Source organism: Microcaecilia unicolor, chromosome 12, assembly GCF_901765095.1.
Source record: "Microcaecilia unicolor chromosome 12, aMicUni1.1, whole genome shotgun sequence".
NCBI lineage: Eukaryota > Metazoa > Chordata > Amphibia > Gymnophiona > Siphonopidae > Microcaecilia > Microcaecilia unicolor.
Window position 1 is genome coordinate 3750079 of NC_044042.1, and position 240356 is coordinate 3990434.

General features: G+C 46.9%; 2 protein-coding genes across 9 annotated transcripts; both read left to right on the plus strand.

The window, feature by feature from the left end:
• Positions 1-63217: 63217 nt before the first annotated feature.
• NFASC (neurofascin) lies at positions 63218-218836 on the plus strand. Of its 8 annotated transcripts, XM_030220553.1 has the most exons (33): positions 63218-63328; positions 67737-67968; positions 122301-122453; positions 127899-127916; positions 128190-128295; positions 133875-134071; positions 135072-135194; positions 135298-135468; positions 140432-140482; positions 150833-150944; positions 152269-152453; positions 152831-152962; positions 155982-156125; positions 159592-159703; positions 159788-159954; positions 167285-167432; positions 168208-168332; positions 169288-169329; positions 170004-170105; positions 171313-171510; positions 174632-174702; positions 175368-175590; positions 179095-179210; positions 180622-180826; positions 182126-182248; positions 183801-183974; positions 198987-199103; positions 202969-203121; positions 207652-207783; positions 210649-210718; positions 212301-212312; positions 213026-213079; positions 216308-218836. In XM_030220553.1, exons 3-33 carry the CDS (start codon positions 122363-122365, stop codon positions 216537-216539), a joined length of 3906 nt encoding a protein of 1301 aa, XP_030076413.1. In that variant the 5' UTR covers positions 63218-63328; positions 67737-67968; positions 122301-122362; the 3' UTR covers positions 216540-218836. The 8 variants fall into 8 exon arrangements, with proteins under 8 accessions (XP_030076413.1, XP_030076414.1, XP_030076415.1 ...); XM_030220554.1 differs by lacking the exons at positions 63218-63328; positions 67737-67968; positions 140432-140482 and adding an exon at positions 106544-106629; XM_030220555.1 differs by lacking the exons at positions 63218-63328; positions 67737-67968; positions 140432-140482; positions 169288-169329 and adding an exon at positions 106544-106629.
• Positions 81594-82019, plus strand: LOC115481440 (40S ribosomal protein S26). Its single transcript, XM_030220561.1, has one exon. The coding sequence runs from the start codon at positions 81603-81605 to the stop codon at positions 81948-81950; it is 348 nt and encodes a 115-aa protein (XP_030076421.1). The 5' UTR covers positions 81594-81602; the 3' UTR covers positions 81951-82019.
• Positions 218837-240356: the final 21520 nt, after the last annotated feature.

Sequence of the window (240356 nt, forward strand, 5' to 3'; positions counted from 1 at the left end):
CCCTTCTTTATAGTGCATGGCACCAACCACTAGGCTACTCCAGGGACCTGCTTGCTGCTCTAATAGGACTGACCATAATATCTGAGGCTGGTATGTACTGTTTCTTTTACATCTTTGGGGGTGGGATGGGGTGGGAGGGGGTCAGTGACCACTGGAGGGGAATCATAAGTACATAAGTAGTGCCATACTGGGAAAGACCAAAGGTCCATCTAGCCCAGCATCCTGTCACCGACAGTGGCCAATCCAGGTCAAGGGCACCTGGCACGCTCCCCAAACGTAAAAACATTCCAGACAAGTTATACCTAAAAATGCGGAATTTTTCCAAGTCCATTTAATAGCGGTCTATGGACTTGTCCTTTAGGAATCTATCTAACCCCTTTTTAAACTCCGTCAAGCTAACCGCCCGTACCACATTCTCTGGCAATGAATTCCAGAGTCTAATTACACGTTGGGTGAAGAAAAATTTTCTCCAATTCGTTTTAAATTTACCACACTGTAGCTTCAACTCATGCCCTCTAGTCCTAGTATTTTTGGATAGCGTGAACAGTCGCTTCACATCCACCCGATCCATTCCACTCATTATTTTATACACTCTATCATATCTCCCCTCAGCCGTCTCTTCTCCAAGCTGAAAAGCCCTAGCCTTCTCAGCCTCTCTTCATAGGAAAGTCGTCCCATCCCCACTATCATTTTCGTCGCCCTTCGCTGTACCTTTTCCAATTCTACTATATCTTTTTTGAGATACGGAGACCAGTACTGAACACAATACTCCAGGTGCGGTCGCACCATGGAGCGATACAACGGCATTATAACATCCGCACACCTGGACTCCATACCCTTCCTAATAACACCCAACATTCTATTCGCTTTCCTAACCGCAGCAGCACACTGAGCAGAAGGTTTCAGCGTATCATCGACGACGACACCCAGATCCCTTTCTTGATCCGTAACTCCTAACGTGGAACCTTGCAAGACGTAGCTATAATTCGGGTTCCTCTTACCCACATGTCTGAATCCCTCCAGTGGTCATCTGGTCATTTAGAACCAACAAGAGGGGGGGGACAATTCTAGTCCTTAGTGGAGCATATGATCTGGTGCAGGAGGTAATGGTGCAGGGGCCACTTGATAACAGTGATCATAACATGATCAGATTTGATATAATAACTGGAGTAAGTAGACACAGGAAATCTAATACATTAGCATTTAACTTTCAAAATGGAGACTACGATATGATTAAGAAAAAAAAAAAGAGGAACAGCTGCAAAGGTCAAAAATGTACATCAGGCATGGATGTTATTCAGAAATATCATCCTGGAAGCCTAGATCAGATATATTCCACTTTTTAAAAAAGGTGGAAGGAAGGCCAAACAATGGCCAACATGGTTAGAAAGTGAAGTTAAGGAAGCTATTAGAGCTAAAAGAAAATCCTTCAGAAAATAGAAGAAGGATCTGACTGAAGTTAATAGGAAACAGCAAAAGGAATGGCAAGTCGAATGCAAAGCGTTGATAAGGAAGGCACAGACTATAAAAAGTTGATCGCACTAGAGACAAAAACACATAATAACTTTTTTAGGTATATTAGAAGCATAAAGCTGGCAAACAAATCAGTTGAACAGCTAGATGACCAAGGGGTAAATGGGGCACTCAGGAAAGACAAGGCCATAGCGGAGAGACTAAATGAATTCTTTCTTTTGGTCTTCACCGAGGAAGATGTGGGGTGGATACCAGTGCTAGAAATGGTATTCAGTGGTGATGAGTAGGAACTGAAACAAATCTCTGTAAACCTGGAAGATGCAATTGTACAAGTTGATAAATTAAAGTGTAGCAAGTCACCTGGAGTGGATGGTATTACATCTTATAGTGCTGAGAGAATTAAAAAATTAACTTGCAGAGCTATTGTTAGTAATATGTAATTTATCTTTAAAATCAAGCATGATATCGGAAGATTGGAGGGTTGCAAATGTAAAGCTAATTTTTAGAAAGGGTTCCAGAGGTGACCTATGAAATTATAGACCAGTGAGCCTGCCGTCAGTGCCAAGAAAATGAGTACAGACTATTATAAAGAACAAGATTATTGAACATATACATCGGCATGGATTAATGAGTCAAAGCCAACATGGACTTAGTCAAGGGAAGTCTTGCCTCACCAATCTACTACATTTCTTTGAAGGGATGAATAAACAGGCGGATAAAGGCAAGCAACTTAATTTTTTGTATCTGGATTTTCAAAAAGTACTTCATGAACGACTCCTGAGGAAATGGGATAGGAGGTAGTGTCCTATTATGGATTAAGAACTGGTTAAAAGATAGAAAACAGAGAGTAGGGTTAAATGGTCAGTATTCTCAATGGAGAAGGGTAGATAATGGGGTTCCCCAGGGCTCTGTGCTGGGACCGCTGCTTTTTAACATATTTATAAATGATCTAGAGATGGGAATAACTAGTGAGGTGATTAAATTTGCTGACGACACAAAGTTATTCAAAGTTGTTAAATCGCAAGAGGATTGTGAAAAATTACAAGAGGACCTTACGAGACTTGGAGACTGGGCGTTTAAATGGCAGATGATGTTTAATGTGACCAAGTGCAAAGTGATGCATGTGGGAAAGAGGAACCCGAACTATTGCTACATATTGCAAGGTTCCACATTAGGAGTCACCAACTAGGAAAGGGATCTAGGCGTCATTGTTGATGATACCTTGAAACCCTCTGCTCAGTATGCAGTGGCGGCTAAGAAAGAAATAGAATGTTAGGAATTATTAGGAAATGAATGGAAAGCAAAAATGAGTATGTTATAATGCCTTTGTATTGCTCCATAGTGTGACTACACCTCGAATACTGTGTACAGTTCTGGACACTGCATCTCAGTGGACTGGAGGTGTAGCCTAATGGTTAGTGCAGCAGGTTGTGGAGGTTTGATTCCCGATGCTGCCTAATGGTCGACAGTGGGTTAACATCCTGGGGAACCAGGTTCAATTCCCTCTGCAACTCTGTGTGACACTGGGCAAGTCACTTAGCCCTCCATTGCCCCAGATACAATATACTTAGATTGTGAGCCCATGAGGGACAGTGCAAGTACTTAAGTAGTTATATGTAAAACCACCTCGATTTGTGCTTTGAAAGAGGTGGTATATCAAATTGATAAACTTAAACTTCAAAAAAGATATAGTGGAATTAGAAAAGGTACAGAGAAGGGTGATGAAAATGATAAAGGGGATGGGACGACTTCCCTATGAGGAAAGGCTAAAGCGGCTAGGGCTCTTCAGCTTGGAGAAAAGGCGGCTGAGGGGAGATATGATAGAGGTCTATAAAATAATGACTGGAGAGGAACAGGTAGATGTGAATCGCTTGTTTAACCTTTTCAAAAATACTAGGACTAGGGGGCACACAATGAAGCTACAAAGCAATAAAAATTTAGAGCAAATTGGAGAAAATATTTCTTCGCTCAACTTGTAATTAAACTCTGGAATTTGTTGCCAGAGAATGTAGTAAAAGCAGTTTATGATCTGTTCCACAATCTGCACAGCGCTTGTCTTTGCCATCAAAATAGAACTCATCCATCAATTAATGCTAAAATTGTAGTCAAACCTGGTTTCGATGTTCTCTGTCTGGTGAAGTCCACATATAAAATCATCACTTTGCTTGAATGAAAAAAGGATTTGCCGTGAATAGTTCATTGGCTGATCTCCTGCTTCATTTCTTGTTCCTAGACTATAAAGGTCCGATCCATCACCAACTTTGGCTTTCCAATCACCAATCATCAGTAGCACATCCTGCTCACAAGTTCTGTCAGTTTTACTTTGGACTTTGGATCCCTTCTTCATTCGCATCGATTGTTGGAGCATGACCTTGAGTGAGCATCATGTTAAAGGGCCATCTGTGAAGTCTGATTGGCCTAAGTTGATCATTAACAGCATTACACTCCTTGCAAGGTCATTCCTGATTACGAAGGTAACTCCATTCCTTATTTATTTTTTGTGTCTCAAGTAGTAGACTGTGTTTATCAGAACAAGAAAGTCTCCAATTCCCATCCATTTGAGCTCTCTAATGCTCAGAATGTCAATCATTAGGTGAAATTGTGGGCATTAATGCATTAATTATTAACCATGATTTTAAAAATTAATACTTAGCAGCATCTCCTGTCTCCTCCAAACATCTTTTCAACTTTCTTCCATTCCCAACCCCCATGCCCATGGTGTGATCTGGCATCTTTCCCCCCATCTGCAATTCAACATTAAACCCCCCTCCCCGTGTCAGTCTACCTTAAAGCTGGTCTTCTGTTCGTCCCCAGCCTGTGGCATGGTGTGAAGCTTTCCCTCTGACCCGTTCTGCCTTTGCAGAAACAGGAAGTGATGTCAGAGGAAATGGGACAGTCCAGAGGGAAAATTTCAGAGCAGGCTGCAGGCAGGCAAAGCTATCACTGCCAGGGACCAACAGAAGACCACTTTTAAGGTAGACTAGCACGTGAAAGGGGGAAATTGAGAGGGGAGGGCAGATGCTGAACACCAGGTTGAGAGAGGGGCATGAGCTGCAGATCTGCAAGCAAAACTGGAGGGGCTACCAGTGGAAGCTATGGCCAAGGCAGTGAGCTCCAGCAGCCACCAGAAGAACTTGGCACTGCTCACCTCCAATCTTGTGTCACTGCTCATGGGGGTGGAAGGGATGGAGTGAGAGGCGTTGGAGAATGGGAGAGAGGGAGGAAGGGAAGAGAAGAGAGAGAGAGATAATGGACCTAGGGGAAGAGAGAGAGATAATGGACCTAGGGGAAGAGGTGTTGGATCTGGGGTTGGGAAGGAGGGAGGAAGGGAAGAGAGAGAGAGATAATGGACCCCAGGTAAGAGAGAGAGAGATAATGGACCTATGGGAAGAGGTGTTGGATCTGGGGTTGGGAGGGAGGGAGGAAGGGAAGAGAAGAGAGAGAGAGAAAGAGAGAGAGAGAGAGAGAGAGAGAGAGAGAGAGAGATAATGGACGTAGGGGAAGAGAGAGAGATAATGGACCTAGGGGAAGAGGTGTTGGATCTGGGGTTGGGAGGGAGGGAGGAAGGGAAGAGAGAGAGAGAGAGAGAGAGAGAGAGAGATAATGGACCCCAGGTAAGAGAGAGAGATAATGGACCTAGGGGAAGAGGTATTGGATCTGGGGTTGGGAGGGAGGGAGGAAGGGAGATTATCAGTCCTTTAGAGAAGGGAAGGGGGATGGGATTTGATATACTGCCATTTTTGTGGTTACAATCAAAGTAGTTTACATGTTATGTGCAGGTACTTATTTTCTACCTGGGGCAATGGAGAGTTAAGTACACCTCTCTCCTGCCCTGCACCCCCCTCTCCTCCCTCATTTCCAGTACTGGTACCCCATCCAAACCAGAGTCACCAGGAGCTGCATTGAGAAATAAATAAACACCTTTTAATTATGTGATTAATCGCGATTAAAATGCGGCACAATTAATCACGCTCAAAATTTTTATTTAAACGCAGCCCTATAATGGCATTTGCAGCAGTCAGAGTGCTTTGATCTGGCTACATCATAAAATGGGCTGATACTTGGAAAGATCCCTAGTAATTTCTCATTATCTTCTTTAATGCCACCTTCCGGTGCCATGACTTTCTTTGCTGGTCGATTCACAGAAGTGGTTTACCATTACCTTCTACCCCCATATTACTGCTGCCCGATCTGGAGGTGTTATGGCTTGGATTGTTATGGGAGGCTCCATCAAGACTTTAAAACTCCAGATGGCACAGTTTCAAGCTTGACAGATATACACGAGACCCCTGCCCCCCACCCCCTCTACACACACAGAGGATAAGAAACAAAGGAGTTCCCAGAAATCAGTATATTTATTTATTTATTAGGATTTATTCACTCAAGGCGGTGTACAGTAAGAATAAATCAAACACGAGCAATTAAAATATTCAACTAACACTACAAAGTACGGCATAGTATACTACTTACAATGTCAACACAATACGTAATAGAACATTTTAATAGACAGCGTAGGGTATAAGCAAAGATTGAAAATATAGGAAGGTAAGAGAGTAAGAGGAGTTAGAAGGTAAGGTGACTTGTGTGAGACTAAGAGGTTAGTTACTTCCTCCATTAAAGGCCTGGTTGAAGAGCCAAGCTTTCACCTGCTTCCTGAAATCGAGTATTTGATGAAATTGTTACAGCATATATCTGTAATACTGACTTAATCTACCAAACACCAAGCCAAAAGTATCTTTTTACCAATCAAGAAAAAGTCTGGATGTAAGTATAACAGGGCATATTTCAAGGGCAGTGATAACTGTAAATCATTCTCCAAATAGCCCTGCCAAGCTGCAGCACAGCCCTACAGCCCCCCCTTCAGGGGCGTAGCCTAGCCAGACAACAGATTTTGGGTGGGCCTGGGCAAGAAGTGGGTGGGCACCAAGTGTTCTCCCTCCCCCCCCCCCCCCCCCCCCCGAAAAAAAATATCTCAGCCGGCGGGAAAACACTTCTTTCAGCCTTGGCAGTCTGCAGCAGACTTACGCTGAAAACTGAGCATGTGCAGGTGCCAGTATCATGGAGAGTAGCATTTCCGTTACCATCAGGGGGAAGTCTTCATCTAGCGGAGCCTGGGTTCCCCACCAGCTACTGCTAAACGTGTGCTACTGATGGGTGGGCCTGAGCCCTAAATGGGTAGGCCCCAGCCCACCCAGGCCCACCTGTGGTTATGCTACTGCCCCCTCCCCCCCAGCCACCATTCAGCTGAAAAAGTTTTCCATAGCTCTCTCTTCTTCTCCTAAAATTAAATCAAAGCCTTCCTTACTTTCTTAGCTTGGAGTCCTTGGCTCCGCCGGATGCTGTGCACTGACCAGGAAAAACATCAGCTCTGTTTCTAATTTCGAACATGTAATGGAAGCAGAGAGCAAGAATCACTTTCTGCCAAGGTACTTGGCTACAGATCTCAACACCCAGGCCTGCTCTGGGTTGAATGCCAAGTGGTTTCTGGCCCGGGGTATGGAGGAAAGCAATGGGAATAATAATCCTGCAGTCTCAGTGAGAACAAGAGCCAGGAAGCCCAGTATGGGAGACATTAGGAATGCAGAAGCAGTAATTAAAGCACTCAGGCTGTGAGAAGGGATGTATTTACAGATGGAAGCCCCACCAAGATGTCTTAAGCCATCCAGATTCACCTGAAATCCTGTGACATTCTCTGCCTCACACCTGGCAGACTGCACTGTCGATATCCTGACGTCACCTAAATGTCTGTGATAGTGCAGAGGAAACAGAATGTCACTAATGAAATATGTGCTCACTTTATTATCCCCAGGATTAATTGATGGGGTAGCAGTACTGGAAGATGTGACATTGGTCAACAGCCTGTTGTTAACACTTTTCCTACTAAGGGAAGATGTGACATTGGTCAACAGTCTGTTCTTATCCCTTTTCCTACTAAGGGAAGTTGTGACATTGGTCAACAGCCTGTTCTTAACCCTTTTCCTACTAAGGGAAGATGTGACATTGGTCAACAGCCTGTTCTATCCCTTTTCCTACTAAGGGAAGATGTGACATTGGTCAACAGCCTGTTCTTAACCCTTTTCCTACTAAGGGAAGATGTGACATTGGTCAACAGTCTGTTCTTATCACTTTTCCTACTAAGGGAAGATGTGACATTGGTCAACAGCCTGTTCTTAACCCTTTTCCTACTAAGGGAAGATGTGACATTGGTCAGCAGCCTGTTCTTAACCCTTTTCCTACTAAGGGAAGATGTGACATTGGTCAGCAGCCTGTTCTTAATCCTTTTCCTACTAAGGGAAGATTGGTCAACAGCCTGTTCTTAACCCTTTTCCTACTAAGGGAAGATGTGACATTGGTCAACAGCCTGTTCTTAACCCTTTTCCTACTAAGGGAAGATGTGACATTGGTCAGCAGCCTGTTCTTAACCCTTTTCCTACTAAGGGAAGATGTGACATTGGTCAACAGCCTGTTCTTAATCCTTTTCCTACTAAGGGAAGATGTGACATTGGTCAACAGCCTGTTCTTAACCCTTTTCCTACTAAGGGAAGATGTGACATTGGTCAAAAACCTGTTCTATCCCTTTTCCTACTAAGGGAAGATGTGACATTGGTCAAAAGCCTGTTCTTATTACTTTTCCTACTAAGGGAAGATGTGACATTGGTCAACAGCCTGTTCTTAACCCTTTTCCTACTAAGGGAAGATGTGACATTGGTCAGCAGCCTGTTCTTAACCCTTTTCCTACAAAGGGAAGATGTGACATTGGTCAAAAACCTGTTCTATCCCTTTTCCTACTAAGGGAAGATGTGACATTGGTCAAAAGCCTGTTCTTATTACTTTTCCTACTAAGGGAAGATGTGGCATTGGTCAACAGCCTGTTCTTAATCCTTTTCCTACTAAGGGAAGATTGGTCAACAGCCTGTTCTTAACCCTTTTCCTACTAAGGGAAGATGTGACATTGATCCATAGTTAATAGTCTATCTTGGATCTAACTAGGGTTTCTTTAATAATGGTATAAACAATTGTTTTCTTTGACTGACCAGGCACCTGACATTCTGTAAACAATATAATGTTTATTTTTGCCAACACTTCACTCATCGTGTACTTAACATCTTTCCATACCTTAATAGGACATGGACTGATGCAGATAATGAAAACTTCATTTTTGTCAGCTATTTGAGGACATCCTTCTTAAACACTAGAAGAAACTCTTCCCAAACTGGTCCAACATTAAGTGATACGTGGGCCTATGGAAGCAGCTGGAAGAGACTCAATTATCCTAGTTTTCTTTCTAGAATTTTCTGACTTGCGATTTTACTTTATCACAAAGATTTTCATTATCACAAAGCATTCTTGTGGCTGATTCATGGCATCGTATATTGTTTTTTAGAATAACGGCTCGTTTTGGCATTTTCTGCCAGAAACCTATACTGTTCCCGTGGTTCTGCATCATATCACCTTTAGCATAATCAGAGCTGGGATTCTGTCCATATTCATCATTGCTCCTCAGTGTTGTTTTAATAAAAGACCAGAAGTACAGGGAAGAGTCAAAAATAAACCAAGCGTAAAATGCATCAAGCTAAAATAATTACAGATTACAACAATCAATTGGAAGCATGTAAATGGCCTCTGGGTCGGTAATAGACATGGTGTTCTCTGGCTCAACATGCTCCCCACAGCTCAATAACCCCCACTCCCTCCCTGAAAGAAAAGGCAGCTGTGGCTCCATTCCTAGTCAAGCCAGCACTGAATGAGAGAAACGGAGATTCTTACTTGCAATAGGTTATCAATAGAAATCAAACAAAATAAAACATGGAAAAGAAAATAAGATGATACCTTTTTTATTGGACATAACTTAATACATTTCTTGATTAGCTTTCGAAGGTTGCCCTTCTTCCTCAGATCGGAAATAAGCAAATGTGCTAGCTGACAGTGTATATAAGTGAAAACATTCAAGCATTATGACAGTAAAATAGATACCATTGGAGATTCTACATGGAATGTTGCTACTATTGGAGATTCTACATGGAATGTTGCTACTATTGGAGCTTCTACATGGAATGTTGCTATTCCACTAGCAACATTGCATGTAGAAGGCTGCGCAGGCTTCTGTTTCTGTGAGTCTGACGTCCTGCACGTACGTGCAGGACGTCAGACTCACAGAAGCAGAAACCTGCGCGGCCACATTGGTGATCTGCAAGGGCCGACTTCTACATGGAATGTTGCTAGTGGAATAGCAACATTCCATGTAGAATCTATAGAAATCAAACAAAATAAAACATGGAAAAGAAAATAAGATGATACCTTTTTTATTGGACATAACTTAATACATTTCTTGATTAGCTTTTGAAGGTTGCCCTTCTTCGTCAGATCGGAAATAAGCAAATGTGCTAGCTGACAGTGTATATAAGTGAAAACATTCAAGCATTACTATGACAGTCTGACAGGGTGGGAGGATGGGGGTGGGTCGGAGGTATGCATGGGGACATCAAAGCATATCATTGATATTCTAACAGGATGGGTGTGGATAGGTGAGGGGTGGGGTGATCAACAGAGACATACAGCTTTATGGTTTATAATGGGCTAGGAACCCCAGATCCTTGTTAAGTCCTTTCTGTTGGGTGTTAAAATATTCAATCATTCTGACTTCAAAGGTCTTACATTCTTGTATGGTTTTAAAGTTACCTTTCATACCCATGCATACTTCCGACCCACCCCCATCCTCCCACCCTGTCAGACTGTCATAGTAATGCTTGAATGTTTTCACTTATATACACTGTCAGCTAGCACATTTGCTTATTTCCGATCTGAGGAAGAAGGGCAACCTTCGAAAGCTAATCAAGAAATGTATTAAGTTATGTCCAATAAAAAAGGTATCATCTTATTTTCTTTTCCATGTTTTATTTTGTTTGATTTCTATAGATTTTACATGGAATGTTGCTATTCCACTAGCAACATTCCATGTAGAAGTCGGCCCTTGTAGATCACCAATGTGGCCGCGCAGGCTTCTGCTTCTGTGAGTCTGACGTCCTGCACGTACGTGCAGGACGTCAGACTCACAGAAACAGAAGCCTGCGCAGGAATGTGGAATAGCAACATTCCATGTAGAATCTCCAATGGTATCTATTTTACTGTCATAGTAATGCTTGAATGTTTTCACTTATATACACTGTCAGCTACCAACATTTGCTTATTTCCGATCTGACGAAGAAGGGCAACCTTCGAAAGCTAATCAAGAAATGTATTAAGTTATGTCCAATAAAAAAGGTATCATCTTATTTTCTTTTCCATGTTTTATTTTGTTTGATTTCTATTGATAACCTTAAGAGTGGATTAACACGGCTACCACACTCCTTTACTTGCAATAGGAAACCTTCACACTGCTGGCTGTCAAGATGCTTCAGAAGGCCTGAGGAACAGCAGCATCTGTTAAATGCTTATTGCAGGTTCCAGGAAAGTTAATGAAAGCATTCATTCTTTGTTAAGGCTGAAGGATTTGAATGACTTCCTGTGGTGGTGATGGTTGTGGTGGGAGGGTGTTAACCTGAGGAATTCCTGGGGTGAATAAACAGGATAGAGAACCCCTGTGCTTTACTGTTGTTATTTGCTCTCGTGGATTCTTTCTCTGTCACATGGAGTTTGACTACCTTGCTTTAGAGGGGGGGGGTTCTCAAGGCACCAGGTAGGGCATCAGGGGAGCGACCGCTCTCCCAAACGGAGTTCTGATGGCGCCTATTTTTCAGGCGGTCCAGCACACCTGCGTGGTGCATGCAGCACCTACATAGTTCACGCTCCGCTCCCCCTGGTGTCACAACCTGGCTACGCTTCTGTTCTCAATCCCGTCCTCAAGACACAGCCAGCCAGTCAGCTTTTCAGGATACCCACAATGAATATGCATGAGACAGATTTGCATACAATGGAGGCAATGAATGCAAATTGATCTCTTGTATATTCATTATGGGTATCTTTAAAATCAGACTGGCTTGGTGTGTCCTGACTAGGACTGGATTGAGAACTCCTGCTTCAGAGTAAGAGACTGATGGTCACATTTCCAAGTCAGATGAAATTTCTCACACCATGGGATATCATGTACCTGGATACTAGGTGGGTTTTATAAAACTCCCTTCAAGCAGTATCAGAGGGGCTAGGAAAAGGCATCCTCCAACATCCATGGGCACTGGGGGGGGGGGGGGGGGCAGTGAGGGCTAGCACATCATATCTCTGGTCTGCCTATTGCTGTAGAGAGCTGTAGCAATGTACAACATAGAACTGGTAGTCCAAACCTCTTCCATTGTGCTAGCGGTGACCCAGACTGTGACTGCTGCTGAGATTGGAACCCAGTGTCCTTACAGTGCAGGAAAGGGGTGGAAGGGAGGGCTCTCCCAGCCTGGGCAGCAGCTGGCATCACTGAATTCACCTGAAGACATGACACCTCCAGCTTGCATATTTTTAAGCCAGTCAAATTGAGATCTTTGTCGTTGGTGAACATAGCATGACTTTCATAACTAAGGCATCTCGAGATCATCTAGCGTCTGAGAGAAAGATGTAGGAAAGGCTTTGCAGGACAGTTACTGCTGAGTACTGTGTATCTTTTCAGCAGCCTGTGAAAGTGGATGAATTCTTGTGCATTAACAAATCTCTTCACTAGTGATCGGCCTGCGTAACTGAAATGGAAAATTCTCAAAAATATCATGACGAGGAGAAAGAACAAAGACATGAGAGGAGGAGAAAATTGTCATCATGTGTTATTGAATATTTTATAACTTTTTCACGCCTCATTACAAATTATTTTTAGGTACTGGGTGTGGGAATGTTTGGCAGAAAACCCCTCCCTCACCCCCACGATTCTGTTTCCAAGCCCACTCCTCATTTCAAAACCGACAGGGAAAGAAGTGCAACATCTGCTGTGCTGTGTCATTTCCCACATAAAACTATGAAATGCCGTATTATTTTCTATGTGACAAGGTGGTGGCAGTAGCTAGAAGGTTGTTAGGCTGTATAGAGAGAGGTGTGACCAGCAGAATAAAGGTGGTTTTAATGCCCCTGTATAAGTCGCTCGTGAGGCCCCACCTGGAGTATTGTGTTCAGTTTTGGAGGCCGTATCTTGCTAAGGATGTAAAAAGAATTGAAGCGGTGCAAAGAAAAGTTACAAAAATGGTATGGGATTTGCGTTACAAGACGTATGAGAGACTTGCTGACCTGAACATGTATACCCTGGAGGAAAGGAGAAACAGGGGTGATATGATACAGACGTTCAAATATTTGAAAGGTATTAATCCGCAAACGAACCTTTTCCAGAGATACGAAGGTGGTAGAACGAGAGGACATGAAATGGAAGTATTTCTTCACGGAGAGAGTGGTGGATGCTTGGAATGCCCTCCCGCGGGAGGTGGTGGAGATGAAAACGGTAACGGAATTCAAACATGCGTGGGATAAACATAAAGGAATCCTGTTCAGAAGGAATGGATCCTCAGAAGCTTAGCCGAGATTGGGTGGCAGAGCTGGTGGTGGGAGGCGGGGTTAGTGGTTGGGAGGCGGGGCTAGTGCTGGGCAGACTTCTACGGTCTGTGTCCTGAAAATGGCAGATACAAATCAAGGTCAGGTATACACATAAAGTAGCACATATGAGTTTATCTTGTTGGGCAGACTGGATGGACCGTGCAGGTCTTTCTCTGCTGTCATCTACTATGTTACCATCCAGCTTATTTTCGAAAGAGAAGGCCAGCCATCTTCCGACACAAATCGGGAGATGGCCAGCCATTTCTCAAGGCCGGCGAAATCGGCATAATTGAAAGCCGATTTTGGCTGACCTCAACTGCAGTCCGTTGCGGTGCCGGCCAAACGTCAAGAGGGCGTGTCGGCAGGGTACAGAAGGTGGGATGGGGGCGGGACAAGGGCGTGGTACGAGATGGCCGGCTTCACCTGATAATGAAAAAAAGAAAGCCAGCCCTGATAAGCATTTGGCCGACTTTACTTGGTCCCTTTTTTTTCAGGTCCAAGTCCCGAACTGACCGGATGACCACCGGAGGGAATCGGGGATCACATCCCCTGACTCCCCCAGTGGTCACTAACCCCCTCCCACCCTCAAAAAAACAACTTTAAAAACGTTTTTTTGCCAACCTCTATGCCAGCCTCAAATGTCATACCCAGTTCCATCACAGCACTATGCAGGTCCCTGGAGCAGTTTTTAGTGGGTGCAGTGCACTTCAGACAGGTGGACCCAGGCCCATCCCCCCCCCTATCTGTTACACTTGTGGTGGTAAATGGGAGCCCTCCAAACCACCCCCAAACCCCACTGTACCCACATGTAGGTGCCCCCCTTCACCCATATGGGCTGTAGTAATGGTGTAGAGTTGTGGGGAGTGGGTTTTGGGGAGGATTTGGGGGGCTCAGCACCGAAGGTAAGGGAGCTATGCACCTGGGAGCTATTTTAATGTTGTTGTTTTTTTAATTTTTAGAAGTGCCCCTATTGTAAGCTCTTTGAGCAGGGACTGTCTTTCTTCTATGTTTGTGCAGCGCTGCGTATGCCTTGTAGCGCTATAGAAATGCTAAATAGTAGTAGTAGTAGTAGTAGGGTGCCCGGTTGGTGTCCTGGCATGTCAGGGGGGCCAGTGCACTACAAATGCTGGCTCCTCCCATGACTAAATGCCTTGGATTTGGCCAGGTTTGAGATGGCCGACCTCGGTTTCCATTATCGGCGAAAACCGAAGCCGGCCATCTCAAACCCGACCATCTCTGAGATTTTGCCGTCCCCAACCGTATTATCGAAACGAAAGATGGCCGGCCATCTCGTTTGAAAATACGGTTGGCCCCGCCCCTTCATGGCGCTGTCCTCGAAGGAGATGGGTGCCCTTAGAAATGGGCATCCCCGGTCGAAAATGCCCCTCCATGGGACTCATTTTCAAGCACTTACACTTACAAAGCTACATTGTAACCTATGGAACTTTGTCAGTCTAAGTGCTTTGAAAATACACCTCCGCGTATATTTTACAGCACAATTAACGTGAGCTAAAATGAACCTGCACTAAAGGCAGTAAAAATAAATGGAATGAAAATGAAACTAAAAGATGAAATAAATGGAAAATAGCAGTGGAGTGAGGTGGAGATGCTGCTGCCTGTCCTTTCATATTTTTGTTTCTGGGGAAGGTTTTACACACCACAGAGTTACATAGTAACATAGTAGATGATGGCAGAAAAAGACCTGCACGGTCCATCAAGTTTGCCCAACAAGATAACTCATATGTGCTAATTTTGTGTATACCCTACTTTGATTTGTACCTGTGCTCTTCAGGGCACAGACTGTATAAGTCTGCCCAGCACTATCCCCCGCCTCCCAACCACCAGTCCCGCCTCCCACCACTGGCTCTGGCACAGACCCTATAAGTCTGCCCAGCACTATCCCCCGCCTCCCAACCACCAGTCCCGCCTCCCACCACTGGCTCTGGCACAGACCCTATAAGTCTGCCCAGCACTATCCCCGCGTCCCAACCACCAGCTCTGGCACAGACCGTATAAGTCTGCCCAGCACTATCCTTGCCTCCCACCCACCAGCTCTGGCATAGACCGTATAAGAGTTTTTTAAGATAAAGTCTGTCTTGTAGTTTTTTTTGTGGTGAAGGGTTTTTATGAAGATGAACATTGCTTCTAGTGTGTCAGTGGCCTTATGATGTACCCCTGAAGCAGGTGGTTAACCAAAACATGTTGGATCTTTGAAATTTAATACATTTGAATTTGGACTCACTGCTCTTTTCTCATGACTTCCACATCCTTTGTATTCCTATCTGGTAAATAAAACAAAACAAAACAAAAAAAAACAAGCAAAGGTTATCTGCAGGCCCATCCCAGCTTCTCATCACATGCAAATTCTTCCTGTTGGCTCTCTTACATTTTTCAACTCTAATCCAATCTTTGTCCCCCTTCTCAGTTCTCTCTTATCTTCTGTCTATAATAAAATGCTACTTGCCCTGGTTTTTACAGGCCCCGATAACACACAATTTTAGGACACCTAGCACCATCCTCCAGCTCAGGGCACAGGGGCCAAGACAGTGGGAGAATTCAGACTTTACCTGCTGGGAGCAGACAAAAGAGACCTTAGGAATGGAGGAGGAAAGTGGATAAGACCCCCGGACACTAGAGGAGACAGGTTTAAATGGGCAGACTGATCTAGCAAGTGGTCCGTCTGGGTTTTTTCTGTATACAATCCTCACTGTTGTCCTTTCTTACTCCAAATATATAGGATTTATTTACCACCTTTTTGAAAGAATTCACTCAAGGCAGTGTACAGTAAGAATAAATCAAATGTACGTAAACATTATTCCTCACTGTGGTGGTACAATTCCATCTAAATGAAATCTGACAAAGGATCATCAACCCCAGAAGAAAAATCTAGCAATTACTGGATTAGCACGTCTGGGACTGATAACAGTCTTTTAATCAATTCCTGCATGGCAGTGCATTTGTACAGAGTGCGTCTTGCTTGGCTACAGAATGTCCCCCTTTCTTCCGGATCCTGGGATTCTGATGTCGGTCCATTGGTTGCGCACCACACACATCCTCTGACCTCCTTTTGGGCAATGCTGGCAGAGAGAGCTTTCAGGGAACGGACTTAGCTCCTGCCTCTCTCCAGTTTCGAGAAACGCTTTTGTTGGGGGCAGAGACACCGCGATTTCTAACAGTCACACATGACTAGAAATCTGATAAGAAATATGTGGGGCATTTAGCAGTCACCCCCTCTCCCCTTACCTCACTATGAATATGTAGCTTCATTACCAGGGTGATGCACAGAGGGGCATTTTCGAAACAACGTCCAAGTCAGAATTGGGACATCCTGCTCATAGCGCCCCCTAAAACGTCTATGTCATAGCCATTTTCGAACAGGAAAAACATTGGGATTTCCTCTTCCAAAATACATGAGAAGGATGTTCTTCCACTGAAAATACTATTACTACTATTTAACATTTCTAAAGCGCTACCAGGGTTGCGCAGCGCTGTACAATTAACAAAGAAGGACAGTCCCTGCTCAAAGGATCTTACAATCTAAAGGACAAAAAGTGCAGTCAATCAAGATTGAGGCAGTCTAGATTTCCTGGATAGAGGTATAATGGTTAGGTGCCGAAAGTGACATTGAAGAGGTGGGCTTTGAGCAAGGATTTGAAGATGGGTAGGGAGGGGGCTTGGCGTATGGGCTCAGGGTGTTTATTCCAAGCATAGGGTGAGGCGAGGCAGAAAGGGCAGAGTCTGGAGTTGGCGGTGGTGGAGAAGGGTACTGAGAGGAGGGATTTGTCCTGTGAGCGGAGGTTACGGGTAGGAGCGTAAGGGGAGATGAGGGTAGAGAGGTAGTGAGGGGCTGCAGATTGAGTGCATTTGTAGGTTAGTAAGAGAAGCTTGAACTGTATGCGGTCCAAAATGAACAAGTCATTTTCTAAAATGAAATGTCCAAAATATGAATTCCAAAAAAGCAGGTACAAAAATGTATGTCCGGCATCATTCGTACAAAAATGGCCACACAGACATTCCTGCAGAGCAGAGGGGCAGTGGACTAATCCCACCTTAATTCCTTTGCATGTTATCGTGAGCCCTCCAGGAAAGATAAAAACCTACAGTACCTAAAGGTATGCCACTGCAATAGCCATCGTGCTTGCAGGTGTCATAAATTCAGGTACAGTAGAGGTATTTCTATGTTCCAGGAGGACTCACGTATTTGTACAGTTAAAGTGGGAGTTACACCTGGGTCCCTTTGTCCAAATGTCCACTGCACTGACCGCTAGGCTACTCCGTACCCTTGCTTGCTGCTCTCTTAGGAATGGCCATAATATCTGAAGCTGTCATAGAGCCTGGTATCCACCGTCACTCTCAAGGGTGGGGGGTGGGAGGGGGGTCAATAGACACTGAAGGAGGGGTCATGCCTTCATCCCTCCAGTGGTCAGCTGCTTAATCAGGGCACCTTTTTGTACCCTAGACATGATTGAAACAGCTGTAGAGAAAAAGTCCTTTCTTGCTTCCATTATCACTAAAAGATTTCCTAATATTGGGCCCGCCCTTGTCCCGCCCAAAACACACCTCCAACATGCCCCCTTGCTCTTTGGATGAACTGCAGTGTAAAACAACCAAATTGTGCCTTTTGAAAAATTGCAATTTGGACGATTTTGGCAGATGGACACTTGTTTTTCCATTTTGAGATGTCCATCTGCTTTGAAAATGAGAGCCTAGACTAAGTAGCAGGTGAAGCCAGGTTCAAATCCCACTTGCAGGGCCGCTGAAAGACAGAACCTGGCTCGCGGCAGAACCTCTGCCCCCCCACTACGCCCCTCAGGCCACTGCCGCCCTGCCCTACCCTGCCACTCAGGCTGCTGCCACCTCCCCGCTCCCCTCCCTGCTTGGGCAGCTGCCACCCCACCCCTTACCTTCCTGCATCTTCTCTTCTCCTCCCTCAGTCTGTCACTCTCGCTGCTTCTGTGTGCTGGGACCCGGATATCACCTTAACGTATATCACCTTAACGTAATCACCTGGGTCCCAACATACTGGAGCAGGAGAGAGACAGACCCCAGCACCTGGCCCCCTGGGAGGCCAAGCCTGGGGAATCTTCCCCCCCCCCTTCCAATCCCCCTCTCAGCAGCCCTGCCCACTGTTGCTCCTTGTCAAGTCATTTAATCCTCCTTTGCCTCACCTAGAAACCTAAATTATGAGCCCTCCAGGGACAGCAAAGTACCTAGTGAATCCAAATGTAACTCGCCCCGAGCTACTACTGAAAAATACATGAGCTAAGTCCAATCAATAAGTAATAAAATAATTGAAGCTCTCTGTCTGGTACCAGCCCTGTGGCCCAGTATTGAGTTTAGCTTCTTTTGTATCTCCTGTGATGTCTTTGATTGTGAATAAATCTTTGTCTCTGGGAAAGGTGCCTGAAAAGGGTAAGTTATCTACAGTAAAGCCACTGATAAAGGATGGTTCATTGGATGCATCAGTGTGGGGTAAGTATAGGCCTATTGCTCAAGAGAGCTTACAATCTAATCAAAACAGACAAACAGGACAAATAAGGGATGAGGACAAAGAGTAGCAAGATTCCGTGTGCAATCCCAAAGAGTAGCAAGATTCCGGAATCCCAGAGAGTAGCAAGATTCCGGAATCCCAGAGAGTACTACTACTACTTATCATTTCTATAGTGCTACTAGACATACTTGAACATGAAGAGACAGTCCCTGCTCGACAGAGCTTATGATCTTATCAGGACAGACAAACAGGACAAATAAGAGCTAAGGGAATATTAAAACACGGGTACTGAACAAGTGAGTAAGGGTTAGGCGTTAAAAGCAGCATCAAAAAGGTGGGCTTTTAGCCTAGATTTGAAGACGGGTGGAATTTGTAGATAACGTGGAATGTCTGGATAAACATCAGTATGGTCCTGGGCAGGCCATATGGATTTTTTGTTGTCTTGATTGATGGAGATTGGGGTAGGGGGATATTGTGTGGACATGGCTTTCCTCCTATTTATTTATTGCATTTGTATCCCACATTTTCCCACCTCTTTGCAGGCTCAATGTGGCTTACAATGCATCATGAATAGTGGGAAAATATCAGAAAATAAACATTTAGTATTACATAAGGATCTTGGGTAGCATGATAATGATAAAGCGTGATAGTGGTTTAACAAGCAAATATCGTAAGGCAATACTGGATATCCGTGTAGGAGTTCACATTTGTTGGTCTTTGTGATATGCCTTGTTAAAGAGATGGGTCTTCAGTAGTTTGCGGAAGTCAGTTAGTTCATGGATTGTTTTTAAGTTGCGCGGCAGCACGTTCCAGAATTGTGTGCTCAAGTAGGAGAAGGTTGACGCATGCGTTAGTTTGAATTTTAGGCCTTTACAGTTGAGGAAGTGAAGATTGAGGAATGTGCGGGATGATTTTTTTAGCGTTCCTGGGTGGTAAGTCTATCAGGTCTGACATGTAGGCTATTTGAAGGGGAGGGTCTTTTCAGGTGTTTAGTAAAGGACAGACATCTCATCAAAAGGAGTCCGGCAGAGTTCAGCTCTTTCTGTCTTTAACATTATGAGGCAGATGCAGCAACCAAACGTAAAAAAATCTAAATCGTTAAAGTCCCTAACGATTTTTAAAAAACGAAGAATGCACCAAAAAAAAAAGTCACACATGCTGAGATCAGTATTGAAACGTACAATGTATCAAAGAATCACAATACACATCAGTAATCGGCCCCCAAATCATGCGCAGGTTACCGACGTCAGACAGGGGCGGGCCCAGGAGGAGAGAGACGCGCGACCGAAGCTGTGCGAAGACAGGCATCAGCTTTTCTTCTTGCCCGTGCAGTGCCTTCGGACAGAGGGGGGCCCGGTGGATGGGGGGAATGGCGGCGACGACCCCAAGAGGGGGCGGGGCACAGGGCGGAGGATGTCAGGAGGGGAGACAGAGTAGTGAGGAAGGGAGGGGGGCTGGGGCTGTGCGAAAACAGGGTTGAAAGATCTTGCAAAGAGTGGCATGAAGTTCTGGGGACCATTTCTTCCTCCTGCCCCTGGATTTATTGCCATGAAAATAAAACCTAAAAGGAAGCATGTCGACTTTTCTACACATGTGGAATAACAAAACCAAACTTACGTGCAAAGACTTCTCTTTGTTACCTCTGGATTTCTCTTCCATGGGGACATTTTGAAAGCTTATTTAGGAAATATTTTTGAACTCCTTGGGGCTTGTAGAGGCTTCTGATTATGGATTGTGCCTTTCAGTTTCCTTTTGACCAATCACAGCACTATTAGCTCTGCTAATGCGCTGGGATTGGCTCACAGTTTGTTTGTTTTTTTACTTTACAATTTTTCCTGGCACAGAGCTGTCCTAACGAGAGGTCCAGACCTCTCATTAGATTTCCTGCCTTTTTCCTCCGTAAAGGCAATCGGAAAAGGTTAGTGCATCTCGTTTCAATGGGGTTTTCACACTAATTGCTCATCTCCATTCTGTTTTCGTTAGCTGCTGGCTTCCTCGGTAAAAGCCCTTTGATGCATGCAACGGATCAAATTTTCCTCGTTGGAGGGTCATTAAAGGCTCATTAAGCTTTAGTGCATCTGCCTCTATGTGTCATAGGTTTTTTTTCTAATTTACAGGTACAACATAGGATATATGCTGAGGATATTCATTTTTTTTCCAGTACAGGGAGGCTTGCCAAGATTATGCAGTAAGTTGAACAAATGTATGATCGCAGTTTAGCAATGGATAAATTCTCACTGACTTGTGTTGCATTTGAAAAAAACTGAATTGATATTCTTTGGAAATGATGAACCTTTGATGCAATGTAAGTCTGTATGTGTGGGAGACTTGGTATTGGGAGTTAAAGATAAGATGAGGGTACTTGATGTGATCTTAGACTCCCAGTTATCTCTGCAGGATCAAGTGTTGTCAGTTGTTAGATTTGCTTCTTTTCAGCTCCATCTTCTGAATAGGTTGAAACCAATGTTATCGCAGTATGATTTTAGGTCTGTTGTGCAGGGTGTGGTGATCTCTCAAATTGATTTTTGTAATGCTGTGTATATGGGTATTGCAAAATGTAGGGTACAAGCGCTACAAACACTTCAAAATGCTATAAGTACATAATTATTGCCATACTGGGTCAGACCGAAAGTCCATCAAGTCCAGCATCCTGTGGCTTATGGACTTTTCTTTTAGGAATCTATCCAGACCTTTTTTAAACCCTGCTAAGCTAACTGCTTTTACTACATTCTCTGGCAGTGAATTTCAGAGTTTAATTACATGATGAGTGAAGAAATATTTTTTCTGATTTGTTTTAAAATTACTACTTGATAGCTTCATTGCATGCCCCCTAGTCCTAGTATTTTTGGAAAGAGTAAACAAGCGATTCATGTCTATCTGTTCCAGTCCACTCATTATTTTATAGACCTCTATCATATCTCCCCTCAGCCGTCTTTTCTCCAACCTGAAGAGCTCTAACTGCTTTAGCCTTCATAGGGAAGTCGTCCCATCCCCTTTATCATTTTCGTTGCCCTTCTCTGTACCTTTTCTAATTCCACTATCAGCGGCATAATCAAAAGAGAAGGGTGCCCATCTTCTAACACAAATCGGGAGATGGGCGTCCTTCTCTCTGAGTCGCCCAAATTGGCATAATTGAAAGCCGATTTTGGGCATCCTCAACTGCTTTCCGTTGCGGGGATGACCAAAGTTCACGGGGGCGTTTCGGCAATGTACCGAAGGCGGGACGGGGCGTGGTTAAGAGATGGGTGTCCTCGGCCGATAATGGAAAAAAGAAGGGCATTCCTGACGAGCATTTGACCGACTTGGTCCAATTTTTTTCACGACCAAGCCTCGAAAAGGTGCCCAAACTGACCAGATGACCACCGGAGGGAATGGGGGATGACCTCCCCTTACTCTCCTGGTGGTCACCAACCCCCTCCCACCCAAAAAAAAATTTTTAAAAAACATTTTTTCCAGCCTCTATGCCAGCCTCAAATGTCATACCCAGCTCCATGACAGCAGTATGCAGGTCCCTGGAGCAGTTTTAGTGGGTGCAGTGCACCTCAGGCAGGCAGACCCAGGCCCATCCCCCCTACCTCTTACACTTGTGGTGGTAAATGTGAGCCCTCCAAAACCCACCTGAAACCCACTGTATCCACATGTAGGTGCTCCCCCTTCACCCCTTAGGGCTATGGTAGTGGTGTACAGTTGTGGGGAGTGGGTTTTGGGGGGGGGGTTGGGGGGGGCTCAGCACCCAAGGTAAGGGAGCTATGCACCTGGGAGCAATTTGTGAAGTCCACTGCAGTGCCCCCTAGGGTGCCCGGTTGGTGTTCTGGCATGTGAGGGGGACCAGTGCACTACGAATGCTGGCTCCTCCTACAACCAAAGGGCTTGCATTTGGTCGTTTTTGAGATGGGTGTCCTCGGTTTCCATTATCTGCGAAAACAGAGGTTGTCCATCTCTAAGGTCGACCATCTCAACATTTAGGTCGACCGTCTCTTAGGTCGACCTAAATGTTGAGATTTGGGCGTCCCCCGACCGTATTATCAAAATGAAAGATGGATGCCCATCTTGTTTTGATAATACGGGATGCCCCGCCCCTTCACGGGGACGTCCTCAGAGATGGCCATCCCCGTTCGAAAATGCCCCTCCACATCTTTTTTGAGATGCGGCGACCAGAATTGCACACAATATTCGAGATGCGGTCGCACTATGGAGCGATACAAAGGCATTGTAACATCCTCATTTTTGCTTTCCATTCCTTTCCTAATACCACTTAACATTTATTTGCTTTCTTAGCCACAGCTGCACACTGAGCAGAGAGTTTCAATGTATCATCAACGATGACACCTAGATCCTTTTCCTGGGACTCCCCCTGACCCAGCCCTCTCCCTCAACTCTGTTCCTGCTTATCTCTCACTGTGTTCAGATATGTACAATCACTCCTCTGCCTAGGGACGGTCTAACATAAAGCCTTGTTGCCAGTGATAAATCAAAAATTAATCTCCTGAATGCCAGACGCCTGTCTGATTTCACAAGTAAATCGGCTTCAGTGTCTATGTGGCAGATTTGGGGGTGTAATATATTGGATCAGGGAAATCCACTACAGTTTAGACTAGCAATGGCCAGCAGTCAAAAAGGAAAAAAAAAACCCTCTGTAGCATTAAACATGAATCTCGTACATGCACATAAGCCTAAAATGCATTCATCAGCCATTCTTCAGCCCTCATCTTTTATTAGGCTACTAGTAAGAAAGGCCCGTTTCTGACACAAATGAAATGGGCGCTAGCAAGGTTTTCCTCGGAGTGTGTATGTTTGAGAGAGTGTATGTGAGAGTGAGAGTGAATGTGTGAGTGTGTGTGTGTGTGTGAGAGAGAGAGTGAGTCTGGGTGCGAGTGTGTCTGTGAGAGAGAGAGTGTGTGTGTGAGAATGAGAGTGTGTGCAAGTGCGTATGTGAGACACAGTATGTGAGAGAGAGAGTGTGTTTCACACAGATACAGTGTGTGCAAGAGAGAGAGTGTGTGTGAGAGACAGACTCTCTGTGAGATTGAGTGTATGAGACCAAGAGAGTGCGTGAGTGACTGTGTGACACAGAGAGTGAATGTGTTACAGTGTGAGACGTAGAGTGTGTGAGAGACAGTGTGTGAGAGTGAGAGAGAGAGAGAAAGACATTGACTGTGTGAGAGAGTGTGTGTGTGACAGAGATACCTCCTCCCCCCCTCTCTGGTGTCAGGCCCCCCCCCCCCCTCTCTCTCTGGTGTCTGAGCGTTACTGTGCAGGACGCTGAGCTCTGGCTGTGCTTCAAGGAACTGACCAATCCTATTTAATAGAATGCACCTCCAACATTCTGAAGCCGAGAAACCTCGTGTGGTTGGTCACTCCTGCTGGTGACGAACCCGGAAGTACGTGATGTCAATTCAGGAGATGGATACAGAGAGCAGGAATGCCTCAGCCATGCAGTCAGCTTCAGAATGTTGGAGGTGCATTTTATTATATAGGATTCTCTCTCCTTTGTATGTTGGGGTTCAGTGATCCGCCAAGCAACTGTCTCTGGATTTTCCATCAGACTGAGGAAGCCCTTCTCCCTGACACTACTACAGACCAGGGGCATAGCCAGACCGTGACGGGAGGGAGGGCCAGAGCCCAAAGTGGGGGTGGGGGGCACATTTTGGCCCAGCCTCCCCACCGCCGCTGCCCCCCTGCACCGCTTCCACCCCCTGCCACCACTGCACGAAGGTCCCCAACCCCCAGTAGCTGAAGCATTTGTCCCATGCTGGTCTCACATTGCCTGTCCTGTTGTCAGTCGCACCGTACACGCTCGTTTTTATGAAACTGAACATACGTGAACTGTTGCACATGCTCAGTTTCACTAAAACGAGCGTGCATGGCGCGACTGAGAAGAGCAGGGTAGACAGTGCAGCAAGACCAGTGCGGGACAAACGCTTCAGCTGGCGGGGATTGGGGACCCTTCCCACCAGCCAAACCAGGGGCCCCAGAGCCAATTTTGGGGGGGGCCCAGGCCCCCATGGCCCCCCATAGCAAAGCCATTGCTACAGACCAAGGGAACTGTTCTCTCTGCCACTAGTACAGACCGAGGGAACCGTTCTCCCTGGCACTAGCAGGGACTGACAGAGCCTCCTCTTTTAATGTCTGACACTAGCACAGCCTATGACAAAACCCCCTTGGCTTGGGATGTTCCCAGTTTCAGTGACCACAGCATTCTCTCTATTAAAGTCCTTAATCTATTCTATAACCTTTTGATTTGGAAGCAAATTAAGCCCAGATTCAACTAATTACCACCTAAATTACTTCTGATGAATGGGTGAGTCTGCAACTCCACGTCTTTAACCTGACAAGACCCTGGCGTTTAATCAATCACTGCTGAAGGGGCTCTGTGTGTGAGGATTCTTCTCGTCAGTGTCCAGCAAGAAACAGGCAGAAATAGAAGTTAAAAATATAACAGTGTGTAAGGATCTGTAAGAAGATTTCCCCACCATCACTTCAGAGCTTCCTACCATAGGGGACCAGAGATAACTTGAGGCACCAGATCTCACAAATTTACTCTGGAATCCAAGTTCATCCTTACAGATTCAAGGGCTCAGACACCAGGTCCTTTCCCTCCCCCTTCTGTTGATCACTCCGTGCAAATCTACAGCAATTCTATAAACATACAACACCACAGTTATCCACAAATCTGTTGGATAACAGATGAGAGGGGTTTCCTTGAAGTTGTCCAGAAGATGGCTGTAAGCATCTTGGGGAGCAGAACCTGACAGGGTACATAGGGAGAAGCAGAATTAGCAGAAAAAAAAGGAGGCGATAAAACCTCATCAGTGCGACCTCATCTAGAATACAGTGTCCAAGACTGGAGACCAGTATTGTCAGTGGAGAAGGGTAGATAGTGGGGTTCCCCAGGGGTCTGTGCTGGGACCACTGCTTTTTAACATATTTATACATGATCTAGATATGGGAGTAACTATTGAGGTAATTAAATTGCTGATGACACAAAGTTATTCAAAGTTACTAAATGGCAACAGGATTGTGAAAAATTACAAGATTGGGAGACTGGGCATCCAAATGGTAGATGATGTGAGCAAGTGTAAAGTGATGCATGTGGGAAAGAAGTACCCGAATTATAGCTACGTAATGCAAAGTTCCACAATAGGAATGATCGAGAAGGAAAGGGATCTAGGCGTCATCATTGATGATAAGTTGAGACTCTCTGCTCAGTGTGTAACAGTGGCTAAAAAAGCAAATAGAATGTTAGGTATTATTAGGAAAGGAATGGAAAACAAAAATGAGAATGTTATAATGCCTTTCTATCGCTCCATGGTGAGACCGCACCGCGAATACTGTGTGCAATTCTGATCACCACATCTCAAAAAAGATAAAGTGGAATTAGAAAAGGTACAGGGAAGGGCGACAGAAATAATAAAGGGGATGGGACGACTTCCCTATGAGGAAAGGTTGAAGCATCTAGGGCTCTTCAGCTTGGAGAAGAGACGGCTGAGGGGAGATATGATAGAGGTCTATAAAATAATGAGTGGAGTGGAACGGGTAGATGTGAATCGCTTGTTTGCTCTTTCCAAAGATACTAGGACTAAGGGGCATACAATGAAGCTACTAAGTAGTAAATTTAAAGTAAACCAGAGAAAATATTTCTCCACTCAATGTGTAATTGAACTCTGGAATTTGTTGCCAGAGAATGTGGTAAAAGCAGTTAGCTTAGCAGGGTTTAAAAAAGGTTTGACTAATTCCCAAAAAGAAAAGGTCATAAGCCATTATTAAGATGAACTTGGAAAAATCCACTGCTTATTTCTAGGATAAACAGCATAAAGTCTGTTTTACTCTTTTGGTATATTGCCAAGTACTTGTGATCTGGATTGGCCACTGTTGGAAACAGGATACTGGGCTCGATGGACCTTTGGTCTGTTCCAGTATGACAATGCTTATGTTTTTATGTAACTGCAAAAGTAAAAATGAAAAAACTGGAACCACTTCAAAAAGTGCAAAACAAAAAAACAAAGTGTCATACCCTCACTAAAAAAAAGGGACTAAAGTACGTCACAGGGAGCATGCAGTTTCGACTTTGGCAACCAGCTAGATTCCCCTGAAGAAGCTGGGAGGTAAAACGGGTCCCCATTGGGATCGCATATGCTGTCCAAGCTAAGTACAAGTTTTTGGTATAAATATCCAGTGGAGTAACTGAAGTACATTGACTTGTATTCAACATTTTTGTTAAAATTTCATATGATTATACTTCCACATTTTAGGATCATGCAATTAATGATTTTGAATTGAACTGAATTAAGTATAACCCCAGATATGGGGTGCATTTAACTCCCTTTGAACAGTGAACCACAGTCTGCTAAGGTCTTTTTCCTCCTTTGCTCCTTTTAGTTTTATGTGAAAATTAAAAAAAAAAAATCAAAGCATTATTTAAAAAAAATCTTTAAAAATCTTTTAATAAAAATTTTGAAAAATTGAAAAGTAGAATGGATATTTAAGAGTGAGGGGATGCCACTTTGGTTTTTTATTTCTTATGTAACTGCAACAAATTCAGTCCTCTAGGGAGTTGTAAGAGCCCAGCTCAGCATTTACAGGCAGTGAACCAGAACAGATCTTTTGCTGGTATATTAATATGCATGACGTGGATACAATAGACAAATAGAGTCTAAAATCCAATTCCTGTCCTGAATAAAGTGAAAGTCGAAGAAGCAGACACAATGAAGGTAGATAAAAAAGCCATTATTGTGGAAAGTCGGATAAAAAGGCAGCGACACGGCTGTGTTTCAGCCAGCAGGGCTGCTTCAGGGGAGATACTTATACTAATTAACATACGAAAACATAAGTTAGCATGAAAATGGATGTACATATACCTGATAAACATAGACCAAAAAAATCATAATACATAGGTATAACTGCTAAAAGTGCCACATTCATTAGTATAATATGAACTTAAAGTTAACATAAAATTGAAAAGTGTATAAATAAAGAAATGTACTGTACTCATAACACAAATCAAAGATGTCTTGGAACCAGTCAAGTTATCGTTATGTACCCTTAAGATGTGATACTATCAATATAGCCAGGTAAAATTGAAACAATTAAAAAGATATACATCAAACGTTATCTCAAAAAGGGGCTAATAAAAACAGTGGATATGTGCGTGTCGCACAGAAAATGAAAGAGAAGCTCACCACAGCCTCCAGACATGGGGTGGGGGGAAATCTCTGTGCCTCACTGGAAAAACTGGCTTTAAACTAAGGCTGGGCAGTTTTGTCTGGCTGTATCGGCAGTATCACGTTTTAATTAATTAATTTATTTATTTGTTGCATTTATACCCCACATGTTCCCACCTATTTGCAGGTTCCATGTGGCTTACATAGTACCGTCAGAGGCGTTTGCCCAGTCGGTGGATAACAAATACAAAGTTGTATAGTGATCGTACGAGGTATAAGTGGAGGGTCGGAATGGATGAAGATTGCATGATGTCCTGTTCGGTCATAGTCATGCTGTGTTGGTAGGTGAAGAGGGTTACGTGGGGTCGTTGGGGTCAGAATGGATGAAGATTGCATGATGTCCTGTTCGATCATAGTCATGCTGTGTTGGTAGGTGAAGAGGGTTACGTGGGGTCGTTGGGGTCAGAATGGATGAAGATTGCATGATGTCCTGTTCGATCATAGTCATGCTGTGTTGGTAGGTGAAGAGGGTTACGTGGGGTCGTTAGGGTAGGCCTTTTTGAAGAGGTTGGTTTTTAGTGATTTCCTGAAGTTTTGGTGGTCGTGGATTGTTTTCAGGACTTTTGGTAGTCCATTCCATAGTTGTGCGCTTATGTAGGAGAAGCCGGCTGCGTAAGTTGTTTTGTATTTCAGTCCTTTGCAATTTGGGTAGTGTAGGTTTAGGTATATAAGGGTATATAACGATACCTTGACTGGTTCCAAGACATCTTTTAATGCATTTATTTGTGTTATGAGTACAGTATATTTATATTTATTTATTTATACGCTTTTCAATTTTATCTTAATTTTAAGTTCATATTATACTAATGAATGTGGCGCTTTTAGCAGTTATACCTATGTATTATGATTTTTTGGTCTATATTTATCAGGTATATGTACATCCATTTTCATGCTAACTTATGTTTTCGTATGTTAATTAGTATAAGTATCTTCCCTAAAGCAAGCCTGCTGGGTGAAATACAGCCGTGTGTGTGTGTGTCTTTTTTAGTCTACCTTCATTGTGTCTGCTTCTCTGACTTCCACTTTACTGGGACTAGTGGACTACTTGACCATCTGAATAAAGAGAGGCATTGCTGCATTTGGTGATTATGGCACTGGTAAGGTTTCTGGATTTGTGGGAGCCCCAGTTTTACAGAATGTGGGTGAAATTTCCAGACCGTTCCTGGGCTTCTCAGATTCCATCTCCTTTCTGCTCTTTCTCATCATAAGCAGGAAGTGATAAAATGGATTAAACCTCTTTTCCAGTGATTGTACAGTCATGGCAGATTCTCTGTTTGAGGAGGAAGCTATAATGAAAAGGGGAAGGAATCAGCAAAATGCTGAACAAGTGGGAAATGGCTTCGGAGCAGTGGAGCTGTTTCATTCATCCTGCAGACAGAAAGAAGACCCAGGAACCTCCTACAAGTTCTTAAAGGGAGACTGTAAGGAGATTTGGCCTGTGCTGTTCTGTCCTAGTCTGTCTTCAAGACCGGTGAGAGTTTATTATGTTCCAAGGTAAATTGTCAGCCTGGTGCCCTCTCAAGTTTCTAGACCAACCCCCTAGGTATTACTAAGTATATAATATGTAAACTGCTTTGATTGTACTACACAAAGGTTGTGTATCAAATGCAAGACCCTTACTTTTACCCTTAATAATTAAACTCAACAATCATGAAAATCAAATGCCTCCGCTCCCCAGAAAGATCATGTAAAAACACATAATTGGACATCATACTTTTAATATTAAATTTTGTTTTGTGCGTATAGACAGATTCAGGGTGATTTCTAATGCCATTTATGTGAAAACAGCCCAACCTCCCTGCCAGTAATAATATGCACTATGGGTTCTCTGAAAGTTTGCCGCTCTCGGGACCGGATGGTTTTCTTTCACTGCCCCTGCTGTTTGTTGCCTCCCAGAATCTGCCATCCTGGGTGACCACTAGGGGGCAGCTTAGCCTGACTTTGGTGCCCTATTGGACCCGCTAGTAATATTTGTGAGGCTGATATTTAGTCACAGAAGAATAAACGCTGATGTGTGCTGACACTTCCGTTTTTGTCTGGGCCTGCACACAAGAGCTGTGCTTATGTAAAATCCTTGTGCGCATGTGTCAGGCATGTTTCTCTCTGACCTCCCCCCCATTAGCCGCAAGTTTTCCTTTTAATAGTGTAATTTAACTATACATAAAATTTAAATATGATTTGAATCAAGCATCGTGGCACTATTTTTTTGCATTGCTCTGGCACTCTGAGCCCATCTTCGTGCGGCTTTGAACATCAGCCTCAGAAAGTAGGAAACCATAGGAGAGAAGCAATAGATGAATCCTGTATTAATGTAAAACTTGCTCACTTGGGAATGAACTGCTGATGAAAAGGATCAACTAAAAAGCCAGGTCTTAAGTGCAGATTTATTTCTACTCATTCTACACCACTCAAGATTTTGTAGACCTCGATCATATCTCCCCTCATCCGTTTCTTTTCCAAGCTGAAGAGCCCTAACCTCTTTAGCCTTTCCTCATACGAGAGGAGTTCCATCTCCTTTATCATTTTGGTCGCTCTTCTTGAACCTTTTCTAATTCCGCTATATCTTTTTTGAGATACGGCAACCAGAACTGAACGCCTCACCCCATGCTTGGAACAAACTCCCTGAGCCCATATGCCAGGCCCCCTCCCTGCCCATCTTCAAGTCCTTACTCAAAGCCCACCTCTTCAATGTCGCTTTCGGCACCTAACCACTATACCTCTAGTCAGGAAATCTAGACTGCCTCAATTTAATTGACTACATGTTTTTGTCCTTTAGATTGTAAGCTCCTCTGAGCAGGGACCATCCTTCTTTGTTAATTTGTACAGCGCTGCTTAACCCTAGTTGCGCTCTAGAAATGTTAAGTAGTAGTAGTAGTAATAGTATTATAGTATTTTCGGTCTTATTCACCATCCCTTTCCTAATAATTCCTAGCATCCTGTTTGCTTTTTTGGCCGCCGCCGCACACTGAGCAAAAAGATTTCAGTGTATTATCTACAAGGACACCCAGATCTTTTTCTTGAGTGCTGACCCCTAAGGGTATAGCCATCTGTATATATCAATTTACAGCGGTATATTTACCTAGTGATTGGGGAGCTTAGGCTTGCATTGGGAAGCTGTGCTCTCATCTATCGCTCGCTGCATCAGCCCCCTAGTCTGCCTGACCCTGTCTCTCTGATTTGAAGCAGAGACAGATTCTGACCCAGCACAGAAATAAAATCCCTTTTGCTCTGGCTGCCTGAATAGCCAGAAAAGATGATGAATGACACAGGTAAAAGGTTGTATTAAAGGGGACTGTGAAGTACAGACAAACACACAGTGAATCAGCCCACAGTAGAATTAGAAAGCAATAATGAAATGCAGCGACTGCTTTAAAGAGGGTCTGGCAGAGGCTCTTTCAGTACTGTTGGGCTTTTTCCTGAGTCAGGCTTTGTGTTCCCGTCTAAGGTCTGCCAGTAACTGCCCTCTCCTCTGCAGCAGTAATTAACCTTGGGAAAGTCTGCAGACTTTGGAGCTGAAACAGGGGGTCTAGGATTCAAGTGGAAGAGAAGGGAGACTGCAGCTTGGTCTTTCTGGGAGGGGAGCTGGGCCTGGAAGCCTGATGCAGAGACCTGCAGGAGTATTAAACAGCTCTGTTACCATTCTCATGTGCACAGTGCTGGAAAGTTAGGAAGAAAGACGAGCTGAAGATTTTTGCAGAAAAGGACAAGACCATCATCAGCAAAGCAGAGAGCTCATAGCAGGTTAAAAGTCAGACTTTACAGTGCGATGGAGCAGCCTAATGGGCTGAGAACCTGGGAAACTGGGTTTGATTCCCACTGTGGTTCCTTATGACCTGGGCAAGTCTGTTGTGAGCCTGCTAGGGACAGAGAAAGTGCCTGTTAGGTAATATTTAAACCCACTTTGGTTGTACCACAGCAGGGGCATAGCCAGAAAATAGATTTTGGGTGGGCCTAGGTGAGAACTGGGTGGGCACCAACTGTTCTCCCCCCCCCCCCCCCCCCCAACCAACCCAAAAAAATATCTCAGCTGGTGACAAAACCTGAATATATGTAAACCGCTTTGAATGTAGTTGCAAAAACCTCAGAAAGGCGGTATGTCAAGTCCCATTTCCCTTCCCTTTCAACCTTGGCAGTGTGCAGCAGGCATGCGCTGAAAACTGAGCATGTGCAGGTGCCGGACCAGTAGCGTGGAGACCATCAGGGGGAAGTCTTCAGCTGGTAGAGCTTGGAATCTCCACCAGCTACCACTAAATGTGTGCTACTGTTGGGGGGCCCACCTGTGGCTACACCACTGCATTCATAACTCTTACCTGTAAGAAACCTGCCCAGAGCAGCAGCCACTTCACAGGGCACAATTTTGAGATCAGGTGCTAGTCTAATGTTAGATGGCAGAATGCCACAGGGCTCGAACTGGGCAAAGCCCCTCCAGATGTTGAAAGCAACTGCACATCAAGCCATGCCCCCCCCCCCTCCGCCCTCCTGCATATCAGCTGGATTGAAGTATTGTAAGGGAAAGTATTTGAAATAGCTAGTTCTGCATTGAGGGTCCTGCAGAGAGGAGTGTGTACCACAGGGGGGAGGGAGGGAGGGAGGGGAGAGGGAGCACCATGGGGTCTCTATTCCCCTCCTCCCCATGCCCTGTGTGGTAATGTACTGTGTTTTCATTTCTCTGGGTTTTCGGTTACTGCATTTTTTTTTTTTGTCTACAAAAACGACACCATGAAAAAACAAAACCAAATTTTAAGAAGGACGCTCTTGTTGAGGGAACTATTTTGAGGACACTAATTCCGACACAAACGATACTGTGCCCATGAGAAGGGACTGAGTGTGTGAAACAGGCTTTGTGATTATTATCCTCCCTGGGTAGTGATTTGCCCATTAAAGAAGGTGCCAGAGGTTTTTCTCTAACACTGCCCCTTCTGACCTCCGCTCAGCACCCACCAGCACTGCAGAAAGAGCAGAGTTGCAGGCCTGTCTGCACCCCACACGCTCCGCAAGCAAACCCTTGTCTTTTACTGCTGTCTAGTGGTTCTCAGCTGCATTACCCATAGTTCAGACTGTGGAGGTTAGGTTGCCTGGAGATGGTTATCATGGGGGGGGGGGGGGGGGGGAGGATCCATAGGCGCTAGAAACAGATAAATAGGGGGTGCAGTTTCTAGTTCTGCTTACTGTGAGATGTTTTTGCTTCGCCCATCTGCAGGTTTCTATAACCAAACATGAGATCGATTAAGGGTTGACCTACTCCAGATATGGAGCGACATTTCCTTGGGAGGCAGAATTCAGTTCGAACTTCTCCTATTGACCTATAAGTGCATTCACTCTGCCGCTCCCCAGTACCTCTCCACTCTTGTCTCCCCCTACGTTCCCCCTCGAGTACTCCGTTCTCTAGATGAATCTCTCTTATCTGTCCCTTTCTCCTCTACTGCTAATTCAAGACTCCATTCCTTTTGTCTCGCTGCACCTCACGCCTGGACTAGACTTCCTGAGCGAGCCTGTACGTCTAGCCCCGTCTTTAGCTGTTTTCAAGTTCAAACTCAAAACCCACCTCTTTACCACTGCTTTTGACTCCTAACTCACTTACCCTGTCCTTTATCCTCACCTCTTTATTCCCTTATCCCCTTAATTGTTCTGTTTACCTGTCTTATCTAGATTGTAAGCTCTTTGAGCAGGGACTGTCTTTTTTTTGTGTATGTTGTACAGCGCTGCTTATGCCTTGTAGCACTATAGAAATGATAAGTAGATAGATAGACAGAAAGTGATTAACTCTTCATGGTTCCTGAAAAGCCAGCGTACTTAGCAATGGGAACAGAGGGTCAGTCAAGGGATCTGGAAAGATGCATGGCAAACCCATGCCAAAAATGTGTCAGGGTCACAACTTTTATTTCACCTCCAAAGAATTATTAACATCAAATGAGACATTTCATGTACTTTGTAATCAGTCAATGATGGTACAAAAAGATTGATTTATCCTGTTCACAGTACCATGGATCCATCCCAGCTGCCAGCCAAAGAGGTCGACTGCCTGAAAGGTATCACACCTTGTCCAGGACAGTGTTTGTCATCTCCGTCCCATCTACCCAACCCTGACGGGCAGTCGAGCGTGTAAGAACAGTTCGCCCCCACATCCCTCCCCTGCCATGTCCAACTGGAACAGGGGTGGGGAAACCACTGTCCTCGAGGGCCACAACCCAAATTTCCACAATGAATATGCATGAGATTGGCATACAATGGAAGCAGTACATGCATCTCATTATGGTAATCTTGAAAACCTGACTGGGTTGTGGCCCTCAAGGACCCTGGTTGCCCACCTCTGAACTAGAAGATCCCTCAATAATTCAAACAACAGACCTGATTCTATGAGCACTTGTATTTCCACTGGGAGCTGCAGGGCAGAGAGTCTAAGTCTAAGAGCAGCCAATGATAAGACTAGTGAGCTGAAAGACAGGGTTCAAATCTCACTGCTGGATCTTGGGCAAGTCAGTTAACCCTCCATGAACTCAGGTACAAGCTTATTTATTTACTGCCTGATATTCAAAGCAATTGAACCGGGCAGGAGATGCTCTGGACAAAGGTTTATTATTTGCCTTCTGTTTCCCCTAAAAGTAATGGAACCCTGAATGAGGATGATAAGGTTAACGTGGTTTGCAATGAAGTTTCGAATAATGTGAGAACAGAAGAAATAGTTCTTGACCTGCTGCTCCCCAGTATCTCTCCACACTCATCCTTCCCTACACCCCTTCCCGTGCACTCCGCTCCATGGATAAATCCTTCTTATCTGTTCCCTTCTCCACTACTGCCAACTCCAGACTTCGCGCCTTCTGTCTCGCTGCACCCTACGCCTGGAATAAACTTCCTGAGCCCCTACGTCTTGCCCCATCCTTGGCCACCTTTAAATCTAGACTGAAAGCCCACCTCTTTAACATTGCTTTTGACTCGTAACCACTTGTAACCACTCGCCTCCACCTACCCTCCTCTCCTCCTTCCTGTACACATTAATTGATTTGATTTGCTTACTTTATTTTTTGTCTATTAGATTGTAAGCTCTTCAAGCAGGGACTGTCTTTCTTCTATGTTTGTGCAGCGCTGCGTACGCCTTGTAGCGCCATAGAAATGCTAAATAGTAGTAGTAGTAGACCTAACAGATTTGACTACCTTTCTAAAGCAAACAGCAAATGACATGACTGATGCATATTAGTGGTGTTTGAGCAGGATTTGCAGGCCCTGATGTGGCTGTACTTCAATAAATCTAAGGACTTGTCTTTATGGTCAGAAAATATGGCTGTATCCTGACATTACAAAAAAGACACAAGAAAGGCATGAAGGTTTTTTTTGTATTTAGACCATAGAGGTCTGCACAGCACTGTCCTTGTTCTCCAACTTCTGAAGCTGAATCTGTCCAGCCACGATCAGAACACAGACCCAGCGGCGTAGCAAGGACGGGGCGGTCCGCCCCAGGTGCACGCCGCTGGAGGGGTGCAGAGAGCAGCCGCACACCTGTCGGCTCCACTGTTTCCCTGCTCCCTCTGCCCAGGAACATGTTACTTCCTGTTCCGGGGCAGAGGGAGCAGGGAGCCAGTGGAGCCGAGAGCTGCATGGCTGCTCCCAGCAGCCAAGAATGCACCCGGGGGGGGGGGGGGGGGGGGGGAGTTGATGCGCTAGGGGGTGTCATGCTGGGCCGGGGGGGGGGGCATCGGAGATCCACCCTGGGTGGCAGCCGACCTAGGAACGTCACTGCACATACCATAAAAGTCTGCCCAGTACTGGCTTTGATTCCCAATTACCGGTATTGCTTCCTAATCTCTGCCAAGCTTCTTTGGATCCAAACAGGATTCTTTTGTGTTTATCCCACACATCTTTTAATTCTGCTACTGTTTTCATTTCCACCACCTGCCGTGGAAGGGCATTCCAGGTATCTATCACCCTCTCTGTGAAAAAATACTTCCTGACATTATTCCTGAGTCTGCCCTCTTTCAACCTCAATTCATATCCTCTAGTTCTACCGCCTTCCCGTCTCTGGAAAACCTTAGTTTGCTGATTAATACCTTTCAAATATTTGAACGTCTCTATCAGACGTCTGGATTTAAACTGGGCTTCCATGGCTGCCAACCTTGGGCTGTAACCACAGGGCTATTCCTGCACTCCTTAGCTTGTAAACCCTCTGGGGACAGAGAAACCCCTAATGTAACTCATCTTGCACTACTACTGAAAAGTTACAAGCAAAACATCCTGATTTTTTGAGCTGGTACGTCAAGCTTCATCTCTGGCCATCTTCAAATCTAAGCTAAAAGCCCACCTTTTTGATGCTGCTTTTAACTCCTAACCCTTATCCACTTGTTCAGAACCCTTATTTTATCATCCTCACTTTAATATTCCCTTATCTCTTGTTTGTCCTGTTTGTCCTAATTAGATTGTAAGCTCTGTCGAGCAGGGACTGTCTCTTCATGTGCTCTTCATGTACAGCACTGCGTACGTCTAGTAGCGCTATAGAAATGATAAGTAGTAGTAGTAGTAGTAGTCTTGGGATTCCTGAATCTTGCTACTCTTTGGGGTTCTGACAGAATCTTTCTATTCTTTGGGATTCCGGAATCTTGCTACTCTTTGTCCTTATCTCTTGTTTGTCCTGTTTGTCTGTCCTAATTAGATTGTAAGCTCTGTCAAGCAGGGACTGTCTCTTCATGTTCAAGTGTACAGCGCTGCGTACGTCTAGTAGCGCTAGAGAAATACTATTTATTTATTTATTTATTTATTGCATTTGTATCCCACATTTTCCCACCTCTTTGCAGGCTCAATGTGGCTTGCAATTCATCATGGATAGTGGAAATGAAAGGGGAGTAGACATTTGGTGTTACAGGAGGATTTTGGGATGCATGGTAATGGAATACAAGATAGTAATATAACAGAAGGCATTATTAACGTTTCTGGATATATGTGGTAGTAAGTAGTAGTAGATTTCCAGTATGTCGGACAGATTCAACAGCTTATTAATTTACTCTTGTAACTAAAGATCCTCTGTGCGTATTCCAGAGCCACTGATACTATTCAGTGGTGTAGGAAGATCGAGGCGGTGGGGCGGTTCGCAGAGAGCAGCTGCGCGCCTGTCGGCTCCATTGGTTACTTCCTGTTCCGGGGCACAGGGAGCAGGGAGCCAGTTGAGCCGACAGGCGCACAGCTGCTCTCTGCACCAGGGGCGTAGCCAGACACCCAATTTTGGGTGGGCCTGGGCCCAAGATAGGTGGGCAGAACTCCACCCTGTCCCACAAGTGATTTGCTCTCTCCCTCTCTCGCCTGCATGCGATATGGTCTCTCAAACATCCCCCGATTCCCTGCATACCTTTTAAAGAGCAGATTTTCACTGGCAGCAAACAGCAACTAATACGTACTGCTCATGTTGGCTCCACAGCCTTCTCTCTGATGTAACTTCCTGTTTCCATATAGGCAGGAATACATCAAAGGGGAGGCTGTGGGGCTGGTGTAAACAGTATGTTTCAGTCGCTGCTCGCTACAGGCCAAGATCTTCTATTTACAAGGTATTCAGGAGGGACAATTGTTGGGAGTTTTTGGCTGGTGGGGCTTGGGGATCCCTGCCAGCCACATCATAGGTGTGCTGCTACTGGGTGGGCCTGAGCTCATATTGGGTGGGCCTGGGCCCACCCGGGCCCACCCTTGGCTATGCCACTGCTCTGCACCCTCCAGCAGCCAAGAATGCACCCGGGGGGGGGGGGGGTGTCATTGCGCCAAGGGGAGGGGCTTGATGCAGCAGGGATGGGGGTGTCATTGTGCTGGGCGGGGGCTTGATGCGCTGGGGAGGGGGGTGTCATTGCGCCAGGGAGGTGTGTGTGTCATGCTGCACCCTGGGGGGATGGACGCCGCTGCACCTGGGGGGGGGGGTGTGCAGCGGTGATCCACCCCAGGTGGCAGCTGACCTAAGATCACCACTGATACTATTTCAGCCTCTGTTACACTCCAGTGGGAAGGCTCAGGCAAACACCACCCTTTCTGTGAGACCTGGGGAACTGGGTTCAATTCCTGCTGCTGCCTGATGATCAGCTGTGTGTCGAGATCCTGGGGAGCCAGGTTCAATTCCCTCTGCAGCTCTGTGTGACCCTGGGCAAGTCACTTCAGGGTCCTTTTACTAAGGTGCGCTGAAAAGTGGCCTGTGCTGGTGTAGATTACTACTACTACTACTACTACTATTTAGCATTTCTATAGCGCTACAAGGCGTACGCAGCGCTGCACAAACATAGAAGAAAGACAGTCCCTGCTCAAAGAGCTTACAATCTAATAGACAAAAAATAAATAAAGTAAGCAAATCAAATCAATTAATGTGAACGGGAAGGAAGAGAGGAGGGTAGGTGGAAGCGAGTGGTTACAAGTGGTTACTACCTGTACTGGGTGTGCGCAAGCCCATTTTTCAGTGAACCTGCAAAAAAGGCGCCTTTTTTTAGCCCAAAATGGGCGTGCAGCAAAATAAAAATTGGTGCCTGTCCATTTTGGGCCTGAGACCTTACCACCACCCGTTGACCTAGCAGTGAAGTCTCACGCATTAACCAGGCTGTAATCGTCAGTGCGCATACAATGCTGATTACCGCCTGGTTAGCACTGCGCACCAGAAATTTTACAGGGTACGTAGTGGGTGCGCGTAGAAAATGAAATTACCGCCCAGGCCATGTGATAACTGGCAGGTAGTTCCAAACTGACACGCATAGGACATGTCTACGCAGCTTAGTAAAAGGACCAAGAAAGGGATCTAGGTGTCGCCATTGATGATACGTTGAAACCTTCTGCTCAGTGTGCTTTGGCGGCTAAGAAAGCAAATAGAATGTTAGGTATTATTAGGAAAGGAATGGAAAACAAAAATTAGAATGTTATAATGCCTTTGTATCGCTCCATGGTGCGACCGCACCTCGAATATTGTGGTCAATTCTGGTCACTGCATCTCAAAAAAGATATAGTAGAATTAGAAAAGGTGCAGAGAAGGGCGACGAAAATGATAAAGGGGATGGGACGACTTCCCTATGAGGAAAGGCTAAAGCGGCTAGGGCTCTTCAGTTTGGAGAAAAGGCAGCTGAGGGGAGATACGATAAGAGGTCTATAAAATAATGAATGGAGTGGAACGGGTAGATGTGAAGCTTCTGTTCACGCTTTCCAAAAATACTAGGACTAGGGGGCATGCAATGAAGCTACAATGTAGTAAATTTAAAATGAATCGGAGAAAATATTTCTTCACTGAACGTGTAATTAAACTCTGGAATTCGTTTCCAGAGAATGTGGTAAAGGCGGTTAGCTTAGCGGAGTTTAAAAAAAGGTTTGGACGGCTTCCTAAAGGAAAAGTCCATAGACCGTTATTAAATGGACTTGGGGAAAATCCACTATTTCTGGGATAAGCAGTATAAAATGTTTTGTACTTTTTTGGGATCTTGCTGGGTATTTGTGACCTGGATTGGCCACTGTTGGAAACAGGATGCTGGGCTTGATGGACCTTTGATTTGTCCCAGTATGGCAATATTTATGTACTTAGGTACTTATGACCCTTCGGTCCTCCATTACCCCAGGTACATTGTATAACTTAGCTTGTGAGCCCATTAGGGACAGTGCAAAGTACCTGCAATAGAAACTGTACCTTGGGGATCACTTGCGGTATATCAAGTGCTGAAAATAAAATAAATATGTCCAGTATCCCTCTTCTTCTCTAGGGAATACGAAGATAAATCCGTGTAGCCCTTCTCTGAACTACCTTCTCTGTTTATATCTTAATAGAGGTACAGCTTCCACAACTGGACACAGTGTCACTTGAAACCATTTCAGCATGTGTTTGTGGGGTGGGACGTGGGACTGTAATGTGTCAGGAGCTGCAGGTTTTAAAAATTCTGCACACAAACTTGCTTATTGTCATTTTTTGCTTTGACCAGAAGATGGCAGTATAGTCATGGGTAAAAGGCCCTGTGACTCCAGTGCAGCTTTCAGAAAAACAAACTCTGTGAACATGTGATGATGGTCCTGAACACTACAGGATAAGAAAGGGAATTGGGTAAGAGGGGGACTGGCTGGTCAAGGAAAAAGTTCAAAACGAGACCAGTAAAATAAAATGACCACACAACAACGATTGACAATGCGTCACTACTTCTGTTTCTGTATATGTATCTGGCTTCTCAGTAACGTGATAGTAGATGACGGCAGAGAAAGACCTGTACGGTCCACCCAGTCTGCCCAACAAGATAAACTCATGTGCTGCTTTTTGTGTATACCTGACTTTGATTTGTATCTGCCATTTTCAGGGCACAGACCGTAGAAGTCTGCCCAGCACTAGCCCCGCCTCCCAAACACTAACCCCGCCTCCCACCACCGGCTCAGGGGTTCAGATTAAGTTTTGTCTACATATTTCTATTTTTTTTATTTATTATTAGGATTTATTTACCACCTTTTTGAAGGAATTCACTCAAGGCGGCGTACAGTAAGTCAAACCTAAGCAATAGACAATTACAGCAGTAAAAACATTCAAATAACAATACAAAGTTTGGCATAGTTACTACTTAAAAATCAAAAAAGCTGAAGAGGAAAAATACAGAAACTTCACTACAGATTGCTCCAACAACAAGTCACTAACCTAGGACTTCAAACATAGAACAAATTTGAATAAAGGAAACCTCAAGAGTCCAGGGTGCCCACAGAGATGCCCCCCCCCCCCCAAAAAAAAACAGACTCGCATCATGGGCCTCAATCCAAACTACTGAAAACAACTGCAGTGCAAAACAACTCCCAGTTGGAGAAGCGAAGTTTGTACTATTTGGAAACCTACCAAATAAAAGCTGATAGGCAAATCATTTTAACGTTGCCAATAACTACAGGATTTCTGTTACAGTAATACTGAACACTACTGTTCAGTTCGCCAACAGGAAAATGCTAGACTGGAAGCCAATTGTTACAAACTTGTTTATATTTCCAGAAAACTGCAAACACTGTTTAGTTTAATATGGAGAAGAGACAGCTGAGGGGAAATATGGTAGAAGTCCATAAAATAATGAGTGGAGTGGAACGGGTAGACGTGAATCGTTTGTTTATTCTTTCCAAAAATACTAGGACTAGGGGGCATGCGATGAAGTTACTAAGTAATAAATTTAATACAAATCGGAGAAACATTTTCTTCACTCAACGTGTAATTCAACTCTGAAGGAGGTCCCTGGTTCTATGGCGAAAGCTGCAGATTTATCTGCCTCTCCACCTACTACAATATCATGTCTATCCATAGGTCCGAAACAATGGATATTATGAATTTTAGCTTTTCTATTCCCCACGGCCGCAATGGAGAAATAAAAAAAGGGAAAACTTACTAGGACGCAATCAATCCTCTGAGGCAGTGAAATGTCCTTCTAGCACTCAGTTTCTACACCATACAGCTGCTACGCTCCATGGCTCCCAAGGGGCATGCCCCTTTGGCCATGCCCCAACGCCAACACCATAGCAGCTCTCACCTTGGTGTGAAGGACATCCTCCTTGACCATACAAATAGTCCAATATACTGCTCAGGACCTGCAATCCACTGTGCTGTTATACTCCTCCCTCCAGGTGGTAAGATGCTGAAATTGCTCTCTCCTCTCAGTATTCACTGTAGCCAAATTTATTTATTTACAATATTTTTAGCACACTTAAAACTAGGCAGGTTAGAAAAACACATACATGATTAAAAAAAACCCAACATGCTAATAAAACATGACAACCAGAGAGGCGCAGTGCCCCCTTGGGTGCACGGAGCCGAAGAAAACGTGGCGCCGTGCACCGAGGGGGCATGCGCGTTCCGGCCCAGCGGGGTGCCCAGGCCAGGTGCAAGGTGGCCGCGTGCCCAATGCGAAAGGGGCACCCCGCTGAGAGAGAGGGAGGAGAGAAAACGGGGGATAAAAGCCCCGGGGAGGAGCCCGGACGCGAAAGAGGTGCACCCAGCCCTCCCTCCCCAAGTTATGCCATGTTTACTGTACATTGTTCTATACTGTCGCAGCTTTGGCGGGGTACCCAAGCCTGATGGTGTAAGCTAGGCAGCTGGGGCAGCTGCGAGTACGGTGGAGCTCCCTTGCTAGACGGCGGGGAGCTCAGGTTACGATTGGTCAGTCCTGCTAGGACGGCGGACTGCAGATGGACATTTGAGCCAGAGGCTGTGGGAGGCTTGGGTATGCCCATATGTGAGATGTTTGTATATAAATAAAGCTGCGGCCGAGTTATACCAGATTAAATACATTGTGTCTTGTGAAGATTAATGCTGTTACTGCTATAAAAATTGTAAACCGAGGTCTCTCGGCTGCCTATGTTAACATACTACCTGAACCAAGTACTGCTCTCTAAGCCATACTCAAGCCGGGGGGAAACGTCGGTACAAACAAACAGGCCTTCCTTTGGAGAAATCAGCAAAGCCGTCTCAAATATCCTGGCAACCCGATCCACAACAAGGGGCCTGTAATAGTCAGGGGCTGCCTCTTTAGTTTCCACATAATGCACCTTTGTGAAAGAGGGTACTGAGAGCCAACACATTCCTTCTGATCTCAAACCCTTACAGCAAACTTTTTACTGCGGTGGAACCCCTAAGATATTTGTTCATACACCGAGGAGCCTTCAATTTATGTAAACGTATATAGTTTCATACAAACAGATTCTACAGTCTAATTTCTTGAGGAACCAGAAGAGAATTCAAGGAACCCAGTTTGGGAACCACTGCCCTAAGGGGATGATAAGGCTGTAGTGTCTTCACCATATACACTGGAGCCAAATCATAAACTGTTTTGTGCAAAAGAGGCACTCATTTAAATTTAATTCAATAATACACATGGAGCCAAGGAAGAGTCTGCAATGCAGGAGTCACATGATCCAAACGTGTTGCTAAGTGAAGGAGTAGCCTAGCGGTTAGAGCATCTGTCTTGCAATCCAGAGGTGGCCAGTTCAAATCCCACTGCTGCTCCTTGTGATCTTGGGCAAGTCACTTAACCCTCCATTGCCTCAGGTACAAACTTAGATTGTGAACCCTCCTGGGACAGAGAAATATCCAGTGTCCCTGAATGTAAATCACCTTGAACTACTACTGGAAAAGGTGTGAGTAAAATCTGAGGTACCCTTTTACTAAGACATGTAGGTGCCTATCAGGAGCATTTTCAAAAGAAAAGGGCGCCCATCTTCCGACACAAATTGGGAGATGGGTGTCCTTCTCTCAGGGTCGCCCAAATCGGCATAATCGAAAGCCGATTTTCGGCATCCTCAACTGCAGTCCATCGCGGGGACAACCAAAGTTCATGGGGGCGTGTTGGAAGCGTAGTGAAGGCAGGGCTGGGGCGTGCTTAAGAGATGGGCGTCCTCGACTGATAATGGAAAAAGAAGGGCGTCCCTGACGAGCATTTGGTCGACTTTACTTGATCCATTTTTTTTCATGACCAAGCCTCAAAAAGGTGCCCACCGGAGGGAATCGGGGATGACCTCCCCTTACTCCCCCAGTGGTCACCAACCTCCTCCCACCCTAAAAAAATTTTTTTTTATTTTTTGCCACCCTCTATGCCAGCCTCAAATGTCATACCCAGCTCCATGACAGCAGTATGCATGTCCCTGGAGCAGTTTTAGTGGGTACAGTGCAATTCAGGCAGGCGGACCCAGGCCCACCCCCCTACCTGTTACACTTGTGGTGGTAAATGTGAGCCCTTCAAAACCCACTGTACTCACACGTAGGTGCCCCCCTTCACCCCTTAGGGCTATGGTAGTGTTGTACAGTTGTGGGTAGTGGGTTTGGGGGGGGTTGTGGAGCTCAGCACTGAAGGTAAGGGAACTATGCACCTGGGAGCAATTTCTGAAGTCCACTGCAGTGCCCCCTAGGGTGCCCGGTTGGTGTCCTGGCATGTCAGGGGGACCAGTGCACTACGAATTCTGGCTCCTCCCATGACCAAATGGCTTGGATTTGGTTGTTTTTGAGATGGGCGTCCTCGGTTTCTATTATTGCCGAAAACCGGGGACGACCATCTCTAAGGTCGGTCTAAATGTTGAGATTTGGGCGTCCACAACTGTATTATCTAAACGAAAGATGGATGCCCATCTTGTTTCGATAATAGCCAGGATGTCCTTAGAGATGGGCGCCCCCATTTGATTATGCCCCTCCCACGTGTTTCCAACACATGTCACATTGGCAGTACCGCCTGGCTACCACATGCTCCATGTGGTAATTCCATTTTTGGCTCGCTCCCAAAGCACACAGTAGAAAATATTTTCAATTTTCTACTGTGGGGCGCTTACCTGGCAGTAGTCGGCAGTTGGCACACGCTGGACACTTTACCACTCAGTCAGCGTGCGAGACCTTACCACTAAGTCAATGGGTGGCGTTAAAGTCTCAGGCCGAAAATGGACATGCGTTGGTTTTCATTTTGCCGCACGTCCATTTTCTGGCACAATAAAATTTTCCAGGCACACTCAGGAAATGGATCAGCACATGTGCAAAACATGCACCTACACCAGCGAAGGCCACTTTTTGGGTGCATTAGTAAAAAGGCTCCTAAATAACATAATTGTACTGCTGCATTCTGCGCAATCTGTAATGCCACAAAGCGTTACATTAATCCAACTTAGAATCAAACTTTAAACCACCAAGCAACAATCTTCCTGCAGTAACATGGGACATTGTGTTCTGAATCTTGGGTCTGCATAGTCAGTCAAATTTAGATTGTGAGCCCTCCAGTGACAGGGAAATACGCTGTGTACCTGAATGTAACTCAGGTGTGAGCAAAATCCAAATAAATAAATGTCACGTTCCTCACCTCAGTGAGGGACGCTCCCGCGACGCGGAGCGTCAGCCATCTTGGTGGGCCCGGCGCTCCCGTTCCCTCTGCTGGCCTGCGGTTTGGAGCGCCCGTTCCCACAACCATCTTTGACGTTCCCATGATGATCCCGTTCCTTCTGCCTGCCTGCGATATGGAGCGCCGGCCATCTTGTAGGGCCTGGTGCTCCAGGAGCCCTGCCAGCTCCAATCCTCGTGGGACGCCGAGATCGTGGCCCCGCCTCCTGTTCTATGGATTGGAGCCTCGTACCTAGGCTTCTCCACCTCCTTCAGCTGGCCAGCCAATGGTAGGCTCTCCTTGCCAGCTGATCCTGATTTTCCCTGTTGGTGGGGGCCATTTTTGGAGCAGCTTCTCTCCTCGTATTTCCTTCGGCTTCTACTTCGGTAGGTTTGCTGTGTGCTCAGGAGCGTCTCTCTACTTTATTCTTTGCTGACAACCTTGGACCTGACCACTGCTTGAACTCGGATTACTCTCTCCCTGCTGCCTGACCTGACCACTGCTTGAACTCGGATTACTCTCTCCCTGCTGCCTAACCTGACCACTGCTTGAACCCGGATTACTCTCTGCCTGCTGCCTGACCTGACCACTGCTTGAACCTGGATTACTCTCTGCCTGCTGCCTGCCTGACTACTGCCTTTACTCGGTTACTCTCTGCTTGGTGTCTGTCCTGACCACCAGTGGCGTAGCTAGGGTAGTTGACACCCGGGGCCGGTCATTTTTTAACCCCCCCCCCCCCCCCCCCCCCGCCAAATCCAGTACTAGGCATACCGAGAATACAAAACACTCAGGACCTATAGCGCAATTCTACCATACCATAAGCAGTCATTTCTACAAGTCACACAAGCATCTTAAACGCTACAATGAACACAAGAACATCAATTCACCTACTGTAAAACGAAAACAGACAGATTAGTACAGATCGTCGATCCTGCACAGTCAATGCCAACCGAAAGCCATGTCTTTTTCACAAACACAGATACACCCTACTCCACTATAGAATAAGTAATCATAAACTTTCTATTTAGACAAAAATTAAACTGAACCCCCAAGATGCCAGACTCTGCATACAATGCAACACCACAGAAACAGAAAATGGCCCCTAGTACTGTGCAAAATATAAAGACAGCAGATATAAATTTGAAAAAACCTAACAAATACCAATCACCACTTTACAAATTAACAAATAGAAATAAAACAAATATAGAAAATAAAATACCATTTTATTGGACTAATACATTTAGCTTTCAGAGGCCAAAACCTCCTTCCTCAGGTCAATACAGTATAGTGCTGTTATAGTATCCTATCCTGACCTGAGGAAGGGGGTTTTGTTCTCTGAAAGTTAAGTCAAAATGTATTAAAAATTAGTTCAATAAAATGATTACCTTATTTATATGTTCTATTTATAAACATTTATTAACACATAAACACAGATACAATACTATACCCTAAAGCAAAAAAATACAAAAAATATATTTTATTTACAGTTTGTTGTCTCTGGTTTCTGCTTTCCTCATCTTCTTTTCACTGTCTTCCTTCCATCCAGCATCTGTCTTCGCTCTTTCTCTGAAATCCAGTGTCTGCCCTCTCTCTCTGCCCCTTCCATCCACCATCTGCCCTCTTTCTCTCGCCCCCTTCCACCCACCATCTGCCCTTTCTCTCTGCCCCTTCGATCAGTCTGCCCTCCCTCTCCCATCCATCCAGGGTCTGCCCTCCCTCACGCTCCCCCTCTTCCATCCAGGGTCTGTCCCCTCTCTCTGCCCCCTCTTTTCACCTGCACCTAGTTCCAGTTCCAGCCCACATCTCCCACCTGCCACCTTTTTCAGCCCCACTATCCCACCAGTCCCCAGCCCTTTTCTCCCATCAGTCCTGGGCTTCAGCCCCCAGCCACTTCTCCCTGTCCCCCTTTCAGCTCCTAGTTTCAACCCCAGCCCTTTTCTCTCACCAGTCCCGAGCTTCAGCCCCAGCCAGTTCTCCCTGTCCCCTTTAAAGCCCCCAGTCGCCAGTTTCAGCCCCTGCCCCTTTTCAGCCCCCAGTTCCAGACCCCTTCTCCCATGAGCACTTCCCTCCCCAGTCCCCTTATCCCCTCTGAGCACCCCCCACCCCTCCCCAATCCCCATTCTCCCCTCTGATCACCCCTCCTCTGAACTCCTCCCCGTCCAATCCCCTCCTCCCCTCTGAGCTCCCCCCCTGACCCAGTCCCATCCCCCCTCCATTGAGAGCCAGAGAGCCCTCTTCTCCTGCCACCGCCTGCCTTTTTCTTTTTTTAAATCCGTGCAGCCATGCAGGCAGCACTTCGCGTCTGCCCTGCGTGTGCTGTGAAAGAAGTAAATCGCCAGTGCTGGCGTCGGGCTTTCCCTCGATGTCACGCCCCCTTGTGAGGTAACTTCCTATTTCCTCGAGGGTGGGACATCGAGGGAAGGCCCGACGCCAGCGCTGGCGATTTATTTCTTTCACAGCACACGCAGGGGAGACGCGAAGCGCTGCCTGCGTGGCTGCACGGATTAAAAAAAAAAAAAAAAGAAAAAGGCAGGCGGTGGCAGGAGAAGAAACGTGACGGAGCACCCCCCACCCACGGACACCCGGGGCGGACCGCCCCCACCGCCCCGCCCTTGCTACGCCACTGCTGACCACCACCTGTACCCGAACCACTCTCTGCCTGCTGCCTGTCTCTGCTCACCGCTTGAACCCAGAGTTCTCTCTGCCTACTGCCTATGGCCGTCTGACCCCTGCCTGTATCCAGAAGTCCTGTTGTTTGCCAGCACCTGGGGGCTCAACCCTCGGGGAACGGCAGCCACCACAGGTGAAGCCTCGGGATTGCTCGGCTGCCCTATAGAGCGCAGGTTTGAGTCTTCATTCCTGTGCTCTGCCTGGGCACAAGGACTCACGAGTGTGACATAAGAGCCCAAAAGAGTACAGGATGCTGCTCTGGACAAAAGCTTCTCTCTTTCTACTTTGTTGCCGATAAATGTGTTTGTTATTTGTCACTCTTCTGCTGTTGCTGTGGGCGACTTCCTCTACTTACCTGCTTCCATTTGCCACCCCCACCATCTTGTTTAAATGCCTTGTTCTAGGCTGCGAAATTTGGTTTGCAATCCACTACAACACTTATGAAATATCACATTATAAACCAGAAATAATTTACAGGAACTCACCCACCAGCACAGCATCAGTTTCAAGTTATAACAAACTTACAAAATCTAACATCAGTACCTCTGGTAATTATAAGTAATTAGACTGATTAGATAAAGAAGGAAGAAAAGTTTGTTCCTCATACAAAGGTCACAGAGCAGAGAAAAGGCAGAGACAGAAAGAATGAATGAAAGATTCATAGCTATAGAGAATTAGTTTCTATCAAAGGGAGGAAAGTAAAATCCCCTTGGGTAAAACCATAGGCCACTGGATGGATTTGAAACACTCTCTCTCCAAACATGCCTGGTGGTTTTTCAGAGTTCCTTTGTCTTCAGTGTGGTTTTATAGGCTGTTGTGAGCATCCACCTCTCCTCCACCCCGGACCAATCATAGGTGCTGCACATGGGCTGGAGACTTGTAATTGGGACTTTCATATCTGTTGGAAGCTTGCAGTTTGTTCTTGCCACACCTGTAACTCACTTTAGTAACAGGATATACCAGGTATGTGAATTGCCTTAGCAACATGAGACCCCATCAGACCATGTGACCAGCCAGAAATTCCTTCATGTGGCTGATAGGAAAAAGAGAGTTTTGGGGGATGGGAAATAGTGCAGTACACCTGAAATAAAACTTAATTATAGACAGCCTAGAAATATATTGTTTGAATTTCTCACTAAGGATCCTCTGTCCTGACTCAGACCTAGTCTAGTGGACCCTTTGGTTTTTCCACATATTGCCCCATCCCCCTGTCTAGAACCTTCTTGTTGATACCAGTCTTTGAATTACTTATTGAACTTCTCGGTATTACAATAGTCTTTCCTCTCCCTTTCCACAGGCAGGTACATCTTCAGAAAACGCCACAGTCCATACCAAAGGCTGTAGCTTCTCTCCCCATTTTATTTTTGTCCAAGTCATTTGTCCCCAGGTGGCTAATGACATCAACTTTACAATCCTTTCTGGTCACACTCTGGCTGAGGACCCTGACTTGTTACCATTTTTGTTAATAATTGTTTGAAGGTCTTAGCAGATTTTTCATTTATAATCCCCATCCACCCTCCCCATTGCCCACCCACCCACCCCTTAGCTTGCTTTTCCTAAACAGTCTTTCGAATAAACAAAACTAACTTGTTTTTTTTTGTAGAGGTTATTCGGCACATTCAGTGAATCCCCTGTTATAAATGTCACCACACACCGCAACATCTGCCACTGACACATTAAAATAGTTCTCTGAGCAAGGATGAAAATTTTCTATACTTCTGAGGTCACTCGTGGAGATGAATAGTGGTGATTGGTGATGGGATCTAATTTTAAGCTCAACATTTTTATATGGTAGCATCCGATTCTGTTTAGAACATTATAGCCATACTGGATCAGACCAATGGTCCATCTAGCCCAGTATCCTGTTTCCAACAGTGGCCAAGCCAGGCTACAAATACCTGGCAGAAACCCAAATACCAGTCCCAGAGCAAGCAGTGGCTTCCCTGTGTCTGTCTCAATAGCAGACTATGGACTTTTCCTCCAGGAACTTGTCCAAACCTTTTTTTTTTAACCCAGATAAACCAGAATTAGTTTCAAAGCCCTTTTAAATGCACACAAAAAAGACAAAACGATCACCATAAAGTAACCATTCCAGAATCCCAAAGAGTAACAACCTATTCTGACATCTGTCATTATGATGTCATGATGTGAGTGGAGGAGTGGCCTAGTGGTTAGGGTGGTGGACTTTGGTCCTGAGGAACTGAGTTCAATTCCCAGCACAGGCAGCTCCTTGTGACTCTGGGTAAGTCACTTAACCCTCCGTTGCCTGCCGCATTGAGCCTGCCATGAGTGGGAAAGCACAGGGTACAAATGTAACAAAAAAAAAAAAATGATGTTATCAGTTTGCCAGTGATTAAAAGTTTGTTTATTAAGACTATTCTTTTTGTCACTATTTATGCAATAGGTATGTGTTGAGAATTGAATGATGTGAAGGTATTAGTTTTTGACATTTTTTAGTAAGTAATGACCTTTGACCCGGATATGAGGTTTTAAAATAGCAAGCCACAGCACAGGGGGTAATGCTGTTGCACTTTGATAAAGAGCAGTGTCTGTTGACAAGCACAGTAAGTAGCCAGGTTGAATCTATGTGACGTTATGGGAGATGGCAGCATGGAGTAAAGTAGATGTACAAGTATATCTAGGTTTCTTCAGCTTGGAGAAGAGACGGCTGAGGGGAGATTTGATAGATGTCTATAAAATAATGAGTGGAGTGGAACGGGTAGATGTGAATCACTTGTTTACTCTTTCCAAAAATACTAGGACTAGGGGGCATGCGATGAAGCTACAAAGTAGTAAATTGAATACGAATCGGATAAAATGTTTCTTCACTCATCGTGTAATTCAACTCTGGAATTCGTTGCCAGAGAATGTGATAAAGGCGGTTAGCCAAGCAGGGTTTAAAAAGGGTCTGGATAGCTTCCTAAAGGAAAAGTCCATAGACCATTATTAAATTGACTTGGGGAAAATCCACTGCTGATTTCTGGGATAAGCAGCAGTAAATGTATTGAGCTTTTCTGGGATCTTGCCAGGTATTTGTGACCTGGATTGGCCACTGTTGGAAACAGGATGCTGGGCTTGATGGACCATTGGTATGTCCCAGTATGGCAATTCTTATGTACTTATAAATTAGTTACTTAATAGTCTTTAAATGGAGTTCATAATTTTTCTGCGTTTAGTGTGTCTGGTGTATATTTTCTAACAGAAGTTTTTAAGTTTTTTTGTTTCTGTGAGCTTTCTATCACTTTCCTAATAATTCCTAGCATCTTGTTTGCTTTCTTGGCCACTGCCACACACTGGGCAGAAGATTTCAGCGTATTGTCTATAATGACATCTAGACCTTTTATTGGATGCTGACTCCTAGGGTGGATCCTAGCATCGGGTAACTATGATCCGGATTATTCTTCCCAATGTGCATCACTTTGCATTTGTCCACATCAAATTTCATCTGCCATTTGGATGTCCAGTCTTCCAACCCTAAAGTCTTCCTGCAATTTTTCACAATCCGCATGTGTTTTAACAACTTTGATTAGATTTGCGTCATCTGTATATTTAATCACCTCACTCATCGTTTCGATTTCCAGATCATTTATAAATATGTTAAATAGCACCATTCCCAGTACAGATCCCTGTAGGGGCAGTCCACTATTCACCCTCCTCAACTGAGAGAAATGACCGTTTAACCCTACCCTCTGTTTTCTGTCCAATAACCAATTCCAAATCCACAAGAGAACATTGCCTTATCCTATGACTCTAATTTTCTCAGGAGTATCTCACAAGGAACTTTGTCAAAAGCATTCTGAAAATCTAGACACACTACATCAACTAGCTCCCCTTTATCCATGTTTATTTATTCACACCTTCAAAGAAAGGAAGCAAATTGGTGAGGCAAGACTTCCCTCGGCTGAGTCCATGCTGACTCTGTCCCATTAAACCATGTTTGTGTGTGTCTTCAGTAATTTTATTCTTTATAATAGTTTCTATTATTTTCCCTGGCACTGAAGTCAGGCTTACTGGTCTGTAATTTCCCAGATCACCCCTGGATCCCTTTATAAAAACAGGAATAAAGGGAGTGATGGAGCCCCTGACCCCTACCTGCCTAACCATGTGGACCTGGGGCACTGTACACACTATATATACACAATCATTTATACACAATGCACACTATATTGTGCACACACTATTTACACCACATCCTGCACACAATACCACAAGGAACCTGAGGGGGGGAGGGTTGGTTGGTCGCCCACTAGGCCACCAGGGACCCCTTGCTGGGGGACTGGGGGGGGCTGGAGACCCACTGCATCTCCAGTCCCCCCTGAACCTGAGGTGGGGTTGGCTGGTCGCCCACTAGGCCACCAGGGACCCTTTACTGGGGGACTAGGGGGGGCTGGAGACCCACCACATCTCCAGCCCTCTCTGAACCTGGAGGGGGGACCGATGGTCCAGCGGACCTCCAGGCCCCCTGTCGCTGGGGGGATTGGTTGGTCACCCACTAGGACACCAGGGACCCTTTGCTGGGGGACTAGGGGGGTCTGGAGACCCACCGCATCTCCAGCCCTCCCTGAACCTGGGGGGGGGGGGACCAGCAGACCTCCATCCCCCCTGTCGCTGGGGGGGGGGTTGGTTGGTCGCCCACTAGGACACCAGGGACTCTTTGCTGGGGGACTAGGGGGGGGCTGGAGACCCACCGCATCTCCAGCCCTCCCTGAACCTGGGGGGGGGGGGGGGTTGGTTGCTCGCCCACTAGGGACACTTTGCTGGGGGGGCTGGAGACCTACCGCATCTCCAGCCCTCCCTAAACCTGGGGGGGGGGGAGCCAGTGGACCTCCAGCACCCCTGTCGCTGGGGTGGGGGGGTTGGTTGGTTGCCCACTAGGCCACCAGGGACCCTTTGCTGGGGGACTGGGGGGGGGGCTGGAGACCCACTGCATCTCCAGCCCTCCCTGAAACTTGGGAGGGGGGATCGTTGGGGGGACCTCCGGCTCCCGTTGCTCAGGGCAGGGGTAATTGGGGCCTGGTGGTCCCATGGTCCTCCAGCAGCCCCTGTGTTTCACAGGTTTGGGCTTTTCAGAGCCCAGACCTGTCAAACAAGTGCGGGAGGCGCTCAGCACAATTTGCCCACACTTCTACCCCATGATCAGAGATAATTGCGTGCTTAAATTTGCATGCAATTATCTCTGGTCTAATAACGCCCCGTGCTGTTCCAGTGCTATTTTTGGAGCACTGTTTGGAACAGCGCGGGGTTTTGATCATCTGTCTGTGTGTGTGCAGGACGTGGTGTAAATAGTGTGTGCACAATACAGTGTGCATTGTGTGTGCAGGATGTGGTGTATATAGTATGTGCATGGTATAGTGTGTATTGTGTGTGCAGGATATGGTGTAAATAGTGTATGCATGGTATTGTGTGCATTGTGTGTGCAGGATGTGGTATAAATAGTGTGTGCACAATACAGTGTGCATTGTGTGTGCAGGATGTGGCGTATATAGTGTGTCCACAGTATAGTGTGCATTGTGTGTGCAGGATGTGGTATAAATAGTGTGTGCACAGTATAGTGTGCATTGTGTGTGCAGGATGTGGCGTATATAGTGTGTCCATATTATAGTGTGCATTGTGTGTGCAGGATGTGGTGGAAATTGTGTATCCATAGTATAGTGTGCATTGTGTGTGCAGGATGTGGTGTAAATAGTGTGTGCATGGTATTGTGTGCATAGGATGTGGTGTAAATAGTGTATCCACAGTATAGTGTGCATTGCGTGTGCAGGATGTGGTGTAAATAGTGTGTGCACGGTATGGTGTAAATAGTGTGTGCATGGTATTGTGTACATTGTGTGTGCAGCATGTGGTGTAAATAGTGTATCCACAGTATAGTGTGCATTGCTTGTGCATGATGTGGTGTAAATAGTGTGTGCACGGTATAGTGTGTATTGTTTGTGCAGGATGTGGTGTAAATAGTGTGTGCATGGTATAGTGTGCAGGATGTGGTATAAATAGTTTGTGCATGATATAGTGTGCATTGTGTGTGCAGGATGTGGTGTACATAGCGTGTGCATGGTATAGTGTGCATTGTGTGTGCAGGATGTGGTGTAAATAGTGTATCCACAGTATAGTGTGAATTGTGTGTGCAGGATGTGGTGTAAATAGTGTAGCCACAGTATAGTGTGCATTGTGTGTGCAGCATGTGGCGTATATAGTGTCCACAGTATAGTGTGCATTGTGTGTGCAGGATGTGGTATAAATAGTATGTGCACGGTATAGTGTGCATTGTGTGTGCAGGATGTGGCGTATATAGTGTGTCCATATTATAGTGTGTATTGTGTGTGCAGGATTTGGTGTAAATTGTGTATCCATCATATAGTGTGCATTGTGTGTGCAGGATGTGGTGTAAACAGTGTGTGCATGGTATTGTGTGCATTGTGTGTGCAGGATGTGGTTTAAATAGTGTATCCATGGTATAGTGTGCATTGCTTGTGCAGGATGTGGTGTAAATAGTGTGTGCACAGTGTAGTGTGTATTGTGTGTGCAGGATGTGGTGTAAATAGTGTGTGCATGGTATAGTGTGCAGGATGTGGTATAAACAGTGTGTGCATGGTATAGTGTGCATTGTGTGTGCAGGATGTGGTATAAATAGTGTGTGCATGATATAGTGTGCATTATGTGGTGTAAATAGTGTAGCCACAGTATAGTGTGCATTGTGTGTGCAGGATGTGGCATATATAGTGTGTCCATATTATAGTGTGCATTGTGTGTGCAGGATGTGGTGTAAATAGTGTGTACATGGTATAGTGTGCATTGCGTGTTCTGGATGTGGTGTAAATAGTGTGTGCACGGTATAGTGTGTATTGTGTGTGCAGGATGATGTATAAATAGAGTGTGCACAATATAGTGTGCATTGTGTGTGCAGGATGTGGTGTAAATAGTGTGTGGTATAGTGTGCATTGTGTGTGCAGGATGAGGTATAAATAGTGTGTGCACAATATAGTGTGCATTGTGTGTGCAGGATGTGGTGTAAATAGTGTGTGGTATAGTGTGCATTGTGTGTGCAGGATGTGGTGTAAATAGTGTATCTGAAGGAGTGGAACGCCGGTACTACCTGAATACTACTGAGCAACAGGACAACCTCATGTTTTGTGCCTACTGATGGACTTTTACTTATGCACTCTACCTCTGCTTTTGGCTGTTTGGCCACACCTTATTACTGCACTGGACATTTGTGCCTTATCCAGTTTTACTGTTTACTAACAAAAGAAGTTTGCTGTTTACTAATGTACAGACAGAATGCAGGGCTATTAGACATATAGCTTGTAACAGTAGTTTGCAAGGCCTATACAAGACCAGCTTGCACGTAGCAACGCCATCTGAATAGGCGACCTTGGAGGGTGCTGACACCCCCCTGCATTCCTGAGCCGCACCTTATCTCCTGTGCTAGAAAGGAGCATTGTGTGTGTGTACAGAATAAGCTGCTAAGTTTCGTTTTTCTTGCCAGTATCATTTCAGTGTTATGACGTGTGTACGTACTGGGACTACAATTTTGTACTGTAAGAACTACAAATGTTTACTGCGCATGACAGTTGTGACGTGTAAGGGGCCAAATGCGCAGGCCCAGTAGGGAAGTATAAATGTAAGCGTCAGATGATTTATGACACACAGTGTCCCGAGGCTACTCGGTGCTGTTCACTTGCTAGCAATAAAGTTACCTTGTTTGGAACCAAAATTTGCCTTTCGTCTCCTGATTTCCCACCTGTTTCATTGGCGACCCAGATGGGACAGAAGTAGAAAGGGGAATCGGATTATATTCTTCCCCTCCCCCACTGCGGTCGGATCGGGTCATCGACCCCCACCTGAGAAGGTGGTGAGTGGCCACCGCTGATTTCAGCGTCCATCTCCCGGAGGAGGGCCGATCCACTCCGCCTGACTGTGGAGGGGGCTGTGTGGTTCCGACAAGGCACCTTTTTCCATTTCAGAGAGAAGCGTACGACGGCGCAGCCTGCGACCCCGGCGGACAGGCGAGTATACTCTACGTAGTGACCGGCCCAGTAAGGACCGAAGAAGAGGCGTGATCACCCTCTTTTAGCCAGTGACTAATACGGACTATTGGTATCCGACTAGGTCCCGAAACTCACTAGGCTCCGACGACGAAACCGAGCGGCGAACGGGAGGGTTTCTTGTGGCGTATGAAAGTGTGTGAATGGGCTTGCAGTTCCAGGCCGGGCGACCGCGTCCTGGTCAGGCCGAGTGTTGACCCTTCTGTGTCTGGTGGAACGAGACCCCTTACTCCTCCACCTCCCCTTTCCCCCTTTGTCCGTCACCTGTCCTTTGGCACTCAGGTTAGGATGGGCGGGGGTGGGTCCTCACCGTTAGATTTAATGACGGAACACTTTAGCGAAGTGTTCGACCTAGATAAATGTAGCAGGGCCGGGATGATACAGAGATGTCAATTTATGTGGCCAGGGCTAGGAATTGCTGGATGGCCCCCGGAAGGGTCATTCGAGTATGAAAAAGTGGCGGCGGTCATGAATATTGTTATAATTGAGGGAAACCCAGGCTGTCCCGAGGACATTCCATACATAGAAGCATGGTTGGATGTAGTCCGGGATCCGCCGGCTTGGGCCCAACGGAAGGTAGAAAAGGCCGCCCTTATGTTGGTAAAGCAGAGAAAAGGCCGGAAAACCAAACTTAGAACCCTGCCGACCCATGCCTTCGCTCTCCAAAGCTCGGCAACCGCTGCCGTCCCGAAGGCCGCAGGGACCGCCCCCATACGGCCTACCGCCCCTAGCACTGAAGCCACTGAGACCACGCCCCCTGCTACCAGAGTCAAGGCAGGAACTACGCCCAGTACTACCAACACACCTTCTAGGAAAAAACCCCCAAAGGAAACCGTAGGGAAAGTTCAGGGTTCGGCCGAGAAGAAGCCTCCAAAAGCCCCGATACTTGCTACGGCGGAAGCATACGAAGACGACATTGCGCCGCCGCCCTATGCTCCTATGTACCCTGACCTTACGGGCCTAGCAGAAGGCCCCGCTGACGCCGAGACTTCCGGGTCAGAGTCGGATGCCGGGGGGACGTCCCGCCCAGCCTCACCTGAGTCACCTGGCCTCGCAACCACACGGAAGAGTAAACGGGTTGTGAAGAACATTACTCGGTTCCCCCAATCGAGTCCGCAACAGGCCCTTCCGTCCAGCCGAAAAGGGGGAACCTCCCACTTATTCCCAGTTCGACAGTCCACCACCTATACCCCTAACCCGGCGGAAGGGGGGGGCCAGCCCATCGAATCAACAGTTTATAGCCACGTTCCCTTCTCAAGTGCCGATTTGTATAACTGGAAATTCCATGGGCCGTCCTACGACCAGAAACCCGAGCAGCTGATAGAGCTGGTGGAAGGCATTATATACAGCTATAATCCAACTTGGGCAGACCTTAGGCAGTTGAGCGCCCACATCCTGACCTCTGAAGAACGCCGCCTTTTACAACAAAATATGGAGCAAGCCATCCGGGATGCGAATCCGGCCCATGCCAATTTACAGAACCTAATAGAAACGGAGGCGCCCATCGCTGCTCCCACGTGGGACTACCGAACCGCCGAAGGCCAAACCTTTATCCGCCGATACCAGCAGGCGTACCTGGCCGCCTTAAAGAAGGGGAAGCAGAAGGTTACTAACATGGGAAAAATCCACAGTGTAGTCCAACAAAAGGACGAGAGCCCAGGGGACTTCCTTGAACGACTTATGGAAGCATTCAGAAGGCACAGCCCGATAAATCCCGAAGACCCTAAGAACCTCCCAACCGTGGTTATGAGTTTTGTTAGCCAGTCAGCGCCGGATATACGAAGAAAGCTACAGAGAACGGAGGGGTTCGAAGGGATGAGCCTAAGCCAACTGAAAGCTATAGCTGATCGCGTATTCGGATATCGCGACCAGGAGGAGAAGGTGGAGGCCCGGAAGGAATCGACCAGACGGATGCGGGAGAAGGCAGATGTGTTGGCCACGGTGCTGGAAGAACGAATGAGGTCTAGACCAAAGGGGAGGGGCAGGAGAACAAGAGGAACGCGGTCCCCCATAGGGCGTAACCAGTGTGCAAATTGCCGACAAGAAGGACACTGGTGGGCTGATTGTCCAGAGGAGATACGGGACAACCCGAGAGAAGAGGAATCATGGGACCGGCAGAGAGAGGAGGAGACCGGCGACCGCACGGGGGCCCCTAGGCGAGGCCGTGGAAGGGGCCGAAGAGAGAGAGGACGGGATGACCGGAGGGAATGGCAGATGGCTGTGGACGCTACCCGAGACAGCACAGCATGAAGAAACCGGGAGGGCAGAGTCCCCACTGACCCTCTGGTGGAAATTCGGGTGGGGACAGAATCTATGAAGGCCTTACTAGACACGGGGGCCCAGCGATCTGTTATCACCACTGCCATAGCCCCAGCCACGAAAGAAACTATACCAATTGTGGGAGCCTCCGGGAAATCCCTTGCGGCCCCCCTCCTCAAAGAGCGCCAAGTCCAGATCGGAGGGACGATGGTGTCCCATCAGTTCATACACATCCCTGGATGCCCGGTCCCCTTGATTGGTCGAGACCTACTCTGTAAGCTCCAGGCCACCTTGAAGTTCAAGACTACGGGTGAAGTGGAAGCTCGCTTTGAAGATCGGCCAGTGACACTTATCTGTCCAGTAAGAGAAGAATGGAGACTACACGTTCCCCCAACTGTAGGACCCGGCGACTGCCGTTACGACCAGAACACCCCTTTCGCCCAGCAGAGGCGAGCCATAATGGATGAAGTGCCTGAAGTATGGGCAGAATTGAACCCCGGCGGACTGGCCGTTAACGCTATCCCCATCTGGATTGAGCTCAAACCAAATGCTCAAGTTGTCAACCAAGGACAATACCACATCCCCTATGCAGCCCGGCATAGTATGCACACACATTTACAGAAACTCCTTCAACAGGGAGTCCTTAAACCAATCAGATCCGCATGGAACACCCCATTGTTGCCCGTTAAGAAGCCAGGAACATCCGAGTACAGACCCGTCCAGGACCTGAGGAAAGTCAACAACCAGGTAGCCGACATAGTTGCCCTCGTACCAAATCCATACTCCATCCTAGCCCAAGTGCCATCTCAGACCAAGTGGTACAGTGTCATTGATTTGAAGGACGCCTTCTTTTCCATCCCTCTTGCTGTCGACAGCCAAAAATTGTTTGCCTTCACGTGGGAAGACTTGCAGACGGGAACCAAGCAGCAATATACATGGACCCGTCTTCCCCAGGGGTTCAAGAACTCGCCTACCCTCTTCGGCGACCAACTCGCCCAGGACCTGAAGACGTATCAGGACGAGTATGGGCCGGTCGTCCAATACGTGGATGACCTGTTGGTGGCCCGTGAAACGTACACGGACTGTGCAGAAGCTACCCTTTACCTCTTGAAGACCCTGGAAGCCCAGGGGTACCGGGCCAGTCGCAAGAAGGCACAGATATGCGAGATCGAAGTCGAGTATCTGGGGTTTCGCCTCCGAGAAGGAACCCGAAGGCTCGGTATCCCCCGAACCCAAGCTATCCGCAACCAACCCACTCCTGCAAACAAGAAGGAATTACGGGCACTCCTCGGAGCCGCTGGATATTGCCGCATTTGGATCATCAATTTTGCTGTCCTGACCCAAGACTTGTACGCCAAACTGAAAGGACCTGAACTCGAGGGCCAAGATCTCCGGTGGGAGAAAAGCGAACTGAAAGCCCTTCAGGACCTTAAGGATGCCCTTGCGGCCCCACCAGCGCTCGGACTGCCAGACGTGACTAAGCCGTTCCACTTGTTCATCGACGAGAAGAAGGGATTGGCACTTGGAGTCCTTACCCAACTGGTCGGTACCTGGCAACGCCCTGTAGCATACCTCTCCAAGAGCATGGACAACGTGGCACGAGGATGGCCGGGCTGCCTACGAAGCATTGCGGCTGCTTGTCTCCTGATACACGAGGCCAATAAACTCACGTTCGGCCAAACACTTTTTGTGACCACACCCCACACCATCCGCGGCCTACTCGAGAGCCACGGACCCAGATGGATGACCAACTCCCGATTGGTCAAATACCAAGCCCTCCTGTGCGAAAATCCGGAGGTGCGGATCCTGGACACGACCAACCTCAATCCTGCCACCCTCCTTCCGGCCCCTGAACCACCACTCCACGACTGTGAAGAGGTAATGGCCACTGTGCACTCGAGCAGACCTGACCTGAAGGATCAACCCTGGCAAGGGGGCATCACCCTTTTTACCGATGGAAGCAGCCAGGTGATAGAGGGAATTCGAAGAGCTGGCTATGCGGTGGTGTCTGAGGACCATGTGATCGAGGCTATGGCTCTGACACCCGGAACATCAGCCCAGAAAGCGGAGCTGATCGCCCTCACCAGAGCCCTCCTGTGGGCTGAAGGAAAAGTTGTCAACATTTACACCGACTCCAAATACGCTTTCCTCACCCTCCAGGTGCACGGAGCCTTGTACAAGGAGAGGGGATTTCTGACTGCTGAGGGGAAAGGACTTGCAAATGCCACTGAGATCTGCCAATTACTCGAGTCAGTATGGAAACCGAAGAAGGTGGCTGTGATGCACTGCAGGGCCCACACAGGCCGGACGGATCCCATTGCCCGCGGTAACCAACGGGCGGATGATGCTGCAAAAAGGGCAAGTCAGCTCCCTCTCTCTACTCATTCTTCTGACCCTGTACTCGTTGTTCACCTCCCTGCAGAGATCCCCATCTACACCCCCCAGGAAACGGAATGGGCCCGACAAGAGGGCCTAGAATCACGCAACGGTTGGTGGATACTACAGGATGGGCGCATATGGATACCCGAAGCCTTGGCCTGGACGGTGGCCAAGGAGGCTCATGACCGCACCCACCTGGGCAGGGACGCTCTGGGGCGCCTACTCGAGAAGACCTACTACATCAACAAACTGTCCCTGTGGACCAAGAATGCTTCCAGCCGATGCGCAACTTGTGCCCGGAACAACCCTCGAACGGGGCCCGGTCCTATGCCAGGACATGTCCTCCGAGGCACAAGCCCCTTCCAAGTCTGCCAGATTGACTTCACACACATGCCCCCGGCCCGGGGCTATAAAGCTATCCTCGTCGTCGTATGTACCTACACCGGATGGATTGAAGCCCAGCCTACCAGAACGGAGATGGCTAAAGAAGTCACCTCCCTACTACTTCATCAAATCTTACCCAGATACGGTCTCCCCAAGCAGATAAACTCCGACAACGGTCCTGCATTCGCCAGCGAAGTAACACAACAACTCAGTACAAGGCTGGGTCTCGATTGGAAATTACATTGTGCATGGAGACCCCAGAGCAGTGGAATAGTGGAGAGAGCTAACCGATCCCTCTTTAACCAACTGGCTACCGACCTCTGGGAGCCTCAAGAGTATCCTCGTCATGGGTGGCCTGTTCTTGGTGTCCTGCTTATTAATACCTTTGTCTCTCCCCTTAGTTTTCAGGTGTCTCCGCTCCACCATGGAAAGCATCGCTGATCGCCGTGCTGCTGCCCAGCTTATGGCTCTCCAGATGTACTCCCCCATTCCCCAGTCTGATGAAGCTGACGATGACGCACCTTGTGGCTGATGTGCACTTCGAACCCCCTGAGTCACTCAATGGGCCATCACCCTTGTGCCAGCAAAAGACCGGCTACAAAGGGGGGGGGATTCCACTAGGGGCCCTCCGTCTCAACCCCGGCGAAGCAACCAACGGCTGTGCAAGGGCTTAGGGCTCGCTTGTTGCCTCCCTCGCTAACTATCCTTGTCCTTTCTTTCCTTTTCAGGGTTCATGGAGGTGATACTCTCCACCAGAATGGATGTTCAAGTATCAAAAGGGGGGAATGAAGGAGTGGAACGCCGGTACTACCTGAATACTACTGAGCAACAGGACAACCTCATGTTTTGTGCCTACTGATGGACTTTTACTTATGCACTCTACCTCTGCTTTTGGCTGTTTGGCCACACCTTATTACTGCACTGGACATTTGTGCCTTATCCAGTTTTACTGTTTACTAACAAAAGAAGTTTGCTGTTTACTAATGTACAGACAGAATGCAGGGCTATTAGACATATAGCTTGTAACAGTAGTTTGCAAGGCCTATACAAGACCAGCTTGCACGTAGCAACGCCATCTGAATAGGCGACCTTGGAGGGTGCTGACACCCCCCTGCATTCCTGAGCCGCACCTTATCTCCTGTGCTAGAAAGGAGCATTGTGTGTGTGTACAGAATAAGCTGCTAAGTTTCGTTTTTCTTGCCAGTATCATTTCAGTGTTATGACGTGTGTACGTACTGGGACTACAATTTTGTACTGTAAGAACTACAAATGTTTACTGCGCATGACAGTTGTGACGTGTAAGGGGCCAAATGCGCAGGCCCAGTAGGGAAGTATAAATGTAAGCGTCAGATGATTTATGACACACAGTGTCCCGAGGCTACTCGGTGCTGTTCACTTGCTAGCAATAAAGTTACCTTGTTTGGAACCAAAATTTGCCTTTCGTCTCCTGATTTCCCACCTGTTTCATATCCACAGTATAGTGTGCATTGTGTGTGCAGGATGATGTATAAATAGTGTGTGCAGGATGTGGTGTAAATAGTGTGTGGTATAGTGTGCATTGTGTGTGCAGGATGACGTATAAATAGTGTGTGCACAATATAGTGTGCATTGTGTGTGCAGGATGTGGTGTAAATAGTGTATCCACAGTATAGTGTGCATTGTGTGTGCAGGATGATGTATAAATAGTGTGTGCAGGATGTGGTGTAAATAGTGTGTGGTATAGTGTGCATTGTGTGTGCAGGATGACGTATAAATAGTGTGTGCACAATATAGTGTGCATTGTGTGTGCAGGATGTGGTGTAAATAGTGTGTGGTATAGTGTGCATTGTGTGTGCAGGATGTGGTGTAAATAGTGTATCCACAGTATAGTGTGCATTGTGTGTGCAGGATGATGTATAAATAGTGTGTGCAGGATGTGGTGTAAATAGTGTGTGGTATAGTGTGCATTGTGTGTGCAGGATGACGTATAAATAGTGTGTGCACAATATAGTGTGCATTGTGTGTGCAGGATGTGGTGTAAATAGTGTGTGGTATAGTGTGCATTGTGTGTGCAGGATGAGGTATAAATAGTGTGTGCACAATATAGTGTGCATTGTGTGTGCAGGATGTGGTGTAAATAGTGTATCCACAGTATAGTGTGCATTGTGTGTGCAGGATGATGTATAAATAGTGTGTGCAGGATGTGGTGTAAATAGTGTGTGGTATAGTGTGCATTGTGTGTGCAGGATGTGGTGTAAATAGTGTATCCACAGTATAGTGTGCATTGTGTGTGCAGGATGATGTATAAATAGTGTGTGCAGGATGTGGTGTAAATAGTGTGTGGTATAGTGTGCATTGTGTGTGCAGGATGACGTATAAATAGTGTGTGCACAATATAGTGTGCATTGTGTGTGCAGGATGTGGTGTAAATAGTGTGTGGTATAGTGTGCATTGTGTGTGCAGGATGAGGTATAAATAGTGTGTGCACAATATAGTGTGCATTGTGTGTGCAGGATGTGGTGTAAATAGTGTATCCACAGTATAGTGTGCATTGTGTGTGCAGGATGATGTATAAATAGTGTGTGCAGGATGTGGTGTAAATAGTGTGTGGTATAGTGTGCATTGTGTGTGCAGGATGACGTATAAATAGTGTGTGCACAATATAGTGTGCATTGTGTGTGCAGGATGTGGTGTAAATAGTGTGTGGTATAGTGTGCATTGTGTGTGCAGGATGAGGTATAAATAGTGTGTGCACAATATAGTGTGCATTGTGTGTGCAGGATGTGGTGTAAATAGTGTATCCACAGTATAGTGTGCATTGTGTGTGCAGGATGATGTATAAATAGTGTGTGCAGGATGAGGTATAAATAGTGTGTGCACCCTCCCTCCTCTTTTCCTGCGACGCCGGCATCCCAGCCCTGCGCAGTGTATTCTGGGACGCGCTGGGCGGGGCTAGCTTTGCTTTGCTTTCGGGAACCCGCCTGGGTGGTGCCGGCGCGCACGCCCCAGTGGGAGGAGCCCAGGATCGCGCACGGTCAGCTGCAAGCGGGTGCATGTGTCTCTGTCCTAATGCGGAGTCACCGGGACAGTAGCAAGGAGAGACGGATCGGGAGTGGACTGGAGCCCCAGCGCCTGAAGGCAAAGCAGGTAGGGGTCGGGGGCTCCATCGCTCCCTTTATCCCTTGGCCCCTCCCTCCCCCCACCTGGTCCAGAGCATCCTCTGCCTCTATTGTGCACTGGGACCAGGTCCTGCCCATCCCCCCCCCCCCCCCCCCCCTTCAGTCCGCTCTGGATCTATGCTCTCTTTTCCCCTCACCTGCAGCCCTTTTACCCCATGAGTCCACCCCCTCCCCTTCATCACCCTAGTCCCTCACCTCTCTCTCATTCTGACCCCATCTACTCCTCCCCCTTCCCTTTCAACCCACCTCTTCACCATCCTCTCTGCCTCCTCATTCCCCTGCACTGTCATCTCCTCTCCTCACCCCCCCTCATCCTGATTCTTCACCCCCCCTCCCCACCGCTCCTTGTTGTCCTGCCATGACGTTTGCCTTTTCTCTTTGTCCTTCTTTTTCTTAAATGATATTACAGTAAATTTGCCTATCTGTGACCTGCTAGGAGAAGCTGAAAATCTGCCAGTTACACTACAATGGAAAGGGCTCATCCTTTTGATGAGAGGAGCAGTGCATTTTCAAAAGTACTTCCATAATTTTTTTTTGTATTCATCCCCCCCCCCCCCCCCCCCCACCGCCCGCAAATACTAGCTGTAAAGCAGTGTCTGCTCTGTGGCTACTGATGTGCAAATGGGAACAGCATGTGTTCTTTCTTTGAAAATCGAGTGCAAAAGCTAGATAAGAGGTAGAGGAACTCACTGACTTTAAGCCGATTTTGATACTTTGTCACTACTGATGTGTAATGTCAGTGTCTCTTGGAGGTGAGGTTCAGCCCTCTGCTGTAGTTATGATGCCAATATCCTTCCTGTCACCTCTCTCTTGTCTTTGCCGGTCACTTTCTGTTCACACTTCTTGTTTCCCCGCTGCCCCTTCCGCCTTAGCCGTCATTGGTCTCTTCTCTCATCCTCCCTGTTATCTTGTTGGGCGGACTGGATGGACCGTGCAGGTCTTTTTCTGCTGTCATCTACTATGTTACTATAAGGCTCGTTTTCAAAGCACTTAGCCTTCCAAAGTTCCATAGGTTACTGTGGGACTTTGTAAGTCTAAGTGCTTTGAAAATACACCTATATGTTTCCTTCCTACACATCTGTATTTTCATTTTTGTTACATTTGTACCCCGCGCTTTCCCACTCATGGCAGGCTCAATGCGGCTTACATGGGGTAATGGAGGGTTAAGTGACTTGCCCAGAGTCACAAGGAGCTGCCTGTGCCGGGAATCGTCCTCAGGACCAAAGTCCACCACCCTAACCACTAGGCCACTCTGTGGCCCATCCTTTCATCTCCTGCCACTGTCTTCTCTCTGCCCTGCAGTCCCTTCTCGTTACTAAGTTTGTGCTTGATACAACCATGAAAGTAAAGAACTTGGGGAGAACTGAGCAATTGATCTGAAAAGGAGAAGCAGAGACCTGTCTGGATGAGAGGGGGTAAAGTGCTGTGCCAGGGTCTCTTTGTGAGGAATGGAGATAGGAGGGAAGTGAGGTAAAGGAGATCAGAGGCAGGTGTTCTCCGTTAAAAGACTGAGACAAAATACAGAGTAAGTGAAAGGTGTAGCTTGTAAAGGGCCCGTCAAATTTGGCAATGTGTCTGTACCAGGCCACTATGGAATAAGAAAATGGAGTGATAGGTAATGGCCCCTGGCTTTCCTGAGGAATGAATGGGGTCTTGGACTTCGCTCCAAGTCCTGGAGGGCCACCAGTGATTCAGGTTTTGAGGAAATCCCTAATGAATATTCATGAGGGAGATCTGCATGCCTACTGCCTCCACTGGAAAAGAAACAGCAGAGGGGGGATAACGATTGAGGTCTACAAAATATCGAGTGCTGTGGAGCGGGTGGAGGTGAATCGATTTTTCACTCATTCAAAAAGTACAAAGACCAGGGGACACTGAATGAAATTGCATGGAAATACTTTTAAAACAAATAAGAGGAAATATTTTTTCACTCAAGCAATAGTTAAGCTCTGGAATTCCTTTGCTGGAGGATACGGTAATGGCGTTTGGCGTATCTGGGTTTAAAAAAAAGGTTTGGACAAGTTCCTGGAAGCAGGATAATGGATTAGATGGACCGAGGGTCTGACCCAGTATGGCTATTGTTATGTTCTTATGTGTATGCAAATCTCTCTCATGCATATTCATTAGGTGTATCCTGAAAACGTGACTTGTTGGTGGCCTTCAGGGTCTGAGCGTGAAGACCAAGGGAATGGGAGAAGACTGACACTGTCCGTACTGGCTGGTGTTTGTCGTTTTTCTTTATTATTTATTTTACATATTGGGATTTATTAATCCCTTGATGAAGAGATTCACCCAAGGCAGGTCCTGTTTAACATAACATTTACAACTTTGTTAACAACATAAGAATAGTAAATAAAACAAATACAGTCAATGAGTGGGAGGCGGGGCTGGTGGTTGGGAGGCGGAGATAGTGCTGGGCAGACTTATACGGTCTGTGCCAGAGCCGGTGGTGGGAGGTGGGGCTGGTGGTTGGGAGGTGGGGATAGTGCTGGGCAGACTTATACAGTCTGTGCCAGAGCCGGTGGTGGGAGGCGGGGCTGGTGGTTGGGAGGTGGGGATAGTGCTGGGCAGACTTATACGGTCTGTGCCAGAACCGGTGGTGGGAAGCGGGGCTGGTGATTGGGAGGTGGAGATAGTGCTGGGCAGACTTATACGGTCTGTGCCAGAGCCGGTGGTGGGAGGTGGGGCTGGTGGTTGGGAGGTGGGGATAGTGCTGGGCAGACTTATACAGTCTGTGCCAGAGCCGGTGGTGGGAGGCGGGGCTGGTGGTTGGGAGGTGGGGATAGTGCTGGGCAGACTTATACGGTCTGTGCCAGAACCGGTGGTGGGAAGCGGGGCTGGTGATTGGGAGGTGGAGATAGTGCTGGGCAGACTTATACGGTCTGTGCCAGAGCCGGTGGTTGGGAGGCGGGGCTGGTGGTTGGGAGGCGGGGATAGTGCTGGGCAGACTTATACGGTCTGTGCCAGAGCCGGTGGTTGGGAGGCGGGGATAGTGCTGGGCAGACTTATACGGTCTGTGCCAGAGCCGGTGGTGGGAGGCGGGGCTGGTGATTGGAAGGCGGGGATAGTGCTGGGCAGACTTATACGGTCTGTGCCAGAGCCGGTGGTTGGGAGGCGGGGATAGTGCTGGGCAGACTTATACGGTCTGTGCAGACTTATACGGTCTGTGCCAGAGCCGGTGGTGGGAGGCGGGGATAGTGCTGCGCAGACTTATACGGTCTGTGCCAGAGCCGGTGGTTAGGAGGGGGGCTGGTGATTGGGAGGTGGGGATAGTGCTGGGTAGACTTATACGGTCTGTGCCAGAGCCGGTGGTGGGAGGCGGGGCTGGTGGTTGGGAGGTGGGGATAGTGCTGGGCAGACTTATACGGTCTGTGCCAGAGGCGGGGCTGGTGGTTGGGAGGTGGGGATAGTGCTGGGCAGACTTATACAGTCTGTGCCAGAACCGGTGGTTGGGAGGCGGGGCTGGTGGTTGGGAGGCGGGGATAGTGCTGGGAAGACTTATACGGTCTGTGCCAGAGCCGGTGGTTGGGAGGCGGGGATAGTGCTGGGCAGACTTATACGGTCTGTGCCAGAGCCGGTGGTGGGAGGCGGGGCTGGTGATTGGGAGGCGGGGATAGTGCTGGGCAGACTTATACGGTCTGTGCCAGAGCCGGTGGTGGGAGGCGGGGATAGTGCTGGGCAGACTTATACGGTCTGTGCCAGAGCCAGTGGTGGGAGGTGGGGCTGGTGGTTGGGAGGCGGGGATAGTGCTGGGCAGACTTATACGGTCTGTGCCAGAGCCAGTGGTTGGGAGGCGGGACTGGTGGTTGGGAGGTGGGAAATACTGCTGGGCAGACTTATATGGTCTGTGCCCTGAAAAGGACAGTACAAATTCAAGGTAAGGTATACACATATGAGTTTGTCTTGGGCAGACTGGATGGACCATGCAGGTCTTTTTCTGCCGTCATCTACTATGTTACTATAGACAGCATGGAAAAATATTCAAACAATGCGTTGTCAGCATAATACTAATGAAACATTTAATAAGCAAAGCAATAGAACTTTCAAATAACATAGTATGATGTTAATGCTTTCTTGTGTAGCAGTGAAATGGTGAAAAGGTGAATCGCTTTACAGCTCAGGTGTAGAAATTATCTTGAAGGGCTGCTGGTATTGCTTGAGGATCTGATACCTAGGGATAAAGGATGGACAAGTGCTGGCTTTCCCCCTCTTCTCCTTTATCCAAGGCAGGTTGAGGGCTAGAGAGATCTCCATCCCCCCACCCCACCCCCACCTCTCGCGTCTCCTCTTTAGCTTCAGATTCGAATTTGTTTTTAAGAATATACTGTGTGTATGTGAGAGACAGCAAGAAACTCAGATCTGTCACTTTATTGTAGGAAGGATACAGAAGGACTTCTGTTCATCTCTCTCTGGCCAGAGCAAAGCTTGGCAGAGCAGAGACAGAGAGGGCACAACAGGAGATGAAGAAATGATTGCACAGTTCTCTGGACTCCATTCACCATCCATCTTCCATACAGTTTTCTTTACCATCTACCTTAATATATTGGGATATTACAATAGAATCACAAGGCTTTCTGAGAAGTTCCGAGAGAAGAGGACATTTCTCTGGTAAGTGAACGCTGTTTTGCTTTGTGCTTTGGGAACTTAAAGATTGGGGTTTAAAGGAGGAATTGTAGGTTAGTGGTAGGCAAATAAAAAATATAAAAAGCAAATTTTATCAACTAATCACCATAGTCTTTTCCCACTTAGTTTTAAAAACTTTGTACCACAGCATTAACAGATAGAATCTAGCAGGCACTGCAGGATCTAGTTTAGTCTTCCCACCCCTAGGACAACTCCTCATTTATAGTCAGTTATTGTAATTAGGGTAACAAGCAAGAAGTGCTCTTACAGAGTTTTAAATACATTTCATTACCATCTAAAAAGGAAACACTAAATAAGTCATACAATATACTATCTAAACTAATAGACACATTTATATTAGGCTAATATCCTTAATCCTGTAGCAAGTTTTAAATTATTGAAAAACTCAAAAACACTAAGATGGAGTCAGAAGTCCAGCAGCGAGATGAGTGCTATCCAGTCTTTTGTATTGAGTGTCACATGTATGATTATCTCCCAGTTGGTGAGATGTCATATGAGTGCCCGATGCAAAGAGCTCCTAGCTCTCGGGGAACGTGTCCGTTCTCTTGAGGCTAGAGTAGCAGACTTGGTGGAGCTAAGGGAGACAGAGAGGTACATAGAGGAGACCTACAGGGATGTTGTAGAGAAGTCCCACCTCCAGTCTGGTAGCCCCTGTGCTACCTTGGAAGAAGGAGGTCTCCTAGAAGGAGAGAATCACCCTGAAGTAGGAAGTACTCCTGTAGCCAGGACCTGCCCACCAGGGGATGTACTATCCTCTCGCACCGAGGATATGTCTCCAAGTGCTGCCCGGGAGGGAAAGGTTAGGACAGCTGTTGTAGTTGGTGATTCGATCATTAGGCATATAGATAGCTGGCTGGTGGACGTGAGGATCGCCTGGTGACTTGCCTGCCTGGTGCGAAGGTGGCGGACCTCACGCGTCACCTAGATAGGATTTTAGATAGTGCTGGGGAGGAGCCGGCTGTCTTGGTACCAATGACGTAGGAAAATGTGGGAGAGAGGTTCTGGAAGCCAAATTTAGGCTCTTAGGTAGAAAGCTCAAATCCAGATCCTCTAGGGTAGCATTTTCTGAAATGCTACCTGTTCCACGCGCAGGGCCCAAGAGAGAGGCAGAGCTCCGGAGTCTCAATGCGTGGATGAGATGTTGGTGCAGGGAGGAGGGTTTTAGATTTGTTAGGAACTGAGCAACATTCTGGGGAAGGGGGAGCCTATTCCAAAAGGATGGGCTCCACCTTAACCAGGGTGGGACCAGGCTGCTGGCATTGGCATTTAAAAAGGAGATAGAGCAGCTTTTAAACTAGAAATGAGATTGAAGGGGGGCAGACTCAGGAAAGATGTCAGGAAGTATTTCTTCACAGAGAGGGTGGTGGACGCTTGGAATGCCCTCCCGCGGGAGGTGGTGGAGATGAAAACGGTAACGGAGTTCAAACATGCGTGGGATATGCATAGAGGAATCCTGTGCAGAAGAAATGGATCCTCAGAAGCTTAGCTGAAATTGGGTGGCGGAGCAGTTGGGGGGAAGAGGGGGTGGTGGTTGGGAGGCGAGGATAGGGGAGGGCAGACTTATACGGTCTGTACCAGAGCCGGTGATGGGAGGCGGGACTGGTGGTTGGGAGGCGGGAAATACTGCTGGGCAGACTTATATGGTCTGTGCCCTGAAAAGGACAGGTACAAATTCAAGGTAAGGTATACACATATGAGTTTGTCTTGGGCAGACTGGATGGACCATGCAGGTCGTTTTCTGCCGTCATCTACTATGTTACTATGTAGAAACGGGGGAAGGCCGACAGTCGTTCAAAAGCGCATGGTTCGGGATAAGGTATCTTTCAAAGATAGCACCAAAACAAGGAAGATAGGGTATCCTGATAGTGAGGTTGCAAAAGAGACCATAGTAGATCAGGTGTCCTTAAATAAAAATAAAAATCAGACAAAAGATTGCAAATTAATACTGTCAAGTACTAAGCATGATGTAAATAGGAACAAACATAGTTTGAAATGTCTATATGCGAATGCCAGGAGCCTAAGAAATAAGATGGGAGAGTTAGAATATATTGCACTAAATGAAAAATTAGATATAACAGGCATCTATGGTGGAAGGAGGATAACCAGTGGGACACTGTCATACCGGGGTACAAATTATATCGTAGTGATAGGGTGGATCGAATTGGTGGAGGGGTAGCATTGTATATTAACGAGAGCCTTGAATCAAATAGATTGAAAATTCTGCAGGAAACAAAACACTTCTTGGAATCACTTTGGATTGAAATTCCACGTGTAAAGGGGAAAAGGATAGTGATAGAAGTGTATTACCGCCCCCTGGCCAGGATGAACAGACGGATGCAGAAATCTTAAAGGAAATTAGGGACGCAAACAAACTGGGCAACACAATAATAATGGGTGATTTCAATTACCCCGATACTGACTGGGTAAATGTAACATCGGGGCACGCTAGGGAGGTAAAATTCCTTGATGAAATCAAGGATAGCTTTATGGAGCAGCTGATACAGGAGCTGACAAGAGAAGGAAAAATTCTACACCTAGTCCTTAGTGGAGCACATGCTCTGGTGCACGAGGTAATGGTGATGGGGCTGCTTGATAACAGTGATCATAATATGATCGGATTTGATATTAGCTTTGAAGTAAGTATACATAGGAAATCAAATACATTAGCGTTTAACTTGAAAAAAGGAGACTATGATAAAATGAGAAGAACGGTGAAAAAAAAACTGAGGAGTGGCTGCGAGGGTCAAAAATTTACAACAGGCGTGGATGCTGTTCAAAAACACCATCCTGGAAGCCCAGGCCAAATATATTCCGTGTATTAAAAAAGGAGGACGGAAGACCAAACAACAGCCGGCGTGGTTAAAAAGTGAGGTGAAGGAAGCTATTAGAGCTAAAAGAAAATCCTTCAGAAAATGGAAGAAGGAACCGATTGAAAATAATAAGAAACAGCATAAGGAATGTCAAGTCAAATGCAAAGCGCTGATAAGGAAGGCTAAGACGGACTTCAAAAAAAAGATTGCATTGGAAGCAAAAACACATAGTAAAACTTTTTTTTAGGTATATTAAAAGTAGGAAGCCGGCAAAAGCATTGGTTGGACCGCTAGATGACCGAGGAGTAAAAGGGGCGATCAGGGAAGACAAAGCCGTAGCAGAGAGATGAAATGAATTCTTTGCTTCGGTCTTCACCAGGGAAGATTTGGGTGGGAAACCGGTGCCGGAAATGGTATTCAAAGTTGACGAGTCGGAGAAACTTAATGAATTCTCTGTAAACCTGGAGGATGTAATGGGGCAGTTCTACAAACTGAAGAGTAGCAAATTTCCTGGACCGGATGGTATTCATCCCAGAGTACTGATAGAACTGAAAAATGAGCTTGCAGAGCTATTATTAGAAATATGTAATTTATCCTTAAGATCGAGCGTGGTACCGGAGATTGGAGGGAGGCCAATGTAACGCCGATTTTTAAAAAAGATTCCAGAGGAGATCCGTGAAATTATAGACCGGTGAGTCTGACGTCGGTGTTGGGCAAAATGGTAGAGACTATTATTAAGAACAAAATTACAGAGCATATTCAAAAGCATGGATTAATGAGACAAAGTCAACATGGATTTAGTGAAGGGAAATCTTGCCTCACCAAATACATTTCTGTGAAGGGGTGAACTAACGTGGATAAAGGGGAGTCGGTTGATGTTGTGTATCTGGATTTTCAGAAGGCGTTTGACAAAGTACCTCATGAAAGACTCCAAAGGAAATTGGAGAGTCATAGGATAGGATATAGTGTTCTATTGTGGATTAAAAACTGGTTAAACGATAGAAAACAGAGATTAGGGTTAGATGGTCAGTATTCTCAATGGAGAAGGGTAGTTAGTGGGGTTCCCCAGGGCTCTGTGCTGGGACCTCTGCTTTTTAACATATTTATAAATGACCTACAGATGGGAGTAACTAGTGAGGTAATTAAATTTGCTGATGACACAAACTTATTCAAAGTCGTTAAATCGCGGGAGGATTGTGAAAACTTACAAGAGGACCTTACGTTACTGGGAGACTGGGTGACTGGGCGTCTAAATGGCTGATGGCGTTTAATGTGAGCAAGTGCAAAGTGATGCATATGGGAAATAGGAACCCGAATTATAGCTATGTCATGCAAGGTTCCACGTTAGGAGTCACAGACCAAGAAAGGGATCTAGGTGTCGTCGTTGATGATACGCTGAAACCTTCTGCTCAGTGGGCTGCTGCGGCTACGAAAACAAATAGAATGTTAGGTATTATTAGGAAAGGAATGGAAAGCAAAAATAAGGATGTTATAATGCCTTTGTATCGCTCCATGGTGCAACCGCACCTCAAATATTGTGTTCAATTCTGGTCGCCACATCTCAAAAAAGATATAGTGGAATTAGAAAAGGTGCCGAGAAGAGCGACGAAAATGATAAAGGGGATGGGACAACTTCCCTATGAGGAAAGGCTAAAGCGGTTAGGACTCTTCAACTTGGAGAAAAGGCGGCTGAGGGGAGATATGATAGAGGTCTATAAACATATAGTAACATAGTAGATGACGGCAGAAAAAGACCTGCATGGTCCATCCAGTCTGCCCAATAAGATAAACTCATATGTGCTACTTTTTGTGTACACCCTACTTTGATTTGTACCTGTGCTCTTCAGGGCACAGACCGTATAAGTCTGCCCAGCACTATCCCCGCCTCCCAACCACTATCCCCTCCTCCCAACCACCAGCTCTGGCACAGACCGTATAAGTCTGCCCAGCACTATCCCCGCTTCCCAACCACCAGCCCCTCCTCCCAACCACCGGCTCTGGCACAGACCGTATAAGTCTGCCCAGCACAATCCCCGCCTCCAAACCACCAGTCCCGCCTCCCACCACCGGCTCTGGCACAGACCGTATAAGTCTGCCCAGCACCATCCCCCACTCCCAACCACCAGTCCCGCCTCCCACCCCTGGCTCTGGCACAGACCGTATAAGTCTGCCCAGCACCATCCCCCCCTCCCAACCACCAGTCCCGCCTCCCACCACCGGCTCTGCCACCCAATCTCGGCTAAGCTCCTTAGGATCCATTTTTTCTGAACAGGATTCCTTTATGTTTATCCCACGCATGTTTGAATAATGAGAATGATGAATAAAATAGTGAGTCTAGTTGAACGGGTAGATGTGAAGCCTCTGTTTACACTTTCCAAAAATACTAGGTCTAGGGGGCATTCGATGAAGCTACAATGTATTAAATTTAAAACGAATTGGAGAAAATGTTTCTTCACTCAACGTGTAATTAAACTCTGGAATTTGTTTCCAGAGAATGTGGTAAAGGCGATTAGCTTAGCGGAGTTTAAAAAAGGTTTGGACAGCTTCCTAAAGGAAAAGTCCATAGACCATTATTAAATGGACTTGGGAAAATCCACTATTTCTGGGATAAGCAGTATAAAATGTTTTGTACTTTTTGGGGATCTTGCCAGATATTTGTGACCTGGATTGGCCACTGTTGGAAACAGGATGCTGGGCTTTATGGACCTTTGGTCTTTCCCAGTATGGCAATACTTATGTACAAATATAAACAAACCACCAAAGAAAGAGCCTCATAAAAAGAAACACAACTCTCTTATCTCTAGACCCACCCCAGAAGAAGCAAATAATCGAGAGGCATGAGAATGAACCGTTGAGCAACTTCAAAGCCCCTTATTTTAAGCAGATTACAAGGTGGGCAGGTTGGTCTGTTGAGGGCAAATTTGTCTCTTGTAACAAATCTCAGCAATTCTTCAAAGAAATCAGTTCACACAGAGAGAATTTTTGAGAAGTGAAAATTTATTATCATCAAAAAAGATTCCATGTTTGTGATCATGAATTCTCCAGAATGTGTCTCAGTTTCCACAGTTTTTGACAGGCAAATAAAGTGGTGTAGAGCATTTCTCCAAAGTCCCAAACTCAGAAGGCACATCTGGCTGAGCCTGTGCAAGCAAACAGATGTGTACAGAACATAAACAAGCAGGGCTGGTGGTTGGGAGGTGGGGATAGTGCTGGGCAGATTTATACGGTCTGTGCCAGAGCCGGTGGTTGGGAGGCAGGGCTGGTGGTTGGGAGGCGGGGATAGTGCTGGGCAGACTTATACGGTCTGTGCCAGAGCCGGTGGTTGGGAGGCGGGGCTAGTGGTTGGGAGCGGGGATAGTGCTGGGCAGACTTATACGGTCTGTGCCAGAGCCTGTGGTTGGGAGGCGGGGCTGGTGGTTGGGAGGCGGGGATAGTGCTGGGCAGACTTATACGGTCTGTGCCAGAGCCGGTGGTTGGGAGGGCGGGGCTGGTGGTTGGGAGGCGGGGATAGTGCTGGCAGACTTATACGGTCTGTGCCAGAACCGGTGGTGGGAAGCGGGGCTGGTGATTGGGAGGCGGGGATAGTGCTGGGCAGACTTATACGGTCTGTGTCAGAGCCGGTGGTTGGAAGCGGGGCTGGTGGTTGGGAGGCGGGGATAGTGCAGGGCAGACTTATACGGTCTGTGTCAGAGCCGGTGGTGGGAGGCGGGGCTGGTGGTTGGGAGGCAGGGATAGTGGTGGGAAGACTTATACGGTCTGTGTCAGAGCCGGTGGTGGGAGGCGGGGCTGGTGGTTGGGAGGCAGGGATAGTGCTGGGCAGACTTATACGGTCTGTGCCAGAGCCGGTGGTTGGGAGGCAGGGCTGGTGGTTGGGAGGCGGGGATAGTGCTGGGCAGACTTATACGGTCTGTGCCAGAGCCGGTGGTTGGGAGGCGGGGCTAGTGGTTGGGAGGCGGGGATAGTGCTGGGCAGACTTATACGGTCTGTGCCAGAGCCTGTGGTTGGGAGGCGGGGCTGGTGGTTGGGAGGCGGGGATAGTGCTGGGCAGACTTATACGGTCTGTGCCAGAGCCGGTGGTTGGGAGGCGGGGCTGGTGGTTGGGAGGCGGGGATAGTGCTGGGCAGACTTATATGGTCTGTGCCCTGAAAAGGACAGGTACAAATCAAGGTAAGGTATACACAAAAAATGGCATGTCAGTTTATCTTGTTGGGCAGACTGGATGGACCATGCAGGTCTTTTTCTGCCGTCATCTACTATGTTACTATGTAAAGTGCACAAATGGTACATTTCCCTGCAGATACAGATGCCCTGTGGATTCCGATCTCTAGTGGCTAGTGTACTAGAAGGGCTTTTGTCCCCCCCCCTCCCCCACTATCTGATGTGAGGCATTCCTCCTTACTACAGTTAATCTGAGCATCAGCTCTGGTCCCCCATCTTCTTCAACAATAGGTCTGGGGGGGGGGGGGGTGATGGGTACAGGAGCAATCCTCACCCATTCCTGACCTACTACTACTTAACACTTCTAAAGCGCTACCAGGGTTACGCAGCGCTGTACAATCTAACAAAGAAGGACAGTCCTTGCTCAAAGGAGCTTACAATCTAAAGGACAAAAAAGTGCAGTCAATCAAGTTGGGCCAGTCTAGATTTCCTGGATAGGTGCCGAAAGCGACATTGAAGAGGTGGGCTTTGAGCAAGGATTTGAAGATGGGCAGGGAGGGGGCTTGGCGTATGGGCTCAGGGAGTTTATTCCAAGCATAGGGTGAGGTGAGGCAGAAAAGGCGGAGCCTGGAGTTGGCGGTGGTGGAGAAGGGTACTGAGAGGAGGGATTTGTTCTGTGAGTGGAGGTTATGGGTAGGAGCGTAAGGGGAGATGAGGGTAGAGAGGTAATGAGGGGCTGCAGAACGAGTTCATTTGTAAGTTTGTAGGAGAAGCTTGAACTGTATGCGGTACCTGATCGGAAGCCAGTGAAGTGATTTGAGGAGAGGGGTGATATGAGCATATCGGTCCAGGCGGATAAGGGGATAAGCAGTTCCAGTTCTGAACAGGCAGCTGGGCAGGGCAGGAGCAAGTAGGAATTGATCCTGTCCCCATTTTACCATGGACTTGTTGAGGGAGACCGTCTCCTCTTCTAATACATAAGAACAGGTTGTCAACAGCATCTCCCATGATGTTGCAAGTCGTTAAAACCCCAAAATGAGCCAAATCTCATTGTCCCTGTTAAGTGTTTCCCGTGCTAATAAGTTAACCCTTTCCCCTTAGCTCCATCATGGGACTGTATTTATTCTCTATAAAATGTGCTTTTGGTATGTATTTTGGAGTGTCTTGAATGAATTAATTGGATTTACATTGATTCATATGGAAATAATTGCCTCGGTTTTCGTCGGTTTCGGATTTCGCCGATTGTTTTCGGACGGATTATCGACGAAAACCGAGGTATCACTGTAGTTCAAACACATTCATTAACAGTCTGTTCAAATGAAACCAATACTTGATTCACCTGTGTCCTCTTCACAGCACAGAGGGGACCCTGTAATGAACAGGGCTGGCAGTTTTCCTCCCACCTCACAGTACCACAACCTCTGTGGCCTCCCACACTGCCTTCATGTGCTGGACAGGGCGGCATTGGTATTCTCACCCTCCATGGTAGCTTGCTCTCCCCCCCCCCCCCTCCCCCCGGGAAGCTCCAGTGGCAGGCTCTTTCCCTCCTCTACGTATTCCATGGAATTCTCTCTCCCGATCAGTCTCCTCTCCCTCCTAGTGGTTGAGAGCCTCCAGGGAATCTGCCCCCCTCCTCTCACAGCTGGGGGGGGAACTGAGCTTCATCTCTCCTTCTCCCTCTAGTGGTGAAGGGAGTAAGTGGCTCACCCTGCACTGAGCCATTGCTCCCCCTACTAGGGTTGGAAATCCGTTCCACCCTTTTGGGGCTACCCTCCTTTCTCCTTCTTGCAAGGGCTTCTGGGGACCGTAGTTCTGGTTTTAGCTGCTTCACGTGTCACAGCACCCAAATCAGTGCCCGCGGCCCACGATGTGAGCGCAGTTTGAGAAATGAGCTCTTGACTATCCAGACTTGGGTTTTAACAATCAATTATTGAAGTTAATTGGCACTCATTACAATTTATTCACGCATCTGGCTGTGCGCTGTTCTATAAGACATGGCGCCAAACTACCAGCGTGTAACTCAAAAGCAGACATGGCCATGGGCGTGTCAGGGGCTGTAACACTAGGGGGCGCTGTGCTTATGACAACACAAAAGCCACCAGACACAATATACGGTATATCGCTTTTATTGGTGATACATATGTGAACACATACACCAAGATACTTACAGCACCTGCAATTCAGTCAGCATCTGGGAAGACCACCAGGGAAGCACTAGCTCTTCCTCAGAGATTGCAGGGACATCACTGAACCAGGCGTCCCTTACGTTCAGGCAAGCTTCTAAAGAAGGTCAGTGCTCCACCCTCTTTTATAGTGTGAAACAGAGGTGCCTTTCCCAGACCTGCACAAGCTGAAGGTGCCTTTCCCAGAGGTGCTGGCATCCCTTAAACAACGAGCCTGTTTCCCATAACAGAGAATAACTCCCCCAGACTTGCACAGGTTGAAGGTGCCTTTCCCAGATGTGCTGGCATCCCTTAAACAACTAGCCTGTTTCCCTGTTTCCCATAACAGAGAATATCAACACATAATTACAGCCAAAACATTCCACTCATTCCATCCCCAGCTGACCTTCAATCTGAAAAGTTTCACCCGTAGTTATAGAATAGGGTCTCAGGCTCTCAGCACCAGTTTTCACCGCAGGTTTCAGCAGGCGTAGGTCTGGCAACTAAAGTTAAACGCAGGAATCGGCGCTAACTCCTGGATTCTTTATAGTGCGCTGAAATAGGCGCATATTCTATAACATCACACGTAATGTAATTGGCTCAGTAAGCTAATGAGCGCTGATAACAGCACTTAACAAGCATTAATTGGCAATTATCAGAATTTATGCGCGGAAATTGCTAAGGGTATTCTAGGAAGAACTGTGCCTAAATTGAAAAGCGCACAGTTCAAAATAAATGTGCGTTTCATGGGCATACCAAAATTTCCACGTGTAATTACAGAATACAAAGTCAGTGCGCCTAAATATATTCGCCTGGATTTACACCAGGTTTTTATTGGCGTAAATGGGTGGGCTTAAATTTAGGTCTACAGTATCAACTAAGCATATTCTATAAACTGCGCCTAAATCTTATAGAATACGCTTAAATGCATGCAGATTGTTATATAGAATCTGGCCTGAAGCGCGATTCTATAAAGCACTTAGCTCGCTGTTGAGCTGAATGATATCATAGAGTTATAGTGAGGGTGGGGTCAGGGCCGGCCCAAGGCAAAATGCTGCCTGAGGCGGAGCTAACATGCCGTCCTCCCCCCCCCCCCGCGGGTGTTTTACCTCGTCACGGTGACTTTCCAAACCCGGCAGCGGCAGCAATTCGTATACGCTACCCTGCCGCCACCAGCACCTGCCTCTTCCCTTTACCGCGGCTGCCTGAGCCCCTGACGAAACAGGAAGTTACTTCAGAGAGGAGGCCGCAGTAAAGGGAAGAGGCAGGTGCCACCGGCAGCAAAGCAGCGTACGGGAATCGCTGCCGGGTTTGGAACATCATCGTGATGAGGTAAAATGCAGCGAAGCCGCTCCCCAAGATGCCGCTCCTGAAGAATGCCGGCTGAGGCCCCCCCCCTTCCCTGGCCTCAGGCGGCCTAATGGTCGGGCCGCCCCCGAGTGGGGTTATTTGAGACTGTTTGATTATCTTTGTTTTAGTGCTGTTGTCCGTTTGTCTCGCTGATTTATGTATTTATGACATTTGTATCCCACATTATCCCAAACAAGTTTGAGTTCAGTGTGGCTCAGGCCCAGATGCACAAAACCTAACGAGCCCACAACTTGCGTTTTAAACTGGTTCCAGCCAGTTTAAAACGCAAGTAGTTCACCCCGGGCATGCACTAAGGGCATTTTCCCTGCCACGGTAGCAGGCAACGAAAACGGAATGCAAATGATTGAAAAGCTATTATAATGAGCTGCACTACCGTTTTTCCGATTCCCTTACCGTAGGAACCCTAACGAGGTGTCTGACCTCTTGTTAGGGCTCCTGTGAGGGAATCGGAAAGGAAAAGGGCCCCCAAAAAAGGTAAAAAAGAAAAAAAAAAAAGCAGGGAGCGCATGTGAGGGGCGTCCTTTAAGGACGTACTCTCCCTGCGCTTCTGAGAGATGTCTTTTTTTTTTTTTTGCAGTTTTTTGTTCTGCCGGCGCTCGTGTTTTTTTCCCCCTTCTTGAGAGTCTTCGCCGCGCCACTTATCCCTCAACAGCGAAATTTTTCTATTTTCCTGGTTGCCGGAGAATCGGGACGTCCCTTTAGATTAGGCTCCTCTTCCTGGTCTCTTCAGCCAATCAGAGCGCGTTTTGCTGACAACAGCCAGCTAAGCCCGCTTTGATTGGCTAAAGAGACCAGGAAGAGGAGCCTAATCAAAAGGGACGTCCCGATTCTCCGACTCAGGTACCGAAGGAATAGAGAATGCAAGTGAGCTACAACGAGTAGCTCATTTGCATTCCCTATCGTTGATGCATTCCCGTTCCCTACCGATTCGCTATGGAATCGGTAGGGAACGGGAATTACCAATGTCTTTAATGCATCTGGGCCTCAGATTGTAACAAACAACTGATAACCAGTCTTGGTTAGATAGAACATGTATGTGTCAAATCCAGATAACATCAATTAGACAATCGACTTTTGTGGAAAACATTGTAAGAACCAGAATAATATGTGAAGGACTCATGATTGTTGCAACCTGTAGGTCGTCTATTTGGATTGGTTGCTTCTGTCATTGATAAACAATCTGTTTTGAGCAATTTGCGAGATATGAAATATTCAGCACTGTTAAGTAATTGCTTAGGCAAGGAATTCCATCTCTTAGTACATTGATAGGAGAATCCAGCACTGCGAAAATGTTTTATATTTAATTTTGTTGCAGTGCGGGAAATGTAAGGCCGGGAACTCTCGGGAGGATTTCTTTGCGTTACTTATTGGCAGCTCAATAAGGTTCTGCATATCAGATGGGCCATAAATTGTTTGATAAACGAGTACACATAATGTCAATGTGATGCATTCACTTACGGCAAGCCAGTGATGGTTCCTACAGTGTCCAAAACCCCTGACCTGGCCTTTCCTTGCTCCTTGAAATTTGAGGTTGAACCGTGCTTGGTCCATACAGGTTCCCACACAGAACCCACTGCGGTCGGACCACTTTTGTTAAGGTTCCAGCTGCCACTATGTACAGATTACCGCCTCGCTACCCCCATGGCTTATGCTACTGCATCATCGTGCTCCCTTCGTTTTTGCAGGTAGGAGTCCGCTCTGTTTATCCTACAAGGGTTAGAAATTTGTTACAGTTTTATCTTCCACTGCACATTTCGATAAGGAATTTCAGACATCCACAACCCTGTCTGTGAACATATATTTCCTGATGCGTCCCAGTGTTGTGATTTCGGAGGGGACTAAGAACTAGAGGGAGAACCTCAGGAAGCTCATGATGTCATAGCGCAGGAGGCCAGTGTCAGTTAAGCAGGAGGAAAGTTCTGGTCCATATTTCCAGCCTGAAGCCCAGCTGCAGTGTGCACACACATAGGTTTGAGGAGTGACGTCTGTTATAGGGTAAGAGGTGTCAGTTGCGTTGCTGACGTAACAGAAACTGAACTATTGTGATCGCACGTATCAGACTGTGGTGACCTCTTATCCCATAAGAGACATCACTCAGAGCACCCACATATTCAATATTCATGAGCACTTTTCAGTGCCAGGGTTCGTGCCCAGGCTATTAATCTCTTAGTGGTTTTATTTTTCACATTCGTGTCTGTTTATCAGCATTAAGGTGGCAGGATTTCCTGTTGTCTTTCCACCTTGGAAATGTTACTGGTACCTACCCCAGACACACTTTCTCTTGCGGTAATCCTTTACTGGAGCGGGTTTTGATCTTACATTGTGGCTGTCATGGATCTTCCTCCCTCCTTTCACCTTCCCAGCGCTGCAGCTCCAAGATTCTGTGAAATTGTCCTGTGGGAAAGGCAGGTGCTGGAGGGAAGATGGGAAGTGCTCGGAGAGCTGTGGGTCCATCGATTCCACAGTTGGGTAATAATCCGCCTTCTGGGAATTGTCAGGCCTGGAGGATTGGAGAGATTTGTTTTGGGGATTAGGTTTTGTTTTCTTGATCTTCTCTCAGAATTAACGAAGCCAGGGCCTGTCCTGTACCATTATCTGCTTTAACTATACTGTATGAGTCCCTGTTTGATGTCTGGGTTTTATTGGGGTTGCAAGGGGAGTGAAAGTGAGCCCAATGTCTCTCACAATTGTAGGAGAAACCTTGGCTTTTTGTTTCTGGCAGTGAAACATTTTAGCTGCTCTGAGCAGTCAGAAAGCAGTTTCTATGCAGCCCCCGAGTCCAGGTCCTTTCAGCACCAGTTCGGCCTCTGTGGGTAACACCTTCAGTTCTCTGGCACAGTTCTGGTGCTGCAGAACCAGTGCTGGTATCAGGCTGGCTGAGTCATAAAACAACAAGGCACCAAATCCAACCTGGAAAATAAAACCAAGAGGCAGAAGAAAAGAACAGTCTTTATTTGCTAACTAAAAGCTCCCAGGAATTAAAACATCTGTAGCCGACACGGCCGTGTTTCGCTGCGTCAGGGGCAAGATTACTAGAAGGACAAAGAAAAAATCATTCAGATGTTATTGTAAGAAAAACACATGCCTCCATTCCAAGATGACCAAGAAGAGAAGGAACAATGGCCGTGCCAAGAAAGGCCGTGGACATGTACAACCTATCCGCTGCACCAACTGTGCACGCTGTGTCCCCAAGGACAAGGCCATCAAGAAGTTTGTTATCAGAAATATAGTAGAGGCAGCTGCAGTCCGAGATATATCTGAAGCCAGCGTCTTTGATTCTTATGTGCTGCCCAAGCTGTATGTGAAGCTGCACTATTGCGTTAGCTGTGCCATCCACAGCAAGGTAGTGAGAAACCGCTCCCGGGAAGCCAGGAAGGACCGCACCCCACCACCCAGGTTTAGGCCTGCGGGTGCACCTCCTAGAGCTCCTCCAAAGCCAATGTAGGAAGATCAAGACCATTCTGTATATTTTACACAATAAAAGTCAAGTCTCTTCAAAAAAAAAAAAAAAAAACACATGCAGATAATGTTAAAATAGGAACTCCTTCATATATAACAATAAATACACTTTAAAATTAAATAAGGCTGAACGTATTCAACATCTATAGCAAAATTAAAACTACATACTTGAGGACAACTAAAAAGTACACAAAACTGAAAATACAAGTATAAAAACCTGGCGAGAAGCTGGTCTGTAGCTTGACACCCGCTGGGTAAAAGCCTCTACCCAGCTTTTCTTTTAGTGCTTTTCAGTTTTGTGTACTTTTTAACTGTCCTCAAGAATGTATGAGTTTTAATTTTGCTATAAATGTACTCACTCTGCCGCTCCCTAGTATCTCTCCACACTCGTCCTTCCCTACACCCCTTCCCGTGCACTCCGCTCCATGGATAAATCCTTCTTATCTGTTCCCTTCTCCACTACTGCCAACTCCAGACTTCGCGCCTTCTGTCTCGCTGCACCCTACGCCTGGAATAAACTTCCTGAGCCCCTACGTCTTGCCCCATCCTTGGCCACCTTTAAATCTAGACTAAAGCCCACCTCTTTAACACTGCTTTTGACTCGTAACCACTCGCCTCCACCTACCCTCCTCTCCTCCTTCCTGTACACATTAATTGGTTTGATTTGCTTACTTAATTTTTTGTCTATTAGATTGTAAGCTCTTTGAGCAGGGACTGTCTTTCTTCTATGTTTGTGCAGCGCTGCGTATGCCTTGTAGCGCTATAGAAATGCTAAATAGTAGTAGTAGTAGTCTCTTGTAACCAGAGCTAATATTGTGATGTCATAATTCCTCAGGCCACCAATAAGAGCCAACCTCATCAGTGATGTCACAATGGCTTGATTGTCCTATACTTGGCTCACTTTTATTACATAGCTCTTTGAGCAGGGACTGTCTTTCTTCTATGTTTGTACAGCGCTGCGTACGCCTTGTAGCGCTATAGAAATGCTAAATAGTAGTAGTAGTAGTCTCTTGTAATCAGAGCTAATATTGTGATGTCATAATGCCTCAGTCCACCAATAAGAGCCAACCTCATCAGTGATGTCACAATGGCTTGATTGTCCTATACTTGGCTCACTTTTATTACATAGCTCTTTGAGCAGGGACTGTCTTTCTTCTATGTTTGTGCAGCGCTGCGTACGCCTTGTAGCGCTATAGAAATGCTAAATAGTAGTAGTAGTAGTCTCTTGTAATCAGAGCTAATATTGTGATGTCATAATGCCTCAGTCCACCAATAAGAGCCAACCTCATCAGTGATGTCACAATGGCTTGATTGTCCTATACTTGGCTCACTTTTATTACATAGCTCTTTGAGCAGGGACTGTCTTTCTTCTATGTTTGTGCAGCGCTGCGTACGCCTTGTAGCGCTATAGAAATGCTAAATAGTAGTAGTAGTAGTCTCTTGTAACCAGAGCTAATATTGTGATGTCATAATGCCTCAGTCCACCAATAAGAGCCAACCTCATCAGTGATGTCACAATGGCTTGATTGTCCTATACTTGGCTGACTTTTATTACATAGCTCTTTGAGCAGGGACTGTCTTTCTTCTATGTTTGTGCAGCGCTGCGTACGCCTTGTAGCGCTATAGAAATGCTAAATAGTAGTAGTAGTAGTAGTAATCTGCATGAGTTTTTCTTACAATAACATCTGAATGATTTTATGTTTGTCCTTCTAGTAATCTTGCCCCTGACGCAGCGAAACACGGCCATGTCGGCTACAGATGTTTGAATTCCTGGGAGCTTTTAGTTAACAAATAAACACTGCTCTTTTCTTCTGCCTCTTGGTTTTATTTTCTGAGCTGGGCGAGGACACTTGCTAATGCAGTGTCTGCATGGGCTGTGATGGCTGCCTTGGATTGGACTGATTATTCAGTCTCCTCTGACAACTCTCCATTCCTTAAGCCACATTTGAGATGCCATTCCGGGGTTTCCCTCTGTCCAGGAGACACTTATGTTACAAGGACCTCTGACATTGCTCTGTTCAGTATTAGGGAGAGCAAGCATGCTGACAAGTTAAACCTTCCCTGAAGTAGAAGTGCAACATCCATTCCCCAGGGAAAGTTGTTATCCCGGAGTGCAGCATCAGTAACTGGGGGTCTGGGAGTTAAGGCTGCCGCTGAGGAGCTGATGTAGCTGCTGAATGGTGAAGACTATTAATGCCTTTCCTCGTGGCTGACTCTGGCCTGGGATGCAGTGTTCTGAGCACACAAAGCCTGCTGTTATGCTTTTCAGGTTTCATAGACACCCGTCCGTGTATGTAAACCCTCCTCTGAATATACCCATCAGTGTGCATACATGTAAAGATATCTCTTGAGTACATACATTGCCATATGCACATGTAAAGATATATCTCGGAGTACCCACATCACTGACACTGTATGTACATGCAAAGATATCTTTGAGCACATGCAATGCCTTATGTACATATAAAGATATCTGTTTCTCACATCTCTACATGTACATGTAAAGATAGCTCTGAGTACATGCATGTTACTAAACTGAGTGTTATTGGTGAAATGAGAGAATGTCTCTGGAACTGGTGACCCCAGTCAAGTATCTGGTTGAGCACATGAGTTACCACATCAGTCTCACTAACAACGTGGCATCGGTTGTCGTGATTAGATCTCTAGTAGAAAAAGGCCTTGGGATACTAGGACTGAGGCAGGTCTTCTTTACACAGTGATTCTGGCTTGGGGGGGGGGGGGGTCTCAGGGGGTTCGGAATGCCGCTGCATCTGCTGCAGAGATCCTGAAGCCCCTTTTCCACATCTCTCCAATGACCAAGGGCAGGGGTGGGGCAACCATGGTCCTTCAGGGCCACAACCTAGTCGGCCTTTCAAGACTTCCACAATGAATATGCCAAAGATTGACTTTCATGTACTGCTTCCATTGTATGCAAATAGCTCTCATGCATATTCATTGTGGAAATCTTGAAAACTCAACTAGGTTACGGCCGTCAAGGACCGCTGTTCCACAGGATTGGAATCGAGCTAGTGTGGTCCACAAAAGCGGAGACGGGGAAGAAGTGGGAAACTATAGGCCGCTAAGCCTCATATCGGTGGTAGGAACAATAATGGAGTTGCTGCTGAAGGAAAGGATAGTTGACTTTCTACAAGCCAATGGGTTGCAGGATCTGAGGCAACATGGCTTTACCAGCGGAAAATCCTGCCAAACGAATCTGATTGACGTCTTTGACTGGGTGCCAAAGAACTGGATAAAGAATATGCACTAGATGTAATTTATTTGGATTTCAGCAAAACCTTTGACACAGTTCCTCACAGAAGACTCTTGAATAAGCTGAGAGGGCTCAAAGTGGTGAACTGGATTGGAAACGGGTTGACCAACAGGCGACAGAGGGTTGTGGTAAATGGAGTGTACTCGGAGGAAAGGAAAGTGAGTAGTGAAGTGCCTCAGGGGTCGGTGCTGGGGCCGAGTCTGTTTAATATATTTGTGGAAAGACATTGTTGAAGGGTTAGAAGGAAAAGTTTGCCTTTTTGCGATGACACAAAGATAGTCAATAGAGTGGATACCCCGGAGGGGGTAGAAAACATGAGAAGGGATCTCCAAGCATTGAAAGAATGGTCAAGGGTCTGGCAGTTAAAATTTAATGCAAAGAAATGCAGAGTGATGCACTTGGGGTGTGGAAATCCAAAGGAGATGTACCAGGTAGGAGGGGAAAGATTGGCAAGCTCAGCTCAGGACTTGGGTTGATGGTGTCCGAAGATCTCAAGGTGCCGAAACAGTTCATACTGGGACAGACCAAAGGTCCATCTAGTCCAGCATCCGGTTTCCAACAGTGGCCAATCCAGGTCACAAATACCTGGCAAGATCCCAAAGGCCATGGCCAGAAGGATGCTAGGCTTCGTAGAGAGGGGTATAACCACCAGAAGAAAGGAGGTGTTGATGCCCCTGTACAAGTCATTGGTGAGGCTCCACTTGGAGTATTGTGTTCAGTTTTGGAGGCCGTATCTTGCTAAGAATGTAAAAAGATGTGAAGCGGTTCAAAGAAAAGTGGCAAAAATGGTGTGGGGTTTGCATGGCAATACGTAGGAGGAGAAACTGGCTGACCTGAACATGTGTATATCCTGGAGGAAAGGAGAAACAGGGGTGATACAGACGTTCAAATATTTGAAAGGTATTAATCTGCAAACAAACCTTTTCCGGAGATGGGAAGGTACAAGAACTAGAGGACATGAATTGAAATTGAAAGAGGGCAGACTCAGGAATAATGTCAGGAAGTATTTTTTCACAGAGAGGGTGGTAGATACCTGGACTGCTTCTCATGGGAGATGGTGGAGATGAAAATGGTAAAGGAATTCAAAAATGCGTGAGATAAAGACAAAGGAATCTTGTTTAGAAGGAATGGATCTGAAGCAGCTTAGTGGAGATTTAGGTGGCAACACCAGTAATTGGGAAGCAAAGTCAGTGCTGGGCAGACTTCTACGGTCTATGCCCAGAAAATGGCCAGGACAAATCCAGATGAAGTATCACATCATACCTTATGTAATGAGTTTATCTCGTTGGGCAGACTAGATGGACTGTACAGATCTTTATCTGCTGTCATCTACTATGTTATGTTACTATCTTAATTTTTCATTTATTTATTTTAAAATCCTTATATTCAGTCCAGCCACACCACACTGGCTGGATCACAGTGTAACAGAAGAAATACATACAGGGTCGCTGCCTGTAAATGATTTAAGATTTCTTGTGTGATCTTTCGTGGTTTATCACCTTTATATCTGTATTGTCAAGTTGCACCGAAGTCTCATCTTTTACGAGCAAACGACTGTCGGATCTTAAGTTAGGGCTGTTCAGTGTCGGCCCTTGAGGGCCACAATCCAGTCAGGTTTTCCGGATTTCTGCAAGGACTATGCATGAATATGAATACAACGGAGACGGTGCAGACAGAGCTCATGCATAGTCAGTCATTGTAGAAATTCTGAAAACCCGACTGGGTTGTGGCCCTCGAGTTCCAACATCAAGCACCCCTGTCTTAAGCGGTCCCGATGTAAGAGGTCTAGGTTATAAATGGTGGCTGTGATACAGAATGAAATACCAGCAGAAGTAAGAAATCAATCTAATTATGTATTATCTTGTCATATGCTGTAAACCTATTTCAAAGATACCTCAATTCTGTTTAATTAAGTACTGAATAACACAATGTTCCATCCTGGTTATTGCCTGTCTCTTTTTTTTTTTTTCGTAATCCACATTAGATTTCCAAGGTAAATGCAGAACATAAAAATTAGAATTAATATTAGTATAAAAACTAATCACAACATAAAAACAAAGATTGGAAGAAAGGTGGAAGAAACAACATCATTTATGGCAAATGATATCAAAAAGATCAGTAAAAGGAATTAGGAAAATCCTGTTGCTTGCAGGGAATAATGAGCCAGATTCTATATATCGTGCCTGAAAAATCCTTGCGGAACAAATTTCCGCCTAAGCGTATTCTATAAGCGGCTCCTAGATTTAGACATGGTATATAGAATACGCTTAGTTGATATCCCAGCACCTAGAACTCTTCGCATCCGGCAGGTAGATTTAGACGCAAAGGGGCATATTCTATAACAGTGCACAAAAGTTTTGGAACGCCCATTTCCCCGCCTATAACCACACCCCTATTTGGCTGCTCTTTAGAATTTAGGCGCTCTGCATTACAGAATACACTTAGAGGGGCATAATCGAACGGGGACGACCATCTCTAAGGGCACTCATCTCTGAGGACGTCCCCCCCGAAGGGACGGGGCATCCCGTATTATCGAAACAAGATTTATTTATTTATTGCATTTGTATCCCACATTCCCCTACCTATTTGCAGGCTCAATGTGGCTTACATAGATTTGTTAACATTGTCATTTCAGGATGTCAGATGGGCGTCCATCTTTCGTTTCGATAATACGGTCGGGGACGCCCAAATCTCAACATTAAGGTTGACCTAAATGTTGACATGGTTGACCTTAGAGATGGGCGACCTCAGTTTTTGCCAATAATGGAAACTGAGGACGCTCATCTCAAAAACGACCAAATCCAAGGCATTTGGTCGTGGGAGGAGCCAGCATTCATAGTGCACTGGTCCCCCTCACATGCCAGGACACCAACCGGGCACCCTAGGGGGCACTGCAGTGGACTTCAGAAATTGCTCCCAGGTGCATAGCTTTCTTACCTTGGGGTGCTGAGCCCCCCAAAACCCACTCCCCACAACTGTACACCACTACCATAGCCCTTAGGGATGAAGGGGGGCACCTAGATGTGGGTACAGTGGGTTTCTGGTGGGTTTTGGAGAGCTCACATTTACCACCACAAGTGTAACAGGTACGGAGGGATGGGCCTGGGTGCACCTGCCTGAAGTGCACTGCACCCACTAAAAAACGGATCCAGGGAGCTGACATTTGAGGCTGGCATAGAGGCTGGAAAAAAATGTGTTTTAATTTTTTTTGGGGGTGGTGGGGGGTTGGTGACCACTGAGGAAGTAAGGGGAGGTCATCCCCAATTCCCTCCGGTGGTCATCTGGTCAGTTCGGGCACCTTTTCGAGGCTTGGTCGTGAAAAAAAAGGGACCAAGCAAAGTCGGCCAAATGCTCGTCAGGGATGCCCTTCTTTTTTCCATTATCGGCCGAGGACGCCCATCTCTTAACCGCGCCCCCATCCCGCCTTCGATACACTTCCGACATGCCCCTGGGAACTTTGGTCGTCCCCACGACGGAAAGCAGTTGAGAACGCCCAAAATCAGCTTTCGATTATGCCGATTTGGGCGACCCTGAGAGAAGGACGCCCATCTCCCGATTTGTGTCGAAGATGGGTGCCATTCTCTTTCAAAAATGCCCCTGTTAGCGAGTTATGTTCGTAAATTCTAATTATTGCCAATTAGTGCTTATTATTTCTTGTTAAGACCTGTTATCCAGGGCCACCGGGGGGGGGGGGAGGGGGGGGGCAAAATTCCCCAGGCCAAGCCTTCAAGGGGGGGCCTGGGCCCTCCACCGGCAAGCTTCTTCTTGCTGTCTGTATCCGGGTCTATCCTCCCATGCTCCTGATTGCATTCGCACGACATCGCGTTAATGCAGTCATCTGGGTCCTGATTCCCAGGAGCAGGAGAGGACAGACTGTGGGAGCAGGCACGCAGGAAGTGGATTGCCAGTGCCAGGTCTGGGCCTGGGCCTCCCCTTGGAGGTAAAGACAGCAAGGGAGCAGCGGTGCACGGGGGGGGGGGGGGGGGGGGGAGCAGCTTTCGGTGGTCCAGTTCTTCTCTGGGCCTGGCTATATCTCTCAGTGGCACTTCTGTTATCAATGCTGATTAGCTTCTTAAGCCAATTAAGTTATGCGCGTTGTTATAGAGTACGCTTGGATTTCGGTGCACAGCACTAGGTGCGATATGTTGAATCCTGGGGAATGTGTTTGATCCCCTTTCTAAACGGATCTGAACCCACCGGAGTTCCAGAGTTCAGGCCCAGTAATGGTAAAAGCGATGCTTTGGTTACAGCGAGGTGACAGTCGTTCACGGAAGGAATTGCAATAATTTATTTCTCAATTAGTGGAGCAGATGAGTAGCGCTCTGAAATCCAAGAGCCGATTTGAGCTGCTCGGTCTCCGGTGTCAGAGTAAAGGTTACGTCGGGTGTCTTTGGCTCGGAATTTCAGAATCTTTATTGCATGATTGGGTGATTGAGTTCCCTGATTGGACCTTATGTTCTGGATGTGGCCAGGACCTGTGGACACTGTTACTGCTCGGCCACATAACACCCGGCTTCCAGGGCACATCAGACAGACAGGGGGGGCAGGAATAAAGGTAAAAGGACAAGACTCAAGGAAAACCACCAGCATCAGAAGGAGTAAAGCAGAAATGAATGATGGACACAGAAACATTTGAAGAATATTGTAAATGGAAGAATTTAATACTCACATTAACAGGTTACAGTTTTTAGGGTTAGCAAAGAACATTTTTCTCGGCAGAATTTATTTCCATGTTGCACTTCTGTCCTAACACATGGCTTCTGGCCATTCGCTGTCCTTTTCCTCTGTGTTGTAATTGAGCCTGGATGAGTGGAGCTCGGGCCTTTTAATTATCAGAGCAAGCTTGCCAGATGTGACCTTTTCCCCAAGGAACCAACTCATTTAATGCCTGTCTCAGGCGATCAGTGTCACAAGCTGTCATGGAGGGTCAGGGACTAGTGAGGAAAAGGCTGCACCCTGAAATAGCCCTACAGAAAAAGCTGAGATGTGTCAGGCTCCTTCAGTCCAAAGGTCCATCAACCCTGCATCCTGTTGCCGAGAGTGGCCAAACCAACAGATCCCAAAGAGTAAAACCATTCCCTGCAGGCCTCTCCCAGGGTTGATTGGCTGATAATTGCTTATGGACCTTTCCTGTATGTATTTGTATTTAATTTCTTATATATGGCCTCCAAGCCTGAAAGCTATCAAAGCAGTTTACATTCAGGTCCTGGAACTATTTAAATGCAGTCGTGCCAGATGCTTTTGGCCATAAATTCCATAGCTTGATTTTTCATTGAGTGAAAAATATTTCTTCAATTTGTTGGATTCACGGAGTATCCCCTAGTCCCCGTACTGTGTGAAAGGGTCAATAGCTGTGGCCAGTATTTACCTGTTCCATCCCACTCATAATTTTACAACTTTTCATATCCCTTCTGTCTTCTTCTGTTCCAAGCTGACCTGTTTCGCTTCTCTTCGTAAGGGAGGTTTCCAGCCCCTTCATCATTCTTGTCACCCTTCTCTGAACCTTTGCTTCTTGCTCTGTATAATTTTGAGATGGAGCCATCAGAACTGCACAGTATTCAAGGTGCAGCCAAGACGTAATGATATTCTCGGTTTTGTTCTCCATCGCTTTTCCGATCATCCCTGTGATTCTATTTGCTTTTTTAGCAGCCACGGCACGTAGAGCTGAAAATCCCAGTGTATTATCCACAATGAGTCCACGATCTTGTTCTCGTAGGTGGTGGCTCCTAATGTGGAACCTAGTTTTTTTTTTTTTTTTTTACCTGTAATTGGGTTGTTTTTTTCCTCTGTGCATCACTTTTTATCTGCCATTTTCTTCTTTTTGTTAAGTTCTAAATTAACATCTCACTATGTGTCATTATGCTCATATTATCCCTCTCCTCAAGTCACTTCACTGGCTTCCTATCCGTTTCTGCATACAGTTCAAACTCCTCTTATTGACCTATAAGTGCATTCACTCTGCAGACCACAGAAAGGCAGTATATCAAGTCCCATTAACAAGATTCCAGGCAAAATCTCAAAGAGTAGCAACATTCCATGTAGAACCCCAAAGAATAGCAAGATTCCGGAATCCCAAGGAGCAAGGAGGGCAGAGGACTTTGATCCTGGGGAACTGAGTTCAATTCCCACTGCAGCTCCTTGTGACTCTGGGCAAGTCACTTAACCCTCCGTCGCCCCTGGAACAAAATAAGTACCTGAATATGTAAACCGCTTTGAATGTAGTTGGAAAACCCACAGAAAGGCAGTAGATCAAGTCCCATTAACAAGATTCCAGGCACAATCTCAAAGAATAGCAAGATTCTGGAATCCCAAAGAGGAAGGAGTGGGGGAGTAGCCTAGTGGTTAGTGCAGTGGACCTTGATCCTGGGGACCTGGGTTCAGTTCCCACTGCAGCTCCTTGTGACTCTTAGCAAGTCACTTAACCCTCCATTGCCCAGTTACAAAATAAATAGCTATATAATATGTAAACTGCTTTGATTGTAACCACGGAAAGGTGGTATATCAAGTCCCAGTCCCTTTTCAGATGGGCTAGTTTTGCACTTACTATGACAAGAATGAGCCTCACTCCTCAGCCAGGACATGTGGAAAACGATCTCAGTCTCTCGAATTTACTGCTAACACTCACCGTAGTACTTGCGTTGTGCCAAAGAGAGTTTCCCTCTGGAATTCATAAGATGTAGACCACCTACAACCAATGCAGTTTACATAGTACAGACAGGTACAGGAGGTATTTTCACAGTCCCTAGTCAACTCACAATCTAAGTTTTTGTGCCTGGGGCAGTGGTGGGGTAAGTGACTTGCTGGGTGACATTTAATCTTATGAAACAAAACAGCACAGAGAGGGTGTGGAGTACAGAACAAAGTCCAAATAGGAAACAGAAGCACCACTTGCCTTCAAAATCGGGACACAGTTTCTTTCATCTTGTACTTTAAGGTCAGTTCCTTCCTTAGTGACCCGACACTTGTGAACTATAGCAAGGGGGATCGCCTTTGCTCCAGTTCTACTCAGCGATCAAGTATGTTTTATCGGCATTTAAAGGGACAATTCATCCAAACTGTCACCTTTTAAAGGAGTAAATTCCGTTGCTTCTTAGATGTCACAACCTATTTGACCCCTGACGCAGGCGCTGAGCGCCGAAACACGGCCCGTGTCGGGTCACTAAGGAAGGAATTGATGGTCAAGTTACAAGATTAAAGAAACTCTGTCCCAATTTTGAAGGCTCCTGGTGCTTTCTTGCTCCTATTTGGACATTTAATCTTATGGCTATTTTCGATATCTTTTAGCATAGACAAATTAGAAAATGCAGATGATCTCAGAAGCGATGACGCACCACCATCTCCGGAAATAGAATGGCAAACTCGTTGCGTCACGGCCGCCGTTCTCAGGAGTACAGAGATCCGGTTGGAAAACACCTAAAGTTAAAAACTGGAGTTTGAAGCCATGAGCAGCCCTCCCCCCCCCTCCCCTCAGTGCTGCACCGAGTCCTGGGCTGGGAATCCTGGAGCTGGTGGCCAGGGCTTGTGTGGGCTGAAAGGAATAGTTTAGAGCCCACACCATGGATTATTCTGAGAATTTTGGCTGCTTTTCTGTACCCAGGAAAAGCTAAATACCGTCTCCTGTGTGAGGACAAAGTTTTCAGAAGGGAGAGCAGGAGGGACCAGTGCTGAAAAACAGCTCTGCATTGATCTGTTGATAGCTGTCATGGGAGAGAGGTCTTCCTCTGTTCACAGGTTCATATCCCGGCTTCAGCAGCTCAGTGATTTGTCCTAAGTTTCCAAGTTTATTTAATATTTGATGCACCTGTCCATTGCCAATATTGTGTATGTGGTTTGCAATAAAATGATATCATCTTAAAAGTCCAGAAAGAGAGTTGCAGCTGTCCTGTGTATATTGCCACCAGCCAGATGCTGAGCGTGACAAGGGCTGCAGAGTTAGCCACCATAACATTGCAAAAAGTAGTGAGTTTTTAAACCTTTTGTGAATTTAGAGTGTTAGGATTCCTGACAGAGATGAATGGGAAGTTTGATTGTAGAGAAGGGGACCTGGACCCTTATCCCACTCTAACTGGGACATTTGTGGTGGAAAGTGTGTGCCCTCCAGAACCCACCAAACAGGGCCGCCGAGAGGGGGAACGAGGGGAGGGGGCAAAATTCCCCTGGGGCTGACCTCCAAAGGGGGGGGTATGGTCATAAGCGTCTACCCCTGGCAATGTTCCTGCAAGCTGCTGGCAGCATAAAAAAGAAAGCAACCTGCCTCCAGCTGACCTCAGACATGTTCACTCTGCTTTGCCCCGCCCCCTCTGACACAACTTCCTGGGAGTCAGGGCGGGGTTGGTGGGGGGAGCATTTTTTGCCCTGGACCCGACGGCATCTCTCGGCAGCCCTGCCACCAAAAACCTACTGTACCCAGATATAGGTGACCCCTTCACCCATAAGGGCTATTGTAGTGGTGTACAGTTGGGTACAATAGATTTTTGGTGGGTTTTGGAGGGCTCTCCATGCAATATAAGGGGATAACGGTGAGATGTGTACCTGGGACCTTTTATGAGAAGTCCACTGCACTGCCCCCTCGGATGCCCCATTGCTCTCCTGGGATGTCTCTGTGGCCAGTCTATTAAGAATGCTGCCCCCTCCCCCGCATCCCAGTGGCTTCTTTTTGTGCATTTTTCCCTTGGATTTTTTTTCTGAAATTGGTCCTAAAAGATAGACGTCTAGTAAATGGCCATTTTCAAAACAGAAAGATGTTTTCTAAAATGTCCAAAATCGGATTTAAACGTCATATCGAAAATGGCCCTCCACGTTGTACTTTGTATTGCTGTTTGAATATTTTTACTGCTGTAATTTGACTATTGCTTATTCTTGAAGTACACTGCCTTGAGTGAATTCCTTCAAAAAGGCGGTAAATAAATCCTAATACACCAACACAAATTATTCCCCATAATATTCACATAAGCAAGGAAACTCCTACTCAGTGCATTATGTGGGAGAATAGATGCACAATGATGCACTTAAATACTAGGAGAGGAGTCAGAAAGCCGAGATCTCATTTAACAGACTTAGAATGAGCCTTCTGAAACCCTCTCTTCACCTCCGTGGGCACGGGTCCAACGGAGATCTAGGGAGGGGTACATAAAAACAATAAATACTACTACTACTACTACTTAACATTTCTAGAGCGCTACTAAGGTTACGCAGCGCTGTACAGTAACAAAAAAGGACGGTCCCTGCTCAGAGGAGCTTACAATCTAATGGGCGAAATGTCAAGTTGGGGCAGTCTAGATTTCCTGAATAGAGTTATGGTGGTTAGGTGCCAAAGGCGACATTGAAGAGGTGGGCTTTGAGCAAGGATTTGAAGATGGGCAGTGAAGGGGCCCTGGCGAATGGGCTCAGGGAGAAACTACTGAAAGAACAGATGAGCATATAGACTTGAAACATAATTGATGAAATGAAGGAATCGGCAAAAGCGATTGGGAAGATGAACAAAGGAAACAAGGCATATAGGGTACGAGAAGGCAGAATAGAAAGGGGGGGGGGGCACTTCTGTCTGACGTATTTTATATACCACGGTTAAAATTATGTAGGGAATTCTAGCAGAAACTGGCAGCCAGTGTTCCTGTTGTAATAGAGGTAAAGTATGTACCCAACCATGGGCTCCTGTGATCATTTTAACGGTGGTGTTTTGAATTAATTATTTATTTTTTTACGTTTGTATCCCACATTTTCCCACTTATTTGTAGGCTGAATGTGGCTTACATGGTACCGGAGAGGCGTTTGCAGACTCCGGTGAGAACAAATACAAATTAATGTAGTGGTCAGATAAAGTTCCTGTGGCACGGCCACATTGGGGAAACGTACATCGGAAGAGTTGAGTTTCGTCTGTTACGTACTTTAGGTTTGTTGTGTTGCAGGGATCAGGCATTTAAGTTGGTTCGGTGGGGTATTAGCTGTAAACGCTTCTTGACTAGTAGACACAGAGGCGTATTTTCAAAGCACTTAGACTTACAAAGTTCCATAGGTTAAGTGCTTTGAAAATACGGCTCATGGTAACCTATAGAACTTTGTGCTTTGAAAATGAGCTCCATAGTCCTGTGAAAAGTGCATGTCAGTAGTCCTAGAATGAGACAGCAGTAGATACACTCCTTAACTGGGCAGTTGGCTAGGCCCTGTGTTGTACAAGAGCACCTTAATAAAAGGCTTTGGACAGAGGGGTCCTGTGACCATTGTAATGTATGTGCAGTTTCTCCCCTGTGCATATCTGGTTTGTAAGAGCAGGTTCAGCTGCTCCTCCCTCTCCCATCTGTGCTGTGTGCGGGGATGATAGCGGCAGGTGTGAGGAGCTCATGTCTGCAGGAACAGGCTTGAGAAAAGGATCTCAGGGGTGCGGAGGTGGGGGTAACACCTGGAGGAGGCTGGGGGGCAGGAAAGAGGGAAAGGGAAATGGGACTTGATGTACCGCCTTCCTGAGGTTTTTGCAACTACATTCAAAGCCCCATGAGTAGGTGAGTTTAGGGGTTGGCTGAGAAGCCCTCTTTCTTCTTTGCTAGATAAGAGGGAATCTGCTGCTGGGAGGGATGAGTGTCTCTTTGTGTCTCTTTCCTCTGGCAGCTGTGAGAGAGACAGCTGAAGGCCTAGAAACACAATGCACTTCTGCCCTCCTTTTGGCACAGCCCTGCTGCGTTATTGTGTTATAATGCCACCATTCAGGCTTTGCATACCGGTGAGGAGGGGCAGATAAGATTTGCCCAGCCACAGACACGGCACGGGAAGCGTGGGAGGAGGATTTCACGGCAGCATTTTCTGGTTATTGTCCTTGGCTGCCGTGGATCATTCCTTACCTCGGACCCTACTACTACTACTAATCATTTCTATAGCGCTACTAGACAGGCGCAGTGCGGTGCGTATTATGAGCTAGATTCTATATTAATATATGGCGCTTAAAAAATTGGCGCCGAACCCTCCCCCCCCCCCCCGCATAAGTGGTATTTTGTAAACCGTGCCTAGAATTTCATGCAGTTTATAGACTTAACATAGTAACATACATAGTAACATAGTAGATGACGGCAGAAAAAGACCTGCACGGTCCATCCAGTCTGCCCAACAAGACAACTCATGTGTATACCCTACTTTGATTTGTACCTGCGCTCTTCAGGGCACAGACCGTATAAGTCTGCCCAGCACTAGCCCCGCCTCCCAACCACCTGCCCCTCCTCCCAACCACCGGCTCTGGCACAGACCGTATAAGTCTGCCCCGCACTATCCCCGCCTCCCAACCTCCAGCCCCGCCTCCCACTACCGGCTCTGCTATCCAATCTCGGTTAAGCTCCTGAGGATCCATTCCTTCTGAACAGGATTCCTTTATGTTTATCCCACGCATGTTTGAATTCCGTTACCGTTTTCCTCTCCACCACCTCCCGCTTAAGTGCAGGGCCGCCGAGAGACTGGGCCGGGCCTGGGGCAAGGCCACCCCCGGGGCCCCGCCCCTGCCACCCTCTCCACCCCCCGAGGTTGCTGCCGCCGCTCCCACCCTCCGTCCGCCACCGGGCCAGGTCCCCTGCATTGAAATCGCAGTTTCACCTCCGTGAAAGCAGCGCTGCAGGCAGCAGAACGCCTCCCTTCGGCCCTCTTTCCCTCCTTGTGTCCTGCCCTTGCGGAAGTTACGTCAGATGAGGGCGGGACACAGGGAGGGAAGAGGGCTGAAGGGAGGCGTTCTGCTGCCTGCAGCGCCGCTTTCACGGAGGTGAGACTGCAATTTCAATGCAGGGGGCAGACGGTTGACGACGGAGGGCGGGTGGGACTGCGGTGGCGGGCCCCCCTTGGATGCCCAGGCCGGGGGAAATTTGTCCTCCCTGCCCCCCCTCTCGGTGGCTATGCTTAAGTGGAGAGGTTGCACCTAAATTTACATGTACAGCACTGTTATTTTGCAATTAGGCAAATAAGTCAAAACCATGCCCCCTCCTTTTTTGCACCACACATAGATTTTACTTTACGTGGTAAAGCCCAATTAAATCTTAATTAATGCCAATAATTGCTTGTTAGCCCATTATTGGCTAATTATTCTATTAAATTGCACGCACAAATCAGGAACACAGCTAAATTTACACGTGCAGTTGTGGGTGACCTTTATAGAATCGGGGGGGGGGGGGGGGGGGGATATGTGCAGCTACTTCCTCTGGCCCTAAAGCTTTTCTTTGCACCTGGGGCAGAGGAGGGTTAAGGGGCCCTTTTACAGAGCGGCGGTAAGCCCAACGCGGGCCTTCCCCTTGCTCTTCTGGGACTACTACTGGCCCAACGCGGCCGCTGGCGGTAGTCCCACCCCAAGCATGCGCCATTTCTGGGGGGAAAATACCCTCCCCCTCCCCCCAGAAATGGCTTGCATGGTGGTAACCCGGTGGTAATCAGGCATTGCCGCGCACTGCCCGGTTACCAGCGAGTTAGCGTGGAAGCCCTTATTTCCACCTCAATAGGTTTTGTTTAGTTATTTCTTGAAAAAAATTTTTTATCATAAACTTCTTCTCTGTTGTACATTTTGTTTGCGTGAGATTTTTTTTTATTTTTGTTACATTTGTACCCTGCGCTTTCCCACTCATGGCAGGCTCAATGCGGCTTACATGGGGCAATGGAGGGTTGTGAGTTGCCCAGAGTCACAAGGAGCTGCCTGTGCCTGAAGTGGGAATCCAACTCAGTTCCTCAGGACCAAAGTCCACCACCCTAACCACTAGGCCACTCCTCCACTCCCAGATTACATTTGAATTTCAATAAATATACAGTTAAAAAAAATAAAACAAACTAGAGAGAGTATTTCTTCACTCAGTGTTCAATTAAGCTCTGGAATTAGTTGCCAGAGGATGTGGTAAAAGCAGTTAGCTTAACAGGGTTTCAAAAAGATTTTGATACTTTTCTAAAAAGAAAAGTCCATAAGCTATAAAATCTGGTTTACTGTTCCGGGATCTTACCAGGTACAGGTGAGCTGGATTGGCTACTGTTGGAAACGGGATGCTGGGCTTGATGGACCTTCGGTCTGTCCCAGTATGGCAACACTTATGTACTTGGGATTCTGAATGGAATCTTGCTACTCTTTGGGGTTCTACATGGAATGTTGCTACACTTTGAAATTCTACATGGAATCTTGTTATTCTTTAGAATTCTAGAATCTTGCTGCTCTTTGGGGTTCTACATGGAATGTTGCTACACTTTGAAATTCTACATGGAATCTTGTTATTCTTTAGAATTCTAGAATCTTGCTGCTCTTTGGGGTTCTACATGGAATGTTGCAATTCTTTGTTTTTCTGCCTTGTACTTGTGACCTGGATTGGCCACTGTTGGAAACGGGATGCTGGGCTTGATGGACCTTTGGTCTGTCCCAGTATGGCAACGCTTATGTTCTTATGTTCGGAATGGGCTCCCTGTTGCGCGGCCGTGTGGTAAGAGTTGTCTTACTACATGGCCATGTGTGTCTGGGGTCTTTTTTAGCCACTGTGGGAAAAATGGCCACTGCCGCTAGCGCAAGGCTGTTTTTCCCGCAGCTTGGTAAAAGGATCCCTAAGTGATTTGGCCAGGGTCAGACCATCAGAGCTTTTTTTTTGCACCTGGGAAGGGACGGGCGGGAGGGGGCTGAGCCACCAGAGCATTTTTTAATGTTTGGGGTTAAGGAGGGGATCAGGAATTTGAGGCTAGACAGCAGGGATATATATATTTTTTTTTTTGGGGGGGGGGGGTTAAGGGGCTAATGCATGCCGTGGCATGCTTGTGTGTGTGTGTGTGTTTTTTTATGTCAGCTTTCCTATCAGTGCTTGAGCCAATCACTGCTCAGGCACTGACAGGAAAGTTGACATTTAGGGCTGCAATTTTAAGGCAGCATTAATTTGCATGCGCATTACTTCGAGCGTGCCGTGGCAATTGTTCTGCACGCGTTTCGCAGTAGAATGAAGATTACTGCGAATCTTTTGAGCATGGGACCCTGAAGCAGCTGCAGCTGAAATGTTGAATGGGGTTGGCCAGCACAGAGAGGGACTTTAGGACAGAGAGTTGTGTTTGGGCTTTTCTTCGGTTTAGGACACCATGTAATGTAATTAGAAGGCTGTGTATAAACAGCCTTTCTCTTGTGGGTTCCAAGAAACTCGTCCTTGTGTGTGTGGAAGCACAGACAGACGATTGTAATCTTGGATGTATTGAAATGCCAGTGAAGGGAGGAGGTCTGCCCGCTGTTGCAGTAGGTAGGCGAAGGAAAGGGGGTTACATAACGTGTTTGCTTAGGGGGTGCAGGGGCAAATGGTTCAGCCGGGCTTGCATTTCACAAGTGAAGGGATGCCACCCTGCTCATGCTGAGTCCTAAGCCAGCTTTGTTTGCACCTGCACAACCCGGCTTTTCCTCTCCTCCGACTCTGATGCTGCTTCATAGCAGTTCTGCTCTTATCAGTGGCATTAATGTACAGGAGGAGAGCCTTTTTCAAACAAAGGAAAACTCTGGAATGAAAGGGCATAGGATGAAATTAACAGGACATTGGCTTAAGAGCAGGGGCGTAGCCAGACCGGCGGCAGGGGGGTCCAGAGCCCGAGGTGAGGGGGCATATTTTACCCCCCCCGCCATTGCCGACACCCACCCACCCCTGCCCGCCCTGCCATTGCTGACTGCCCCCCCCACCGCTGACTCTCTCGACCCCCCCCCCACTCCTGCCGCCAACCCGCCGTCGCCCATCTCAAGAAAGATATAGTAGAATTGGAAAAGGTGCAGCGAAGGGCGACTAAAATGATAGCGGGGATGGGACGACTTCCCTATGAAGAAAGATTAAGAAGGTTAGGGCTATTCAGCTTGGAGAAGAGACGGCTGAGGGGAGACATGATAGAGGTATATAAAATAATGAGTGGAGTGGAACAGGTGGATGTGAAGCGTCTGTTCATGCTTTCCAAAAATACTAGGACTAGGGAGCATGCGATGAAACTACAGTGTAGTAAATTTAAAACAAATCGGAGAAAAGTTTTCTTCACCCAACGTATAATTAAACTCTGGAATTCGTTGCCAGAGAAAGTGGTGAAGGCGGTTAGCTTAGCAGAGTTTAAAAAAGGGTTGGACGGTTTCCTAAAGGACAAGTCCATAAACCGCTACTAAACGGACTTGGGAAAAATAGAATGTTTGTACGTTTGGGAAGCTCGCCAGGTGCCCTTGGCCTGGATTGGCCGCTGTCGTGGACAGGATGCTGGGCTCGATGGACCCTTGGTCTTTTCCCAGTATGGCATTACTTATGTACCTTTGCTAGCGGGGTACCCCAACCGCCGCCAGCCGAGGTCCTCTTCTGCTCGCAAAAGGCTTCCTTCTGTTTCTGAAGTCACCGTGCAGGACGTCAGACTCACAGAACAAAGCCTTGCAGATCAGCTGATCCGCAAGGCTTCGTTCTGTGAGTTTGACGTCGTGCAGGACATCAGAAACAGAAGGAAGCCTTTTGTGAGCAGAAGAGGACCTCGGCTGGCGGGGGTTGGGGTCCCCCGCCAGCAAAGGCAGGCGACGGCAGGTTGGCGGCGGGAGGGGGGGGTCGGGTGGGTCGTCGGCAGGAGGGTCCAGGGCCAAATCTATGGGGGCCCTGGCCCCCCCTGGCCCCACGTAGCTACGCCACTGCTTAAGAGGAATATAAGAAAATACTCTTTCATGGAAAGGGTGGTGGATGAGTGGAGGAATGGTCTCCCAGCGGTGGTCGTGGAGACGAGGAATGTGTCGGAGTTTAGTAAGCATGGGACAGGCATGTGGGATCCCCTTAGGAAAAGGAAGAGTTAGTGGTTACTGAGGATGGGCTATTTGGCCGTTATCTGCCGTCATGTTTCTCTGTTTCTATTTCTACGTTCATTCCCCTGACTCAAGAGAAGCAGCTGTTCCATGATGGAAGCATCACCACATGCATCCCACTGGCAGGGACACAGAGAGAAAAAGCCAGGCTCGGGGCAGAACTGGAGAGCCACAAGACCCCCCCCCCCCCCCACACACCACACACACATACACACTCACGCCTCCCCCAACTCACACCAGTGCTCCTGCCCGCCTGTCCCCTCACCCTTCTGTGCTTGCCTCCAAGGGGGGGGACCGGTGCTGGCAGGCCGCTTCCTCCTCCCACAGTCTGTCCCCTCCTGCTGCTGTCTGTACTGGGAGTCAGGACCCAGATGATTGCATTAACGTGATATTGCACTATTGCAGTCATCCTGGTCCTGGGCACCATTCAGGAGCAGGGGAGGACAGACCCGGAAGCAGACAGCAAGAAGAAGCTGGCCAGCGCCGGACCTGGGCCCCCTTGGAGGCCAGGCCTGAGGAATTTTGTCCCCCCCCTCTCAGCGGCCCTGCCCACTGGTAATGTCAAATAGTTGTTTCAGTCCTCTCTCTTCTGAGTTGAGTTTCTTGGTACCAGTGGTTGAGTTGCAGAGTCCTCAGAAGGAGGGCTGTAACTTTTTTTTTTTTTATTTATCTTTATTAATTTTTATCATTCATAATATACATTTGTGAGTGAAATTACACAATTTTGAAATTCAATCACAATATGGAAACGTGATCAATTTAACAAGTATACTCCACTATCGTCCAAAATAATAAGTAATTGATCCAAGAAAAGATATATTCCTACTGAATTAACAAGTAGTTTCATTCCCAAGTGGTTCCCTCAAGCCTGCCTTACAGTGTTACATAAGTGACTAAACTTGTACACTGACCTCTTCTCTACTTATTAAGAAATCTTCCAACTGTTTTGGTTCAAAAAATTGATATTGTTTTGATTGAAATATAACTCTACAAGAGCATATCAGCTAGGAGGGCTGGAGGGCTGTAACTTTATTTCAGAGTAATGTTCTTAGGCTAAGGGTTGCCAGCTGGGAAAAATTTTCCCAGCCCCAAACCAGCCGTAAACCCGCCCAAAAACCGCCTGTAGCCAATCCCCATCTCCCACGTCACCGAACCACGCCCCCGCATCACCTAACCCCGCCCCCACGTCAATAACCCCGCCTCCCACATCACTAGCCACGCCCCCTACGCCATCCCTGACGTCAACCCCGCCCCGGAAAAGCTTCTATTGGTCCAATTTGGACCAATAGAAGCCCCAGAAAAGCTTCTATTGGACCGAATTGGACCAATAGAAGCCCCGGAAAAAACCGCCGAACTCGCACAGTGGCGACGGAAAAACCGCATCCCGCAGCCGGCGAAAGTTTCCCACCGCCGCTGGCGAAAACCCGCCCAATTGGGCGGTAAAACCGCCCACCTGGCAACCCTGCTTAGGCTCTTGGAGGGGGCAGGGAACGTGGACGGAAGAGCTGTGTGTTGTGTGGTGACTGCCATTGGAGGGAGGAAGGGGTAGCTGGTGTGTGGTAGCATTTTGAACTCAGAGCATCTATGGCTGTCGAAGGATACTGGACGCTCTCTGCAGCCAAGAAAAAGATCTGGGTGTCATTGAGAACAAAATGCTGACATCTTCTGCCCAGTGTTCGGTGGCCAAAAAAGCAAACAGGATGCTAGAAATTTTTAAGAAAGGGGTGGTAAATAAGACTGAGGATATTATTATGCCTCTGTATCGCTCTCACCTTGAGTATTGCGTTCAGTTCTGGTTGCTGTATCTGAAAAAAGATATAGCGGAATTAGAAAAGGTTTAAAGAAGAGCAGCCAAAATGATAAAGGGGGTGGAATTCCCCTATATGAGGTTAGGGCTCTTTAATTTGGAAACGAGATGGTTGAGGGATGAGGTCTACAAAATCCTGAGTGGTGTAGAACAAGTAGAAGTGAATCGATTTTTTTTTTTTTTTACTGTTTTTAAATGTACAAAGACTGGTGGACACTAAAGATCCAATTTTTGAAAGAGAAAAACGGCCAGAAAGTGTCATTTGGATGTATTTATTCTCAAAACGTCCAAATTGGTATTTTCAAAATCACAAGTCAGGAACCTTGATATACAGTTAGATTCAACACTTGCTCTGATTCCCCAAATCCAAGCAACCTTCAAGAGCTGCTTCTACTATTTACGAGAGCTAAGCTGCTTCTCTCCTTACATTGAGAAGGTAAATCTTACCCCAGTTGTGCATGTCATGATAACATCAAGACTGGATTACTGCAACACACTATACAATGGTCTGACTACAAAGGGTCTGCACCAGCTCCAGTTGACTCAGAATGCAACAGCAAGACTCATGGAAGGTTGCAAGTGATGTGACCACATCACACCATTTTTGCAAAAACTTCACTGGCTACCAGTACAACACAGGGCTAAATTTAAAACTCTATGTCTGATCTTCAAGGCCCTGAAAGGAAATGGCCCCAAGTATCTGAAACATATGATGATCCTCCACACACCGCCAAGGACGCTAAGGTCCTCCCAAGGACTTTCACTAACTACACCCTCTCCATCTAGCCCAGTATCCTGTTTTCCAAACAGTGGCCAATCCAGGTCACAAGTACCTGGCAGAAGCCCAAATCGTGGCAACACTCCATACTACAAATCCCAGGGCAAGCAGTTGCGTCCTATGTCTCAATAGCAGACTATGGACTTTTCCTCCAGGAATTTGTCCAAACCTTTTTTAAACCCAGATACGCTAACGGCTGTTACTACCTCCTCCAGCAAAGAGTCCCAGAGCTTTATTCGTTGAGTGAAAAAAAAATATTTCCTCCTATTGTTTTAAAAGTATTTCCATGTAACTTCCTCAAGTGTCCCCTAGTCTTTGTACTTTTGGAACAAGTGAAAACATTGATTTACTTCTACTCATTCTACACCACTCAGGATTTTGTAGACCTCAGTCATATCTCCCCTCATCTGTCTCTTTTCCAAGCTGAAGAGCCTTAACCTCTCCTCATACCAGAGGGGTTCCACCCCCTTTATCATTTTGGTTGCTCTTCTTTGAACCTTTTCTAATTCCGCTATATCTTTTTTGAGATACGGCGACCAGAACCCGGTGCTGATCTCAGCGTTTCACCTAGGCTCTAGTAACACTGGAAGATGGATGAGCCTCAGAAGCTCTCTGACCTTCCGATTACTGGCTGCTGGCCCACAGGCAAAGTGAGTGTAAGGGGCAGGGAGAGGGTGCAGTAAGCAGGTGGCATGTGGGTTGTTCAGAGTATGTTTCCGATGCCCTTTCTTTACAGTCGCTTCCCGCGTTGGTTCTTGCAGAGGGTAAATCCACTGGTGCTTTGCTCTTCCTCCTCCGCTGCTCAGTCCCTCTTTCCTTTGATGCCAGTGAAAGGGCAGCAGTGGGGTTGGGTGGAAGCGGGTAGACACCGAGCTCTGTGTTACTCCCTTTTGGCATTGGCTTGTCTTGTTGCTCAGCCGCAAGTCCTCTATCTCCAGTATATCCAGGATATTCTTGCTTTAGACTTGCATTTTGGCATGCGGAATTGTATCTCCTTCTTTCCACTTAGTCATTTTAAATAGGTATCACAGGGATTAGGAGTTGTGGTCCTTTTTGTTGAAGAAGCAGGGCAAAGAAGCGGCTGCAACGAAAAGCTACGAGAATGGTATGGGATTTGCGTTACAAGACGTATGAGGAGAGACTTGCTAACCTGAACATGTATACCCTGGAAGAAAGGAGAAACAGGGGTGATATGATACAGACGTTCAAATATTTGAAAGGTATTAATCCACAAACGAACCTTTTCCGGAGATGGGAAGGCGGTAGAACGAGAGGACATGAAATGAGATTGAAGGGGGGCAGACTCAGGAAAGATGTCAGGAAGTATTTTTTCACGGAGAGGGTGGTGGACGCTTGGAATGCCCTCCCACGGGAGGTGGTGGAAATGAAAACGGTAACGGAATTCAAACATGCGTGGGATAAGCATAAAGGAATCCTGTGCCGAAGGAATGGATCCTCAGGAGCTTAGTCAGGATCGGGAGGCGGGGCTGGTGGTTGGGAGGCGAGGATAGTGCTGGACAGACTTATACGGTCTGTGCCAGAGCCGGTGGTGGGAGGCGGGGCTGGTGGTTGGGAGGCGGGGATAGTGCTGGGCAGACTTATACGGTCTGTGCCAGAGCCGGTGGTGGGAGGCGGGGCTGGTGGTTGGGAGGCGGGGATAGTGCTGGGCAGACTTATACGGTCTGTGCCCTGAAGAGCACAGGTACAAATCAAAGTAGGGTATACACAAAAAGTAGCACATATGAGTTTGTCTTGTTGGGCAGACTGGATGGACCAAGCAGGTCTTTTTCTGCCGTCATTTACTATGTTACTATGTTACTATATTGCCCCAAAACCTTTAGTGCTACCAATGTAAGTAAAATACATTCCGGCTGCCAGAGGCCTGCTAAACGTGGCAGATTTGTGGTCCCTGTTCATGGTTCATTATTTTTACAGTAAGATAATGTGATGTAAAGTCTCAGATCTCAGGGACAATTTGCATAACAGCCAGTTCTGTAGGTGTGGAGCACCCCCAAAATTGTGCCAACTCCTTCATTGTGCCCAGGGAGGAACTTTTGGAAATGTAGGTGCCTCTGGGCAGTGGGATTCAGCCCTGTGACCTCTAGTGGCACATTGTGGTCATGCTGCTAAGGGCATCCGTCTGCCTCCTGCACCCAAACCTGTGTCCCAGTCTCCAATTGAGCCGCATGTGCCGTGACTGTCCCTCAAGGAAAACAGAAGAGGCCAGGAAAATCCCATCCTACGGTGTTGCTGCAGCGTCCAGGTTTCCAATTGTGCCTGTCCCTACTACCCTCTATTCACATGTGAAGGAGTTTTCCTGGGCGCTGATTCCCAGGCTGGTACATCAGAGGGTGCCCTTGGACTGTATTATAACCCTTCGGTATCTGGAGATGGCAAGTTTCTTCCTGTGTTTGTGTCTGGTTCACACAGCCTGAGTCACCTCAAAGACGGGGGTTTTCATTATTTTGGGCAACTTCTTCTGAAAGATAATGCTATTGTGCCCATTAAAATACCCTGTCAGTGTCAGCTGCCTGCAGTGGTCACCATGGATCTGAGTTTGCACTGAATTGTAAGTGTTCGGTCCTGCAGAAAATCTCTTACCACTCTGCTCAATTCCTGGCTTTGTGGCTGGATTTCAGCCCTGTAGACGTCAGTAAAGGGGGAGGAGGTGGAGAGCTGACCTATGTGATAATGTTGACCTGTGCTGTTGCCCAGAGGGTTAATATTCTATTAGAGGTCAAAGCAGCTCCTCTCCTGGCAGCCTTGTCTGTTAGCAGAGATAGTTAAATGCACCCCCGTTGCCCCCCTCTTCACACATGGCAGATGGATGCTCTGGCTTGAAGCTGCGCAGCCTTGCACTGCTGGAGACGTGTTACGACGGAGAATACAGGGGGAGGGGACTGAGCAGCTGCAGCACTGTGACAGGTCCTCCCCTTCCCCACATGGCTTTCATTTCGGAGAACGCTGGGGTTCTTCTCACATCCTCCAGGAGGTCCAATGAAGCAGACTGGAAGATCTCGCTCCGCCTAGAAAGGTACCATCTGACCGTACTTTAGAAGTAGGTTTTCTGCTTTCTAGTTTGCTCTTTCAGCCTTAAAATGGAATCACTTCTTTGTCAGATGAGCATCAGGGATAGATTTTTTTTTTTTCTTTTGCTGACTGTGTGATTTAATTCTGGAATTACTTTGCTCTGACGTGTATGACAGATGTGGGAGTGAGCTAACTCTCAGCTTTTGTATGCAAAGCAAAGCATGGAACATAGCAAGTCCTGATGCTGTCACACCCCCCTTTTGCAGGTATGACCGGGACACAAAAGCATGTGTCATGCCTGTAAGGAGGTAGTGACAGGATGTGTGGAGGAGGATTGATTATCAGCTCTGACTATCACATACTCCCTAGTCATTTCCCATTCGAACAGAGGGTTAGGTGTTCTAATGTGAGCTAAGTGTTAGCATGTGATGATGTCATTAACTTGTATTTTTAGTTGCGTTGTGGTAAATAATGCCGTTAGTGGTATGGCAGTGCATTTTAGTAAATATAACCCAGAATGAGTTCTTCTATGTCTTTGCTCAAGGAATATTTATTGGCATTTATTTAATGACCGAATATTTATTGGCATTTATTTAATGACCTCTCTGAGAGATTCACCCTGGATGGTCTACAGCTGAGCCATGACCCCCCCCCCCCGTGCATACACACACACACCCCAGACCCTGACCCCAACCCCATCCGCACCTCTCCGTGTTGTACCTGTAGAAGGGCCCGTCTGGAACAAAATGGTGGTGCCCAGGCCCTGCCCAGTGCATTCTGGGGTGCCATTGGGTGGGGCTAAACACCACGCATGGGGGGGGCATGGTCAGGGAAAATTATACAAATAATAAGGTTTGTGGGGGGGGGGGGGGGGGGTCACAGTCCACTGGACCACCAGGGAAATAGAAAGAAAAAAGATTTGTGGGGGGTGTCAGGGTCCATTGCACCATCAGGGAAAATAAAAAAAAATTCTGGAGGGAGTTCCTGATGGGGCTTGGCTGGGGGGGGGGGGGGGGACTGGACGTGAGAGGTAGGAAGCAGAAGCAGGCAGCCTTTTGTAGCTGCCTGCCTGTGCTTTCCTCCTCTCCAACAGCTCCAGAGCAGCCGTGAAAGTTTTTCGTTACATTACTCTGCTCTGGAGCTGCGCATCCCACGGTATACATATTAGACTACAAATGATCTCATTAGAATACTAATGAGCTCATTGTAATACATTTGCATAGGGTTCTTTGTGGCTGCTAGCGGCGCTCATTAGAGCCAGGAAAAACCCCTTTGTGCATTACTATCTGATCGCTTGCTTTAGACTGACTAGAACCAGTCTAAAGCAAACGCTAATAGCACAGTAAGCTTTGTGCATCTGGCACTGAGCTGGTTATCTTTAAACAGTCAAAAGATATTCCATGTATTCACGCGACCAAATATGACCGCTAAACCAGCTTTAAAAATTCAACAGATAGCCAGTTATATCAGGCGATATAACCGGTTACCTACTAGCTGCTAACCTGGGATACTCAGCAGGGGATATCCGGTTATCCCTCCCTAGGGTTACCATATGTCCAGATTTACCTGGACATGGCCTCTTTTTGAGGACATGTCCGGATGGGTTTTGCCAGTCCTCCCGTTTGTCCAGATTTCTGGACAAACGGGCGGGCGGCTGGCCTATCCTAGCCTCCCCTTTCCTTACTTACTATTTACTGTCCTGGTGGTCTAGTAACTTCTTTGGGGCAGGAAAGAGCCCTCTCTTTCCTGCCCGGAGTGCTGCCCTTGCCCTGCATCCTGTTGCTGTGACGGTCTCGGGGTTCAAAATGGCCGCCAAGAGTTGAAGCGGCCTCGCGAGACTTCAAGTCTCGGCGGCCATTTTGAATCCTGAGACCGTCACAGCAACAGGATGCAGGCAAGGGCAGAGCTCCGGGCAGGAATGAGGGAGCTCTTTCCTGCCCCGAAGAGGTCACTAGACCACTAGGGCAATAGATAGTAAGTAAGGGGAGGGGAGGTGACGGGGGGGCAGGGGAGGGGAATATGTGACAGGGGCGGGACGTGTCCTCTTTTTGAGAGGACAAAATATGGTAACCCTATCCCCCCCCCCCACCCCCCCCATGAATATCGGCAGCTGTTCTGGCACATCAGGGGACTGGGGTCATATTCAGTGCAATTTACTTGGATAGGAGAGGCTCCTGCCATTTAAATCGCTTGTACAGGGCAATCCAGTGATGTTCAGTGGTTCTTAACTGTTACCGTCCCCCTGCATATCCGCACTTATCGCTAAACTGAAAACTAGCTATTTTGTGGGTGGGCAGGGGCGGCACATGTGGTTAAGGGCTGATATTCGGCACTTAACCACCTGGGTTAACCAGACCAATCTGACCGCTCAAAGCTCAGCCCTGTTTGCATAGGCAGTTAAGTGCTAGAAATCGTACTTTACCAGATCAGAAATAGCCGCATTAACCAGAATTTTCAGTGCTGGTTTTTGGACATAGCCTGACATTGAGAATCCAGGCATAACGCCAGTGGTGGACAAACAAAAATGCTGACTCCTGCCAGCTGAATATTTATCTCATTGGCTTTTAGTGAGTACTTGAGGGTGTGGGGGGGGGGGGGGGCTGCTCTGGTGGAGGATGTGTGGACTCTTTCCTAATTTAACTTCAGTTGTATTTTTTCTGTTCTTTTTAATAATTTTTTTTTATGTAAAGCGCTTTGATTAGTGTAGTGGGTATTTTCCTGTCCCCAAAGAGCTCACAATCTTGAGTTTTCTACCTGATGCAGGGGAGGGTTAAGTGACTTGCCCAAGGTCACAGGGAGCAGCAGTGGGATTTGAACCTGGCTCCCCTGGTTCTCAGTCCACTGCTTTATTTACTAGGCTAGTATCCAAGCCCTGATGGAAAGATGGTACCAGGAACCTTCTCCACAGTAGAGCATAGGGTTGGGTCACCTGAGCCATCAGATCAGCTCTGGACCTGGTTACCCCTCACCATTGTACAGTGCTGTGTACGTGTAACAGTGCTCTTTCTACAAAACAATACATATTATTCTTACACTTGGACAATCAAGGCTTGGGAGGGCTGTGGCTTTTCCTGCAGCTCTACTCATTGCTCTTTGGGGCTGTTCATGTGAGGCTGGAGCTGTGCTCAGATGTCCTTCTCCAAATGATACAACCAGAGCTCCTGCTAACAACAGAATGTCTATCAGGGTCTGACAGCTGGCTGGGGACTGGACAAACAACTATTGTCACCCTGACAATGAGTTAATAGTGATGGGAAGGCCAGATTCACTGTGCCATATGTACGCTAACCACTGAATCCCTTCAAGGTCCTCTAAGCGTGAACTTCTGAATCCCTCTCCATGTGTACATGCGGAGTGGAGGAGTGGCCTAGTGGTTAGTGCACGGGTCTTGCAATCCAGACGTGGCCGGTTCAAATCCCACTGCTGTGCCTTGTGATCTTGGGCAAGTCACTTAATCCTCCGTTGCCTCAGGTACAAACTTAGATTGTGAGCCCTCCTGGGACAGAGAAATATCCAGAGTACCTGAATGTAACTCACCTTCAGCTACTACTGAAAAAGGTGTGAGCAAAGTCTAAATTATAAATATATGGAATGTTGCTACTATTTGAGATTCTAGATGGAATATTGTTAGTGGAGGAGTGGCCTAGTGGTTAGAGCACGGGTCTTGCAATCCAGAGGTGGCTGGTTCAAATCCCACCACTGCTTGTGAGCTTGGGCAAGTCACTTAACACTCCATTGCTTCATTTATAAACTTAAATTATGAGCCCTCCTGGGTCAGAGAAATATCCAAAGTACCTGAATGTGTAACTCACCTTGAGCTACTACTGAAAAAGGTGTGAGCAAAATCTAAATAAATAAATGGAATGGACAGAACCATGTCACTATCCCACGTACGTGTGGACAGCAGAGTCTGGAGAGAGAAGGGTGGGGCACTTTAAGTTTGGGGGATAGAAGGTGGCAGCTCCTGTACGTTCGTGTGGATGGGGAGAGGGTGTGTTGAAGACCCTGTGCCACTTTGATATTCAGGTTGGTGAAAGAAGGGAGATCTGAGGGGTGAGAAGCTCTATACATGTCTTTGAATTCAGGCATAGTGGGGTTGAGGGGTTGTCAGCTCCATAATTTTTTTTTTTTCACTTTGGGCAGGTGGAGGAAGGGATTGTGCGGTGTTGGTCTGCACATTGTGTCTGTATTTGTGCTGTTAGGAAGGAGAGGTGAGGCTCTTCCAATGTCTACATTTGGCCAACTAAGTGAAAATGAGCTTTGGGTACCTAACTCGCTTCCCCTGTGCCAGCCCCTAGGTCTGCCCACTTTCTAGGAACCTAAATTTAGGGAATGGTGGGGGGGTTTCACTGTTTATTTATTAGAATTTGTTCTGCTACTCTTCAAATTAATGTCAGAGCAATTTGTACATGTGAAAGACATGCTCCAAAGGTTCATGATCTAAAAATGTATAAACACTTAAAAGCCGGATCAAAAACTGTGTCTTTACCCCCCATCTTGAATTTCTTATATGAGCTCTCTTGGCAAATATTGAGCAGAAGAGCACTGATGGAACCAGGCAGCTAAAAGTTGGGCAACTGAATCAAACGTGGACCCCCCCCCCCCCCCCACCTTACAGATAAACGTCTCTAACTGAGCACCTGTGCAAATAATAGATGCAGACTCTTCTCTGTGCAGGTACTGGCAAATTTTCAGAACACAAGTGTGTGCAAACTTCCATTTTGACAATTATTGTTGTTAAATACCGTCCAGTCAGTGTTGACCCATGGCAACCTTCTGAAAAGTTACCCTGAGCTTTGTTAAGCCTTCAGTCACAGGCAGCTATCGTTGATGGAGTGATATCCATAGCTGTTATTATAGCATTGCTGGTCTTCCCCTTTTGCATTGATCTTAAACCTCGCACAATATGTCCAAAGTAGAAAACTCAAATGATAAGACTTTGACTTTCAAAGGAAAGCTTAGGTTTGATCTCCTCTGATTCTGATGTGATTTCTTCTGCAGTCTTTTTCTCCAGCTTCATAAATTTAAAGGCATCGATTTTCTTCCTCTCTTGTTTCTTCACTCTCCAACTTTCACATCCATATGACGTCATTGAAAATACCGTGGTTTGAACAGACTGAGTCTTTATTTGCAGAGATACATTTCTGCACTTGACGATCTTGTCAAGGTCCTTCAGAGCCGCCCAGCTAAGGAAGGAGACTGTTGGATATCTTGACTGCTTGGTTCATTATTTATTATTGATTTCCACTATTTCCATTACTTCTACTTCAAGAATGAAATTATCGATTTTTTTTTTTTACCAGTTGTCAGGATCTTTTTTCTTCTTCACGTTAAGGTGCAAGACCACTTCCTTGATTTTGATAATAAAACATTTCAAAGCACTAAGACTTACAAAGTTCCATGGGTTACTATGGGGCTCATTTTCAAAAGAGAAAATTGGCCAAAAAGTGGCATAAATGTGCATTTGCACACTTTTCACACAAAAGCATTCAAATTGGTATTTTCAAAACCAATTTTTAGATGTATTTCTATGAAATCCGTCAGAAGTGCGTCCAGATCAGAAGGGGGCGTGTCAGGGGTGTGTTAAGGGCGGGATCTGGGCGTTCTTAACACTTGGACGTTTTTCAGTCATAATGGAACAAAACAAAAACATCCAGGGCTATAAGTTTGGATGTTTTGGTCTAGACCTGTTTTATGAATGAATAAGCCACAAAACATTGCCCTAAATGACCAGATGACCACTGGAGGGAATCAGTGATGACCTCCCCCAGTGGTCACTAACCCCCTCCCACCCCCCAAAGAAGTGATTAAAACATTACTTACCAGCCTCTATGCCAGTGGCGTAGCCAAGGGTGGGCCCAGGCCCACCCAGTAGCAGCACACCTATGATGTGGCTGGCATGGATTCCCAAGCCCCACCAGCCAAAAACTCCCAACAACTGTCCCTCCTGCATTCAGTACCTTGTAAATAGCAGATCTTCGCCTGCAGCGAGCAGCGACTGATACATACTATTTGCACTGGCCCCGCAGCCTTCCTTCTGATGTATTCCCGCCTATGCGGAAACGGGAAGACTGTGGGGCCAACATGAGCAGTGTATATTAGCTGCTGCTTGCTGACGGTGAAAACCTGCTATTTAAAAAGTATTCGTGGGAGGTGATGCTTAAAAGACCATATGGCATGCAGACGAGAGAGGGAGAGACCAAATCACTTGTTGAACAGGGTGGAGTTCTGCCCATCCATCTTGTGCCCAGGCCCACCCAAAGTTGGGTGTCTGGCTTCGCCCCTGCTCTATGCCAGCCTCAGATGTTATACTCAGGTCCCTGGAGTAGTCTAGTGGTGGGTGAAGTGCACTGTAGACAGATGGACCCAGGCCCATACCGCCCCCTACCACTTGTGATGGAAACTGTGAGGCTTCCAAAACTCCCCAGAAACCCACTGTACCCAAATATAGGTGCCCTCTTCACACATAAGGGCTATTGTAGTGGTTTACAGTTGGGGGTGGTGGGTTTTGGCTGGGTTTTGGGGCATAGGCGTAGTTTGACTGTTTCATTTGGGGGGGCAAAGAATGGGCGGAGCATATTAGCATATCATTTGCATATATACATATGCAAATGAATATGCTAATGTGGAGGAAGGAATTGAATTTACAGGCAAAATATCACAGATGCACATTTCAAAAAGCTGACACATTTCAATTAATAAATTATGAATAAAATACTTTTATCTACCTTTGTTGTCTGATCATTTAGTTTTTCTATTCGCTTTGGTCCCAGTGTCTTCTGTTTTATTCAGTGTCTTCTTTCCAGTAGGCTTCCCTCTGCTCCCCACCCCTCGCAGTCCCATCCATCTCTTGCTCCTTCCCTCTGCTTCCCACCACACCCAGTCCCATTCATCTCCTGCTCCTTCCCTCTGCTTCCCACCCCTCCCAGTCCCATCCATCTCTTGCTCCTTCCCTCTGCTTCCCACCCCTCCCAGTCCCATTCATCTCCTGCTCTTTCCCTCTGCTCCCCACCCCTCCCAGTCCCATCCATCTGTTGCTCCTTCCCTCTGCTCCCCACCCCTCGCAGTCCCATCCATCTCTTGCTCCTTCCTTCTGCTCCCCACCCCTCGCAGTCCCATCCATCTCTTGCTCCTTCCCTCTGCTTCCCACCCCACCCAGTCCCATCCATCTCTTGCTCCTTCCTTCTGCTCCCCACCCCTCGCAGTCCCATTCATCTCCTGCTCCTTCCCTCTGCTTCCCACCCCTCCCAATCCCATTCATCTCCTGCTCCTTCCCTCTGCTTCCCACCCCTCCCAGTCCCATCCATCTCTTGCTCCTTCCCTCTGCTTCCCACCCCTCCCCACCCCTCCCAGTCCCATTCATCTCCTGCTCCTTCCCTCTGCTTCCCACCCCTCCCAGTCCCATCCATCTCTTGCTCCTTCCCTCTGCTTCCCACCCCTCCCAGTCTCATCCATCTCTTGCTCCTTCCCTCTGCTCCCCACCCCTCCCAGTCCCATCCATCTGTTGCTCCTTCCCTCTGCTCCCCACCCCTCGCAGTCCCATCCATCTCTTGCTCCTTCCTTCTGCTCCCCACCCCTCCCAGTCCCATTCATCTTCCCTCTGCTCCCCCCCCCGCGAGGTCCAAGATAGTGACTCCGTTTACCCCCTCTCTTCCTCCCTCCCTCCCTCCGCCGCAGGCAACAGTCTTCAGCTTTTCCAGCGTTCCTGGCAGCGGTAGCGTTGTACACGCTGCCTTCGGTCTGCCCCGGAAGCCTTCTCTTCAAGTTCCTGTTCCCACCTATGCGGGAACAGGAACTTGAAGAGAAGGCTTCGGGGCAGAGCCAAAGGCAGCGTGTACAACGCTACCGCTGCCAGGAACGCTGGAAAAGCTGAAGACTGGAAAAGGGACTTGGGTTAGAGCCAGATGGAAACTCTATGTGAAGCCATCTTTTTGTATGCGTGAACTTAGACGTCATATCGAAAATGCCCCTCCATGTAACTTTGTATGTCTAAGTGCTTTGAAAATACACCTCTGTGTATGCGTGTTCAAGAAATCATAACCAATTTCCAGCTGTAAAGCCCCTGCTTTACCTGCACAAACGGTTTTTAAAAATGCCCTCATTATCTGTGTTTAAAGCACATTTTGCACACGGAAAATAGCTCTTTTGTACAAGAGTATACTGTGTGAAAAGACGCACAGAAAACTAGCTCCAGGTGGCGTTGTAATGTACGCAGTGCGCTTTTTAAAATACCCACGTACAGAGTCCACACAGCTAGTGGAATCTGTGTCACCACAGGCATAAATCTGTGCAAGGACCTTTGCACGCTGCTGAAAATAGAACATAAGAACAGCCATGTTGGGTCAGACCGATGGTCCTTCTAGCCCAGTGGCCTCGTCCGTAAGGGGCAAAAAGGCCCCTGTGCTGTCTCTATAGAACAGACACATTTTTGGAAACGTTTATAAAATATCCCTCATCATATCCAGGTCGGCGCCACGCCCTCATAAAAGGCGACAACAAAGCCGTTAATTCAACTTCTCTTTTACAGAGTCCACACAGCTAGTGGAGTCTGTGTCACCACAGGCATAAATCTGTGCAAGGACCTTTGCACGCTGCTGAAAATAGAACATAAGAACAGCCATGTTGGGTCAGACCGATGGTCCTTCTAGCCCAGTGGCCTCGTCCGTAAGGGGCAAAAAGGCCCCTGTGCTGTCTCTATAGAACAGACACATTTTGGAAACGTTTATAAAATATCCCTCATCATATCCAGGTCGGCGCCACGCCCTCATAAAAGGCGACAACAAAGCCGTTAATTCAACTTCTCTTTTACAGAGTCCACACAGCTAGTGGAGTCTGTGTCACCACAGGCATAAATCTGTGCAAGGACCTTTGCACGCTGCTGAAAATAGAACATAAGAACAGCCATGTTGGGTCAGACCGATGGTCCTTCTAGCCCAGTGGCCTCGTCCGTAAGGGGCAAAAAGGCCCCTGTGCTGTCTCTATAGAACAGACACATTTTTGGAAACGTTTATAAAATATCCCTCATCATATCCAGGTCGGCGCCACGCCCTCATAAAAGGCGACAACAAAGCCGTTAATTCAACTTCTCTTTTACAGAGTCCACACAGCTAGTGGAGTCTGTGTCACCACAGGCATAAATCTGTGCAAGGACCTTTGCACGCTGCTGAAAATAGAACATAAGAACAGCCATGTTGGGTCAGACCGATGGTCCTTCTAGCCCAGTGGCCTCGTCCGTAAGGGGCAAAAAGGCCCCTGTGCTGTCTCTATAGAACAGACACATTTTTGGAAACGTTTATAAAATATCCCTCATCATATCCAGGTCGGCGCCACGCCCTCATAAAAGGCGACAACAAAGCCGTTAATTCAACTTCTCTTTTACAGAGTCCACACAGCTAGTGGAGTCTGTGTCACCACAGGCATAAATCTGTGCAAGGACCTTTGCACGCTGCTGAAAATAGAACATAAGAACAGCCATGTTGGGTCAGACCGATGGTCCTTCTAGCCCAGTGGCCTCGTCCGTAAGGGGCAAAAAGGCCCCTGTGCTGTCTCTATAGAACAGACACATTTTTGGAAACGTTTATAAAATATCCCTCATCATATCCAGGTCGGCGCCACGCCCTCATAAAAGGCGACAACAAAGCCGTTAATTCAACTTCTCTTTTACAGAGTCCACACAGCTAGTGGAGTCTGTGTCACCACAGGCATAAATCTGTGCAAGGACCTTTGCACGCTGCTGAAAATAGAACATAAGAACAGCCATGTTGGGTCAGACTGATGGTCCTTCTAGCCCAGTGGCCTCGTCCGTAAGGGGCAAAAAGGCCCCTGTGCTGTCTCTATAGAACAGACACATTTTTGGAAACGTTTATAAAATATCCCTCATCATATCCAGGTCGGCGCCACGCCCTCATAAAAGGCGACAACAAAGCCGTTAATTCAACTTCTCTTTTACAGAGTCCACACAGCTAGTGGAGTCTGTGTCACCACAGGCATAAATCTGTGCAAGGACCTTTGCACGCTGCTGAAAATAGAACATAAGAACAGCCATGTTGGGTCAGACCGATGGTCCTTCTAGCCCAGTGGCCTCGTCCGTAAGGGGCAAAAAGGCCCCTGTGCTGTCTCTATAGAACAGACACATTTTTGGAAACGTTTATAAAATATCCCTCATCATATCCAGGTCGGCGCCACGCCCTCATAAAAGGCGACAACAAAGCCGTTAATTCAACTTCTCTTTTACAGAGTCCACACAGCTAGTGGAGTCTGTGTCACCACAGGCATAAATCTGTGCAAGGACCTTTGCACGCTGCTGAAAATAGAACATAAGAACAGCCATGTTGGGTCAGACCGATGGTCCTTCTAGCCCAGTGGCCTCGTCCGTAAGGGGCAAAAAGGCCCCTGTGCTGTCTCTATAGAACAGACACATTTTTGGAAACGTTTATAAAATATCCCTCATCATATCCAGGTCGGCGCCACGCCCTCATAAAAGGCGACAACAAAGCCGTTAATTCAACTTCTCTTTTTTAAAATTTAGGATTTATATATTAATTTCCATCATCAAAATAAGAAAATAGTTATAGGCCACATTAATGAAGAGAAGCTGTGCGTAAAAAAGAAATCTTAAAGGTAAATCAGAATTTAGAAAAACTAAGGGTGTGTGCTGAAAAATGGCTTGCGATAGTGTAGGCGCAGATTTTGGGCGTGCGCCGATCCATTTTTTTAGCACGCCTGTAAAAACGGCCGTTTTATTTTTTTTGCCGAAAATGAACTTGCAGCAAAATCAAAATTGCCACACGTCCATTTTGGGTCTGAGACCTTAACCGTCAGCCATTGACCTAGCGGTAAAGACTCACACGGTAACCAGGCAGTAATGACCTATGCACGCCAAATGCCACTTGGCACGCGTCTGTTATGCGCGCTTGAAAATAAAAAAATATTTTTCAGACACACATATCGGACGTGCACCAAAAATGAAATTACTGCAAAGGCCACGCGGTAACTGGACGGTAACTCCATTTTGGCATGTGTTGAGCTTAGTAAAAGGGCCCCTCAATCCATTACAAATTCTTGCCATACTGAACAACCTTCCCCACCCCCCCCCACCCCATATCACTCCTCTATAGAAACTTCTTTATGAAACAGAAATCATTCAGGCTGATTCGCTTCGAAATATACGTAATAAGTATCATTTAAAGTTATTAAACACTTACGGGGAAACTGCAAGAAGAACCCTAAATGCAGTTACTAGTGTCTCTTAATTTAAGAAATTCCTTATGGTGCAGTTGACTTGAACTGGCTGGCCGCAAAACTGAGCATCCTTCCTTCGAATGCCGGTCGGGGGGGGTGAACGATAGTAGCCCCGGTCATCGGGGGAGGAGGACAGAAGCAGCAGCTGAACGAGGTAGGACCTGTGAATAAAATGCCGGTAACCGCAGGAAGTGGAGGGAGTGTGCAGTAAGAAATGCTCATCATTGGGGGTGGGAGGAAGTTACCTTATACTTGAATATAAAACCCCTGTTATATTTTTTGGGGGGGGGGAGTTGAAAGAGTATTCGAGAAGGTAGCCCTTGGGAGTTTCCAAAAAGGGCAGTCAGATCTAAAGATTCATGGGCTACTATCCCTTGGGCCCCTTCAACTGATGCAGCTTTGAGATACAGAAATATATCATCAATCGTAAAAATTCTTATCAACTACTTTATCAAATAATTTCCTTTCCAGATATCTATATAATAAAATCTTGGGAGACAGAAGGTGAAAAAGTTGGAAGATTCAGTATACAAATACTTTTAGCATGTAATTGGTTTGCAAGAAATGTTAACTGCCTATGCAAAATTAGGTTGTCCTGAATGAAAGATGTTGAAGCAGTCTGCAAATTAGACCCTAAAAGATGGGTCTGAGACAATCTGGAGCCCATAGCAGTAATCTTATTAGCTAAATTAGAAAATTGTCTACTCTGCTGAGGAAGAAAACACCTCCCCGCTCCCCCCCCCGTTGTCTATTTCTGTTGTTGGCTCTCTCATTCTCCCTGTCTCCTCAGCTCGAAACCTTGAGGTCATCTTTGACTCTTCTCTCTCCTTCTCTACTCATATCCAGCAGATCGCCAAGACCTGTCGTTTCTTTCTTTACAACATCTGTAAAATCCGCCCCTTTCTTTCCGAACACTCTACCAAAACCCTTGGGGTCATCTTTGACTCTTCTCTCTCCTTCTCTACTCATATCCAGCAGATTGCCAAAACCCTTGGGGTCATCTTTGACTCTTCTCTCTCCTTCTCTACTCATATCCAGCAGATCGCCAAGACCTGTCGTTTCTTTCTTTACAACATCCGTGAAATCCGCCCCTTTCTTTTCGAGCACTCTACCAAAACCCTCATCCATACCCTTGTCACCTCTCGTTTGGACTACTGCAATCTGCTTCTTGCTGGCCTCCCACTTAATCACCTCTCCCCTCTCCAGTTGGTTCAAAACTCTGCTGCCCGTCTCGTCTTCCGCCAGGGTCGCTTTACTCATACTACCCCTCTCCTCAAATCGCTTCACTGGCTCCCTATCCGTTTTCGTATCCTGTTCAAACTTCTTCTACTAACCTATAAATGTACTCACTCTGCTGCTCCCCAATATCTCTCCACACTCGTCCTCCCCTACACCCCTTTCCGTGCACTCTGTTCCATGGATAAATCCTTCTTATCTGTTCCCTTCTCCACTACTGCCAACTCCAGACTTCGCTCCTTCTGTCTCGCTGCATCCTACGCCTGGAATAGACTTCCTGAGCCCCTACGTCTTGCCCCATTCTTGACCATCTTTAAATCTAGATTGAAAGCCCACCTCTTTAACATTGCTTTTGACTCGTAACCACTTGTATCCACTCGCCTCCACCTACCCTCCTCTCCTCTTTCCTCTACACATTAATTAATTTGCTTGCTTTATTATTATTTTTTGTCTATTAGATTGTAAGCTCTTTGAGCAGGGACTGTCTTTCTTCTATGTTTGTGCAGTGCTGCGTACGCTTTGTGGTGCTATAGAAATGCTAAATAGTAGTAGTAGTAGTAATTGTGGAATGGTAGATTTAATTTATTTATTATTTATTTGGTTCACTTGTATCCCACATTTTCCCAGCTTGTGCGGGGCTCAATGTGGCTAACAAAGTTACAAGAAAATTACATAGTACAGCAGAATAAAATAGTTACTTAAAACGTAACAAATACAATAACGTAAGCAGCTAAATAAGAGAATACGAATGGGAAAACAGGAGCAACAAAAGGGAAGCAGACATAAGGCAAAAAGCGGGTAATCAAACTACTACTACTACTTAACATTTATAAAGCGCTACCAGAGTTACGCAGCGCTGTAAAATTTAATACAGAGGACAGTCCCTGCTCGAAGGAGCTTACAATCTAAAGGACAAAAAAGTGCAGTCAATCAAATTGGGGCAGTCTAGATTTCCTGGATAGAGGTATAATGGTTAGGTGCCGAAAGCGACATTGAAGAGGTGGGCTTTGAGCAAGGATTTGAAGATGGGCAGGGAGGGAGCTTGGCGTATGGGCTCAGAGAGTTTATTCCAAGCATAGGGTGAGGCGAGGCAGAAAGGGCGGAGCCTGGAGTTGGCGGTGGTGGAGAAGGGTACTGAGAGGAAGGATTTGTCCTATGAGCGGAGGTTACGGGTAGGAGCGTAAGGAGAGATGAGGGTAGAGAGGTAATGAGGGGCTGCAGATTGAGTGCATTTGTAGGTTAATAAGAGAAGCTTGAATTGTATGCGGTACCTGATCGGAAGCCAGTGAAGTAAGGAGAGGGGTGATATGAGCATATCGGTCTAGGCGGAAGATAAGACGTGCAGCAGAGTTCTGAATGGATTGAAGGGGGGATAGATGGCTAAGTGGGAGGCCAGTGAGGAGTAGGTTGCAGTAGTCAAGGCGAGAGGTAATGAGAGAGTGGATGAGAGTACGGGTGGTGTGCTCAGAGAGGAAAGGGCGAATTTTGCTGATGTTATAGAGAAAGAAGCGACAGGTCTTGGCTATCTGCTGGATATGCGCAGAGAAGGAGAGGGAGGAGTCGAAGATGACTCCGAGCTTGCGGTCAGATGAGACGGGGAGGATGAGGGTGTTATCGACTGAAATAGAGAGTGGAGGGAGAGGAGAAGTGGGTTTTGGTGGAAAGACAATGAGTTCAGTCTTGGCCATGTTCAGTTTCAGGTGGCGGTTGGACTTCCAGGCAGCAATGTCAGATAAGCAGGCTGATACTTTGGCCTGGGTTTCTGCAGTGATGTCAGGTGTGGAGAGATAAAGCTGGGTGTTGTCAGCATAAAGATAATATTGGAAACCATGAGATGAGATCAGGGAGCCCAGGGAAGAGGGGTAGATTGAGAAGAGAAGGGGTCCAAGGACAGATCCCTGAGGAACTCCAACAGAGAGCGGGATGGGGGTGGAGGAAGAACCATGAGAGTGTACTCTGAAGGTACGATGGGAGAGATAAGAGGAGAACCAGGAGAGGACAGAGCCCTGGAACCCAAATGAGGATAGTGTAGCAAGAAGTAAATTATGATTGACAGTGTCAAAAGCGGCAGATAGATTGAGGAGGATGAGGATGGAGTAGTGACCTTTGGATTTTGCAAGGAACAGGTTATTACAGACTTTAGTGAGTGCTGTTTCTGTCGAGTGTAGAGGGCGAAAACAAACAAAATGGAAATAGGGGTTTAAAGGGTATTGTGGTCTTTGGGATAGGCTTTACTAAACAAATACGTTTTTAGTAATTTTTTAAATGTTGGGTGATCCGTTGTCTCTTTCAGTAGTCTCGGCAAAGCATTCCAGGATTGTGGGCTGATGAACGAAAAGGAGGAAGTGTAGATTGATTTGTACTTTAGATTCCTGTCTCTCAAACTAATCTCTTGTGAGAATTTACCATCTGAATTTGCTAAGTTAGGACACACCTCAGCTGTTGGTAGAGGAACAACCTGAGGTGATACAGAAAGGGATCCAACAGAGGCTGTAGATACCACACCCTGGGAGGTAACACCAACTTGGGAAGATCCTCCTCTGCATGATGTGGAGTGGAATGACCACCCACACTCAGGTGCCAGAGGTTGATAAATGATCATGAGTGAGGGGGCTTACTTTGGGCAACAGGTGTCTATCCATAGGACCTCTGATCTTCAGGGTGCTAGTGTCTTTAACTTTCCCCTTACGCTTAACCATTATCACAAAGTAATTAGAGTACCTGGTGGAGGAGTGGCCTAGTGGTTAGGGTGGTGGACTTTGGTCCTGGGGAACTGAGGAACTGAGTTCAATTCCCACTTCAGGCACAGGCAGCTCCTTGTGACTCTGGGCAAGTCACTTAACCCTCCATTGCCTCATGTAAGCCGCATTGAGCCTGCCATGAGTGGGAAAGCGCAGGGTACAAATGTAACAAAAATAAAATAAATACCTTAGGAAAACAAACAGACAGGGATCCTGGCTCCTCTGGGGCTCCCAAGGGGCCAGGCTTGAGCTTTCGTAGAGATCTTCCACCGATTCCTGTCACCCCCTTTTGCTCCAGCACACTGCTCCAATGGGGATCCTGGCAAGGTACGGCACAGCTGCTCTCCCCATTATTTCAACTTCTCATTGTTCCACAGGCAGAGTTAAAATAGTTGAGCCCATTGAGCATCGAGGAATTGTGGTGATGTATTTCTGGTTTCTCTTCTTTCTCTTTCAGAACGAGTGAGTCGTGGTCCGAAGTAGCAGCAGACAGGGGAAGGTGTTCGCTCTGCCTGCAGGATGGTGGTGTGGAGGATGCCGCTGTCACACGCAGGGGTGCTGCTGTTCTGCTTGCATCACCTCATCACAGCCATTGAGGTCCCTCTGCATCGTAAGTTCTCTACCAGAGCCCCTCGGCTCCCGCCAGCTCAAGAAGGGCGCTGCCGCATCGTCGTACCCATCATAAGGCTGTAGCGTGATGTCACAAAGACTAGTATTGTGGCTTCGTGGCAGTGGCGTAGCCACAGGTGGGCCTGGGTGAGCCGGGGCCCACCTACTTAGGCCCACCTAACAGTGGGCACTCATTTAGTGGTAGCTGGTGGGGATCCCAAGCTCTGCCAGTTGAAGACCTCCCCCTGATGGTGCTGAAAACATTGCTCTCCACTTCAGCAGTCTGAGCTTCCTAAGCTGACACCTGCGCATGCTCAGTTTTCGGCGCATGCCTGCTGCAGGCTGCCAAGGTGGAGAGCAGTGTTTTCCCACCAGCTGAGATATTTTTTTAAGTTGGTGGGGGAGGCGTAGAACACTGGGTGCCCACCCACTTCTTGTCTAGGCCCACCCAAAAGCTGCAGTCTAGCTACGCCCCTGCTTCGTGGGAGTGAGGGTCTTGAGTCTTTTCCTTTTCCAGCGTTGTCCTGCCCTTAATTGCCGGAGTGTTCCTTATTCTCCACAAAATCCCTCCCCCCCCCATCACCGATGTATTGTTACTATTGGCTCACCAATTCTCCACACTTTCATGTTTTTACAAACTATATATAACAGAGAGGTTTCCGAGAGCCCCCCACCCCACTGGCATTAGATCTACTTTGCATTGGGTCATGTGGGTTTTGGGGTCGGCTTCCAAAGAGTCTGCTTTGAGACCAAGACCGCAAAGACATAGAAAATAATGTGCAGATATGAAAATACAGCCTGTATTATTGAAAATACACCCCAGGAGCTCCACAGATACTTTAACTGTACTACGGGAGAAGCAGTTTATATGGGTAAAGTGCTATTTATAAACAAGTATCACCTTAATCCATAAACCTCCTGTTTTAAGCAGGAACTTCTGCGAGATGTGACGCTTCTCTTGCCAGTGCTGTGGCCACCACCAGCAAGGAGCAAAACCCCAACGGTCTTCTTATTCACGCAGTTACTGATTATTCGGTGAAATGTTCTGTTCCTCGGTACTACCCTCAGGGCACTGACAACAGCCTTTTTGCACTTCTCACTTGGGAAGCATCACTTCTGGCACCTGAGTCTCATTTTGTGAGCTACATGCTGACACAGGAGTTGGCAGGATGGGGAGCTGGGGGCAGTCAGGAGGGGGGGGGGGGGGTCATACTTTTCCAGAGCAGGTACTTATCTGGTAGGTTTATTGATTTGTTAGGATTTATTTACCGCATTTTTGAAGGAATTCACTCAAGGCGGTGTACAGTAAGAATAGATCAAGCATGAGCAATAGGCAATTACAGCAGTAAAAATATTCAAGTAACAATACAAAGTATGGCATGGTATACTACTTGCAATGACAACACAATATGTACTAGAACATTATAATTGGTAGTGAAGGGTAAGGTAAAGTTGTAACATATAGATGAGTAAGAAAGTAGGAAGAATTAGAAAGTAAGGCGATTGATTTGAAGAAAGTTGCACATGAGGTCAGAGAGATGGTTAAATATTATCTCAGCTAGGGTAGGAGTGGATAAACATGTCCCGCTGCAGTGTGTGCAGCCCGAGTCAATCCTTGTGTGTGTGAGTGAGACTAACAAGTTAGTTACTTCTTTCGTTAAAGGCTTGGTTGAAGAGCCAAGCTTTCACCTGCTTACTGAAGTAGAGATAGTCTCGTGTTAAATGGAGTCTTTCAGGCAATGCATTCCAGAGTATGGGGACTACTCCGGAGAAAGCTCGCTTGCGGGTATCACATTGTGTAATGTCTTTTGGAGAGGGTATAGTTAGTGAAAGTCCTTGGGAGGACCTTAGTGTCCTTGGCGGTGTGTGGAGGATCATCCTATTCTTCAGATACTCGGGGCCATTTCCTTACAGGGCCTTGAAGATCAGACATAGAGTTTTAAATTTAGCCCTGTATTGTACTGGTAGCCAATGAAGTTTTTGCAAAAATGGTGTGATGTGGTCACGTCGCTTGCAACCTTCTATGAGTCTGTGAGGTTGTGAGAAAGCCGTAGTTCACCTCTGAATTCATCTTGGCTCTGCCAGTTCTGCACAGTCCGTATCAGGTTCTTTCACTAGGAATCTTATATCTCATGACGTTGGCTGGATGCCAGTTACCCACCTGTTCAGGGTGAACCACAGCATTAAAGAGGCACCATACACCTTTCATCTGCCCTAGCAAAACCTGTGGCTGATCCCCATGCCAACGAGGCTCAGAATATGCAGAGATGTTGAGTGTGCCTCATTACCATTACCCTCCCTTTGCCCTGTGTGTGAGTGTGCATATAAAAGTGTACAACCCCTGCCTGTCACTATTACTTCCCCCTGCCATGGCTGCACTTTGAGGAAGGTGGTTGTAGGCATCTGCAGTGATCCAGAACAAGAAAAATGCGACAAAGAAATGTTGCTTAGACACTGGGCAACTTTCTTTGTCGCATTTTTCTTGTTCTGGATCACTGCAGATGCTTACAACCACCTTCCTCAAAGTGCAGCCATGGCAGGGGGAAGTAATAGTGACAGGCAGGGGTTGTACACTTTTATATGCACACTCACACACAGGGCAAAGGGAGGGTAATGGTAATGAGGCACACTCAACATCTCTGCATATTCTGAGCCTCGTTGGCATGGGGATCAGCCACAGGTTTTGCTAGGGCAGATGAAAGGTGTATGGTGCCTCTTTAATGCTGTGGTTCACCCTGAACAGGTGGGTAACTGGCATCCAGCCAGTTGTGATATGGAGAAATCAAAAGGCGGTCAGAGTAATAAATAGGTAACTACCAGGTAGCCCCATGAGGGGAGAAGTGCTGAGGAAAAGCACTGGGAGAAAAAGCTGAGGTATTAACATTAGCCACGACCCTTAGGCCCCCCCCAAGCTGCATGGGCAGTCTAGTAGGCGGTGTTCAGCGTCCCCACTGTGCGTCACCTTCCATCACTGTGGATGGGTTTGTAGAACTGTGTGCTGTTGGGAACTGGGATCCTTTGATGGTAGGATAACAGGTAGTTCGAGATTATAGATCACACCCTTCTCTGGTCAGTGGTTGACTAGGATAAGCAGCAACTGGGTCACATCCAATCTCCCACTTCCTTGCCTCTTCCACCTTGGAGGTCGGTATTTTTGTCGCTATGTCCACTTTTTGCCTTTAGCTGACGCTGGAGGTATGTTCTCTCTAACTTTTGCCAGGGTTGAGCTTCCTGGCTTAGATGTTGCTGCTGTGGCCCCGCTGCGATCAGGATAAATGGGTCCTTCCAATTCGTGTTCTCTATCAGAAGTCACCTCGCCCACTTTATGCGCGGCTTTACCAACTGAGAGTTGGCTACTACTGGAGCCCTGGAAGGGCCTTCCAGAAAGGTGAGGGTTAGCATGTCCTCCGTCATCAGTCCCATGCTTGCAGGTAAGATTTGTTATCCATGGTAACTGTGACACAGGATAAGTGCCAAGTATGACTGCATTAGCAGCTCTTTGCTTAGCGTCCCTCCAGACCGGTCGAGAATGACTGTTGGGTTGTGCATGCCTACCAGCAGGTGGAGACGGAGAAGACTGATTTTGAGCCAGCCAATAAGAGCCCTGCTCAGCCCCCTGGAAACCTCAGTATTCTCAATCTCCAGCAGGTGATAGATGCGGTGAGCCCCTTGGTCTCAAACTTTCTTTTCTGTTTTACTTTCTAATTTCGAGAAGCTCCACTAGCAGCAGACATTTCTTTTACTCATGGTAGCGACAGAGCTCTTCAGTCCAACCACAAGGTGGCCAGTGGTTGGCAGACAGACTCGAAGCTCTTCAGGTTCAACGCTTTTGTTATTCACAAGATGGCTGTCCTCCATCCAATCCAAGGTCAAAAGCAGCTGCTGGGGAAAAACGCTCTCACATGCTCATGGTCTGTGCACGACATATCTGCCATACTGCAGTTGTGAAATCAGTGATCGTCTGAGCAAGGAGCCATGTTGCAGACACTTTGGGAGCAGTGAATGGGGGCCCTCGGTAGAACCAAAATGGGAGTGGATGAAGAAGTCTCAGGAAACCCACAGAGGTGAACGCTCACGTGCTCATGGTCTGTGCACGACATATCCACCATACTGCAGTTGTGAAATCAGTGATCATCTGAGCAAGGAGCCATGTTGCAGACACTTTGGGAGCAGTGAATGGGGGCCCTCGGTAGAACCAAAATGGGAGTGGATGAAGAAGTCTCAGGAAACCCACAGAGGTGAACGCTCACGTGCTCATGGTCTGTGCACGACATATCCGCCATACTGCAGTTGTGAAATCAGTGATCATCTGAGCAAGGAGCCATGTTGCAGACACTTTGGGAGCAGTGAATGGGGGCCCTCGGTAGAACCAAAATGGGAGTGGGTGAAGAAGTCTCAGGAAACCCACAGAGGTGAACGCTCACGTGCTCATGGTCTGTGCACGACATATCCGTCATACTGCAGTTGTGAAATCAGTGATCATCTGAGCAAGGAGCCATGTTGCAGACACTTCGGGAGCAGTGAATGGGGGCCCTCAGTAGAACCAAAATGGGAGTGGGTGAAGAAGTCTCAGGAAACCCACAGAGGTGAAGGATTGATCTTGCACATGGAGACAGCGGGTAATTTTCCTGCCAAACCAGGCATAAACCACACCAGAGAGAGAGGCTGATGAGAGCCCGGGGCGTGCAGTGAATCAGCGTACTTTGGGTGGGAAGCCATTGTGGAACCTTTAAACCAATATGCGGCAAAGTTTCAATGCAAGAGAGAGGTTGTGCAAACCAAAATTGGTTTCCAGCTGCACACCATCTGCCTAAAACTTCCAGCTCTTTCTGCATCTGACTACCCGGGATGACTGCTGTGCAGAAAAACCTCAAGGATGACAAGACCAAGGTGACAAGTTGGATCACTATTCACCCACTCCTCAAGCCAAAGCAGCAGAAAAGTCCGAATTGGGGATGCAAGAGGCTTAAACCCTGCCCCAAGCACCACCCCTGGTAGCAGGATACCCCTGGCCACAGCGGGGAAAGATCTCCCTGCCTCATACCTGTTGTGCAGTATCTACAGTGTCTGAGGGTCATGGGTTGAGGTGCGTTCACAGCATGACATTAATGGTTGCTCTAAGTACAGGGGGGGGATTAGTACATCTTGTCTCTTACCTAAATACAGAATCAGCCAGCAGCTGCCAACATTACATGTGCCCCCCCCCCCCTTACACAATGCACATCTGCTCTTCCTTCAGTCTCTCAGCATTTCTCCTGCATACAGATCAGGGTAACATACCTTAGCATGTCTGCACTGGAACTTCTGCAGCTCATTTACAGTGGGGGAGAGGTGTGAAGGGGGGATGTATGTGGGGAGGGAGGGTGTGTGCTGGGGGGGTTATTTAAGTGATTAATCTTTTTGTCTTTTTTTTCCTCTTTCATTTTGCTTACATGGGAACTAACAGCAAACATTCAGAATGACTGTAAGTCTTACTGATATTTCTTTGTGCAAACTGTAGGGCACCGACCCCGCATGTCATCGGGCAGACGAGAGGACTTTTTTCTAAACCGTTTTATCCTGATATGTTGTGATGATTCTGCAGTGCATGCAGTGTGCAGTTCTTTTTGTGTTTCCCTTGTTCTGTGTGCACCAGCGATAGGGGCAGATGGTTGCTGCGGGGAAGGCCGACAGGGGGTGGGGGATTCGATTTTTGTGCTTTCCGTGTACTCACTCTTTCCCTTTGTGTGTTCCGCAGTGAATCAGCCTCCAACCATTACCAAGCAGTCGGTGAAAAACCATATCGTAGACCCCAGAGACAATATATTAATTGAATGCGAGGCAAAAGGATTTCCTTCCCCCACGTAAGTATATGTGTAGCTTGATAATCCCCCCCACTCCCAAAATTTATACGGGCCAGTATTTAGCTTGTGTCAGTTAGTGATCCTAAAGGTGCTGAGGGCTGTGGGCAGAATTTGACCCGGGTACTCAGTGCTGGGCTTAATCTGGACATCAGCAAAATCTTGGCTGGCCACTAGAAGCTATCAGATATTGGACCCCATGTAGGCCGGTGCCTGAATAACTGTCCAGATAAAGTTAGCAGAGCCTTTTTAGTGTCCTAAGTTTTTCTGGGCAGGGCCACCAAGACACAAAGCCCCCCCCCCCCCCCATTACTGGGCCGCCACTTCTGCCACACCCCCTCACCACCACCACCAGGTGTTTCTCTCCTGCTCCTGTGTGTTGGGATCTGGGTTGTGGCGTTAACACAGCTCTGCCACCACAGTCCTTCCTGCCATGTCCCCTCCCGCCTTTGTGGAAAGAGGAAGTACTTCACACAGGAGGAGATGGGATGGGATGAGGCATGTAGAACGAATGTGGAGGCAGAGCTGTGCTAATATGATAACCCAGCTCCAAGCACAAAGGAGCAGGAGAGAGACAGATCGAAGGAGCAGAACCTTCTGCCTGTGTGCCTGCCTTCAGAAGCCTTGGAGAGCGGGCCTGGGGGGATCTTGTCCCTCTCCCTCTCGGAGTCCCTGTTTCTGGGCATTATATCAGCTTGGGGTCTGAAAATCACCATTAGCTGAGTAAATCCCAGCTCTGCCAAGATTCTGCCCCCCCCCCCCAACTGCCCCAGCACTAACCAGATAGCGGCAGTCTCCTCAGATTTTCAGTGACCCCTATCTAGTTATGTTCCGCTGAAAATCTGGGGATCACCCAACACAATTTGAGTGTGAAGGAGCCTCTCCCGCTCAGTTTCACCATTTGAAATATTGGTCCCAATGAATTTTAACAAAGGGGTTGTGCTGCTGTATAGATGTACTTATAGCCCTGTACGTTGTGTAATTGTGCTGCTAAACAGGATGGGGTTGATCCAGGGGGCAGCTGCTGTATTGGTCAGTGGTCTGTGTCACCGATCTATTACATTTTTTGAAGGGGTGAACAAACATGTGGATAAAGATTGAGCCGGTTGATATTGTGTATCTGGATTTTTCAGAAGGCGTTTGACAAAGTACCTCATGAAAGACTCCAGAGGAAATTGGAGAGTCATTGGATAGGAGGTAGCAGTGGCGTACCAAGGAGGGGGGGGCGGTCCGCCCCCGGGTGCACGCTGCTGGGGGGGGGGTGCCGCGCGCCGGTCAGCGTCGTTCGTTTCCATGCTCCCTCTGCCCCGGAACAGGTTTCTTCCTGTTCTGGGGCAGAGGGAGCATGGAAAGAATGACGCTGACCGGTGCGCGGCACCCCCCCCAGCAGCGTGCACCCGGGGGGAGGGTTTTTTTTTTCGCCGGGGGGGGGTGTCGCGCTGCACAGGGGGGGAGCGCATCGGCGTTCCGCCCCGGGTGTCAGCACCCCTAGGAACGCCACTGGGAGGTAGTGTTCTATTGTGGATTAAAAACTGGTTAAAAGATAGAAAACAGAGAGTAGGGTTAAATGGTCAGTATTCTCAATGGAGAAGGGTAGTTAGTGGGATTCCCCAGGGGTCTGTGTTGGGACCGCTGCTTTTTAACATATTTATAAATGACTTTGAGATGGGAATAGCTAGTGAAGTAATTCAATTTGCTGATGACACAAAGTTATTCAAAGTCGTTAAATCGCAGGAGGATTGTGAAAAATTACAAGAGGACCTTACAAGACTGGGAGACTGGGCGTCTAAATGGCAGATGACGTTTAAAGTGAGGAAGTGCAAAGTGATGCATGTGGGAAAGAGGAACCCGAATTATAGCTACGTCATGCAAGGTTAGGAGTCACGGACCAAGAAAGGGATCTGGGTGTCGTCGTTGATGATACGTTGAAACCTTCTGCTCAGTGTGCTGCTGCGGCTAAGAAAGCAAATAGAATTTTAGGTATTATTAGGAAAGGAATGGAAAGCAAAAATAAGGATGTTATAATGCCTTTGTATCGTGCAACCGCACCTCGAATATTGTGTTCAAAGTTATTCAAAGTTTTTAAATCGTAAGAGGATTGTGAAAGACTGGGAGACTGGGCATCTAAATGGCAGATGACGTTTAATGTGAGCAAGTGCAAAGTGATGCAAGTGGGAAAAAGGAACCCAAATTATAGCTACGTCATGCAAGGTTGCACATTGGGAGTCATTGACCAGGAAAGGGATCTAGACGTCATCATTGATGATGCGTTGAAATCCTCTGCTCAGTGTGTGGCAGCGGTGGCTAAGAAAACAAATAGAATGTTAAGTATTTTTAGGAAAGGAATGGAAAACAGAAATGAGGATATTATAATACCTTTGTATTGCTCCATGGTGCAACTTCATCTAGAATATTGTGTTCAATTCTGGTCATTGCATCTCAAAAAAGATATAGTGGAATTAGAAAAGGTATAGAGAAGGGCAACAAAAGTGTTACAGGGGATGGGACGACTTCCCTATGAGGAAAGGCTAAAGCGGCTAGGGCTCTTCAGCTTGGAGAAAAGGCGGCTGAGGGGAGATATGATAGAGGTCTATAAAATAATGAGTGGAGTGGAATGGGTAGACGTGAATTACTTGTTTACTCTTTCCAAAAATACTAGGACTAGGGGGCACAGGATGAAGCTACAAAGTAGTAAATTTAAAACAAATCGGAGAAAATACTTCTTCACTCAACATGTAATTAAACTCTGGAATTCTTTGTCAGAGAATGTGGTAAAAGGAGTTAGGGTTTAAAAAAAGGTTTGGATGGCTTCCTAAAGGGAAAGTCCATAGACCATTATTAAAATGGATGTGAGGAAAACCCACTGCTTATTTCTAGGGTAAGCAGCATAAAATGAATTACCGTATTTTTCGGACTATAAGACGCACTTTTTTCCTCCCAGAATCTTGTCACTCTTTAGGATTCCGGAATCTTGCTATTCTTTGGGGGTTCTACATGGAATGTTGTCACGATTTGGGTTTCTGCCAGGTACTTGTGACCTGGCTTGGCCACTGTTTGGAAAACAGGATACTGGGCTAGATGGACCATTGGTCTGACCCAGTATGGCTGTTCTTATTATACGAGTTTATTTTTACATAAACACGCAATATGCATGTGTTATATATTTGGGCAGATTACTATGTGTAAAATTATGGTACTTCTATACAGAAATGGTGGTGGATGCATGGAACAGCCTCCCGGTGGAGATAGTGGAGACAAGGATTGTATCTGGATTCAAGGAAGCATTAGAAAAAGACCGAGGATCTCTGAGAGTGGTTTGATCTGTAGAATTCAGAGGCTTGAAGAAAATTACCCAGGAGATTTATTTCAGCGGGTTAGAGCAGATATTGCCTGAGTAAGTCTCTTCTGCAGCATGGGAAAGAAATACCCTGGGTAGGAGAATTGCACTAATTTTGTAGAGCAGAGGGGAGGGTGGGTGAATCATGTGGCTGCAGTCTGAAAGTGAGATGTGGAGAGTTGGGAACTTTAAACTCTGAGGACCCCGATATTCAGCCGGTGCCGATCAGTGTTCTGCTGTCCGCCGCCAGCGTTAAAACCGGAAATTCAGTGTCTGGTCATTTCCAGGGACTGGCATTGAGTTTCCGGGTTTCAGGAGCTGGCCCACACATAACTGGTTGATATTCAGCTCTTAACAGCTGTGGGAATTGAATCTTGGACGTGCTATAGACGTAATCTACTTAGATTTCAGCAAAGCTTTTGACACGGTTCCCCACAGGAGGCTCTTAAATAATCTTGACAAGCTGAAGATAGGACCCAACGTGGTGAACTGGATTAGGAACTGGTTGACGCACAGACGCCAGAGGGTGGTGGTTAATGGAATTCGCTCGGATGAGGGAAAGGTGAGTAGTGGAGTGCCTCAGGGGTCGGTGCTGGGGCCGATTCTGTTCAATATGTTTGTGAGTGACATTGCCGAAGGGTTAGAAGGTGTAAAGTTTGCCTTTTTGCGGATGATACTAAGATTTGTAACAGAGTGGACACTCGGGAGGGAGTGGAAAACATGAAAAAGGATCTGCAGAAGCTAGAAGAATGGTCTAAGGTTTGGCAATTAAAATTCAATGCGAAGAAATGCAAAGTGATGCACTTAGGGAGTAGAAATCCACGGGCGACGTATGTGTTAGGCGGTGAGAGTCTGATATGTACAGATGGGGAGCGGGATCTTGGGGTGATAGTATCTGAGGATCTGAAGGCGACGAAACAGTGCGAGAAGGCGGTGGCAGTAGCTAGAAGGTTGCTAGGCTGTATAGAGAGAGGTGACAGCAGAAGAAAGGAGGTTTTAATGCCCCTGTATAAGTCGTTGGTGAGGCCCCACCTGGAGTATTGTGTTCAGTTTTGGAGGCCGTATCTTGCTAAGGATGTAAAAAGAATTGAAGCGGTGCAAAGAAAAGCTACGAGAATGGTATGGGATTTGCGTTTCAAGACGTATGAGGAGAGACTTGCTGACCTGAACATGTATACCCTGGAGGAAAGGAGAAACAGGGGTGATATGATACAGACATTCAAATATTTGAAAGGTATTAATCCGCAAACGAACCTTTTCCGGAGATGGGAAGGCGGTAGAACTAGAGGACATGAAATGAGATTGAAGGGGGGCAGACTCAAGAAAAATGTCAGGAAGAATTTTTTCACGGAGAGGGTGGTGGATGCTTGGAATGCCCTCCCGCGGGAGGTGGTGGAGATGAAAACGGTAACGGAATTCAAAAATGCGTGGGATAAACATAAAGGAATCCTGTTCAGAAGAAAGGGATCCTCAGAAGCTTAGCAGAGATTGGGTGGCAGAGCCGGTGGGGGGAGAGGCAGGGCTGGTGGTTGGGAGGCGGGGCTAGTGCTGGGCAGATTACTACGGTCTGTGCCTTGAAAATGGCAGATACAAATCAAAGTCAGGTATACATATAAAATAGCGCATATGAGTTTATCTTGTTGGGCAGACTGGATGGACCGTGCGGGTCTTTCTCTGCCATCATCTACTATGTTACTATAAAGATAGGATTAAATTTTATGTGGTCCTATTTATGTGGTTAACCTGGCTAGTTAAGTACTGAATTTTGGCACTTAACCATCCAAGTGCCAACTCCACCCCAGACGCCCCCAAAATAGCCTGTTTTCAGTTCGCTGCCACTGAAAATTAGTGGTTGGCCCTGATCATGCAATTTAACCTGTCAGGAGCCATTTCCTGCTAGTTAAATTGCTTTGAATATGGACCCCTGAATTATAATCTGTCAATTTAGTGGCACTCAGCCCCTCTGTACTGGGGCAAATCCCTGAACTGGTATTGATTTAAAGGTCTCATGGTGCAGAGAAATGGACACCATATTGTCAGAAGTCACCAAGAAGGGGGGATGTTGGGTTTGTGTCACGTGTGGAGCCTTCTCTCGTAGGCTGTTATGTGGTGATGATGTCATGAACTGAGTGTGTAAACAAGCCATGATGTCAGCAGCTGTGTGAGAGTTTTGTTTTCCTTTTATGCTGTGGTACTTTGACTCCGTGGTAGCTGAGCCTTTTCCAGACTTTGCTGTGCTCCACAGATTCACCTGGACTCGCAATGGGAAGTTCTTCAATATTGCGAAGGATTCGAGGGTGTCGATGGCCCGTAGGTCTGGGACACTGAACGTTGATTTCCGCAGTGGGGGGAGACCAGAGGACTATGAAGGAGAATACCAGTGCTTCGCCCGCAATGAGTTTGGAACAGCCCTCTCCAACAAAATCCTCCTGCAGGTCTCAAGTGAGTGATTGTCCGCACGTTGGTGTTTCATGAGGGGAAGAACCAGGAGAGGCCAGGTGCTTTGCTGGGTTGTTACCTTTCAGTGTGTTTGTGCAGGGTACAGAACAGGGGTAGCACCATTTGGAGTTACTGAAATGTACACCGTGGAGGGGCAGGATCACAGCGGGGGTGACACCATTCAGCGTTATTGCACCCTGCATCATGGAGGCAGTGGTTAATGCATGAAACCTGCAAGTGTGGGACAAGCAGGTGGGATCTCTAAGGGAAAGGACGGTCTAGTGGATGGTAGGAAACTGGACAGGCCACATAGTCTTTATGTGCGTTATTTTCTCTGTTTCTGTGTTTCTATATGCTGTGAGAGGGGAGGGAGGGGAAGAGAGAGATCCATTCCGTGTTTAATGTGGGATACAAAATAGTTGACAGCAGAAAAAGGATCAATTCTGGCAAGTTATCCCCCCACCACCACCATTAGAGAGCAACTGAAACTGGGGCTTTCGATTCTGGCCAAAACTGAATCTATGGCCAAAATTCACTGCTTGGTTTCAGCCTCCCCTGACAGAAAACCCATCCCTCCCAGGCTGCCACCATCTCCCTCCCCCTCCCTCACCTGTAGGCCCTCCCAATGCCTACCCTCAAAAACCTCTTGTGGTCTAGTGATCTCTTCGGAGCAGTTGCGAACCGGAGTCACTCCTTCCTTGCCAGCTGTGTAGTGAAAATGGTGGCCGTGACTTCCTCTGGCAGCCATTTTGAGATTGGAACCCCAGTGTGAACAGGAACAATTCCCAGTCGCCCCCACTCCTGTCATTTCCATCTCAAAATGGTGGCCACGAGTTCCTGGGGCACATTCAGTGTGGGGGAGGGCTGGTCATTCAGTGTTTGTTTGGGGTAGAGTAAGGGGAAGGGTAATTCGGTGTTATATTTTTGTCTTAGTTGTCAGTCAGTGGCATCACTAATCACCTCAGGTCACTATTTCTGTTTCTTTTCTTGGGCTGTAACGTAGGATCTCCCTTATGGCCTAAGGAGAATCTGGACCCTGTTGTGGTGGAAGAAGGTTCTTCTCTGGTTCTGCAGTGTAACCCTCCTCCTGGGATGCCTCCCCCAGTCATCTTCTGGATGAGTAGCTGTAAGTTGCAAGAGGCTCGGGGAAGGCTGCGCTTGAGGGGGGGGGGGTCACTGGATCTTTGTCACTTCACCTGGCTGACCTGGATTTCTGTGCACTTTTTCAGCTATGGAGCCAATCCACCAGGATAAACGGGTTTCCCAGGGTCTAAATGGAGACCTCTACTTCTCCAACGTCATGCTGCCTGACACCCGGACGGACTACAGCTGTAACGCTCGCTTCCATTTCACGCACACCATTCAGCAGAAATTCCCCTTCAGCCTGAAGGTCCTGACAAGTAAGTCTGTCTCTTATTATCTACGTCCAATACTGCTTCTAACATCTGCATAACAAGATGTGCCTCCCAGAACCCGTGGATCCCCGTTTCAGACCTGTTAGTGTATCACTGGACCAGTACTGAGAAGGACAGCCTAACCGGAGATCTGTGTTTTCCAGGACCGATACCAGAACTCTGCACTGCCTGGCAGTGTGTTTTCTTCTGCTTTATTAAGCTTGGCTCTTCCTTTCTGGCCACAGTGTACCATGCGTTTTGTGACTTGTTCAGTCGTGGCAGGGTGTCGTTCCAATTTTTAGATGGCAATTGATGATGTCCACTTTCTCATGAGTCCATTGTGTGAGCTGTGGCAGGAGCACCTTGACCTTTCCCCTCTCCCCTCTCCTTTGCTTTTGGCTCGTGTGCTGCTTCATGGCTCCCCCTCTTCCCCACTCCTCTGCAGGAGCTTCGAGAAGGACCCCTTCAGCTCTACAACCGCCTCTTGGCCCCTAGTGTAGGCAGCACCCCCTAAGGTGGCTCGCTTAAAAACCCCCTTTGCCCGCCTCTGCATTAAAGCATGTGTTTAGGTCCCTGAATAAGAGGAGGGGGTCTGAGCTTTTCAGGGACTTGTCACTTATCCACAGCCTTTCAGTGCTAGTGAGGGAAGCAGAAAGCTTCCCTCCCTCCCTCCTATTTCCAGGGTCCCCCTTCCCTCTGTCCCTCCATCCCTCCCTCCCAGTTCCAGGGTCCCATGGAACTGGGAGGGAGACGGAGAACATTGGAGGAGTGATGTCAGCAGGTGGTTACAATCCCAGTGAGACACATTGGAATGTTGGAGGAACAAATTATTATATTAGATGTAAACACACATGTACACATAAGATAACATAATAATAGCCCTACTGGGTCAGACCAATGGTCCATCTAACCCGTATCCTGTTTCCAACAGTGGCCAATCCAGGTCACAAGGACCTGGCAGAACCCCAAAGAGTAGCAACATTCACACAGAGACAAACACACTTGCACTCTGTTACATTTTGGAGATGCCATGGCTGGGCCCAGGTGATGAGGATGGGTTTTAGACCCTCTCTCCTCACTGTCTCCAGATCTGCCTCTCTCTCTGCTTTCGCTATGCTATGTTTGGCATTGCATAATCTGCTTTTGTGACTGACTACCGCTCGGTACTAATTTCTAGAGCTGGGAAAGGGAAATGGGACTTGACATACCGCCTTTCTGAGGTTTTTGCAACTACATTCAAAGCGGTTTACATATATTCAGGTACTTATTTTGTACCAGGGGCAATGGAGGGTTAAGTGACTTGCCCAGAGCCACAAGGAGCTGCAGTGGGAATCAAACCCAGTTCCCCAGGATCCAAGTCCACTGCACTAACCACTAGGCTACTCCTCCACTCATTCCACCAATAAGAGCCAACCTCATCAGTGATGTCACAATGGCTTGACTGCCCAATACAGTTCCCCAGGATCAAAGTCCACTGCACTAACCACTAGGCTACTCCTCCACTCATTCCACCAATAAGAGCCAACCTCATCAGTGATGTCACAATGGCTTGACTGCCCAATACAGTTCCCCAGGATCAAAGTCCACTGCACTAGCCACTAGGCTACTCCTCCACTCATTCCACCAATAAGAGCCAACCTCATCAGTGATGTCACAATGGCTTGACTGCCCAATACAGTTCCCCAGGATCAAAGTCCACTGCACTAACCACTAGGCTACTCCTCCACTCATTCCACCAATAAGAGCCAACCTCATCAGTGATGTCACAATGGCTTGATTGCCCAATACTTGGCTCACTTCTGATATTGTGATGTCATAAGGGAAAGGGGGAAAGGAAAATGGGACTTTCACAGGTCCCACAGCAGCTCTGTCCTCCCCATCATTGCCCCTGAGCGCAGGCTGCCTTAGTTCAGCATTCACTGCAACATTGAAGCAGAGCACTGAAAACTGTGAGTGGCGGCAGAGGGAGGAAAAGATTTGGAGGTCCAACCATGCCTAGGGAAAGGGAAATGGGACTTGATATACCGCCCTTCTGAGGTTTTTGCAACTACATTCAAAGCGGATTACATATATTCAGGTCCTTATTTTGTACCAGGCGCAATGGAGGGTTAAGTGACTTGCCCAGAGTCACAAGGAGCTGCAGTGGGAATTGAACCCAGTTCCCCAGAATCAGAGTCCTCTGCACTAACCACTAGGCTACTCCTCCACTAGCAACATTCCATGTAGAAGCCTGCCCTTGCAGATCACCAATGCAGCCACGCAGGCTTCTGTTTCTGTGAGTCTGACATCCTTTACGTTCGTGCAGGACGTCAGACTCACAGAAACAGAAGCCTGCACGGCCGCGTTGCTGATCTGCAAGGGCAGGCTTCTACATGGAATGTTGCTAGTGGAATAGCAACATTCCATGTAGAATCTCAAATAGAGAAAGGGAAATGGGACTTGATATACCTCCTTTCTGAGGTTTTTGCAACTACATTCAAAGCGGTTTGCATATATACAGGTACTTATTTTGTACCTGGGGCAATGGAGGGTTAAGTGACTTGCCCAGAGTCATAGGGAGCTGCAGTGGGAATCGAACTCAGTTCCCCAGAATCAAAGTCCACTGCACTAACCACTAGGCTACTCCTCCGATGTAGGGTTTCGTCCGTGTGTTTCAGTACCATCTGTGTGGTCAGAAAGCTGGAGGTGTTCAGAGCAGTCTCTGCCGATGGTTCCACAGGGCATCTCACGCCCGCCTCTGGAGAGCAGACTGCGGGGTAATGGGAAGGATTTCGGGCTCGGTGCTGGGGACTTCTTGGGATGCTTCACAACCCGAGTTCAAGCAGAGCTCCCTGCCAGATTTCAGCTTCAGCATGTGTTTTAATCTTTCTGCCTTTTGAATACTGCTGTTTCCTATATTCCAGAGATTTATCTACCCAGACTTAACAGAATGACAGATGTACAGCCCAAGAAATCCTTGCAAAGGGAGTAATGAGACCAAGAGGGTCCCCACTTCTGTCCCTCTCTGTGTCCGTTTCTCCTTGCCTGTCTTTAGGGATGTAGGTGAAGTTTGAGGGGAGCGTGGTGGGGGTGTGAGAGGGGGCAATACCTCCCCAAATGCTCCAAGTTCAGGTGCTCTACTGGCCCACCTTCTCCTCCCACTAATAAAAACCTCACTACCCCTTGCTCTCCCCCCCTCCCCCAAAACAAACTATACCTGTGTTTGGATGTAATTTATAAAGCTTTTTCCCATATTGAAAATGGTTCTTTAAAAGTTACATACACTGGGGTTTACACATGGAATTGCGCTGCTTCTACATGATCTGTGTCTACACAGGGGCGGGATTTGGGCGGATCTTCTGTGTACATGTGTGTTTATGAAACACTCAAATACCCGCAGACTCTGTGCACATGTTCACACCTTCTCCAGGGCAGCGACGTGGTCCTTGCTTTCAGGGGGACTTGGGGGGGGTGGTGCCTAGTTTAACAGGCACCTGCCTGGGCGCTACTTTATAAAGACACTTAGCCCCCTTGTGTCTTTATAAAGTATAGGCATAAGTGGCAGCTGTTACACCTTCATTGATGGCGCAGGGGTTAAGTAAGTACGCACATGAATTAGCGCACTGTATAATCTACGCGTGTACATGAACGCTGCTCAGAATTTAATACCAGGCCACGTATGTGCAAAAATGACTTTCATCAAAGTGTCCTGTGTACGTCTCCCTCCATCTCATTCTCCCTTCTCTCCCTCCACCCCTCTTGTTCCATATTTTGGGCTCTCCCTCCACTGTTTGCTGTTCCGCCTCTCTTCTCGGCATCTCCACCCCTCCAGGCCCAGATTACACATAGCCTAGCGCCTCCGGTGCTGGAGTCTTGCCACATATTGGACCTGGTACAGCAGGAATAACATATTGCAAGAGTTTGAGTGTGGGGAGCTATCTCTCACTCTGTGGAACCCCTACCCCCCTCCTCTATTTGGGGTTCCTTCAGAGTGGGGCTTTGGAGCCGGCGAGCAGTCTCGCACTGTGGAATCCCTGCCCCCTCCTCCTTGTGGGGTTCCTTCAGGGTAGGGCTTTGGAGCCGGTGAGGAGTCTCGCACTGTGGAATCCCTGCCCCCCTCCTCTACGGTGGGCTCCTTCAGGGTGGGGCTTTGGAGCTGGCGAGCAGTCTCACACTCTGTGGTATCCCTGCCTCCTCCTCCGTGTGGGGCTCCTTCAAGATGGGGCTTTGGAGCCAGCGAGCAGTCTCGGACTCTGTGGAATCCCTGCCCCCCTCCTCTGCATGGGATTCCTTCTGGGTGGGGCTTTGGAGCCGGCGAGCAGTCTCGGACTCTGTGGAATCCCTGCCCCCCTCCTCTGCATGGGATTCCTTCTGGGTGGGGCTTTGGAGCCGGCGAGCAGTCTCGGACTCTGTGGAATCCCTGCCCCCCTCCTCTGCATGGGGTTCCTTCAGGGTGGGGCTTTGGAGCCGGCGAGTAGTCTCGCACTCTGTGGAATCCCTGTCCCCCCCCCCCTCCTCGGGTTCCTTCAGGGTGGGGCTTGGAGTTGACCATGGTAACAGTAAAGCTCATACATAGGATGGGGGCAGTGATTCCACAGAGCTCCAAAGCCCCTGCATACAACGTTGTTACTGCTGTATGTATGTTACTGCTGGTGTGGTGAGCCATGCCCCCCCTCCCAGTCATTTTTTGGAGGTGGAGCACCCTGCCCAGTACCTCTAGTCTTCCAAATTTTAAATGCATCCTGATCTTTATTTTGGTCCTCCCTCTCTCTCTCCCCCTCCCCATCCCTCCTGGTTTCTAAAGCCTGCTCTGTTTATGAAGAAGGAACTGTGGTATTTTTAAGTCATGTTTTTACAGCTGACCTGCTGCTTGGGACTGTCTGCATTGTGAATGCTTTTGAAGCTGTTCTGCCTTTCGCTCCCCCTTCTCTCAGGTCTTGGCTTTGCTGTGTGCCCTGCTTCGCTGTTTATCTTTTTTTGTTTATTACAGAGAATCCCCGTAATGAGTCCTTCTTTCTGAATCACACTGACATGTATAGTGGTGAGTTGCCTGTGGCACCTGCAGGTTTTCCTGCCGTAACCTTAACCCCACTCACTTTTGTACTAATCACCACTGCTGGGGAAAGGCAGCTGCAGAGTTCATCGGTGTCCACAGAGCGGGACAAGAACCTGGAGGCGTCACGATACGCAGCAGCGGGTTCCACAACCACAGCTGCACGCACAGTTCACGCCAGGGCTGCAGAGAGACAGGGCCGCAGCAGCCGCCCCCACCACCCACCCCCTTAACTTCCTGTATCTGCTGCTCCCTCAGTCTGTCACTCTCCTGTTCCTGTGTGCCGGGACCGGGTTATCGCGTTAACGCAATCGCCCGGATCCTGACACACAGGCGCAAGAGAAAGAGAGAGACCTCGGTGCCAGGCCCCCCCTTGGAGGCTAGGCCTGGGAAATCCTTCCCCCTCCCCCTCTCAGCAGCCCTGGTTCAAGCTCACTTTTCATACATGTATTCCAAATTGCTATTTCTGCCACACATCGGCGGTGGCCATGGCGTGTTCTGGGGGAGAACAGTCATTCCTGGTGCTGCTGTCTGTGTATCTCAGGCCCTGGGGATTAAAGTTTGCATTTCTGAAAACTGTGTTCTCATCCTTTGAGGGTTTTTTTCTTTCTTTTTTAAATTTAACAAGGTCTTTTATTGAAACAAGTGCAGCCTGAATATTACAATACTAGGAGCCAGCAATCATGAACATCTATCTTATGGCCACACAGATCCAAGAAATATAACATAGCAAAGGTTTCTGAGCTTAGCTATTTGTGAAAAGAGCTCCTGACAGCTCAATAGAGAAGGAACGACCGTCAGGAACAGGGCCTGTGTCCGGCTCATGGGTTCTGCCATCCTCTCTCCGAAGCTTCTTCTCTTGTAAACTTCCCTTTTCCATTTCCTTTGGTTTCTCATTCCTAGTGAAGTGCGCTGGCTCTGGGTACAGGAAAAGTGAGTTTCATGCACAAGCTTTCTGTGCCCAAAGCCTCGGGCAGACTTTAAATCGCTGCTAATGAAGCGATGAGCAATTCTGCGCACATTGCCGGGGCTTGAACTGGGACGCCTGCATAGGCATAGACTGGGGGGGGGCGAGGGGGGGCAGTGCCCCCCCAAACGAAATGAAACGACTTATGACTTTTATTTAATTTTCACCCGAAGTCGCAGTAAAAGCACCAACAAACAGACAGGCTCGACTCCGTCCTTCACTTCTCTGCCCTCTCTGCGTCCCGTCCCGCCTTCCTCTGACGTCATTTCCTTTCGGGCGGGCGGGACGTTGAGAGGGCAGAGAAGTGAAGGACGGAGTCGAGCCTGTCTGTTTGTCGGTGCTTTTACTGACTGACTAGTTCGCCGCTGCAAACCTTGTCCGTAGTGGAAGTGAAGTGACTGAGCCTGAGCGTCCTGAGTCCAGAGAAGGAAAAAGACATCATTTGGTAACTCTCATTTTTTCCACTCCCCTGCGCAGCTGTCGCCATTCACTCAAAACAAAGCAAGCAAACCTGTAAGGAATTTGTTTTCATTGTGCAGCATAATAGAGTACAGGCTTATAATGTTATTTTTTATTGATCTTCCCTGGATTTTTTTTCTATCACAGCTCTTTTTTCCTTCCTCCATATTAGCATATTCATTTGCATATGTATATATGCAAATGATATGCTAATACGCTCCGCCCATTCTTTGCCCCCCCAAATGAAACAGTCAAACTACGCCTATGGACGCCTGAAATTGTTACCCTGGGACCTTGAAGCTTGCACAAGATAACGCCATTTTCTAACAGAATAACTATTAAATATGACCTTACTGTCTGCGTTAGAAGAATGCTGTAGATTGTGATTTAGTTTATATATATTTGGATAAAACTGTCTTCCTCGTTACACAGGGCATTAGAGATAGACAGTGAGACAGGCAGGAAAACAAATCCAACAGGCGTCTCCCCATAATGGAAGTGTAAGTTTGGTCGATCACTCTCCCTCTCCTGGGAGACTCAACCAGGGTATGTCCTGGCACCTGTCCACAGGGTGCTTAAGACCAGGCCCCCACCCCACCTCCCGCAAGAAATGAGAAAAATCATGCACGTGGGGGCTTGTACAGCAAATTAACCCTTTACCAACTCTGCTCCCGCTCTCTCTCCACTGAGAAAACCCTGAATGGAAAGCAGAAACTGAGAAGATAGGTACTTACCTTGCTCTGCTCTCCAGATCTTCTTTGGAAAAAGACAAACTGGGGGCTCATCTGATAGCTTTCATACATAAGTACATAAGTGTTGCCATACTGGGCAGACCAAAGGTCCATCGAGCCCAGCATCCCGTTTCCAACAGTGGCCAATCCAGGTCACAACCTGGCAGACACCTCAAAGAATAACAAGATTCTGGAATCCCAAAGTAGCAACATTCCATGTAGAACCCCAAAGACTAGCAAGATTCTAGAATTCTAAAGAATAACAAGATTCCATGCAGAATCTCAAAGACTAGCAACATTCCATGTAGAACCCCAAAAAGTAGCAAGATTCCACTCAGAATCCCAAGTACATAAGTGTTGCCATACTGGGACAGACCAAAGGTCCATCAAGCCCAGCATCCTGTTTCCAACAGTGGCCAATCCAGGTCCCAAAAATGTACAAAACATATTATACTGCTTATCTCAGAAATAGTGGATTTTCCCCAAGTCCATTTAATAACGGTCTACGGACTTTTCCTTTAGGAAGCCGTCCAAACCTTTTTTAAACTCCGCTAAGCTAGCCGCCTTTACCACATTCTCTGGCAACGAATTCCAGAGTTTAATTACACGTTGAGTGAAGAAAACTTTTCTCTGATTCGTTTTAAATTTACTACATTGTAGCTTCATCGCATGCCCCCTAGTCCTAGTATTTTTGGTGCGGGACTGGCAGTGGGAGGGTGCATTAACCATTTAGCACGTGCTAACAATGAAAGAACCTTTTCCCCAGCCCACTGCACTCCTCATGGAGGTGGCTGAAGCGTTATGAACTTTCAGTTTTCATAGCTTTAATCTTCACTGTAGTCTGTGGCTGGATAATGTCATTCAACCGTGCTAGTCTTCTGACTGAGCCCACCCTCGGTCTCTCAGTCCATCTCATGGTCATAACTGTGACATACTTTGTATTATTATTTGAATGTTTTTACTGCCATAACTATCTATTACTTATGTTTGATTTATTCTTACTGTACACCGCCTTGAGTGAATTATTCCAGAAAGGCGGTAAATAAATCCTACTAAATAAATAAAATATAGACCGTAAGAGTAGCCATACTGGGCAGACCAATGGTCCATCTAGCCCAGTATCCTGTTTTCCAAACATTGGCCAAGCCAGGTCACAAATACCTGGCAGAAACCCAAATCGTGGCAACACTCCATACTACAAATCCCAGGGCAAACAGTTGCTTCCCATGTCTGTCCCAATAGCAGGATATGGACTTTTCCTCCAGGAATTTGTCCAAACCTTTTTTAAACCCAGATATGCTAACTGCTGTTACCGCATCCTCTGGCAAAGAGCTCCAGAGCTTAACTATTCGTTGAGTGAAAAAATATTTCCTCCTATTTATTTTAAAAGTATTTCCATGTAACTTCCTAAAGTGTTCCCTAGTCTTTGTACTTTTGGAACGAGTAAAAAAAAATCGATTTACTTCTGCTCGTTCTACACCACTCAGGATTTTGTAGACCTCAATCATTGTCTCCCCTCATCTGTCTCTTTTCCAGGCTGAAGAGCCCTAACCTCTTTAGCTTTTCCTCATACGGGAGCAGTTCCATCCCCTTTATCATTTTGGTCGCACTTCTTTGAACCTTTTCTAATTCCGCTATATCTTTTTTGAGATATGGCAACCAGAACTGAACGCAGTACTCAAAGGTGCAGACACACCATGGAGCAATACAACGGCATTATAGTATTTTCGGTCATATTCACTATCTCTTTCTTAATAATACCTTGCATCCTGTTTGCTTTTTTGGAGCAGAAGATTTTGGCGTATTATCTACGACGACACCCAGATCGTTTTTTTCTTGAGCGCTGACCCCCCCAAAGTGGACCTTAGCATCAGGTAACTGTGATTCGGATTATTCTTTCCAATGTGCATCGCCTTGCATTTGTCCACATTAAATTTCATCTGCCATTTGGATGCCCAGCCTTCCAATTTCCTAAGGTCTTCCTGGAGGGTTTGTTCCTTGCCAGGCTGGCAGAGACATGGGCTACAAGTAGTACATTAAAGCAGAATGAGTAAGTGAACACTTCTGATACAAGGAGACACTGCTAGAGATGTAGCATTTGTGGAAAGTGGAAGCGATTGGAAAAAAAACGTTTTGCTCATTTTTGCATAATTGCTTAACTAACTTTACTGTGTTTAAAACACGAAGGGGCCCGTTTACCAGTAATGCATGTTTAGCTGAGGCTAACGTTTAATAAATATACCCCAAAATTAACGATGTGCAGCTCAGATAGTACATAAGATTTTTCTTTTTCATTTCAGCTTTTAAAAATATATTGCACCAGAAAATGAAAAGAAAAAGCCAATAAACGTATCTCTATATATAAAAGGCACCACCAACGTTCTAAATGAAGCCTCCAGCCGGAAGTGTGAAGGGGGAGAGATATCCGGTTTCCCCATGAGTGTCTGCCCCGCCCTCGCTCTCTCTGTAACACAAACAGTGAAGGAAAACACAGCAAAGCACGAAATCAAATCGCTCTCTCTGTAACAGTGAAGGACTCAGAGAGGGGAGGGGAGAGCGGGCAGAAGCCCTCACTATCTCTGTAACACAGCACAGCAGGAAACTTAACACTGAAGGACTCGACTCCGAGGGGGGAGGGGACAGAGAGGACAGACAGCGCAGGGGAAGGGAGAGAGGGCAGGGACACACACACTCCCACATGCACACAGAAGAAAACCTTGCTAGCCCCCGTTTCATTTGCATCAGAAACGGGGCTTTTTTACTAGTATATCAATATATAGGAAAAAGAAACAAGAAATCATAACAGCTGCCAGGCCAGATAAAGAGGACAGAGCAACAAAATTCAAAAAGAAAGTAGCAGAAACTAAGGACCCACTTGTCCTATATCCAGGTACTAAAAAAAAACTATCATTGCTTAACCTCAAAACCACACACCCACCCCGAGCAAAAAACCAATAGATCGCAGCAACGTCTGATCAAGCAGAGATTTTTCCCAATGAGCGGGATCCACAAATATATATTCAGGGAAGCTTAAAGTCTCTCCCCACAAAATGTTAGACTTCAGTAGCAGGAAGGTTGTCCTCCAACATCAAACGACCCAGGGCCTATCAGGGAAGAGCGGTATTCTATACCCACAAAACAAAGCATCCTTTTTTTCAAAACAGATTTTTGCCTAACCGTTACTGCAAATATATCCCGTGCTAGAGATCGACCTGCAAACTGCTGCACTTAACCTTCCAAAGTTCAATAGGTTTCTGTGGAACTTTGGAAGGCTAAGTGCTTTGAAAATATGCCTGTATTACAATGTTGTCTGCTGAAATTAGGAAGTGGAATTGAAAATAAGAACCATTGACACTGTAGCATGTGAATGTGAATGTTGACTAAGCTTAATGCTCAATAGCAGGGGCATAGCTACTTAGGGCACGGGGGCCTGGGACCCTGTAGATTTGGCCCTGGACCCCCCCTGCCGACGACCCTCTCGACCCACCCCCTCCACCGTCAACCCGCCGTCGCCTACCTTTGCTGGCGGGGGACCCCGACCCCCGGCAGCCGAGGTCCTCTTCTTCCTTCGTTCTGTTTCTGAGTCTCACATCCTGCACGTACAAGGAAGAAGAGGACCTCGGCTGCCGGGGGTCGGGGTCCCCCGCCAGCAAAGGTAGGTGACGGCGATGGAGGGTTGGCGGCGGGAGGGGGGCGAGAGGGTTGGGGGGGGGGGTCAGAGTTGTTGGTGGTGGTGGTGGGGATGTGTCGGCAATGGCAGGGGGGGCTAAAATGTGCCCCCCTCACCTCGGCCTCTGGATCCCCCTCCCGCCGAAGTCTGGCTACGCCCCTGCTCATTAGTTGTTTTAAGTTTTGCAAAATTTACTGTTTTTCCACTTCAGGCCGCATTGTTAAAACTTGAACAGAATGTTGGTTTCCTGATTTTTCCATTTCATTTCCAGGCCTTCACATCTCAAGGCGCTGGTGGATTGAGTCCCAGCCCTCAGTTGCTGAATGAGATTTGGGGGGTGGTGGGGGGGGGGGGGGGCAGCCAGGCACTGACAGATCGAAAGGAAAACACAAATGTGTTTGGTCTCTGATGTAACAAAGCTCTTGAAGTGTAATTGTATAAACTGGACACCAGCAAGTAATCACCCAGGGTGTCTATGAATGTTTAGAATTCTAGTGTGCTCATGGTAGGTTTCCACTGTCACACACATGTGTCAATGTTGCCGTGTAGGCACAATTCTGTAAATATGTAGCTGTCTTACGTAGGCAATAGAACAAAAAAAGTGAGGACAGTTGGAGGAAGTCAAAAAGTCTTTAATATAACAGCTAAAAAAAAAAACGACCCGACACGACCGTGTTTCGGCTCCAAGGCCTGCATCAGGGGGTGTATTAAATCTCTTGTGTTTGGCTGATGGCTTAATCAAGAGAAAAGGAGCTGTTAGGCTTCCTTAGCTGAGAAAATCTAGTACCGTGACGGTAGAACGTGTCTTATGAAGTCGCCAATGTAAAACGTAGTGCATATTTGTAACTGGGCTGAACACAGGGGTGTGGCTCCCACTTACGCACAGAGAGGGGGGGTGGGGTTCTATATAAGGCGCCTATAAAATCCAATTTCCGCCTAAGCGTATTCTATAATCAGCGCCTAGATTTTGGGCACGGAATATAGAATACACTTAGTTGATATCCCAGCGCTTAAAACTACACTCCTCCATTTACACCAATGAAAGCATAGCGTAAATCCTGGCACGTAGATTTAGGCGCAGAGGGCGTAAATTTTGGAATGCCCATTTCCCCGCCCATAACCACGCCCCTTTTTGCCTGGTCCCATTACATAGTAACATAGTAGATGACGGCAGAAAAAGACCTGCACGGTCCATCCAGTCTGCCCAACAAGATAAACTCATATGTGCTACTTTTTGTGTATACCGTACTTTGATTTGTACCTGTCCTCTTCAGGGCACAGACCATATAAGTCTGCCCAGCACTATCCCCGCCTCCCAACCACCAGCCCCGCCTCCCAACCACCGGCTCTGGCACAGACCTTATAAGTCTGCCCAGCACTATCCCCGCCTCCCAACCACCAGCCCCTCCTCCCAACCACCGGCTCTGGCACAGACTGTATAAGTCTGCCCAGCACTATCCCCGCCTCCCACCACCGGCTCTGGCACAGACCGTATAAGTCTGCCCAGCACTATCCCCGCCTCCCAACCACCAGCCCCGCCTCCCACCACCGGTTCTGACACAGACCATATAAGTCTGCCCAGCACTATCCCCGCCTCCCAACCACCAGCCCCGCCTCCCACCACCGGCTCTGGCACAGACTGTATAAGTCTGCCCAGCACTATCCCCACCTCCCAACCACCAGTCCCCCCTCCCACCACCAGCTCTGGCACACCGGTTCTGGCACAGACCATATGTCTGCCCAGCACTATCCCCGCCTTCCAACCACCAGCCCCGCCTCCCACCACCGGCTCTGACACAGACCGTATAAGTCTTCCCAGCACTATCCCTGCCTCCCAACCACCAGCCCCGCCTCCCACCACCGGCTCTGACACAGACCGTATAAGTCTGCCCTGCACTATCCCCGCCTCCCAACCACCAGCCCCGCCTCCCACCACCAGCTCTGACACAGACCGTATAAGTCTTCCCAGCACTATCCCCGCCTCCCAACCACCAGCCCTGCCTCCCACCACCGGCTCTGACACAGACCGTATAAGTCTGCCCAGCACTATCCCCACCTCCCAACCACCGGCTCTGGCACAGACCGTATAAGTCTGCCCAGCACTATCCCCGCCTCCCAACCACCAGCCCCGCCTCCCACCACCGGCTCTGACACAGACCGTATAAGTCTTCCCAGCACTATCCCCGCCTCCCAACCACCAGCCCCACCTCCCACCACCGGCTCTGACACAGACCATATAAGTCTTCCCAGCACTATCCCCGCCTCCCTACCACCAGCCCCGCCTCCCACCACCGGCTCTGACACAGACCGTATAAGTCTACCCAGCACTATCCCCGCCTCCCAACCACCAGCTCCTCCTCCCAACCACCGGCTCTGGCACAGACCGTATAAGTCTGCCCAGCACTATCCCCGCCTCCCAACCACCAGCCCCTCCTCCCAACCACCGGCTCTGGCACAGACCGTATAAGTCTTCCCAGCACTATCCCCGCCTCCCAACCACCAGCCCCGCCTCCCACCACCGGCTCTGACACAGACCGTATAAGTCTTCCCAGCACTATCCCGCCTCCCAACCACCAGCCCCGCCTCCCACCACCGGCTCTGACACAGACCGTATAAGTCTTCCCAGCACTATCCCCGCCTCCCAACCACCAGCCCCGCCTCCCACCACCGGCTCTGACACAGACCGTATAAGTCTTCCCAGCACTATCCCCGCCTCCCTACCACCAGCCCCACCTTGGCAGTTAAAAAAAATAATATTAAAGGAAGAAATACAAACAGATATACCATTGTGTGTGTATCACCAGCAAGTACCAGAATAATGAGTCCTCCAATTGAAAATTAAAAAAAATCAATCAAAACATTGCTATTTCAGTCAGCTTTTAGCAGCCTATTTCTTATGTTTCCTTCCATCTTTTACCCACCTCTTCCACTTCCCTTTGCTTTCCATTTTTCCCTCTTCCCTTTGTTCTTATCATATCTTTTTACTTCCATTGATTGATATACTGTCAATATGACAATTAAAATGTAGGCACTGTGCATTACAGAATACACTTAGCAATTTGCATGGGTAAATTTTAATTATTGTCAGTTATTGCTCGTTATTGCTTGTTAAGTGCTGTTAACGACACCGATTGGCTTTCTTCATGGAGAACAGAATTTCCTGGAATGTAAAATAAGAATGTATCCTGATGTCTCTAAGGTCACACAAAAGAAAAGACAAGAATTTCTTAAACTTTGCCCGAAAGCTTTGTGCAATTGGGCGCATTATTTTGGCTAAATTTTCCTTGTAAATGTGTTATAAAGCTAAATTCTGTTAAATATATATTTTTTGATTTTAAACAAATGAATTCTTTCCTGGAATCCAAGTTAGCTAGCCCACTTGTACCGCAACCAAGGACTGTAGTAACTTCTACGCCGTAAAGTTTAAGAGTCACTCGATCTTCTTCTCTGCCACCTTTTTCTTAGTTTAAGTAGTAATTCAATTTTTCCTGATAGTTTGTTTTGCCTCCATATTGTGGACTAAAGATGAGCAAAAGGTCATAATTTAATTGAGTATGTAATAATTATTTACCTATAATCTACAATGACAGTCATCTTTACTGTCTCAAGAATTGTACTTGAAATATATTGTAAATGTAATAAAAGTAATTTAAAACCCCCCAACACTGATTGGCTTGCTAAGCCAATTAAGTTACGCGCGTTGTTATAGAAACCGCCTGGATTTTGGCACGGAACGCTAGGCACGCTTTATACAATCCGACGGGACAGCATCCAGAAAACGGTAAGTTAAGCCCCTACGTTCCCTTGTAGAATCGACTCCTACCTTCTACCCTCGGGGCACTTAAATGGAAGCACTGTTTATACAATTGCCCCTCCCATTGATGGCTTATTAACAAATTACTGAACTAACACTGACTAGCCTCGCTTCCCCTCTGGCTGAACTTCGCTCTTTGCTCATGTTAATGCTGTAGTTCTGAATTGAGGAACTCCTGCCCTGCAGGGTGTACAGAGGAGCAGCGAAGCACCCCTGAGCTGTTTACCAGGGTAACTGGATTGGACTTGAAGCAGGATGTGCCCTCTCGGAGCATCCCTGTCACTTTCCTCTCCTTCCTGGGACTTTGTGAAGCTGGGATGAAAGTGAAAGGGGTAACTAAGTAACTGACAGAAATATGTTTTACTGAAAGGGTAGTAGTGCATTCAGCAGTTTCCTAATAGAGGAGCAGGGCAAAAAGACAGTATCTGAATTTAAGATAGCCTTGGGATAAGCACAGAGGATCTCCAAGGGACTGTAGGGTCATTGTCATGTTTCCGGGAACCCATTCCCTTTAATGAAGAAATAGAATATTTATTATGAATCTGCTCTTTAATGACCCTCATTTATCACATCACAGGGACGTCTGTGGAGCTGCAGACTAAGCCCATCTCCCATATTCTCTGGATGTCTATTTGTCTGTTGCTGGTGTCACTGGAAAAGGAGATTTACAAACCCCTTTGTCTTGTTGCATTTCCAGCCCAGGGCATTACAGAGAAGATTCCCGCCTTCTTGGTCCCCTCTGGAACTTCCAGCAGCAAGGTGGTGCTGCGAGGCGAAGACCTGCTGATGGAATGCATCGCCTCTGGAGTGTACGTAGCTTTCTCTTTTGCCGTCGGAGTTTCAGTTGTCGGGGTAATAGGTCACTTTCCCTTTCCCTACAGGAGAGTGGTTCAGAAACTTGTCCTGCAGAGCTGCCAAGAGGGTCCGATCTTGGCAGCTCCCAGTTCTGCCCCACTCCGCCTAGCCATGCTCCAACTCCACCCCACCTAGCCACACCCCCAGACTCACCCACTCCACCTCCTGGCTCCACCCCGACAGATCTCCTCATCGGGCAGCAGGAGACGCCTTAGTAAAACGTCATCTGCTGCTGCCATTGGATCAGTCTCACGATAAGAGCTGTGAAATGTTCCATTTCTTATCACACGAGAGGGGTCCCACAGCAGCAGGTGCGGACGTCTTATTAACGCACCTCCTGCTGCTGATGAAGGGGAGGCTCCCCAGTGGGAGGGTGGAAAATGGCCCACAAAAGTGTGAGTCTTGGCAGGTCTGCTCCTGAGGGATCCCCAGCTGGTTGGGATTTTAGGATCACCACAATAACTATGCATGAGATAAATTTCTATGCAGTGGAAGCAATGCATTAAAGCAGGGGCGTAGCCAGACCTCGCGGTGGGGAGGGGTCCAGAGCCCGAGGTGGTGGTGGGGGACATTTTAGTCTGCCGCCCCCCTCTCCACCGCCTCACCGCTCCCCTGGTCACCCTGCCACTCCCCACCCACTGCTGCAGCAAAGTACCTTGGCTTGCGGGGGTGCCCCACCCCCGCCAGCTGAAGCCTTCTCCAGCACTGGTCTCCGGCACCGCCACGTTGCCTGCCCTGCTCTCTCTTCCTCCTCACGTCCTGCACGCTCCTTTTAAGTGGAACTGAGCATGCCCAGTTTCACTAGAAGGATTGTGCAGGAGACCGACGCTGGACAAGGCTTCAGCTGGCGGGGTTTGGGGACCCCGCCAGCAAACCAGGGTCCCGGAGGAAATTTAGGGGGGGGCCCAGGCCCCTGTGGCCCCACATAGCTACGCCACTGCATTACCCGACTGGTTGTGGCTCCCTCAGGACAGGTTTGGGAGCCACTGTTCTGGGAGGTAAAACATCCAGGATCCTACCTCAAAGTTCTGTGTAGGGGCTGGAGTTGGTGGCCTCACATCCTCTGAGGACCAGAAGAGGGAGAGTGACCTGAGCTGGGCAGGTAGAGTTTACACGATCAGTGTCTTCAGCCATGGCCTTGAGTTTGAAAGGCCTGGAAGGTGTCATCCCACATTCGCACGGGTTGAGTAAGTTAGCACATGCGTAAACAGCTTCGTCTGCGCCTTTCCTACTTCTTGCCTCTGTGTTCTAATTCTCCTGTTTGTCCCTTGTCCTCAGGCCGGCTCCGGATATAATGTGGTTCAAGAAAGGTGGGGAATTGCCGTCGGGCAAGGTCAAGTTTGAGAACTTCAACAAAACACTTCGTATCACAGGCGTGTCGGAGGAAGATTCAGGGGAATACTTCTGCATGGCATCCAACAAGATGGGCCTCACCCGCCATCCCATCTCTGTATACGTGAAGGGTAGGATGGGGAGGGCTGGGGGGGGGGGGAGTATCTGTTAAACCCAGATTCTGTGTTCCCATACAGTTTGTTTTTACATTTCTAACCACCAGGATTTAGGTCTTTTTCTCAAAAAACAGCAAGGCAGACGATCTGCAAAATCCAACACAGAGAAAAAGTCATAATTACATCACCAGGAGGAATCCTTGTGGTTGGGAACTTAAACATTTAATAAGTCGGATTTCTTAACAGACCCCAAAGTTTATTTTTCCAAGTTACCTCAGCATCAGATGTTATTGGGGCCACCAGAGCCTGTTGCTATTGTAATAAGACCGTGCCAGGAGTCCACTTTGGCTTGCTAAGTTTCATCTTTGCTGCTTTCTTGTGTTTTATTCAAGCTGCTCCTTACTGGTTGGATGAACCCAAGAACCTGGTGTTGGCGCCGGGTGAGAGTGGGAGGCTAGTGTGTCGAGCGAATGGTACCCCCAAGCCGGTGATCCAGTGGCTGGTGAACGGAGAGGCCATAGAAAGTAAGAAAAGCTGTGCTACCCCGCAATCACTGCGGGGGTGGGGAGGGGGGAGGAATCATACTTCAAAGATGAATTTCTTGGCAAGACGGTGAAGGAGTAAGGGGTGTTGAGTGATGGTTGTTTGAGGTCATGAGGAGTTTAGATGGTCAAAAGGGTCAGTAGGAATATATTTGCTCCACCTGTATTTTGGCAGTGGTTAGAATAGCAGATCACTCCTACTATACAATCTGTAGGAGAGTGCAGGACACTGGACTATGATAGAAAAATTATATAAATAAAGTAGCCTCAAAGCCCAGGGAACCTGTAATTAGGACTCCACTGAATTGGCCAACATCATGGGCTCCTCCTGCCTTCCGAAAAAACTCACAGACAACAAAAAACTCCCTATCTCAGGGAGAAAAAGATACTGTGAACAAAAAACGGAAAGCGGAGTATTTTAATTATTATAAAACTGTCAAAGTCAATGCACACCACTACAGAGAGTATTTGATGGATATGAAGAACTTATAGATTACCTTCATAAACCTCTTAATAAAGTGAACTGGAGAAATTCAAAAGTAAAGCACAATTACAATATTTGCTGGTCACCTAGAATCAGCCCCAACGCTCAAAAATCAATCACTTAGCTTGAAACGCAGGTTTTTGCCTCTTCTGTAGTCAGAGTATCCTGATTCCCAAATGTCAACAGTTGTAAAATTTCCAATGGCTGATTTGTTTCTTCCAGTCACATGCTACTCCGGTTATGAAGTTAAGTCAAATCCAAATTTTACAAAGTGGGTAATACTAAATAGTCTTCCTCACTCGCAATGTCTTCCAAACTTTCCCGACAGCAAGGGACCCCACTGTTTCGCAATCTTCATCAGGAGGAGCCCATGATGTTGGCCAATTCAGTGGAGTCCTAATTACAGGTTCCCTGGGCTTTGAGGCTACTTTATTTATATAATTTTTCTATCATAGTCCAGTGTCCTGCACTCTCCTACAGATTGTATAGTAGGAGTGATTTTTTTGTGTTTTTGAGATATATCATTACACTCCAGACAATTCAAGATTTTTTGTTTAGTGGTTAGAATAGAGCATCTGAGGTCCTGAGTGCCAGCTGCGATGTCGCCCACAGTAGGAGACACTCAGAGGGTGATTCCATGGAGGACTGTCCTGTGTAGAGCACAATCCTAACGGGTCAGACGCACGGCTTTAATTTAGGTAGGACAGAGAGCTGTGCAGGTGTGAATGCTTTGCTCCTAGATTGCTGAAAAATGTGCCTAAATTGTAGGATTCTATCATTTACGTGAGTAATAGTGCACCGTGTCCATGCTGCGCCCAGACTCCACCTGTGTCTGCCTCCTCCATCTCAACTACACACCGTCACATTTAGGCCCCACATGGAGTGGAGAAGCAGCCTAATGGTTACTGCAGTGGGCTTTGATCCTGGTGACCTGGGTTCAGTTCCCACTTGCATCTCCTTGTGACCTTGGGCAAGTCACTTAACCCTCCATTGCCCCAGGTACAAAAATGTAGATTGTGAGACCTCTAGGGACAGAGAAAGTACCTGCATATAATGTGTACAGCGCTGTGTACGTCTAGTAGTGCTATAGAAATGATTAGTACTAGCACTAGAATACTGTGTAGCTGAAAGAGTAGCATTTATGTAGACACTAGTAAAAAAGGCCCGTTTCTGAAAGAAATGAAACGAGCGCTAGCAAGGTTTTCCTCGGAGTATGTATGTTTGAGAGACTGTGTGTGAGAGTGACTGTGTGAGAGAGAGAGAGTGAATCTGCGAGTGTGTGTGTGTGAGAGAGAGTGGGACTGGGTGCGAGTGTGTGTGAGAGAGAGAGAGAGAGTGAATGTGCGAGTGTGTGTGTGTGACAGAGAGAGAGTGAGACTGGGTGCGAGTGTGTGTGTGAAAATGAGAGTGTGTGCCAGGGGGCCCCCTCCCTCCCTCCCAGTTCCAGGGTCATCCCCCCTCCCTCCCTCCCAGTTCCAGTGTCGTCTCCCTCCCTCCCTCCGAGTTCCAGGGTCATCCCACCCCTCCCTCCCTCCCTCCCTCCGAGTTTCAGGGTTCCCCCTCCCAGTTCCAGGGTCCCCCCTCCCTCCCCCCTCCCCCCTCCTAATTCCAGGGTCCCCCCTCCCTCCGAGTTCCAGGGTTGTCGTCCCTCCCTCCCTTCCAGTTCCAGGCCCCCTCCCTACGAAGTTTAAAAGTCATCTTGACTTACCTTGTTGGGGTTACGGCGGCCGCCAGCAGTAGTAAAAGGCGTGCAGGCTCGGCCCCTCTCTCTCAGCTGTGGTCCCGCCCTTTCACAGCTGAGAGAGAGAAAAGGGCCGAGGCTGCATGCGTTTTACCGCTGCTGCTGGCCGCCGTAACCCTGACTTGGTAAGTGAAGATGACTTTTAAACATCGGAGGGAGGGGGCCTGGAACTGGAAAGGAGGGAGGAAGGGGACGACGACGATACCCTCATGTTTTTGACGTTGCGTTGTTTTGCCTGGCAACTATGCTGCGTCCCCTTCCCTCTCAGTATTCAGCCCTCGATGTCATAACGTTATGATGCGAGGGCGGGACAGTGAGACAGATGGTTACAGGCAGCACGAACCCTTCAGTGCCACGGGAGTCAGCTTCAGAACATTGGCGTTGGAAATTATTATATAGGATGTGGACATACACCAGTATTGTGGTCATTTCCATGTGTCCTGTGTGCCTCTTTATTACTGGAGAATAGCAGTACCACATAAAGCACCACCCATGGCCCCTGACCCCTGACCCTTCTTTTCCCATGGCCCACAGAATCAAATGTGATCTTCAGCCTAGAAGGACACTAACATCTCTCAGAAATTTCAGCAGTGCAGTTCTGAAGCTGTTCAGCAGGTGTCACTATTCTCCCCCTCTCTGTCAGCCCATTCATACCTCAGTTAACAGATTGAAGACTCCCTAGTGGGATGGGTCGTACATGTACAAATGCAAGCACGTGACGGTGATAGGAAAGGGAGACACAGAAGAAAAGCACTTTTTTCTTTCTTCTTTTATAGCTGCTCCTGAGAATCCTAACCGGGAGGTGGCAGGTGACACACTCATGTTCCGAGATTCCCAGATTGGTAGCAGTGCGGTTTACCAGTGCAATGCCTCCAATGAGCACGGCTACCTGCTGGCTAATGCCTTTGTCAACATCCTAGGTAAGGGGCCATCTGTTGCCTCTTTTTTTGTTGGAGCTGAAGACAGGTGTTCCACACAGGTCCCACCGTCCTTGCTGTGGCTGATGGGGATCCCCAAGGCTCACCAGCTGAAGACTCCCAGCATTTATCCTTACTCCTCACCCTCCCACCCCTCCCCCACCCTTATACCTTTAAAAAAAACGTCACTTCTGGAGTTTGCCAGCAGTGAGCAGCGAATCACACCTGCTGTTCACGGCAGCCCATGAACCTTCTCTCTGATGCAGTCCTGTCTATGCCAAAAGAGAAAGTTGAATCAGGGAAGGCTCTGGGGTCCACATGAACAATGCGTCAATTGTTGCTCGCTGTTGGCAGCCTCTGGAAATGAAGTTTTAAAAAGGTACACGGTGGGGGGGGGGGGGTGGAGGGGGGTATGAGAGACCAGATTACCAATGGGGGAGGGGAGGGGGAAGGCTCTGGGGTCCACATGAACAATGCGTCAATTGTTGCTCGCTGTTGGCAGCCTCTGGAAATGAAGTTTTAAAAAGGTACACGGTGGAGGGGGGGGGAGGGGGGTATGAGAGACCAGATCACCAATGGGGGAGGGGAGGGAGAGATGCCAGACTGTGAGCAGAGGGGGTGGGTGGAAGGTGGGGGATGGAGAGAAAATTTTGTGCCCACCCACTTTGGATACAGGCCCACCCAAAATTGGCCATCCGGCTACAGCACTGCTTCTGCTAACCCAAGGGAGATTTTTGTAAACAGAGAGACCATAGTGGCTCTGTTCTCACATAACTTACATCTTATAGTTTTGTTTTGAGAATTGAAATTGCCTATTGGGTCTCCATGTGCCTTCCACCTACAAGTTCTGCAGACAAAGAATTGCTTTGACATATCACACATTATTTTGACTACCAAGTGTCTGTCCATAGTTTTTCCTAATCTACCCTTCTATTATGTAGCTTCCCACTATTCCAGAACCTGTGGGAGAGTTGTGTCCATCAACCAGCAGGTGGAGGTAGAGAACTGAAAACTGAGCTGAGACATCTCTCTTTTGGTATCCAGTCCTGCTCCTCAGTATTTTCTATCTCCAGGAGGTGGATGGATACACTTTTCAGCCTCTGGTTCTTTGCTCCTGGTCCAGTTGGTCAGCTGGTCCCCAGTTGAGCTTTGCGGCTGTCTTGAGTCTACAGAGTCATATTTGGAGGTCTTCAGATCTCCGTCTTCCCTTCCTTCATCTCTCCCCTGTTTCCTGTGAAGCTCCTTTTCCAGCACAACAACCTTTAAAAAAGAAAAAAAAAAAAAAAGGAAAGATTTGCTGGAGAGCATGGGACAGAATATCACTCCTCAGCCTTTCTGACCTGTGGTAAGGCTTGTGGAGACTGTGAGCTTGGGGGAAGCAGCCAACAGTGGTAAGTCCAACTAAAGTTTGACCCAGAACCTCTTGGAGGCTGCTAGTTCTACTTGTTGCAGGGGAGGGATCCTGTCGCACTTGTAGCAGTCTGGGTGAATGGCAACTCTCACGAAGGCAGTTAAGTGGTGTTCCCACTGTTGATCCTACCAGCCAGCGTCATGGTGTTGCAGTGCATGCAAGCCAGGAACCCCGTGGGACAGGGTCCTCTCCGTCTTCCGCAGGTGCACAGCCTAATGAAGCAAAGTCTGGTGCTTTTGGAGGATCCATACCCCTTTGATCTTACGGTTTGGCCATTTGAAGGGCTAGGTTAAGATGAAAAGGTTATTCTGATTCGCTCATTGGCGTTGGGTTCTCTAAAAGTTCAGGTTGCAGGGGACGTCTACAGAAGACATCTCTTGTGGCTCACCTGGATATCGTTTGATTCTTGTGGGGAGCGGGCCGCTTGCGGCTTTCCTTTCGTATTTCGTATCCAGAACGGAACCTTAATTTAGTTTTTCGGGCTCTCCAGAAGTCTCCTTTTGAGCCACTCCAGAAGGTCTCCTTGAAAGAATTTACGCTAAAGACAGCATTCTTGGTGGCTGTTGCATCGGCACGTAGGATTTCAGAGCTTCAGGCTTTCTCTTGTCAGGATCCAGGGGTTTCCTTGCACATGGTTCCTTCCTTTCTTTTGAAAGTGGTATCAGCATTTCATCTCAACCAATCAGTGGAGCTTCCGTCTTTTCACAGAGAGGACAAAGAGGCTCAGTATTCTTCATTGAAGCTTCTCGATGTGCATAGCTTCCTCATTAGATATTTGGATGTCATGACTCAATTTCGCAAATCGGACAGACTGTGCTTTTTGGTAAATAGAGGCTTGGCCTTACGGCTTCCAAATCCACAAGTGCTAGATGGCTGAAGGAGGCTATTGCTTATGAGAAAGCAAGCTCCTTAGGCCTTCTGGGCTCATTCTACGAGGCATGCAGCAACATCCTGGGCGGAGACTACCTGACTGTGTCTGGTGGATATTTGCAAAGTGGTGATGTGGTCAATGCTGCATACCTTTTTTTGCTAAGCAGTACAGGTGGATGTTGTGGCGCTTGGAAGCTAGATTTGGGGCTTCAGTGGTGCCAGGATCCCACCCACTTTAGGGATTACTTTTGAACATCCTGCAGGTTCTAGAATAGTGGGAAGCTACGTAATGGAAGGAGAAATTATGTCTTACCTGATAATTTTCTTTCCATTAGTTCTTCCCACTGTTCCAGAGGCTGAACCGAGGTTTCTGAGATGTTTAGTTGGTGTGAAGTGCTTCTGACATATCTCTTGTTCTGTACACTGATTAGTGCCTGGTTAGCCAGTTGTGTTTATTCTGAGTTTCTCCTTACTGCTGAGGAGCTGGACTGGATGTCAGGAGAGATATGTCTCAGCTCAGTTTTTAGTTGTCTGTCTCCACCTGCTGGTTCATGGACACAATTTTCTCACAGGTTCTGAAATAGGGGGACGGACAAATGGAAAGACAATTATCAGGTAAGACCTAATTTCTCCTATTTCCATCCCTGGGACGATCCCCCCTGTCTTTGAGTAAAACAGTTTTTTACTTATAGAAGTGGGTTCTATAAAACTGACCTCCTGATTTGTAAGTAAACATACCCACACACACTAGTTCCCTCCCCCTATATAAAATGGAAGGTGAGATGCAGACTGAAATAATAAAGAATGATCTTGAAAAAAGGCAAAGCATATGCAATAAAGACCTACCCCAGCCTTCCCCAGATCAAGTGCGCACAGCCCATGGATGTGCCACTGATTCTTAGTCCTGAGGCTTCCTCCTGCTCCTTTGGGCTTCTAGCTCAGTCAGAACCAGTCTCTATTGGGCTACAAAGCCTTGAACCTGTTTCACAGCAGCACTAGGTTTCAATCATCCTCCCTGCCCTCCATTCCAAAAATCTAGTCCACCCACTACTGCAATGGTCTTTGCCAGGGGGTCACGAACTGTGGTTCCCTCTGGCATGTGGGACACTCCCCCCCCCCCCCCCCCCTCAGAATAGAAAGCATATATGGCTGCCACTGATCACTACAAACAACATTCTTGTGTTTCAGACATGGCTCCCCGCATGCTGGGTCAGCGGAACCAGCTCATCAGAGTGATCGAGTACAACCGGACGCGGCTGGACTGTCCCTTCTTTGGCTCACCCATCCCCATGCTGCGCTGGTAAGCTTCCTGGCTATCGCTCCTTGCTTGCTGCCGTCTGATGTCCTACCCCTGATTTCTCACTGTGTATTCCTATTCCTGTAGGTTTAAAAATGGCCAGGGGAGCAATCTGGATGGGGGGAACTATCAGGTTTATGAGAATGGTAGCCTGGAAATGAATAACGCCCGGAAGGAGGATCAGGGAATCTACACCTGTGTAGCAACAAACATTCTGGGCAAGGCAGAAAGTCAAATTCGTTTGGAGGTCAAAGGTAAGGTGCTTAAGTGCTTGTCAATCTTTTTCAGACTGTGACCCCATCATAGCGGCCAAATTAAATTGTGTGACCCCCCTGGAGATGCAGAATAATGATGCATCTCCAGGGGGCCTACCCAGATTGGGACCCCTAATGTGGGTTTTGTGACCCCAGTTGGGGTCCCGTCCCACAGTTTGGGAAGCTCTAATTACAGAAATGCGCAAGACAGACAGGTGTGTGCACCCATCAGAGTAATTTGTCTTTTTGGTATAGTCATGGGTGCTTTGCAGAGAAGATTAGCATCACAGATCTCAAATAGATAGGGTCTAAGAGCAGAGGGACCCCTCACATCTGCCATATGATGGAACAGATGTGTTTAGGGGACACTGCATGCCTGCCATATGGAGAAGAACTTCAGTTAGGAGTCACCTCATCTCTTAACAGATGGAGAAACAGCCACAGATAGGAGACACCTCATCTCCAACATACCCAGGAACAGCTACAGTTAGGAGAAACCTCATCTCCAACATACCCAGGAACAGCTACAGTTAGGAGAAACCTCATCTCCAACATACCCAGGAACAGCTACAGTTAGGAGACACCTAATCTCCAACATACCCAGGAACAGCTACAGTTAGGAGACACCTCATCTCCAACATATAGAGGAACAGCTACAGTTAGGAGACACCTCATCTCCAACATACGGAGGAACAGCTACAGTTAGGAGACACCTCATCTCCAACATAAGGAGGAACAGCTACAGTTAGGAGACACCTCATCTCCAACATATAGAGGAACAGCTACAGTTAGGAGACACCTCATCTCCAACATACCCAGGAACAGCTACAGTTAGGAGAAACCTCATCTCCAACATACCCAGGAACAGCTACAGTTAGGAGACACCTCATCTCCAACATACCCAGGAACAGCTACAGTTAGGAGACACCTCATCTCCAACATACGGAGGAACAGCTACAGTTAGGAGACACCTCATCTCCAACATATAGAGGAACAGCTACAGTTAGGAGACACCTCATCTCCAACATACCCAGGAACAGCTACAGTTAGGAGAAACCTCATCTCCAACATACCCAGGAACAGCTACAGTTAGGAGACACCTCATCTCCAACATACCCAGGAACAGCTACAGTTAGGAGACACCTCATCTCCAACATACCCAGGAACAGCTACAGTTAGGAGACACCTCATCGCCAACATACCCAGAAACAGCTACAGTTAGGAGACACCTCATCTCCAACATACCCAGGAACAGCTACAGTTAGGAGACACCTCATCGCCAACATACCCAGGAACAGCTACAGTTAGGAGACACCTCATCTCCAACATACCCAGGAACAGCTACAGTTAGGAGACACCTCATCGCCAACATACCCAGGAACAGCTACAGTTAGGAGACACCTCATCTCCAACATACCCAGGAACAGCTACAGTTGGGAGACACCTGGTTCCTGCCGTACGGAGGAGGGGTTGCGGTTAGGAAACAGCTGGTCCCTATTGTATGAAGGAGCAGCTGTGGTTAGGAGACACTTTTATATTAATGAATTTCTATTTCATTTTTAACCTGAAAGTTGCAGTGCAGATTGCAAACAGTGAAAAAATAAGAACTTCTCACCAGAGAAGGAATTAAGAATAACAAACAAAGAAGTCAATGGTGCAATGTTGAAGGATAGCAGCCGTAGGAGGGACTGACAGGCCATCTGAACATTTCCCGATTGATCTCGACTCAAATCAACAATAAACAGGGCCAAACCTCTCCCTCCTCGCTGAGTGCCAGAGCTCTCTCTGTGCCTTTCACCAGCTGCAGCTGGGTTCCTCATCGTACTGACAGTGCGTCATTCTCCCTGTCTCTCAGATACGAATGTGCACCCTCCACAGATAGAACTTCATCACAGAAATTCGGGCGAGTTTCCAAGGGGTCAGTAAAGTGTTGTGGTTGCCGTGTTTTATCCCACTTTTAAAGGGAATAAATAAAAATAACTCAAAACAGAGAAAAGAAAAGAAGATGATTCCTTTTTTATTGGCCTAACTTAATACGTCTTTTGATTAGCTTTTGAAGGTAACCATTCCGATTTTCGATCTGAAGAAGGTGGGTTACCTTCGAAAGCTAATCAAAAGATGTATTAAGTTAGGCCAATAAAAAGGGTGTTGTCATTTTATTTTCTGTGTTTTGATTTATTTCTGTTTCTTACCTCGAGGGGTCAGTGAATTAAAAAAATCCACACTACCTTTCTGTGATTGACACAGCCGTGTCTGTTTCTTGTATAGAGGCACCCAGACAAAGACCTCCATTACCAAATCACGTTCTCATAGCAATGAGCAATACACTCGCTGACCTCAAAAGGTAAAAACACAGACTGACTGATATTCAGCGCAAGTTAACCGGCCGGAAACAGCCACCGACTGGTTAACTTACCTGTTGGCAGCTAGCCAATCATTTTCAGTGTCACTTCACTGGTTATTTTCACTGAAAATGACCATTGAGGGCTGCCACGAAATGCCTAGCCGCCTGCCTGGGGTTACCCCATGGCCACTTAGAGGGTCTATCCCCAGCCAGGTCAGGCCCACCTGCACCTGCCGCTTCTGTTCTACACTAGAACCCTCCTCCCACCGACTGGGTCACAACCGCCTCTGGACGAGTCTCCTGCTCTCCAATTATCCCCAGTGATTTCTAGGTTACTGGACCCAACACACAAACCACCATGATTCTTTATCAATCCAGACAGGCAGAACAAACAAACAATTATGCTTATTCTCTTAAAAATATTGAACAGTGGAACAAAATAGTGCAGTCGGCAAACAATAACAGGTAACTGAAATATGGATCAATTATAACACTAACTAAACATTTGCATACTGGCTAAACAGTACTTGGGAAGATCAGGACAGAGTCTCAGCAAAGGGATCTGTCACTCTTTTTCCTTCCTGGCTAGGACTGAAGCAACAGTTAGCGCTACTGAGTAATTTTTTTCAAAACTCCAGGCCAGTCAGAGCCCAGAACAGTCAAGTTTCAAATAAAAACTGGTTACATCACTACAGACACTTGCTATTATCTGTGTGCCAAAGAAAGACAAGTCAGTCCTGTGTAACAGCTTTAACATAAACGTACACCATCTGCTGGCCAAACTGGAGAAATACACTTCAAATATAATGCAGGAAAATATCCAATACATTTTACATGCTTAAAACACACTGTTTCTTAACAAGCACCAAAGTGCAAGACACTTTTTTGGGGCAGTGTCTGATTAGCTCCCAATTTTCATCTGCCCACAACCTCAGAGTCATCTTCGACTCCTCCCTCTCCTTCTCTGCCCATATCCAGCAGACAGCCAAGACCTGTCGCTTCTTTCTCAATAACGTCAGCAAAATCTGCCCCTTCCTCTCCGAGCACACCACCCGAACTCTCATCCACTCTCTCATCACCTCCCGCCTTGACTACTGCAATCTACTCCTCACTGGCCTCCCACTTAACCATCTATCCCCCCCTTCAATCCGTTCAGAACTCTGCTGCGCGTCTTATCTTCCGCCTAGACCGATATGCTCATATCACCCCTCTCCTCAAGTCACTTCACTGGCTTCCGATCAGGTACCGCCAGTGCTTTTTTTGTGCCGGTACGCAACGGTAATGCGTACCGGCACCTTTTTTTTTTTTGCTCCCCCCGCCCCGTGACGGACGCAGTGCCAGCCCCCATTTCCGGCCGCTGCTGCTTCTCCTGTTGAGCAGCAGCGGCCGCTACAAAGAAAAAGATTTAAAAAAAAACTTCAAACCTGGCTGAAACGCGGCACCCCGGCACTGTAGACAGCTGCTCCTCCTCTTGCCTCTACGTCACTGCGCTCCTTCGGGGTCTTCCTCCAGGGGCAGTGACGTAGAGGCAAGAGGAGGAGCGGCTGCGGGGCAACAGCCAATGCCTAATGGCTGTCTACAGTGCCGGGGTGCCGCGTTTCAGCCAGGTTTCAATTTTTTTTTTAATCTTCTTTTTCTTTGTGTAGCGGCCACTGCTGCTCAACAGGAGAAGCAGCAGCGGCCAGAAATAGAGGCTGGTGTCGCGTGCGTCGCGACTTCGCGCCGTTCGCGGGAAACTTGGCAGGGAGAGGGAAACCAACAGAGGGAAGGATTGGGGAGAGAGAGAAAGAGGGAAACCAACAGAGGGAAGGATTGGGGAGAGAGAGAAAGAGGGAAACCAACAGAGGGAAGGATTGGGGAGAGAGAGAAAGAGGGAAACCAACAGAGGGAAGGATTGGGGAGAGAGAAAGAGGGAAAACAACAGAGGGAAGGATTGGGGAGAGGGGAAAAACAGATGGAAGGATGGGGAGAGAGAGAGGGAAAACAGATGGAAGGATTGGGGAGAGAGGGGAAAAACAGATGGAAGGATGGGGAGAGAGAGAGGGAAAACAGATGGAAGGATTGGGGAGAGAGGGAAAAACAGATGGAAGGATGGGGAGAGAGAGGGAAAAACAGATGGAAGGATTGGGGAGAGAGGGGAAAAACAGATGGAAGGATGGGGAGAGAGGGAAAAACACATGGAAGGATTGGGGAGAGAGGGGAAAACAGATGGAAGGATGGGGAGAGAGAGGGAAAAACACATGGAAGGATTGGGGAGAGAGGGAAAAACAGATGGAAGGATGGGGAAAGAGAGGGAAAACAGATGGAAGGATTGGGGAGAGAGGGGAAAAACAGATGGAAGGATTGGGGAGAGAGGGGAAAAACAGATGGAAGGATGGGGAGAGAGAGGGAAAAACACATGGAAGGATTGGGGAGAGAGGGAAAAACAGATGGAAGGATGGGGAAAGAGAGAGGGAAAACAGATGGAAGGATTGGGGAGAGAGGGGAAAAACAGATGGAAGGATGGGGAGAGAGAGGGAAAAACACATGGAAGGATTGGGGAGAGAGGGAAAAACAGATGGAAGGATGGGGAAAGAGAGGGAAAACAGATGGAAGGATGGGGAGAGAGAGGGAAAACAGATGGAAGGATTGGGGAGAGAGGGAAAAACAGATGGAAGGATGGGGAGAGAGAGGGAAAAACAGATGGAAGGATTGGGGAGAGAGGGGAAAAACAGATGGAAGGATGGGGAGAGAGAGGGAAAAACACATGGAAGGATTGGGGAGAGAGGGAAAAACAGATGGAAGGATGGGGAAAGAGAGGGAAAACAGATGGAAGGATTGGGGAGAGAGGGGAAAAACAGATGGAAGGATTGGGGAGAGAGGGGAAAAACAGATGGAAGGATGGGGAGAGAGAGGGAAAAACACATGGAAGGATTGGGGAGAGAGGGAAAAACAGATGGAAGGATGGGGAAAGAGAGAGGGAAAACAGATGGAAGGATTGGGGAGAGAGGGGAAAAACAGATGGAAGGATGGGGAGAGAGAGGGAAAAACACATGGAAGGATTGGGGAGAGAGGGAAAAACAGATGGAAGGATGGGGAAAGAGAGGGAAAACAGATGGAAGGATGGGGAGAGAGAGAGGGAAAACAGATGGAAGGATTGGGGAGAGAGGGAAAAACAGATGGAAGGATGGGGAGAGAGAGGGAAAAACAGATGGAAGGATTGGGGAGAGAGGGGAAAAACAGATGGAAGGATGGGGGAGAGAGAGGGAAAAACACATGGAAGGATTGGGGAGAGAGGGAAAAACAGATGGAAGGATGGGGAAAGAGAGGGAAAACAGATGGAAGGATGGGGAGAGAGGGGGGAAAACAGATGGAAGGATGGGGAGAGAGAGGGGGAAAAACAGATGGAAGGATGGGGAAAGAGAGAGGGAAAACAGATGGAAGGATGTGGAGAGAGAGAGGGAAAACAGATGGAAGGATGGGGAGAGAGAGAGGGGGAAAAACAGATGGAAGGATGGGGAGAGAGGGAAAACGGAAAGATGGGGAGAGAAAGAGGGAAGACGCTGGATGGAAGAATGCAGAAAGAAATAGGGGAGACACTGGAAGGATGGGGAGAAAAAGCAGAGCTGCTGGATGGAAAAGGGGAATAGAGAAAGACTGGAGAATAAGAGGAAGGGGCATGGGGAGAACAAGGGTGAGGAAAAGATGAAAAGCCACAGGTAGATGAAGGAAATTAAAGAATGGATAGTAAGAATGAATTAAATCTGGACAGAGAGAGAGCCTGAAAAATATTGAAGAAAGCAAAGAAAAAGGAGACAAAAATGACAAATGGCACAGAAGAGTTAAGCGAAAAGAAAAGAAAGCAGAATCACAGACTGGGACCAATATGGAAAGAAAAACAGTCACCAGACAACAAAGGTAGAAAAAAATCATTTTATTTTCATTTTAGTGTTTGTAATTATGTCCAATTTGAGAATTTACATTGGCTGTCTTATTTTGCACTGGGTATACTGGAGCTGTAAGAGCTTACAGAGATTATTTATAATGAAAAAAATCACTTTATTTTTTTCTCCTATAGTACTATAATATTTTCAATGATGTCTGTTTATATGCGCCATGGCTGGTATAGGGGGTGTGGTTAATGTGGGTGTGGCTATCATAGGGGTGGAGCCATATGTGGTGACCCCGCCCATAATGAGTACTGGCACCTTTTTTTCTACAAAAAAAGCACTGGGTACCGCATACAGTTCAAGCTTCTCCTACTAACCTACAAATGCACTCAATCAGCAGCCCCTCATTACCTCTCTACCCTCATCTCCCCTTACGCTCCTACCCGAAACCTCCGCTCACAGGACAAATCCCTCCTCTCTGTACCCTTCTCCACCACCGCCAATTCCAGACTCCGCCCTTTCTGCCTCGCCTCTCCTTATGCTTAGAATAAACTTCCTCAGCCCATACGCCAAGCCCCCTCCCTGCCCATCTTCAAATCTTTGCTCAAAGCCCATCTCTTCTATGTCACCTTCGGCACCTAACCATTTCACCTCTACCCAGGAATCTAGACTGCCCTAATTTGATTGACTGCTCTTTTTGTCCTTTAGATTGTAAGCTCCTTTGAGCAGGGACTGTCCTTCTTTGTTAAACTGCACAGCGCTGCGTAACCCTGGTAGCGCTTTAGAAATGTTAAATAGTAGTAGTAGTAGGTAACTGGCCAGTGTTAGCGCTTAAATAGGACCATATAAATAGTTCACGCGCTAACAAATGGCCGGTTAGCTCTGAATATCGAGTTAACGGGGCGTGCGCTAACCATGGATATTCAGTGCCGGGGACCGGATATGGCCCGGCTGAATATCGGAGGGAGAGCTCAGACTATCCAAATGTGGTCTAGTTTTCTGGTAAATCCTGGGAGGGGGCCAGGGCTCTGACGTGGGTTGTGCGATAACTTTCGATGTCTGGGAGGGGTCAGGGCTCCAGCATTGCTCTGTGATAACTTTGGTGATTTTTTTATAGATGGAACCAGGATCACGAAGGGACCTGATGACCAAATCGTGAAGAGAGGTTCCACCACACGACTTGACTGTCGCATAAAATCTGACCCGAGCCTGAAGTTAACTGTGTCCTGGTTAAAGGATAGCAACCCGTTGTACCTGGGAAACAGGTGTGTGCTAACAGGGAGGAAAGGCTAAAGCGACTAGGGCTCTTCAGCTTGGAGAAAAGGCGGCTGAGGGGAGATATGATAGAGGTCTATAAAATAATGAGTGGAGTTGAACGGGTAGATGTGAAGCGTCTGTTTACGCTTTCCATAAATACTAGAACTAGGGAGCATGTGATGAAGCTACAATGTAGTAAATTTAAAACGAATCAGAGAAAATGTTTCTTCACTCAACGTGTAATTAAACTCTGGAATTCGTTGCCAGAGTAAAGGCGGTTAGCTTAGCGGAGTTTAAAAAAGGTTTGACCAGCTTCCTAAAGGAAAAGTCCATAGACCATTATTAATATGGACTTGGGGAAACCCTACTGCTTAATTCTGGGATAAGCAGCATAAAATGTGTTGTACTTTTTGGGGATCTTGCCAGGTATTCGTGACCTGGATTGGCCACTGTTGGAAACAGGATGCTGGGCTTGATGGACCTTTGGTCTGTCCCAGTATGGCAATACTTATGAATGTTGGTAATCTTTGACTGGGCCAGTCCTTTCCCAGGTCAGCTAATGACCTAAAAGAAAATTATTCCCTCTCTTTAAACGAGAGCTAGGAGAGCTAAGAAGTGAGGTACCAAAAGGGAAGTGTTATGCAGGTACCTGTGACCTGGACTGTTGGAAACAGGATACTGGGCTTGATAGACCTTTGATCTGTTCCAGTATGGTGATGCTTATGTACTGAAATGACAGGAGTCGCTGCTGCTTTCCGAGGAACTGAACCTTTCTCGTTGCAGGATGAGGAAGGATGAGGGTTCGCTTACCATACACGGGGTGGCAGAGAAAGACCAGGGGGTGTACACCTGCATAGCAAGCACAGAACTGGACCAGGACTCTGCAACTGCACACATCACTGTACAAGGTCAGCCAACACATCTCACACTGACATGAAAAATGTTGCGGTACAGGGTGTTGTGTCATGTTTGGTGTGATGTGTGTGATGTCATTGTGTTGCATGTGCATGGTGTCATATTTAGTGTGATGTCATTGTGATGTGTGTGATGTCATCCTGGTGGTGTGCGATGTTATTATGTTGTGTGTGATATGTTGGGTGTGTGTGTTGTCATCATGTGTGTGAAATGTGCGATGTCATTGTGTGTGTGTGATGTCTTTATGATATCCTAGTGGTGTGAGTTGTCATTGTGTGATGTCATTATGATATCCTGGTGGTGTGTGATTTGAGTATATCATGTGTAATGTCATCAAGTTGGGTGTGGTTGTGTGGGATGTCATCGTGTTGTTTGATGTCATCATGTTGGGTGTGAAGTCATATGCAATGTCATTGTGGTGTCATTGTGTTGTGTGTGATGTCTTCATGATATCCTGGTGGTTGTGATGTCATTGTGTTGTGTGTGGTCATTATGATATCCTGGTGGTTTGTGATGTAATGTTGTGTGTGATGTCATCATGTTGTGAAGTCATGTATGAGGTGGTGTGTGATGTCTATGATCCTGGTGGTGTGTGATGTGATGAGTATGATGTCATGTCATCATGTTGGGTGTGGTGTGCGATGTCATTATGATATCATTGTGTTGTGTGTGATGTCATATTGGGTGTGAAGTCATGGGTGATGTCATGATATTGGTGGTGTGTGATGTCATTGTGTTCTCTGTGATGTCGTCTGGAACCACCCAGCATTTCCCCATCCTTGTAACTTCTCTCTGTAATTATTTTTTCATCTAACTGTAACTAAACAAACTCTTCTAATTAAGTCTGTACTAATAGAAAGCCAGACAGGTTTCCATTTCTGTTTAGCCTTTAAGATCTTAATGATTGGATTAACCTCGTTAATCTCTAACCTCTGACTTTCCTTACAGCAGCATCTTCTCCAACTAGCCGCATGACCTCCTTACCGAAAGGTAAACAGTGTCCCCTCAACTCCCCCAGCCGCATTTAGTGGGGTTCTGGGGCTCAGACCAGGTCACGCTTGAAATCTTTTAATGAGTTGGATGCAGTGGAGACATGAGTGGAGTGAAAACTGGTTTCTGTACTTCTTCGTCTCATAAATTTCTTGGGAAGCCCGGGTTTTCTTTCGAGGCAGGGGAGTACCACAGTCCGTGACCCCTGGCAAAGACTATTGCAGCAGTGGGTGGACTAGATTTTTGGAAGGGGGACAGGGAGGGTGATTGAAACCAGGTGCTGCCATGAAAGAGGCTCATGGCTTTGTACCCCAAAAGAGAGTGGTTCTGACTGAGTCAGAAGCCCAAAGGAGCAGGAGGAAGCCACAGGGCTAAGAATCAGTGGCACATCCGTGGGCTGTGAGCGTTTGTTCTGAGGAAGGCTGACTGGATACAGCAGGTCTTTTTCTCTAATTCTTGTTTTTCTGATTTACTTGTTTATTTTATACCCTCTGTGTCTAGCCTTCCATCGGGGGTAGGGGGAGGCTGCTATGTGTTTGAGTGGATGTATGAGCCGAGATGGGTCGGCCCAAGCGCAGGGTTTCCGAGCTCTGTCTGAGAGTATGAAACAGCGTAGGTGAACAGGGAAATATGAGAACTCCACTGGTGACCCTTCTCTGTTGCCTACCGGGCAGATAAACCTGATCCGCCACGGGACCTGGAGCTGACGGACCTGACAGAGAGAGGCGCCAGACTCACGTGGCTTCCTGGTGATGACAACAACAGCCCCATCACAGGTGAGCAGTCCTTGAAGTACTCCATTCCAATGCCCAAAGCACAGCATTGTTATAAATTGACCGGCGCAGTACGTTTTTTTTATTATGGAGTAGCACGGTGAGGGCCAGATTCTGTATTTCGCACTGAAAAAAACCCCACGCTTAGTGCTATTCAATAAACCTCGCCTAAAGTTAGGCACAGTTTATTGAATACGTGTAACGCCTGTCCCTGTGACTTAAATTTAGGGGGGACCATTTACGCCATCTAAAACCTGGTGTAAATGCAGTTAGGCGTGGATCAGGCGTATTCTATATCTGTAGGAAAGCCCAGGACCCTCCCATGGCCACGCCCCCTTTTGAGTGCCACATATTAGAATTTACGTGCAGTAATACACTTGGAAAGTTGCATACATAAATTCTAATTAGCGCCTATTGACGTGTTAATTAAATTGCGTGCACAGCTTTGGTCAGTATATATATTGAACACCGCCTTGAGTGAATTCCTTCAAAAAAGCGGTAAATAAATCCTAATAAATTAATAAATAAAATATATAGAATCCGGGCCCAGGGGCGTAGCTACCATGGGGCCAAGGGGGCCTGGGCCCCCGTAGATTTGGCTCTGGACCTCCCTACTGCAACCCTCTCAACCCCCCCCTTTCCACCGCAAACCCGCCGCCGTCATGTACCTTTGCTGGCGGGGGGCCCCAACCCCTACCAGCTGAAGTCCTCGGCCGTGCGGCGTTGCTTGCTGAATGATCTGATCAAGTTTCTGTGCATGCATCTGACATCCTGCACGTTGTACGTGCAGGACGTCAGACGCAGCACAGAAACAGATTCAAACTTGATCAGATCATTCGGCAACGCTGCGTGGCTGAGAAGAGGACTTCGGCTGGCGGGGGTTGGGGTCCCCCGCCAGCAAAGGTACGCGGCGGGAAGGGGGGGTTGAGAGGGTTGCGGCGGGGGGGGGGTCGGCGGCGCCGGGGGGGGGGGGGTGCTAAAATGTGCCCCCTCACCTCGGGCTCTGGACCCCCCTCACGTCGAAGTCTGGCTACGTCCCTGTCCGGGCCTGAAAATGCATCGTTTAGTGGTATCACTCTGCTGATTCCCTGCCGCTGAAGGGTTTTGTGTACATAAGAGATTTGCCGTATGTGATGTGAATGAGGAACTGGGATGTCGAGACCACACATAGCAGGGCCTCATTGTTCTCGGTTCTCCTCCTTCTCCACAGATTTCGTCATTCAGTTTGAGGAAGATAGATACCAGCCCAGGACGTGGCATAACCTGTCCACTGTCCGGGGGAATGTGAACTCCGCCATTCTTAAGCTGGCCCCCTATGTCAACTATCAGTTCCGAGTCCTGGCAGTCAACGAGGTGGGAAGCAGCTTTCCCAGCACCCCATCCGAGCGCTATCAGACCAACGGAGCCCGTGAGTTATTTGGTGCATTGTAACGACATATCTCTATATCCCAGTACCCCTCAGAGCAAACAGCTCAATTGTGTCTATCAGGAGCCCCAACCCCTAAATATTACCGACACACATGGACGGCTGTAGAACAGGATTTCCCAAACTGTGGCTTGCAATCCCAAAACTCGTGTTTGGGATCAAAACCGGCACAGGCTGTCCATAGAAATGTCATCAGCCCACGCCTCGTGGGCTTCCTGTGGTATTCTGTTTTTTACAGTTGTCCGGGTCTAGCTGCTTCTGAGTAAGTAGAACCAACGTTTCAGCCATCGTGATGTGGCTTTCTTCAGGGTAAGCTGTGAGCTCTGCCACTTGTCTGTATATATAGTGGCTTCTCAAACCTGATTTTATGGAGTTTGAGATGGGTAGTTTCCTCAGGAAGGAAGGCCCACCTCAAACCCCAGCCAGTCAGGTTTGAGAACTCACTATATATAAAGACAAACTGCAGACCTCACAGCAAATTTATTTAGGTTTTGCTCACACCTTCTTCAGTAATAGCTCAAGGTGAGTTACATTCTGGATATTTCTCTGTCCCAGGAGGGCTCACAATCTAAGTTTGTACCTGAGGCAATGGAGGGTTAAGTGACTTGCCCAAGATCACAAGGAGCAACAGTGGGATTTGAACCGGCCACCTCTGGATTGCTCTAGCCACTAGGCCACTCCTCCACTCCACCCTGAAGAAAGCCAAAGCACAATGGCTGAAACGTCAGTTCCACTTACTTAGACAGAGCAAGACCCGGACAAGTGCAACAACTATGACACCAGCTGCAGAAGCCTAAGCGGAGGTCATTATCCTATGTCCCCCACCCCCCCCACACCTCCTGTTTTGGGTAGCAGGACCAACTCTTTGGAACTTATCATTATTCGAGCTTCATCAAGGATTGAATTACCTTGTGGGTCAGTATTGAGCCAGCAGTGGTCAACATTTCGGTAAAAGCTGACCACTGCCAGCTACGTTTGACCCAGCTATTCAGTGTCAGGCCATATCTAGGTGGATGTGAAGCGTCTGTTCACGCTTTCCAAAAATACTAAGACTAGGGGGCATGCGATGAAACTACAGTGTAGTAAATTTAAAACAAATCGGAGAAAATGTTTCTTCACCCAACGCATAATTAAACTCTGGAATTTGTTGGCGGAGAACATGGTGAAGGCGGTTAGCTTGGCAGAGTTTAAAAAGGGGTTAGACAGTTTCCTAAAGGGCAAGTCCATAAACCGCTACTAAATGGACTTGGGAAAAATCCACAATTCCAGGAATAACATGTATAGAATGTTTGTACATTTGGGAAGCTCGCCAGGTGCCCTTGGCCTGGATTGTCCGCTGTCATGGACAGGATGCTGGGCTCGATGGACCCTTGGTCTTTTCCCAATGTGGCATTACTTATGTACTTATGTATTCAGTGCCAATGCGCTTAGTTAACTGGGCAACGATATAGCTACTATGTCATTGTTTAAGCAGTTCTCCTTGCTTGGGGGCCCTTTTACTAAGGCGCTGAAAAGTGGCCTGCGCTGGCTTAGGTGGCACGTTTTGGACGCGTGCAGGTCCAGTTTTCAGCGCAGCTGGGGGAAAAAAAGGCCTTTTTTTCTTCTGACCAAAAATGGACGTATGGCAAAACTAAAAGCAGCACATGTCCATTTTCAGCCTGAGACCTTACCGCCACCCATTGACTTAGCGGTAAGGTCTCACGCACTACCCGGGCGGTAAGCGTCAGCGAGGGTAAACTGCTGATTACTGCCGGCTAAACGCCATGCAGTAGAAAAGCGTGTTTTGGACGCTTGTCAAAAATGGAATTACCGCCCGGGGTAGGTGGTAGCTGGGTGGTAGTTCCAATTTGACACGCTTTGGATGCGCATAGCTGCCCTACGCACCTTTGTAAAAGGGCCTCTTGGTTAACTATCGTTTATCGTTTACTAATTGAATGTACCGCCTGCATTGGCACTGAATATCGCTGGTGCCTGCCACTGTTCCCTCTAAGCTGAACGGGAGTCCTCCACCCAGGGGCGTAGCTAGGTGGGGCCACGGGGGCATAGGCCCCCACAGATTTAGCCCTGGCCCCCCTGCTTTCATCCCCCCCCCCCCCCGCCACATTTGATTCCCCCCCCCCCCGCTGCTGCCGCCGTCAGGTACCTTTGCTGGCAGGGGTCCCCTCTTCAGCGCTGGTCTCCTGGATTCTGTTTCTGTGAATCCTGACATCCTGCATGACGTCAGGACTCACAGAAACAGAATCCAGATCAGCGAACGCGCCGGACTCAGAGACCGGCGCTGAAGAGGACTTCGGCTGGTGGGGGTTGAGGACCCCCAGCAGCAAAGGTACTTGACGGTGGCGGGGGAGAATTGGCAGCGGAAGGGGGTCAAAAGAGACAGGGGAGGGGCTGTGGCACTGGGGGTGGGTCAAAAGTTGCGGGTGGGGGGGGGGTCGGCGGCGCCGTGGGAGGCTAAAATGTGCCCCCGTACCTCGGGCTCTGGACCTCCCTCCCGCCGAAGTCTGGCTATGCCTCTGCCTCCACCTACAGTCCTGCCAGTAGGTGGTGCTGTTTTTTTCAATAGTGAAGGGACAGGCAAGCTCTGCAGGTGTCTCTAGCCATTGAAACCACAGTATTGAAACACCACCCCCTGCTGGCAGCAATGCAGTTGGAGGACTCCCGCTCAGCTTAGAGGGAACAGTATTGCCAGTGTAACTCCTGGCTCCACCGAGACTCCCTGCCCCGGCATTGCCCAGACAGTGCTGCAATGGTCAGAGGGGGATATTCAGCAGTAGTTGCTACTCGGTGCCCCTTCCTGACCCGCTCAGTATAATTTAATCAGTCAGGAGCCTCTTCTGCTCAGTTAAAACATTGGGCCCTTTGGTTCTACAAAAACATTACAGTTTAAAATAGCCGTCAGCCATGTTATTGATTTATTAAGGTTTTTGCAATGTTCTGAGTTTTTGTTTATGGTTTGGGTTGTCATATGAATGACTGAATTTGATGTTGTCGGTCGTTATCTACCAAAAAGATGAAATTTGGTTGGTGGGAACTGTAAGTTAAACAAAATAATCCTGGCATTAAGGTTTAAATTCTTCCTAAAACACATTTTTCTGGATTTTAGCACCGGAAATAAACCCTTCAAGAGTGGAGGGAGTGGGAAGCAGCAAAAACAACATGGAGATAACGTGGACGGTAGGTGCTTGAATAACTTTCTCCTTCTGCTCTAATGTGACTCGATCCAGCGTCACTAAGAAAGCCGTCCTCAGACTGAATGAACATGTGCTCCACTCCTAGGCCCTGCTTCGTTCTGTTCTCTGAGTCTGACGTCCTGCACGTACAACGTGCAGGACGTCAGCATGCAACAGAAGGAAGACTTTTTTGCACTGACTGCAGGATGAAGAGGATGTCGGCTGGCGGGGATTGGGGTCCCCCGCCAGCAAAAGCAAAGGTAGGCGGCGGCGGCGGGTAGGGTTCGCAGCGGGGGGGGGGGGGGGTCCAGGATGAAATCTACGGGGGCCCAGGCCCCCTCGGGCCTCACGTAGCTACGCCACTGTTTTCAGATAATGTCAAATAAAGCTGCATTGCAGCTTGCTGGAAATGTCCATCTGTAGCAAGCTTACTCTCTTGATAATGCCAGACAGATCAGACAGGTGGGGGGTGGGAAAGGTTTGAGGGGAGGGGAAAGTAGAGGTGCAGTGAGCAGATACAGAAGTTCATTTTGAGATCTGTTGCAGCTGTAGGCACAGGTGTAGCTCTGAGCATCTGGCTCTTGAGGATCAATTGGGATTTATTTCTTGGAATGTGTTTCTGTTAGCTGGTTCTAAGTGACTCACTCAAGTCTCCTGCTCACCCTGCAGCCTCTGAACGCAACCCAGGCCTATGGCCCAAACCTGAGGTACAACGTATTGTGGAGGCAGAGGAACACGGGAGAAAGCTGGAAGAACGTCACAGTAAGAACCTCCAGATACGTGGTGGGACAGACGCCTGTCTACGTACCCTACGAGATTAAAGTGCAGGCTGAGAATGACTTCGGCAGAGGGCCCGAGCCTCCTGTGATCATCGGCTATTCAGGGGAGGACTGTGAGTATTACATGACAAGTCGTTTTACCCCATAACATCCTCCTAAAGACAATCAAGTATGTAATCTGCTCCTCAGACGCCAGGCCAACAGAGGGTTCGCCGTTTCAGGTCATACATCCACTCAAACATATAGCAGACTCCCCCTACCCCCAATGGAAGGCTAGATGCAGAAGATACACTTGGAACCAGCCACAGAATAGAAAAGCTCAGTGCATGTTCCTGTCCAGCCCATCGTAGCATGTGTAAGGGAAGGTAGGCATAAGGAAACCAGGCTCTGACAAGCATGGTTACCAGTTCGTGAAAATGTTTTTTGCTGACTGACTGTTAGGTTTTTGCTGGCAACCTTTTTTTACAGACATTTGACTGTCACCATTTTGGGCACAACTGTTCTACTCCCTGGTCCCTGCACTATTGATGTTTTATGTTGACCTATGGTCTTCTCCATCATCTATCTATCTCTGTCTCTCTATCTATCTATCTATCTATCTATCTATCTATCTATCTATCTATCTATCTATCTATCTATCTAACTATCTATCTATCTATCTATCTATCTATCTATCTATCTATCTATCTATCTATCTATCTATCTCTGTCTCTCTATCTATCTATCTAACTATCTATCTATCTATCTATCTATCTAACTATCTAACTATCTATCTATCTAACTATCTATCTATCTATCTATCTATCTATCTATCTATCTATCTATCTATCTCTGTCTCTCTATCTATCTATCTAACTCTATCTATCTATCTATCTATCTATCTATCTATCTATCTATCTATCTATCTCTGTCTCTCTATCTATCTATCTATCTATCTATCTATCTATCTATCTATCTATCTATCTATCTATCTATCTATCTCTGTCTCTCTATCTATCTATCTAACTCTATCTATCTATCTATCTATCTATCTATCTATCTATCTATCTATCTATCTCTGTCTCTCTATCTATCTATCTATCTATCTATCTATCTATCTATCTATCTATCTATCTATCTATCTATCTATCTATCTATCTACCACATTTATACCCCACATTTTCCCACATGTTTGCAGGCTCAATGTGGCTTACAATAAACCGAAAAGGCTATTGTCAGTCCAGCAGTTATACAAATACAATAGACTGTGGTAATCGGAGAGGATAGAAAGAACAAGGTATAAAGGGAAAAGGGTAAAGGTAAGATAGTCCAAAATGATCCGTTTATACGCTATTTTCAAGGATTTTAGGTTTTATGTTGGATCCTGGGAGTAGACCTTCCGGAATAGGCTGGTCTTGAGTAATTTCCTAAAGCTGAGGTGGTTTTGAGTGGTTTTGGCTGCTTTTGGCAATGCATTCCATTATTGGGTGCTGATAAAGGAAAAGGAGGAAGGGTAGGTGGATTTATATTTATATTTTGTAATCTTTATGCTTTATCAGTTCTTACTCCAAGGTTCCACATTTCATTTTTATTGGTCTCTCCTTACTTCCTTTTCCTTCTCTTTACTGACATAACATTAGTTTACAGACCTGTCTATTTAAACTGAGTGTCAATAAAATTACAGACTGGACCGTAGAACATATTTAAGTGCCCAAGTGAGAGCCCAGCTGGACCACTGTTTACCAGGAATAGACCACACCCTGACTTGTCATTTATCTCATTTCTAACTTGATTTTAATGTTCTTTTTTTTTTTTTTAAGATTCTTCTAATCTTACAGGTTTATATCGCCACCAGTTTGTAACATTAAGAACCCGTTTCTCTTCAGCCTCTAGCAGGCTCCATCAGCTTTGCTGGGGAGGACAAAAGGTCACAGAGGGAAGGTGACGGGGAATCGGAGGGGTTAAATGCATTTGCTGCTCTCTCTCAGATGCAGGCGATGCTAGACTGCACCAGAACTGAGAAGGGATTCTAACAGGCTCGAGACCCCTCACTCTCTGCCCAAGCCAGAGTCGGAGCTTGGATGTGGGTGGCCTGTACTGCATTATGCATGTGTAACTCTCTGTTCAGTGCAGTAAACCCTGATCAAATGCATGAAAATGTTATCATTTGTAGTAACAATCTTTTTAGGACTGTTTTTTTTTAAAGAAATAAAAGCTGATGATCAGGGTTTCAAGAGAAATGGCTTGTTAAGTTCCTTTATAAATGATACTCTTATCATACAAGGGTCAACACAGGAGGACTGGAGTTAAAAGGGTTAACAAGAGTTTTGGTCTTTGACACAAATGCCATCCTTGTCTCCCTAGGTTTGACAAGGAACAGAGTGGAATCCGCTACCAGGGGGGAGGTTTCCTGTAGCATCAGGATGGCTCCATCTTTTTCAGGGGGGTTTCTGTCTTGGTGTCTCTTTATCCCTGGGTGCTTGGACAGTAGGAAGTACTGATGTGTGTCTTAGAGACTGTTTTTAAGTAACTCATTGCGGGATGGATGGATTCTGTCTGTGTTGATATTATACAATGGTGTGAAAACGTCCTTCGTCAGCTGTGCGATAATGATAACTTTCATCTCTGTCCAGCTTTGCATATCATATGCCATTTTATTCAGAATTCAAGTTTGCATCAGTTGTATGTGTTTTTCTGATATTTTTCGGCGCCTGTATTGGTTTTTATGCCGCCCATTGGTCTTCCATTAGGAGCTTCTAAATTTGTTGCATTTTCGGATCCAAATGAACCAATGGCGTTGAGAGTTTTCTGACCAATTAATATGCTTTAGTTTTTAGCCAAGTATTAAAAGTTGATAAATTGTTTCAAACGGTCCTTTTCAGGGCCACAGAATTAATTTAAAAAATAATTAATAAAAAAGTAAAAATAAATTTAACAATGCTACTCTAACACTTGAACTTGTGATATACATAATACACTTAGCGTCTACGTGGCTCAAAAAATAGAATAGATGATACTAAATAAAAAATTTCAATGCTAAGTACATACAAAATTGAATTTACAACTTACTTATGAACTTAATATATAAACTTGGTTTCATTAACTCATAGCAGAAAGAGAACTAAACGAAAACATGATTTTCTGAACAGGTGATGCACCCGCTGTGCTTTTTCACACCATTGTATTTATTTGCATTTCCTATTCCATCTTTCTTAGGAAGAACAAACAGGTTTGTGGTGTCCAGTGGCCTTAGTTTGTGGTCTTGCAGATAGTCTGTCTTTAGTTATAAGGATGGACTGGTCACTGTTGGGACTTTAGAGGTGCTGAAACAGACTGTTGTCTGGTGTGATATGAGAAGGAAGGAGCTGCAGCCCTGGTTTCCAGACCCTGTTGCCTCAGGCATATTCATTATGGATATACTGGAAACCCCGACTGGCTGGAGTCTCACCCCAGGACAGGTTGGAGAACCGCTGGCCTGCAGAAGGTCTGAGTGGACAGGGCAAGCAAGTTCTTGAGTAATTCAAGTTTGGGAAAGGATTTCTGGGAGCTGTAACTTTTCCTGTTGCAAGACTGAGCAGTGACCTTGTAAGCTTGTGTTACACCTGCAGAGCCTAACCTGTGTTTCATCTACTGCTCAGATCCCACGGCAGTGCCCGCTGACATTAGGGTGAGGGTGCTGAACAGCACTGCTGTCGGGCTCCAGTGGACACGAGTACCTTCCTCGTCCATCCATGGACATCTTATAGAATACCGAGTGAGCAAAAGCACCGCTTCCAGCCATCACCCCTCTAACACAGCTAACCTCTGGCTGCCCTGATACGCAGGGTGCAATCCTTATACACCGGGGATGTTATAATATCCAGGAGCTGGGCAGTTTAGTCTCCCAGACAGCCAAACTGATGTGTGCAACACCAGTAACTTCCCTTTAAGCAGTATCAATAAGTCAGGGGGTGCTGGAGGAATCCATTTAGCACGTGACCCGCACTCACCCTGACCCTGCTGTACTCCAACCACCAAGGAGAACATTCATTGTATTTTAAATCTGATTTTGTATCTCGGGTAAAGCTTTGTGGTTTTTCAGCAGGAATTGCTGAAAGATATCAGAGACGTCTGGACTGTACTGGTGGGACGAGGGGCAGAAGTGTTGGATATTATATGCTTCTGCATTCACACATTTCCTTTTAAATTGTGGTGAAGAAGAGTCGGGGCAATATGATATGTGATATTATACCATCCCCTAAGGTCCCCCTTGTCCTATGTCCTGTAATAAATGCACAGCTAAACAGCAGCATCGTGATAAAACACCTGAGGCCAAGCGCTGAGCACCTGAAGAATTCAGGTTTGATTGGATCCAGCAGTTGTACCTTCAGCTCAGTTGGAACCAGGACACCATCAGCGTTCACTCACTGATCCCTGGGATTTTTCCACTGCTGTATATCTCTCCCCCACCTCATTTCAGCACACATGCTGTACTCCTTTCAAAGGGGGAGGGGGGGTACCTTCTGGAGCCCTGAAATCATGCATCCTGAATCCATTCACTAAGTCCTGCCATTGCAGAATGCACACATCCCCTGACTGAGGGACAGGGGACCGTTAACGCTGTCTCTGCAGTATCCCCGCCTGGCCCAGGTACCTTCTACGAACTAAACCAGGACTGGCTTCCATTTAATAATAGAACGTGGAAGAGTCTAGGAACAGATTTGTGTCAGCTCCCGAGGAATTCATCTCTCTCAGCTCAAGGTCTGGCCTTTGGATACCAGTAACTCTCTCATTAATCCAGGTCTCTGTCTTAACCGAGTTAAGTGAAGTGTTGTACACGCAGTGCCCAAATACACCTAATGCTAATCCCATACTAATGCAGAAAAGTCTGGACTTGGCCCCGATAGGAGAGGTAAAATGATCTGGTAACGTGGGGAATTGTACAAAATGTGGAAAGAGCACAGGTGGTTGTTTTATTTTTCCAGAATTGGGCAGGGGAGAGGGTGAGCAGCATCAGGTAAGAAAACCAGTTTTTCCATCCCGGGATGATGTTCGATCCTTGGAGCCCTGAGCCGTTCGAGTCCAGACTTTACCAGCCGACCCATGTGTACTGACCTTACTCCCCTCCTTCACCCGCACGTGTCCCGACAGAAAGGAGCTTCATTTGCTCTCCCTGTTTCTCAAAGGCCTATTACTGGCGGGAGAGTAGTTTGTTGAAGAAGCTGTGGGTCTCCCGGAAGAGGCAGCATGTGGGATTCGTGGGGGACCGAACGCGAGGTGTAATCGGCCAGCTGCTGCCATACAGCAACTACAAAGTGCAGATGGTGGTAGTGAATGGGAGAGGAGACGGGCCCAGGAGTGAAATCAAGGACTTTACACTGCCTGAAGGAGGTAAGTTGGTGGGGGCAGGTGTGCGTAGACTGTCTGTGTTGGAAGTGCTGCCAATGTACAGAGAATGGTTTTAACAAGGTGCAGCAGGCCCTGGAAATGCTTCAGAGTTAGAAATTAACTGTCAGGCCTCAAGGACAGCGGGTTACATTTGCTCCAGGACTACAACCCCCAAATCTGAACTGGTTCATCTGTCTTTGGAGCAAAATGTTCTTGAATCTGGTGACAGTTGGACTCCACGGTACCCGTAACTATTTCTTTACCACTGTTGTTTTGTGAAGGCTTTAAGCTCACTGTGTAGCAGGTGAACAAAACTCAGAGGGCCTAAGAAACACCTGAATGCTGGGGTGTGATATCATATTCCCCCCCCCCACCCCCACCCACCCACCCAAATCTGTCGAGTCCTGTACCCTCTCCTCCCACCTGGGACACAGATTAGTAAAATGGGTGTCTTTCAGTGGCTGGCTGGAGGTGAGGTGAATTATGAGGGTCTATGGGAAGAGGGTTGAAGCGAGGTAGAATTTTTAACCATGATGTTTTCCCTTTTTTTCTCTCCTTTGGTTCTTTGTCTCTCTGTCCCTGCTAAGAAGGATGAGGGATGTCAGTGTGGGCAGAGTATGACGTTCACAGCTCCGCTGCTTTTTTTTTTTTTTTTTTGTTACATTTGTACCCCGCGCTTTCCCACTCATGGCAGGCTCAATGCGGCTTACATGGGGCAATGGAGGGTTAAGTGACTTGCCCAGAGTCACAAGGAGCTGCCTGTGCCAGGAATCGAACTCAGTTCCCCAGGACCAAAGTCCACCACCCTAACCACTAGGCCACTCCTCCACTTCCACCGCCCAGTTCACAGGCTCTCTCTCTCTGTGCCATGATGCTGTCATGGAAAGAGAGCTTGGAGGCAGCTGCCCAGGGGTTCTCGTCCCTTGCACCTCCCCTCTCAGTACCATCTAACTGTCACTCTGAGGCCTGGGATGTGCTTTGAAGATATTTTGTTAGTGTCTGTGCTTTTTTTGAGCCCTCCACATCGTGGGCTTGTGATGGCTTTCTGTTATGTTCTGTACTTTTTTCATATCTGCCCTTTGTCTTCTTTCCTATGATGGTTTTCCAGTTCCTTTCTACTTTTTAAAACTGCTTTGATATATTTTTGAAGGTATATTAAGCTCGTAAATATACATAAGCATTTAATATTCTGGTGGTCTGTGGCCCCGTTTACAGGTCCCTCTGCTTATATTTTCTAGCTGTTAAGACTGTTGTAAGGTTTGTTGTGTGTTATCTTTTCCTTCTCTCTTCTTTCCTTACTAGTACCCAGTGCCCCGAGGTATCTCAGAGTCCGGCAGCCTAACTTGCAATCCATCATTCTGGAGTGGGGTCCCCCCGAACACCCCAATGGAATCCTCACTGGCTACAGTCTACAGTACCAGACATGTACGTTGATTGGGTCCCATCACTTCCTCACTGTAAACCGGTCCGGGACACGGTGCAGGAGGCTGGCATGTTGGAAAGGGTGTCAGTTGGACCTTCTCAGTTTGTTTTTAGTGCTTGTAATAAATGGCACAGTCCTGATGGAACTGGGGGTCCTCAAAGCTCTGCCTTTGTAGTACAACACTGAAATCCAGTTACAAATCCTCAGTTTTAAAACTGGCTGTTTCCAAACGGACATCCACCTCTGCTGGGTGATTAACATGTTTATTTACCATATGGCTAGTCCTTTTCAACTTGAGTCGTAACTATAAATAGTTTTCTTATTCAGGTTATGCTGAAGGTCTTACTCCTGGGAAAACACTGCGCACAATATTTAAAAGTTCTGCAGAACAATGCAAACTTATTTATCAATAGAACACAAGAGTACTTTGTTTAAATTTGGACGAAATGCAAGATTTTAAAGCATTTGATGCAGGGTTTCCCCAATGCATCACAGCTAGGATCCCGGCTTTCAGAGATTATTTCAATAATCCCCCAGCTCCAAGCTGTGGACAGCACTGACTTTGTCAACGCTATGACCTTAAATTGCGCTCGCTCACTGATTAGAAGCCAATCACATTCTCTCCTTTTTAAGCCTAGCAGCAGCCAAACTGCTGTATTCTGGAGAATTTGACCTATCTTCTTTCTGTAAAGACTTAGAGGAATATAAAATGCTGAAAACCAAGGCTTATGCCACTATGTGCCAGGTTCCCTCGTTCAAGTATGATTTCAACTATTTCATCTTGAGTAGAGAGGTGTGTGGTAGCCGCGTTAGTCCACTTTTAAAGGTAATCAATAGAAATAAATTAAGTAAAACAGAGAAAAGAAAATAAGATGATACCTTTTTTTTATTGGACTAAATACATTTTTGATTAGCTTTCCAAGGTGGCCCTTGTTCGTCAGATCAAAATTAAGCAAATGTTGGTAAATAAAGTATATATTTCATCAGTCATAGTTTATAGTAAACCTGCCCCGTAGGCTAAAGCTCCTGGAGGGTAGAAAGTAGCATCCCAATCCACCAATGCCCCCAAATTTCTAATCAAATCTTCCATCAGAATGTCCACCCCTTGACGCCTGGTCTATAGGCAAATCTATTCCAATCAAGGTCTCTTGTACATAAATAGATTGAGAACCATTCCACGATCTTTTAGCTAACTTGATCTAAACACTTGTTAACCTGCTCAGCCATCAGGTCAGGAGAGTTTCTCCTGTTTGTATATCTGCATAAAGGGTGAGAAATCCCTCTGTTTAAGCATCTCACCCGGGGGGCTGTAGAAAGATTGAACGAGAGAGATAATGAGGATCCCCGAGGAACAGCCCAATCTAAACCTTTTACTGTGACCACCCCTGTATAAATCTGATCTCGATGAGCAGGGATTCCCATGGTAACCTCTCACAGAACAGAAAACCACGTCATCTTGACCTGCGAGCAATTTGTGGGTCCAGGGCCTGGAGGTTGTTGGACAACATGTCAGATGAAAGCTCCTTAACTTCTTGGTCTCTATTTCTCCACCAGTTAATGGATCGCGGACAGGACGGATGATTCAAGAAACCTTCTCCCCCAATGAGACCAGGTTCTCACTGACTAGAAAAGACCCTTTGTCCCGCTACCGATTTTCCCTGAGGGCCCGAACTCAGATGGGAGAGGGTGAGGCCATGAAGGCAGAGTCTCCAGTTATCTTAAATGAAGGTAGGTGCAGAGAACATATTATGTGACTGTCTCTGGGAAAAGGTGACTAAAGTTAGCAGATCCAAAATGCTGAGCATGGCTGATTTTTTTCCATGTCAAGCGTCCTTAAGCAGTCTTTAAAAAAGTTATATGTTTGAACTTCTGTAACTTGTTTCTTTTTTCACTTAAAAATGTGGGGTTTGGACTGTTGTATTACAAATTGTTTGATATAACAGAATGTATTCGATGATCACATATTAGAAATGGCATGACATCAAGTCCTCAAAGATGAGCTGAGCTAGATCTGGGTTGGAGCTTCTGTCCCACTGCGTGCTGGTATGGGCACTGCTGTGTTTCTTAGTGAAATAGGACCCATGTGTCCCTTTGCAGACTGGGCCAATCTCTGCTGACCTTGAGAATGCACTGTAGAGATGGGCCTGAAGAGCCCCAAACTGCTGGGGTTCTGCTGTAACTTTGCCCACAGATGCAAAAAAAAAAAAAAAACCTAGAATCTAGAGCCTCAAGAGATAATCATAGCAGATAAAGATCAGTTGGGCCCATCCGGTTTCCCCAGGTTACCTTGGGGACCGTGGTAAGGTCCTCAATCCTCTTTAAAGTTGTGATTCTGGAAGCTGAAATTCTCCTTTTTTTTCCCAAAGGCTTTAGGTCCTGGAACACCTCAAGGTGTTATTGAGATGGACATGAGGGAAGCCACTGCTTGCCCTAGGTTGGGTAGCATGGAATGTTGCTTCTCTGGGATTCTGGAATGTTGCTACTCTTTGGGAATCCGGAATGTTGCTACTCTTTGGGATTCCGGAATCTTGTTACTGTTTGGGGTTCTGGAATGTTACTACTAATTGGGTTTCTGCCAGGTGACCTGGATTGGCCATGGATGGAAGTAGGATACTGGGCTGGATGGACCATTGGTCTGACCCAGTCTGGCTATTCTTATGTACTGAAACCTGATGTGCGTTAGAAGGCTGCATCTGCTCCATGTGTAGAGAATTGTTGCAGTATCATGGAAGGGAAGAGCAGGTCCTGGGCTCTTTGCAGTGCTGACCCATCTACAGCCTGCAGAGGAAGATTTACCACAGGCCCCTCTTGGGAGAAGGGTGGGGGGGGGGGGAGATGAGCTCTATTTTCTTTTTGTTTTCAGACTAATATTTCTGCATTATCCTGCAGAATGAAAGTCATCCAGCCTGTTTCAAGAGCACATGTAGATAAGTCCCTCAAAATGACTCCTGGAGGTTATTTATTTATGTACTAGCTGTTAAGCCCGTTAAAACGGGCGAGTATTGGTATGTTCTATTTTGATGTCTAACTCCCTCCCTCCCAGCTGCAAGGCCCCCCTCCTCCCAGCTCCAAGGCCCCCCTCCGTTCCTCCCTCCAAGCCAGCTCCAAGGACCCCCTTTGTCCATCCCTCAAAGCTCCAAGCCGCCCCCTCCTTCTGAGACCTCCCATGTCCAGCATTTCTCCTGCCCTCCCCCCCCCCTCAAGGTCGCCACTACCGTGCCTCCACCCGGGCCGGGCCCTCTCCTCTCCATTAAACGTACAGCGTCTCACCTCCAAAACCGCAGCAGGCAGATCGCCTCCCGTCGGCCTTCCTTCCCTGCCTGTGTCCCGCCCTTGTGTGACGTAATGTCGGCGAGGGCGGGACACAGGCAGGGAAGGAAGGAAGGCTGACGCTGATCTGCCTGCTGCGGTTTCGGCGCTGTAATTTAAATGGAGAAGAGAGGGCCCGGCCCGGGTGGAGGGGGGGCGGCGGCGGCGACCTGGGGGGGGGGGGAGCAGTAGCGACCTCGGCGGTTCTCGCCCTCCCCCCCTTCCGTGTTGTGCACTTCTTAGCGCAGTTTCCCTCTCTGTTCCGTCATCACGTCTTGACGCGGGGGCGGGACAGAGAGGGAAGTGTCTACTGCGCATTTGCAGGAGGTGAGTCGGTCACTTGCCGTTTATATGGTGGATTTATGCCTTCAATTTTGCACCTGCTATTGAAGAGTTCCAGGCGGTGTCCAATGAATTACTTACAGCAAGTGTCCAGCAGAGGGAGCTGTGCAACAGCACATCAGCAGGGGCATCTTGCCAGAGAAATTGGGCAGCCTGTCTGACAGCTCCCAAGAGCTGGCACAGAATTCCCAGTTCTGGCCAGGAATCAGACCGGTGGAGGTGATCTGTGATATACTGGTCCAGCTTTCCAGGCTGTGAGCCCTTCCTGCTGAATTTCTGATGCAGTACTTGTCTGTGTTAGGTTGCCGGCTTGTCACACTGGATGTGTCGAACTGGGGAGATGAAAAACAGACCACTTGCAGTATATTCTGAGCAGTTATGGGTCCTAAATGCTGTGGGATCATTTAAAAGCAGATTCATTGAGGTTTTTTACTCACTTGATGATGTGGGTTGAAGATTCCCCCCATCCTCCCCACCCCCTATCATGAGCTTTTTTAGTCTCCTGGGGACCCAGAATAAAAGGAATGGTGAGGTGGGAATTTGCAGAAGGGACAGGGAAAGAGGAGGCCTGCCAGCATGTGAGAGGTTAAATATCAGCTTCTCAGAGAAACATCTGCTCTTCTGCAGGTTGTCCTTTCTGTCTATAATGTGATTCATCTCCGAACACAGTACTATTAATTCAGCTCCTACCCCTCCTCCTCCCCAGACAGTAGGGTAGCTCGTGTTTGTCTGCTGTTGTTTAACGCTGTCTCTCTCACCTGTGACTTTATAATCTCCCTTTTCTATTTTCTTCCCCTTGTCTCATCCTTTAACCCTTCATTCCCTTGCTGGGCGCCACACACGCAGAAGCCACACCCACCCCAGGTAGCGTACCTGCTGGAGAAGGTAACGGGGGAAATGGGGACGGCTGTGTTACTGCAGTGCTGCTGCACATGGTGATCGCATGGCGTTAACCCTTTCAGAGCAGAGGATGAGAGCAGAAGGAAATCTTAGCGAGTGAGTCTGGGTAGTCCCAGCTCTCCTCTGACTAAACGCTGATTTATAGGCTCACTGTAGACGTATTTCCACTCACAAATCACAGAGCAAATGGCAGATAAGACCTTTTAATTGGATTACCTTCACTTATTATGGTTCTGATTCATTTGGGGTTTTCCCCACAGATGTAGAGTGAGCAAAAAGCCTTAGGAAATCTGACATCATATTACCTTAGTACTTTACTGCCGAGTGGACCCAGCAGTTTATACAGCGAGAAAGACGCTGAGCAAATCACCCTTCAGTTGACTGTACACTAAAGTATCAACTGAAGATGGAGGATCTCGTTACTAGATAGCCGCAGAGCAGGAAAACCTGTCTATTAGGTTTATTAAAATTAAATCCAGTACACCTCTGAGTGAGGTTTTCCTCCTTATTCTAAAAGCAAGCCTCCAAATCCACATACACCCAGGTACATCATACTGCCAGGCTCGGAGAGGACCAGAGCATCCCCAAGGCTCTTCTGCACTGTAGCAGGTTACAACCATTGCTATTCTATGCAGTGGCCCATCCGCTGAAAGGGTTAACAGCAGCACAACGCTTCTGCTCTGCATGGCGCATGCTTTATTGTGCATTTTCACAGTGATACCGTGCAGTCCGAATACCGGCTCCCTGAGATAAGCAGCAAACGGTTCTCAGTTCTCGTTATTGTTTCTGTTTCCTGAACCTTTCGCACTGTCCTAGTTATCGTAGTTTGGTTATTGACAGAAATGACCCACTCCTCTTCCCCTATCCGCAAGGCCTGTCTGAGTGTCTGGCCTTTGAATGTTTAGGAGATTTCTACTGTGAGCAGGGAACTCGATGTCAGCATCCACTCTCTGATCCCGGACCTAGTGGGAGTGATTTTATGAAAAGTCCAAAAAGCACCTGTTATATGAAGGCAACTTGGGTGTCTTTTGTTGTTTTAAATAGCATGTTCCATTATTTGGGGACCAAAGCTGAGAGTTTCCTGCAATGTTGGGGCTCAGGGAAAATTGAAATAAAATGTACCAGGGGCGTAGCCAGACCTCACGGTGGGAGGGGGCCAGAGCCCGAGGTTGGGGGCACATTTTGAGTGCCGCCCTGCCGCCCCCTCCAACACGCCTCACCTCCTTGCCCCCCCCCCCACCACCTCGCCTTGTCCCCTCACAAACAAATACCCTTGCTGGCGGGGATCCCCAAGCCCCGCCAACCGAAGCCTTCTTCAGCGCAGTCTCTGGCGCATCAGCGTGCACAGGAGGAGCAAGAAGAAAGAAGAGCTGCGCTGGGGTCTGCGCTGAAGAAGGCTTTGGCTGGCGGGGGTTAAGGACCCCTGCCAGCCAAACCAGGGGCCTGGGTGAAATTTGCAGGGGCCCAGGCCCCCGTGGCCCCCACTTGCTACACCCCTGAAATGTACTCTATTCAGTCACCTATGTGGGAAGCACAGCCAAACATCACTGTGGCTGATATTCAGCTGGTAGTAGTCAGCGTCTTGCTAAAGCTGACCGTGGCCAGCTAAATGAGACCTGGGTAGTCACTGCTGGGCCATGTCCAGCACTGACTGTCTGGGGCTATTGTGCCTGATGCTGGCTGCTGGGGCTTATGCAGGTCCGACCGATGTTCAGCCAGGACCCGCATTAACTCTCTTTCTTTTTTGGAAGCCTCCCCCAATCCCCTCCTGACCCCCTGATAAAAAAAACTCTTCCTTCCCCCCCCCCCCCCCCAGCTCGCCACCATTCAGAACACCCCTGAACATCCCCCTTCCCCATGGTCTAGGTAGGCCCCCCAGGCCTACTTGATGTCCCTGGTGGTCCAGGTGGGGGCAGGAGTGAAACCCACTTAGTCCTCCTTTGTGGTTGCCATAGGAATATGGTTGCTGTGACTTCTCGTGGCAGCCTCATGGACCCCACTTGAACCACCAGAGATATCAGGCCAGTACTTTATATTCAGGTCAAAGATATGAAATATATAAGTTTAAAATTCTAAATTCTGATGTTTTTTTTTTTTAATTTTAAAGCTGGAGTCGAAGTTGGTACATTTTTACCAACTTCGACTCTTAATTCCAACACCACCCAAAATTTCTTCTGACTCTGACTCCATGGGTCTGGTTATACACATATAACTTTATACATATAACTTATCTGTATAAAAATACCTTGGAATTTTACTGCTCTAGTATAACTTGTCGTCCTTCCTTCTCCACACATAACATGTGGCATATACCGACTTCTATAGCCGCAATGCAACAAATTTAAAAAAAAAAAATACAGTGCAATCCGCTTAAGCGCAAGGGTCTGGGACCAAAGAAATGCACGCAGTTAACCGGAGCGTGCACTTAACCGTTGTGACCCAAAGAAGCTTGACATCTGATAAACATATGTACAGTACTGCTTCTTATACGTACAGTATACAGTCTCCGTTAACTGACGTTAGGCTTACTTGAACTAATCACTTGTATCTGTGAGTTCCATAGACTACGTCTGACAGACGGTAAAAACTGTCATAGTGGATTTGTGTTGTTTTGCCAATTTTCCAGAAGCTGATCTTTCTGCTTCAAGATACGTGAAATTTGACTGGGATTGACACCGTATTCTTTAGCAATAGATGCTTGACTTTGTTTGTTTTCTCATTTTTTAAGAACTTCTATTCGTTCAGCCAGTGTTAAAGTCTTACAGTTGCGCGACGACAACGACTCCAGTGTACACTCTAACAACGTTCTTTCGCTTATTCTGCCTGTGGCAGTTAACCAACGAGATTTCAAATTTACCGCCCCTTTGTCACGTGCCAATTGGCTTCCATATTCCGTGCGCGCACTTACGCTGAGTCTTTCCTGCAGAGGAGCGGTCTTAAACCATGCATATAAGCAAATATTGTACTTATCAGTGGTGCGCTAAACCAAAGTTTGTCCCCATAAAAATTGATGGCGTCAAAAACAGGACCAAAGTATGGCATGCAGTTAAACAGAGCATGCGCTTATCCGACATGCACTTAAATGGAGTGCACTGTACATGTTCAACAGACCATCACCCCAGCAGGACGTACCCAGCTATATGAGGGTCTGCTTTTTCTCTGAGGCTACTGTACTTGCAGAGAGAAAAGGAGAAGAGTGGGGGGAAGATAGGCTCTTTCCAATCAATAGGGGAGACGTATATTTGAAAAAAGTGTAATGTTTATTGTAACAGGTTGACTCAACACAGCCGTGTTTCGGCTCCGTAGCACCTTCTTCAGGAGTCTTCCAAAGGTATATCGAGTACTTGAATGATTAATACTCCAAGATAAACCAATTTCAAAGAAAATGCAGTTCCTTCTCTTCCACAGCCAGTGGCAGAGATGCATACAGCAAGCGTGGCCCGTAGTAACACATCCAAACAGGACGAGCTGTAAAGGTCTTGCAGCCCACCAGACTTGGATGCATCATTTTCTGCATTTTCACTAAGACGGCTACCATTTCGTGTCATCCACTTTCATAGGCGTAGTTTGACTGTTTCATTTGGGGGGGCAAAAAAATGGGCGGAGCATATTAGCATATCATTTGCATATATACATATGCAAATGAATATGCTAATATGGAGGAAGGAAATGAAATTTACAGGCAAAATATCACAGATGCACATTTCAAAAAGCTGACATTTCAATTAATAAATTATGAATAAAATAAACTATTATTTACCTTTGTTGTCTGATCATGTAGTTTTTCTATTCGCTTTGATCCCAGTGTCTTCTGTTTTATGCAGTGTCTTTCCAGTAGGCTTCCCTCTGCTCCCCACCCTCCCAGTCCCATCCATCTCTTGCTCCTTCCCTCTGCTCCCCACCCTTCCCAGTCCCATCCATCTTCTGTTCCTTCCCTCTGCTCACCATCCCTCCGTCCCATCCATCTCTTGCTCCTTCCCTCTGCTGTGCCTGACCTCTCCAAATCCCATCCATCTCCTGGTCCATCCCTCTGCTCCCCACCCCTCGCAGTCCCATCCATCTCTTGCTCCTTCCCGCTGCTCCCCACCCCTCCCAGTCCCATCCATCTCCTGCTCCTTCCCTCTGCTCACCTCCTTTCCCAGTCCAATCCAATTCCTGGTCCTTCCCTCTGCTCCCCACCCACCCCTCCCAGTCCCATCCATCTCCTGCTCCTTCCCACTGCTTCCCACCCTCCCAGTCCCATCCATCTCCTGCTCTTTCCCACTGCTTCCCACCCTCCCAGTCCCATCCATCTCCTGCTCCTTCCCACTGCTTCCCACCCTCCCAGTCCCATCCATCTCCTGCTCCTTCCCCCCCTCCCAGTCCCATCCATCTCCTGCTCCTTCCCACTGCTTCCCACCCTCCCAGTCCCATCCATCTCCTGCTCCTTCCCACTGCTTCCCACCCTCCCAGTCCCATCCATCTCTTGCTCCTTCCCTCTGCTCCCCACCCCTCCCAGTACTATCCATCTCCCCACCCCTCCCCCCCCCCGCGCGAGGTCCAAGATGGTGACTCCGTTTACCCCCTCTCTTCCTCCCTCCCTCCGGCGCAGGCAGCAGTCTTTTCCAGCGTTCCTGGCAGCTGTAGCGATATACACGCTGCCTTCGGTCTGCCCCGGAAGCCTTCTCTTCAAGTTCCTGTTCCCACCTATGCGGGAACAGGAACTTGAAGAGAAGGCTTCGGGGCAGAGCCAAAGGCAGCGTGTACAACGCTACAGCTGCCAGGAACGCTGGAAAAGACTGCTGCCTGCGCCGGAGGGAGGGAGGAAGAGAGAGGAGTAGACGGAGACGCTCCTCTCCGTCCGCTTGGCTTCCCTGCCCTCTCTGTCTGCGTCCCGCCCGAAAGGAAATGACGTCAGAGGAAGGCGGGACGCAGATAGAGAGGGCAGGGAAGCCAATCGGACGGAGAGGAGCGCGTGCCTGCATGTGTTTTTTTTTAACTTTTTTTTTTTTTTTAACTAATGGCGCGGCAGCGCCTCGCGTCGTTTGGGGGGGCACTGCCCCCCCTCGCCCCCCCCAGTCTACGCCTATGTCCACATTGCCATTCATTCTGGCAGTCCTGACGCACGTTGCTGAATTGTTTGGTGGAGAGTCCGAAATTTGTGACTCTCAGTTGTACTCTTCTTTTACAGCGAAGGATCTTCCTTCTTTTCCACACCGCACTCAAAGTTTATTACCACCACCCACTGCAGGAGGGTGTTTTCATGAATGTGTCGCCCTTTGTGGGGGGAAACCTGCTTCTGACTCACCCCCCTCCCCTCGGACCCTCAAATTGTGATCCCAAGTTCTAGAGCTTCCTTTCCTTTGAAAACAAGTTTTGCTTCTTGTGTATTATTAATACATTTTAGGTGGTTAAATATCTCTTATCATACTTCCCCTATTTCTTCTTGTCTCAGGAAGGGCAGAATTAAGGTGTAAGCTAACTAGGCGTGTGCCTAGTGCCCAGATGATAAGGAGAGGCCCTCTCAGCTATCCCAAAAGAGATTTTTACCCTGGCCTTTCAGCTTTGTGTAGAAACCAGAGTTACAAATATCTGCCGAAGTTTGCCTCTTCTCCTACCCCCCTCCTCCAATCTGCAGGAGAGGTCAGCGAGCGGCACGTCTTAACACGCTGCTTCCTCCTGTGCTGGTTTCCCTCTGTTATTGTTACTCCTCCATTTTACACACTTGATTCAATTCTGTGGTCACCCAAAGAAGTTGATCAGATTGTGCCAGACTCTTTCTGTAAAAATCCTGCAGCCTCATATTCTGCACTCTCTCCTTTCCCAGCAAGAAAATGTCTGACCGGCCTGTAGCTGGCAACGTCCAGATTCTTAGCACTCTTTTTGTGAAGAGGGACCACATCCACCTTTTCACCATCATGCAGGACTCCTCCCATCTCCAGGGAACTGTTAAACATATCCTTCAGGAAACCTGTCGGAACGTTTCCGAGTTCCCTCACAAGCCTGGGACGTAGGCCGTCCAACCTCATGGCTTGGGCTACTTTCAGTCCTGCAAGGTGTTCACAAACACCCTGTCCTGGGACTGGTGTCATACCTACTTCATTTTGACGACCCCCTGCAGGACCGAACATCGTTTCTGCGTGTTCCTTCTCATGCTCCAGCTATCAGTGTTCAGCATCCATCAGTTTTAGAATTCCGCGTCATGTCTTCCTCCATTCCCAGTCTTGTCGCCTCGTTTTACATCTTTAGTGTTCTTTTCTCTCACTCTGGCTTTTGCCATCCTCATTCCTCTTTTTTATTTCTTTCAGCTTTACCAGATATTCTTTTCTGTCCCTCCGATATTCAGCTCTGTTTAACTAGCTGGAACAGCCACTGACCGGTTAAAAGTGCTTAACTGGTTCTCCAACCGGCTGTCCCTCACTGAATATCCCTGGTTAGCAGATAGCCGGTTAGATCGCTGGATATAACCGGCTATCCACCTATTTTTAAAGCCGGTTTAGTGGCCATATTTGGCCACGTGTAAATGTGGGATATCTTTAAACCGCTACTAAACGGACTTGGAAAAATCCAAAATTCCAGGAATAACATGTATAGAATGTTTGTACGTTTGGGAAGCTCACCAGGTGCCCTTGGCCTGGATTGGCCGCTGTCGTGGACAGGATGCTGGGCTCGATGGACCCTTGGTCTTTTCCCAGTATGGCATTACTTATGTACTTATGTTAAAGATAACCGGCTAAGGCTGAATATCAACTTAACCGGTTATCTATAAACCAGCCAAAAATATTCAGTGCCAGTCACCGGAAACAGCCCAGCATTGCATATCTGATATCTGCGCCAGCCTCAGGAGTTAGCCAGTCTGAATATCGGCCCCTGTGTTTTTCCATTTTTACGATCCTTTGTACGTTGTGGACACTAACTTTTTAGTCCTTATCACCACCTCCTTTGAAATTTCTTTTCCTTTGGCTCCTTCCAGTTTGGCCCACTGTGCTTCCACTTCCTTTATCCTCTCCCACCCTGCCAGCTCCTCCTTCAGGTATTGTTCCGTTTTACTAAAGTCAGCGTGTTTGAAGCCCAGACCGTACCAAATGCTGATCACTGCTGCCTGGTGGGCCCCTTTCTGGACGTTAAGACTCTAAGCCTCCCTTTGTGACTACAAGATCCAGCGTCATCCCTTCCCTCACGGGTTCCGTCATCATTTGCCCGAGCAAAGGCATTTGTGATCTCCCGACTTCTTCCGTATTCTGCAGACTGGATGCTCTGGTCTCCTAAGCAGTCGCACCTCCCCCTTCTGCCCCAGAGTTTCGCTATCTAGGACACGTTTTCTCTCTCTACGATGATCCTACGGTGTTTCCTTCATTCTCCAAGCCCCTGCATTTCAGTCTCTTCCATATCATTTTTGACGTGAAAGTGCTACTGCTCGTCATTTTGGCTAACTGTAGCCCTCTGATGCAAGTTATAAGCTGGCGTGTCTGTATTCCATTCTGTGTGGGTAATAACAATGACCTCTAAGTCCTCTTGCAGCTCTGCGGTTTTGTTGCAAGGATTTGTCCTCATTATCCAGCTGTTTTGAGTTCTTCTGTTTATGTTCTGTGCAGCCTTGTGCCTGGCTTCAAATCCGGGCTTTGTTGCAGATGGTTGAGCTGTGTTGAGAGAGCTTGTTGGACTGTTTCCCCACTGTCATCTTGCTTCGCTGGGGGTGACATCCCAGGCTCATGTCACCTCCACTGTGTAGTTTAAATGCCTGAACATCTCACTAAAATCTTCCTTCCTGCCACAGAAAGATGTAGGTCAGCATTACTATATGGACTTTTCGTCTTCCATAGGTTGTCCCAGCCATTTACGCAGGGAAAACCTTTCCCAGTCCCAGGGAGATAAAGGGTAACTTGTTCTCTTAGCCAGTGCTGCCAGTCATTTTCCAAGAAAAAGGCCCTGAAATGCCATTTGCCTATGGCTGGAGACAGTGACTAGTATGAAATTCTACTGTCCTTGTGGAGCTACAGAGGAGGAGTTGGTATCACAGGCTGCACACTGCTTGCATGGATAAGACCCAGATAGGCAGCTTCTCTCACCTGACCAGATGGTAGACCTGGTTCCTGCTGCCCCTGTCGCATATTATACTGGGATTCTCAATGCATGACCTGCACATTCTAGCTACAATGGCTGCCGCATGGGACATGGCATCCCTCATGCACCTACAGCGTTAGCACTGCAGGCAGTAGCTGTGGGAGGATATGGAGGGTGGGGGAAGCGACTGTGGGGGCTTTGCTTGCTCTTTCCTGTAACTTGCATTATGAGTCTGATCACAGAGCGTGGTGCCCCCTTCACACGTTGAGGAAGAGACACTATACCGAAGGCTATTATAATATACAGTGAGGGGGTGGAGATGGGAGGGTCATCCTCTCTGGAGAGCTTTTTACTAAAGGATACAAAAGGACTGGTGTTATTTTACAACAGTGTTAATCATAGTGAGACTCTAATTACTTATTATTTTGGCAATTTTATTCACAGAATGGCCCGTGTCAGAAAAAGTGGAGTGATTTGGGGCAGGCCGAAGGTGGGAGAAAAAAAAAAACTTACAAGCTTAGAGCTGAAATTCAGCCGCTGAACGTGGAAATCTGACCAGAAAATATCAAGTCGAACTTTTTAAAGGGCTGCCTTGAAAATATATCAGTTGCTGAAAATATGCCCTAATAGTGGCTGAACTACTGTTAATCTTACTGAGCCTTTGCTCTGTCACAAAGGCTCGTGTCCCAGACTGGTTTCGTACCTTGGGTTTCCCTCTCTCTTAATTAAGCTGGAGGAATAGGGAGAACATTAATTCTTCCAAGGAAAAGCTTAAATACCAGGCAGAAGGCAGGTCAGGGGCTCAGGCATTAGACCAGGGTGGACAGGGAGCTCCATTCCTCCGTCCCCCTAATTTAGCCACTCAGGAGGTCCCTTCTCAGTTGAGCTCCGTCATCAGGGCCAGGGACCTTATGCTTGTCTGGTCCCGTATTTCCAGAAGACCACATTGAGGGGTTCTTGGTACTTAAGAATATTAGTGCTAATGTCCGTGTTTTAAAATGCAGGTTTACCTCCTGCTCGTCCTGGTACCAGGTCCAAAATGACATCTAACCTACATATAAAGGTGTATTGTAGGTTATATTGTCAGTGACGTTATAGCCAGCAAAACAGAAGCCAGCTGACAAAGAACTGGGGCGGGGGGAGGGTAGAACCAGTTACAGGAGAGCATCCAAAGTTGGGGAGTTGTGCCAGCCCATTGTTCCCCATTGGATAAAGGGAAAGGGTTTTCTTTGCCAACGATCCCGTTCACTAGCTGCTAACCTCTGTCTAATACAGCCAAAGCAGTGCAGCCAAGGTTAACGTGGCCTTAGTTCACGGACCCCTTAAAGATTAGTTCTTTTCACTATGAAAACTAAGTGGATTTTGGGGAGGGAGATAAGGTTTGGGAGCACCCAGTATAAAACAAATTTCTCTACACGCTCATGTGATCTCATGTGTCTAATGGCAATTTTCCATTTAATGTCTTGTGTTCTCGTTTCTGTAATCAATTCACTTCTTTTAGCTTTCCTGCCAGCTGCTCCTTGGGTGCCTACGACTGACGTCCTAACCACTGCCACCACCTCTACCGCCGTCACCACAACCTCAACTACCACCACCACCACCAGTGGCAGCACTGAGCTGCCAGTCATCACTAAAATCCAGGACACTGGTACTTTCCTCTCCTTTCCCCCCAAAACATCCTCCCTACCAGCGATGCCCTTTTCCACCGGTCAGACTTTGTCCGGTGCCTTCTTCCTTTCAAAGTTGCCAAACGGAGAGTTTTCTGACTCTTCACGTGTTGAAAGGAGCTATTATAATAAAGCAGTTCTAACTAGGGGTGGAATATTATTACATGTGCTGGAGATTGGGGAGGACGGGGTTTAACGATGAGGGAGAATGAATTCTAAGGGGATAAATGTCACAGGGTTTTTCCCCCTAGGGAAGGCCATTTAGCCAGAGATGTGCCAATGTAGACCTGTCGCAGATGAGGTGGTCTCGATGACCTGTGGTGCAGGGAGGGTCACACTTCAGCACTTGGACATGGTGTGACCAGGCACACTGGCTTCCAAGACCACACGGGTTTTACCATCCGCACAGAGTCCAATATCCAGCAGCTTTGTTTGGATAAAGTTACTCCAGACAACGTTCTCTGTATCTTCAGCTTAAATCCGTGTTGTGTGGTCCTGGAGCTGGTCAATCAGTGTTCAACATCCGAAGTGAAACTGCACCTGAGAAAACTCCCTGTTGCCACCTTCCTTTGGGGCTCTGGAGTCTGGAGAGACTTTTAAAATGTCAGTGTGCTAGACAGACCTTTTGAATATGGGGTTCTAGGAATGATCAACATTTTTATTCACCTTACAGAAACAAATCTTTCTCTTTGTGGCCTGCCCTTTATAATATTTTGGGGCTGCATCATCATGGGACTTTGATTCACTTGGTGGGGCTGGGGGGGCCCACATGCACCCCTCAGAATGAGTCTGATCACTGCATGTGGTGTACTGATGTGTATTTTCCTCCTCAGCCTCTGCCGATTCCAGTCTACCAGCTGAAGCCTGTGTAATGTGTTAAATATCACCTGACTCTGGGCACATTTCCCTCCCCTTTCATGTTACCACTAGCCAATTCCATCAGTGCTTAATTTACCTGCCATGACTGGCTTAACTGGATACCTCAGAAAATACAGGGAACAACTCTAATCTAATACTCCTGCTTTCTTAACTCCCAGCCCACAGCGTGATGGGATTTGTAGTCCTGTGTCTTACTCCGGAGCTGCAAATTTCAGGATCCATTAAGGTGGGAATTCAAGAGGGAACTGCCCTGGGGTAAGAGAGAGGTCTCCCCTGAAGAGGTCCAAGAATCTTGCAATAAACACATGAGCCCACTCCCGGCTTTTAAAACCTTTCAGAAGACTTTATTATAAAAATTTAATAGATCATGGTGATTTACGATACATTTAAATGGAAAGGAACAAACGTCATTTGAATCGATAGAATAGACTTAACCACATTCACTCAGATATCCATAAAAAACGTACATTGTGCCATTGTCTTCACAAGAACAGAAACCTGATAAATTCTAAGTTCCTCCTGTCCTATAAGATTAAACACGTGTCTAAAGTAAAATCTTTTAAGCATAATCTTGAACTTTGTTAAGTTCATTTCTGCCCTTAGTTCTTTTGGTGTTATACAGGAAAAGATCCTTTCCCTTGCCCAATTCCCCTTCGCTTTGGTTCTGACGGGTGATACCCTCCTAAAACCATGCGTGTTACATGTTAGTCTGAGGTAGCAAAAAGGGGCAACTAAGCAGTTCGTCGAGGTACAGCTCTTGTGCCTCAGTAAATTGGTTAGTTGATAAGGTGGCACCAGCTCTGTCTTCCTGGTTTATAGAAACCTTTCTCAGTGCATAAGGGTAATGCATTTAATATACCACGTTTTCTGTGGTACAACCAAAACATAACAGGAGGTGAGGGAGAGAGAGGACAAGCGGGGGGCGGGGGAGTGTCAGAGCCATAGAATTCCATCTTGGAAGGTTTGGCACAAGAGTAAGATTGGAAAGCACTTTAGTCCCCTGACGAAGCTTGCTGCATAAGTGAAACGGAGAGCCGTGTTGTGCAGAAAGTTAAGCTAAGTGCCTTTAAATGTTTACATTTTTCTTTAATAAAGACTGAAGAAGATGTGTGAAAGTATATACTAAAAATTCAGAACATGACAAGAATTATAAGAAATTACTAAAAAAAAAAAAAAAAAAGTCAAAATAAAAAATGGAGGTTTCTGACCAATGATAATACTGGAGTCTGTGAAGAGCCAGCACTTAGAAATGTTATCTGCAGCCGAGCGAGGACGTTTGAGGTCTTTTCCTCCATCAGTTAAATTTAAATAACCCTCATGGTGAGGAATATTTTAATGTGATTTAGATTCTCAGCTTGGTACTTTGCTATTTACAAGGAAGTTCACTGACGTTTTTGTCTAGTTTGTTCTGGACTTAGGATTGTGACAGCAGTGGTACTGGGGGAGGGGAGGGTGATTACAGTACATAAAGACTCTTGGGGCCAAATCCCAGCACTGGTTCGGACTGTGCTAAAAGCCCAGAGGGTCCCAGTTTCTTTTGGGGATGTGAAAGGCTGCTGCCAGCCGATATCTAATAGCCTGTTCTCCTCCTATTCACTAGCGAGCTTTGGCTGGTCACTGTGGAACGTCACTGCCCTACCCAACAGTAACTGGGCAAACATTACCTGGATGCACAACTTTGAGCCAGGGACTGAGTTTGTGGTCGAATACACGAACAGTAAGCAGCAGTTGTGCATGAAAAATGATACGGCCGCGAGTCGGTCACTCAGAGGATGCTGCCAGCTCATGTGGGCTCAAACAGGCGTCTCCAGGCTCAGCCCATGAATCATGCCATCCCCCAGAGCAGGGGAAGGGGCTGTCATCTGTCCTATCCCAGCACCTGGGTCAGACCAATGGTCCATCTAGCCCAGTATCCTGCTTCCAACAGTGGCCAGTCCAGCAGGGAATTTCTCTGGGGAAGAGTCACATATCAGATAATCCATGGAAATAACTGGGAGCATTGTTCACTCTGTCTCCTCCTTATCCCTTATTCACAATCCAGAATAGTCAGGGATTCAGTCCTGGTTTTACAACTTCCCACCCTCATCGCTGAAGCAGGACTACGAGCCCCAGAATGCATTAAAACACTGCTAGGAACAGGAGGGCCCCTGAATCATCAACCCCAGTAAACTTCTTCTTCATGTCAGCTCACCTCAGTGCCAGTGGCATAGCCAGACCTCAGATTTTGGGTGGGCTTATGGCCAAAATGAGTGGGCATGAAATGCCCTGACTCCCCCCCCCCCCCCCCCCCACACCTCAACTTTTAATACCTGAGCTGGTGGGGCTCCCCAGGTCCTGCCAGCTGAAGAACTTTCCTGAAAGTGCTCAGAACTCTGCATCCCAGCGTGGCAGCTTTCCTGAGCTGCCTGATGACAGCACCTCATGCATGCTTAGCTGTCACGCATACATAAAAACCGAACATGCACAGGTACCCGTGGCGGGCGGTGCAGGGAGTTGTGCAGGTCTTCAGCTGGCAGTGCCAGAGATTTCCATCAGCTGCAGCAAGGGTGCACCGTTAAGTAGATGGGGACCCTTCCCACCTGTGGCTACGCCCCTGTTCAGTGCAAGCAATGTCTGGAGCCCAATATTGTAGGCTGGAGCCACCATCAGATAAACACCACACAGGCTCCTCTGCTGCCCGTCTCATTCACGTAAAGTGCGCTGGCACTTGGTCTGGAGACTCTTCTCACACTATAGCTGAAGTGGGCTGTGTATGTTACCAAATGACCTCACTTGGAACCTATTGATCCTTGATGGATAAAACTACCCGAAAACCATGACAAGTCATTTATGACCTCAGTGTATAGGGAGACGCCCTTTGACATAGCAGCTGGCAGTATCCATCAGAAAGCAGGACATATGCATGAGATTTCTTAATGAGTGCTTTTATATCTGAAATCTCACAAAATGCATGGAAGCTACTAAGCCTGTCTCATCTCGGATTTAAGGAAGATGCAATCAATTGATCTGCACCAGGTTTTGTACACAGATGTTGCATCTTATGTGATCCGTCTACATGCTGTGTACAGGGAGAGAAGAGGGTGGATCATATGTGATGCAAGAGTTTGTGTGTTCAGTGCCCAGGAAAGGGCAGGTGGTACTTGGTAGAACAGTTGCATCATTCACAGAGGGGAAGGATGGGCTGTACTTGGTGCATGGCTTGTACAGGGAAGGGTAGGGTATATTTGGTACAGTTGGTATGTGGCTTGTACAGGGAAGGGTAGGGTGTATTTGGTTTCCACTTCCTACATGACTTGTACAGGGAAGGGTAGGGTGAATTTGGTACAGTGGGTGCATGGTTTGTACAGGAAAGGGTAGGTTGAATTTGGTGTGCACTTTGTGCCTAGCTTATACAGGGAAGGTAGGGTGTATTTGGTACAGTTTGTATCTGGCTTGTACAGGGAAGGGTAGGGTATATTTGGTGTGCACTTCCTACATGGCTTGTACAGGACAAGGATAGGGTGTATTTGGTTTCTACTTCATGCATGGCTTGTACAGGGAAGGGTAGGTTGAATTTGGTGTGCACTTTGTGCCTAGCTTATACAGGGAAGGTAGGGTGTATTTGGTACAGTTGGTATCTGGCTTGTACAGGGAAGGGTAGGGTGTATTTGGTACAGTTCGTGCATGGCTTGTACAGGAAAGGGTAGGTTGAATTTGGTGTGCACTTTGTGCCTAGCTTATACAGGGAAGGTAGGGTGTATTTGGTACAGTTGGTATCTGGCTTGTACAGGGAAGGGTAGGGTGTATTTGGTACAGTTCGTGCATGGCTTGTACAGGAAAGGGTAGGTTGAATTTGGTGTGCACTTTGTGCCTAGCTTATACAGGGAAGGTAGGGTGTATTTGGTACAGTTGGTATCTGGCTTGTACAGGGAAGGGTAGGGTGTATTTGGTACAGTTCGTGCATGGCTTGTACAGGAAAGGGTAGGTTGAATTTGGTGTGCACTTTGTGCCTAGCTTATACAGGGAAGGTAGGGTGTATTTGGTACAGTTGGTATCTGGCTTGTACAGGGAAGGGTAGGGTGTATTTGGTACAGTTCGTGCATGGCTTGTACAGGAAAGGGTAAGTTGAATTTGGTGTGCACTTTGTGCCTAGCTTATACAGGGAAGGTAGGGTGTATTTGGTACAGTTGGTATCTGGCTTGTACAGGGAAGGGTAGGGTGTATTTGGTACAGTTCGTGCATGGCTTGTACAGGAAAGGGTAGGTTGAATTTGGTGTGCACTTTGTGCCTAGCTTATACAGGGAAGGTAGGGTGTATTTGGTACAGTTGGTATCTGGCTTGTACAGGGGAAGGATAGGGTGTATTTTTTTTGTGCATGGCTTGTACAAGGGAAAGGTAGGGTGTATTTGGTACAGTTGGTATTTGGCTTGTACAGGGAAGGGTAGGGTGTATTTGGTACAATTCGTGCATGGCTTGTACAGGGAAGGGTAGGGTATATTTGGTACAATTCGTGCATGGCTTGTACAGGGAAGGGTAGGGTATATTTGGTACAGTTGGTGCATGGCTTGTACAGGAAAGGGTAGGTTGAATTTGGTGTGCACTTTGTGCCTAGCTTGTACAGGGAAGGTAGGGTGTATTTGGTACAGTTGGTATCTGGCTTGTACAGGGAAGGGTAGGTTGAATTTGGTGTGCACTTTGTGCCTAGCTTGTACAGGGAAGGTAGGGTGTATTTGGTACAGTTGGTATGTGGCTTGTACAGGGCAGGGTAGGGTATATTTGGTACAGTTGGTGCATGACTTGTAGAGGGAAGAGTAGGGTGTATTTGGTACAATTCGTGCATGGCTTGTACAGGGAAGGGTAGGGTGAATTTGGTACAGTTGGTGCATGGCTTGTAAAGGGAAGGGTAGGTTGAATTTGGTGTGCAGTTTGTGCCTAGCTTATACAGGGAAGGTAGGGTGTATTTGGTACAGTTGGTATCTGGCTTGTACAGGGAAGGTAGGGTGTATTTGGTACAGTTGGTATTTGGCTTGTACAGGGAAGGGTAGGGTGTATTTGGTACAATTCGTGCATGGCTTGTACAGGGAAGGGTAGGGTGAATTTGGTACAGTTGGTTCATGGCTTGTACAGGGGAAGGATAGGGTGTATTTTTTTTGTGCATGGCTTGTACAGGGAAGGTAGGGTGTATTTTGTGTGCAGTTGGTGCATGGCTTGTAGAGGGAAGAGTAGGGTGTATTTGGTACAATTCGTGCATGGCTTGTACAGGGAAGGGTAGGTTGAATTTGGTGTGCACTTTGTGCCTAGCTTGTACAGGGAAGGTAGGGTATATTTGGTACAGTTGGTATCTGGCTTGTACAGGGAAGGGTAGGTTGAATTTGGTACAATTCGTGCATGGCTTGTACAGGGAAGGGTAGGGTGTATTTGTTTTGTGCATGGCTTGTACAGGGGAAAGGTAGAGTGTATTTGCTGTGTAGGCCATACATGGCTTGTGTAAGGGAAGGATCAGGTGTACCTGGTGTGCTATTCACGCATGCAATGCTGGCTCAGTATCACTGGAATCGTCTGGTCTGTGCTGCTGCTGTTTATGTGGAGTTTTTCCCCTTCAGGTAATAATACGATACGATCTATCCCAGTCAGTGGCCAGCTCCCTTCTGTTCAACTGGCTGACCTTACTCCCGGAATGACGTACAGGGTGCGTGTTTACTCTAAGGAGTACAGCACCATCAGCAGTCCGTACCTCATCTTTGAGACCAGCTCAGGTGAGATGGCTTTGCAGCCCTGATGTGATGCTCTCCATTCTTTCGCAGCATGCTTGCAATATCAGCTCCTGCACGCCTGGAGTCCCCCAACCCCTCCTTTTCATCTAGTCATCACATCCTACTCCATCCAGGTGCAATAAATGCAGCAAAGTGGGCAGGGCCCTCCCCGGGGCATCTATGCTTCTAGTGTACTAGACCATCACTGTTCACCGTGTCTCATATGCTGCATCACGGCAGGTGTTCTGTGCATGCACCAAAGCATAGATGGAAATATTCCGGGAGTCCTGCAGAGCATTAAATGCAAGTCAAACTGCCTGATCCAGTGAAACACAGAGACTCCTAAATTTAAACCTTGAATCTTTGCAGGTTTCTGTGACGATGATGGTTTCACTTGCGTTTTAGATTTGAATGTGATTACTTGTCTTCCCAAATCTCAGCTCAAGATGAGTTCATTCAGGTCCCGTAGGTGTTTCCCTTCTTCAGAGAGCTTATGACCTAAATATGTGTCTTAAGCAATGGAGGATTAAGGATTTGAGCCCTGGCCTCTCTGGTTCTCATCCCACTGCTCTAATCTAACCAAGCCAGAATCGTGCCCGGAGTGACAAGCCCTCTGGCGCACACGCCCCGCCCACGGCGCTGCAGCCAATGGATGGGGAGCAGTTTTAGTGCTACTACTACTTATCATTTCTATAGTGCTACTAGATGTACGCAGCGCTATACACTTGAACGTGAAGAGACAGTCCCTGCTCGACAGAGCTTACAATCTAATTAGGACAGACAAACAGGACAAACAAGAGATAAGGGAATATTAAAGTGAGGATGATAAAATAAGGGTTCTGAACAAGTGAACAAGGGTTAGGAGTTAAAAGCAGCATCAAAAAGGTGGGCTTTTAGCTTAGATTTGAAGACGGCCAGAGATGGAGCTTGACGTACCGGCTCAGGAAGTCTATTCCAGGCATATGGTGCAGCAAGATAAAAGGAATGGAGTCTGGGGTTGGTGGTGGAGGAGAAGGGTGCAGATAAGATAGATTTACCCAGTGAACGGAGTTCCCGGGGAGGAATGTAGGGAGAGATGAGAGTGGAGAGGTACTGAGGAGCTGCAGAGTGAAGGCACTTATAGGTCAATAAGAGTGCTCCCGCCTCTCTTGCACCCTTCACTCACACAGGCCTCAGTATGTCCCTGTCTTCCACTTGTACGCAGTGGGTAGATAATTAACTTGTAGACTAAAAGGTGCCGCTCACTCTCCATTGTATAGAACCGGAGACGCAAGGAAGACTAAAGACTGTTTCTGCACTTGTACTTGTCTTTTGCTTTCGTTGCACGTGCGGAAGAAGAAGCAGCAGAAAATATTTGTAGAGTTAGAACAAGCAGCGTCGTTTTCGCAGAGGGTGAACAGGTTAATATTTGCACAATGTGTATTGTACAGCAGGAACTGAGCTTCCTCCATTCTACTACTACTACTACTTGACATTTCTAAAGCGCTACTAGGGTTACGCAGCGCTGTACAATTTAACATAGAAGGACAGTCCCTGCTCAAAGGAGCTTACAATCTAAAGGACAAATGTACAGTCAGACAAGTAGGGGTCGTCAAACTAGGGCAGTCTAGATTTCCTGAAAGGTATAAAGGTTAGGTGCCGAAAGGAACATTGAAGAGGTGGGCTTTAAGCAGAGACTTGAAGACGGGCAGGGAGGGGGCTTGGCGTAAGGGTTCAGGAAGGTTGTTCCAAGCATAGGGTGAGGCGAGGCAGAATGAGCGGAGCCTGGAGTTGGTGGTGGTGGAGAAGGGTACTGAGAGGAGGGATTTGTCCATTCTACAGGGGCCTTGTGTGGACATGTTCAATTCCCTCCGTTAGACTTGTACCCTGTGATCACCCCATCTGTGCCAGTGGCCATAACAGCGCAATCCTAGATTATCAGCGGCTCTCGCTAGTTTGGTAGCCTTTTAGCAGGGGTGGGCAACCTGTGGTCCTCAGGCCAAATGCGACCTGCCATTGACTTTTATGCACAGTGCCTTAGCAATTTTAAATACTGTATTTCGCAAATATTTTCAGAATAGCCACTCCGTTTGTTTCTATTGTTTTTCATTACATTTGTACTTATTTAGCACAGAAGGTCTGTAGAGCTCTGTGCACTGCCGGTTCCAACGTTATGAAATATTGAAGTCCCCTCTAGCAGCAGAACTGACATCCATGTGGCCGTCTGGGCAGGAGCGGACTGGGGGTCCAGTGCCTCTCCCCCCCCCCCCCCCCCCGTGCCTCAGTGGGCCCTCCCTGGGCCTACTTTGAAAGGCCCTGGTGGTCTAGTGGCCTCAAGAATCCGTTACCCCACTCTTTCCTGCCCGCTGTGCTGCTCTGTCCAGCATTGCCATGTCTTCAAAATGGCTGCCAAGACCCACGTCTTGGCAGCCATTAAGAAGAAGCAGCGGCAGCAGGCAGGAAAAAGTGGGGTTGTTTCCTACCCCCCGAAGATGCCACTAGGGCCCAAGGGGCTGTAGTGTGCAGGGGTGTGATGGAAACAAGGGAGGGGCGTTGGGGCTCCCAATGACCCTTACTTCCTGGGGAGGCCCCAATGACTGTGCCCGGGAGCCCAGATCACTGTCAGTCCTCTCCTGCCTCTGCGTATAAAGGTTGCCCACCCCTGCCTTAGAGCCACAGTTGCAAAGACGGGTGCGGGTGCTGGGAAAGGAAAATTTGGTTGCAGATAGATGCAATTTTGTTCTTAGTTAATTTGTGTGCAAGTGAAAACTGACCTGTCTGCTGGTCGGCTTCCTGTTAATGTGCAGCAAGAGGCATCACTAATTCAATTTTCACTGCCTGTAAATGTTAACACATTGCAGACTCAATGAGGTCCATTACCGAATAGGGGGGAGGGGGGGGGGGGGGGTTGCCAGCTTGTGAAGTATTTCTCACAGCCCAACCTTTTACTGATAACGTTTTACCGTCAGCATTTTTGACGCAGCTAAATTTGCTCTGGCACTTGCCGTTCCCTGCATCAAACACAGTCCCTGAGTCCGCAATACAAAGGCTGAGCCCACAGAGCCAGAGGCCCTGTCCCCCAGGTTCTTTTCAAAAACTGCTCTTTTTGGGGGGAAGGAGGGGGTAAATTCACCGATGGTCAGCAACCCTGCTTTGGTTTGGAACCTAGTACCGCACTCCTATCTCTCACGACACGGGATAAAGCCCAGAGGCTCTGTCTACGCACTCCCTCTCCCAGCCCTGTAGAGTCTCAGAAAACATGACGCCATCCCTCTGTTAACCGCTAAAAGGCAGTTTTGTAAGAGGTTAAGCCCATGCCATGGCTACCTTTTGGAGTTATTGTTACATGGGAGAAGAGTTTGCTCCAACCACTGACCTCACGGGTGAAACCTGATGAAAACTTCATGGACTGACTTGCTAGGGTTGTTGTGCTTTATGCGATGTTACGAGTCAGCCAAAAAAACCCCAACAACCCACACACTCATTTGTCAAATAAAATCATGAATAAAATTGTTGTTCGGTGAGAACTAAAGTACATTTAAAGAACTATGAACAGGAAGGACAAATGCTCAGAAGCTTAAACCAAAGCCTCTGTCCGAGCAGTGCGCAGTATCTGACCGTATACAGGGCATCTGTTGTCACCAGAACAGGATCAGAAAACCGCTTTTACATCAAATTCTCACCCCCAGTCACACAAACGATGCTGGCTGGGGTTTGCAGTGGGCCTGTGTGTCATTTTCTTGATAGGGGAGATTTCCTGCAGACTCAGCTTGAATATTCCCTCTGTCACTTCTGCCTGGCTATTTGTTTGAATCATGTATACTGTTAATCATTTTGGAGTCCTTCGGTGTGGCTAGAGCATGGGTTTCCCATGCGCTGAGTAAATTTTAGTGCCACAGTAAAATGGCTACATTTTCTTATTTTCCCCATTAATACCCATGCTCTATTTACTAGGCGGTAGGGACTCATTTTGTTTATTTGTATTTTGCTCACACCTTTTTCAGTAGTAGCTCAAGGTGAGTTACATTCAGGTACTCTGTGTATTTCTCTGTCCCAGGAGGGCTCACAATGTAAGTTTGTACCTGAGGCAATGGAGGGTTAAGTGACTTGCCCAAGATCACAAGGAGCAGCAGTGGGATTTGAACCAGCCACCTCTGGATTGCAAGACCGGTGCTCTAACCACTAGGCCACTCATGCGCTAATCAGCTCATGCACAGTGACGCAGGTTCACTGATTAGCAGTGGTCACGCCTACTCTCCACCCTCCAGCACGCCCCAGCATAGGTGTAGCACACGTTGAATGCAAAATTACCAGAAGATGCCTCAGTGCGCTCTGCAGTTGTGGATTGTAACTCACGTTAATGCTTATCGTAGCTTGTAAAAGGATCCCTAAATATATGCTGTTATTTTTTTGTGTAGCTCTTAGGATTGTCTGTGTTGTTATTTTTTGTAAACTGGTTTGATTAAGCACGATTCTGTAAATAAATAAATAAAAACATTGCATACGTAGATACATTTATTTAATTCGTGTCATTCTGTCCCTCTCCTGTGGCAGCCTATACGAAGAGTCAAGTGGACATCGCCACCCAGGGCTGGTTCATCGGGCTGATGTGCGCCGTAGCGCTGCTGGTGCTCATTTTACTGATCGTGTGTTTCATCAAGAGAAGCAAAGGAGGAAAGTACCCAGGTGAGGGCTAGGGATGGGCTGTCGTTTGGGACATAAGCATCGCCATGCTGGGACAGACCAAGGGTCCATCGAGCCCAGCACCCTGTCACCAACAGCGGCCAAAAGAACAAGCAATTTGTCCCGCCCCTCCTAGAAATTGTGTATTATTCCCTCGTTCATTCAATAACATTCTATGGCTTTTTCCTCCAGGAAGCTTTCCAACTCTTTTTTTGAAGTCCGCTAAGTTAACTGCCTTAACCACCTTTTCCGGCAGCGAATTCCAGAGTTTAACTACACGTTGAGTGAAGAAAAATTTCCTCCGATTTGTTTTAAATTTACCACACTGCAGCTTCATCGCATGCCCCCTTGTCCTAGTATTTTTGGAAAGCGTAAACAGACGCTCCACATCGACCCGTTCCATCCCACTCATTATCTTATAGACCTCTATCATATCTCCCCTCGGCCGCCTTTTCTCCAAGCTGAAGAGCCCCAGCCTCTTTAGCCTATCCTGATAGGGAAGTCATCCCATCCCCTGTATCATCTTTGTCGCCCTTCTCTGCACCTTTTCCAATTCCACTATGTCTTTTTTGGGGTGCGGCGGCCAGAATTGAGCATAATACTCAAGGTGCGGTCGCACCATGGAGTGATACAACGGCTTATTTTTGGTTTCCATCCCTTTCCTAATGATACCCAACATTCTATTTGCTTTCCTAGCCGCAGCAGCACACTGAACAGAAGTTTTCAACGTATCATCAACGACGACACCTAGATCCCTTTCCATTCGCCAATAATAGTGGGCACCAGGGGCAGAGCAAGACAATCTGCCTGAGGCAGAAAATGAGCCACTACCCTGGCTCCTCTGCCACCCCCCCCACCCCCACCCCCCTTTCCCTCCCCAACACCCTGCCCCGAAATTACCGTTTCTTGTTTTTTAAAAGAAGGCGGCAGCAGTGACTCCCATAGGCTGCCCTGCCGCTGGGTCCCAACTCCTCCTCTCTGCTTTATAGAATTAGCCTAAATTTCCACACGGTTTATAGAATACGCAACTAAATTTAGTCACAAGCAGTTACGCCAAGTAGAACTCGCTATGAACGCTGATAACCTAAATTATGCACAGACTGAGTGTATTCTCTAACCATGTGCATCGATTTTAGAATCGCCCACAACCCGCCCATTCCACACTCATGGCCACGCCCCCTTTTAAACTACACGACTTAGAATTTATGCACATCACATTATAGAACACGCTTAGACAGTTGTGTGCGTAAATTCTAATTAATGCTTGTTAAGTGGCAATTAAGTGGCTTGTTAACTAAGTTGTGCGTACAGATCTACAATCCAACTGCATTTATGTACGCAACGTAAGTCGCGCTATATAGAATCCAGGGAGGACAGAATGAAAAAGAAAGCTTAGGAAAAGACATCAAAATTTTTTTTGGCTCCGTAAGGTGGGAGGGGGGATTCCTCACCTCCTCCTGCTCTCTCCAATCATGATGCTTCTGCCAGTCTGTAAATTCACAGACTGGAAACAGAGAGTGGGGTTAAATGGTCAGTATTCACAATGGAGAAGGGTAGTTAGTGGGGTTCCTCAGGGGTCTGTGCTAGGACCGCTGCTTTTTAATATATTTATAAATGATTTAGAGATGGGAGTAACTAGCGAGGTAATTAAATTTGCTGATGACACAAAGTTATTCAAAGTCGTTAAATCGCGACAGGATTGTGAAAAATTACAAGAGGACCTTACGAGACTGGGAGACTGGGTGGCTAAATGGCAGATGACGTTTAATGTGAGCAAGTGCAAGGTGATGCATGTGGGAAAAAAGAACCCGAATTATAGCTACGTCATGCAAGGTTCCACGTTAGGAGTTACGGACCAAGAAAGGGATCTGGGTGTCGTCATCGATAACACACTGAAACCTTCTGCTCAGTGTGCTGCTGCGGCTAGGAAAGCGAATAGAATGTTGGGTATTATTAGGAAAGGTATGGAAAACATGTGTGAGGATGTTATAATGCCGTTGTATCGCTCCATGGTGTGACCGCACCTTGAGTATTGTGTTCAATTCTGGTCGCTGCATCTCAAGAAAGATATAGTAGAATTGGAAAAGGTGCAGCGAAGGGCGACTAAAATGATAGCGGGGATGGGACGACTTCCCTATGAAGAAAGACTAAGGAGGCTAGGGCTATACAGCTTGGAGAAGAGACGGCTGAGGGGAGACATGATAGAGGTATATAAAATAATGAGTGGAGTGGAACAGGTGGATGTGAACCATCTGTTCACGCTTTCCAAAAATACTAGGACTAGGGGGCATACCATGAAACTACAGTGTAGTAAATTTAAAACAAATCGGAGAAAAATATCTCAGCTGGCAGGAAAATGCTTCTTTCCACCTTGGCAGTCTGCAGCAGGCATGCGCTGAAAACTGAGCATGCGCGGGTGCCAGTATTGTGGAGAGTAGAATTTTGTTACTATCAGGGGAAAGTCTTCAGCTGACAGAGCTTGGGATCTCCACCAGCTACCGCTAAACACGTGCTACCGTTGGGTGGGCCTGAGCCCTAAGTCGGTGGGCCCTGGCCCACCTGTGGCTACGCCACTGCTGTGACCGTCCCTGCCGTCTGAATGCTGCAAGAGTTTGCTCTGTATATCTCCTTCCTGTTAAAGAAAATCTTCTTTCGACAGGTCTAATGTAACTGTATTTATAAGACCGTCTCTAGTCAATTGCTCCAAAGTGATTTACAAGAATGTTATAAAACCCCAGCAAAGATGCATCAGATGCGCTGGTACTTGCCCTGTTGCGGGGTTTGGGGGGTTGCTCAGCCATGCTTATGTATCTACATGTGCCCAGGAAGAGGGGGTCATTTGCTTTTCTGCTAATTGCTTCCTTCTAGTGCGAGAGAAAAAGGATGTACCCCTGGGTCCTGAGGATCAGAAGGAAGAGGACGGCTCCTTTGATTACAGGTACGTTCCTAGGGAGGATGCAGTGCCCCTTTCCACAGCGCTTCAGATCTTACGGACAGCAGGAAGGTGCAGATAGCACAGTCCAGCAATCAAAGGCAGTGAAGAAAGCTCTCTGTTTGCTTTTTCTATTAACTAACTTTGATTTTCAGAAAGAGCAAGTCAAATCATTAGACTACTGAAGACATCACTTCTACACAAGGAATTCTAAGTTGCAGAGTCCCAAAAGCTGCCCTTTAAAACCTAATAACAGGGTCACCATTATCTGTTTGCTCTTACCTAATTTTACTCCTCATTTGTTAAAAATGTATTAAATATTACTAAGCATAAAGAACCCAGAAACTGCCAACATGGGGCATCAATATGACACCCCCCTTCCAGTACTCATAGCACAGAGGAGATGAGTTCAATGAAATCTGTGTGCAGTTCTGCGAAGCTGCCACGTGGAGACGCCTTGCGTGGCTCTCCCTCACGAAGGCACAGACGGTGCATTACGCTAACCCCAATTAGGTTCTTTTGGTGTCTGTCCAATCTGCAGCGCCTCGTCTACAAGGGCCGAGGGGTCCACTGGACTTGCTGCCTGAAATGCTGTTGAGGGACTCACACGCACACACACACGGAGTGACTCAGGCTGCACATACTGCAGCAGGACATGTTTATCCACTCCAACCCTAGCTGAGATAATATTTAACCGTCTCTCTGACCTCACGTGCAACTTTCTTCAAATTAGTCACCTTATTTTTTAACTCCTCTCATGTTCCATCCTTGCTTATACCCAACACTGTCTATTAAAATGTTCTATTACATATTGTGTTGATATTGTAAGTAGTAACTGTGCCGTACTTTGTATTCTTATTTGAATATTTTTACTGCTGTAATTGTCTATTTCTTATGTACACTGCCTTGAGTGAATTCTTTCAAAAAGGCGGTAAATAAATCCTATTAATTAAATAAAATAGTGTTAGCATGCCTTCAGCTTGATACTGTGGAGCAGGGTAACGCTGAGTGGGTGACACATTCAGCCTCCTCGCTTTCTAGGAACTAGTTTGTGTTTTTCGATAGTGCTTTCTTGGAGTGGGATGAGAGAGGCTTCTCACCAACTTCAGTCTCTCAGAGAAGATTCCCCCCCCCCCCCTCCGGCATCGTTCACCTGCAGCTCTGAAGGGAGGGGGAAAGAGATAATGTGGCTGAAGGTTGCCTGGTGTCCTGTGAGCTGTCCACACATTCCGTGGCATAGAAGCCGCAGTGGTTGCTGTCCTCACTGTGTTCAGTTACTGCTGGATGCCACAGTCCCTTCTGCAAAGGACAAAGGCGGCTGTCCTTCTGCTCTTTAATACCAAAGCTTGGATGCAAAGTTCCTGTCCTGTGCATGTAAACTTTATGCCTTTCCTGAAAACAGAAGAAATGTCAGATGGTGTCAGGTCACCGAGTGGGTCAGTCCTCCTGTACAGCTCAGGCACCCTCTGCTCCAGAGGATGTGATTTTAGATCTAGGAAGTCAATACTCAGTGACCAGTTGCCCCCCCTTAACTCTCTGTCCCTGTCTCTCCCTCCCCTTTCTCCTCATCTCTCCGTGGTCCATGAAGGTCTCTTGACAGGTAGGCGGAGAAGCTTTTAAAACTCCAGTGCATTCAGCCTCCGATTTGCCTTACTGACCCTTTAAAGCTTCCTGTAAGAACTAAGATGATTTTCCCAGCAATTAACTCAACTAAACTGAAGATCCAAAGCCCCTTTCCCCAACTAATGTTTAGCCAAAGAACGATAAAACTCTTATGTCATTTCTTCGTAATGTCTTTCTTTCATAGCTCATGTCCTGATACCTCAGATTGTCAGAGGTTACTTCTGTGAGTACCATACATTAGAACTGATCTGTGTATCTGTCTTTCTGGACACGGGAGAGGAGCACAGTCCCCAGGGCGAAAATTTTAAGTTAGCAATAAGAGTGAATCGAGCAGGGCTGCAAAACTGCTCTGAAAGTCTATTCTAGCTAAATTTTATGAGCATCATGCTTCTATAATTTGACAGTAATATATTAATATATCTAATCTGACTTCTCGTATCCTTGGCTATTAACATTTCTTCCGCTCAGCCACTGCACTGATATAACCAGCTGCTGAAGAATGACCACGTAAAATCTGTTTGTTAATAAAAGAATCAGTAAAGGGAAGAGGCGTGTGCAGCTCCTTTTTCTGTCCTCTCACTACCCGTAATGAGCAGGGAGCACCCCCCGTAGATTTGTCATCAATGTACTTTTACATCATCTGATTGTCTTGCTTTGTTTTTAAAACTGTAACAATTCCGGCATGACCAGCTGGAAAAAAAAGATGGCCACCATGAATGCCCATCCCAAGGAGATTATGCTTGGGTGAGTATTGCCTCGGCTTGTGCCACCCTGATGCTGTCATGTCTTAATACCGCTAACCACTGCTGTGTGTAGAGTGGTTTTGAAGTGCACCGTGCTGGCTAAAGGGGTAACACAATAACTGTTCCTACCCCCACGAAAATCATAGGATAAATTCTCAGCACTACAGTGTGAATCTGGGCGGATTCCTTATTTGCAATAACTTTCTCAACCGCTCCAGCTGACGGGCAGAACAGAGCGGTTTACAGGCTGAAAATAGGAACCGAGAAAAGAACTCCATTAATATATAGGAAAGCGGGGTGCAAAAAGAGAGGCAGAAATGGACCTGGAACCTGCTGGTTCTGTATCAAAGTGCTGTGTGATACCCAGTGATTCCTCCATACAATGTGGTCTTGGAACCACAGTACTGATCTTGTGACTGTGTTTGTATAGCACTAAAGCTGTCCACTGGATCCAGATTCGTCTGACAGGGTTGATCCAGTCCTGGGTTTACCCCACTGCATGCAGGGACTTGTAGTTCTGATTTCCCTATTGCATTTCCTATGCAAAGCAAGACTACAAGTTCTGGCATGCAGTGAGCTAAACCCAGGACTGGATCAACTTTGTCAGGTGAATCTGGATCCAGTTGACAGCCTTAGTTCTATACGAACACAGCCACAAGAGCAGTACTGTGGTTCCAAGACGGAATCACTGGCTACCACACAGTGGCCACTAGGGTTACCATAAGGCTCCAGAAAAAGGTGAACAGATTGAGCCGGTCTGGGTTTTACTTCCATTGCTTTCAATGGAAGCAAAACCTGGACTGGTTCAATCTGTCCTTCTTTTTCTGGAGCCAGTGGCTTAGCTACGTGGGGCCAGGGGGGGGGGGGGGTCTAGGCCCCTGTAGATTTGACCCTGGACCCCCCTGCCGCCCACCCTCTCGACCCCCCCACCCACCACCAACCTGCCCGTCGCCTGCCTTTGCTGGCGGGAGACCCCAACCCCCCCGCCAGCCGAGGTCCTCTTCTTCTCACAAAAGGCTCAGAAACAGAAGGAAGCCTTTTGCGAGAAGAAGAGGACCTCGGCTGGCGGGGGTTGGGGGCTCCCGCCAGCAAAAGGCAGGCGACGGCGGGTTGGCGGCGGGAGGGGGGTCGAAAGGGTCGTCGGCAGGGGGGGGTCGGTGGCACCGGGGGGGGGGGGTAAATGTGCCCCCTCACCTTGGGCTCTGGACCTCCTTCCCGCCGGTCTGGCTACGCCCCTGTCTGGAGCCATATGGTAACCCTAGTCCAGAGGGTGTAAATGGAGGCAGCAAGTGCTCCAGCGACGCAGGTCTCGTGTGCTTATGGAAAAATGAGCGTAGGTCCTGCAAAAAGAAAAAAAAGCCCTATTTTAGGGATGTGTTAGAAAAGGGCTTAGCATGCACTAAACTCCCACGTTAAAACATGCTAAGCCCATTTCTTAGCGCATCTGAGTAAAAGGCTCCCTTAGATTGTTAGCTCACATGGAGTGGAGGAGTGGCCTGGTGGTTAGGGTGGTGGACTTTGGTCCTAAGGAACTGAGGAACTGAGTTCAATTCCCACTTCAGGCACAGGCAGCTCCTTGTGACTCTGGGCAAGTCACTTAACCCTCCATTGCCCCATGTAAGCCACACTGAGCCTGCCATGAGTGGGAAAGTGCAGGGTACAAATGTAACAAAAATAAAATAAATACTATTGGAGATTCTACATGGAATGTTGCTGCTATTGGAAATTCTACATGGAATGTTGCTATTCCACTAGCAACATTCCATGTAGAAGGCTGCGCAGGCTTCTGTTTCTGTGAGTCTGACGTCCTGCACGTACGTGCAGGACGTCAGACTCACAGAAGCAGAAGCCTGCGCGGCCACATTGGTGATCTGCAAGGGCCGACTTCTACATGGAATGTTGCTAGTGGAATAGCAACATTCCATGTAGAATCTCAAATAGTAGCAACAGTGGAGGAGTGGCCTAGTGGTTAGGATGGTGGACTTTGGTCCTGGGGAACTGAGGAACTGAGTTTGATTCCCACTTCAGGCACAGGCAGCTCCTTGTGACTCTGGGCAAGTCACTTAACCCTCCATTGCCCCATGTAAGCCACACTGAGCCTGCCATGAGTGGGAAAGTGCAGGGTACAAATGTAACAAAAATAAAATAAATACTATTGGAGATTCTACATGGAATGTTGCTGCTATTGGAGATTCTACATGGAATGTTGCTACTATTTGAGGTTCTGTTGCTACTATTGGAGATTCTACATGGAATGTTGCTACTATTGGAGATTCTAAATGGAATGTTGCTATTCCACTAGCAACATTCCATGTAGAAGGCTGCGCAGGCTTCTGTTTCTGTGAGTCTGACGTCCTGCACGTACGTGCAGGACGTCAGACTCACAGAAGCAGAAGCCTGCGCGGCCACATTGGTGATCTGCAAGGGCCGACTTCTACATGGAATGTTGCTAGTGGAACAGCAACATTCCATGTAGAATCTCAAATAGTAGCAACAGTGGAGGAGTGGCCTAGTGGTTAGGGTGGTGGACTTTGGTACTGAGGAACTGAGTTGGATTCCCACTTCAGGCACAGGCAGCTCCTTGTGACTCTGGGCAGTCACTTAACCCTCCATTGCCCCATGTAAGCCGCATTGAGCCTGCCATGAGTGGGAAAACGCGGGGTACAAATGTAACAAAAATAATAAAACAAGGAAATTGCCTGCAAACCTGACTGTAACTTGCCTTGGGATCGGATTTGGGAAATGTGGAGGAACTGGATCACCTAGAACAAATACCGGAAGTCCATTCAGCAAGCACAGGGATGTAGAAGCTCAGGTGCTTGGGAAAGCAGCTCATTAGTTTTGCCAACTCTGTAGACCCCAAAAATATGAAGATAACAAGGAGTAATAACCTAAAAATAGCCATATTTGCATAAAACTTGCAGCGGAGATGCATCTTTGCAGTGTAACTGAGGAGACTGGGTGGGTCATTCTCTATTTTCTCCTGGTATCAGAAAACCAGCTCCTCCCGTCAAGATAGAGGAGAAGATTGAGGGGCCAAAAGCAGAAACAGTATATGAAAGCCAGAACTACTGTTGCATCTGTCAGCCTGTCTTTAATCATTTTGTTTCCCCTGCTCTGTGCTTAATCCTTGCTAATCCCACACGGCATTCTTAGGAAATATATTCTGCTCCTTCACCTTCCCATCCTGGACCAGTAGAGTTGACCTGCTTGTTTTTCTTTCATGCAGCGATGAAGATAACAAACCACTACAGGGCAGCCAGACCTCGCTGGACGGGACCATAAAGCAGCAGGAGAGCGACGACAGTCTGGTGGACTATGGGGAGGGCGGTGACGGACAGTTTAACGAGGATGGCTCCTTCATCGGCCAGTACACAGTCAAGAAAGACAAAGATGAGACAGAAGGAAATGAGAGCTCAGAGGCCACCTCGCCGGTCAACGCCATCTACTCTCTGGCATGATGCGACCCGTGAAAAGAAACCCAAAGTTCATAAACAGACCCAGCAGGGATAGCACGAGAAACAGATTTTCAAACTAAATACCACACCACCCCAAATCCAGCCCTGATAGTACTGGTGGCAAACAAGGACCCCAGAGCTGAACCAAAGTGGACCAGTGCACTTCCCTTAGGGACCATCGCGCTTTTCCCACTCCGCGGGTGGGGACAGTTCCAGCACCCTCTTCAGTACGCACTGTGCTTTGGTTATGCTTCATTGATATTTATGAAAAGTGAATTTTGGGGGATGGGGGGGGGGAAAGATGTGTTTCAGGACTTTCCTCCAGGATTTGAGTTTCTTCCCATGTGACTTAATGGGAAAGTCTACAGGACAACACTGGGACACAGTGCATTTAATGGGAGGGGGAAGGGAAGCTTAATTCCTCTATAACCCTCGGGATATATTGGCAACAGAGGCGTCTGGAATACTAATATGATTCTGAGTAGTGATTTTGTAACAGGAAATGACATTGGACCTTTGACTTACAGTGTTTATATAACTTTTCTGAAAATGTCCACGCCGCGGAACGCCAAGAACCCAGTATTACCTGCCTGGAAGAAAGAGAGTTTCTCCCCTGGACCTCCTGCACTAGAAGTCCACATAAGTAAGATGTCTGTGAAAGGGTTGCTCTCTACTTTCTACAGGAAGATGATGACAAACAGGGCGTGTCCTGCAAGAAAATGAGGACGGCTTTCATCTTCATTGACCTCTGACCCATGAGCTTAACTGAAGGGAAGAAGGAAGGGCCAGAAGAAATGATTAATTCAGTTAAATGAAAGGAAGACAAGACAAAAATACACCATGTTCTTGCAAATCCCAGAAGGCACAGTAGAGGAGGGGCACAGAAGGTAGACTGGAGCCGAATTAGTGCTTTACTCATCGGGTCGGGGCCCTGACTGGTCAGTGCAGCAGCAGAACCTCTGCACTTAGGATCTCTCTACCCAAGATGAAAGAGCAGCTGAGCCTCAGGGCTGTGCAGCCAGCGAGGAGATGGGTTTGGGGGCTAGGTGTGTTCTGTACGATTTTTCAGTCTGTAATAAAGCTGATGAAGGCCTGAGCTGCGGGTTTCATATTTAGTACTAACCCTACTGTACACGATGCCTCACAGTGCTGACCTTACGAATCACCGCCTGCTCCCTACAGAGAAAAGATGTCTAGCTAGTTAGTCCGTATCAGAAGACTGCAAAACAGCAGGACAACCCTCCCCCAGTAATCCTAAAACCAAAGTTAGAAGCTTGATTCTTTTTGAGTGGAAAAGACACGGAGCACAAAGAGGGAAGTTTTGGTCTCTCGTCTGTAGTAGAATAAAAGCAGTAGAGCTGCTGTCTGATGGTGGGAGGACGGGGGGGGGGGGGGGGGGGGGGTCTAGGCAAGTCACTCAGGAGCTGTGGCTGTCACGCCGTCTCATCCTTTGTACTGTGGCTGGTATGAGGTGCACTTAATGGCTGAGAGTGAGTTAATACAGTGGAAAATGAAATACAGCAACACTGCATGCCTTTTAGACAGGATCCAGTCATGAAACCGCGCAGGACTAGCAGGATAGAAAGTCCAATGCAAGCCAGACTGAAGCCGATACAGAGCGATAGAAAAATTCTCCCACCACCATGTGTAACATGAGGGCTAACAGTACGCATCTCCCTTCTCGTCTCTCCGGCATAGCGGAAGCTTCAACCACAGCACCCTGGTCCACCCCATCTCCCATGTTTGCCTCTGGCTGGCTGTCTAACTGCCCTGCCGCACATACCAGCCCCCCCCCCCTCCACACACACACACTTAAAGCAGACGTTGACAAGGACATTGTATACAGGGTGGGGGTAATGAGACCACGGGCATATACATTACTGTACATATTAGTCTACATTTCAATCTCTACTGCAGATACATATCAACATATTAACTCATACTGAGGAGCAGCTATCGAAACCTCATACACACATCCTCTCTACTACTGTGTGACCCTTTCTGTGGCCAAAACCACAAATGTTGATAGCAATACAGTTTTTGCTAAATCCTCTGCTAATTCAAATTCAATCCGCATAAAAAGATTTGCTCTCGCCTTCCCCTGCCCAGAAGCAGGCTAGTGTTAGCCTAACCTGCCATTCAACCTGCTCCATCCCTTCTAAGTAGCCTTTTGCTTTCGCACTTCCACTTAGATTAGCCATATTACCCTATCTCAAAAAGGATAGATTCATCCAGTTCTGGTTTTGCTTGAGGTCATGTGCTTTTGTTTGGGAACAAGCACAAAAAAAACAGCACAAAGAGCCATTAAAAACGAAAGGGAACACAATTTTTTCATTTTAAAAAATCCTTTAATAGTGAATTTTGATTGAAGAAAAACCCAACACGGGCCGTGTTTCGGTGCCACCGCACCTGCATTAGGGGTCTTAACTGCTCAATAGGAAAATAGCACGGAAAAACTACTACTACTACTATTTAGCATTTCTATAGCGCTACAAGGCGTACGCAGCGCTGCACAAACATAGAAGAAAGACAGTCCCTGCTCAAAGAGCTATGTAATAAAAGTGAGCCAAGTATAGGACAATCAAGCCATTGTGACATCACTGATGAGGTTGGCTCTTATTGGTGGCCTGAGGCATTATGACATCACAATATTAGCTCTGGTTACAAGAGACTACTACTACTACTACTACTATTTAGCATTTCTATAGCGCTACAAGGCGTACGCAGCGCTACACAAACATAGAAGGAAGACAGTCCCTGCTCAAAGAGCTTACAATCTAATAGAGAAAAAATAAATAAAGCTCTTACAGGATGAAAGCATTCATTTTTAATTGGTTGCAAGTCCTGCTGGGTTCCAACCCCGTACCGGTGTACAGACTAGATGATGTTCCCTGATTGGATTGCTGAATACTGCCCCCACTGCAGGCGAGGAGCTCCTCGCCTGTAGGTGGGGGCAGTATTCAGCAATCCAATTAAAAATGAATGCTTTCATCCTGTAAGAGCTTTTTCCATGCTATTTTCCTATTGTGCAGTTAAGACCCCTGACGCAGGTGCGGTGGCACCGAAACACGGCCCGTGTCGGGTCTTTCTTCAATCAAAATTCACTATTAAAGGATTTTTTTAATGAAAAAATTGTGTTCCCTTTCGTTTTTAAAGGCCCTTTGTGCTGTTGTTTTGTGCTTGGTACCCTCTCTTTGTTACACTTTTGTTTGGGAAATCATATCTTCATTCATACGATGGGGTAAAACCAGGACTGCGTCCGTCTGTTCTCTTTGATATGGGGCATCTGGTACCCTATTTCTCATACCCCTTTATAGAGCTCATAGTGAGGATCCCAACCTGTTCCGAGATAGCTCTGCCATTCTCATCAGGAAATACAGGACCACAAATCCCAGCATGCACTGGAATAGGAGTTTGAGCTGTTCCTTAATTATAACAAATCTCGGAAGTCTCTCTGCCGGTTCCTTGTCTTCCTCATCACTTTTCAGGGTTCTCTCTTTTATCCTAGTCCAGGGCTGGGCAACTTTGGTCCTCGAGGGCTGCAAACCCAGTTGGAGTTTCAGGGTTTCCCCAATGAATTTGCATGAAATCTATTTGCATACAGTGGAGGCAGTGCATGCAAATAGATTCATGCATATTCGTTGAGGAAATCCTGAAAAGCAGACTGGGTTGCATCCCTCGAGAACCCGGGTTGCCCACCCCTGGCCTTGTGAGTTCCCCGTTGGGCTGGAGGTCACGTGACAGCACTCAGCACTGAGGAGAGAAAAGTATTTCTGTGCTATCAAAAGACTTCAGTTAAGCAATAAGAAGCAAGAGATTATCATGCTGAAAAAAAAAGACGTGTTTTGTGGCTGTTGGACTGAAATCACTTTATTTTTCAAAGCTCTACATGTATTCAGAAATAAAACTGGGACCTTGCTTCTGACATTTGTAAGGCTTCTGCTGGCACTGCTCTATCTATGCAGAATTCTTGGTTTATCTTGTTACTTCCGATATTACTTTCATCCCATATTGCTTATGTGTGTACAGTTCTCAGAGAGCCCTCACATCTGTTGGTTTTGCACTAAGTGTCTGAAGAAATAGTGACTCACAACTTGTACTCATGTAACTATAACCATGTCCTGTGTCCATTCGGTGTTATTTTAGAAACCTAGAAAGCAAGCACTGTTTATCTGTCCTTACAATTCTGTTTTAATACCTTTCCTGAGGTGGCCTGTACAGGTGGTTGATACAGCAGGACAGTGGGTGCACTCGATAACAAGGTTCTATGTAGACTTGTAACCGGAATGCATGAATGCTGATGCAGCCAATATCTTTGCAGATTTCTTTATTTTCACAACTACTGTTTAAAAAAAAAAAAAAAACAACAGAAGTGCACTGATATTTGTTGTAGAACACTGTCACTAACTGTGGAATAAAGACATTCACATCAGAGCAGATCTCAGAATCCTTTCCACTGCAATCCAGAGAGCAGGTGGACATACCCTCACGTCCTGCTCAGAAAGGACTGTGCAAGAGATTTTCAGCCCTACAAATGCAGTTTAGGTGGTCCTGGATTCTTAAAAATACTTTAAGCCCCTCCCAAGGAGCTGACGATCTTTGATCTTTGCGAGTACCTGAGGTACTGGGAAATACACTGACACACCCGTCACCTTGTGCAGGTAATGTATGTGCTACTGGAGGAGACCCAGATCCCAGACTGAAGTTGTGTGCAACATACCCTGGCATAAGAATGAGGTTCATTTTATGAGCATAGAAAGGATGTTGTATTTGTCACTATGTCAAGGTTTGGTACAGTGTGTTGTTGCCTTTCAGGACACCAGCGACCGTCTTCCCTCCTTAGAGGGGTCAGAGGGTGGCATCCATTAAAATGCCTTAAATTGAGAAGATATTAGTTCCTTACCTATAAAAGAGGGGGGAAAGGGGAATGGGACTTGATATACCACCTTTCAGTGGTTTTTGCAACTACATTGAAAGAAATTTGCATATTATATGCAGGCATGTATTTTGTACCTAGGGTACTGGAGGGTTAAGTGGGAATTTAATCAACAGCTGCTGTACTAACCACTAGTCTACTCCTCCACATAGAGAAGGTGACCAGAATCCTAATATGGGCTTTGAGGTGACCTGGTACATTGCCCAGCTGGGGAGCAGAGACAGCTGTGAGATGGCTTGCTTGGGGTGGGAGGGAGGGGGGGGAGATGACAGCTGGAAAATAGGCCAAATGGTTATCCATAACCATAAGTGATATTAGTAGGAAGAGCCTGTTCAGCTAAGACAGACTCACTGTGCTGGTCTTTTTAAATTCTTTCTTCTTCCACTTATGCCCAAGGCAGAATTCAGAACATAAATGATATAAACAGTGAAACATTATCCAGAAGGTGGATTTGCTTCTTGATGTGTGTAGGGGAACTCAAGAAAGACCGAGCCAATGTCAAGACATCCTCATTAGGAGCCTTTTTTGTTCTAAGATTCCTATGTAAATGGGTTTCCTGATTTCATAAGGTTTAAAAAATGTTTTAACTCTACCCAACTGTTTTTTGTTGGGGTGGTGGGTGGGTGGGTGGGTGGGGTGGAATGCATAGTACTTGAACTGTTTGATAGAATCCAACAGGTTCATTAAGAGCTATGAGGTTAGTGTACGATCTTTTGTTTTTCTTTTTTGAGTTAACTTGTGTTTAACTCTCCTCTGGAGCTTTGGGTCCTCTTGTTTGTGGGATGTTGAGATTCCCATGGATGTTTTTTTTCTTTTTGTTACATGTGTTATGTTTTGACATTGATTATTGTAGTGACTGGTTTGGCATAAGTACATAAGTATTGCCATACTGGGACAGACCAAAGGTCCATCAAACCCAGCATCCTGTTTCCAACAGTGGCCAATCCAGGTCACAAGTACCTAGCAAAAACCCAAAGAGTAGCAAGATTCTAGAATGCTAAAGAATAACAAGATTCCATGCAGAGTTTCAAAGTGTAGCAACATTCAATGTAGAACCCCAAAGAGTAGCAAGATTCCATTCAGAATCCCAAGTACATAAGTATTGCCATACTGGGACAGACCGAAGGTCCATCAAGCCCAGCATCCTGTTTCCAGCAGTGGCCAATCCAGGTCACAAATGCCTGGCAAGATCCCAAAGAGTAGCAACATTCCATGTAGAACTGCAAAGAATTGCAAGATTCCAGAATCCTAAAGAGTAACAAGATTCCATGTAGAACCCCAAAGAGTAGCAACATTCCATTCAGAATCCCAAGTACATAAGTACTGCCATACTGGGACAGACCGAAGGTCCATCAAGCCCAGCATCCTGTTTCCAACAGTGGCCAATCCAGGTCACAAGTACCTGGCAAGATCCCAAAGAGTAGCAACATTCCATGTAGAACTGCAAAGAATTGCAAGATTCCGGAATCCTAAAGAGTAACAAGATTCCATATAGAACCCCAAAGAGTAGCAACATTCCATTCAGAATCCCAAGTACATAAGTACTGCCATACTGGGACAGACCGAAGGTCCATCAAGCCCAGCATCCTGTTTCCAACAGTGGCCAATCCAGGTCACAAATACCTGGCAAGATCCCAAAATAGTACAAAACATTTTATGCTGCTTATCCTAGAAATAAACAGTTATTTAAGATGTTCTTGGTGTAATGTTTTCAAATGCAAATAACAAGCATAATATAACCAAATAAACACAAGTATCGTGTAGAACAATAGCAAACAGAAGAAAGTCGAACCAGAATCCACAGCAAAACACATTGATACCTTGTTACGATTCTGAGTTTCAGTTTCCTCTGTGATTTTAGCAATAAGAATAAAAGGAAACATTTGATTTACTTTGAATCCCAAACTCTCTGCCCTTCACCCAGCAGCACCACTTCCTCTTTCTCTGCTGTAGATTGTGGGGTCGAGTCTATTTCCTGCTTCTTTGCCCCCATTAGTTAAAGTGATTCCTGTTCATTAATTAACCCACATCAAGACTTCAGTATTCAATCCTGGTTCGTTCTCTTAAGCCACAGAGTAGCCCATTTAGAGACATTGACCCATCCCCCCTCCCCCGGACTGTCTCATGACTGTACAGTGCTGTGTACATCTTGCAACCTAATATGAATGTTTACAGAAGCCATTAAGATTGTAGCCTGTTATGTGAAATTTTCTCTTTAATAGATTTTCCCACAATAACCTTATCAAGGTCTTACATTCCCATGCAACATTTGATTTGTTTTCATTTTCAAGGGAAATGGGGGTGGAGTAGAACAGAATATATATTTTAACAGGAACGAATTCTGCTCTGTGTCATTAGATGACAGGAGTCCAAGCTGTGTCCTCGTCCCACAATATTCCACCCTGTCCATCTTGCTCTTTGTGTTCGCCTGTGTCTTTAGCAGTAGGACTCCAGAGGGAGCATTAGGATGAAAGAAAAATCCATTAAGAAAATAATTTGTTGGCTTAATGAAGTCCTAATTACTTAGAAGCTTTGCTGATAAGAAAATGGGAGTACCAGGGTCTCATGAACTGCTGTAAGAGGCATCACAGAGGAGAAAGAAAATGTGGAAGCTGGGATTTTTTTTTATCATTCTCTGCAGTTTTCAAGATGTTGAGCTGCAGGAACTCCAGTGAAGCAGTCTGGGTGGGGTAGGTGTGTCCCCTCCTGGAAGACTGTTCTCAGCTATATGTTCCTGGGTTTTGCTTCCCACCTTCCCAAAACATAGCCGGTATTCCAGTTACAGGTGTGGTAAACAGCTGCTTAAAGATGCAGAAAAGTCCCAAAATTTAAACATCTGTTACAAGCTTCACCACAAGGATGGATTTCTTTTAAATTTTATTTTTAACAGTCATCATGAGGATCATTTATACAACTACTACTATAAATCATTTCTATAGCGCTACCAGTCGTACACAGCGCTTCACAATTCAACATGAAGAAAAGACAGTCCCTGCTCAAAAGAGCTTACAATCTAAATCAGGACAGACAGGACAAACAAGGGATAAGGGTAGGACAGACAGAAGGATACATATGGGAAGGGACTATTGAAGAGAGGAAGACAAGATAAAGGTTATGAGCAAGTGGCAAGTTAGGAATTAAAAAGCAGCATCAAACAGGTAGGCCTTTAGCCTGGATTTGAAGGCGGCCAGAGATGGAGCTTGACGTAATGGCTCAGGGAGTCTATTCCAGGCAAAAGGTGCGGCAAGATAAAAGGAACGGAGTCTGGAGTTGGCGATGGGGGAGAAGGGTACAATTAGGAGAGATTTGCCTAGTGAACGGAGTTCCTGGGAAGGAGTGTAGGGAGAGATGAGGGTGGAGAGGTAGTGAGGGGCAGCAGAGTGAATGCACTTATAGGTTAATACAACCCACATCAGCATTGTATTTCCAAGAAGGCAGAAGGGATTCTAGCATTAAGGAGCAGTTACAACCCCAAAAGACCAGTGGCCTTGTGGTAGTCTTGAAGTACTGCAAGGCTGCCGCTAAGGGGTCATGGCAGCCATTTTGTTGCCATTTCAGATATACAGCATCACTGCTGGCCATTTACCACTGGACTACCAGGGATTCTGCAAGGTAGGCCCAGGCAGGGGGGGGGGGTCTGTCAACGGGCCAGGGTGCTGTTGGCATTTTGGGGGATTGGGAGGGGGAATCTGGATCCGGGAAGAATGTTTTATGCAGGTCTGGGCTGATATTCAATTGGGACTCAAATAAATGTCTTAATTCCTGTAAACTGTGTTCACTGGGTGGCTAAGGCCCATTGAGCTTGCCTGAAATAGAGGCATGCCATTGGAGTGACATGAACTGTTGATCCCATACAGTCCAACATCTTCAACAATTGGCCAGTTGATGCATGCTGATTCTCCTGAATGTCTTCCATAACAGAATCTGAGTTGGAAATCCTTTGTTATGGAAGAAAGGCAGTTGCTTGAGTCATGCCTAGCAAGGTTCTTATGAATCCCAATAGATACTCTTCTGTTCTCCATCTATACTTCTTCCCTTGGTTGATCTCATCCCATGGTTTTCAGTATCATCTTTACGCTGATGACTCCCAGATCTATCTCTCCACACCAGAAATTTCAGCCGAAATCCAGGCCAAAGTATCAGCCTGCCTGTCTGACATTGCTGCCTGGATGTCTCAGCGCCATCTGAAACTAAACATGACCAAGACTGAGCTTCTTATCTTTCCCCCTAAACCAACCTCTCCTCCTCCCCCAGTCTCTATTTCTGTGGATAACACTCTCATCCTTCCTGTCTCATCAGCTCGTAACCTTGGGGTCATCTTTGACTCCTCCCTCTCCTTCTCTGCACATATTCAACAGACTGCTAAAACCTGTCGTTTCTTCCTCTATAACATCAGCAAAATTTGCCCTTTCCTTTCTGAGCACACTACCAGAACCCTCATCTACGCTCTTATCACCTCTCGCTTAGACTATTGCAACTTGCTTCTCACAGGTCTCCCACTTAGCCATCTCTCTCCTCTTCAATTTGTTCAAAATTCTGCTGCACGACTAATATTCCGCCAGGGTCGTTATGCTCATATTAGCCCTCTCCTCAAGTCACTTCACTGGCTTCCTATCCATTTCCGCATACAGTTCAAACTCCTCTTATTGACCTATAAGTGCATTCACTGTGCTGCTCCTCAGTACCTCTCCACTCTCATCTATCCCTACATTCTTCCCTGGGAACTCTGTTCACTGGGTAAATCTCTCTTATCTGCACCCTTCTCCTCCACTGCTAACTCCAGACTCTGTTCCTTTTATCTTGCTGCACCATATGTCTGGAATAGACTTCCTGAGCCGGTACGTCAAGCTCCATCTCTGACCGTCGTCAAATCTAAGGTAAAAGCCCACCTTTTTGATGTTGCTTTTAATTCCTAACCCTTGTTCACTTGTTCAGAACCCTTATTTTATCATCCTCACTTTAATATTCCCTTATCTCTTGTTTGTCCTGTTTGTCCTAATTAGATTGTAAGCTCTGTCGAGCAGGGACTGTCTCTTCATGTTCAAGTGTACAGCACTGCGTATGTCTAGTAGCGCTATAGAAATGATAAGTAGTAGTGTTGGGCTTAGATATGACTTGAACCCTATCAACTCCAACACCCAGATGGTTGAGTGAATAGATCTTTCTACCCTTTCTTGGGTTGTATTGTCCAAATAGGGAGATATGTGCACCCTCTAGTCTGCATAGATACTCTACAATGACTGCTAAATATTTTGGGCTGGATTCAGTAAATAGTGCTCAAAATTTGGCATTGTACAGAATTGTACAAAGTGCAAGTCTATAAAGGACACTCACCCTTAGTGCTGATTTCCGCACCTAACTTTAGGCGCCAGACTGCTGAAACCTAGTATCAATGCTGGTGTCGGCCTTATTCCGTAAGTGCTTGCACAAGTTTTCGGAATGCCCCTGACACACCCGTGGGCATGCTCACTTTTGAGTTATTCACTAGTAGAGTTAGGCACCTTTCATTATAGAATAGCACACACAAATTTTAATGATTGCCAATTAACCTCAATAAGTGGTGTTACAGCCAATTATGGATAGGAGCTCATTAATTTGCACAAATTCACAACTTGGGTACGCACACAAATTTGAACATGCAAATCTGTGCACCGTATATAGAATCCAGGGCTTTGTGAACATTCAAGGCGCCAAGACAAGGCCAAATGGCAAAATGCAGTACAAGTAGTGACATAACATAAGAGTAGCCATACTGGGTCAGACCAAGGGTCCATCTAGCCCAGTATCCTGTTTTTTTAAAAGTGGCCAAGCTAGGTCACACGTACCTGGCAGAAACCCAATTAGTAGCACTATTCCATGCTACCAGTCCAAGGGCATGCAGTGGCTTACCTTATGTCCATCTCCAGTTAGTAATCTTGGCGAGAATGATAGACCAATCTCGTAAGACTGGTAATGAGCGTAATATCATCAGCATGTATAAAAAAGGTATTTTACCTCAATAATAAAATTGAAATCCTGGAAAACTATCAATGTTCCAACACTCTTAGACTAACAAATTTTCCTAAGCAAATCTCAATTTCACCCTTGATAACATTCAAAAAATATCTAAGTGAGGTATTGAAAATTCCTGAGGAATCATACCCTCCAGTTTCAAAAATATATTATATACAACCCTTTCGTAAGACGGATCAACAAACGGAAGAGAGAATAGAGCAACCTGCAGAAACCTTATGTATGAACGTAACCCAAATACTTCAAGATGATAAAAAGGGTTTGACAACTGCTACACTTAAAGTGACTTTTACTTTACAACCGGACAGAGACTGGGTACTTAAGCAGTATTTTCTTCATAGAGAACAACTTTCCCTGGATTGTAAAATAAGAATTTACCCAGATGTCTCAAAAATCACACAAAAGAAAAGACAAGAATTTCTTAAACTTCGCTCCAAAGCTCTCCAAATAGGTGCCTTATTTTGGTTGAATTTTCCTTGTAAATGTGTTCTAAAATTTAATTCAGTCAAATATGTTTTGTTTTTAATCAAAACAATTAAACTCTTTCTTGGAAGCTAAACTGATAGAGTCTATACCAATTCCAAGGACAATAACAACTTCAACTCCGTAAAACGTAATTATTCCTGGGCGCCCTTCTCAGCCGCCTTTTTCGTTTTTTGTAAGCTTAGAAGCTATTATGTTATCTTAGATTTCTAATTTCCTCTAGTATTGTATAATGCCTCCAGATATTGGACTAGAGATGAGTAATAGATCAGTATTTTGTTTAATAATATATTACTAGTAAACAAAGGCCTGTTTCTGAGCGCAATGAAACAGGCGCTAGCAAGGGTTTCATGGCTGCATGGCTCGTTGTGGTTTTACCTGGTTCGTGGCATGCAGCGCTGCTGTTTCCATTGTAGCTCTGTGTGGGTGGCGGTTTTCGTGCCCCGCCCTCGACGTCATCGCGTTTTGACGCGAGGGCGGAGCAGAGCTACAATGTGGAAATCCGGAGTTTGTGGCCTGAGTAGATCATTGGAGGTGTGAATCTGCTCCGCCCTCAACGTCATAACGTTTGACGCGAGGGCGGGGCCCACAGACTGTGATTTTCGTGGCTTCAGAGCTTCGAACATACAAACTGGCTTCAGTGACGTCAGCAGACAATAGAACGTTGAGGGTGAGTTTTATATATATAGATTGTATTTCCTTGTCAACTGTTTTTCTGACTTAAAATCATCTTTCTCCACTTTCAAGATCCATGCTTGAATAATAATGTAAACATGATAAATAAATTTTAAAAAAAAAGGTATTTTAAGTCTATCTAATACTACACCTAAAGGTTGTAACAGTATATTAAAAATAGTAGGGGACAGTGCAGACCCTTGGGGTACCTCACAGCCTGAACTTAGTATCTCATTCTTATAGACCATATAAGTTCTGGTAGTTAGAAAACCATGAAACTAAGATAACACTGTACCTCCAATAACTAATTCTCTTAATCTATTCTAGACAATAAAATCTTCTGGTCAACTAAATTGAAAGCACATGACAAATCAAATTGTATGACAATCGCATTTTGACCCAAACTTAATAGTGATTTGTCCTGTGTGACTATCCACCTTATAATTGAAAGAGAAAAACGCCTAGATTTCGACCCAAATCGGGAGATAGACGTTTATCTCACAAAAACGAATAAATCGGTATAATGGAAAGCCGATTTTGGACGTTTTCAACTGCACTCCATCGCGGAAGCGTACAAAGTTGATGGGGGCATGTCGGAGGCGTGGCGAAGGTGGAACTGGGGCGTGGTTATCGGCCGAGATGGGCGCCTTTCGCCGATAATGGAAAAAAAGTATGCGTTTGTAGCTAGAATTTAGGGCACTTTTCCTGGACCCTGTTTTTTCACGAATAAGGCCCCAAAAAGTGCCCTAAATGACCAGATAACCCCCAGAGGGAATTGGGGATGACCTCCCCTGACTCCTCCAGTGGTCACTAACCCCCTCCCACCACAAAAAATGATGTTTCACAACTTTTTATTTTCACCCTCAAATGTCATATCCACCTCCCTGGCAGCAGTATGCAGGTCCCTGGAGCAGTTGTTAGGGGGTGCAGTGGACTTCAGGCAGGTGGACCCAGGCCCATCCCCCCCCCCCCACCTGTTACAATTGTGCTGCTTAATGCTTAGTCGTCCAACCCCCCCAAACCCACTGTACCCACATGTAGGTGCCCCCCTTCACCCCTTAGGGCTATAGTAATGGTGTAGACTTGTGGGCAGTGGGTTTTGAGGGGGATTTGGGGGGGCTCAGCACACAAGGGAAGGGTGCTATGCACCTGGGAGCTCTTTTACCTTTTTTTTTTTTTTTTGTAAAAGTGCCCCCTAGGGTGCCCGGTTGGTGTCCTGGCATGTGAGGGGGACCAGTGCACTACGAATCCTGGCCCCTCCCACGAACAAATGCCTTGGATTTATTCGTTTTTGAGCTGGGCGCTTTCATTTTCCATTCTCACTGAAAAACAAAAACGCCCAGCTCACAAATTGTCGAATAAAACATGGATGTCTATTTTTTTCGAAAATACGGTTCGGTCCGCCCCTTCATGGACCCGTTCTTGGAGATAAACGCCCATGGAGATAGACGTTTTCGTTCGATTATGCCCCTCCATAGCTCCTATTAATGTTTCCGTGCTATAAATTATGAAATCCAGATTGTGAAGGATGTAATATATTCTGCTTATCCAAATAATCATCCAGCAACTTAACAACATTTCCTTCCATAATTTTTGCAAATAATAGGATAGATGCAACCAGATGATAACAAAAGAGTGGACACCTCGGAAGGTGTGGAAAACATGAAAAGGGATCTGCAAAAGTTAGAAGAATGGTCTAATGCTTGTCAATTAAAATTTAAAGCAAAAAAGTGCAAAGCGATGCTTTCGGGGAGTAGAAACCCAAGGGAGCTGTATGTCCTAAGAGGTGAGAAGCTGATATGCATAGATGGGGAGAGGGACCTTGGGGTGATGGTGTTTGAGGACCTTAAAGTGAAAAAAAACAGTGTGACAGAGTGGTGGCCGTAGTCAGAAGGATGTTAGGCTGCATCGAGAGAGGAGTAACCAGCAGAAGAAAGGAGGTGTTGATGCCCCTGTACAAGTCATTGGTGAGGCCCATCTGGAGTATTGTGTTTGGTTTTGGAGGCTGTATTTTGCTACGGATATAAAAAGACTAGAAGTGGTCCAGAGGAAAGTGACAAGAATGATATGGGGCCTGCGCCATAAGAAATATGAGAAGAGACTGGAAGACCTGAATATGTATAGCCTAGAGGAAAGAAGGGACAGGCGTTTAAATACTTGAAATGTATCTACTATAATAAAACTCACCCTCAACATTCTGAAGACACTGACATCACTGCAGGCACTCACACACTGGTTCGTAAGTTCATGGTGGTGAAGCCACAACACTGACCATGTCTCCGTGCCCCACCCTCGCGTCACACATGATGACGTTGAGGGCGGAACAATTACAAAAAAGAACGAACTGGGAGGAGTGTTTCCCTATTCCTACCCTTCAAACGAATCGCTGCAGAAAGCCAAACAAAGAAAACCGCCCGAGGACGTGCCCAAACGAAGCCATCTCTCTCTGCCCATGTCTCCTAGCCCCGCCCTCACGTCTAATGTTATGACATCGAGGGCGGAGACATGGCCAGAGAGAGAGATGGCTTCAACCGACGAACCCTACAGTGACCACAAAGGCCCAGCTACCCTCCAACCACCCCTCCACAAATGGCGCCACCACAATCGCCATCGTTGTCCGTCAACGCCGCTCCCACCCTCCACTCACCCCTCTCCATCTGCCACCGGAACGCCGGACAAAGTGGTGAGTTACAGGGGAGCAGGAGAGGAGAGGGAGGACAGCCTGGAGGACAGGAAAGGAGTGCGTGGGACTCGGGAGAGAGGGAGACAGCAACTGAGGGAGGGGGAGCCCTTGCTAGCGCCCGTTTCATTTCAGGCAGAAACGGGCCTTTTTTACTAGTTACTATATAAACAAATGTCTTCCAGAGGAGGGGAAATGGTAAAACTAGAGGACATGAGTTGAGGTTATGGGGTGGTAGACTTAGGTGTAATGTCAGGAAATTCTTTTTCACAGACAGGGTGGTCGATGCCTGGAATGCCTTCCCAAGGGAGATGGTAGAGACAAAAAACAATGACAGAATTCAAAAAGGCATGGAATGTACACAGAGGAACCCTATTTAGAAAATAGATGGTAGAAAACAAAAATATTTTTTTTAAAAACCCTTAAATGGCTGTAGAGGGTGGATGTGTGAGTGACACTTGGACTCCAGCTGTGAAGAACTAAGGGTGGTGCCAGGCAGACTTTGTAGGTCTGAGTCTGTATATCGTAATCCAGTTTAGGATGGGCTGGAAAGGGCTTCAATGGCAACTTCAGTAGCTGTAACCGAGGACAGTGCTGGGCAGACTTTTACGGTCTGGATCCCGCAAATGACAAGATGGATTTGGATAGGCTGGAGTGAGCTTTGATGGAACTCCAGTAGGTGGAACATAAAGACAGAGCCAGGCAGACTTCTACGGTCTGTGTCCCAGAAACGTCAAAGAAAAACTCATGATAAAGTATATAATATCCCATTCATTGTTGATTTAATCATGGATTGATAATGACTGTTGGGCAGACTGGATGGACCATTCAGGTCTTTATTTGCCGTCATTTACTATGTTACTATGTTGTAAATTTCCCTTAGGATTTTTAGGTATAGGAGTCAAAGCAATGTTACCATAATATGATGGAAAAACTCAATTAATTAAACAGTTATTTAATCATTTTGCTAATGTAGAGACCATTGTTTCACTCTATGCAGGATAGTACAACTTGACTTAGTGAATCTGGTTAATAGTAAGATGTTGTTAATTAGACAGAGCAGAAGATCTGCCAGAACCTCTTTGAACTCCTTTAAGATTCCTAGGCCATATTCCATCTCTCTTCATAACTTTGTCCACTTTCTGCTTTCCTAATTCTTCTTGAGCTGCGTTCATCTAATGCACTACCTTACATACATCTACCAACACTGGATGATCCTTCTCTAATCCCTTCTTCTGGGAATACTGAACAAAAGTATTTTTAGTGGGCACTCCCTCCAAGTTCTTGCTTTTCTTCTCTCTTACCATTTTACCCCTTTGCCCTTCCTCCTTTCACTGATATGCACTTGTTCTACTGCTTTACCTCTCCTTTCTGGATTGGAAAGCTCTAGCAGCTGTATTGATCCCAAACTCAATGTAGGCTGTGGCACTTTTTATCAGAGCAGCATATAAAAAACATACACCCATAATAGACCAACAAAAAGGTATCACAACCTCAAGATGGAGCATTAACAAACTTAACTGCATTCTCCTTTCTCTACTAAGCTCTTCACCAAAGGAACCAGTTTCAGCAGCCGGAATCAACATTCTTCCTTCTGTGCTTCCCACCAGATCAGAAGACTTTGTGCCTGTGAACCTTCAAAGCCCATATGGTAGTACATTAATGTATTAACTACCCCTTGCTAAGTGCAGGCCATGCTAAGTGGAGACATCAGCAGGCTTATCATTGATTTCTTTCTATTATTAATGACTGTACATGAGATAGGGGGGTTAGGGGCTACAACAGATGGAGAAGAGAGAAACAGAGAGATGGTGAAGGAGCAGCTGGTGATCCTCCATTCTCCAAACCATTCATGTTTACAAGCATTGATTCCTGAAGCATTTCATTAGAATCTTGGACATCTGCCAGACACAAGGGCATAAGGACCCCTCCCTTGGTCTTGGGGGAACATAGTCTAAGCATCAAGTTTCAATGTTTGTTCGCCAACACACTCATATTCATTAATTAGCGAGAGCAGAGGATGTAATGAGAAGATAAGAACATAAGCATCACCATACTGGGACAGACCAATAGTCCATCAAGTCCAGTATCTTGTTTCCAACAGTAACCAACCCAGGTCCAAGTACGTGACAGAATTCCAAAAGAGTAAAAACAGATTTTATGCTGCTTATCTCAGAAATAAGCGCTGGATTTTCCTAAGTCCATCCACGTTGTACATTCTTGTGGTCAAAAGTAGAAGGCTATAAGTCTTTGTAATAAATTAAATTAATAATGGCTTATAGATGTTTCTTTTAAGAAATTGTCCAAACCTTTTTAAACCCAGCTAAGCTAACTGTTTTTACCACATTATCTGGCAATGAATCCCAGAGTTTAATTACATATTAAGTGAAGAAATAGTTTCTCTGATTTGTTTTAAATTTACTACTTAGTAGCTTCATTGTGTGCCCCCTAGTCTTTGTTTTTTTGAAAAGGGTAAACAAGAAATTCACATCTACAATTTCCACTCCACTCAGTAATTAATAGACCTTTATCATATCTCCCCTCAGCCACCTCTTCTCCAAGCTGAAGAGACCTAGCATCTGTAGATTTTTCTTTTTCCTCCCATCTCTACACCTTTTCTAATTCCACTATATCTTTTTTGAGATGCGGTGGCCAAAATTGCACACAATATTTTAGGTGCAGTCACACCATGGAGAGATACAAAGGCATTATAACATTCTCCGTTTTGTTTTCTATTCCTTTCCTAATAATTCCTAACATTCTATTTGCTTTCTTAGCCACCGCTGCAGACTGAGCAAAGGGTTTCAGCATATGTTAACGACAGTGGCGTAGCCAAGGGTGGGCTTGGGTGGGCCTAGGCCCACCAGTAGCAGCACACCTATGATGTGGCCGGCAGAGATTCCCAAGCTGAAAACTCCCAGCAACTGTCCCTCCTGCATACCTTATAAATAGCAGATCTTCACACCGGTCCCACAGCCTTCCCTCTGACGTATTCCCGCCTATACAGAAACAGGAAGCTGCATCAGTGGGAAGGATGTGGGGCCTAAATGAGTTGTGTGTATTAGTTGCTCCTCACTGCCAGTGAAAATCTGAAATTTAAAAGGTGTGCAGGAGAGGGGGGATATTTGAGAGACCATATGGCATGCAGGCGAGAGGAGAGACCAAGAGGCATATTTTCAAAGCACTTAGCCTCCCAAAGTTCCATAGAAACCTATGGAACTTAGCCTCCCAAAGTGCTTTGAAAATATGCCTCCAATGATCACCTATGGGATGGGGTGGGGTTCTTCTGCCCACCCATCTTGGGCCCAGGCCCACCCAAAATTGGGTGTCTGGCTACGCCCCTGGTTAATGATAACATCTAGATCACTTTCCACTTCCTCACATTAAAATGTCTTCTGAGATAAGTCTTCGTTCTGTGTATTTATCACCTGCAGATTCTTTTTGTTTCTTAAGACAAATCAGTTCTAGGGCTTTAAAAGAGGAAACTGTGTTAGTCTGGTGTTACCAAGTTGACAGAAGCAGGTGGGTACCTTATAGACTAACAAATGAACAATGACCGAGAAAAGAGTGGGGATGACCAAGGGGAGGAAATGTCAAACAACTCAGGATTCCACCTTGGTTCAAATATTTATTGTCCAATAAAGATTTGTGATGGTCCTTGAGGCATGAACTTTCAAGAAGCAGATTTCACTTCATCGGATGCATGAAGTGAAGTTCAGGGCATGGGTACATCATTATAAAGAAGAGACAGGGTGGAGGGAGAGGGATACAAAAATAAAGTATTGGAAAGTGCAGAGTTGGGTCCTGTGGCAGCGTCGCTTGGGTGAATGTGGGGACAAAGTTAGGATCTGGATTTTCTACAGGGTCTAGTTCCTGAGTGGGTGTCCTTTTTTTAAGTCTGTGGTGGCTGGTATATGTTTGAAGTTAGGGGCTGTCAGTACACTAGGACAGGAGTGCCACCCAAGGTCTGTGAGAGGGTGGTGTCATTGTCCAGGATGAGTTGTAGATCCTTGATGATACATTTTAGTAATTTAAGTTTGGAGTTGTAGGTGAGAACCAGGGGTGTTCTCTTATTTTCTTTTTTTTTTCCAGGATGGCCCTGTAGCATATTGTTCTTGGGTATCTGTTTGGCCCTGTTGATCGACATTCTCACTTCACTGGGTGGATAATGTAATCTCAAAAATATCTGTTATAGTTTTTCCAGATGGTAGTCTTTTCTCTCAGAGGGGGTCAGAACAAATGTGGTTCTATCGTAGGGCTTGACTGTAGACAGTGGACCTAGTGGTAGGTGTTGGGTGTAAGCTGGAAGCATGTAGATATGCATGACAGTCAGTGGTTTTCTGGTACAATGTGGTTCTTAGGTGTCCCTCATGTAATTGCACCATAGTATCCAGAAAGTGAACCTTTAGTGAGGACTGTTCCATGCTCAGACTGATGGTGGGGTGGAGTTTGTAAAATTCCTGATAGAATTTCTTAAGTGCTTCAAGTCTCCAGATCTCATGATGATGATGTCATCAATGTATCTCAGGTAAGGTAAAATAGAGGCTTCTGGGTGTAGAAGCTGAGGAAGTGCTGTTCTAGGTCACCCATGAAAATGTTGGCATATTATGGAGCCATGCAGTTTGATTTGCAGGTACAAGTCCTCTGCAAAATTGAAATAGTTGTGTGAGAGGACAAAGTAACAGAGTTCCATACCTAGGTCAGTTGTAGCAATATCTGGGTTGATGTTCCTGATGGCTTGCAGTCTGTCTTCATGGGGGATATTAGTGTAATGTGATTCAACATCCTTGGTTGCCAGGGTTATTCTCTGGGAAGTGGCCAATGAAATGGAGCTTCATTAGGAAGTCAGTGGTGTCATGAAGGTATCTAGGAGTGAGGATAGAGTCCATGTAGCCAGACACTCCAACTGTGATGGTGTTGATGCTGGAAACGATAGGAAGTCCAAGGTTTCCTGGTCTGTGTATTTTGGGTAATGAATACATCTGGTCAAGGCTCCTGTCCTTGAGGAACCCCAGCCAGTCAGGTTATCAGGATACTTGCAACGAATATTCATAACTTAGATTTGTATGCACTGCTTCCATTGCATGCAAATGTAACTCTTAAATATTCATTGCATGTATCCTGAAAACCTCACTGGCTGGGGTTCCCCTAAGTCAGGTTTGGAAACCCCTGCACTAATGTCTGAAAAGACAATACTAACAATTCAGGTCTCACATGCTTGACAGGAGCAGAGTCAAAGATTGTCTTGACTACCTTCAGGCTAGAGCTTCTCAAACCTCTCCTTGGACCCCACAGTCTGTCAAGGTTTCAGGATATGCGCAATGAATATGCATGAGATCAATTTGCATACTTTGGAGACTAATGGGCTCATTTTTGAATGAGAAGGGTGCCCATCTTCCGACACAAATCGGGAGATGGGCGTCCTTCTCCCAGGGTCGCCCAAATCGGCATAATCGAAAGCCGATTTTGGGTGCCCTCAACTGCTTTCCGTCACAGGGATCACCAAAGTTCTCGGGGGCGTGTCAGAAGCATAGCAAAGGCGGGACTGGGGTGTGCTTAACACATGGGCGTCCACGGCCGATAATGGAAAAAAGAAGGGCATCCCTGACGAGCACTTGGCCGACTTTACTTGGTCCATTTTTTCTTGCAACCAAGCCTCAAAAAGGTGCCTGAACTGACCAAATGACCACCAGAGGAAATCGGGGATGACCTCCCCTTACTGCTCCAGTGGTCACTAACCCCCTCCCACCCTAAAAAAAACTTTAAAAATATTTTTTGCCAGCCTCTATGCCAGCCTCAAATGTCATACCCAGCTCCCTGACAGCAGTATGCAGGTCCCTGGAGCAGTTTTAGTGGGTGCAGTGCACTTCAGGCAGGCAGACCCAGGCCCATCCCCCCTACCTGCTACACTTGTGCTGGTAAATGTGAGCCCTTGAAAACCCACCACAAACCCACTGTACCCACATGTAGGTGCCCCCTTCACCCCTTTGGGGTATGGTAGTGTTGTACAGTTGTGGGGAGTGGGTTTTGGGGGGCTCAGCTCCCAAGGTAAGGGAGCTATGCACCTGGGAGCAATTTGTGAAGTCCACTGCAGTGCCCCCTAGGGTGCCCGGTTGGTGTCCTGGCATGTCAGGGGGACCAGTGCACTACGAATGCTGGCTCCTCCCATGACCAAATGGCTTGGATTTGGTCGTTTTTGAGATAGGCGTCCTCGGTTTCCATTATCGCTGAAAACCGGGGACAACCATCTCTAAGGTCGACCTAAATGTTGAGATTTGGGCGTCCCCGACCGTAATATCAAAACGAAAGATGGATGCCCATCTTGTTTCGATAATACGGGTTTCCCCGCCCCTTCGCTGGGACGTCCTGTGAGGATGTCCTCAGGAAAACTTGGGCACCCCATTCGATTATTCCCCTCCACGTGCATGCAAATTGATTTCATACATTCTGATTGTGGGCATCCAACATTCCCACTAAGCAGTTTCAAGTTGCACAGGAGTTCTCCACTGGCATCCCTGCCTGTGGTGGAGGAGATGCTATGATATCCACTTTCAACTGTGAGGGACAGGCAAGTTGCAAGGAAGCTGCCTATCCCTTGTGATTTATAACATGATAATCACAGCTTCGTCCCTCCTCCCCCCCCCACAGAAATGCTGGTGGAAGACTCCCATGTAGCTTGAATCTGCTTAGTGGGAATGTTGCCTGCAGGGTCCCCAAGACAGGTTTGGAAAACACACCTTTAGGGGGCAAAAAAGGAATTTAAAAACAAATGTATGACATGATTGATTGAATTTCCACAGGGTTACATATAATCAACACAAGCCTTGTCTTCCTCAATCCTTTGACATTTCCTGCTTTACTCTGAAAAGTTTTTATGGGGTGACAAATGGAAAGAGAAATTAGGTTTTACCTGATCATTTTCTTTCCATTAGTCCTTCCTAATATTCCAGAACCTGTGAGATAGTTGTGTCCATCAACCAACAGGTGGAGACAGAGAACTGAAAACTTCTTCTACTTCTTATTTCTATAGTGCTACTAGAATACGCAGTGCTGTACACATTATATATATAGGTACTTTGTCCCTAGTAGGTTCACAGTCTAAGGTGTTTTTGTACCTGGGACAATGGAGGATTAACTGGTGGACAACCCTCAGTGGTAGACAACAGGTGTAGCCTGACATAGTCAACTGAGCATTCATTTATTTAATTGTAGATTTGTGACTCACGTCATCACCAGTGCTCAAGGTGAGCTACAAAAAACATTCACAATGAGAACATAGGCAATTGTACCAATACATGTGGAAAAAAAACAGACAGAAAGACAATATGTTAAAAGTGAACATGCTCTGAAATGGTCCATGGTAAATGCCTTATCTTCCTCCTCAGCCTCGGAATGCCTTCCAGAATCCACCTGTTTATTCACAACAGGACACACTTTTCATTTACTGAGGAATCTGTCATGAGGCCCTTTGTCAAAGATCTAAGTTACTCTACATTCATCAATTTACCTTATACATATTCTATTAACACCTTCAAAAAATGGAATCAATTGATATGGCGAGAACTCTATTTGCTAAATCTTTGCATCTGGCCCTATCGCTAAATTCCTATGTCCTACCAATACAGCACACAAAGACCCCAAAAGCTCCCTAGCCCCTTATACAGTATGGGTGCCTAGATTTTATTTCTTTCTTTCTTTATTTGTTGCGTTTGTATCCCACATTTTCCCACCTGTTTGCAGGCTCAATGTGGCTTACAGTGTGCCGTAGTGGTGATCGCCATTTTCCGCATGACAATACAATATGGAATTTGATTAAATATATAAATGATAAAGTAACTTACAGAGTAAGTTATATAATCAGATCATTTCTGGCGTGAGAGATTAGTTGAAGAAACATTAATGTTCATTATTTACAGAGTGGTTTAAGCAAATCAGGTGTAGAGAGTTTGGTTTGATCTAGTTCTGGTGATTAGGAAGGATCTTTGTGGTAAGCCTTGTTGAACAGGTTGGTTTTAAGTAATTTTTGGAAGATTGTTAGGTCGTGCGTTGTTTTTATGACATTTGGTAAACCATCAATAATTGAGTGCTAATGTTAATTGGCACTCATTGGTGGAAGATGTGGTAACAGTGGTTAGCGTATCTGGGTTTAAAAATGGTTTGGATAAGTTCTTGGAGGAAAAGTTCATAGTCTGTTATTGAGATGGACATGGGGGAAGCTAATTCTTGGCTTGGGATTGGTAGCATGGAATGTTGCTACTCTTTGGAATTCCTGAATCTTGTTAAGATTTGGGATTCTGCCAGGTACTTGTGACCTGGATTGGCCACTGTTGGAAACAGGATACTGGGCTGGATGGACCATTGGTCTGACCCAGTAGGGCTATTCTTATGTTCTTATGTAATATTTGCAGACTACTCTATAATGTATGGTGCCTAACTCTATTAGCATGTATCTCAAAAGGGGGTGTGGCCATGGGTGTGTCAGGTACGTTCTGAAAAGTTGCATGCACGTAGTTATAGAATACAGCCTCAGTGTGCGTAACTTGAGCACCAGCATTTACGTCAAGTTTCAGCAGGTGCACATATGGCGCAGAAATCAGTGCTATTTATTATTCTAAGGACGCACATCATTTCTAGAATAGAGCTTAGTGTCTATTTGTTTTTGGCAGCCATTACTGAACGCCATATGTAGAATCCTCCCATTATGTAGCAGACCACTTCACTCCTCTCACTAGGACTCTTGTGAGAATGACATAACAAATTGCAATGGGCAGCATTTCTTTATACTCACTAATTTTAAACGGTTTTGAAAGAAACTACTGTAATGCATTCGATTATATTTGAGTGCCTCTCTCTAACGATTGCTCTGTGCAGTTGTGGGTAAATCTTCAATAATCCACACAAGTTGATGACTACATTTTAACCCACAGAGTTTATGCTTGATGTCTGAGGCTGCAGGGTGACGAGACTCTCTGATGGGTGAACATTCTTAAGGTTATATGAATGTACATCGCTTTCTCCTCTCGGATGTTGAAGT

Excerpts from the sequence above, each read along its gene's own strand:
- LOC115481440 (XM_030220561.1), top strand. The coding sequence starts at position 81,603 with ATGACCAAGAAGAGAAGGAACAATGGCCGTGCCAAGAAAGGCCGTGGA.
- NFASC (XM_030220553.1), top strand. The coding sequence starts at position 122,363 with ATGGTGGTGTGGAGGATGCCGCTGTCACACGCAGGGGTGCTGCTGTTC. Across the intron at positions 128,296-133,874 it reads AAAGGATTTCCTTCCCCCAC|ATTCACCTGGACTCGCAATG; the intron begins GTAAGTATATGT and ends TGTGCTCCACAG. Across the intron at positions 152,963-155,981 it reads GAACGGAGAGGCCATAGAAA|CTGCTCCTGAGAATCCTAAC; the intron begins GTAAGAAAAGCT and ends CTTCTTTTATAG.